At 39.6% G+C, this 250,849-nt stretch overlaps 4 protein-coding genes across 12 annotated transcripts in view; 3 read left to right on the top strand and 1 right to left on the bottom strand.

The window, feature by feature from the left end:
• The first annotated feature begins 25,081 nt into the window (after window positions 1-25,081).
• On the top strand, window positions 25,082-44,532 carry ING3 (inhibitor of growth family member 3). Of its 3 annotated transcripts, none has more exons than XM_042816163.1 (12): window positions 25,082-25,210; window positions 25,370-25,441; window positions 29,437-29,537; window positions 30,927-30,992; window positions 34,166-34,262; window positions 37,484-37,555; window positions 37,823-37,942; window positions 39,161-39,219; window positions 39,553-39,743; window positions 40,848-41,040; window positions 42,160-42,198; window positions 43,641-44,532. In XM_042816163.1, the coding sequence occupies exons 1-12, from the start codon at window positions 25,183-25,185 to the stop codon at window positions 43,755-43,757; spliced, it is 1,155 nt and encodes a 384-aa protein (XP_042672097.1). In that variant the 5' UTR covers window positions 25,082-25,182; the 3' UTR covers window positions 43,758-44,532. The 3 variants fall into 3 exon arrangements, with proteins under 3 accessions (XP_042672097.1, XP_042672096.1, XP_042672098.1); XM_042816162.1 differs by having other exon boundaries at window positions 39,062-39,219; XM_042816164.1 differs by lacking the exons at window positions 25,082-25,210; window positions 25,370-25,441 and adding an exon at window positions 28,715-29,261 and having other exon boundaries at window positions 39,062-39,219.
• Window positions 44,533-61,764: 17,232 nt separating this feature from the next.
• Window positions 61,765-205,817, top strand: CPED1 (cadherin like and PC-esterase domain containing 1). Of its 5 annotated transcripts, none has more exons than XM_042815426.1 (24): window positions 61,766-61,927; window positions 62,396-62,862; window positions 74,844-75,030; window positions 92,701-92,807; window positions 94,602-94,677; window positions 106,096-106,252; window positions 107,526-107,694; window positions 119,583-119,725; window positions 121,957-122,029; window positions 124,083-124,250; window positions 124,353-124,457; window positions 125,387-125,556; window positions 127,650-127,709; window positions 131,612-131,679; window positions 131,994-132,038; window positions 133,875-134,061; window positions 135,599-135,767; window positions 179,110-179,227; window positions 185,300-185,436; window positions 193,694-193,914; window positions 194,175-194,276; window positions 194,486-194,573; window positions 196,325-196,471; window positions 201,909-205,817. In XM_042815426.1, the coding sequence occupies exons 2-24, from the start codon at window positions 62,611-62,613 to the stop codon at window positions 202,134-202,136; spliced, it is 3,177 nt and encodes a 1,058-aa protein (XP_042671360.1). In that variant the 5' UTR covers window positions 61,766-61,927; window positions 62,396-62,610; the 3' UTR covers window positions 202,137-205,817. The 5 variants fall into 5 exon arrangements, with proteins under 5 accessions (XP_042671364.1, XP_042671360.1, XP_042671362.1 ...); XM_042815428.1 differs by lacking the exon at window positions 61,766-61,927 and adding an exon at window positions 61,994-62,156; XM_042815427.1 differs by lacking the exon at window positions 61,766-61,927 and adding an exon at window positions 62,222-62,300.
• Window positions 205,818-221,260: 15,443 nt separating this feature from the next.
• WNT16 (Wnt family member 16) lies at window positions 221,261-233,432 on the top strand. Its single transcript, XM_042815853.1, has 4 exons — window positions 221,261-221,349; window positions 221,435-221,676; window positions 223,338-223,624; window positions 230,865-233,432. Exons 1-4 carry the CDS (start codon window positions 221,261-221,263, stop codon window positions 231,327-231,329), a joined length of 1,083 nt encoding a protein of 360 aa, XP_042671787.1. The 3' UTR covers window positions 231,330-233,432.
• A 4,851-nt stretch (window positions 233,433-238,283) lies between these two features.
• Window positions 238,284-250,849, bottom strand: part of FAM3C (FAM3 metabolism regulating signaling molecule C) — a 29,611-nt gene continuing 17,045 nt past the window's right edge. For 2 of the 3 annotated variants that reach the window (XM_042816098.1, XM_042816099.1), the window contains exons 4-10: window positions 250,282-250,311; window positions 249,982-250,105; window positions 244,873-244,931; window positions 243,490-243,540; window positions 243,010-243,094; window positions 241,103-241,229; window positions 238,284-240,106 (exon numbers count right to left, since the gene is read on the bottom strand). In XM_042816098.1, the coding sequence (XP_042672032.1) occupies window positions 240,017-240,106; window positions 241,103-241,229; window positions 243,010-243,094; window positions 243,490-243,540; window positions 244,873-244,931; window positions 249,982-250,105; window positions 250,282-250,311 (566 nt within the window). In that variant the 3' untranslated portion in view covers window positions 238,284-240,016. The remainder of the gene's footprint in view (window positions 240,107-241,102; window positions 241,230-243,009; window positions 243,095-243,489; window positions 243,541-244,872; window positions 244,932-249,981; window positions 250,106-250,281; window positions 250,312-250,849) is intronic. The other variant, XM_042816100.1, reaches the window with a different exon arrangement.

The raw sequence follows: 250,849 nt of genomic DNA, 5'->3' as shown, positions 1-250,849 counted from the left end.
ATTGACAACTTGGATTCTCCACTGTCTAATAAACTATAAATTCTAAAGCTTCTTCTGTGACAAAGCATTCTCAATAGCTTTCTAATATGAATTCTCTAGACTCAAATAAAGTATTCATGGTACAGTCTTTCACTGGTAGAGGAGGGGTATGGAAATGACAGTGAATCTAATAATCTCATCTTCCCATGCTTAACTACTGATTTTAATTTAACGTATGTAAATTTAGTATCGGTAAGCTAGCTCTTGTCTTCCTAATTCGAAATTGTTGAAATTTTCCAACAGGTTCAAAAGCTATTAAAAGAGTCACTGAGAGACAGATGTCTGCACAGATACTCCAGTATGATCTCATAAGCCCTTCTTCATCAGAAAAACAGACTGAAAGTGTAGATATTAAGACACCCATTCAGCACAAAGTTGCAAGTGTCTTCAATTTGAACTACACAAAAAGCCTGATCAAGTGGAATAGCATTGCGCATGCATGTAAATCTATAGGTGATAATTGCCTGGTACTAGATGGCAAGAAACTTTATCACTGAAAACTAAATGAGTTACAGTGATATCCTTTCATATGCTGCCATAATATTTAAAATTACTCAGACGAGTTCCAGAGTGAGGAACATAGGCGTACATGTACTTTGAACTGTGCAACTTAATTCTGTGCTGTATTTACTCATGTTATGCTACACAGATGGGAAAACTGCTCATGTACAGATTTATGTACAAGAAGTCTAAAATAGAATTGTCTTTGACAGCACCAGGGCAGTTTTTATTAATTAATTTTAATATATTTCTTCCAGCCACACTCTGACCCAAATAGTCTCTTGCACGGGGTCTTCCTCATTTTCTAGTTCAGCAACTTTCAATGGCTTCCTCAATTGAAATAGCACTTCAGCAGGTTGGTTCTGGGGGGAAAAAATCAGAGGCTTCACTGCAAATACGCTTTCCTCCCCTCAAGCTCCTCTCCCTGTTAGAGCTCAAGCTGAATAAATCACTGAGCCATTTGGTTGGACCTCCCAGCTAACACTGCTCAAAGAAGGTATGGACTAAAGAACTCCTGAGCTTCCTTCTAGCCTGTTTTATCATCTAGGCCTAGATTTCTACTTCTTTCCTCTCTGTCTCCTGTCCTGACCAACAGTGTCACTCTAGAAGCAAACCCTAAGCCACTCTTTGGCTGGGCAAGAACTTCCTCTTCCCTCCTTCCAGTGGCAACAGTGACAAGGCAAACAATCTTTCTCTTCACAACAGCAAAAATCTTCTTAATGAAACATGCAAGATAAAATTCATACACAGTACATTTTGAGAAGCAACTGAAGAGTTACAGCAACAATCACAATGTCTTTCAGGATCCATGAGCATGGATTCTGCAGAGACGGGTTACCTGGAACGAAAAAAAAAGAGCAGAAGGAAATAAGAACATTAAAAATATGAGAACCACATACCATACAGCAGCTGGAAAAATGAAAAATGAGGAGATTCAAAGTTGCTTTTAATACTATACAAGTGAAAAAAACCTCACATTTTTCAGTCCTTATTTACTTTATACATTTTATGAACAAGCATAAAAAATGCATAGAAATCTGCATGTCAGACAAATTACATGAGAACCAAATTCAGCTGGAAAAATATGTCCTTGATATCAAAAGTAACATGTTAGAAATAACAAAAATGACTAGTAACCAGAAACAGATGAATCTTGCTCTGTGATTTCAAGGTCAAGAATCCTGAGATGTGTTCCAAAAGCCAAAAGGCCAGAATCCTTGGAAGAGATGCTTATCAACTCATTAAGAGTTAACTCCCTATTAGGACAGTTTAAAAATCACACCCATTGAGAAAACACGCATAGCCAGTGAGAGATGGAAGGCTGTTACCAGAGCAAATCACTGTAAGTTTTTAAGAAAGCGTTAAAAATTATTAGATGCAAGCAAAAAAAATACCATATGGTCATTAAGCTAAGAGATTGGAAAGAAGAATATACATTTAAAAAAAAAAAAAAAAAGCAAAAAAAAAAGCACTTTAAAAGAACTCTCCAATAAAATACAGAGTTGGATTGTTTTATCTTTGGCACAGAAGGAATCCCATAGGTGGATCCCAAGAGTCCTCCCAGTGTCAGTTCTTCACTGTCTTACTCCTCTCTCTGCAGGGAGTGGATTTCTGTTTAACAGAAGGATCTTGCTTGCATTCCAAGACGTAGTTTGAAAACTATATCGCTTTCTAGTGGCTTTTCTTCAATATATGGTGTTTGGTGTTATAATGGGAGTCACAGAGCTTTCTGCTGAAGGGTTTTTCTGTTCTAGTTAAATTCCATGAGAAGTTCAACATCTGTGGCTTCTCCAGCAACAAGAAAAGGCACAGTGATCTTCACAGTCCTGTTCATCGTAGTCTATCGTTCCTCTTCAGGCACAGCATGATTTTACACTAGCAAAGAACACATTTTAATATCTGTGATATACCAGTAGCACGTTATGGTTATAAGCAATATAGTTATAGTTGCCAGTTATGGATGTCGTATGATATTTCTTATCAGAAAGTACTGTTGGGGAAGAGTAATATAAGGACGATGTCATCAAACTACAGGGAACTGCCCCTTGAAAATATGAAATGTTACCCATTGTAAGCTGCTTGCATCAGCAGAAAATCTCAGATACTGTTATTTTAGAGCCTGAGTTTCCCAGCTGGAGGGTGTGGATGATAGCATTTATTTCAGAGAAATGTGGATAGGATTGCTTGGGAAGCATACACGTGCTATGAAAGCCACAGAACAGGCCAGTAGGAAATTTATGGCTGTCCTCACAGCTGAGACTGAATACTAGAAAATTAATAGACCACATGCTGAGTGAAGTTGGATGAATAGCTAAACTGTTCATTTTTTGCACACAAAGAAGCAGAGGTCAAGGGGAAAAAAAAATGTATACGTTTGTGTAACTAAGAGAATGTACTAGAGCCAACAAAGTGAAATCTGGTGTTGCAAAGTAGAGGAATAGCACTTCAGTAATGAACAATTTCCTCATGGATTTATAGGGAAGGGAGAAGTCTGTCCCTTCTTCCTGTTTGTTTCACCTTCTTTGTTTTTCTTTTTTTTTCTTCTTTACTATAATGAAGTTTTTTCGTGTGTTAGAAGACAGGTTTTTATGACGAGTTTTTAATTCTGTCATGTTATAATTGGATCTGTATAGCCAATATACTTTTTTATCTAAATTGAAAAAAAATAGAAAAAGACATGCAACTCTTCATAGTGCCTTTCACAGTATCATTTATTTTACTGAATAAATGGGATCATTTGGTGGTAGGTTTAAATTGCTTACATTTTGCAAATGTGACCAATTCTCCACGTAAGGAAATGATTGTGAGAATCAGCATCTAACTAGCTTTCTTTAAAGGGTCAGAAATGATCTCTCATGAGAGAGAGGATGGTTATGATGTCCTGACAAATTTTTCTATTTTCTGTCTATTATCTGAAGTAGGTTGCTTGTGCCCTAAATAAGAACTGTCTCTGTGCTAACTGTTTGTAGGTAGTACTCAGCATGGGTTCTGATTTTTCCCTAGATTCTCTATATGCTTGCTTCAAGACAAGCCGCCATGCTATATAAATATGCAGCAGAATTGTTGCAGAGCTTCCTCAGAGCACAAAACAAGTATTTTCTTCAATTATTGAAACAAGTATTTCAAATTCTAAAAGTTGGAGGATGAGAATGTATGTCATTTATTTGTTAAAATTCCCCCATAAAGAGACTCTTCATAATAACTTTCATTAACATAGCCTGTTTTTCAAGTGGGTTAATTGGCTGCTCCTCATGTAAACAACGTGCTACTTGTATGTTAATGTATTACTCCCATGGACGAAACACAAAGGTGAGTGCAGGGTGTGCAGTCTAGACAGAAGAATGCAAAACTAGACTGCCACTCGCTGGTGTGGAGATTATCATTTGTTCTGCCATTACCACTGGCACTGACATGACAGGGCAATATTATCAGCCTGACAAGATAAAGTAACATGGGTCTAGAAATGCTATACAGCTTTAGTATAACATCCTTGGAATGCCAGAGTGATCATAAATAGATTCTGTAAGCAATTCTGAAAAGGACAATAGGAACTGAAATGCCACGAAGCTTAATTTTGTCAAACAGTAAAATACCATTATTAAAGAAAACTGTCAGCCTTGCTTTATCACATTAGTGATTTGAAGACTTGCCACCTATTATTCATCCATGATTTCCCATGAAATGTGTCAAAATGACATCACAGTCCTCGTGGATAGTTGTTCATCAAAGAACTTGTACTTCAGCACTACAGTACTGGGATGTTTTTTGATAACTATGGCATAATTTAGATTAAATAATCTTCCCTAGTTGCATCACACAAGTATGTGTAGATGATCAACTCTTCTTTTTTAGGACCCAAGGACATTTTACTGTACTTCAGGAACTCACTAAATCTGTGTTTGTAAATAAAGCAATTGTTCCAACAGTACCAGTTGTCCTTCAACCACTACAATGAACAGCTCTGCAGGTGATGTCCTAAATGTACTCAAGGCTCCACTGAATGACAGAAATGTGACTTGCCTGTTGTATAACCAAGATGTTATAATTTTGTATAACCAAGATGTTACAATCGCAATACAATCAATGAGAGTAAGGCAAAGCAGACAACGATCACAAAAGAGAATAAGTGGAAGAGCTTACCCTTGGGTTGAGCTCACCAGAAGATACCAAAAGAGGGGATCTCCAGAAGAGATCCTTCCTCTCTGGTAGCCAGCTCTTAAATAGGTCCAGGAGGGGTGGAGCCTGGCTCCACCCCTTCCGGCAGCACAGGTGAATTGCCTTCACCTGTGCTCCTCTGGCTGACTCAAGGCTCACCTCAGGTGATTAATCAGAGGTTCAGGCCGTGACTCAGCAGTTCCCATACACTCCACCCCTTCACGGCGTGAACCAATGATCAGGTTAACAAAGGGTAAGCTTTCCCTAATACAGAGATCCGGTATATCGCGACGCTTATACAATTTTATCGCGACGTATGTTGGTACAGTTCAAGACAAGTGATGATTAGTGGATGTCTATATTCTTCTATGGGCCAGTGCTCGATGATGTGACTGGAGGCATGAGGTCCTGAGGTGCAAGTCCATTCTATGTTCCATCAGTCCCATGCAGGCCATCACCGGGTGTTGTACGTGATCTGTCAGCAACACTGGAACGCTTGATGGCATTTTGTTCCTTCCGGTGGTCCTGAAGGCTCACAGACTCACGGGGAGTAATACAGATGTTTCAAAGGTACCAGGAGGGGAAGGTCTGCTCTCCAGGGCAAGATACAGGCCGTATTTCTGTCTTGGGTCAACACTTCCGCTTGTACTGGGGCACGTCCTGGCCGCCTGTACCACACTTTTTGGCCGGATATCTGCGGCTGCATAACGATATCAGGCACCAAAGGAGGTGTCCTGATCTGCCATAGGGACAGGATGGGGGTCCCTTTAGCAATAAAGATCGGAGTGTTGACCACAATATCAGTAGGCCATGTACCTATTACTGGAGGGACTACTGAGCCTCCCACCTCCAATAGTCTCCCCCAAGGTGCAAGTAGGCCACACCACTTGGGTCCTACCTGCACCTTCCAGGGCCATTTTATTTTATGGGTTCCTGGCTCTAAGTTTTCAGGGGCAGGGAGCAGAAGATTATTTTCATTACCAATCTGGGGTCTTACCTGATGATCAGTGCCCGTAATTTGGATCCTAAGTGGGGTGGCCCATGTCGTCTGCAACATTCTCAGGGCACTGGGTCTGCCATCTCGAGGTCTTTCATTCAGGTCCCGCAGGGTTTCATACAGTCTTTTTGTCCACCCCTGCAAGGACTGGGAGTCTGTCTTCAGGGCAGCCTTAAGAATACCATTATATCGTTCGATGAGGCCTGCCCCCGTTGGATTATATGGCAGGTGAAATCGCCATTCGATGTTATTTTCTTCTGCCCAGCGCTGTATCGTTGCACCAGTAAAATGAGTCCCTTGGTCGCTCTCGATGACTTGAGGTGTCCCGTAGGCAGACATCAGTTTAGTAAGTGCCTTGATGGTATATGCCTGGTTTGCTTTCGGTACTGGATAGGCCTGCAGTAGCCCACTTGCAGTGTCGACACAGGTCAGGGCATATCTTGCCCCTTCGGAACGAGGAAGGGGCCCGATGTAATCGACCTGCCATCGCTGGAGAGGATTGTGTCCCCTAGCAAGATGGGCTGTTGTTTCGGGCAACGATCTCGGTCTTATCTTGGAGCAAGCGTCGCAATCCTGGCATGCCTGGACAATATCAGATAGTTGTATGGGCAGTCCCCATGCTTTAGCAGCTGCCCACATTGTCTTTTGTCCAGCATGCCGTAGCTTCTGATGTAACCAGCGGGCGATGTTCTCAGATGGCGAATTCTCAATCCATCGAACTCGGGCCAGTGTGTCGGCTTCATCGTTTCCCGGTGACTGTAGGGGCTGATGACCAGAAACATGGTAGACACGTACAGTCCTGTGTTTGACCATATTCCATATATCTAACCACATGTCTTTGCCCCAGATCGGTCGGGCGTGGATAGTCCATTCCTGGGTGGCCCACTGTGCAATCCAAAGAGTGAGCCCCCGGTACACAGCCCAACTATCTGTGCAGATGTTCAGGATACCATCACCGGGTTCCTTGGTTATAACCATCCACACGGCTCGCAGTTCTGCCCATTGGCTGCTCTGACCATCCCCCTCATCAAACCAGATTGTCTCGGTGGAAGGATGGTATGCTATTGCTCTCCACTTGCTCGGGTTGCCCTTGCTGGACCCATCTGTGTACCAGGCATCTTCAGGGATAGGATATTTTCCCTCCTGAACGGGACTCTTCTCTGGTGGAGCGACCAGTATTTCTTTTGGTGCATCACTGTGATACGTAACTGGGCCTAGGATCTTCTGAAGTTCTTCTTTCAAGGGGGATGAAGACAGACTGCTCCTTTGGCTGAGATAGGCGACCCATCGTGCCACTGTTTGTGCTTGGGCCACCCCTGTCTTAGGAAGGTGGGTCAGATCTTTCACCCACCCCTGAATTGGCAGAGTCGTCTTGACTATAACTGCAGCTGTTTGAGTTATTGGCTCTACCGCCTGTAATGCCGAATAGGCAGCCAATAACTGTTTTTCAATCATGCTGTATCTTTCTTCTGCTCCGTGCCAAACCTGAGACCAGAAACCAATGGGGGTCCGAACAGAACTCTGGCGTTGCCACAGGCCCCAACCGAAGCCGTCTTGAGTAACATGAACGTCCAACTCGGCTGGGAGGGTAGGATCGAATATACCCAATGCCTGAGCTTGTTTAACTGCCAGTTTTGCTTGTTGGAAAGCATCCTGTTCGGTTTTCCCCCAGTCCCATAGCTGCCCCTTTTTTGTGAGTCTGTATAGTGGCCTTAGCAGCTGCGCTAGGTGAGGTATAAAGGAACGCCAATAACCCAATATACCTAGAAACTCTTGCAGCTGCTTTGATGTTGTAGGGACTGGGAACGCCTGAACCTTATCTATAACAGCACTGGGTAGCACTTTGGTCTTTCCTGACCAAACCACCCCCAGGAATTTTACGGACAGACCTGGACCTTGCACCTTTTGGGGATTTATAGCCCATCCCCTTTGTTGTAAATAGGCAGTTAATGAATCTGCTGCCTGTCCTACTGCCTCCAGTGAGTCGGATGTCAACAGGAGATCATCAATATAATGATATAGGTTAACATCATCAGGTTTTCTCCAGTCAGCCAGGTCACGCGCCACTAGATTGTGACAATACGTTGGTGAATGCACGTACCCCTGTGGCAGGACCTGAAAGGTCCACTGCCTGCCTCCCCACGTAAACGCAAACTGATCTTGCGATTCCTCAGCAATTGGGATACTGAAGAATGCATTTGCTAGATCTAGGACACAATGATAGGTTTTTATCTCCCTACTCAATGTGTCCATTAGGGAGGCAATATTGGGTACGGCCGCATGAATAGGTGGCGTGACCTTATTTAATTCTCTGTAATCTACTGTCATCCTCCATGTGCCATCCGACTTTCGCACTGGCCATATGGGGGAGTTATATGGGCTGTGTGCAGGTCTTATAATGCCCACTTTTTCTAATTCCTGCACCGTTCTCGATATTTCATCTTGCCCACCCGGGAGTCTATACTGTCTTACATTAGTAATCCGGCGCGGTTTCGGCAGGCAAACAGGCTCATGTTTCGCATGGCCTCTTAATATTGCCTGCACCGCCCGGATACTGATACATCTTTGTCGAAGTCTGAACTCTCCCACAGTTGTTTGGAGAGCCAGACCCCATAGAATGTCTATGCCCAGGATGTATTCTTGGACTGGGGCAATAGACACCTTGTACTCCCGGGGTGGGAGACGCCCAACCCCCAATTTTAACCATGTTTGGGTGACAGGAATAGTCTGTCCCCCAAAACCACCAATCATCACTCTGTCGCCATCAAATTTTCCCGGATCTCCATAGATAATTGATGTTTCTGCTCCTGTGTCTACTAGTGCCATAACTCTCTGAATATTTTTTCGGGACCAATAAATCGTTAATTCTACATAGGGCCTCCGGTCCCGTCTGGAGGCCCTACGGGGACTAACATCCCTTGTCACTGCATGAATTGTGCTAGGGCCAGTTCTTTTGCTTCTGACGGCTCAGGCATTGTGGCCCGAGATACCTGAGGTGGCTTCTTTTTCCTGTTTGGAATAATAAAATCTTCTAGGTTCCATGTTGTTGTCGGAACCCTCTCTATAGCTCGTACCCTTGATTTCTTAGGGTAGCTCTGGAATTTTTGATTGTCCTTTAGTTGTCTCCAGAGCTGGAGAAGGACATGGTTGGGCTGGCAGTCGATCTTAGCAAATTGGACCCCAGCCCGAATTAAATCATTAAACATTTGTTTTCGGGATACCCTTATGGGTCCCGATGGAGGAGCTCGAGTAGCCAGCATTTTGGTTTTATTTACCGGCAGGACCTCTGCTTCCTCCAAAAACCGAATATTGCGCCTAGTCCGCAGGCGTTCTGTTTCTCCCAGGTCGGCAACTAACTGGGCAGCCTGCTGGACTACGGCTTCTGATGCTACAAGGGGATTTAATATGGAAACTAGGGTGCCGTACAGATGGGAGGGAGCTTGCTGTAGAATTAAATCTCTCATCCCTGCTGAAAATTTAACCATATCAGGGCCATCAAATGTATCTTCATAGATGGCCTCTCTTACACCCAGTTCACGGATATAGTTTTGAAGGTCTTCCATGGAGGACCACATACCTGTATGTAACGGTATGTCTGATTTATTCGGCCATACCATACGGCAGGCCGCCATTAACCATTCTAGTATGGAATGGTTTTCATCACGATATTGATTGCCTACGTATAACCTCTGTCTGAGAGCAGGGTGGACGGTCATGGTGGCCAACTTAGCTATTTCTGGGCCATTCACCAAGACACTTTCTGCCCCAGAATCCCACAGTCTCAATAACCAAGCCGGCACACTTTCTCTAGGCTTCTGCCGAAATCGTTGTACTAAGTCCATTAATTCTGTTGCTGTGTATGGCCGAGCTGTAACATGTAGATGAGTCTGGGCAGGGGGCCATTGATCAGGCGGCACCCCTGCCGGTCTGTCCTGTACTTTTTTTGTTTTTTGGGTTACAACAGGACGGACTTCCAGTGGATCAGTTAGAATTGGACATTCAAGATCTGATTTGGATTTCTTGTTCTCCTGATCAACGAAGTCTGTTGATTCAGGAGTCTGGTCATCATTTATTGAAATGTTACGAATTTGGCCTATGGGAAGATGTAGAATTGGCTTCTTCCCTGTTAAAACGCCAAGTTCGTGCTCCAGCTTTTCAATGCGGTCTTTCAAAAGCTGATTTTCAGTTTCTAAAGTATTATTTCTTAAGTCCGCATGATTTAAAGCGGTTAATAATGGCCATGCCACCATGGAGGCAGCCAGTTGTCTTTCTTTGGTAGTGAAGACATCCTTGCCAAGTCCTTGAAAATAGTCCGCCATGCGATATGGGGAGAGATTGCCCATAACGCGTAAGGGACCCCATTTTTCAATGATGGCAGCTAACTCATAATAGGGTGATCCCTCAAATCCTGGGATCTGCCCTGGAATCATTTTCTCTAGAGGAGTATTGTTCTCCCCCTTGACCCATTTATAGAAATTCCACAGAAAAGACATGATGTTAATTTCAGTATATTCAGCCTGCCTGGCTCGCCAAGTGTATAACCAAGATGTTATAATTTTGTATAACCAAGATGTTACAATCGCAATACAATCAATGAGAGTAAGGCAAAGCAGACAACGATCACAAAAGAGAATAAGTGGAAGAGCTTACCCTTGGGTTGAGCTCACCAGAAGATACCAAAAGAGGGGATCTCCAGAAGAGATCCTTCCTCTCTGGTAGCCAGCTCTTAAATAGGTCCAGGAGGGGTGGAGCCTGGCTCCACCCCTTCCGGCAGCACAGGTGAATTGCCTTCACCTGTGCTCCTCTGGCTGACTCAAGGCTCACCTCAGGTGATTAATCAGAGGTTCAGGCCGTGACTCAGCAGTTCCCATACACCTGTTAAATGTCCTGGGAACAACTTGTTATGGCCTATAAAGCAGTAGAAAAAGTGCACACAGTGGTATTTTCAAAGGTGAAACACAAATCTAATTATGCTCCCATCAGATGGCTTATCTGAATCCCGAAAGATTGCTTGACTGACTGCAAAGTTTGTTTTGTAGATTAATTGACTAGCTTAATATTCATAGTCCTAACTGTGTACGAACTACTGCTTTATGCACTTTGCTGTACAAATACTAATTGGCTTTTATATTATATATGTGTATATTGCTGCTACTTTTGCAAATGAGACCTGTCTTGGGTGATCTTACTAGCCTGTGATTGCCATTGTTTTGTTTTCTTTGCTTTTACTACAAATGAAAAATAAATCAATTTGTTTTCCAAGTGGGAATTCTTTTTCAGGTTTATCAGCAGCTGAAACCTAATCTGGCTTTCATGCTTCACAACTATTGAAAAAATATTTAATCCAGTCCAGTAGTAGTTTAAAAACAGAAGCAGAACAAATTATACACAGTGCCATTTTATTCACAAAACCAATTAAACTGCAACAGTAATAAGCCTTCCAGGAGGTAACTTGCATTTATGAAGAGCTACTGGATTAGGAGATGAGCAAAAAAGGTATTCTGTCAATGTCACATCGTGACAACAACTTCTTGGTATTGATGCTAAATTTATTAGCGTCACCGTCAGTATCACACTGCTCACAGCTACCAAGCAGCAAGGCCATGCTTTCATCCAATACCAGCTCCTTGTACTTGAGATGGCAATTTTCACAGCAGTGGATTCTACTGTGCTTTCACAAAAAAATATTTATAGCCTATAAAATCCCTACGTTAATTAGTAACTAATTTTACCACGAGGATTACATTTTCTTGTATTTCCATCTTTTTATTTATACAGCCGTACCAACTAACAAGTCAAAAAGTAATGCCAGATATTACTTTTACTTTTAAAGAAATTAAGCCAAATGAAGGACAGAACATTTTTTGAGGGAGAAATCAGCTCTGATAGCTTATTTTGAGAAGACTAGAGATAAAGAGTAGTGATTGGGTGGAAGTACCATTTCAAGACTGGAACAAGATGTACAAGGAACTAAGAGATATCTCTAGATCAGTTTGCCCTTATGGGTGACTTCAAATTGCCACATGTTAACTGTGTTCAGTTCTAGGCTCCTCAGTTCAAGAAAGACAGGGAACTTCTAGAGAGTCCAGCGGAGTGATACAAAGATGATGGGGGGCCTGAAGCATCTCCATTATGAGGAAAGGCTGAGAAACCTGGAGCTGTTCAGCCCGGAAAAGAGAAGACTGAGAGATCTTGTAAATGCTTATAAATATCTAAAGAGTGGAAGTCAAGTGGATGGGGACAGGCTCTTTTCAGTAGTGCCCAGTGACAGAACAACTGCAACACAGAAAGTTCCACACAAACAGAAACAAAAACCCCTTTACTTTGAGGATGACACAGCACTGGAACAGGCTGCACAGAGAGGTTGTGGAATCTCCTTCTCTTGAGATCTTCAAAGTCCACCTGTATGATCCCTATATGCAGGGAACCTCTTAGGTGAGTTGTACTAAATGATCTCCACAGGGCCATTCAAGCCCCTATGATTCTGCAATTTCTGTGAATACTACACAGCTGACACTGGTGGAGAGCAGCCCCATGAAAAGGGATCTGGAGGCTCTGGTGGATGACAAGTTGAACACAATTAAGCAGTGTGCCCTGGCAGCCAAAAGGGCCAAACATACGCTGGTATGCAACCAGGCCCAGCACTGCCGCTGGGAAGAGGGAAGGAGTTGTCCCTTCTGCTCTGCGCTGTGCAACCTCACCTCCTGCCCTGGGTGCTGTTTGGGGCACCACAAAATGAGAAGGATTTGAAACTATTAGAGTGTCCATTAGCAGGGTTATGAAGATGGCAAAACGTTTAGGAGGAAAGCGTTTAGGAGCAGCTGAGGACTCTGTGTGTGCTCAGCCCAGAGCAGAGGAGCTGAGGGGAGGCCTCATGGCAGCTCCAGCTCCTCACAGGGAGAGCTGAGCTCTGCTCTGTGTGACAGCAACAGGGCCCGAGGGTCAGGAGAGGTCAGGGTGGGAATTAAGGAAAAGGTTTTTCTCCACAGGGTGGTCAGGCACTGGAACAGGCTCCCTGAGGCAGTGGTAATGGCACTGAGCCTTCTGGAGAAGCATTTGGACTACTCTGTCAGACATATGGTTTGAATTTTGGATGATCTTTTGTGGAGCCAGGATTTGGACTTGATGACCCTTGTGGGTCCCTTCCAACTTGAGATACTCCATGATACTATGACTATATGATTCTCATTTCTTAGGTATGAAGGAAACTGTATTTTAGAGTTTGGGCACTGATTTGACCTCTTCTCTCCTAGTTCTGACCATATCTTTCTGATTTTCTCTTCCTGAGTGATTATTCTTCTTACCAAAGTGTCCGTTCAGCTGAGCTTTCTCTTCATTAAATACTGATCCATCTAGGAGATTGCCTTCTACACTATTTTTGTCCATCCACTGTTGTTTTTTACCTGCTTACACTGGCTATTTGTTGGTCTTCCATGCATGATGGTGACTTTGCAGTCTCTCAGCTTCTGCTTGTGTTACGTATCTGCCTTGCTCCATCTTCTCTTTTTCCTACCTTTAAATCTTTCTCTTTCATATTGTGCAGGCTGTATTGTGCTGTACAAATCTTATGACTACTTGGAGGTCTTCACTGGAAGGTTTTTCATTCTTCCTTTGTTTCTCATATTAGCACTTTTCATGCGCTCTCACTACTTCAGCAGATTGTTTAGTCCCTTCACTTGTCTTATTTCTCAGTAAAAATTTGCTTCTACAAGCTGATACAAATTTAATCTATCTCTTGAAAAAAGTCCTCCCTTTCGGTATCTTAGTCTCTTTCCAGACTACACTGACTTCTTCCTCCTCTGAAGTCAGAAGATGATGCATGTGCAGTTCTGCCCAAGTGGGATTCCTCATGTCATCATAGTTATTGTGTTAAGAACTTACTTCACTTAGCTGTACAGGAAAAGAAAAATAATTCTCCATCCATCCAAATAAGGAAACAAAACTTTAGGTAGCTGAATGGTAATGATGGAGTTATATGTGATAATCATCCTTAAATATGTGTCTTTATACTTAAAGTTGTGCTGATGATTTTTCATGCAACTGTTGGTTTTAAATGTAATGTTTATATTTAACAAATATCATCTGTATTCTTAAACCTTGACATACATTTCACCATTGTTATTCTTTCCTAAATCTGAGAATATAAAGCTTGAAAAGTGTTTTGTTAATACTGTTAGACTGTCAATAAACATATGACAAAAAGAATCACTGACCTGATGTTTTCCATATGTGTACATTTGATACATTTGCCTGAGGTTCAGTATTATCAAAGAAGAGTTCTTATTCTTGTACATATTATGTCATGTATACTTTTTGTTCCCTTATAATATAATACAAAGAATCAAATAAAAGCTCTTTGTATGTGATGAAACATATATTCAAAGGAGGAAGCGTTGTTTGATAGCAGTCTTCAACTAAGCAATGGCACAGGTTGCCCACAGAGGCTGTGGAGTCTCCCTCCTTGGAGATCTTCAAAAGCTGTCCAGAAATGGTCCTGCTTTCCCTGCTCTGGGTGTCCCTATTTGATCTGGGGGTAGGACAAGATGCCTCCAGGAAGTTCCTTCAACCTCAACAATTCAGTGATTCTGTGATGTTAAAGTGATAGAGGCTATGCTCAATTGGCAAATATCCACCAGGTACAGGATTTGTATCTCAGTTCCTTCTCAAATCAACCATGTTACTTTACTTGGAAAATACAGTGCAGCACCAACAGCAGACTTTTTATGGGATCCCTATTTCTTAAGGAGTGCTTAAAGCATGGAAGTCTCAGTTGGAGATGCCTGCCATACAATACCTTCTACAGGCATGCACACAAAGTACACTCATGGTTTGTCTATTGTTTGTTTGCCTTAAGCACATATTAGTAGGAACAAAAGTAATAAAAAAAGTCACTAAAATCAAACAGTAATCCCTGAAAACTTGTGAAAGTAGAACATATCATGCTTCAGTCTACAAATCTGTTATGTTCCATGTTCATGTTCCATGTTCACTCCATATTGGACAGAGAAAAATACTTGTAATGTGGAAAAAAATAAGGTAATTAAGATAAAGCCTGATGCCTAATTTTGCTATTCAGTAGTGTTGTTTCCATGGTAACTCCTCTATCACACAGCACCTGTGTTACATGATGCAAAGACATCTCTTAAATTACACAAATACTAACAGGAAGGGCAAACTTCTGGGTTTTTTTAGTCTGAAGTATTTTGTTTTCATGATAAATTTTCCAACATTCAGTGGGAATTGTGATTGTGAATTTGTAAACAAACTGTAATTCATAAGTGAAAAACAGATAGCATCTAAAGTGAAAATATGAAAGTTATATCAGGAAAATATGAAAATTATATCAGGAAGGAGGAGACTAGTGGGTTAAAGGGACAGCTGGTGCATGTGTGTTATCCAGTATGGACTTCTGCTCCCTGTTACTATTTTGTTAGTACTGTGGCAAGACAGCAAATGATAGCAACCAATAACTCACTGAATGAGGCACGTGTGTACTCCAGCTGTACCCATGCCTTCATTCTATCTGTGAACAGTCTGAAGAATAGAGTCTCTATGTAATTTTTTTTTAGAACTTAACAGAGATAAGACTGGTAGGATCTTATGCAAATTACTTTAAAACTTAGAGATTTCATCTGAGCAGGTATTCTTTTAATATTTGAAATCATCTTACAAGATTCTATAATGAGATGATTACTTCCTAATGAAATTTGTAGGGTAATAAAAATGTAGCAAAGTCGCACCACTCCATTACAGGCTTACTTTCATTATTTTCTCTTTGTCCATTTTCACTTCAATCTTTCTTATCAAAATCTTACATAAAACCATGCACATGCCTTCACTGAAAATATGAATTCTTTACATATCTCCTCAAATTCTGAATCTTTAAGTGTAGATTGCACCAAGTGAAATGAGATATGCAAAGAAAGAGCATGGAAAATAGGATTATTAACAAGACCCGAATACCATTGCTGAAATAACACATGTATGTATACACATGCATTCTCAGACATTCACTTGTACATACGTGGAAGGGATATATGTTTGGAAGGAAGTGATTTAAGTTGAAATCTCCATTAGATGACAACATTACAACATTTCTATTTGATTCAAATATACCAGTTCAGAATTAACATTCTCTATAATGAACAAATGTCTAAGTCTGAAAGAGACAGCAGACACAGAGCACCTTCATAGTATTCCTTGATCATTTGAGATGCTAGATGTAAACACATTTAGCTCTAGCTACTACTAATTTCACAGATCCTGCAAAGTTTCACCCCGAATACTTGCCTGACCTATATGTGTTGTCTTTTTAACAGTTGGATGTGATCACATCAACTGCTGCCTATGTTATGCAAAAAGTGCCTGTGTTTTTGAAAGCAAGAACCAAAGCATTACTACACATTTTTCTTTATGCAGTTAAAACTGGTTGAAAACAGAAAAGGAAGAACATACACAGTAGATAAATGCACACATAGGTGTATTTTGTTTTTACGTAGCAGGTTTCAGTCTTAGTGTGACAATTTAACCTTCTCTCCATTCTGTTCTAGTTGTTTTCAAACATTGTCCTATTTGGCACAGAAAACTCCACTTCTCAGTTGGAAACCAAATATTTTTCTTTCCAGGGCAGACATTCTTCAGTCAAGTTCAACACAGGGGAGCTGTCTTTGTTGTCCAAGCTGTTAAGATACATTTATGAGCCTGCATCAGTAAATAAAGCAAGCAAGCTGCATCTGTCCCCCAGCACTTGAGGTCACCGAGCAATTCCAGAACCGTAAGTTACCAATTTAGTGGAAATTCCCATTCAAATGATTACGGCACGTTAGAGCACATCTCATGCCAAATTGTTGGATTCCCAGAAAAAAAAAAAACAAACATGAATCAGGTTTCTCTGTCTGACATCTCTAGTGTAAATTTACTGTAATTCCGTGAAAATATATAGAAATGTTAAGACAAATTCCCTGAATATGAAACATTGTGTACCTTTTAATGAACTGCAGTTTCCAGTGAGCCACTTACATGGTATGAGGCTAAAAAGATCCAAGGCTAGATAGAGAATTCATTCATTGTTTAAAGTAGTGAAATATAGCAGGGGAGCAGGGGCAAGAAATACCGGGTGGGAGCCATGAGAAGGCATGTAAGTAGAAAATCAATGCATGCTCATGACTAAGCAGCTGGAATGGTCCCTGACAATTGAGACCAACTGGCTATGAAATGAACAAGAACTTCAGGTCACCTGACACATCTGGGACTATTTGTGTCCGACTTCCTCAACTCCCAAAAATTAAAGCAGTCCTGTCCAGATTCTTGGGAATGGGTCCTGCCAGGCTGTAAGTCCTAGGTTATGAAGGGCAGATGCTAGCTGAGATAGGCCAAAACTGTGTTAAGTACTATGATAATAATTAAATGGCATGTGATTTTGTTGTTACAGTCCTGGCATCGTTTTTCACTGACACTGACTTACCACTGCCTGAAAATGCTGGATACTGTCTCAGAACCCCACTTGGACAACCAGTAGGAAAACATCCTTAGGGAAAAAATGCTGCCTTGGATGAAAGCACAGCCCATTGATGGCTCTGGTAACCAGTCCATAACATCACCTCTTCAAAAATCTCCTGTACAGGGAGAAAGAAGGAACTCCATGGAGAATTCCCTCAGTCATGAGGAGGACAGTAGGAAAACACAGTTAGGGAGATACTGGTTACTCTTGAATTGCTGCTCTAGTTCTATTGTCACTGAAAAAGTTAACACAGCTCCCTCCTTTTTAGCTTGATAACGATGAAATGGTTTGCATATTTGATCTTTCTACTTCTTACAGTTTCAACCCTATTTTCTGAAGCTTAGGTTGACTTTCCGAAGTGAAGGCTGACATAAGATCCAATGGGGAACTGGTGAACTCTTTTACCCCAAAGTGGAGCAGACATGGATGGAAATCTCCTCACATAAGTCTCTTTAAAGAATCCCATGATCCTACTACTACATCATGTGTTAACTCATTGCACTCTGCAATGCTATTTGCATGGCACCACACTGTGTAAGAAATATGATAGTAGTCATTTTAGCTAAACAATTGTATAATTGATTATCTGGCCATTGCATGTCACCACACAGAAAATAAATGCAGTGCTCTGAGAGCTAACATTTATACAAGCGTAAGACCACATGATTTAAAAAAAAAAAAAAAAAAAAAAAAAAAAGCAATTATCAAATGCCATAATCTATTCTTGTAAATTACCTGTGTTAATTTTAGCTCTAGACAACAATGACAAATTACAGTCCTAATTTCATGGATATGAGATGCATTACATAATGCAAATCTGTAGTGTACAGAATCATTAATCATCATCTTCTGGCAGAACTTTCTGTGTTAACTGGGTTTACAAAAGAAGAGACTTACAAAGACACACTATTTCAGGCTTTCCTTCTCCGTAAATATTCTTTAGCACAAATATTTTTAATCTGCATTTATCTATTCTCTCAAAATGGAAAAATAGGCCAGATATAATTCCAATAACAAAACGCTGACATCCATGATAAAAACGAATTATGACTGTTTCTATTTTTTCCATGTACTTATCTGTTGCTATGTTAATTATCAGATAAATACTATTATAAAACTACAACACTATGTTATCTGCTTTAAGATTATACCTTACATAGACAATTTAGTGGCCACTGTTTTTTTTTTCTCAACAACAGCTCTCTTGGAAGCTATGTGAAGTTCCTCAAGCTTTCTGTCAAATGAAAGTCTCCCATTCTATATACAATTCAATGTCAATCACAGAGTACCAGATTTCACTGCTAGCAAAAGTCAACATTAATGGCATCAGAATATAAATACAGCTGTATTTGAACTGGAACATAACCAGGCTTGTGTATACATAAATAATTTTGATTAAATCTGTCCCACATTGATGAAAGATGCTCAGCATCACGAGACCATGAAACGGTTTTCTGATCCTGTAAAATTTTTAGGGTTTCTTAATTAGACTTCTTCATTAAATGGCAAAAAACCTTTCAATTTTATAGATGCACAGATAACAGTCTGACAGTGGATACAGAAGATTCAGGTTCAGTCCCCAAGTCTACCATTCCTTCCTGTCCCAGACCTAGAGATCAATTAGGATGTTTTGTATTTGTATATTTTGAATAATTTCTCACCAACAGAGTCGTGAGGCTGAGTACCTGGTATCTCAGATACAGTAATCACTGGACTGTCACCACTGTGACACACACCTAGCTATCTGTGAACTATGTTAAAATCAAGAAGAGGAAAGCTCAAGCCCAACACCTAAGTAAGAGAAGAATCCCAAGCTTCCTTTGCATCTCAAAGGAAAGTTTCATTACCATTGGGCTAATTTATTATCCTGTCTATCCTTCTTGTTGTCTTTAGTTTTAGTTTTCTGTAAAAGCTATGTTGAAGCATCAGTGTACTCGCAAATGCCTTAATATATAGTGAATGAATATTTTCCAAATACAGGAAAAAAAATTAAAAAAAAAAAAAAGTTGCTTTGAAGAATTCCCAGTTAGCTGCATTCCCAAGTGTTCTGCATTAATGTTTAAGAGCAGAGACACATCAGGAGATTTGAGATTATAACTGAGTGGAATGCAGGATTTCTAGTTAATGGGGAGAAATATTTTATTTTAAAATTGGGATTTAAAGTGTAGTAATTTCATTACTTTTTTATAAACAATTGACAACAGCAAGGACCTTTTGCTTAATAAAGAGGGGTCCTCCTGCCTCATTAGCTTAGAGTTGGTGATACATCATACATTCTTACTGCACCCTCACATGAAATAGCTCAATTTTTATGTTGAAATCCTTAATTTTTATAACTTTTCTGTGATATCAACAAATTTAATGGGCAAAATTCATGGTCACCACACATGGGACTATGAATTTGCATTTCTGAACAAAAATGATAATAATATCCTTAAAGGTAGCTGATGCTAGTCACTATAGTATAACAAATTCAGTTGTAAGTTAAGCAAATATATTTTTTATTATGTTGCAGATTTGACCAAGGATATATAAAACAGGAATGTTCAGGTGAAGTGAAATACTGGTACACTGTGCATGAAAAATGTAAATAGAGCAGCTGAAGAAGAGCTTATGAGCTCCCCAAACTGGCTGTGTTTTCATCCATTTTATACATCTCTGCTAACAATATTACCCTGTACATTAGCTTTCCCAGAAATATCACTTCATTTTATCTTAGAGCAATGCAGCTACAATACTACTACCATCTTGAACACATCTAGCAGTAATATTTTCCTTTTTCTCTTTCTCCAAATTTTGTCTAACATAAGCACAGGGTGGTTTTGGAAAAGGGGCAGGTTTGCACTTTGTGCTCAATTGCAGTAGGTCATCTCCCTTGGTAGGAAGTTACACTGTTTGCAGTCTGTCACAAAGATGTGTCCTCTCTTACAGCTCATCTGAATCTAAACTCCAGATTCTTGGATGTCCTAATTTCTGCACAGCTCCTGTTTAATGATCATGAAGGAGGTGATTTCTGTGTTGTCCTCACAGATCTGATGATATATGCCCAGGAGCAGTGAAGATTCACGCCTGCCCTCAAAGTCTGTGTCCTTTCCTGCAGCAGCTGTACTCCTTCAGTCAATCACAATGTCACTTTCTTGGCAAGTTTCTCAGAGTATTTCCTTCCCCTTCTGCTACTTTTACCTTCTTTGAATTTGCTCCAGGGACAAAGAAGGCCACAAGTACATGAATTTGGGAAGAAGGCAATAACTGCACTGTCTCCACCTAATTTTCATCTCTTTTCTTTTTATTTTAACCTGCTCTGTCTGCAGGGCCCAAATCTCAGAGGACGTGTCTTTTGAGCAGTATGGGAGGTAGATCGTGTCAGCCCATGCTCTCTATGCTTTTAATGTAATAGCAGCCACTTATATCATTTCTTGGTGAAAAAGTTACCAGCTATGGACCTCTTCCAGCCACAAGAATTTGCTGATCTCAGGGGAAAAGGTATGGCTGTAAATCTGATAGGCATAAAACGGTAGGATAAATCCTTCATTATAGATAATCAGTTACAGGCATTTCAAAATTAAACTTTTATTAGAAGTGTTTAAATATTCAATAAAATGTAATTTTTAAACTTTATTCACATGTACACCATGTAATCCAGCATTAAGGATTTTAATAAACAAAAATCAAGCAAATAAAACCAGATATTCTTTGAACAGCAGAGTCACTTAAATTGGTGCCTTGTGCATTTGTGGCTCATAACAGTGCCTCACAAGTCACATTCAATGACTGAAGTTTTTTCAGCGTTTGGGTCACTCTCATGACATTGCTCTCCTGTAGATTTTCTAGAGCCTAATAGGGTAGCAGGTCCACACTGCAACATTTTCCTCAATGAAAGGAAGAAAAAGAAAATATACTGGGGACAACACAGCATTTAAGGCATATACAATCTCTTAGAAGGACTGTTTTTCTTTCAGATTGGTTGATTAGTCAATTAATTCCAAAGAGACCAGGCAGAGAGAAAGGACAAAGTGTGCACACAGACATGCAGAATGCCTGTGTAAGCTTTATTTCCTAAGGAAGTCAGGATAAAAACATCTCAGTGATTAATACACAAACAGCAATCGCTCATATCCTGCAGACTTTCAGGAAATAACAGAAATCTGCAAGTAAATTTAACTGAGTCTGTAGCAGACAAAATTAACTAAAAGATGGAGATGTAATTGCCTGAGTCTGTATACAAAGTCAAGCTGAAAGATAAATGGCAGATCCATTTTCCTGTTGACTGTTGAAGTAAATTAATTATCTGAGGTCATGGATTTGTTTCCAGAAATAAGAATGTGAATCTGAAGAATTTGAAAGAGTTTGTAACAAGTAGAAAATCAGTGTGATTTCTCAGTCAGATAACCATGCAGCCACAATACTGCCGGGCCAAATTTGCCCTTTTGAGGATCATTTCACAGAAGTGTGAAGTTTCTGCATAGTGCTGTCCTAGACAAGGGTAACATTATTTATCTGATAGCCTCATCCTGCTTTTTCCTAGGATCTGGCTTCGAACGAAGTTTCCCATTACATGAAGTTGATTGTCCAGAACAAATACGATCATGCTGTAACTCTTACATGGCACTCAGTCTCAAGACAGTTTAGTTATTTAACAAATGTCCTCCAACAGCCATGGTGTGCAGTACAACAGGAATGACAGTTATTTCCTGCAGTGAGTATGCGGCTGTGGGTGATGCCCCTGTATCTGTAGCAGTGGAATATGGGCAATGATGGGCTCAGCAGCAGCTGGGAGGGACAGCTGGACTGTGAGACAGAGAGAACTGAAGAGAATGGAAAAACAACAGCAGCAGAAGAAAAATAGCATGTAATAAACAGGAAAAGGGAGAATGATAATAAAATAAGTGAGGAGACCAACCAGCCTGATACTGGTTTCGGCAGACAAAACAGCTATGAATGCTGCCACAACGTATCCTTGCAGAAGTGCACTGCGGTGAACGGATTCTGGCCCACCAGCCAGGACTTCTGCAGCACAGCACTGGCAGTTGCCAAGGAAAAGCAAACACACTGCCCAGGCTGGTAGCTGTATGTTGGCACTGCTGCACCCTTGTCTGGTGCTGCTCAGTTGTCACTGTATCCTAAAGTTCTGTGCAAACAGGCAAGTTGTCAGCAACAAATGGGTTTGGCTTTCTACGCTCCATGTCAGCAATCCCTGTACGGCTGAGAGGCTTTCTTGTGAGAACACAGGAACCTAGCAGCAGGAGCTGAGACCTGGAGTGTCAGCCAGGGCTGGGCTGGCTAGCTCTTTGCCAATTCCTTCAAATCAAGCCACCAGCAATCAGATCTTGAAAACAAAGGAAAGAAACAAACCACAGGGATTACAAGATTGAAAACACTGGATTAGACAACAGTTACAAAGTATTGAAGAAACTACGCAGTGAGACCCTAGAAGGATACAAAAAAGCCCTTGAAAACATCTACAGGATAGGATGGATCTGGAAGAAACACGGAAAGGGAAAGACCAGCTCTTTGACAGCAGACGGAATATGAAGGTGGAAAAGATGGAGTTCAGAGATGTGGAAGACAAATCACAAAGTAAGTGGGTAGAGGAGAAATTGTAATACCAGAAAAAGGATATTAGAGAGACTTGGAGAGAACAGAAGAGTGGGAGAAGATTTAACACTGCCTGAGATGTACATCAGAACATACAACCATGTTATTAATCAGTTTTTTCCCTGACAGTTGAAAAGTAATGAAGCCTATGCAAGCAATTAGCTTTAGGTAGATCACAGGACAACTGTAAAGTTCCTTTATACAATCACTCTGTCACAGGTGATTATATGTTATTTATGTGAAACATTTATGGGAGATACACCATCAACATAATCATGTTATATCAGCAGTAAAAGAAAAAGCAACTCCTGTGGCCTCCCTTCCCTTCTCTGTGCTAAGCAGTTCTGTTGCTGTCAGGAAGTTTTCTAAGCGATGTCCATTGCAATTTAAAAATTGAATTTATTTTTATCTCGAGTTTACAGTTGGTATTTAGTTCTTTTTAAACTGTATTTGCACCCCCCAAAATACTGTCATTTATCCATGTTTCTTTGTCAGGAGCTGTTCTAATTACGCTGCTCTAAAAGTCAGATTAATCAATAGAGAGAGTTAATTCTTTTCATCTACTCTCAACATGAAGCTTTCAACTCTAAGAACAGCCCCTTTTGTATGGCTGGAGTGGCTGATCACTGCTAAAAAAGCCCAGTTTAAGCTGAGTTACATCATTCTGTTGATGAGCAGCACTCATACACACTACCCTACTGAATTTAGCGTGGTTACTCATTTAACTATGCAATATGAGTTAACATTGGAAGAAATGGAAAATGTTACATTTTTCTACTTGTTAAAAAAATAAATAATTACCAATGAAGACTACAGGAGACTACAGAGAGATAAATTAAGTACCTGTTTGACTCAGATACTGGGCAAAGTTAAATAGTATTTTCACTTGCATTCAACTGCATAATTCCCCTCTGATCCCTTGTTTTAAAACACTACAGTGAAGAGTTAACAAACAAGCTTTCAATTTTTTAAAGGTCTCTCACATGTAACAGTGAACTACGAACCATAAACAGGCACAGTCAGGTGCCAGCCCCATTGGAATTTTGTCAGCCATTCTGTTGGCAAGCCTAAGTCTCATTTTCCCCTTCCATTACTGTTATCTGGGCACACACTGCTACTAAGGGGAATGACTGAGACACAGCCACAAGAGTGGAGGTTCTTAGACACGGGCAGCACAACTCACAGGAGCTTGATGAAAATATCCCTGCACGATAGCCCCCAGGGATGATTTTACTGGTTATTCCCAAAGCTTGCCAAGATGAGCATGTGGCAAAGCCAGGCATGAGAACTGGGGCATACAAGCAATCACAAGGGTGAGTCTAGTATTAACTGCGCAGGTTGGTGGCCCTGCCTGTGGTGGAAAGTTGGAGCTTCATGATCCTTGAGGTCCCTTCCAACCTGGGCCATTCTGTGATTCTCTGACAAGGTCCCAACTCCCTGGTTGTCCTAAAGTCTTCTGTCACAAACCAAATGCAGGTTTTTACCTGGACATGGTTTAAGCACACACGTCCTTCTCTTGCTCATAAGCATGCGACAGATGACAACTCGTAAACAAGAACGTACGGAAATCTTCTCTGTTCTGCTACAGCAGCTCCTGCACTCCCCCTGCCCACACCTGACATGGTGTGGCCCACAGAGATTCCCCCTCCCAGCGGAAAATCTGCTGAAAATCGAGTCGTATTGTAAGCAGGTCCGGATAAAAGCAATCATTGTCTTCTTCTATGTGCTTATCCATAACTAAACCATAAATAAACAATGCTAAAGCAGTAATGAAGTACTTCAGGAATTCAAAGCGCATGAAAACCTTCAGCCCTCAACATTTTAAAACCAACTACAGCACGCACTGTAACCGGACTGCAGTCAGTGCCACGTGCCTGCAATGCATTCTCTTAGCAATAGTTCCGAGCCCAAACCGAAGTCGGACTGTCGCCTGGTGCCTGCGTCGCTGCGCGCTACAGCGGCTCTCCTCACAGCGCCTCACACACCACAAGGCATTACAGCTACACATTAACTCCTTTCATGGCGTTTCTTTTCCGTTTCACTTTTCCCACGCAACTCTCCCCACCTCACACCCCTCACAACGCCACAGCAGCGCTGAGACGTGACGCACTGCCCTCCCGCTCCCGCCCCCGCCGCAGGAGGCGCACGGTGGCACGCGCAGCTCCCCGGCCGGCCCCAGCGGAACTCCATTTCCCGTCATGCCGTGAGAGCAGTGCGAGCCGCGGGCGCGTCACGGGCGCGAGCAGCCAATCGCGGCGCGGCCGAGGCGGGCGCCGTCAGCCGCCAATGTTGTTTTCGCTGAGTCGAGCCGCCGGTGTTGTTGGCGGCGGCGCCATATTGGAAGGGACGAGCCCGCGTTAGCGAGAAGCCCCTTGGCGCTGGCCCGGCCGCCGCCATGCTGTATCTGGAGGACTATCTGGAGAGTGAGTGTGTGCGGGACGGGGACGCCGGGCGGCCGGGCACGGCCGGCGGAGGGGAGCCGGGGAGAGGGCGCGGCGACGTGGCGGCGCCCCCTCCCCCACGGCGGTGAGCGACTGACACCCCCCCCTCTCTCCCCCGCCCCTCCCTCCGTGTGCCCGCAGTGATCGAGCAGCTTCCCATGGATCTGCGCGACAGGTTCACCGAGATGCGCGAGATGGACCTGCAGGTGCAGAGTACGTGAGTCCCGCCCCCTCCTCTGCCCGCCCCCTCCCCTCCGCCTCCCGCCGCTGCCCTCCGCCTCCCGTTCCTCGCCCGCCCCGCCAGCAGGGGGCGCTCGCTCCCCGCCTCTCCCGGCGCCCCGCCGCGGGGCAGGAAGTCGGCCGACAGTCGGCGGTGCGGGGAATGGGGAGCGAAGCGCCACCGCTGAAGGCGCTCCGATTTCTGCGGGTCCCTCCGCTCCCCGCGGCTCTCCGTCGCCCGACCCGGGCCGCTCGCACCCCGCCGCCACCCCGCGCTCCGGCAGCTCCGCTCCGCTCCACCGCGGGGAACGGCGTCCCGTCGCCCCGTCCCGGCCGCCGGCCTCCCGGCGCCTTCTCCGGCTTGGCGGCGGCGGGAGGCGGCGCTGCGGAGGCCCGGCCCGCGGCGGGGAGCTGCCGGCACGCAGCAAGGGGCGGGGCGCGCTCGCCCCGTGTGCTGACAGTGAGCGGCGCCCCGGCCCCCATCCGCGCGGCGCTGGTGGGCTGCTGCGCTTGTGCTGCTCCCTGGGTCTTACCGGTGGCACGTCCCAAACTCTCCAGGTTTTTGGTCCCTAAGAGCAGTGATGGTGGTTTGGATCAGGAGCTGCACCCCACTCTTTCATCAGGTCGTACTGGTTCTGAGACCTTCCAGCCAGCTCCGCTCACCACAGTGTACAAGAATGAGATTTTTGCCTGTGCTTTTATGCTTTAGCTGACACTTAACCACATACACGTTTCCTTCATTTTGTATGAGCTTAGCACCTGCAGCTGTTTCCAGGATGCGTTCCCCTTTGATCCTCTCCAGCAATCCCCTCTGGGACTCATGTTCCATAGCACCCAGTGAGGTATTGCTGTGTTAACACGAATGTGTTCGTCTGCAACTGAGAGGCAAAGGTCTTTGTTAATGTAACTTAGACAAGAGATGAGAGGATTCCTCAGTGCCAGAGGAGTTAGAGTATCTCAAAGAAAGATGAGAGAAAGAGCAAATGTTGAAATAACAGCTGAGTGTTATACAGTAATATAAAAGTCTAAACCATGCTTTTAGTATCTTACAGTGTAGGAGCACAGCTCTGGGACGTGTCAGCCTGGAGAAGAGAAGACAGGAAGAGGATGGCATCACTGTTGATAAATATCTGAAATGCAGGAGTCAGATGGATGGGGTGGGCTCTTTTCAGTGGTGCCCAGCAACAGGACAAGGGGCAACAGGTGCAGACAGGAACACAGGAAGTTCCATACAAACATGAGGAAGACTTCCTTGCTGTGAGGGTGACAGCATTGGAACAGGCTGTCCAGAGGTTGTGTTGTCTCCTCTGAAGATACTCAAGACTCACCAAGATGCTTTCCTTTGTAACCTATACTATAGGACCTGCTTTAGCAAGGGATTGGACTGGATAATCCTCAGGGCTTCCTTCCAAGCCCTGTGATTTTGTGATTCTTTATACCTGCACTAGTTTGAAGTGAGACCTCAGGCTTTCTCTTAGATATTTATTAGTGCCAGCCAGTGCTGCCAAGGTTGCAGTGGTGTCATTTCCCTTGATTTAACTGGAAGTTGTGAAAAACACTGAATATTTGTATGCAAACACCAACCTTATGGCCAGAGTAAGATTTTTGGTTCTTTGAGGATTCTTCCAATGAGTGACAAGGCATCTTAATGCATTATGAAACTTCTGGACTCACATCTCTTCAGCTCACAGTTTGATAGCTCATGCTGAATACTTCACGTGAACCCATGGACTGTTGTGATGCTGTGACCCAGGAGTTGATGTGAGGGATCAGTGTCTCTGACCTGTATCAGAAGAGTGTTTTGGCAGGTGCTAGCTGGCCCAGAAACCTGTACAGGACTTCATTTAGATTTAACACAGCTGTTGTGTTTGAGAGTTAATGATGTTTGGATGATTCAGACTTTGAATGGGGCAGGTTTCATCATCATCATCTTCATCATCAGAAGATAAATAAATCAGCAGACAGGTGTATGCTGTGTGCCTTGGTAAGGCTTCTGCGGGAAAAGTGAGGAACATCAGAGTTGAAAGTCACTCATGAGCTCTGAGATGTTTGCATGTGGAGTACGGAATGTTTTCCCTCTACATAGGTTCAAATCATGGATTACCAGCCACGCTCTAGAAAAAAAGCCTGTCTTCTAATAGAATTTCTGTCAGTTCTCTTTGAGAATCTGTTCTAGGAAATTAGCATGTCTGAATGAAGTAGCACAGATGGAAGAGAGGGGAGAGAAGCTGAAGAAACTGGAGTATATTATGGAGGACCTTCCGTGTGATGTAGTAGAGCTGTCCTGCATTCCTGTTTGCCAGTTCTTCTCTTTCAGGAGAGACCAAGTTTCTGTGGAAGTTTTCACTTAAGCAGTTTCACACAGACTGATACCTGTTCTCAATTAAAAAAAAAAGACTTTTATAATTATTTTTATTCCTCAGTTTATGGAGCTGTATAATAATAATAATCTCTCAGTTGTTTTCAGGCTGGGAATAGGAGGTAGAACCTTTTGTCCTTTAGCTTTATAGACCAAATTATAGTCATTTGATAGAAGAACAAACCTTTTGGAAGCCTCACTTGTTGCTCAGTCATTATTCTCCCAAAGCATAACACAGTGCAAATGGAAAATGTTCATTTGACTGCTTTGTCTGTCTGGATCTGAGTCATTTTGAGCCTTGGCAACGACTATTTTGGTTTGGGATAAATTCTTATCATTCCTGTCTAAAGTTGTTAGTTTCCTGTTGGTTTTGATTCTGGAGATTACCTGCATAGGTAGCATCGAAAATTCTTTGCTCACTTACTATGCTTGATTTCTCGTCATTCGTTCACACAACTAGTTCTGATTGTTCTTGCGGGTTTGCAAAATGAAAAGACTTCAGGCTCTGTTGGATTTAAGGACTTAACTATACTTGCAGGTTCACTGGTTTCTTTACCTCACCCCCACCCCCACCCAATCATACGGCACAGTTTCAGTGCTGGCTTCTGAAAAGTGTCTTTACTGTTTTACACTGAGAGCCCAAAGTCTGTAGGTAGGTGCTGCATTGTCATGTTTAACTCGAAACTTGTCTGGGTTGCATTGCTGAAAGTTCTGTTTAAAACATAATATTAAATGCAGTACTGTCTCTTATCTTGAGACTAGCCAAGCTGTCAGGGTTAGTTTGACTGAAGCAGCTGTTTGGTTTGGATGTATGCAAGTTGTTGCATGCACGAATGTCCAGCTGTTGAAATATTAAACTTGATGCTTTTTATAAAGGATGGTGGAAGGGAAGGAAAGTAAATCCGCCTTCCTGCTTCAATAAATAACCAGACAAGTAACGTTTGGTTGACATTTTCCTTTCTTATAACATGTTGAGTAATTGTTTTACTTTTTCCCCTTGAGATATTTCTCAGCTGCATGTAAGAAAGAATCCTGTCTGTGGTTTCCCATCAGTGCATTTACCTCTTTGTTCTACAACGTGGGAGTTAGGGGGTGGTAATAAACTTGTGAGTGTTTTCAATTGCTCTTGTTCTTCCTAGCATACTGCGGAAGGGCCTTGAGTTAAGAGTTGACTCTTCTTTTGAGGTACTAATTTTTCCAATTATTTGGTTTTGTGTTTGACTGTTTCTCTTAGAGAACATTTTGTTACCTGCTCAGTTTGTAACTGGCTAGAATGTTCCAAAGTAAGCGGTCTAGAACCCTGGGTGAGGAGTTTGGGTCATGCTTTAAGTCACCACCACTGCTCTTAGGGGCAAAAAATCTTTAGAACTTGGAGTGCTGCCTTTCCCATGTGGAGAGCACAAGAACCTTGATGAGAATCCTACCAGAATGCAATTCTGCTTCTTGGAAATAAAGGTAAGTATTTCCCTCTGCTGTCACTTGTTTCATTCTTTTTATTTACTTATTTGTTTTTGCTATAATAATTTACACTTCAGTCCTGTCAACTTCGTTTCAAGAAAAAATTCCACCTTGTTTTGTAATGTTTACATATGTGAGAAGGTAATATTTATCTTAATATTTCCCCATGCAGATGCAATGGATCAGCTGGAGCAGAGGGTCAATGAATTTTTTATGAACGCAAAGAAAAACAAACCTGAATGGAGAGAAGAACAGATGACATCAATCAAAAAAGTAAGGATATCACAGGAGTGGGCTGCATTTGTTCTTTTAAAAGAAGATAACTGTAGGGAAAAAATAGTTTATAATTGAGTGAAGTCTTAAGTGTTCAGAACTGTGACTTCCTCTGGGCTTTCACAGAGATGCATAGAACTACCTTAGAGGAGAAAAATGACTGGAAAGTTTCTTTGATAAAGCATTTCTTTTAAGTTTTGCCGAGTATTTGCTGCTATTATTACATTTTTTAAAAAGAGAATGTTGGAGTGATGAAACCAGGTACTAGCATTTCAGCTTGGATATTTTCTTCTTGCTTATATGACTTGAAGCTTTGTAAGTTAATTCTTTTAAAGGATATTTTTCCAGCTTAACTTCAGCATCCCCTCTGATTCTGTGCCTGTCTTCGTATATAGTATGTATATGGTGCATGTACCATTAGAGAGAGAAGACTAAGAAGACAGCTGTGTTTTCTGTTTTGTTTTATCATTTGACACTTGGTGTTGTTGGTATTGTTAGCAGGGTAGTCCATCATTTTGTCAGGACAAAAATCCTTTCTAGTCCTCATACACTTGTAACTTCAGCCCCTTAGGCAACCAAGGTTTATTCTTTCCTTAATTAAAACAAATAAATTATCTTAAAAAAAAAAAACAACACCAAAATCAACAAAACACAATGAAAGTCAAAACTCTGACTTCACTGGAGTAAATTAAAAAAAAAAGACTTTAATGGAATTAAGATCTGAGTTTTTACCTGAGCTAGGTATTCTTCAGTGGAAATTGAAATAAAAAGGCACTTAAACCTGTTTGAACCTAGAGATAAATATGCCTACACTAACTTTAAAAGGGGACTTATTTATGGTTTTTCATTATTTAGAGCAGATTTTAAAATTGCAGCTTGTGTAAATTCATTTTATAATAGTGTATTTAAAAAATACTTTAATAAATTAATTTAAATTATATACTTCTTTTTCTATATGTTTAACTACAGTGCTGAAAAGACCTCCAGTCACAGTAGCATCATTTGAAGAACAGTAGTTTCTTCAGTGATCTTAAAGATCCACATCAAGTAAAAGACATCATTTCATGTTGAGTCTATAATGCTGCATAGTATAAAACACATAGAAGGGCATTTCTTTTCTTGCAGTGAACCACGCTGTGACATGTAAGTGTCACTATAAGAGGCAGTGTCCATGTCTTGTAGTTCTGCTTTTTCTAAGCAATAAATAGCTGGTACAGCTCTCGTCTAACATTTAGCTTACTGCTGTTTACAACAGTTTCACAGTCTTTCTGAAAACTGATTTCAGTTTCTACTATTAATGTACACAATGTGCTAGGTTAAAATAGCTTAAAACAGCTGAAATTAATTCAGTTACATTTGTGACTTAAAAGCTTATTCTTTTTATACCAGGATTATTACAAGGCTTTGGAAGATGCAGATGAGAAAGTACAACTGGCTAATCAAATATATGATTTGGTAAGTAGACAAAAGGCTTGTTGTGCATTATCTGAGTTTATGTCTTCAGGAGTTCAGAACATTTTGATAAGTGCTATAGTTCTGTTAATTGTACTCTTACATCAGCTTCAAACAGATATATTTTTTTTTTTTTTTAGAAAGACACTTAATGTTTTACTGACTCCTAGGAATTTGGTTGCTTGTACACTGTTGTAAAATATCAAGAAATAATTTGAGAAATTGTAAGCTTTTAATGTATTCTCTTTCTGGTTGCATTTGGTTTTGAAAAGGGACCACAGGCAAGCTATTCCACCTTGTAACGTATGCGTTTTGGGTTTTAAGTATATTTCCTTTACACTTTCTCAGAGAATGAAAGTTGCAACTTATTGCTCTGAAATACAGTAGACATAAAACAAATATTTCTTGTTTGGTTGATTCTCCTTCCATCTACTAGTGAATGTTGGAACATTCCCTCTCTCAGTTGTTCGTTTTGCAGTAAAGATAAGTACATGATTTTACTGCATGACTGCAGATGAAGAAAGCATTTTGAACATGGTGGTTCTTTGTTTAGTTTTTTTTTTTTTCTTTTGTGAGTTTTTTGGCACACTAGAGTATGTCATACTTTACTCAAAAGCACGTCAGTCTTTACATGTTCAGTACAAACACCATTCTTTCTGTGCACGTTGGCAGATGTACAAGTATTGAACAAGAAACCTGTAATTTCTTCTTACAGCATAACCACTTTTTTTAAAGGCCATTTCATGTACTGTTCTTTGTCTTCTAGTTTCTATACCCATACTCACAACAACCCTAAATGCTGTTAGCCCCTTTTCTCATAGAAAACACGTAACATTTTGTTTTGGAACACCACCTGTAATGAGAGGAAGGCTTCTAGCTGCTGAGCCAACATGCAGCTTTGGTGAATCCTGTGATTCACTGGGCAGCTGAGGAGCAGCAGCCCATTTTAGTGCTAGTTCTAGTATTTCTGCTGAGTGGGAAGTGTAGGAGGCCAAGAAGTTAGGACTCTTTGTGTTCTTATACATGCTTAGTACTGAAAACTCCTGGAAGAGCAATTCTTGGCAGACCAGATAAAAAGGTGTAGCTCGTGGTTGTGCAACTGTTTGGCTTGTCTGGGCTGCATTCAGCAAACAGGAATTGCCACGGGCCACATATAAAATACATAATAAATGTAATGCTTATAAGTAACAGAACTTTTTTTAACATGTTTTTATTAAAACCTAAAAAACATGGAGCAACAAAAACATAAAACTGATGTGATGTTTGACCTCGTTTTTGTGAAACTTATGCTTCATGCTGGTTCTATGGCAGTGGTTGCCACTCCTCGTGAGTTCTCAGGGTATTCATCTGAGATTTTTGATGAAATATTTCTTTTCCTGTGCTTCATCCTTGACAATAATTGTTCACAAACGTATATATTGTCAAAAACTGATGACATGAATAAATGTGACCGTGAAGGGAAGAGTATTTTCCTCTGGAAAGAGGGCTTATGAAAGTCTGGCAAAGAGACATGACAGAATTTTTCTTTGAGTTGAATCCTGGTTGCAACTCTATACATTCTGTATGAAGTTTGCAAATAATGGATTTCTGTTGACGGAAAATGGAGTTGCAAATATATAAAAAAAGATCTTTTTTCTTTTTTTTTTTTTTTAAATATTGAAACCTATTCTCAAATTTCTTTATCAAAATGAAAAGCACAGCTGCATATTTTTCACTCTTTATGATACTGTGTTTAGTCAATGTATCAGAATGCATACAACTATTTTCCATTACTTCAGCTTGCCATAATTTAACTTTCATTTCAAATGCTGTTAATGTCTGAAGCACAGAAAAGTGATTTTTCACTTTGAAGAAGCGTGTTTAACTCTTTAAGTGAACAATCAAATCCTCCAAAAATACTCAGTCTGTGAGCCGTCTTTAATCTTCATGTTCTGGCACCAGTTTTCCTTTTGATTCTGTAAAGAACTGGATTTCACTTTGCAGAGTGTTTTTAGTATTTTGCCTTGACTTAGCCATCAGGAAGATAAATGATGACCCCATAAATGCATCCATACATTTAATGAACTTGTGGAATTGGCGACGTTTCGGTCCTTTGGAATTGTTGAAATTCACAGCTTTGATGATTTGCATGACATCATCCAATTTTGAAGCTTTTACACGTATATTTTCTTGATGTCTGATGCAGTGAGATACAGATGGTAACTGAATCATCTTCTATTAGTTTTATAAGTCCATCTTTTTTTACCAGCCATCACTGGGTCATCCTCAGTAGCTATATTAGATATGTTGACAAAAGTTAAAAAAGATTGCTTTCACGTATTCTTTTACTGATTCAAATAAGTTAGGAGGTTTAGCTGTGTCTTTCAGGGATGCCAAAGAAGCTATTTCTTCAGTGACATATTTGTTATCAATACTCTAGTGAAAATGGCAAGTAGAGCTGTATCTGTAGTATTAATATTTTCATCACCAAAACATAAAATTTGAGATCAACAACTTTACTTTCCAGACTTCTCTTCGTATACTTTCTTATTTTTTTTCAATTCACCTAACTGCAGTCTGGTGAGACAAATTGGAGAGGTATAAAAAAAAAAAAAAAAAAAAAAGCTTTTTTTTCTTTTTTAATTAATCAGGACATGCAGTATCTGTTGTGCTTTTCATATATTGCTTAACAAACTCGCTATCAGGAAGTGGTTTTGATTTTTTTTGCAGTAAGATGTGCTATCATGTAAGTAGCTTTTATAAAGGAGTCATAGAATTGTGAAGGTTGGAAAAGACTCTAAGATCATCTAATGCAGCAGCCCACCTACCATTAATATTGCCCACTTAACCAGATTCTTCATTGAGTTTTTGAGTTTTTACCATTTGAATTTTAACTTTTTTTTAAGTATTTTGTTGAGGTGACAGACTTTTTTAGTTCTGCTGTTTTGTCTTTGCAAAGCGTTCCTTGATATGCATCAAATTTGGCAGCATGTTTCTGCACAGAATGTCTCCTCAAATTGTAGTCTTTGAAAAGTGACGTGGTTTGTTTGCAAATTAAGCACAGTGCCGTGTCATCTATCAGCACTGCACTGTGAGCTGAGTTGGGTCACGTGCATCCTGTGGGTTGGACGTGCCTGGTGTAGTCATTCATGTTCCAGAATTGGACATTTTTTACTGTTGCATTGTCTCCCAAACAGGTAGATCGTCACTTGAGAAAACTGGATCAGGAACTTGCGAAATTTAAAATGGAACTTGAAGCAGACAATGCTGGAATCACAGAAATATTAGAGAGACGTAAGTATGCGTGCTTTTCTTAAAATGCTTGACAGATTTTCTGTCACTTCACAAAAGTAAGACACGATAAAGTTGTTGGGCTACTGTGTTTCCACTCATTTTGCAATTCTGCTTCAATCTACATGCCTTTTATCAGTCAGTGATTCTTAAATTTTAGTTCAAACTTGATTTTTACCAGTGGAATCAAAAGGCACCTGAGAAGTTAGAATAATTTCTCTTTTTAATAGGGCTGTTGTACGTATGAATAGTTAAACTAATGTACAGAATTCTTCAAAACTGTTACTAATACTGTGGGCATTCAGAAAAGTGTTGTAATCTATGCTTAACCTACTAGACCAGTTGACTGCTATCAAATAGAGGAGAGTGGATATTCCAATAACAGGCATGGAATGTCAAATAAAGACACCTACTTTGTAGATCTCTTTTTAAAGAGAAGAGAATGGATGATTTTATCAAAAGGTGGTGAGAGAGGAGCATTTCAAGGAAGAAACCTGCAAGCTTAACAAATACTGCAGCACTGCACAGCTAGTATTCAGAATGTAAATGGGATGTAATGTGATGGTTTTAAAGCAAACTTAATGTGGAAAAAATCCAGCCCTCTATACCTGTTAGTATTTAGGTGTCAAGTTCAAATGTGATTGTGATGAATTTCAAAATTGCTACGGCATGTGTTATTATGAAGCTAATGGTCAGTGACTGTTCTTCATGACCAAGGCTAGTGAAAAGTAACCCAAGTCACCTGAAGAAATAAGGGGTAAATAGTTTTTCTTTGAACTTTGTCATAAAAGCTAATTTTCCTCAAAGTTTTGTTTCTAATTGCTTGTTTGATTGTTTGTTTTTAAATAAGAGGCAAAAAAGAAAACTGCTGAGTAGGTGTTATTAATGAACTACTGCAAAAGAGGGCAACTAGTTTATTTTTGAGTCCAGCCTGCAGTTTTAAGATCTGATGCTAACTTTATTTGGGCCATTTGTTTGGCAAGGTAGGTGGAATTTTGAAAACTGAAAACACAAATGAACCAGGCTGTGTTTAAGATATTTATTACTTAATAACATGTAAGGTAGAATGAAAAGCTTCTTAACATTTTTAGCTATCGGAGTAAAAACATGTTTTTGTGGTTCCTCCAGAGGGCAGCCTTTGGACTAAATCACAGCATGATTAAAGTTAGTTCAGCCTTTCCTTTCCTCCCTCCTTTTTGCATTTCCACTCTGGGTATTTTCAACCTCTGTGATTTTGAATACAGATGTATGACAGAATGTTGGGTCAACTTGAAACATATTTCTGGTCTTGGTATGTTTTGAGTCAGTATGGTGAGATGGGAGATGGCATCATTAGTATAGTTTACCTTTTAACTGCATTTTAAGATTTATGTTCATAAATGCATCTACAGTCTTCAGTTCAAATAAGCACATATTGTCAGTACTTCTAGTGCAGCTTTACTGGCCTGCATGCAACTTATTGGAAGTGGCATATTGCAAGTAGTGTTGTTTTTGGTTCTCAATATTTACCTTGATTTTAACTTTTCTTTGAAAGTTGCATAGCAGTAGTCAGCGATTTCTATTTTAAAACTTTCCTGTTAAAAGTGTTAACAAGACTAAAGTCCTGTTTGACCTTGTGTGACAAGGCTGGGGTGCAGCAGGCACTGCCAGCTGGGCAGGGGAAGAGATTGTCCCCCTTACTCAGCACTGTGTGGCCTCAGAAAATCACAGAATGGCCTGGGTTGGAAGGGACCTCAAGGATCATGAAGCTCCAAGCCCCCCGCCACAGGCAGGGCCACCAACCTCCCCATTTAATACTAGACCAGGCTGCCCAGGGCCCCATCCAACCTGGCCTTGAACACCTCCAGGGACAGGGCATCCACAACCTCTCTGGGCAGCCTGTTCCAGCACCTCACCACTCTCTCTGTAAAGAATTTCCCCCTGACATCCAACCTAAATCTTCCCTCCCTCAACTTAAAACCATTTCCCTTTGTCCTGCAGTTATCTACCCTTTCAAAGAGTTGATTCCCCTGCTGTTTGTAGGCTCCCTTTAGCTATTGAAAGGCTGCAATGAGGTCACCCCACAGCCTTCTTTTCTCCAGGCTGAACAAGCCCAGCTCCCTCAGCCTGTCCTCATAGGGGAGGTGCTTCAGTCCCCTGATCATCCTAGTGGATCTCATCAGGACCCTCTCCAACAGCTCCCTTTCTTTCTTGTACTGGGAGCTCCAGACCAGGACACAGTACTCCAGATGGGGCCTCACAAGAGCAGAGTAGAGGGGGACAATCACCTCCCTGTCGCTGCTGGCCACTCCTCTTCTGATGGAGCCCAGGATACCATTTGCTTTCCGAGCTGCAAGAGCACACTGCTGGCTCATGTCAAGCTTTTCATCTATCAGGACCCCCAGGTCCTTCTCTGCAGGGCTGCTCTCAAGCACCGCTCCTTCCAGTCTGTATGGATGCCTGGGATTCCCCCGGCCCAAGTGCAGAACTCTGCACTTTGCTTGTTGAACCTCATCAGTTTCACCTGGGGCCAACTTTCAAGCCTGTTGAGGTCCCTCTGAATGGCATCCCTTCCTTCCACCATGTTAACTGCACCACTCAGCTTGGTGTCACCTCACCTCAAGCACTGTGTGTACTTTTGGTAACATGGTATAAGAAGAACATACAGCTGTTAGCATCCAGGAGTGGGCTATGAAGATGGGAAAGGCATCTGAGGAGCAGCAGAGATTGCTTGGTTTGTTCAGCCCAGCAAACAGAAGGCTGAGAGGAGGCCTCCTGGTGGCCTCCCTCTCTCGTGACAGTGACAGGACTGGAGGGAACAGCATGGAGCTGTGTTAAGGAAGGGTCGGATGGGTGTTAGGCAAAGGTTTTTCACCAGAGGGTGGTCGTGCACTGGAACAGGCTGCCCAGGGCAGTGGTCTTGGCTACAGGCTGCTGGAATTCAAGAAACATTTGGACAATATTTTCAGATATATGGTCTGAATTTTGTGCGGTCTTGAGAGAAGAAAGGGATTCAATTCAGTAAACCTTGTAGTTCCCTTCCAACATGGGATAGACAGTGATTCAACTTAGTTGTTCCTGGGAACTTATTTTGGGAAAGATTCTAACTCTAAAATCCTTCCAATTAATATAAGTGTAATTGCATAGTGTTTTGGCTAATATTTTAACAAGTTCGTGTCAGAAAAATTAAAGGCGTTACATTGTCAACTTTAAAATTTACTGGTCTTTTTATCTCCCATTTTTAGGATCCCTGGAGCTGGATACACCATCTCAGCCTGTGAATAACCATCACGCCCATTCACACACTCCAGTAGAGAGTGAGTATTTGATGGATAAAAGCATATTCACTTTTAAGATATATTTGTCATAACGTACATTTATTATATTTTCTTCCAAATGCTGGAAAAATTGGGGTAATTAAATGGTGATCATGCCTATTCGGAAAAACTGCAAGTGTGAAATAAAAAGGTTTTGCTGGTGGCAGTTAGTTGCAAGTGCTATTTTAGTATCTGTAGTTGTTAACAGTTTTACTTTTAAAGTGAAAAGGCTTTTCCATTTAAGTTCACTTCATTTGTTTTTCTCAGAAAGGAAACACAATCCATCGTCTCACCATGGTGCAACAGATCATGTTCCCGAGAAGAAGTTTAAATCTGAAGCTCTTCTATCTACCCTTACTTCAGATGCCTCTAAAGAAAATACACCAGGTAGTCTTAATTGTTTTACATTTTATTACTTTTAATAGAGGGAAGAAAAATCCAATTGTATGTGTGGATTTTTTTTACTTTTTTTTTTTTTTTTTTAATATGTATCAGAGACCCATACACTTTGCTCTGGGATTTTCAGTCATTTTAAAAATGCGAAATTGCAGACATTGTTACTCACCTGTGTTGTGCATGAAGCTCATTGGCTTTGTTGTCATTTGACAGCTGTGTGTTGGCTGTTTCTTTTTATTTTCACGGTTCGGAAGAGAGTAGGAGTATGGTTTTCATTCATCCAGTGGTAGAAATACAAGAGATCCATGCATTATTCTGAGGAAAAGAAGCTCATGCAGTAATTTCCAAAGTAGGAAAAGAATATTCATTCATCTTATAAGGGTTGCTCTGACCTAGCATTCAGCTATGATCAAATTCTTCTGAGTCTTGTGTGAAATGAGGCCAGATAAGATGGCCCTTTGATTAGTGAATAAAAACACAGCACAGTTTCCTGTCAGTTTTCAAAATAAGGATATTTTGTAGATTCTGCTCAGAAAATGAAAGATTATGAGAAGGTATTAGTAAGTAAAGTACATTGGCAATTTAATGCTGTTCACTAATTTTAAGTAGGTTTTTTCATAGTCATTTATCTATAAGGAACTTCGCATGAGTTGGCAAATTAAACAGAACTACTTTTGAACAGCTGTCAGGAAATCTGGTGCATTCAAATTGTGATTTTTAGCTTTTAGTGTAAGACTGTTTTAAATATTATCTTAGGGAAAATTTAGTTGTACAGTCAAATTCTTAATTTCTTCTCAATTGTCACGGAGTCAATATAATTTCAACTGAGGTTGGGCTTATATAGACATAACAGCTGTGTTATGTCTATATATAGCTGAGTGTGATAGTGAGGACTGCCTTTCTGAAAGGATTCCTTACACGTGAGGGTAGATGCTTAAGTAGAAAACTAGCAGTGTCAAAAAATTTTTTTAGAACTTTTTTCCAAATGATCAGACTACTCTGCATAAATGGAGTTCCTAGTCTTTCACTGGTTGTCATATATAACTCTTCTTAAAATGCAAAGGAATTTAGTTTCATTTTGAATTTCATGAATGTGTTCTGTTCATCAAGGGTGTCGAAACAATAATTCATCATCCTCTTCAAACAATGCATACAATACAAACTCTTCTCAACCATTGGCATCATATAACCTCGGCTCATTATCTTCAGGATCTGGGGCCGGTGCTATTACCATGGCAGCAGCTCAAGCAGTGCAAGCCACAGCACAGGTAACGTCAAAACATTCTCACATTCTCGTCAGCCTGCCACCAGCTGTTGATTAAGAAGGAATACTAGTAGTTTTTTTGATCACTTTCAGCTGGTGTGGTGTTGTTCTCATCATTATTGTGTACATGCTACAGTTTCATCCTTTGAAACTTCCATAAAAGGACAACTCATTTTGTACCTTTTCTTGTGGGATATTCTTACTCATTCTTATCACTTACTATGCATCACTTTATTAAAAGAATAACTGATGAATCCGTGGCAATAATAGCAGCCCAGTACGTCTTAAGTAAGAACTCTGCTGTATAATCTGATACAATATCAGTATTCTTTTTTAGATGAAGGAAGGAAGAAGAACATCCAGTTTAAAAGCCAGCTACGAAGCATTTAAGAACAATGATTTTCAACTTGGAAGAGAGTTTTCATTATCTAGAGATTCAACTGGGTATTCATCATCAGCTCTGGCATCTACATTAACACAAACATTAAGTTCGTCAAGCACAGATTCACGAAGTGGCAGAAAAAGCAAGTAGGTTTTTTTTGTTGACTGCAGCTGACAGCTAAACTTTCACTTAAAGGTCATAGGCCATATTAGAAATACTTTGCATTTAATATGTTGGGAATATAAAACATGAGTGGAAAGTTATTATTCCATACTGGCATTTTTTGTACAGGACTTTCTTCTTTTCTCCACTGCTTTCTTTTTCCTCACACAAATTCAATCCAAGGTTTTAAAGAAATACTTGGATTAATTTTTTTGTTTGTTATATTGTCTAGATTCTTTCCTTATTTTTTCTCTCTACAGGAGAGAAGACTTGGCCTAAATGTAAATGTTGGAAATCCTGTGCAGTGCTTTGTAGATGGTTTTGAAGTAGATCTGGAGATTTGCTTCATGCCACTTTATAAATAAGCAGAACATATTGTGATGTCTGACCACCTAGGACAGGAAGCAGAATGAAATTTACTTCTGATAAAAAGTGATTTTCATCAGAAGTAAATTTGAGGACTCAAAAGTTTTGTTTGAAGGATCTTGTCCCAGATTGCTTGTATTTTAAACTGACTTGCTCTTTTTTCTTTCTTCATACATATTTGTTTTCATTCACAGCTCACTTAAAAAGTCTGTTTTAGAATCATTTCTCATCTACATGTGTCTCGGGTGTCAGATCTGACCTATAAGCAAAAATATAGAATTTGCATATTGACATTGTTCCAGGGCAGTGATAGCTGATGCTTCAGTGGAGATTAGCATAGAATCAGTCATCTTAACAGTAATCTACTGTACGTGACAACGTAACATAATTACATGCAAATGCCTGTTATACCATTTACATATTCTTAATGGAGGCTTGACACTAAGGGAAAAAAAAAAAACATGATGTAAAACATTCAGTAAAGCCATTTGGCAATTTAGAGTTGTTCAATTCCATAGATTAGAATAGCCTGACTATAAACTGTTCAGACTGATTTCCAGAGAGTTTTGCTATCAGAGTTCTTGAATTAAATGTGTTATGGAATACACATTTCAGGATTTACATACTGTAGTATTTCAGTCAACAATGAAGTGCTTCTACTTGCCAGTAAATGAACTTAAATTATGATATGTTTTTTTTTTTTCTTTCTTTCTTTCTTTCAGAAACAACAACAAATCCTCAAGTCAGCAGTCGTCATCGTCTTCCTCTTCATCCTCTCTGTCGTCATGTTCTTCCTCATCTGCACTGGCACAAGAATTGTCCCAGCAAACAGCAGTAATACCAGAGTCTGATTCCAATAGCCAGGTTGACTGGACCTATGATCCAAATGAGCCACGTTACTGCATCTGTAATCAGGTAAAAACATTGTTCAACCTGAAATACAACCAGATACGCTGTTTCACTGCAGGTGACCTTCTTGCTCTGATTGCTCATTTAAAAACAGATCAGAATTTCAACACTGCAAATAGGATGTTTTTATTTCTTTAGTGGTAACATGACAGGACTCTGGAAAATGGTTTTAAATTGAAGGAGGGAAGATTTAGGTTGGATGTCGGGGGAATTTATTTACAGAGAGAGTGGTGAGGTGCTGGAACAGGCTGCCCAGAGAGGTTGTGGATGCCCCGTCCCTGGAGGTGTCCAAGGGCAGATTGGATGGGGCCCTGGGCAGGCTGGTCTAGTGTTAAATGGGGAGGTTGGTGGCCCTGCCTGTGGCAGGGGGTTGGAGCTTCATGATCCTTGAGGTCCCTTCCAACCCAGGCCGTTCTGTGATTTTATGAATAACAAAGTCAAAGGCCCAAGCAACAAACAAACCAATTTTCCTGCGATGTGCCACATCTGGAGAGTTCTAAGTCTCTTACTGAAGAATTTAGGAATAATTAAATTCAGAGTTGAATACGATCACCGTGAATTTTCTTAGAATTTCAAGCTAGAGTAATACTTTTTCTCTCATACTTTCCTCCTTTTGCAAAATAAATTAATAATGAAGAAGATACTATTTTTGTAAAAGCCACTCAGAAAATTGAAAGACTGAATGAGAGCATGAGTTTTTAAAAATGCCTGCTCTGATTTTATAGTTTTAAGTGCTAAATTTATTTTTTTTTTTAGAGTTTACAGAATCCTTTGGTTCTTTTGAAAGTATGAGATTGTTTCTTTGGAATAGTTCTTGAAGTTGTCATGTGTGCGAGGGAAATGCTAGACATAAATACATTTGAAAAGTGGGCTGATGGTGTCCAAACCTCAGTGCTGAGGACCAAAATGTACTTAGTTTAAGTTTTGAATGCTGGATTTTTTTATCCAACCTGGAACATACATGTGAACACAATTATGGAACAACAAAAATATGTATTGTTGCCAGTGCTGAAGGAAGAACTTCTTTAATATAAAAGAAAAAAGAAACAAAAACCTTGAATTCCACCCCTCTGAAAATTTTGTTATTATTAATAAACTTGGCTTTTTTTCCTTCTTTTTCAATAGGTGTCCTATGGTGAGATGGTTGGCTGTGATAACCAAGATGTAAGTAATAAAGTTCAGAATGCTCATAAGAGAAGCCTCGTGCATGTAACTATTGCTTACAGGAGTTACTTTTCTGTAGTGCTTGTTACATTTTCAGTTTTAGTGAAAATAGGGACAAGTGCAGCTCTTTGTTGTTTACATATACACAGCAAAAAAAAGTGATCATTTTTCCTTTTTCTATTCAAATCCCCTACCTCACTTCAGACTTAAACATATAGGATGCATGGGAACAAACAGAGATAAAAGAAAATGTTTTTAATATTAATCTTTCCAATCACATAGGAGTTCCATGTATTTCTCCTTGCTTAATCACAATAAGGTTACACAACACTGTGTGTAAGAAGAGTATTCAGAAACTGCAAACCTTGCTGTTAAGAACTTTTAGGTGTGTGTAGGGCTTGCATTCTAAACAGAACTGCCCCTTGCTAACTTGTTTGTGCTTGAAAGGCTTTTTTTTTTTTGCTTAGGTAGAAATCCTAGACAAAAATTGAAATTGCATTAAACAAACTTGTATATTTCATCCCTGATCACTGTCTTAAACATCATAAATACATACTTACAATTTTCTTTTTCTCTATGAGTAGCTGCAAATTTAAAAAGATACGTTCTGACCTGGAAAATTTAAGTATTGGAAATGTACCATTATTCTGAGATTCACAGATTTCACTGCTACTGCCTTGAATTTTTTGTTCTTATTTCATCTTTCGTGACTTGTGATGAGACTGAAGGAATCATGCACAAAATCAATCAAAGAGTAAAAAAGAGAAAGCAAGAAGTTAGCAGTTGAGGTTAGAAATAGTAGCAGTGCCAGGATCATAGAAGATTTCATGGAAAACTTCAAACAGAAGTAGAACTAAAATATTTGTGTGAGAAGTACGATGGGAATTAATGTGCACATGAGTTGAAGTGTTCTTCCAGAAACTTCTCCTCATCTGCCCCACAGTTCAGGTTCTTTCAGAAGTCGTCTCTTTCCTGAGGAAGTTTGACATATTTGAAATACCCTTTATTTCTGGGAACGTTTAGCTATGTCAGTATTAATCCCAATTGTCTGATTCAAATGCTGCAAGTTTTAAAAGAGCAAGTGAATGTAATTATGTACTTCCTGAGATTATCCTGCATTCAGCCCGAAGTGAGTGATGAAGATTACTGTTGTGTCACTTAAAATGTTGTCAAGCTAGATTTATCATTAGCACAGTATACTTATTTTGTTTTCTATATAAATGAGTCAGCCTATGACTCGTAGAATTTTTGTTGCTTTCCTTATTCTGTTGGGTGTATGGGGTATGGATTTCTCCTCTTTTTTCATTTTATCCCATTATTTGCTTGGTATGAAAGGCAGAACCTACACTTTCTACTTGCACTTCTTTTCATAGAATTGTATGTAGTCACAATTCAAGAAGAAAAGAAAAATCCCAAACCCTCTCTAAACTCTGTTTTTATAGTGTCCCATTGAATGGTTCCATTATGGATGTGTTGGACTGACAGAAGCACCAAAAGGGAAATGGTACTGTCCACAGTGTACAGCTGCAATGAAGAGGAGAGGCAGCAGACATAAATAAATATCTTCATCTGGAAAACAAATTGCTTACTAAAGGTTTTATGGGGGACTTACGTGGGGGGAGAAACCCCCACCACACTTCCTCGCAACCACTTAAAGAAGGGTTAACATAGCAGTCATAAGATCTTGAGCTATTGGTTGGTTTTGCTGGTTGTGTTTTAATATTGTATGTAAGCTGTGTATGCACATCGATGTGCTGCAGATACTATTCCAGCAAGCCTTGGATTGTTCCAGTGGCCAACATATGCAGATATTTGTACTATCAAACCATTTTCTCTAAGCAGTGGGCATTCTACAATTATTCAGTCTTCAGAAAATTCTGATAAGTCAAGATTTTAAATGTATGTTTTATATTCAACAGATATATTCTGCTGCATGTACTGTATTCAAGAGCTGTTATGTAACACTATGTATATAAATGGTGCAAAAAGTCAGTGCTTCTTAAAAAAAAAAAAATGATTTTTAAAATGCCTTTATAGCTTTGGTTCTTTATGAAAATTAATTCAGCAGGCTGAAGAAAATGGTTCTTGTATACAGCGGGCTGTTGTCCTCTAGGGTACTTGAGTATGTAAAAACAAAAAAAAAAGCTGTAGAATAAAACAAACTTGTGCCATTAGTCTATGTTTCTGCTCCAGACAAGGTGCAGACCATAAGAAAGAAAAAGGTGTTAAAGTGATGATAAATTTTTATACCAAATGTGTTTATTTTTTTGTGCAAGTAATCCTTTAAATTTGAATTGTATTAGGTGTTAAAATAAAACAACCTCAACTCCTTGATTTGATGTTTTCTGCACATCTGTCAAAAACAAGAGGTTTGTTCCTCTCATAGTTTCTGAAGAACATAGCTGAGTTTCCATGAGAAATTCCTGCCATATTCCTTCTTGAACAGTAGCTTTCATGTAGAAGTTAACACATGGATCAGAAAAGATGTAAAAGGATAAATAGTTCATCCAGCTGTGGAGGCCCTGGAGGTACCTAACAGGGACAGTCATGTTATGGAGCTTAAAAGGAAGCCACTACATGTGCAGATCCTTTAAGACCTGCTAAGTCAGAGCTGCATTGCTGTAGCACAGGATCAGGAATCTTGATTTTTAGATGACAGCCCCTTAAAAGGTACTTCTTTGGGCCATGAATATAATGGAAAACTTTTCTTTTTTTTTCCTCCAGCTTGTTTATTTTGGATGTAGTTTGTAGATTTCCTTTCACAGAAAGTTTTCTTGTGTTGTTTTCATATGGCTTTTTGGTTTGGCAGCAGCACTGAACAGAAACAAGAGCATTACTCCTTTTTTTCCTCCTCCTTTCTACCACTAAGAAAAAAAAAAAAAAAAAAAAATACACTTTCCATTTGGAGTAAAGATTTTATTGTAGCATTGGAATTCTCTTTGGGCTATGTGCTTTCCATGGACCTTCATAGTAGCTTTCCTTGAAACGTTGCCAAACGCCATCTTGCACCAAAACACTCCAATGTCAAGGAAATAAAGAGTTAGACTTACTCATATTAGGAGTATGTGCAGAAAGTGCAGGCTTAAACTAAAGTGAAACCAGACTTCTATCACAACATTTATGGATGCCCCATCCCAGAGGCATTCAAGACCGGGCTGGATGTGGCTCTGGGCAGCCTGGTCTGGTGGATGGTGACCCTGCACATAGCAGGGGGTTGAAATTCAATGATCATTGTGGTCCTTTTCAACCCAGGCCGTTCTATGATTTATTCTAAAAAGAAGAAATTGGTTATTTTAAGTCCTTATACTGAGAAAAAATAGATGAAAAGAACACATGACTGTAGTAAAAGAATAGGATATGAGTTGATTTAAAAAAAAAAAAAAAAAAAAAAAAAAAGCAAAGGGCAGTGTAATTAAGATTCCATTAAAAGTGGGGAATTAGCCCACTGTATGTGTGCTTCTGTAGACATCTCAGCTTGAAAAAAAAAAAAAAAAAAAAGGACTTGTATATCTGGTTTTGAGGGAGGCTATTGAGACCACAGAGATAAGAGAAACTATTTGTTCTGTTAGAAACTGGTGCTAATCTGTGAATGGAAGTTAAAGAGGCAGTAGGTAATCTGGACTCCCCTTGGACTGAAGGGCTCAGTCTCTTGAGCTAAGGACTAAATGTAATAAGAACTTGAGTATTCTATAACAAATTCCTTCACTGGTGGTGACAATACTTAAGATGGTGCAGAGACTGCAAATCCAAATAAATGAGTCAGTTTTTAGTAAAACAGTTTACTGAAAAAAACCTTCATCCTCATTAGTATCTAAGAAAATAGGGAAGGACAAAAGTGGAAAACAATGCAATGTGCGAGGTAAACATGCAGAACAGTCAAAATTGTTGTAGCATTTGGACATCTCAATAGAAAAATGCATGACCACAAAGGTGTGATGATGGAAGGACTAGCACAACACAGAGGCGCAATACAGGAAGGGGGTTGCTCACCCGTGTATGAAGATTCCAAAGGAAAACAGAATTTGCAGAGGAAAGGTCTACCAAGGAGGGATCTCCAAGTAGAAATCCTCCCCTGCTACCAGTCAGGTCTAGGAGAAGTGCAGCCAGGCTCCACCCCTTCTGCTCTCACAGGTGAACTGCCTTCACCTGCGCCCCCAGGGCTGACCCAGTCCCTTCCCCAGGTGCTCAATCAGTCGTTCAGGCTGTGACTGGACAGTTCCCATGTACATATGTATGCTTTATGTTTTCTTCTATGTGGGAAGCCTGTCAGAAGCTAATGGGTCAGTGGGTTGTTAAAGTGCAAAAAGAACTGAATTTTTACACGATTGCGATAGGCAAGCTAAGTTATTTCTTCACCGTGTGAGAGGTTAGGCAGATTTGAATACTGGGGTCTTTGCTGCAGGATACTCGAAGGTTGCTCTAAAAATAAGGTACCTGTAGAAGTGAGTCTGCAACATACTGCAAACATTCATGGGAGTCCCAGAAAGACTCATGTAGGGAGTATCTGAGCAGCTGTTACTGCATTTGACAAATACCAAAAGGGCTGACAAGTGATAAATATTAAGCTTCAGGTTGGATTTACAAACCTAGTTCTCAGTTCCTTGTGTGTTGGTAGAGATTAGAATTAGTGCATGAGTGAGTAAATACATACTGGGAGAGTCGTTGCCTCATGTTCATTAGAGCTGTGGGAAAGCTTCTCTTAGTAGAAGTCGGCCAGCTTAATGCAGTTTCCATTAAGGCAGTTAGACAGGGTGTTTCATTAATGCAGTAAGTGAGGAGAGGAGGCCTCTTCACATTACGAAATGTGCAAAATAGAATAAAGAGTAAAGAAGTTACCAATATTGCCAGTAAGGGGAGGCTGCTAAGGGAGTCCTGTGGGTCTCTACTACTCACTGGTTATGTAAAAGATAGTTAAACAATGGTCAATAGTGACAAAATGTTTGCACTTGTGTTGAGTTCTTAAAGCAATGAAAATGAAGTGTTGAAGTTGCAAAATAATCTCATGAGACTGTATCTCATCAAACAGGAGATGCAATTTAATGTTTGTTAATTTAATGTGAAATAAGATTAAAATAACAATTCTCTGTTTACCTACATCTACATCCTCTGAATTAGCTACTGCCGAGTAGGGAAATAAATGATTTTGGAATTACCTATTGAATTCTGTGGGAACATTGTTTCTCTGCTCAGCAGCAGGTCAGACAGGTGCTAAGGATGACTTAGTAGGAAATAAAGAATGAAACAGAGGAGAGTTCTACGCTGTGTAAATTGATGGCACCGTTAGGTTTTACCGTAGCTTAAAATTCTGATCCACCCTTCCAGAAAAATGTAGTAAAATGGGGAAAGTCTCACATGGGAGGATGAAAGTACATTTGAGAAACAGCTGAGTTAGTTGGGGCTTCTGTCTGGAAAAGAGGCAGCTTAGTAAAGATAAAACGTGTCTGTAAGTTCATGAGTTCTGTGGAAAAGGCTTGTCTTTTGATAGGAGTAACAAGCAGGTAGTCCAGGATGAAGAAAAAGAGCAGCTTTTTTGCATCTACTGTGTGCTTACATTGCAACACTTGCCATATAGCTTACATGAATGTAAAATGTGACTTAAAAACAAACTGGAGCGAGATCAGCAAGGGCATAAAATGCAGAAGTTATACATCTGGAACAAAAACTAAAGACTGATCGCTAGAAATTACATATAGCAAGGGGAATTGTTCCTGTATGGCTGTGATAGTCCTACTGGCCGGAAGAGACAGGTCAAAGCGAGTGTACCTCCTTTGGTAAATGTAAAAGGAGAACTCGCTTCAGCAGATGAAGAGAAGGCTGAGGTACTGAATGAGTTCTTTGCCTCGGTCTTCACTGGTAGCCAGGATTCCAGTACTTCTCACGTCCCTGAGCCCTGAAGCCCTAAACTTCTAGAAGGGGAACAGAGTGGTAAATCCCCCCCTCACCTTCCCCCCCCATAAGGGCAGAGCAGGTCCAAGACCACCTCACGAGACTGAATGTGTACAAGTCTATGGTGCCGGATGGCGTGCATCCCAGGGTCCTGAAGGAGCTGGCTGAGGTGGTTGCCGAGTCGCTCTCCATCATATTTGAGAAGTCGTGGCTGTCAGGTGAGGTCCAGGATGACTGGAGGAAGGGTCATGTCACTCCCATTTACAAGAAAGGGAGCAAGGAGGACCCCGGGAACTACAGGCCAGTGAGTCTCACCTCCGTGCCTGGGAAGATCATGGAACAGATCGCCCCCACCACATCCTTATCTCCATATTGGAAGATTGTGGATTTGATCGGTGGACCACACAATGGATAAGAAATTGGTTGAAATGGCACAGACAGAGGGTGGTCATCAATGGCTCTATGTCCAGGTGGAGGCCGGTAATGAGTGGCGTCCCCCAGGGGTCTGTCTTGGGACCAGTGCTCTTTAACATCTTTATCAAGTGCACCCTCAACAAGTTTGCTGATGACACCAAGCTGAGTGGTGCAGTTAACACAGTGGAAGGAAGGGATGCCATTCAGAGGGACCTCAACAGGCTTGAAAGGTGGGTCCGGGGGAACCTGATGAGGTACAGCACAGCAAAGTGCAGAGTTTTGAACTTGGGAAAAGTAATCCCAGGCATCCATACAGACTGGAAAGAGCAATCCTTGAGAGCAGCCCTGCAGAGAAGGACCTGGGGGTCCTGATAGATGAAAAGCTTGACATGAGCCAGCAGTGTGCTCTTGCAGCTCGGAAAGCAAATGGTATCCTGGGCTCCATCAGAAGAGGGGTGGCCAGCAGCGACAGGGAGGTGATTGTCCCCCTCTACTCTGCTCTTGTGAGGCCCCATCTGGAGTACTGTGTCCTGGTCTGGAGCTTCCAGTACAAGAAAGAAAGGGAGCTGTTGGAGAGGGTCCTGATGAGAGCCACTAGGATGATCAGGGGACTGAAGCACCTCCCCTATGAGGACAGGCTGAGGGAGCTGGGCTTGTTCAGCCTGGAGAAAAGAAGGTTGTGTGGTGACCTCATTGCAGCCTTTCAATAGCTAAAGGGAGCCTACAAACGGGAGGGGAATCAACTCTTTGAAAGGGTAGATAACTGCAGGACAAGGGGAAATGGTTTTAAGTTGAGGGAGGGAAGATTTAGGTTGGATGCCTGGGGGAAGTTCTTTACAGAGAGAGTGGTGAGGTGCTGGAACAGGCTGCTCAGGGAGGTTGTGGATGCCTCATCTCTGGAGGTGTTCAAGGCCAGGTTGGATGGGGCCCTGGGCAGCCTGGTGTAGTATTAAATGGGGAGGTTGGTGGCCCTGCCTGTGGCAGGGGGCTTGGAGCTTCATGATCCTTGAGGTCCCTTCCAACCCAGGCCATTCTGTGATTCTGATTCTGTGATACTGTCTTTTGGCATCCAAAGTGGGGCATAAGGGTTCAAGATGAGAGATTTGTTTGGAATGTGGGGTATATTAGACCAAATTCATAGATGTTATAGCTGTTTAGCTGCTACTTGACAGATTCCTGTGCTTGTGCCGACGCTTGCTTCCCTTACCGTACTTTAGACTTTTAACCACAGTGCTTGTTAGTGGCTGCTTTTGCTTGTGCTGTTTGCTCCATTCCTTATCATCTTGTTTTGCTGTGCTTGGAAACATTTTGATAATAGCTATGGCTGTAAGCCTGGGCTGGCAGATGGCCAGGGCATTGCTGCTGTCCCTGTGCTGCTTACCAGACTGGCTGGAACTCAGACTGAACTCAAGCCAGAGGAAATGTGACCTGTGGATGAGTCCATATGAGAGCACGTACACTCCAAAATGTTTGTGGCCACAGAGTTCACCCCAGAGTAGCTACACCTCAAAGTACCTATGGCCATGGAGAAGTGCATGCTGCAGGAAGTAACCTTGCAACATCCATGTATGTGGATAAAGGCATGCCTGAGTACTGTGTCTGTGGGTGTGGATAAGACCATGACACAGCAAGTATCTGAGGAGACCTCTGAAGGGTCTGTGGCAAAAGGAACAGGCCATGCCACAGCAGGTACACCTCAATGTGATTGTGGCCGTGGCCATTAGTAAATGCACATCAGAACAAGTAGACCTCATAGCATCTACAGCTGGTGACACAGTAGGTACAACTCTGAAGGGACTGTGGCTCATGGATAAGGCCATGCTGAAGGAGGGGCTGTGGAACTGTGGCCAATGGATGTGCAGCGATGACCTGACCCAAGCTGTCTCTGGCATTCAGTAACTCCACAGAACACACTGCCTCCCCTGTCCCAAGCCACTACTAAGTCATAGGTTGAAAGAACTCGGTGGACATTCTGTGGGCATTTCATGGATGCTGTCAATTGAGTAAGGGAATGTGTATTAATCAAAGGGTGGTGATTAATGAGTATGTCTCAGATAGTGTGTGACCTGAGCACAACATATGCAGTATGATGTAAAGGATGGATATTATTGTGGTTTTAGCCGGGATGAAATTTTCTTCATAGAGGCTTGTATGATGCTATGTTTTGGATTTTTAATGAAAAGATTGCTGGTAACACAGATGTTCAGTTATTGCAGGGCAGTGCTTACACAAAGCCAAGGGCATTTCTTATGCTGCCCTGCCAGTGAGGAGCTGGGAAGGAACATAACCAGGACAACTGACCCAAATTGGCCAAAGGGACATCCCATACCATATGTTGCAAGGCACAGCAATGAAAGCTGGGGTAGAGAAGGAAGAGGCAGGGAACGCTGAGAGTGATGGCATTTGTCTTCCCAAGAAACCATTACCATGAGGAGAGCTGCTTTCCTGGAAATGGATGAACATCTGCCTGCTGATGGAAGTAACAAATGAATTCCTTGTTTGCTTTGTTTGTGCCTGCAGCTTTTGCTCTACTAGTAATCTGTCTTTACTTCAACCTGTAAGTTCTCACACTTTCACCTTTACAATTCTGTCCTCCATTCTACCTGGGGAGAGTGAGTGAAAACGAGTTTGATGCCAAGCTTGGTTAAACCACTACCATCAGTGAGAGCTCTTGGGTACAATCACGATGTTAGGTAAGCCTTTGGTATCAGGCAGTGCAGCTGTTTTCAGTTTCATCTCAGTGCTCAGGCCTTTGTGTGAATTTTCAGGATTAGGAGGTATTTGTAGTATCACAAACTGGGAACCAGTGTGCTGAGCACTGGAATAGAACAAAAAAGTGATCTGTGCTTTCTAGATGGTATTTGTATTTTTAAGAAGCTGTTAAGTAACAGCACTTTTACCTCAGCTCTCAGTTTAATTTATTCTAAGACTGAAGTGATACAGAGAAAATATATTTATGCTTCCTGGTCTGAAAATGCTGCTCAGTTATCTTTCTGAATAGAACAAAATAATTTGCATTCTTTTTGTCTTTACTGAGCTTTCAAAATGTTGTTCAACTGCACACAATAAAGATGAGAAATTCTGGGGTTTGTTTTCCCTCTTCTGTTCCTTCTCACGAGAGAGGTATTTTCAATGTGATCTGGCTTTACTTAGCTAAGTTTTTCGTCTCCCACCTCACTCTGCTGGAATGTCTGGACCACACACTGTTCTGTACAACAGAAGTGACAAGGGACAGAAGTAGGACCCTGTTGGTATTAGCATTGGCAGCAGAGGGTTCTGTTTTGCATATTCATTAACAGTCTCTGAGGTGGAGAACTGCAAAAGGGATCCAGGTGTGACTTTATGAATAACTGAATTTAGGCCACTCTGAATGAACAGCGCCTCTGCCCTTTGGTTACTCTTTCTAGAATTGCCTAAAATTCTTTGATTGAAACAGGAAAAAAAAATGCCACACTCCAGTTTCTCCTTGCTGATTTACAGTAACATCCTTCATGCACTTTCAAATGCATCTCTTGTGTTTGTAATCATTTGATGTTCTATAAAGACATGCAGCAGCTCTTTCCACAAGATCTATCTCATGTCAGGAGCTGCTAAACATGTTAACATTGCTAACAAGTTGTGTGATTAGAGAATCGTGGAATCACAGAATGGCCTGGGTTGGAACAGACCTCAAGGAATCTCCAACCCCCTGCCACAGGCAGGACTGCCAACCTCCATATCTAATACTAGACCAGGCTGCCCAGGGCCCCATCCAACCTGGCCTCGAAAACCTCCAGGGACAGGACATCCACAACCTCTCTGGGCAGCCTGTTCCAGCACCTCACCATTCTCTCTGTAAAGAATTGGTAAAGACTTGTGCTTGCATATATCACATCTTATATTTCAGTATAAGCAATACTCTCCGATCTTATATCACGTTATAAATAAATTATTTATTAGGAACATGACATTAACTATTTGCTAACTAACTGTACCTGTGAAGGTACTGGAAAAAAAAGTGAGAAAGACTTGCCCCATGTTTGGGCAAGAAATCTACCAAATGCATTAGAAAATAAAGAGCAATGCTAGGATACACAGCAGTTTTAACATCGTTAAAGCCCCTATCACTTATCTGCACTTTGTACTGTATTATCAGACTTTCTATGCTTTGTGACTGCTCTGAGCCTTCCTGAAAGTTATTCCGTGATATCATATACATTAAATAGAACAAGTATGTCCACATTGATGAAAAGGGCTACTTCCTGTCAAGAAAAGTTTTGCTGAAGTTTAAGGGTACAATGATGGGATTCTTAACATCAAGGAGACTCAGTTGTTCAGCTACAATTATATCTGCTGCTCCTAAAAATAAAAAGAATTGGGAGAATTCTAAGTATATTTTGTTGCTGAACACAAACTTATTTCTGTTAATTTCATTTTCCTAATTAAGATTACACTAAGCCTTTCTTTACAGCGGAATAAATAATGGTTGTATGGTATTTTTACACACAGCAGTGAGTGAAACAGAAATAGGGTGGCAAAACGAATATAATTTAATATTGTTTCCACCTGCAAAATTGTGGCCTTCAAAGCAAGTTTTACTGTGTCTTTTTAGAAAAATACACGTGGGACAGATGGTTGGAAAAAGTTTGCAAACCCGAGTGCTGGAAGGGCCCAGTCAGGGAAGTGCTACAGAATCAGGGAATCTTTTCTTCTCAGAAGCACAGGGATATTTTTTCCTGTCATGGTGACATTTTTAAATCCAGTGTATAAATTTTCTTAGGCACTGACCAAGAGCATATTTTGCCCGAGGAGGTGCTGGTTTCAGAAGTAATAATTACCTCATAGAGAGTCACTTACACCAGAACGGTTTTGAACAGTTTTGCCATTCTTCTCTAACACTGTTGGTTTTTCTTGTAATACAATGTAAAATATGCACTGGGAAAACATCTCAGTTAAGTTTTAGCCCAGAACAGGAAAACTAAAGATGATTCTCATTAAAAAAAAAAAAAAAAAAGAGAGAAAAAAAACAATCTGAAGGTGTTTTGACTAGTAGCTACATTAACGTTCAAGATTTGCCAACTCGAAAGTGCTTTTCATCTTGAAATTGCTTTCCAAACACTCAGGTACTGCTATTTACTTAAAGACTTCTGTTAAGAGGAGGGAGGGAAAGAATGTATTGGGAATTCCTCTTTATGAAGGCTCACGAGCATGTTAATGGCAAAGATTGTAAAGTTTCTTTTTAACTATTGTTTAAATCTTAAGTACCAGTATCTACATTAATGAAGGAAGGAATCGTGTAAACACTTGCATATTCTTCATAATCACAGGAACACATTATAAAGCCATGACTTGATTTCATATTTAGCTGATTACGGTATGATTTTAAATCAACTCTATAATCATCTTTCTAAAGTTTGTTAGCTATCCGCTTTGTATTTATTTTATACCTCATACTTTTCTGTTTTGGCAAACAGTCCCTTTGATATGCTTTAGTTCCAAACTGAAACACAGCTGTATGGAAATGGTGACTGATACAAACACCGTGCTTACTCAACGTCTTTGTACTGGGATTCTGATTTGGTTACACTTTTGGGCCCCTCACTTCAAAAAAGACATTGAGGCCCTGGAGCGTGTCCAGAGAAGGGCAACGAAACTGGTGAGGGGTCTGGAGCACAAGTCTTATGAGGAGCAGCTGAGGGAGCTGGGAATGTTCAGTCTGGAGAAGAGGAGGCTCAGGGGAGACCTCACTGCATTCTACAACTTCCTGAAGGGAGGTTGTGGTGAGGAGGAGTTTGGCCTCTTCTCCCAGGCAACGAGCAGGACCCAGGGAAATGACCGCAAGTTGTACCAGAGGAGGTTTAGGTTAGACATAATGAAGAACTTCTTCTCTCAGAGAGTGGTCAGACACTGGAATGGCTGCCCAGGGAGGTGGTGGAGTCGCCGTCCCTGCCAGTGTTCAAGAGGTGTCTGGATGACGTGCTGCGTGATATGGTTTAGTGCTTGTGGTAGTAATGATAATGGGAGGATGGTTGGACTAGATGATCTTGCAGGTCGTTTCCAACCTTGAGATTCTATGATTCTATGATTCTATGATTTGATTGTTTTGTAATTTTTGCAAAATCAAAAGCTAAGAGCAATGGCTTTAGTGTAGAAGAATTTATTCAATAAATTGCTTGGTCTATTTATGGCATCCAGTGGTTCCTCTGTAATTAAAAAGAACAAAACAGCCCACAAAAGAGACAACCACCACCAACTCATTAACCAGAAAATGAACAAAAATACTTTCTATTTACTTTTCAGCCCCTCTGCACTATTCAAATTATGTACAAAGTCTTAAAAAAAAAAAAGGCAACAAAACTATTGATATCTATCAGACCTGAGAAATGTCTTGTTTTTTTCAACTGACTCTTTTTGGAATGCTAACTTTACACATGACCCATTCAATCAAAAATGGTTCAGATCACGCACATCGGCAGTAAGGTGTTCAGCTTCCTCCTAGCCTTATTACAGCAATGCAGCATGATGTCACTCTCTCCCTCAGTTTCACCTTTCAAGCCACTTTCTCCCAGCCCACAGAACAGAACTATCAGGTGTGTTCTGAGCAAGCTGTGTAGGGCTGAGGGGCAGAGTTGTGACTCTATATGGGGCAGGACACAAAGGACTCACCCATCTTTGTACCAGCTGCAATGGAGACATTCCGTGTGGCCTTCTTCACTGTATCTATTCTGCCCACTTTGATTTAATTAACTGTAAAAGTGGTTAAACTTAATTTTCAGCTTTGTTTTTTGAAATATGAAAAGTCAGTGCTTAAAAGTTGTTTTGCACTTAAGGGTAGTTCCTTTCCAACATAACTTCTGTGCCACATTGGTAGCTATTCTCTTGTTCTGCTGTAATCATGATACTGTCACCAGACTCATGAAATAATATGAACTGTTGGATCAGTAAGTTCAGAAGAAGTACACTTTATTTCTTTTCTAGCATTGGCTGCCCAGAGAAGCTGCGGATGCCCCATCCCTGGAGGTGCTCAAGGTCAGGCTGGGTGCGGCCCTGGGTGAAGCCGAGTGGGGATGGGGTGGCAGCCCTGCCTATGGCAGGGATGGGTGGAACTAGATGGTCTTTGATGTCCCTTCCAACCCAAGACAATGTATGATTCTTTGCTGGTTACTCAAGGAGGCTTGAAATACCAAAAAGTTATTACAGTAAGTCTGGAAACATCTTCCCCACGGGAGAAGAAAGGGGAAGGTGTCATTCTTTATTTTCTCCAGCACTTGGCCCTTGGAAGAGAATAGGGAAACAGTGTGATTGTGAACTGTCTCCAAGACAAGCAATGCAGGGCCTCAGTAATAGATTAGGCTCAGGGCTAGTGCTTTTACCATAATTCTCCATGGCACAATGTAAGAACAAAGTGCTACACAGCACTGCAAACTGCAAAAGCCAAAACCAGCCTTTAACAAGGTCTCATACTCGATGTACAGCAAAAAAGGAGCATGGCATGAATCAGAAACAACACTAAGAACAAATAAGTCAGTATCACAACCAGCAGCAGTTTAATAGATATAAAAATTCGAAGTTTCCTCTAACATGTTCTGGTCAAATCTCTTGCTAACTCAAAACCTTTTACTGCCTCACATTGGGCACTAGAAAGAACTGTTGTGTGTTAACCCTCATAGGCTGCTAAAAACTACATAGCTGCTTGCTTACTTCTTAATTGTCCCCTGGAGAGAATCAGAAAGGTATAAGTTAGAAAACTCATGTGTTTACATAAAGACAGTTTAATATGTAAGAAAGAAAGAAAGGAATAAGGGAAAGGAAGAAGGAAGAAATGAAAGAAAGAAGGGAGGAAGAGAGAGTGAGAGAAAGAGAAATAGAAAGAGAGAAAGAGAAAAAAGAGAAAAAGAGAGGAAGACAGAGAGAAAGTAAAAAAGAAACCAGTTAAAAACAAATGATGCAAAAATTTCTCACCACCAGCTAACTGATGTCCAGCCAGACCCCAAGCAATGGCAGCCCTAGCAAGCTTCCTCCCCAGCAATTTTTATTGCTGACCATACTGTCATGGTGTGTGGGACATCCCTTCGGTCAGTTTGGATCAGCTGTCAGGTTCTGTCCCCTCCCAGCTCCTTATGCACCCCCACTCTACTTGCTGAGATGATCAGATTGAGAAATGGAAAATATTTTGACTCTGAAAGCATTGCTCAGTCACAGCTACAACACTGGTGTGTTACCAACACTTTTTGTTACAAATCCAAAACATGCTATGATACCAGATACTATGAAGAAAATTATCTTAGCCAAAACCAGTACAAGCTGAGGTTTCAAGACAAGGGGTATCAGCAGGACAATAGAAAAATGTCTACCATCACAGAATCATGTGAACAAAATCACAGAACCACAACAAAATAAATTATACCAAAATAGAAAATAACACAAACGTCTTCAGAATCTACGAGTACTTCACTTTGTTTCTGTTCTTCAAACCCAGAGATAAAGTTCGTGTTCTTACAGCCTATTTGAACATTCTTTTGATTATCACTGATCATTGTGCTGCTCTCAGCAGTAGCCAGTGAGTCTGAGCAATCAAACTGGCTATAAAATCCATAGATCTATGTGTAACCAGAATAACTGCTTCAAGAGGTGTGTGTGTAGACAGTCAGTAACAATGAGAAGGAAGAAGCAAGGAATTAGCTGATCTATTTCTTCCCTGACATGTTAATTTTTTTATTCTTCAAAAGACTTTGGCCTTTGGCTGCTTCTCACTGCCCACACCTCAAGCAGCCTTCTGTGCTATTAAAAGAAAGAAAGAAAGAAAGAAACAGAACCACGTGTTTCAGTGTCCAAATTGCACCAAAAGACAGTAGTAAAGAACATGGCTGAGATACAAAGAAAAATCTCTGGGCTAATAACTAAGTAGACCCAGATCCTACCTAAATCTTAAGGTTAACTGGGATGAAGACAGTGGTCTGATGAGCTGCCTGTTCCCCTCCTCTGCTGACATCTCCCCTCATTTGCCCTCTCCTGCTGGTTGCCTTGTACCAGCACCAGGGACCATAGGACCTCTCCAAGGGTTGATTCAACACTCTTTTTTGGAAAACCAACCACGCTGCACACTTATTTTTCTCACGTAAGGATCAAAGGACTTAATGAGCACCACCACAAGGCAGGAAGAGCTGGAACAGATGCTAAAGTCAGGAGAAAGGGCAACAAATAAGGTCCCCTTTCCATGGCAGGGAATTCCTGGACTGGGTAATCTGTCCGTGGAACTGGAGATCCAACAGCATCTTGCTTGAGGTTCAATATTCAGCTACGACAGCTTTTTACACAATTAAAGAAAAGGAACAACAAACCATCAGACTAAAGAGCTAAAATGGACTATACATAGAATGTACACATAAAGGAGCTGCAAACCATCTGGCCAGAGAAGCATACACTGCTTGTGTAATCCAGTTCATTTGCTTCCTTTTACATAAAAACAAAAGATTAAATCAATGGAGCAATAATGAAAAGCAAAGCCAAATGGGGAGTCTCCCCTAATACTCATGTCCTGTTAACATCAGCTTTTTTGCCTTCCAAGAATTTGCAGAATCTTCTCTACTGGGCTCTTTTCTGTGAGCCAGGATCAGAGCGCTGGGCCAAAGCAGGAAGAAGACGTGAAAACTTGTCTCTGGAGTGTTCTGTGGAACAAAATTACAACATCATTGAGGCCTGCAGTGGACTATGAATGGAAAAAGGGGAAAGAGCCTATTTTTTTTTTTTCCATGCTGGAATTAATTTAAACTTCGATTCTTGTATCACATCTTCCAACTTGCAAAGCAGTAATGAAATATATTTTCTTGACTCTATTCCACTGTGCCAGTATTCCTCATTCACTGTTCATAATGGGACCACACACAGGACTGAAGACACATGCAAATCCAATTGCAATCTGGATTGAATTCGGGGTGAAGTCAAGAACCCTGAAGGGCTGCAGCTCATTGCTCTCTCTCCAATACGGTTTACTTGATTTACTTATTCAGAGTGCTATTAATCCAGCATTTGAAGTTAGTGTGAATCTGTCGCCTTTGGTGTAGTTTTTATCATGGAAATTGGGATTTTTATCATGGAAGATGACCATAAACAACAAAAATTACATATAGGTCTGCACTGTGAAAATGACAAATGCAATTTCAAGGACTTGATGATCAGCCCAGTTAGAAATGATCTCTTTGAGCTCATTCATCATTAAAACGGTTTCTAGGATGTTATGCTTTGAACTCTGTATCTTGCTTTAAAAAACAGCAATAGTTTTTAAACATATCTTCTCCTTGGAAAACTCTATATGGTGAAATTGTTGACGCAAAATGGTTTTTATTACATCAAGTTCTGATCTTACAATCACATTTATCTAGACTTAATTTTACTTAGAGTTGTAGGACGAGTCACATTAGATCTCTGATTAAAGTCAAGCATGCATAAAAAGGATATATTCAACTGGCCTTAAATTCCTTCTATCTTTCCGCACCTCATATTTCCTCCTTGCTTAGCTCTTGGCAGTTTTGTGTCCAGGTCACTACCAAGACCACTGAAATCATTCTTCATTGGTCACTAGCTTTCATCACTGCACAAACAGAGATTAATGTCAAATGAAAGCTGCAAGAATAGGAGCTGGATTGCTTAAAACCACAGCAAGATGATGAATGGTGCCTGTGTGGTATATTGGCTAAACCCTTTCAAATCCTAGTCTCTTGCAATTTTTATCAAGTCTTATTTTCCTCTTGTCTTTTCTGTGCCAGTGTTTCATTCAACACCGCCTGTTCCAGGTGATGGGGATGAGCTGGGATTCTGGCTGCAAGCATGGGAGATCACTTGTGATACTCATGTCTGGTTGGTTTTTACAGAAATGATCCCTACAGGACTTTGCCTCATGCAGAGCTGGACTGCAGCTGACTTCTTTCTGCAGGGAGCATCCATGTGTGCAGTCTAGTGTGAGCGGAAGGAGCAGGGAGAGGTGAGCCAGACAGGTCCAGCAATACTGAATAGCAAATCAATCCCTAAATTGTTTGGGATGCCAGAAAAAGATCTGTGGCTTTCTGTGAAGTCTGAAATATATACATATATCTGTGGGTACAAAGAATTATATATTTCTGATCCTACAGATAATTGTGTTCTGTGGCTGTTTGAACGCTATGCACTGAAGGCCTAGTTCTTTATTAGTCAATGCTAGTCCCTGTCAGCCTCCATTTTCAAAAGTCCTAGCTTAATTCTCAGTGTTGAAATGTGGCCGAATAAGTCAGTAGACATGGGCTGAGAGATGTGATGAAATCCTAATTAGAAGACAACAAATCATGTTCACTGCACGCTAGCTGTGAATGAAGGAAGTATTTACAGCTCAGGAAAATTGCATTGCATGTTCTTGTGATGAAAAGAAACCACAAAACATAGGGAAAAAGCCAGCTCCCTCCTTGGAACATCTGGGAAAATCAGAGGAACAGAATGCAGATCCCGAGGAGTACACAAAGAGATCTGCTTGCCCTCTGCTGACCTCCCATCCTCTATGTGTTTGCAGTATCAGCCTTGGTGCAATAAATGAGAAAAATCTGCCAGCTTGCCCTGAAAACCTGGAGCCTTTCAGTAATCTAGGAGTTGCAGGATGGATGAAGTGCCTCTGAGATGCTGGGGAAAACGTGGGCTTAAAGCCTCCAGTTATTAACTGAACAGGGGGAAATTAGGTCAGGCTGGAGGGAGCACACAGTTATCTGCCAGGCTGCTGAGGGAGCAGAGGGAGTAGAGACAATTACTTTGTTCTCATGCAGGACTGCTGCAAGGGACTGTGGGGTCCATGCCATTAAGCAGCCTTTAATCTTTATCAAGCTATTTTTGTCAAGTCTTCTAGCAATAGCATAGAAAACTCTGACAAATCCCCTCAGTAGAAAGCTGGGAGAAGCTCACAGTTGTGCAAATGCCACCTACACAGCTGAGGGTTCTAGTCCCAGAAAGCAGAGCGTGCCACAGGGCAAACTCTTACAAGAGTAAAGCAACAGTAAAGCAACTCTGCTGTGCTTCTCCTCCACAAATGGGGTCCTGTGATTCCTGCAGTGTCTCTGCAGAGCTCCTCTGAGTGCACCAGCTCCCCGGGTGCCTCTCCACTGTATGGCATGGATGCAGCCATTGGCCCAGTTTGCTGGCTCATCATAGGCTCTGCAGCACAGGCTGGCAGCAGCAGGGCCAGAGGGTGGGAGCTGGTGTGCTGGGAGAGGAAGCACAAGCAGGGGATTCCTACAGAGCTGAAATGGCATCTTCTGGGTGGATGGAAAGCATCTATCACTGGCGGGTACCAGCAGGTTTTGTACCCCTTTCCTGCCCAGGATAACTTAAAAACCTTGTGATTTATACAAGACAGCCCCAGACAGAATGCTAAAATGCAATGCCTGTGCCAGCTGAGGTTCTGCGTGAGGTACTGAATCACTTCTGTGGCACTTTTATATATGCAAATTGACAGTTTTAGCTTGCAAGAAGAGAAGATACGAAAGATGAATAAATAGCAGCACTTCAAACAAATCCATGCTCTGCTCTCATTGCTGTATGTAGACCTCTGACTTGCTAATGCTGCTGCTCTTACTTTGTGTAGATTGGCCCAGGGATATCGCAATTTAGCATCTGCCATTTCTTATACATGAGGCAGTGTAGGAAGAACTCTTCAAAAATAACTAAGGATGGAGGATAACAGAGATGACGTGCACACAGATATTTTTAGCTAAAGGAACTCGATTGTTTGAGAAGTTTAGGTCTGTAAAGATAACAGAGTTCTTCAACTGTTCCCATCTGTCTCGTCCCTGTCCCACGTCAGCAGGGGGAAGTAGTAACTAAGACCTTCTGCAGCTGATATACAAAGTGCTCTCATTGGATTATTTTTGCCTGCCTTCCTTTCTTTCTCTCCTTAACATTAGTAAGAAGTTTTATTTATACTCTGCTACGAGCTAGCGTATCTACTATGGAAAAGTACTGACAACTTCTTCGCCAGTGACACATCCAAGCAAACCTGCTTCCTTTTGCAACATTTTGGTTAATTTGGAGTAAAATACTGCAGGTGCTGCTCAGATTTCTTCTGCCTTGGAGATATTTTTCTGGTTTCAATTAGCCCGACTGCTGTACCAGCAGTTTTCTAAAAATTGCAGTGCCGGTATTTTGGAGGCACACAGCAAGCAGGACACCTCTGGTTCCCCACCCGCTGCAGGGCTGCGTCTCCAGCCCCGAGCCTGCCCCGAGCTGAGCTCCCTTAGCCCCACCCTCCAAGCAGTCCAGCCTTTATTTATATGAAGTCTGTGGTCCAACTGGCTTCAGATGGTGTGTGTATGTGCGTGTGCCTGCCTCGGAGTGTGTGAGACGAGCTGGGATCATGAGCCAGGCTCCAACCAAGTGGTTTTAATCAGCAGCCCATTAGAGGGGAATGGAAAACTTCTAACGGGATAAGAGCTGAGTAAGTAAGCGTAACTCGTAACTTTGAACTCACAATCTGGATGAAACAAAATGCAAGGGAAAATCTTTGTAGTCTGTCAGTTTTTAGATAACTGATCGCTTTTAGAGTGAGGTCTGTGCGTACTGACAGGAAAGAGGCAATTTAAAGGGACCGGACCGAAAGGAACTATAAAAACAAAGTGGGAATTGAGAATGCGAGAGAGAAAAAACAGCAAACGATTGTTCAAGAGGTTGGTACACTCTCTTACTCTTTTTGGCTGTGGACAGAGCATGTTAAGCTTTAACCTCTTGCATTCTTAGATGCTATCTGGCTGAGCAGTTCCTGCCGCGAGGCTGGAGCTGCAGATCCCCTCTGCCCACCTGCCTGCCACCAGGTCTGTCCTCCTGGTGCATGGAGGTCGGCACAGCTCCAAGCAGAGCACCCCATGAGCCATGGCGTGCTTCTTCTCACTTTTGTTCTTTCCCACAGGTTGTTCCCACAGCCCCATGGGAGGGCAGTTCACAGGACCCTGTTCTTCTGGACGCGGTGACTTCTTGCCAGGCACCAGGAAAGCTCTCAGCAGCGGGAATGGGGAAAGCGCTCCGTAGCTGTGGATAAAGCCCGCTTTGGCATTTTTACCTGTCAGGACATGGCTACTGCATCTGCAATGTGGCCAAGGGTGGAGTGAGGACAGCACACTGGCCATGGTTTGTGGGCACGGCCCCAGGTGCCGCAGGCTCTGTCGCCCTCGCCCCTTCCTCCTGGCCCTGGTGGTGGCCGTCTGCCTGTTCTGCCAGACCCTGACTCCCCTCATGACCAACAGCTTCCTTTCAGCAGTTGTTAATGGGATCTCCCCGAACAAACAGAGTAAAACACAGCAAGGAAGATACAAGGAGGTTGCAGCCAGCGACACACGCTGCTTCTTCCCCATCAGTGATTCACACACATTGAAAAAGGTAAGTCAGCTGGCAGAGAGTGCTGAGCAATAATTAACACAGTGAGGGATGAGGGGTCTGATAGGATCATCCGAGTCCAGCTAAAATTAACCTGAGCTTGGAAGTATGAGCTCTGTGTACAAACAAATGTGTGATATGACAGCGACATATGTGCAAGCATGTCTCCATTACCAGCTCCTCGGTGTGGTGTTGCAATCATGAATCCTGAGTCTTTGACTGAAGCACGGCGTTACTCTGTGGCTCCAGGGAGATTCCAGTTTGCTGCACAGGCCATACTTTATTTTGGCTTTAGGAATCGGGTCAGAGGCTTTCTAGCATGCGCACATAAATCACAAGCCAGTGGGATTTCATGAAGGGGTCTGCGGCTACTAGCTGCAAAGCAGTAGTTGCCTCATGTTAAAGTTATCTGCCAGTCAGTTTTGAACTTGACTGAAATTATGCTGGAAAGCTACTTTTAACTGATTTTTTTTTTTTTTTTTTTAAGCGCTTGCCACATTTTCAAATCACGCAATTTACTTTGGAATCATCCCACAAATTCTCCTCTGTCCTTAGGTTGCCTGGCCTCCTGTTTAACTTACACAGAGTTCCTAGGATGGGTATTAAGCCTAACAAATTCAGATGCGGTTATTTTAGTTGGAAAATGTGGTTTGTTAAATGTTCCAGACCAAGGCAGTTATTTTTACTCTGGAATCTGTGATCAGCATTAGCACAAATGTTTCAGGTTTTCTTCAGTCCTACAGAGTGTTGCTAATCGTGCAGCAGAGACCTCCCTGTAACATCATCATTGACGCTGGCATTTTATGTACAACTGTATCAGGACTATAAACATAAATCTGTGACATCCCAGATTATAGACAGTTTCCATATAAAGAAGTTAAAGTTTCTAAGAATACAGGCAGATTGAGAAGGCTGATAGGGTTCAAGGTCAGTAATATTCATTTTAGGAGAGCATCTTCTGCAACAGTGAAAAGCAGATCTACAAAATAACTTTGGCATGTACTCTTTAACCTTAAGTCTTAAAAAATGGATTTTTTTCATGTAAAGGTCAAAGAGATTTTTCTTTTGAGTAGCAGAAATCTACTCTCTATTGCATCTGTCATAATTTCATGCTAATGACCCTTTAGTACTCCAGGTCAAGACACGTATTTATTCAGTGTGACAAGAAGTACAAAAACGTAGAGGGAAGTAAGCATACATGACAGCATGAGTTTCATCATAATGTCACTTTTGACACAGTCCATTCCTCTTCACTTGTGTCACGGCAAAGAGAATTTCTAGACTCTGTAAGAACTGGTGGATAAATGACAAAACTTTGCTTGTATGTTTTTTTAGCTGAAACTATCTGTAACGCCTATTTTCCAATTGGTCTGAAGGGAAATGCAGATTGACTCGAACTAGGTTTGCTGGCTGTTTGAAGTGAGAAGAAAGCTTATGTTCATGCAGCGCGCTGTGCTTACTGCCCTCCAGCATGCCTGGTTGGATGTCACTCACACACATGTTGAACCTGGAGCACAGATTTAAACGCGTATGTTAGCCCTTGTAGGTATGTTTTCCAAGCCTGTGCTACACTGAAACATTCCTCTTCACATTCCAAAGACCACCCATAGCTGGCTCTCTGTTTGTCTTGAAAGTTTCCTCTAGAGCATTATGAACAAAATGCTTTGCACATGTTGGGATGTTACTCTGAGTTGCTCTCTGTTTTCAGAGAATACTCCATTGGTTGTGTGGGCTGAATAATCATCTCAGGGAACAGAAAAGACAAACATCTCCCAAAATCTCTTCCACTTTGTTTTGACACTGTGTCCTTGAACTGTGTATTTTCACCAACTGCTTATTCAAACAGCCAAAATGTTATCTTGCTTGATTTTACTGGATACCCAGCCCACATTTAGGACAGATGTAATGGTTGAAGCTTCTCAGTGTTTTATTTTACAGTCATGTGGCTACCCGCAGTAGCTAGCTGGAAACAAGTTTTCATTGCAGCCCTGGTTTAAATCTTCATCTTTGAATCAGGAGAAATACTCTAAAATATAGTCTAAAAATTATTCACATTTTTAGTTAACGAGTCACATTTGTGTTGTTGTTCAGTGACTAGCCCAAAGTTACTCACTGAAAATTATCTTTTGTACATTTATACAGTAACTTAAAGGAAATACTGAAACATGTTTTATGAAATAAATTTTCATTAATAAGAAGTTCTAAGGAATAGAAGACCCTACTGAAGATAATATTGCTTAGATAATATGCAGTGCTTCTGGATTTTGCGCCATAGCATCTTATGACTGAATCTCCTCTGACTGGGGAAGAGCAGGTTTAATTCCTGCTTCCTTCAGAGAAGCAGTCAGTATTGTATGGAGGCTGATGTGAGAATTTGGTGATGATTGTTACTGCCTGTGCAAAATCCCTTCCAAAATCTGATAATATCTCCCTTTAGGGTACGCACTGCACAACTGTTTCAAAAAGGGAAAAGAAAAAGCTGGCACCTTTTATGAGCCACTGCAGGAAGATGAAGAAAACTGCAGCTTTGCAGATTTTCAACTGAAAATTGCCAATTTGGTCTGTAAATATGTTTTTAACTACGTGCGAGATACCCTGGGATGGAGCCATTACCGTTAGGTACATATTGCAAACCTTTATTAAACTGCAAAAATGTAGATTTCATTTATGGTCTGGAAAGCCTGAATGAGCTGATGGTATTTCTCTGTTAAGTATCACACATTACAGGATTTTAAAAAGCTGCTAGAGAGCTCATTTCACAGCCTTGTTTTCTCATGAACAAAGATCAACATCTACTAGTACAAAATTAAATGCTAATATGTGTAGCATGAGGAACAGAATTATCGTGGTGACCCTTGAGCAGTAAAGGTGTGACAGGAAGCCAGCACATCCAGCTTCAAGCCGTCCTTAGGTTCAGCCAGTGACTCTTACCTCTTACATCACAACATATTTACCAGCAATGAGGAGAAATGATGCTGGAGTGTCTAAACTGCTATCAGCAAAAAAACCAAACAAACAAACAAGAAAAGCCTAGAGTATGGGTTTGTGTGATGCAGTACCATATCAGAAATACCTCTGGTAGCAAACAGATGTAAAATTCATTACAGTGTTCTAGCTCTGCTTCTCAGCTACTTCTCACTTCTAATTAACTGGTCACAGCTGCGTTTCCACTCTCTGAATTAAATCAGCCTAGGCCAACTTAGGTGTCTCTGTGCAGCAGTATGTTTTGCCTAGTTAGACATAGTACCTCTGCTATTACAAGGAGGCAGTGAAACAGCATTGCTTATGTCCTAGGCACATTTTCAGCACACTAGTTCTCTAAACACACCAGCATATAAAAGAGAGTTAAGATTTTAAGATGGGTCTTGGAGATTATTTCATGGATACTCACATCATTGCATCACATTTCCTGTCTGTTTAGGACCACCTAAGGAATAAAAGTAAACAAATGAGAAGCAGCTGATTAAATGAGAATTTAATGAGTGGATAAGGCTGGCTTCTCAACCAATGAAAGATAAGAAGCAGATTGAAAAAAAGTTGTCTCTACATTTCTGTTAGGGTATAATTTGCTGTGAGTGAGTGTTATGAAAGCTAATGTGACTGTATCTCTGAGGTACTTTGTTGGGGGGTGAGGAATACAAATGGTGAGATCTATAGGAGGATTCTGTTGAGCATCTTACACAGGTTATCAGGCTAGGATCTAAAAGGTACAGTCAGGAGTGAGGAACAGATAAATTGTTACCATAACTTTGGACATCTAGAGTGGAATATTCTTCTTTCCTTGAGTGGTACTCTTCCTAGTCAGAGTCAGGAGTCCCAGCTTTCTAGTTAATGTAAATAAACGTATAATTCCATGGTCCTTAATGCAAGCATTTGAAAGCAAATCTGATGAATTTCATTCCCTAAAGGCATTAGAGTCTCTTTTTCTATTGTTATTCTGCATGGAATATACTTCAGTCAGTGTGATTAGTAAGAAAGGGGACAGGGGAGTGATGTTGTGGAACAAAGCACAGGGAAAGAAGGCATTGGTTGGGGCAAGTGAGGGAAGTGGAGTGAAGAACTGTAGCTGTGAATTACAAGCATCCTTGGAGGGCAGGTTGTGCATGGAAGAAACTTGCATTGGGGAGGAGAAAGGGAAGGAGGTACAGAAGTGGTGAGAAAAGAAGACAAAGCTGGTAGGAACTTTTGAAATGTAAATGTGAAGAAGAAGTTAAGCTAGGTAATAAAATGAATAGGGGTGATTTCTGTTGTTACGCAGAAGTCGAGTGTCTTGAGAGCTCTGAACAGAAAATATTACGTTATACATAATAAGGTTTTACATATTTTAGAAATAAATTTCATCTTTAAAAGGACATCCATTTTTTAGAAAGCAGTAAGTGAAAAATAATCCTTCCAAGAAAAACTTTCAAAAAGAGAAAATGAAGTGGAAAACTTTGCTAGTATGAACCTCAGTTAGCAGAAAGCAATTGACAGATGGTACTGTATCAGCAAGTGGTTTCCTTGGAGTGATACCACATTGCACACTAAGAAAGCAGAACATTTTTCCCTCCCTTTTCAGTGTAAAATTGCAAGAGGCACTGAGGAAATGGCTATTTTTTTACTGTGCAAATAGCTAGAGATATTTTGGTGATAAAGGGCAAATCTATTGTGGTAGCAGTCAGGAAGGAGGGCAGGGTGGAGACTTTACAGGAAGAAAACTTTGAGAAAGATGCATCAGCAGCAACTGGAGGGAGGAAATGGAGGGAATCTCGTTCATGTGCTTCATTGGACTCCTGTCCTTAAAATCATCTGTTTTGCTGTGTTGGTAGGATTTGGCTCATCATTTGTTCCCAGCACAAAGTAGTTGGTGCCAGTCTACATGCAATCATAAGCAAAGGCATTCTGAAAACTGAGTTCTGTACTTCTAGCCCAGAGTGCTGTGATGACTGTACAAATTACTCTAGTTTTTCTCCTAGATTTCTGAAGTCATCAGACACCAGCTGTCATAGTGCCAATGATTTAGTTGCTTGTTCTGTATTTTCTCAGCAAACAATTGGAAGGAGAATAACATTCCAACCATTTTATTCTACAACCCAGTCCTTTCTTATTAGGAAATCTAACAGAATAATAAAGGCAACACATATAAGTGTCCTCCAGGCAGGAAATTAACTTCTTTGGGAATTCCTGATAAAGGGGCTATATGCACTCCAAATACAACAGTAGTATGAACGAGCTTACTATTTCTGTAAGCTTTCATGCAAACATGAAAAAGAATTTAAAAGTCACATTTGGAATTAATAAAGGTCTGCACAGTTTTGTAAATGAACCACTTAGGGCATTAGAACCACATGCTAAGTTACTATCATTCTTATTAATGTTAGCTAATATTAGCATGATTGTGCCTCTGGAGTACTACTCATGGAAATTTATGGAAATGTAGTTGTGCCTGGCAGTATTTAGCAATGAAGGTGCCTTTGCTGGCTAAGTAGAAATTTGAGCTCTACCTGTAAATATATACTAATAATGCTGGTGTTTCTTATGGAAGACTGGTTCTCTTTCGTAGTATTTCTTCTGTACTCGCTTTTCTTGTTAAGGGCCTTCATTCTGCATAGTTGGTCGTGTATATTTTTGGAGAATCACAGAATCAAAGAGTGGTTTGGGTTGGAAGGGATCTTTAAGATCATCTAGTTCCAGCACCCCTGCTGTAGGGTAGGGACACCTCCCACTGGACAGGGTTGTTCAAAGCCCCACATCCAGCCTGGCCTTGAATGCTTCCAGGGAGGGGGCAGTGCCTGTAGAAAGCAGTAGGGTAAAAGTAAATTGAAGTCAAAATGTTCAAAGCTGTTGGACAAAGCCATCACAGCAGTGGCAAGCTTGTTGTAAGAAAGGCTGCCTGTCACTGACACAGGGGCTAACCCCATCAGAACTGGGTAGTAGTCACAGTTTTTAAGGCGAACATGAGATGAACCCTTATTTTAGGAACAAGAATTTTGTTTCTGCAGTTGAAGCGATGGTCAATTAAATTATATGGCAAGATTTCAGACTGTATATTTGCTTCCTTGCCAGGCAGAGAAAATGCATCAATATTTATGGAATTATGCAACCTTTTTGGAATCTGAAAAAAAAAAACGCCAAGAAACTGCTTTTCTCCCCTCAATCTGAAATATCTTTGCTATTTTCTTCTTGGCCAAAACAACAGTAATTACATGATGTAGGACTCAATTACTGACCAAATTCTGGATTTTTAGAGCAAACCAGATTCTGTAAAATACAGGAATGATTCAAAGACTAATAAAACTTATTCTGTCTTTTTACATTTGTAACCTAGAAGTGGATAAACTTGTTTAAAGGAACATGTCAAAACATTTTCTCTTCAACAGAGAACGTCATAGTGATGTGAAACTTGCAGGTAGACAAAACTAGGAAGTACAGCTCAGGTAGTAGATGTCTTTTTTCAGTACAAGAAGAATAGTCAAGTAACTCTTGAACATTTTCATTATGTAAATTTAGCAATTTGGCTGCTGATCTAGTTTGTTAAGACCTCAGAGGAATCTGCATTTATATAGATAGGTTTTTGTAAAAAAAGTTTTGTTTTTTTTTTTTAAGTTATTCTGTAAACTGAAAACAAAATTAAAACATTCATTTTCATGCATTTTTATATGCTCCAGAGAGTCCATCATGTTTCCTTAGACGAGTTGCTAAGGCTGTAGGTCATCTGTGTAACAGCCAATTGCACTAAAATGAGGTCAGCCACTTAGCTAAGAACAATGGTTTGCAAGCTGTTGTAACAGCAGGTATATCATGTCAAAGCGGACGAACATCTTATCCTGTATCATATGGCAAATCTCATCTTTGCTGTAAAGCGTCATTAATTTCAGTGAAGACAGCCACATTTTTCTCTTGGTAAGGTGAAGAGCATAGGAATTCATCACCAATCCCTTCCACATAGGTGTACTGACTGTTGTAAACTGAAATGATAACAAATAGTTTGAAATTTCAAACTGAAGAAGAGGAAACAAAATGGTTTGAGTATTAAAGCATTTTCTATTTAACACCTAAATATTTAAAATGTTATCAAACATTTTTTTTTTCTAAGCCTGATGCACATTAAAGTTATATGAATTAAAAAAAAAAAAAAATAATAATCAGGACCATAAAATGTGAAAATATGGGAATAACTTATTTTCCTCTTTTGTACTCTGCCTCTGTTACACAAACCCTCTGCCCAGACTGCATTTTTATGACTGAGAAACATCTTATAAAAACCAGCAGACTCCTTAAGTGCAGAAGCATGACTGCTGTTGCTTTAGTATTGGAAATGTAACTAGATCAGCATGGCTAGCGGTGTAATACAATTCATGTACAGCTTTGGAAAAAAAATACGGAATCATCTGCTACAAGCGTGAAGTTGGCCAAAATGTTTTAAATTCTATCTATCTCTCTGATGAGGAGCTGAAAAACAACAAAAATCTTCCCTACATTGCACTGTCTTGGGAAGAAAATAGAACGCAGTGAATCTTTTAACCTGGACTGCAAATAGCTCTGAAAGGAAAGGAGAGGGCAGAGGAAATAAATTTGGCAACGCTACGCGTGGATCTCAAGCAAGCACCGTAAAAGGCAGTGAGCTACTTCATACTGTTTAGCAGTGGTAGGTTAGACAGCAGGTGACGATTTTAACTTGAGGGCTCCAAGTTGTCTCAGCGTCCCAAAGATCCCATCATGTCTTTTGGAGAGTCAGCAGCTAGAAGTGGTGAATCTCTTGGCCAATGTCTGAGGCATAGGAAGGTCTGTCCCCAGCTAGGCCTTCCCCCTCCTCTCAGGCCTGCGTCAGGCAGATTCAGACACCCACGGCCTGAGGCTCTGACTGGCCTATGCCCTCCCGTGGGACAAGTGAGAGCGACACAACGAGGCTTCCGTGGGCTCACAGGGCCTCCATGCATCATTTGTCCTCCCCCAGCCTCATGGTTGGGAAAGCGGAGAGGGGGACATCAGTGCTGGAAAGCAAAGGAACACTAAAGAAGGATTTGCAGCTGCTAAACGAGAGAAAAGAACACATTTCAGTGGGAAGGGGAGGAGCTGCTCACACAGCATCACATGGCACCGAGGCCTGGCACCACAGGTGTGGTCTGCGAGGCAGCAGCCATGCTGGCACAGAGCCTGAGGAATGTTGCTTGCAGGGGAGAATAAAATTGTCATGGGGTACTCACAATAAAAGCTATTACCATTTGTTTTAAGCAGATATATTTTCATAGCAGCTTTTATTAGCTGAATGAAAAAAAAAAAAAAAAAAAAAAGTGCTAAGGGAGAGTGAAGGGAGATGCACATAGAGTACAATAAAGCCTGAGGTGGGACTTATTCCAGAAAGCAGACAGTCTCAGCTGCATGGGGAGGGGTGTCGGTGGGACAAGCTGCAAACGCATGCCAGAAACCAGACACAAATGTGTCTTGGGTTGCATCTCCTTAGTGCTCCTCATGTGTCCTTGGTTCACCCTGCAGTGCTGGCCACTGCAGCATGCGTGGGATGGAAAAGTGAATTTGTTTGCAAAATAAAGCTGAAGGTGGCTCTCTTCATTGATTTTCTTCCATGTTGCAAGTGAAATGGAAAGTGGGAAACATCTGGTCACGCAGCATGTGATGTTATGCAGCAGTAATGCTGTGGAGAAGGCAACAGGGGAGTGGTGTGGGGGGGGGCAGGGACAAGGGCTGGGTTTAGGAACAGGGGGGGAGAGAGGAGGAAGTGGAGGGGAACCTCTGCCAGCAGCTTCTGGAGTTACCCGAGGGACAGAAAGGAGAGAAAAGGAGAGGAATAATAGGTGAAGGAGTGCATGAGAAAGAAGTGGAGCATGTCAAGGTAGGGAAACTGCAGTGTGTTAACTGCAGGACTGACGCATTTTAAAAATACTGCAAGGACAGGAGAGGACAGTTGACAGGGTTACGTAACATAATTCCTGTGACTTCAGCATGTGCTATTTGTGCTTCCTCTGACTAGCATGTGATCATCATTTATTTATCTCAGTGACTGAGTAGTTTGGGGTTGCACATTTAGCAATTATTATGTACAAGACTTAGATAGCATTGTACCTAGTTGTATTTCAGGATCCTCTAATCAATTACATCAGTCTTTTCCACAGCAGATGTCGGCTCTGGAAAACGCAAACAGATTAGAGGCATTAAGGCTCAGCACTCTAAAATAGTTTGTAGCTCTCTCTGCCATAGAGGAGCTTTAACTGAAGCAAGGCAAAACTTAAAACTGCATCCTGTAACTCATGGGTGTCCAACCTTTTGGCTTGCCTGGGCTACACCGAGTGAAGAGGAATTGTCTTGGGCTGCATGTACAAAGATTGCTCCAAAATAATGCCTCCTAATTGTTTCAATGAAAACTCTAATTGATACAGAGAACATAATGACAATATTTAATAGAGCAAATGCTCAAACACTTTTTCAACTCTGTCACAACCATTTGTTATGCATTTTCACCAGCAATGAACAAGAGGCTTCATGCTGTACTCATAAAAATCACCAGCGGAGAGGACCCGCTTTTGTCATTGCTGAAATGCACCACACACCCCTCACTGTGTGTACATCCACTGTTTGGTCTCCATTAAAGTTCAGCAAGCATTGATGAATGTCAGTGGGTACCATTTTTTCCACATGGAAGAATTCAGTGACAAACTTTTGCTTCATATGCTCTTCTATGTCAGGCACCATTTTGTCCACCATTTTGTCAGATTGCCCCTGTGCTGCCATCTGTCACATGGCAACAACATGTAATAGTGGGAAGGTTCATCCTCTGTGCCATACCACCAACATCCATCTCTGATGTTGTGAGCCAACACTGTAAAACAGGTGCATTACTTTTCGAGGAGCCCTCATAAAATATACTACGTAGTTAATGTATATAAGTAACAACACATATTTCAGTTTTTAATGTTTTTATTAAAATATATAAAAGAGAGAGCAACAAAACTCTAAAGCTAGTGGAAGCTATGTGACCCTGTTTTTGTGGAAGTACTGCATGAGGATGGTTCTGTGGCAGTAGTTGCAGCTTTTAGTGAACTCTTAAGGTGTTCATTAGAGATTTCTGATAAAATTTTACTCTTCATAGAATCATAGAATGGTTTGGGTTGGAAGGGATCTCAAGGATCTTTAAGTTCCAACCCTCCTGCCACGGGAATACTCAAGTACTCGATTGCCCACGGTCCCATCCAACCTGGCCTTAAACAACTCCAGAGATGGAACATCCACAGCGTCTCCAGGCAACCTGTCCCTGCATCTTACCACTATCTCAGTAAAAAACTTCCTTCTGAAATCAAATCTAAATCTCCCCTCCTGTAATTTTAAACCCTTCCCCCTTGTCCTATCTACCCTTTTAAAAAAAGTTGATTTCCCTCACGATTAAAAGCTCCCTTTAAATATTCAGACATCCCAATGCGGTCTCCCTGCAGTGTCATCTTTTCCAGGACGAACAAGCCCAGTTCCTTTTGCCTAATTTCATAGAAGAGGTGCTCCAACTCTTTAACACAGCCTTCCTCTGCACCCTTTTCTAAAGCGTCACATCTTTACTGTGTTGGGAGCCCCAGACTTGGACTCAGCACTCCAGCTGCAGCCTCACAAGGGCAGAGTAGAGGGGAACAGTCATGTCCCTTGCCCTGCTGGCCACCCCTCTTCTGATGGAACCCAGGATGTCATTAGCCTTCTGGGCTGCAAGCCTACAGTGCTGGCTCATGTTAAGTTTTTCATAAACCAGGCCCCCTAAGTCCTTCTCAGCAGGGCTACTCTCAGGGACTTCTTCTCTCAGTTTGTATACATGTTTGGGATTACCTCGACCCAAGTGCAAAACCTTCCTGTACTGCTTCCTTGAAAATAATTGTTCACAAATGTATGTACTGCCAAAAAGCACTAACATGAGTAAAGAGTGTGTGAAATTTCTCCCTGGTAAGAGAAGTCTTATGAAACTTTGGTAAAGAGATATGATCAATTTTTTAATTGCAACTCTGTACATTCAATTTGAATATTCATGAATAATTATGTTCAATGAAAATGGATTTGCAAATAAATAAAAGACTGATGATTTTTTTTATGAATCTCGAAAACTGTCTTCAAATTCTTTTATCAAAATGGAAAGCACAGCTGCATATTTTTCGCTGTTCAGAGGACCGTGCTTAGCTGATGTATCAAATCCATAAACTTATTTGCCATCATTTGAGTTAGTGCTGCACTGCGTGCTAACTGGTTTCCTGCTGAGGTGGGGTTAAGCAGCACACTGATGTTCAGTTGGTGCTGAGTGACAGCTGTATTCCTGGCCTGAGGGGCAGAGGTGCTGCTATGATGGCATGGAGCACGAGGCAGCTGCAGTGTGAGCTGGGCCGGGCTGCATGCAGCCTGTGGGCTGCCAGTTAGACGTGCCTGCTAGCTGCTGAACATACTGCTGAGTGACTTGAACACTACATCTCAGGCACATAAACAACTGGACACATCTTGAACGCTTTGTTTATATTAAAACATCTGTCTCTTTTTTTCAGTGTGGTCTTCTGTGCAAAAATGGTGGTGCCTTGTTTGTGTAACATTTCCTGTGTCCAGAGATAAGCTTACTAAAATTAGAATTCATGGAATAACTTCGTTTTTGGAGGAGATACTTTTGACTACTTTTTGGTTAAAATTCACAAACTTGCCAAGAACTAACAATGTCCTGAATTAAATCTCTTAAATGTTGGTATGTTTCAATCCCAAAGACAAATACTTTTCACAAAAGAAAATCTCATCCATTAATGGTGCTTTTACTGCAGAAGAGTAACTAGACTATTACGTATGTTAGTGACCTGTTTCCCACAGGGAGCATCCTGTTTTTATGCCTTATGTAAGGCAGAAGTTCTTTATTACACCAAAAATACTTCCCAGATTGTCACTGTAATTTGCTACTGTATTTTTGCGAAAAACAACAGCTATGTATTATGCTCCTGAAAGATGCTGTCTTAGAACCACTATCTTTGCATTGTTTGCTGTAGATCGAAGACACTGTTCTCCAGTACTTTGGAAGCCGTATGAGAAGAGCAGTTCTGTATGCACCTCCTGCCCACAGCAAAACTGAGCATCAGCTCTGTCAGCGCATCCTGGCAAAGCATGGATATTCAGTCACAGTCCTTGAAAACAGGAGATTGGTGGAAGACCTGAGACATGGGGCCCCTTATCACAGTAAGAATAAACTTGACATAGTTAATGAGTTCATTGCTAAATGTTAGCTATTGTTCCAACGTTTTTACACAGAGGTAAAGCTTATATGCTATTGGTGTGATTAAGGCCAAGTTCTAACCCTTTACAGCTATGCAGATAATTTTTCACAATTTGATGATTCTTCCATTAGAAACTTCTTCTATAAAAAAGCAACAGTGATTCATCACAGTCTTGGGAACCAGGTTAGGTCATTTCAGTTCCTGATGAGTTCTCATATTGACTCCACCAATAACTGTGCTTCACTAGAGGATTTTATTATATGTAACAAATATCTGCAACACTGTAAAACTGTAAAACTCTTTCTCATTTTCTCTCTTAAAGGAAAGTTGCATGCATGAAGGTATGATTTTTTCTGAGGAAATATTTTGATAGTTTTGTAATGTATGCAGTAAGCTTGTTAAAGAACATGATGCACGAGTTCATTTTGAACTTGTACCAGAAGCTGAAGGAAATTGCTGTTAGTTATTTCTTAGTTCCTGTAGAAGTTTGATCTGTTGTTAAAAGGCTAGTGAAGAAACTTCATGTCTTGCACAAAGAACTATAACTTGGTGATGTGGAGTTATATTGTGCCTGATAGAAGAGCTTTGGTCACAAGTTATGTATGCTGACTGTGGTTAAGTGATCTTGGACACTTTAGAGATATGAAGTCAAACTGCGATCTTAATTTGGTATTCTGGAAGTCAGCTTTGGAATGGGAAGGCTTTGAAAAACACACACAGGCTGCTATTCTGTTAGTAGTAAAATAGAATCATAGAATAATCCAAGTTGGAAGGGACCCATAAGGATCATGGAGTCCAACCTCTCAAATAATGCAGTTGGTTGTTTCTCATGCTAAAGGGAGTGGCATTTGTATCATTCAGATCTGAATAAATTCCTGGGGCTACCAGAGAGCTCAGTTTTGCTTTGTGCTTTAGTGATCTAAATAGTTTAATAGATGAAAAACATAATTATTCAGCATGTTTGAGGCTGCTCAAGATTCCACCATAAATTTCAACTGTCTCCAAGAAACTTTCTTGAAAATGAGATACATATACTTATCTTGGCAGGCTGCATTGGGTACTAATAAATTATCTGTGCCTTGCTCTCTTTTACTGTAATCACTTTTCACAGTCACCTTTCATCTACTCCTTGCCTTGTGTACTTTCCATCTTAGAGTGACAAGACACAGTGTGCTTACAGTCTTTTCTAGTGTCAGGCTGCAAAGACAAGGCAGCATCTCTGGGGACCATTTGTATTTCACCATCTGTGTGAAATACTTTGGTTTCAAATGGCTGAAGAACTGGGCATGCCAAGTTCAGTTAGGCCTTGGAAAAAAATCACTGTACTAGATTTTGCTACAGTGATCAAATCAGATTCAGGTTCATCAGTACAGGTTTTTACCCTGTAAACACCACCTCTGCAGAAATGAACTTGATTGTGGACATTCATGTTTTACTGTCTGTCTAGTACCGATAGTTACAGCAGTGTTTTTCCAGTAATCAAAAAACAGACTAACACAATTTTAATTATTTTCCAAAAAAACACTTTGCAGCTTCCAGAATTTAGATGCATTGAAAAAAAGTAATTTTTTTTTGATTAAGGTAAAGAGTAAGATGTCACTAATTCCATTTCATGACAACAGAAGCATGCCGTTAAGTTTTCCATTGGTTATGTAAGTGCCTAGCTTTAAAGTCACATTTTAAAAGCAAAAGTAAAAGAACATGTCTGCATACCAAAACAATGATCTTTATTTAGAATGAAACAAGTTCAGCTTGAAGTTATTTTTCTTTGCCAGCAAATGATGGGTTTTACTGTTCTGGATGGGAGAGTGCTTTACAGACCACGTTTTGGAGAAGGATATTTTGAGCTATGTTTTGTCATAACATTTTTCAAATAGGAGCACTATAATTGATTTAAAGTATATTCCTTGGAGCCTCTAATAAAAAGATAAAGGTAATGATCTGAGAATCAAGGATCACGAATGCTGTGAAAAAAATCTGTTGAATGTCATTCCTTTTTACTTGATATTATGTAGCTTCTCTTGTCTGGTGCCTTTATTTTTGTGCACTTTCAGTGCGGTCTGTCTTACCCATCTATCTCTGAATGTTCAGTTTAATTTCAAAAGGAATTTTTGTTTAGAATGGCAGTGAGCCAAGAGTCTAGCAGAAGTCATATATGGAAAAAAAATTCACCACAAAACATTCCTAACTATTTTGCACTGGCCCATTATGAGTTTTGGGACCAGTTCGGCTCTTGTTTTGAAACCCAGTGTGACAGCTCTGCACACTGATCTGCCATAGAGATGCCACACACCTGGGCTGCAATGTTGTTTTGAATTCCTTACTGCCGGGGAGAAATGCTATGAGAATGTTTTTCTTCCTCTACCCCATGACCTGGAAGTCTTGGATGGGGAGCAGAATAAATTCCCCATTATTAAAATGGAAACGGTTAGACACTACTACTCCATGTGGGCTGCCACAAGTCCATGGGGCTGGACGGGATCCACCTAAGGGTGCTGAGGAAGCTGGCAGAGGTGATAGCCAAGCCACTTTCCATCATCTATCAGTGTTCCTGGTCAACCAGAGAGGTACCATAAGATTGGAGGCTTGTCAGTGTGACTCTCATCTACAAGAATGGTTGCAGAGAGGATCCAGGGAACAGATCATCTTGAGGGAGATCACATGGCATGTGCAAGACAACCAGGGGATCAAGCCACCTATGATTGAGTGATCTTCCAGGTGGATGAGGGGAAGGCTGTTGATGTGGTCTACCTGGATTTCAGCAAAGCCTTTGGCACTGTCTCCTGCAGTATTCTGGAGAAGCTGGCAGCCCATGGCTTGGACAGGTGCACTCTTTGCTTAAAGAACTGCCCCGATGGCTGGGCCCAGAGAGTGGTGGTGAATGGAGTCAAATCCAGTTGGTGATCGGTCACGAATGGTGTTCCCCAGGGGACGGAATTGGGGCCTGTCTTGTTCAGTATCTTTATTGATGACCTGGATGAGGGCACTGAGTGCACCCTCAGTAAGTTTGCAGATGATGCCAACTTGGCAGGAAGTGTCAATCTGCCTGGGGGTAGGAAAGCCCTACAAGGGGTCTGGACAGCCTGGATCACTGGGCCAAAGCCAAGGGATGGAGACAAGACCAGGTGACAAGTCGTGCATTTTGGCCACAACAATTCCAGGAAACACTACAGGCTAGGACAGAGTGACTGGAAGACTATGCAGAGGATCCAGACATGGGGGTATTGGTCAGTGCTTGGGTGAATATGAACCATCAGTGTGCCCGGGTGGCCTAAGAAGGCCAATGGCATCCTGGCTGGTATCAGAAATAGTGTTGCCAGCCAGAGCAGGGGAGTGATCACCTCTCTGTACACAGCTCTGGTGAGTCTTCTCCAACCTTGATCACTCCATCTGCAGCACCTGTAATAACTCCTTAACAATACAGACAGTTCAAATGAGATTGGATAACCACTGATCATAAAGATACCAGGTTGTCTAGGCCATCTATAAATGACACAGCTGCGTGGTTTTTTTGCCACTTAGGCAGAAGAAGGCATGCTTAGTGTCTTGCTTCTTCTTGAAATGTGACAATACAGGCATAGACTCTGGGATAGGTTCTGTCTTTAACATAGCCTCGGGGGGGAGGGGGGGGTTTGAAACTGGTGTCACACAGCCTCACAGAATTTAAGATCAAAAGAAGGATTAAGAAAGTCCCACATATCTGGGCTTTCTCCTGAGCGTTATTTCCTCAACCCAGAACAGAGTTGTTTTGCTTTGTCAGAGGTGAGTGGGATGAACTGTTTTGCTTCAGACACTCTTCAGATATTCTTAGGTCCTCCCTAAGAAAGAAAGGCAAATGCTAGAGAACCTTCAAAATATCTTCCAGAGTCTTCTGCCTTCTCCCTTGTCCTTTCAGCCTAAGAAACTCTCATCTCCGGGGCCACAGCAGACTGAGAGGGTTCGTGAGTCCCGATGACTCTGTGATGGCCTGCTAATATATCCATAGTGTTTTTCCCTAAGAAAAGTTAATTTCAGAATGAAACCACAGGCACCAAAACGCATTTCTGCCTTCCAAAAATAATGTTCTGTAATTGCTGTCTGCTTTCTAAGTTTTCCTTGAATTCCTTACTTTTCTCACATTACATCGAAGAAATACACTGGAAGAAAGAATTAAATGAACTACTTATATCTTTCTTTTTGAAACTGTCAGCATTTCTGCACTTTGCTCCATATGCCTGATTCATTTGGCAATGGTGACTCTCCCTTAATAGTCGTATGCTTCTTTTCTCAGATCTTCACCTTTACTAATAATTACGCAAAGCCCAGAAAGTTGAAGGCTCTAAAAAACATGCGCAGTTGTACACTACAAATCTGACCAGACAGTTTGAAATTCATTCTGCAGTTACATGGAAATTTCTGTTACAGCTAGCCTTTGGAGCTGGAAAGTTTCTACACAGCCTTAATGATAGTTGGTTAGTTTGGCCATAGAAAAAAGCAACTGTGCAGCAGGCAAACTGAATGCACTGTAATGTCATATGCTCCCTGCTATCTCTGAATGGTAATTCTAATACTTTGGTGGAAGTTTGTGCATCAGCAGTGTATGACTTCAAAAAAGAATCATAAACCATTTCCATTCTATTGATTTTACATTGTTTCCTATTTTTAGAATACTGTGATGAATGATTTAAACTTCACTCTGACTTCTAGAAAGACTGTTAGAGTACATATATTGATTTGGTTTTGAAGTTTTTTGTTGCTGTTTTTTTGTTTGATTTATTTTTATTTTTTTATTTATTTGTGATGTATTGTTCCACAAAACAACCCATTTTAGCTTTGGTCAATACTTGTCTCCTGGCTTAATAAATCTTGATTTTTTTTTTCAACTGAAACCAATACCGTGATATTTCATGTCTGTCGTATTCATTTGCCTGAAATTGTTCAGTGGAAATCATACACTGTAAGTATCTTTAAATTTAAATATATTGCAAAGAATATTAGATCTGAAGTTATTTCCCCTTTCTTAACTTTATCAGTATGATTGCATTGAATTCTCTTTTGTTTTCTGCCATTTTAACAGCACGCTGTAATTCATACAGCTTGGCTGTGTAGAGTAGTCCTAAGTTCCAGTAATTGACTTTGAGATTATCTGAATTTTTGCAGCTGTGGGAGCAGTGCTTGGGTGGAGCTGCTCAGGAAGGGATGAGTGAGGCAACAGATCAGAGTGAGCAAATCCAAGGGAATCTCGGCTCTTCTCTCCATGCACTAGGCTCTGAAGATCTGTGTGGCGTTTAAGGTGGCATCCCATACCATTACTTAGATATTTCAGCAAGGAGAGTATAATCCCTCATTGCTAAAGCATCCTGAATACATTCAAATATGACATATTCAGCTGTAAAATGCTGATATAAAGACTGACGAACAGACATTGTTTATGCTTCCATTCTCAGCTCTACGTGGAGTATCTGCTGCTTCCCTGCACTCAGTGGCTGCTGCCTGAGAAGCTGCTGTTAGGGGAATATCAGGAGGCACAAGCCTCCAGGAGCAAGCACAGGTGCTCAGCAGATGGAGAATGATGATAGCTGCAGGTTTCTGGCCCTCTCTGGGTGCTGTTTGACAGTAGAAGCAATCGGGGACAGAGGAAAGAAAATTCTGCCTCTATGATAAAGCATCCTTCCAAATCACACTTTGTCATTTCTTTTTTCTTCTGATTTGTTGGGTGGCTTTTGGAAAAAACTGCTGTTTAAAGAAAATCTCTGCAGGAAGTTAATGTCTATGTCTGCCCACTTCTATTTATGTCAGGCCTCAGAAGTGGAGAAACGTGACCACATGGATCTTAGAGATGAAGAAACAAGGATAAAAACCATCTAAGTCACTGTCAAAAACAGGATGAAAATACACGGCTCTTGCTTCATATATTTATGTTATTCCCTTAATGTATTGTATCATCTCTAGTTCTCACTTTTGAACAGAGGCTTAATTGCTGACATCTGGCCAGCAGCAAGGTGGGAACTTACAGAAGTGCTACTTCATAAGTGCACCCAGTAATATTGTCATTAGTGCTGCTAATTAGTCTAGAGAATTAAGTACAGCCATAAGTTTTAGAGGCCCCTAAGGCCATGTCTGGTGACTGTCAGACATTCAGTTCTTATTTTTCAGGACATTCTATATCAGCAAAAGTAGTGAGAATTAGAGGACAGACTGGAGACAGGAGGAAAGAGCAAAAGTGCTCTTTCTTAAATAAATGTGAGGAGTGAGATGACTTGAGGAATGTATTTGTTAACATAAAACATAGAAAATGGTTACCGCCAGGGAAAGAAGAGTAGTCTGTACTTTGTGTCCTAGTAAATAGGTCTTGATGCAAAAAATAGTTTCAATATTAAGAGATGCTGAGGTGTAAAACTAGTAAAGTAATCATATGAGTTACCTGGATTTGTGGGGCATCCCTTGTAAGAGGCCATTAGAAAAAAAAAACACAAAAACAACCAAGAACATTTTATTGGCTCTACTGTATTCCACTGTGGGGGAATGAGGTGGACTCACAGATCTCCTGAAATTTATTGGCTAGTCAGAAGGAAATGAGGCAAGTAAGGAACTGAACAGGGAAACACAGCTATTTCTAAAGCAGATGGAGAGACTCCATGTACAAATCACCTGTAGGTCTGGGCTTTAACTGAGGCCCCAGCAGTACGCAGTTTGCAATATCTTGTGCATCTTCTTAAAATACAAAACCTCAAAAAGAAAAAAAAGAAAAAAAAAACTATGAAGAAGAATGTTCGTGACAGGAGTAGGGAAAGGGGAAGGACCACAAAATCAGAGATACATTGAGTATAGACAGCTGAAGTTGAAGAAGGTAGAAAGTAAATTATATGATCTGAAATTAAATGATTTTTATGAACCGGTATGAATTCCTATGAGAGCTAAATTTATTCCTTAAGTAAGAGGTTATGTATGGAGTTTGGGATGTATTGACAGGAATATGTAGCATTATTTCTAACTTCTCTTTAGCTTTTTATTTTTAATTATTTGGAGGATAGTCAGGAAGAGATCGGTTTTGCTCTCTGCTACAGCCTCAGACAAGTTTCCATGAAATCCAACTAACTTCAGCAAACAATTATAAAGAGCAAAGGCCTCAAGGAAAATTGCTGGTGTGTTCTGTAAACATCTGGTTGCCATTTTCAATTACAAAGACCAACCCACTGAAGGAAGCAGTTTAGTTTTTTTGGAACAGAAATGAGACACTGGGGTTTTTGTTCTTTTTCATAGTGGAGAGTAAAGGAAATGTCAGGAATAGAGAGGTCACTAGATGCTCAGCTTTTATAAATACAAAAGTCTCTGAGAAAATTAAAGTAAATTGAAATCAGGTTCTGCAAGTGTAAACAACCCTGTGGAGTTGGGGTTAAGTAAGCAGGGCTGGAGATCTGAGTATGCCAGCAAAAGCACAAGATCATTCTATCTCAAATAAGTAATTTGAAATGTTGTGTAAAATAATAATGCTGAGGCGAGACGCAGAATTATATTGTGGGTTACAACACAAATGCACACATATGTATAAGAGTAGCAGATATAACTTTTTTACCAAAAATCATTTTGGTTAACTGTCGATAAAAAGTATATTGCTGACAGAATGCAAAGCTGGTCTGTTTCTTAATGCAAAATATATGTTATGTGAGTCACATGAAAGGTTTTGGCAAGTAATACATAAATTTCAGAAGCATTCTTTTTGTATGTTGTTAAGCAAGGAATTTCTTAAACAAGCTAAATTCTTAGGAATGTGGTGATCCTCAGAGCATGCTCTATTACAAGCATATTTAATGCTTGTTAAATTTCTTCTGCTTTCGTCAAATGTTAGTTCATATAGGTTCAGGGAAAAAATGTATACCAGAACCATACTCTGTTGTGGTCACATTTTAACTTTGCATTTTTCAATTATGCCTGGCTATTTGCCAAGGGGTTGAAAGCGGATGCCACAGGCATCCTTGATTGCAATACAAAACAGATCAGTTTCTGGCATACCCAAGTAAATGCCTCTCTATAATGTGATGCTGTGGTTTCTTGTTAGACAATGTAAGTGCACTGTATATTTTTGTGAACAATGTGTATCCTCCTTCTTAATTACTAGCAGAACATATCTGTGTTTTCTAGCAGAAGAGCAAACAGTTTCTTTGCGCCACTAAAATAAACCCGCTGCAGATTTGTACCAAAAACCCCATTTCAAATGCCCTCTTTTCCTTGAGGAAGACAAATTCTTTATTTGTCCATAACAAAAGTGTAAGGACATTGAACTTTGTAAAGTTATAAACAAAAGATGGTATTTAGTCATAAAGTAACTAAACATGCCTTTCTTTGAATGTTTTTTTTAGTCATGTAAACAGAACATACAGTCCAATACAGAGTGGTATTCATTAGGCTGACTTAGAATTTACAATAATTAAAATATTGCACGGTGATTACACAGTGAGCTAAAATTAAAACTTTCCTGGAATAAATTATGTCATGTTAATAGAATCTGAAAAACACCAGTGTCTGAGCAGATAAACACGTTGGCCAAGGGAAAGCAGCAATGTGCAGGTCCACTGAAATAAAAGAAACATAAGAGATTGAGGTGAAGGTACACAAGACTTATAATATGTGAGTAATATGCAAATCCTTTTAGACAGTTCCAGGCAGTGTTTCTTAAATGTAGTCTACAGGAGAAGAAGGTAACAACAGATAATTGTTTATTCAAGTATTTTTAAAATGTTTCCCTCATTCAAATTATGGAATGAACCCTGGCTCTGATGGGGTTCAAGCAGAGACTAGTTTATAAATATGTGTATCTATTCTCAACTGTCATATGATTGTCCACTAAAGTAGAGCCGGGACGATGACAGTCAGTCCTGCCAGAAGCCTGTCCCCAGAGCAGTCTGTCCAAGGGACTGTTGCATTAGTGTTGCCCAGCATTCTGGCTGCTGGAAGCTGTGCACCCTTTCTGAGACATTTGCTGGCTCTGAGCCCTGGTCAGCTGTGAGAAGTATGGTGTCTGCCACCACTGTGCTCCCATTTTAGGTAGAGGCACTCATATACTTCTGAAATAAAACAAATATTTTTTTTAATTTTTATTTTTTATATTATTTTCCATGATGTTGGTTCAGATAGCAAAGAGCTTTTACACTGTGTGGGCCTTCATTGTAATTTGCCACCAACCTACTACATTCCTACATACAGATTCCAACCTTCTTCAGCTGCATCCAATTTCAGTTGACAGTTCTTTTGACTGCTGCATCTCCCAAATGCTCCAGACATTACAAGTGCTACCCACAGGTTGGGTTACCTTTCTGAAAGGGTAACATACCGTATTGTTGATGCAGCTTATTTTCAGTAAAATTGGAACCTTCCCTTCATGAAGGAAATGATAAATTCTACCATTTTGATGTTCACTGTACTCTGTCAAAGCTGATTCTCATTCGGATATTGAATACTCCTTTACTCAGCCCCTGAGGCTGTCTGTTTGGATGCAGTCCTGCTTTGCACAGATGTTGCAGTGGAAGGAAGCTTCTCTGACCTATTCAGAAACCAAAACTACCCACCGACACCTCCTCTTTGATTAGAAAGGAACTAATTATCACTATTTTATATCATTTGTGGCGGACCTGTTTCCTTATAACATGATGCCCATTTTTGACAGTGGAGGGAAAAAATATGGAGGGGACTTGGATTAAAGAGAAGCAAAGGAATAGAGTTTGAAATAAGGATGAGCAACCTTAACTGGCAGGAAGATTAAAAAATGGGTGTTTCCTCAATGGTGCTTCACTAAGCAAAATATATTCAGAATTTGACAGAGGGAAGGATGGAAGAGCTCACTGCTATGCATTTTGGAAAGTGACTCAAGGCAGAAAGTGTTTCTGTAACAAGCTCATTGTTGTAATGACTTTGTTTCTGACTTTTGCGGTAATGCTATCCAAAATAAATATTCAGCTATAAGAAGGAGTTCCAGTTTTAACTAACAGCAACTACTAAAATGTATTTGAACATCAAATACACCAGGCTTTCTCATGCACTGTGTAAGTGCAAGATAAATCTGGCATTACCACAGTTATTTTACATCTGACAGTAGGGCTACAGACTTATTAAATATTTCTTTTTTTTAAGACTTTTCATATAAAATGATAAAATAAGTCTAAACCATTTTTTAAATTTGGAATAAAACCACTGCTGCAAGTGTTTTTGTTTTTATTTTTTAAGAGGAGAGAAAATAGAAAACCTATTGACATACCTTAGTATTTTGTTGAACAGGTAAACAAAAAAATAAGAACAAGATCTAGCTATTATCTACCTGAATGGAGCTTAGGCATTTAAAACTATATTCTCCACCTGGCTTCAGCATCTCTCCCACTCTTTCTCACTCCCTCTCTCTCTCTCTCTCAAAATAAAAAACAGTAAATAAAAATCTTCAGTTTACAAAACTTTAGTGACACCATTTTACACTGGCAGCTTTTTCTTTCTTTTTTTTAAGTCAGTCTTAAACAAAAAGTAATGGAGGTAATGTTTTCAAAGAGTGAGCTGAAGACAAGGACTTTCAATATTCAGAATCCAGCACGCTAAGCCCATTTTCACTTGGAATGAAGTGTTGCAGCCTTAGAAAAAGTTTAGAAAACCTTTGGAGAAAGCACTAGAAATAGAAAGAAAAAAGTACTCCAGAATGCACTAGTATAGAATGTAACTGTAGGTCAATTTGTGACGGGATGATGTGTGAAATAGGAGAAAGCAGTTTTCCTTCTCTACCAGTATCCATGGCATGTCTCATGTCCCATATGTTACAGTACACTTTTTCTGCCAATCTGACTATGGAAGGGTTCCTGTTGACCTTCGAAAGTGAGAGGTCTGATGCTACCTTTCTTTAAAATGTCTGGAGAGAAAGTTTTAACCTCTGTTTTAGAATTAATGTTCCATGGATGCCTGGCAAGGTAGTTCTGATGATGTGTATCATCTACTTTCACTACCACATGGCATGCAAGGTGAGTGGAATTGGCAGCAGCATGGGGTGCTGCAGAGAAAAAGTATCTTTGTTGGAAGCCACCCTTATATTAGCCATAGCTTAATTATCCTATCACTGTTTTTTCTCTGGTTTTATTTAACTCATAAATAAAATGGGTCAGTTCCCTAGTCCTCAGGGCAAGTGATGCAATATGGCTCATGTCCATGTCTCTAAACTCTTTGTTCTCTAACTGAGGGTGGTCTGATCTCTGGGTTTCAGGAAATGTCCCTGACTTGTGCTGTCTCCTAAACTACGCCTGGGGCTCTGCATGGCCACCAAGCAAGAAGAAAACAAACACAGCAGATGACTGTGGGACAGTGGTTGAGACTGCAGCCTATTACTGCTTAGTTTAGCCATTCTCTATTCCCTTGTTTCTCTTTCATGGCTGTTTCCTGCCTCTTGAGTATTAAGGAATATGACTCATTAATGAATATTGTTCTGGGATACCCAAGTGGTGTAAATGCAGTCATCAAGGACTGCCATTCAGACTTTAAATGTGTCTTTGTTTCTTGAAGAGGTGATCAAACACCACCGTGCTCAGTGCTCACACACACAGGCAGAGCTCATACACTCAGTCACACAGCTGCAATCACTCAGATGCTGCCACCACAGACATGGGGCTCTGGTACCCCTGCAGCTGCTGTACGCAGCGTCCCAAGCACTCGTGATACATCCTTCCACTTCATGACTGCGTGCTGCTTTTTCATATGACTTCGCTTCAGGGTGTGCAGAACAGCGATACCAAGCTCTTTCCTGGATGTAGTCCCAATAATTGTTTGTTAAAGTAGCTTGGATCAAGTAGGAGTGAATGTTTTCCAAAGGGAATTGTGTCAGACAGCTTTTTTTCCTTGGCACAGAGCAGAACGGAGTTCTTTTCTGTCCTCTAAGTCTTGAAGAGCAAACCTCCACGCAAGCAGCGTGGTTTCCTCCCTTTTCTGCGTAGCATTGAATTCTCTCCCTCAAGGCATGCATCTTTCCCTCCATCCAACCTTCCTTCCCTTGCAGCTCCAAGCAGCACGGATCTCAGCTTTCCTCCTGAAGTGGAACAGAGCCTGACTTTCCCACCAGCATAGAGCAGAGCAGCTTTCCATTGGTGCCTTTTATCAGTTAGTTTTCAGTCCCACTTCTTGTGTGAGTGAGATACATATTTAGCAGCTTTAGTAACATATCTGATCTGTTAAAATACATAAAAAGTAAGAATACCAGTATTTGGGAGCACTGGGACTGTAATGTTATCTTTCATACATAGAGAGCATATTGTACTGGCTAACTAAATGCCCTTGTTTTCACCGAGGCTCTGCAAAAAAGTACCCATGTTTGGAGGCTGTGCGAGAGTCATCTGAATATTCATCCAAAGCACAATGTGTAGGCACAGAAGTGGAATAACAGGCTTGAGTATTTGAAGGACCTCGGTGTGTTTGCCAGTGGGCCAGACTTACACATATCCCTTCTGTTTGCTATTGAACTTTACTGTAGCTCATAAAGTATTTTGATAGCATATTTTCACAGCCTGAGTTCAGATTATGCCATGATAAAAAATATTGGTCGTAAGAGTTACAATCTGGAACAGAGCTCAGCAGAGAATTACTCTTAGCCTGACAGTGCTACTCCCAATAAACTAAGAATTGTCTAATGCATCTAGTGCGCTACAATATTTCTCATCCCAACTCAGACTAGTACAACTATTGAATGTACTTTAGTTGCTTTTATTTCCAGTGTTCCTTTCATTGTCTGGTTGCATATAAAAAAAAAAAAGTAAAAGTGAATATAGCTTAATAATGCTGCAACTTTTTTGTGCACTGCGTTCTGATGTCTTGCAGACAAACAATTATCTATAGATTGCAAAACACAGCTTTAAGAAGTCTGAAAATACCTTCATGGTTGTCACTTGTGGCTGTGGCAACTACTTACAGTAGTTATAATGACCCAGAGTGTTGATTGAAGAGATAACTGTAAATCTATTACTTGAATGAAAGTGAAATTAATGGAGAAAGGATTGTCCCATCTCTACTCTGTTCTTTTGTTTATGTCTGCAACTGAAATCTTTGCTTCTTCTAAAGACAATCCTCTGCCTTGTACTAGCAGTATCGCAGTGAGGTAACTAATTACCTCATAACTCCAGAAGGTAAATGGTTAAGTTTGTGAGTAAACCCAGAGCAGTCTTAGAGTTTTGTTCCAGGTAGAAAAAGGAAGATATCTGCCTCAATTAGAGAAGAGTTATTCTGGAAGAAACTTGTAACTTTTGGATTGTCGCACTCATTTATTTTTGTACTTTTATAATTTCTGCTACAGATTGACAGGAAGAGTAGGTTTTCTGCCTAGACGTTGCTGATGAAAGAAACAGTAAAAAAATAACATTTTAATTTTTTAGGTGAGAATGGAAGCTCCAGGTCTCCTGATTTGAACTTAAATCTGTCATCTCTCTGCCAGTATTTGCAGAGGAAACACAGAACAGTCAAGCATTACCCTCTGCTCATGGATGATGCCACTTGTTAGGACTTCAGATGGACTTCACTCCCTAAATGTTGATCTCATTTGTGACTTTACATTAATTAATTTCATGGGGCAGTATTTCTTACTAAACACTTAAGAGACAGATGAGCTGTCCTGAGAATTCAACTGATTCCACTTGCTTCTTGCCAGTCTCTCCTCCACAAAGAATTCTTCCTTTGATATTTTAGGTTATTTTAGCTGTGGGGTCACTAAGCCAAGGTAAAACCCTAATGTTCTCCAGAGAGTGAATAGCAGCTGTCCCCTGGAATCCTCCAGGCTCTACCTGGCATCCATACAGCACCAATACAGAATATTTTGTGGATGAATTGGCTGTGTCCAACAATCTCAGCCTCATGCATAGAGTGTTGTTAGGTTTGGGTTTTTTTCCCACACTTCTAATACTTCACTGTCATTAATATTCCACAGAATCACAGAATCACAGAATCACAGAATCACAGAATGGCCAGGGTTGGAAGGGACCTCAAAGATCATGAATCTCCAACCCCCCCTGCCACATGCAGGGCCACTTCCCCATTTAATAATAGACTGGGCTAGTATTCCAATATAAGAAGTTAAACAGGTGGTTGCTGGACTGGACTGTAGAAGAGTACAGTCAATCTCAGCAAGAGCATGAAGCATACAGTATGAAACAGTGAGAGGTTTACACATGGACAGATAAACAGCTGAACAACTCAGGAAACAACAGAAACTTCACCATCTTTCATTTATCAGAGTGACTGTTCTTCACTGTGGTAGTGAGTTCAAATTACCTCATGACTATCAAGAGAAGCATTAAAAGAGAAATGTAAATAACTCAGAGTGTGAATAATGATAGGACAAGGGGAATGGTTTTAAACTAAGACAAGGGAGGTTTAGGTTGGATATTAGGAGGAAGTTTGGCACTCATAGAGTGGTGATGCACTGGAACAGGTTGCCCGAGGAGGCTGTGGATGCCCCATCCCTGGAGGCATTCAAGGCCAGGCTGGATGTGGCTCTGGGCAGCCTGGTTGAGTGGTTGGCGACCCTGCACACAGCAGGGGGGTTGAAACTGGATGATCATTGTGGTTCTTTTCAACCCAGGCCATTCTATGATTCTATGTTTTTTGGGGAAGGATAAGACATTCCTTTAGGGAAAGTCCTGTACATAGAATAGTGATACTGAAAACTTTCAAAAGGCCAGATTAATAAAGAGGAAGCATTCAGTCCCACAAGTGGCATCCTAATCTTTACACAAGTGAGACAGTTGAACTGTTGTATCCAGAAATAGGCTTCAAAGGATGTTTTCCTCTGGAGAGTTCTCAGTGAAGCTCAGATCATCAGAAATGTGGAATTCCCACCTCCCTCAGACCTCCCCACAACTTGCCCTGTGAGGTGCTGGGATGCATAAAGTCAAGTCCGGTGCCCAGAACACAGCAGGTAGGCTATCATTCTGTCTTCACACTTCTGCTAGCTTGTTCCTGGCAGTGTTCAAGGCCAGGTTGGATGGGGCCCTGGACAGCCTGGCGTAGCACTAGATAAGGAAGCTGGTGGCCCTGTCTGTGGTAGGGGGGTTGGAGCTTAATGATCCTTGAGGTCCCTTCCAACCTAAACCATTCTGTGATTCTATGATTCCGCTCTACACTCTTTACTAGCAAACTTTTGGCCCCCTGTAAACTGATTATATTGCAGGGCTGAAGCCTGCTTTGTAAGACAATTTGCTCTGTCATGTTTTAAGCCAGATATATACACAAGCAGCTACTTCCATAAGTGAATGCTTTCTCACCAAACTCAGTTCAGTCTGTGCTCCCTGACCCTGCAATAGTATTATATATATTATATATATTAACATATATTAAAATATATTAATAATTTATATATATATAATTATATATATATAATATTTATTAATATATATTTATAGTTGAATCATATGCAGTTTATGGTTCTGGCTCTTATCTGCGGTAGGGCCCTCTTACCATTTGTATCTGTCCATCTGATTTCTCATTTGAAATTATGGCACTTTGTTTTGAATTTCCTCTGGTTCAATCAGACCATTTATCAACATCATTTTGAATTCTGATCATGTCCTCCGAAGTGCTTATTCTTCCTCTAAACCTGGTGCCAGTTGCTGTTTTGTAAATACATTTGCAGTTCCATCATTCAGTTTGTTAATGAAAAAATTTGAACAGAATTGAGTATACAGTGGCGTATTTTTGAGGTTCTGAGGAAAAAAAAAATCCACTGTGACAATGTAGAGTTCATTTTTTCAAGCAGTTATGCAGTTATGGTTATGTATAGTATGTATAGTTCTTATGTAGAAATAGTGCCAAAAGACTTAATGAAGTAATTGTTTCATTGCTTTTCCTCTTTGTTCTCTACATCAGTTACTCTGTCAGAAGAAATTAAAGTAGTGATACATGATGAATTCTTGACAAACAAATGTTGGCTGCTTCTTGTTGGCACACTGGGATCTTTTGCCTAAGCCATTAGGTGTTACTGCAGTATTAATAATGCTAGCACTTTTTTCTTTAGAATAGTTTGATAACTGTCAAATTTATAGAAGAGATGATAATTTTCTAGTAAAAATTAGACCTTGTGAGGCAATTTCTAAGTTCTTTTCATGAAGATCCTGTTTCAGAAATAGCTGTTGTGACCAACTTCCTTCTCATTTTTGTTTTCCAAGAACATATTTTATTTCAGGCGCAAATCACTAGAAATGTAGTGATACATTTAAATAGAAGTCCAAGTGCTCTGTCAGCCTGAATTTGGGAGACAGCACAAGGTGTACACTGTTTTTCTAATAGGAAATCTCCTGCCTTCTAAAAATAGGCATGTTTTAGTTCTGATTGTTCTGTACTGAAGCAACTGGCTAGATGTCTAATTATTCTAAATATAAAACACAAATAGTGGCAGGCATTCAACCTGTCCTGAAAAATCGTTCCTAGCAGCTATGTGTTCCACGTCTTGGGCACTAGTTCAGAAGTAAGCTGGGTCAGAGGGCCTTTTTCCTTCTGGTTTCTTTGGTGCATTTATATCGATCACTCTGCTGTGTCCTAAAGGGCAAATGATACACAGTGCAGCGTATCCTTTGGAGTCAGGGATCAAATTCATCCCTGGCCAGGATGTGCAACAATAAACGCAGGAAGGAAATGAACTACTTCTGAGAAATGAAGTTGCCTCCAGCACCCTTTCAATTCACACACAGTTAGACGTTGTATTTGTGTATAATTATAATGATTTATTCAAAGATGTTTATTAGTCAAAGGCACAATGTCTAGCTTATCTGATAATTACACAACTGATTAAGTCCATCAATTAGGTTGTTAACGTTGTCAATCTTTTGCATTGAAGTATTAACTTGTGTGGCTTTTCAATGTTTTATTTGTGATCTATGCCATTTTTTGTCAAACTTCAGTTTTTTGAATGTTTCTTTCATGAAAGAGCACGTAGTGATTCTGCTGTGCCTGAATTTCCTTACATGCCTTAATAATTTTTATACTATAGCACTGGCTCTTGTAAAGTGAATTTGAAGAAAAAAGGCTACACCAGCTTTTCTGCACAGCACCATACACTGATGTATGGGCAGGCTCCAAGACCTATTTATTTCTAATCTATAATTTCTATAATTTTCCTCATGTGCACCAGATTCTTAACAATCTGTTATCTCATATTTAGGAAGCTGCCACACCAAAATTCTGAGTGGGAATTACTGCAATTTACAATAGCACGACCAGTAAAATTTACTGTAAAATTTTTCTCCCAGTAGTGAAAGACCACAGAAGGTCATAACACACATTATGTGTTATAGATGTGCATACTGAGAAGTTCAGAAAAGAGATCAAAGCAACACCAAGTTATTGAACTTCTTAATTTCTGAATGCTAAACAGATGATTTATGTCAGCTCAGGTCAAACACCAGGGGACTGGACATCAGTAGGCATCATGAACTGTCTCAGATGTAACTGGAGGTGCCAGCTGTGAAATACCTAAATATAGATCCAAAGCTTGGTAGTTAAATGTCATTTTCCCCTCTGCCACATGTAGCTGTTCATGTACTCAGCACTCCAACCATTTGCTCTTCCTCAGGATTCTGCTCAAAGTACTTTAGTTCTAATAGGAGTTGCATGATGTTTTCTTTCTCAGTATGGTTCTTTTCATTCCCAATAGGTAGCATAAGCCCTTGGGATCTTCTGGTCTGCTTATCTTCCACAAAAGGTGATGATACTAGCTGCATTCAGAGAGATGACTTGAATCAACTGGAGTTATTCCAGAAGGTATGAGATTATGGTATTCTTTGTGGGAGTGAGGGCACATGGGTAGCCCAGTTTTTCAGCACCCACTCACGAAAAGAAATGTATCTGATTCCCCTTTTACACTGCAGCAGAATGATTAAACTGATATAAAACAATTTTTTCAAGTTTCCTCTCTATTGAAAAATACTTTTCACATATCAGCATTTCATTTTATATGATGCCCAGAGATCAAAAGCGATTTTCCATTTATACATAATGTGATATTTTGGATGTAGGGATTTCAATATAAATGGAATTAAAGCTGTTTAGTGCCAAGTTTTGCTCTTCTCTTCTTTATTTTGAACTTCTGCATTTTTGGCCACCTCAGTGTGAGGGTCTGGCAGCAAAAGCATCTACAGAAGTTAGAGGAAATTTAAACAAGCACTCCATTAGAAAAATAAAATTTAGGAATGAGGAGAAACATCTAGCAAATGTAGGCAATATTTTAGAATAATAAAACAAGCAGGAGATAAAGCTGGACTAGTTTAGGCTTCACTGTTTGTGTCACTCCTGAGTTTTATCTAATGCAATTACTGCTTGTAAACACAATTCAGGCACCTCTCCAAACTGTGACTGTACCTACAATGTGTGAGCTGAACCAATGTCACCCTCCAAAGCCTTCGTGGGAGTTCTTTGCTCTGACACAGCAGTCTGCTTACTCATAGTGCAAAGCAGCAGTGATGATAAGATTAATTTATTTGCTTGTTTGTCTGCTTGCTTGTTTGTTTTTTTTTTTTTAATTTGATCATTTTGTGGGTACAATTTAGATTGATTAGATAGGTAAATGCCTGGCCTGTTGGTGAAATATATAAGTGACAAGCTGAGGATATTGTTTGAAAAATGGTGACCAAGTTGTGGACACATTTTGTCTTATGATTCAAGTGAAATAGCACAGATAGTGGTGAGACTCTGATCTGAGAGACTGGGAGAAAAAGAGCTACTTTTGGAAAGCATTTATTTTGGGTATTAAGTACGTGCTGGGAACACTTCTGTGTGTTTGCTGAAGACAGGATGCCTTATCTCACTGTATCCAAAATGTAATTTTTATAGCAGTTCCAGTTTGCTAGAAATACAGATGCTATGATTTCAGATCTCAGATCATAAAACCTCTTGGGCTTCTCCAAAGTGCTTTTTACTCATTCAATGCAATACTACCGTATCTGATCCTTATATAACAATCCTTGCAACACTCTGCCTGTCCAGAAGTTTTGCACATGGATAACTGAGGTATAAGGTGATCAAAGGCATTGTCTAAGTTCCATAAGGAAGACTGCAGCACAGCAGGGACTTAAACCAGATGGCCTGTGTTTCTGGATAACATTAGATTTTGGACTAACACTGCTCACTGCTGACATGTCCATATGACAGCCCAACACAGTTTCTTGTTGCAGAGACTGGATGTGCTTTTGTTATGTTAGCTTACCACAGTGCCCAAACACAGAAATTCTAGAGGCGTAAAAGGTTTCTGTGCACTGAAAAAGCAGGCAAGGAAGGGGTGACAGCTCAGCAACCAGACATAAGAATCATAACTCTGAAATGTTATCGTTTTATGGCCGTGGAGTAAAAGCCCATGTTTGAAATTTGTTATTCCATGTTGCAGAGATGGCAAAATTGTAACACTAACGGGAGTTTTGTGCATGAAGCATTCCTGATAAAATAAGCAGAAAGCCATTGAGGGATCGAGCAAAAAGAAAAAAAAAAAAAAAGAAAAAAAAAAAAAAAACTGTTTAGCTGTTTTCTGAATGAAATAATTAAAGCTTCTCCTTTCATGTACAGGTAAACCTACTTCCAGAAATTCAGTATTTCCTTTGCAGTAAAGAAGGATTGTGCCAGATAACAAAAGCCTTTTCAGGTAACTTAATTTCCTCTAATATATGCATATGGTGAAGATCAATTACTAGTCATCATAGGAAGTCTCTGAAATGAGACCATTATACTTATAATTCCTTTGTATTTTTAGTCAGTAATGCATAGAAGAAGAAAAAATAAAAAGAATAAAATCAATGAAAATGTTACAAGAATGGTAATCAGTTTCTGACAGCACTTAAATACAGACTGTAGTTGAGCAGTATCTTTTCAGTTAAAAACATTGCACTGTTTGACCACTGCATACTACAGGAATAATTTGGCTATAAGTAACTTATTTTTGGACTATTCTATGTTAATATGGTGTATTGGTGTATTGGTGTTTAGACTTCAAAGCTCTGGGTTCAATATGGTATGTTTCTTCAGCTTTATAAAAATGTTGTGGCATGGAGAAAGAGTAGGAGTTGGAGTTTGGTTGCAGTCCAGACATAGTTTACTGATAAAAAGCCTTTGTATATTAAGAGCATCGACCAGAAATGTGTGGAGATCATGGGACAGTTGCCAGAGAATTCTAATTTACTATGGGTGAAATTCAGTTCCAAATAGAAACTGACAAAACTGTTGTGCACCATATTAAGCCTATTTAAATTTTGGAGGGGCACATTCTGTTCTCAGTTAGATCACTAAATATCTAAATATCATCAATGCTATTTTGGATTTTATGATCTATCTTCACTATATAAACTTTACTTGAAAGATTTTTTTTATTTATTTGTTTGTGTTTTGTTTTTTTTTTTTTAATCTAGCAACAACCAACACCACATTTATCCCATTGGTATTTATCTTTGTTTGTCAGAGACATACATTAGATTTGTAGGTCTAATTCCCTTGCCTTGCCTTGCCTTGCATTTTTGTCCTTTTATATATGTCCTAGACTTACTGCAAAGATACACCACACGTCACTGAACCATTTAGAAATTAGGTGTCTTCTGCTCCATTATTCTAGTTTTCCCCTTAAGCCAGTGGAGAGAAAGGGGCACCTTCAAAGACTTCTCCATTTTATCTTAAACTCCATCCTTGAAGTAGGTTGGTTAAATTACACCCTGGAGGCACGTATCACCAATTACCTCTCACAACTCACTGTAAATGGAGCCTAGACAAGCAGCCTAGATTAAATGCCTGACTTTTGGATGCCTGACTAAACTTAGGGTAGATAGTTCCTAATCTAACAACATGTATTTCCCTTTTAATTTTTACTGTTTCATTTAAAGATTGATGAATATTTAAAACCTGTGTGACGAGTTCTCCTTAAAAAACTGTACACAAAATATCCCTTTAAGTCAGACATTTGCTAACTTTCTGATGTGGTAAATTGTCAAAACTGATCATAAGGAACATGCAGTATAATGAATATCTGTCCAGGTCCCACCAGAATTCTTTATAGTGAAATTCTATTACACCGAGTGAGTTTTAAAAATGTCTTCAGTGATGTATATTGCCTTGGGACTCTTGCACTGGAATGCGAATGAGAATGTATATATAAAAAAACAACTGATAAAGTGCTGGTTTTAGACAAACCTGAGAAGATTTCTAAAAATTTGAAAGGAGATAATTACTTGTATAGTAACAGACTGCTTTTAAAAAACACTGGTTACTATCTGGGGAAATGTCACTTGCAGAAGTTTTGTTATTTTAATGCCACAAAACCACAAACAGAAGAGGCACTCACCACACAGAGCTTTCCCTTTAAAATATGCATATTTTCACTGCTGTCCATAAACTGTGGCACAAGCCACTGTGTGTCAGTGGTATGTTAGACTGTTTGGTGTTCTCTCCTCTTTAGGGAAGGGCAATTTGTAAGCATTCAATTCCATATGTGTGCTGCTAGTTCTTTCCTGGCAGAGAAATCTAACCAATGCTGAAGTGCCTTTGAAACGAAGGTAGGTTTGTGAGTTCAGCAGCAGCTTTTCTTCCAGTCCTTCTCAGTCAGTAATAGAGCCTTCTTCTGGCCATCTGCTGAAGTACTGTCAGACTGAAGAAGGCTTGCTACTCATCTCTTAGTTATAATTTTTAAATGACAGCTAAACTAAAATTAATTGCAGTGTTTTAAAGTAGAAAGAAAGTCATCTCTTGATAGAAATCTAGATATCTCCACATCAGCATGTGGCTTAGGGGCTAAGGTAATTTTTCACTGCAAGTATCATGCCACCTGAGAACCAGGGGGAGGGGATCCAGGACACCCAGTAGAGGTGGACAGAGAAACCTTGTCTTTCTGGACCAGCAGCTGGAGGCTCAGGTGGGTATCCTATGAATCCTAGATGGCAATGGCTATCTGTGTTTGGAGAACTAAATCTAGCACTTGGTATCTGAGCTCCCCAAATTGACAGAAGTAAAGTTTAGAGTCAGCACTTTACAAGAGAATATTTAGTTCCAGCATAATTTAGGATTAGCTGAATAGCTTTGCACTGACTGTATAGTCTGCACTGATATCCATGGATGGAAATAGGAATATGGACTCTGGCAGAGAGAGATTCATCTTTGAATAGAACAGACCTCAAGGTGTAAGTGTCTTAATTCAGAGACAAATCCTGTTTGGTATAAATGTAGGTGTGATATCTAACGTACTGTATCTAACTTACCTACAGACGGTGAAATTAGAACTGAATCATTTGATTTCAGTGTAGCAGTTAAGGGTACAAAAAGGCAAAAATTTAAGTAAATATCTATGTAGAACCAGATACTACCAATTTCCTTCTGTTTGTGTGCTATTCTTTTTTTTTTTTTTGACATCCTCTGCAACACTTTTCTTCCCAACAACAGCAAATCTGCCAGTTAATAAGATTTGTTTAATCCTCAATTCTGAAATTATTTGGGGAAAGAACAGTTTTTGTCAATATTTCCTCCAAGTAAGGGTTTGTTTCCTTTCAAATCAGTCACTTATTTTCATCCTTTGAGTCAACAGGACTTCTCTGCAATTCCTGTTGAAAAGGATCATTGGTTTGTTATCACTGTGTGCCCTTTGGTCATCTCCCCAAGGAGTCAACCAATTTCCTATAAAAGTGAAAATACAAAGTTGCTGTAAGAATTAAGTGATCTTATTAAGGACGCAGTAAATCATAGAAAAGAATAGGGGACAGCAAGGAAGAGAGATTGGATGGGGCCCTGGGAAGCCTGGTCTAGCATTAAATAGGGAGGTTGGTGGCCCTGCATGTGGCAGGGGGATTGGAGATTCATGATCCTTGAGATCCCTTCCAACCCTGGCCATTCTGTGATTCTGATTCTGTGAATGTACTGTGACTATGACACCACTGACACTGATAAGCAGTGGGCACTAGAATAAAGGTTATTGTTCTAAGTATGTTATTCTATCTGATTATATTCCTAGACTATTTATTTTAATTTATTGTGTAACTCATTCTGCTAAGCTTTGTGTTTAAGAGAGTATGAACCTCCCCATATTTCCCTATATCAGCTTGGCTGCTGTAAAGGAAAAGAATTACAGAAAATATCAGGTCAGTACTTTTTCTTTCCTTCTTCTCTTTAATGGAAAATCTTTTCATCAGTCTGAAAATTCAAATTTGTTCTAAGCATCTGAGAAAAAAAATTATGGACGCAGGGAAGTCAGATCGAAGGAAGATTAGTTTAGAGGAGAAACTGGGATGTTTATGGTTAAATAGGATTGAAAAAGAGAAGAAGATGAAAGCAGTTGCTGAATGATGGACACATGGCAGTGATTTTTTGATGTGGTATAAGAGTGGTAATGGATCCTAAAATTCAGCACAGAAGGGACTAATAAAGGCTTGCTGCTCAGACTGAGAAGATTGGTTTCATTATTGCTTATACGGTGCATTTGGTTCAGTTTTTAGTCACATGACTGATGTCTGTTTATGAGGAAGTTCTGGCATGGCTACTGAATGACCAAGGAAGTTCTCCTGGCATTTATTTCTTAGGTCAGAAAAAGATGCATCTGTTTCAGAGATCCATGAGTAAAGTTTTCCTGCAAAAAAAAACCTATGAGATTTGAGGCTATTGAGGGATTTCACTTTTTCAGACTCCATGCTTCACCTCACATGGGGGTGGAACTGGGATTGGGCGCCTCCTGGAATTACTGAGAGATGGGAGATCCACAATGTGAACAGAAACCCAATGGCCCACCCTCAGTTTAGGGTACAGCTAAGACATCTTGATGTAAGCACAACAAATACTGTCTTTGACAGGTTTTGCCTACAAAGCAGTGGGAATGTTTTCCTGTTTCTGTAGTGAGCCAGACTAGTCTGTCTTTCCACATAAGCACATCTTGCTTCACCTCATCCAGGGCCCCGCCTGTGCCATGCATAACTCTTTTCTCTACCCATCCAGACCACTGATTCTTTTTGAAGCAATACTTTTTCTGCATGTCTCCCTTCTGGGTTTCTTTTTATTAGTGTCACTAGTGCAGAGATTTTATGAGTGCCTGTGAGCCTTGCATGCTCCCTTGATCACCTTCAGGGCTGGCCAACATTTTTAATCACATAGAAGGTTTGTGGATAGACATGACCCTAATGAAATTGGGTGGGAGGAGAGCCAAGACAGTCCAGCTGTGTGACTGTGCTTTCACTATGTGACATGTTTACTGCCTGGTGCTCACTGAGGAGCACCTCAGCTTCCCTCCCCCCTGCCTGGCCAATCAGCCCTGCTTGTACCTGGTGTCCCTGAGTGACTCTGGCTATGAAGATAAGATGAGTGGAGAAAGCAACAGGAGAGGAAAGCCTTAAAACCCATCACAGTCCTTTATTGCCATCCCCATCATTAGCCAACATCTAGAAACACTCATTGGCAGGGCTGTTTACTTGCTTTTATTTTCTACACTTTGCCTTGGATGGTGTTGCCATCTGATATAATTAATGAGACAGAAAGCAATAGCACCTTTCCCCTTCCTCTGCCACTGTCCTGGGGCCCTCGGAAGCTGATAAAAAATGCTGTCCAGCTGCAGTGAGGCTTTGGTGCTCTGCTTGCAGCTGCTGCAGTTGGCTGTCACCCCTTTGGGTGCTTGCCTTTGGGTCCAGAAAGCCCCACTTAGCCTTCAATCATATATCTTCTACTGTGTTATCAGAATCACAGCCCTAATCACATACCAATCAGCCAGCACATTCACTGAGATACTTTTTACGGTTTTACAACTTATCCATAAACTTATGTTCTGGTATGAAGGCTGCACATAGGAGAAACACTTTCGGAAAATATTGGAAAATCCTTATCTTTTAACTGTGAGGATGTGAGGATGCGTTAGAAATGAAGAAGCAAATGTATTTTATGTGTACTCTGCCAAAATAGAGAAGCAATGAACATAATAAATGATTAATCTGAACTGAAGCTGTGTTTGCTGATGTTTTTAGAGGCAAAAATAAACAAGTATTTTGAAATGCTGTGTTATCATTTGGTTTTCTTTTTAACTCTGAAACTTCACAGGTGCTTTTAGCACAGATTTCAGTGCATTTCAACCCACAGCGTAGATTTCCTTTACATCAAGACCTGCTTTCTTATACTGTTTGTTTCCTACTGTAAGTGCATTTTAGATAGCCATTGCTTAAATTTCCAGAAATTACTAATAATTTGAAGTTTCAAGGCCAGTAGGATAAATAGACGATAGAGAGTGAGATACTGAACCTACAGAAATGTGTCCACCTCAAATGAAGCTTGTAACACATCAAAGTCATCACAAGGGTGTTAAGTATCAAGCAAGAAATCACATTTCTGTGAAAACAATAAAGATTTTGCCAGCACTTCACTGGGGCCAGGACTACTCCTAGCTTCCTTCAAGTGTTCAGTGCCTGCTTTGAGGCACTCCTTTCAAAGTGCACCAGTTGTAAATCCCTAAGTGTTAAAGGCTCACTTTCTTTGACAACCTCAAGGCATAATGTGTGAGCCCTAGGAAAGTACTAATCTTTGTTTCAGAGTCTTTTCATCAGATAGGTCAAATGGATAACAGAAGGCAATTAAATGGAATGGATCTGCTTTCTGTGACAAGCCTGCAATGACCTCAAGTCATGTAAAAGCAGTAGTTCTTCTAAAATCGTCAATTCTCTGAAATCAGCACTGAAAAAAAAAAAAAAAATGCACTTCTAATGGTCATTGCTTTCATGGTTACACAGATTAGAGCAGGTTACTACACATGGCTTAGCAAAAAGAGTATACAGTGGGCTTTGATTAAAATGCCCTACCTGTGCATGTGCTCAGGAGTCTGCCTAAGACTGAATGCTTTTTAAGCATCTCCTGATGCAAAGTCTTTGCAGCTGTTTAACACACCTTAGCAACCTATAAAGCTTGGAAAAGAGCCTAGCTTTAAATATCAGAAGAGGAACAGTTTGTAGCAATGCCGTTTGCCCACTCTTTGATCTCCAGCAGCCCACACCAGTCAGACAGATGGATGATTGCAGCACAAAAAGCAATATGAAGTCATTCTTACCCACTGAGAAGTCATGTCAGAGAGCAAAGCTGAGAGGCAAGCAGAAATGACCTGTATTCGATCCTTTCTGAATATTGTGCTGTATCAAAAAAAAAAAAAAAAAGCTGAAAATAACAGGGGTGACTATTATTACTTCTTTTCCTGTGTCAGAAAATTCAAGATCCTGTTAGAAACAGATTGCCATTATGAAAACTGAGGAATGTGTTCAGAAGATTTCAGATGGAAAGTCTCCCATATGCATCCAGGAGCAGTGTCCTTTTGTGTTCTAAAGTTGTGATGTTTTTCTTGCTTAAAAGGAATTTGGATGAAAAATTGGATGAAAATTGGATGAAGACTGCAAATATTAATGTGCAGAGCTTACAATGTCCTTTATGAAATAAATTAATGATTTGATGATGTTCTCAGAACAAAGCACAGCACTTTCTACGTGCTTCATCCCATCTATAGCCATGTGCTTCATTACACGACCATGGACTTTCAAGGTCACTCAACTGATCTTGAAATGTTTCTAAAAGATCTGACAGTTGATGGGCACTTTAGAAACAAAATGACCTTTTTTTTTTCCCACAGAGACAATGATTTTTGCTGTTTTTTTTTTTCTTCTTCTTCTTTTTTTTTTTCCTGAGTGTATAAAATATAGCCTCTTTGATCTTGAGCAAACTAAAAAATTTAACAAAGAAAACCATATCATAACCCTTCTCGTAACATCAAAGAATTATATAAAGAAAGGATAAAGAGCAGGGCACATTCTTGTTCATCCCACTTTCTTTTTCTTTCAGTTGAGGGATGGTCACTAAATTCAACCAGAGAACTTGTAGTTCAGCCACTGGGATCTTCTGCTGTTGAATCCATTACATTTGCAGATCACCACACGTCCAGACTGACCTATGCATTTCATCTGCCATCTCTGTGCATGGCCATTTACCAGGTCAGGTAAACAATGACCTGGTTGGGTGCCAGGAGGTCTTGATTTGTCCAAAAGTACTTTTAGCTTTTGGTAAACCTTTTGCTCATCCACATGCTGTAACTCTTAAATCAGCTATTCTTTATTGCACATGGGTTGAATCTCATGTTACACTCCAGAAATCTGAGCCAAAGACAAGTGAATAATTTGGGAGCCGGAAATGGGGGAGAGGGAGCAAGAAATCATAGCTGTGTAAACTGTTTGAAAGGCCTCATTAGATACAAACGTAGTTGCTGTCACTGTCATCTGATCTGCTTTTTCTGGTACTTTGAGAGATTGCGGGTGACAGAACAAAATCCACCACCAGTTCATCTAACAAAAGGGCACTTAATTTTTTTGATCTAGAGGTGTTGACTTGCTTTGGTGGTTCTTATACCTCTTGTTCACATATGCTGCCCAGATGTTTTCCAACTCAGATCTATGTTTTACCCATTGCTGTGGTTAGAGGGCTAATGTGTGAATTCAGCTAAGAATTTGTAGTGGCTTCTTTACCCATTGAAATGGACAGAGAACACTCTGGGTAGACCGAGAAGAGACTTCTAAGGTTAAGATTTGTTAAATGGTACTGTTTGGCAATATCTTCAGTGGAACTATTTCAGAGATATCAGGATAAAAGCCTTCTTCAAGCCAGAATTCCAATGATTTATATATTTTTTTTCAAAGTGAAAGTGGGTGTCTGATTTTAAGTCCTTTGCCTTATATTAGATCATCAGAAATGGCAGCAGCAAAATGTACTTTTGGCACTTGAGTTTTCTTCTTCTTTTGATCTTAAAAGCCTGTGCTTTTAGGAAAGGAAAGTAATCTGGACAGGAGACTACAATGCTGGGACTCAAGTAATTTCTAACTTGGTTTCCCAAGCTGGCTGTCACAAATGCTGAGCTTCTCTCATTTCTACTATAAAATGTTGTTGTTAAAAATGTTGGTTATTTACAATCCTTGAAAGGACTGGTTAATTAACAACAGCTTGTTGAGTGATTTCAAGATGGAAAAATATGTCAATTACCACAAATAGTAAAGGCATTGCAGGCTAATTTTCATTGATGATAATGTTGATTAACAAATTCACAACTCCAACAAACACTGTTACTGCTTCTTAGCAGTAGCAAGAGTAATAAGAGTTGCCATGAGAACTGATGCATCTGAGTGTTCACTGCTACTGATGACTTTTTATTATTAGGATAATGATATTCATTGGTTTCTAGAAGATATACCAAATTAAGGAGCTGTCACTCCCTCATTATCTCTGCCTGGTGGTATACTATCATCTATCTCAAGGAGCAAGTGCCTCATGAGATTCTCACTTCCCTTTCTTCTTCTTCCAGCCCCTTTGTAATGAGCTTCCTCCCAGGTGGGTGCTAACAGAAACCCAATAGGCATGCTTAAGGCACCATACAAACAGGATGGTCTGCAGAATGCTGAATAATGTAGGAGCATTGTCCCATTTTTAGATCTCAATAATAACCTACGCTCTGAAGTTCCTTAACCTTCTCTTTTTTGAGAAATGGCAGGATTCCACTTTTTGTCTTATGTCAAGGCATTTTACAGTGATTTATGGCAAACCTAAGGAGCTTCTCCCCGGTGGTTATGATAATTCTAGGACACTTGTTTCATCCGTCTTTATCCATTTTTATTATGAACTGCTACAGTAAAAGCTTCACTGGGTAGTAAAAAATAAATTAATGTCAAAATAATTTGCCAATTTCCGTTAACAGCTAAAATTCTGATTTTAAAGGGGTAAATTTAAACCGGGTAAAGTGAAAGCCTCATCTCATTATTTTTGAACTCTGCTTTGTGAGTTAATACTTGTTACTTGTTTCCTTAGCAACACAATTAAAACAATAATTTAAAAAGGAAAATATCTTCTTTCTTTTCTCTTGAGCAACTGAACAAGGAACAAGCTGAACAGCCCTTCTCTGCTGCCCTGTTCTTATTTTCAGTGAAATATTGGCTTTCTTTTAAAAAAGAAAACTGCATTTCAAAAATCATGCTCTCTCAACATCACTGTCATCGTAACTAAAAAAAAATGCTGAAAAATGTACATCTTTGGCAAAATTTGGTTTCCAGATAATTTGGTGAGAGATTGTTCTTTCTATGGTTCTGTTAATTTTGTTACACAGCTCTGGCTTAATCTGAGTCTGCTATAGGCAGCTTGGTCTCATACACGGTTCTGCCTCCTTTCAGCTGCAGGCTGTAGCTGTCTCAGTAGAACAATATGTCTCTCTCTTTTCTGCAGTATTGATAAGGAATATTTGGATGGCTCTGACAGACTTGACTGGATTTTGTGTTCCTTTGTTACTGTTGCGGTCAATAGACCCCTGTTGCTGATCGGAGGCACGTGAGATTTGCATTCTGGAGTCTATTCTGGATTGTTTCTGATGGATGTACTGCAGGACCATGACATAGGGGATCAGGGCATGGCTCCTAGAGGAGATGTGTCTCCTTTGCCAATGTGAGAAAACATCAGAAAAGGATCTTTGAAGCCAGCCATGCATTGTGGAAGACGTGTACTTGTTTTTATAGTTCTAGTTTTGGCTGAACAGCAAAACTGTATGATGAAAATGTGGGAGTTATTTGCCCTTGCAAATAAATAACTGAAAATTACTGTGGTGGAACATCATAGTCTCTTTACAGGGTAGAAATTGCCATAGTGAAATGCTGTTATTTCTGCACAGAATGGGTATGGAAAGCAAAAGCACTTGGTTAGCTGATTTCTTTCCCTGTGCATGTTTTGAAGCAAGTCTGCTAAATAAATCACTTAATGGGAATTTGCTGGCTCATTCCTCACAGGCAAGTAGGCAGACAGTAGCCTGTTTTATCTATGCACCATCAGCAGACAGGTAGGCACTTACAAAGTCCAGATCAGTTATAATGCATAGTGCAACACAAAGATGTTGATGAGAATATAATCTGAACATGAGGTGCTATATTAATAAGTGCCTGTTTTTTATTAGCGAAGCCTTTACCCCTGCTAAATGGTGCATGTAAGGCAAAGGACAAGATTAATTTTAGATCCACTTGAGGTTGGAAGGCTGAATGGAGCTGATCTGATGAACAGCTGATGAACATAAACAATCAATATGTCATTTTAACAGGAACTGCATGAAAAAAAAAAATAATAATCCTTTTCCTTGAATGGCTGCTCACAGCTCATCATCAGGAATACAAGTTCATTTTTTCTTTCCATTTCATATGCACTGGAGAGTGTGCACATTAAGAGAGAAGCCATACCAATATCTTCACAGCATTAGCACAATACTGTGTGTCATTAAAAAGATAAATGATGAGGTTTGGGAATAATGTGTATAGCTTGACTTTTTCCTGAATATTACTTAAGAGTATGAAATATCTAAAAGTGATGTGAGTTAGTGGTAATGGAAACTACCCAGCATGAAATTACGACATAAAAGCCCTGTGCCTTTTTATAAGCACATCCACTGACATCACATCACAATATTTTGATTACTATTAATATTCACATGTCTCTGTAATCTTGAGGGCTCCAGTATGTCAGTCCTGCTCCATTGCATTCAGCTGGAGAACAAAGCCTGCCATAGATCTCAGGAACCACAAAAGGTAGCCCTGGCTGTCAGCATGGAAACAAAGGTACATTGTTGTCTCCTGAGCTGCTTGATCATTGGGGCAAAGTCTCTTGGTTCTCAAACAAATATATTTCTCATTCAAATTAGTTGTAGTTGTGGGGAGTAGACAGTAGTCTGTGGGAGAAACGCAGGTTTTGGTCTTCTATATTTAGAAATAAAGACTGTGTATTTAGAAGGAAAAGGAAGGGTATGGGTTGTTTTTGTATGCAGCACTCATGCACTCATATAAGAGGACAGCAGCAGCTAAGCTAAGCTAATGAGCTTGCCCCTGGAAGGAGGTGCTTTGTGGATGCAAAGCTCTCTGCTAGAAGTTCCAAAAAGGACATGGTCTAAGCATTTGCTATTGTGTATTTTCTACCTGTTGTTTGTTACACACTTTTTTCCCTAACAGCAGGAGATGACCAGCATTTTCAGTGGCCTGCTGCCTTTCCTTCTCATTCCCTTTGTACTTTTCAGACATGCAGCTCTCAATTGCCACCCCAGAGTGTTCCGGTTGGCACGGGCAGTCAGGGGACAACACTGCAAGCAATATCACCCACGGCGACAAAAACAATGTCAAGAAACACATTGCCCATCTGCAGTACTTATGGAGCCAAACCAATGGAGCACAGCTGTAAGCTAATGATACCTTACCCCCAGAAATAATATGTGTTTCATAATGCATTTTGCTGGGAGTCAGGGACACAGAATGGAGAGAGAATGGAGACCACAGCAGATGGAGCACTTAGATGTGTTCTATTTTTTATACTTGCATGCTTGTTTCTGCATTAGCCAGTCTTATACGTGCTTTGTGTATGAACAACTAAGCCTTTATATTGGTAGCCCTTAGACTCCTAGATAAATAAATATAGATCCAGAGTCACCTCTGAATATTTAGGTCTCATGGTGGCAGAACTGTTTCCTGTTCCATCCCTTTCTGATCCCTATTTCAGGCACACACAGACAGTCTTTTGCACAGAGGCTTTCCATTAAATGAAGAACTGAAACATATTTTAGAACTGGCTTTCCAAATGTAATTTCCTGTATTCCAGGACCACACAGATTTTGTGGTCAGTGGTTCCACTGTTTTGTGGGGGGGGAAGAAAAATGCCTGTTTAACATAGATATTATTAGAATATCTTCGATAAGTGGAAAATCTAAGGCCTGAAGAAGCTGATTTTTTTTAAAATTTTTTTTATTTTATTTTGTGTGTGTGTGTGTGTGTGTGTGTGTGTGCAGACTATGGGAGTCACAGGCTGGTAGAACTACATCACTTCCTAGACAAAGATATCTTGCATAAATATTTTATGAGTAGCTGCTTAATTATGGGTTGTTATTGTCTCCCATAATATTTGGAATCATAATTCATGTATTTGCTTAGTACAAGCATGCAGTACCACATGTTTGTGGCCTTATATTATACTGAGGAATGTGCTTATGGTAGTATAGTCTTTCCATTCTTTTTGTTTTTCTGAATTCACTACTAATCAGTGTTAAATTTGGTACCCTGATTGTGTGCTTCTGTAATTTAAACTGCTTACATTTCTTCAATGTTTTTACCTTCACTCCGAATCTCCTGGCTTAGTAACATCTTCTTTTCCAATACTCACAACATGCCCACTATGCATTTACCAATAAGTTCTCTCAACCATAACTCTCTTCTACCATAGTTACCTTCTGTGTTTGCAAATTATGATTACAAATACTGAAGGCAACAAAAAAGACTTGACAAAAGTTTGGTTCCAGCCTTGTTTTCATCTACTGTGTTATCTACCTTGGGGAAAAAAAAGAAAAAAAACAACCATAAATTATTGTCTCCATTACTTTCACTATTCAAATGCTCATTTTCCTGCTAAATGAAATGCAGATGTGCTTTATTAATTCTGAATATTCTTACTGCTTCCCAGGAGTCAAGTCTCAGCTTCATCAGACCACAAGGATATCCTTAAAGCTCAAGACCTTTCTGTCATCATAAAAGCATACGTGCTAGTTACATCCTTAACACCTTTGAGGGCTTTTCTTCATTCAGCTGCTACTGTCTGGCATCCACCCAAGAAGAAGCACTTTTCTGTAAAGGTAAAATGTTTTGTTTCCTAGTTTTTGGTTTTTTACAGACAAAGTAGAGACAGAAAACCAGGTAATGTTTATTTTCTCTTTTCCCTCTTTTTTACTTGCAATCATGAGCTGACAGTGATGGTTCTTATCAAGTACTGCTTTCATATCTCAGAAAAAGTGGGGCTTCATTCATGAAGGAGAGAAAATCTGGCCTGTGCAATGGGGGCTATGAAGGGCCCTGGGATTTGCTTGTTACAAAGCCAGTTTTTGCTGGTGAAACTTCACAGCAGTTGCACAGTCGGAGTTTTCTCTAAAGCTCAGCTTCAGAACGCCCTGATGCAGTAACATCTTTTGCCTGGACACTGACAGTGTTGTAAAAAAACAAAAGTAAATATTTAAATTATTTGTTTAGATTTCTTTTTTAGGTGCAGTAAAACAGAATGGATGAGTGTCAGGGCACATCCAAATAAGGAGAAGGAAGTATTCTGTGGAGAAAGTGGCTTCTCGTGGTCTGTAGGTCTTATGGAGAAGGATGTATCCTACGTGCTTTAACTCTGGCCATCCCCAAGTGCCTGGAGAGACCCCTCTCTCTTCATGTCTAGTTTCCTCAGCAGTTGTATGGATACCGAATGTATCTTTCCATTCCTTTGTTCTTTCAGCAAGGAACTGTCCTTCCACACACAGCACTTTTTGAAGGAACTATAGGTTTGCAGCTGCTCCTTTTTGAAGGAAAAAGATCACAAAGTAGCAGTGATTTCTAGAGGTGACATAACTCCTTCAGCAGCCCTCTGAGGATGGGTGTACTTTGCTCATATAACACACTCAGGACAGGAGCAGGTCTTGTCTTTGAATCAGCGTGAACATTGTGGCATCACTGCCAGGACTCTCGATGATGCTAATAATTTGGTATGCTCTATAATTTTAGCTCTGTGAAAGTTAAATGCCTACTCTAAGCTCATGATCTAATTCTAGTTATTGAAGAAGCAGACAACTCTAGGGTACAGAACATCTCAGTTTAGACACTACTTTTGGAATGAGGTAGGTTTCCTTCTAGAAATATCTGTTGCTTTCCACAGGCTACGACTATCATAGGGAACAAGGCAAATTCTAGATGGCAAAAATTAGATGAGACAAACCTACTTACCTCTCTTTCCCTCTTCAGAACCCCACTGAAATATATTATTTTACATTTCCTTTATGTACATTTAAAAAGACTAGTGGACACCCACTTTCAACCCCCGGAAGTTTGGTTTTGTGTACTAAAATACCAAAGTGTTCAGTATCTGAAGTAGACAGTACTTTGAAGGTTATTAGTCATTAATGGCTCTGATATGGCTCTGTAAAATAATTCCAACTGAGGGAAGTCTGCTGAAAGGGGTGCCAGTCATCATTTACAGAATACTTTGCAGCTGAAGAAGCAATAAAAAAGACAGATAGAAGCAGCAGCACGTCTGCAGTATTCCTGTCTGGTTACTACTTCTGTGGTGTTACATCTTCCACAGCTTTAGGCAGACTTGTCAAAATGGCATGAAATACACAAAAATAGGCACCACAGAAAGCACATTTGTAGTGATGAAGAATTTCAAATACAAATCAACAAAACAATGGAACGTATGTCTATAAGACTGCCTTTCCAATAAGCAGTGCACACTGTATAGCCTGGGAGGAGCCAGGGAGATTCACTCAGCAGCCAGAAGCTCCACTGGGAAATCAGAGAGGCTACTGTGCTTGGTGAACAGGCATCAGGCAGGAGTCATTAGAAAGGCTGGCATCAGTCAGGAAAGAGACTTTTGGAAAATTCTCTTTCAATTAATTCAGTCGTAGATCAACTTTGAGATGAGATTACATCAAGTTTCTAGGAAACTCTGTGGAGTCATCACTTGTTGCCAGAGAGATATACAGTGCCAGCATCACGATTTCCTCTTCCAGACTTTACAGTGGAGCTATGTGTGTTTGTACAACTAATCTGGTTCAGCATGCTTCTATAAGCATTACGTTTTTGCCAGCTCTAGTGTGTAGGAGAGGAAGTTGTTACATTGTGAAGATCTAGCATGTCAGTAGTTGATAAAAACAGAAATGATGTCTAAGATCTGTTCTTCCACTGATGGACAGAATACCCATTGATGTCACTGGGAACTGATTGTGCCTATAGAGGAGACTTGGGTCTGGAATAAAATTGTTACTGTGTGATGTTTTCTTTTCTCAAGAGTAGCTGATTGAACTCATCTTTTAAAATGAATAGTTTTAATCTGCTGTATTGTATCATAGATGTATTGCTTTCAGTAATGTTGCACAATAATTTGGAGATTTGCATAGTGTATATAAGCATCTGTTTAGCAAATTTTCTTGCGCCAGTGTAATTAAACCATTATTGATAAAAAATGGATTCACAACTTTGGCTGAATTCCAACTTTACCACCACAAACTAACACGAGGGTGCATCTTTAGTACTACAGACTCAGTATCTTGAGTTTAAAATTTGATCTTCTGTGCAAAACAACCCTTTATGGTTGCAAAAAATAACCAGAATGTGGTATGTGTGAAAGAGATATTTTTCAAGTCTGGAGATGAGGTACCAAATGACAACAAATGGTTTACAAAAACTGCGTAAAGACGAAAAATAAGTTTAAATTAGTTAAATAACACTCCACTCTCCACTGTTAGTAGACTGTTGTAAATAATTTTTATGACTCAGATTTGCTTATCCTAATCAGAGTGATAAGTCTTTATAATGACTCCTAGAATAAGCATTGGCCAAATGGCAGTTCAGGAAGAGTTCAAGTTCATTTTACTCACCAGCTGCCGGGGCTTTTTTGTGATTATGCAGATTTTAGAATCTCAGTTCAGAAAGGAAAAAAGTTAAAACTTGAATTGGCATGAAGATTTTGTGTGTGCTCAAGGGGTGGCGAAAGTACAACTCTAGATCTGGGTCCTGGTTGGGAAGATGCAGGAAATGCAGTGAAGAGAATGGCTTTCTGCCACACAAATGTTATGAGGCTCACATAATAGCCTTATTTCCATGAGGAAATTTGGAAACTCTTTATTTAGACCATCTGTGCTTTGAAAAAATAATAATAAAATGGAAGTTTTCTACTTTGCATATGGTACCAATTAAGGGAGGGATCTCTATGTGCAATAATTGCCTTCATATTAATCAAATACGCATGTGTATTAAACAAAAAGCTGACCTACGAATAATTTTCTGTTTTATAGAAGCTAGTGTGTAAGACATTCATTTATGATTAATTATCCCAAGGTTTAACACACGATATAAAGTACTTCCTTTGCTCAGCCATTAGTTTTTCCCAATCTGGTTCCAGTTCATAACGAAGGATGCAGTTTTGCAGAATTCAGTAGTGCCACACTGTGCGTCAGCTGGGAAGATTCTTCTGTGTTGTAGGCTGCCTTGAACGGCTCCCTTTCTGTCTCATTGTCCATTTGCTCATCAAAAACATGTGTCAGGTTCCTCTCGGACTTGAATTTGTTGACCGTTTTATGAGCGTAGCCCTAGATGACCTTAGCTGAGCCTATGCTTATCACTTAAAAAGTGATTTTCAAGTTGCACAGCGAAGTAAACATACTAAACTGAAGCTGTTTCACAGAATCATAGAATCACAGAATGGGTTGGGTTGGAAGTGACCCCCCTGCCATGGGCATGTTTACCAACCAGATCTTACTGTGGTATGACACTATAACCAAAATTCTGTTTCTTGTATATTAGGTATTTGAAAAATTGAGTAAAGAAAAATAATTATCATACTTAACATACATGCAACTAAAACTGGACCCTCAACTGTCCAAGAAATATGTCTTTAAATAGGACATGGAAATCTGGTTTAGAGCAGAACGCGGAAAATTAGGTTACAGTACTGCCCTCAAGTGGCCAATTTTGATACTACTTCACATATTTTATATGAAATAAAATGCAAGTGTTCATGCAGATAAAAATCAAAATGGTTAGAGACAGCAGAAACTTTCAGGACTTTTTTCCTTTGTTTTAATTTGGGATTACCCATTCTTGCCCTGTTACTTAGCAAGAGTAAATGCAGCAGAAAATTACCGTCAACTATTAATTAAATTGCAGGCTTATTTGGGAATAAAATTAAATTTGTGCATTAGGTGTTGTTAGAACTTACCACATGTATTTCACTGTTCTTTCAAAAGGCCTAAGCAGAGAATCTTCCTGAGATACTGAGCATAGCATAGTGGCTCTGATTTCTCTACTCAAATCATTTAGAACCCATTTAGTCTGTTTGGACTGGGGAAGATTAAAGGTTTGCTTAGACTGACATTCCCTTTCTGGCATAAAAGGTACTTGTATCTAGGCAGATTCTACCCATTTCTGATAAACTGCAAGTTAAGACACACTGAACTGAAAGTGGAATACGTCTGTGTTTAATAAACTCCAGTGGACTTATGTGTTATGCAGTTCTCTACCCTCTTCTTTTTCTGCATCAGGCATTTCAGTCTGTAAGGCATTGTAGAAATACAGTCAAAATTCTTCCTGGAGTTCTTTCCTGCTTTTTTTGACATGAACATCACAGTTTCTCTACTAAGAGCTCTAGACTGATAGTTCTTTATAACAAGTAGATATGTCATAAATAAGTCTTGACACTTTTATCCATGCCTTAGCTCTCTGCTTTTCTTCTACACCACAGACCTTCTGGCTCTTCGTCCAAGCAACGATATAAACATGCCTCTGTGTTTTTCCCAGAACTGTCTCTTTTATTCTGCTTCCTTTCTTCACTTGCCTTTCAGCATCTCTTAATTATCTCAGTTGCTTCTCACAACAAACTGGGAAATGTCATTAGTAAATCATCTTTACTCTTTCCCTAAAAAATTGATTGGACTGTGTTGGAAAACCATTCTAGTCCAGTCCCATTCAAAGGACCTAATTTAGTTGCTGTGGAAGCTAGTGAACAGCTTTTCACCGACACTAGTTATCTTTGGACTTAATCTTAAGAGCAAGGATCTTTAAGGTTTTCTCAGGTGATCTTTTCTCTGTTTTTCTTTCCACCGGCGAAGATTCAAAATAAGTCATACTGGAGCAAATACTGAAATTAATGGTGACTGTCCACTGAAACTTGATAAACAGAGAGATAAGGGTTATTTTGTTCAGAGCTATTACATGACCTTTCTTGACAGTAACATATGTAAAGAACAGAAAATATTCATAAATATATATATATTTACTCATAAAACAGCTGAATAACATCCTGACTTCCCCCCTCACCAAGTGCCATGTAAGATGTGCAGAGAATGGCGTAACATAGCAATAAATCAGGAGTGAAATAAACAGAAATATCAACGCTAACATTATCAGTGATAAATGTGATAAATGACTGCACTGTTTTCTCTGCAAAGTATTCTAGAACTACTGCTTTTGATTATAGGTACATTTTTCTCCCATTACCCGTATTGCAATTTTTTTAATATATTGCAGTCAATGGTGAAGTTTGCCTTTGCTAGCAGGCAATACAGAAAATAGTTTCACTGCAAAATATTGCTTCTGTGTGGAATCAGTATATGAGTATATGAGCATATTCCACTTTAGATATCTAGATACATCCACACATACAGTCAAAGGGAATATTGTTTGTGTCTAAAAAAGTATTTCTGTATCTGTGATCAATTACTCATACCCCAGAGTATTTGGATTTGGTGAAGGAATATCACTAAATATGGATCCATCAAGAATAATGAATACAGAAAGTGAACTGAAAGTACACTACTTATACTGAAGAAGTTAGAAGAGATTGATTGAATTAACTCAAGTGAAAGCATCCTTGGTTATTTTCAAAGAGAGGTAAATGTATTAAGTCTTTTGAGAACCTGCAAATCTAACTGATCAGGAAGGCTGCAACAGCTCTGATGCTGTAGAGAAATTTGGAAAGAACACTGTTTGATATTTCAAAAACACATGTCTTTTTGGAAACCAAAGGTCATGTTTTACTTCCCCAGAAGTAAACCTTACTTTCAACTATGATACCGATAACTTTACCTTTCATCTCGTTTTGAAGACTGCAAATAAGGACCATCAAGGTCACTTTAAAATGTATTCATGCAAATCCTATAGAATATGGTGCCTCAGATCTCAAAGTCCAAACCTCAGAATTGCTTTGAACTACTCAGTAGCTTCAGTGGCCTTTCATCTTCTATCTGCCTGCCTCCTATGCATGTTCAGAGCTCAGTTACAGCTCCAAAGGTGGGATATTGTTTCAGGAAAAACTGATGAGCTCTCATCGTTCTAACAAAATCAGGATAGAAGTGGTTAATTGATTATATGTAATTAACTGGCAGTTGGTATTATTAGCATACTCAATATCACTAATAGACCAGATAAACCATGATACTAGTCACTTCAATAATGTTCATAATGTTAATAATGTTCTAAATATCCTCTTATAAATATCCCTCTGAAGTTCTAATCCCACTCACCCAACTGCTCACCCACTCTATGCGCTCCTGTCTCACAGGCAGCAGGGTTACAAACAGAGCCCCACTCTCCTTGGGGACAGTTCTCTGCTTGCACACAGCTCTAACTGGAGAAGTGGAAGCTCCAGATCTGTGTACACCCACATAGGACCCATGCCAAGGCTGACAGCCCACTAAGCCCTGAACAGCCCAGGAAAAGCTATGCTGCTGGTGGGCTGAATTATGGTTGTGCCTGACCAGTTTTGCCTGCTGCTGTTTCTGCTCCAAATCCTCTTTCCCCCAGCCCACCCCACTGCAAATTTTCATGCTTTTTTTAATGTTATTTTTCAAGCTGGCTCCTTCCTCGTCATTTCCTCATTGCTATTTAATCTTGCTGTTGGTTTATCATCATCATTTTAGGGCAAAAACCCTCCCAGTCCATTTTGTATATTCCAGTCACGCAGCTTTTGTTATCCGTGAGATTTTTGTCAAGGGTAGACTGCATAAGCTCTCCCAGGATTTATCTCCTTCCTGCCTTCAGTGTCTCGTTTAGATTCTTCACTAGAGGAACAGAGCAGTTTCAGATTGCAATTAATGTCACCATTTTGAAATGTCTACCCCAGGATGACATAAATCATGTTCTTGAAGTGTCTGTATTGTGCAATGAAGTAAAAAAAGAACCTAAACATAAACCACCCAATCTTGTAGGGTGTCATTCCTTTGCATACTGTGACACCTAAGTGATTGTGTGTGAGCTGTGTCTCTGAACTCCTACTGAAATTAACATAAAGCTAAGTCAGTGAAGGTAGATGTTATAAGTTTGCATGTATTGCCATTCCTAAGGTTAGTTAAGGAAAATCTTCCTTTTTTGACTTGTCATGTGGCAAAGCTGTGCTGAGATGGAGCTAGCAGGCAATCCCAGAAGAATTGCTACAGTTTATTTTCATTACAGTAAAACTCCTTTACATCTTCTGTGGAGTGTTGGAGTCTGACACCCACTGCACACAGTGTACGTGCCATGTCTGCTCCTCAGCATGCTCTGGATAGGTCTCTTAAAACAAAGGAGTGGAGGTGGGAGAAACTGGGACATAGCTGTCTGATTTAATTTATACCTTTCTGAAGCAAATCCTCAGCTAACTATTCAGCTGGCTGCCCCAGGCTGCCCTAGAACCCATCCTAAGAAATGCATTTGCAGAGAACATGCCAGAGGAAAATCTTCTGAAGGGAATTAGTATGCTACCATAGCATGCAGCCCTATGAACTCCTCTGCTCTCCTTTAGTGTCCATGAGTCTGTTCATGGAGCTTGTCAATTACACTGCATTTTTATTCAGTCTTTTAGACCATTCACTGGTGATTCCATGTATTTTTTGAGGTCCAAAGGAATCCATTGCAGTGAAATCATAAGGCTTATTTTAATGGCTTCAGATTTAAAAAAAATAAAATTCAAAGTGGGTAGAGAAAAAGCATTTTAAATTTAATACTGTTACCTATTTTTTTTTTCTCCAGTGGCTTATCCTAAAGCAAAAACAGTTATCAGTGAGGTAAAGATCAATGAGTTAAAACTCATCTTAATTACATTCCTAGTTCAGACTGCCTTTGGAGAAAATATGTTTTGATCCCTGTGCTTTAACTAGATTTGCACATTCTCTGAAAGGCATTACGTAAATATGTGGAATATACCCCTGACTATAAGCATCCAGCACATGGATGAACATTTCCAAGCTCCTGAGAACTCTTGCAGTTCTGCACACAATGGTGTCATTGTACAATTGTATGTCCATGTGTACATTAGGTTTTACAGCCTACTAAAAATTTAATCTCTGTTCCTCTGCTCAAAAATCTGCCAGCAATAGGTCAGCTTTCTCACAGACTAAATTCCTGTGATTGTCACTAGTTTTTTTCCATTCTGTCCCCTTTTGCTATTCTGTGCTGCTTTTAATCAACCTCAGTCAATAACGAGGTTGAACCCTGCTGGGCAGGTGGTCTGTTTCCTCAGAGGTGGTAGAATGTGCCTCAGTAGTCATCATGTGTAGTAATCTTCAGCTTAGTGACTTCAGCGTTCTGCAGTTGAACAGAACTAAGTGTTGGAAACACTCAGAAAAACTCAAAGTTGCTGTAGGTATTCATATTTCTTATCCCCTGTCTATATATTCTACATTTTCCCTATTAGGTGCTGAGAACTCTGTAGAATCCATGAGTCAAATGTAACCTGAACTGGTTTGAACAGGACTTTTTTCATGAACTGGAATTGAACCTGAAGCATTTTTCTAGTGTCTTTGTTGGTCCTGAACCAAGCTGTCTAAATATTTATTTTCAGTCATTGGCTTAGAATAAACGTTGTCCTAAAACCTGATATCCTATAATGAAGACCCGTTGAGCACAGTTGTTTTTTTTCTAATCTGCCCAAGGAGGACTGTAACTAAAATGCAGTTCCTTGGAGAAGCCAGTTTTATTTCAGGTCTGTTGTGTTGGAAGCAGTTTGCTGCTTTAGCTGTGAGTGCAAACTGTGCAAATCAGCCTGCCTTTCAGGAGTTCTGGCTCGAAATACATGCGTTTCCTATCCTTTGTGTTGCAGTATTTAGGAACCAATTGGTGGAGATGAGCAAATGGCCTAATGGACTTTTTCTGTCCCTCTTGCTGTTCTTTCTAGTAATTGCTCTCTCTCTCTCTCCTTATAAAATTATGTAGCTCCTTATGTCCCCTGTGTAGCAAAGCAAGACAGCTTCTCACTTAGCCCCTCGAAACCCACTGCAGACATAGGAAACTAGAGAAGAGGTAAAAGCTAATCTAGCAGCAATGTGAATGAGACGTTGGAGATAGATGTCAAAGTAAGCTGATGAACCACCTTGTTTTCTCATCCTGCTGAGGTGAATCTTCATTCTTAGTTCCTTATTTCATATGAACTGATTAATAAATTGCTGTTGGGCTTCACCAAAACTGGGGCAATTTCAATCAGAGATGAATCTGAATCAGAACTGATGTGAAAACTATTCAGCTTCATGTTCTGAATCTTTCTGTCATTCTATAGGAGAAACAAAGATGAGTGATCTTGGACTTTGAGAAGCAAGTACTCCTGCTTGCCTTGAAATGTAGCACAATCTGAAGACTTGTATAATCTCTATCTGCATGGCAGTTCTGGGGCTCTTTTGCCCTAGAGATTCATGGAACTGCAGTACACCTGGAAACACCATGACATAAAAACATGGTGTAATGTAATTCAAGATTGCAACAGGATGCAAATATCCAAACGGCAGAGCTGAGGTTATATGTACAACTATAAATTCATGGCAGTAAGAAGTTTAATTTTGAAATTTTAGTAATATATTGTTGATATTCATTTTGTACTGGCATTTCAAATAACTTTCTCAGAAGCAGAATGGAGAGTTCCAAGGACTGCAAAACCTTCCACCCAGATCACGGAGCAAATTTCTTTGATTTGGCAATACCTGCAAGCTTGTTAGAATAAAACCAGATGTGATAAGAACAGGTAGGCAGCCAAACCAACTTCCTACCTTCTATTTATTTACCAACAGGATTGAGCTACTGGCTCTGAAGAGAACAAAGTGCAAAGTAGGGTCAGTATTAGCTCCATACTTGAGTGTTTTTCATACCTGGCTGCAGGCACACACAGTGCTTTTTAAAAAGGAAAGTGGAAAATACTTATTACATTTAATTGCAATATGCTGCCTGAAGAAACTGTAAGTTAATCATTCATGCCAACACAACCGAGCGTGCTTGGCAGTATTTCTGCTCACATGGGGAGGCTATAACACTGTCTAGAAAATTCTGTGGACAAGAGTGCATAGAATTATGTTGTAAAGAGATCTGGTGTTAGCACAGTGAATTCATCATAATGCATCACCAGTAATTAGTGGTGTATCCAGGGGACAGTGCTAGGTCGTCTGTTCCACATCTTTGTTAATACTCTGGATGATGGGGTAGAGTGCACTCTCAACATGTTTGCAGGTGATACAAAAGTGGGAGGAATGGCTTGTTTGCCAGAGGTCCATGGTGCCATCCAGAGGGATCTTGACAGTCTGAAGAAATGGGCTAACAGGAATCTCATGCAGTTCAACAAAGAAAAATGCAGAGTCTTGAACCTGAGGATGAACAATCCCAAGCACCAGTATGGGTTGGGGTTCCCCCAGCTGGAAAGCAGCTTGGCAGAAAAAAACCTGGGGGTTCAAAACCTGCATGCCAAGATGATAAGTCTGCAAGCTAAAAAAAAGAGCCTAGGACAGAGATTGTGGAATTCCCTTCACAGAGATTTTCAAAAACCATCTGGATGTGGTCCTGGGCACCTGCTTGAGAAGAGGTTGAACCAGATGGTGTCTTCTAACCTTGGTGATCCTGTAGTTCTCTGATTCTGTGCTCATGCTGTAGATCCAAAATATCACCTTAAACCTTGTTACAGACATCTAATAAAGGCCATCTTTGTAAATCTATCTGCAGGACATGCCAGCCAGGTGAGTCTCCAGTGGGGCTACCTACAGAAGCCACTGGGACATGTATGAGTAGGTGATAGTAGAAAACACATCATGGCATTTCTAAGTCAATTTAGTAGACAAATTCCTGGAAACATTCAGAAATTTGTACTTTCTGAGTATTTGTAGAAAACATGTTCCATGTGTACTCTATCTGAAAACAGTACTTTTATACAATATAAATATATCTGTTTTATACTAATTACTACTAAATTATCTGACAGTTTGACATAGTTAAACATTTTTTTGAATTAATTGAATAATTGAAAACATGATTCAAAGGCAGATCCTTTCTTAGCACCAAGATCCCTGATTCAACAAAACCTGCCTGTGTCCCATTCTTCACTGGTATACCATGTTGCTCTAGTTTTCTCTTTCCCTAGATTTCTACCTGAAGTGATCAGGAGGGTGAATTTTCATGAGTGATTAAAGCAGTTGAGATAACGTTGTTATGTGGGACAGTGAATGTATCCCTGTGAGGATTCACTTGGCTAAAATCCTCAGTATCTGCAAGAATCCAGCCAAAATATAGTTTGTGATGGCTGCAATGGTTGTGATGACTGGTTCTGTTTAGAATTTGTTAACCTGGAGTAAAAATTAATAGTCAAGGTCAAGTGGGATAGCCCTTGGCATAGTACGTTAACAATAGAAAAGGTTTTTTCTGTGGCTGTGCTACTGCTTACTGCTGAAGCATTAAGTGTTAGATTTCTTTTGCCTGAAACAAATTGATAGAAAAGGGTTTTCTCAAAATAAGCTTATACTGTGAGCGATAATTTTTAAATGCATTGCTTTAGAGTCTGTTTCTAATATTTGTAAACTATTTCTTTGCTTCTTTGCTAGTGTGCTATGTGGTGTTTTTCATGCCATTCTTTACTGTGCAAATGAATAACAACTGAAATTGACATTGTAATGCAATTTTGGCTTCTACCAGCCTTAAAATTTATGACCCTAAGCACTGGTTTAGTTAAGTACTGGTAAATGTCTGCAAATACATGTAATCTTTTTCACAGCTGCAAAGGTTTTTTGAGATGTTCTTCAAAGGCAGTTATCCCCAGCAAGCCTTTAATAACGTGAAAGAAGCTATAAGCAAACTTCTACTCATAACTGAGGTCCTCAGTGAATCATCTGCCTCAGGACCAGGCTCTTTCAACCAGTAAGTAACTTGCAGTGTTCATTGCTATGTTGTTAAAATAGCTTCTTAGAACAGAATAAAAAGTGTAGAGGACACATGACTCCTGAAATAACAAAATCCCTTATATTTCTTAATTCTTGATAGAATAAAGTGAAGATACGTTGTACCTAGGGAAGAAAATCTTTCTACATCCACAGTGTTTCTGGTTTGTAGAGAGGTTCTGGTAAATACCAAGGACAAGATGTTGTGCCCTGATGAAGTTTTTCATGCAGCACAAATGAGCAGAGGTTGCTCACAATTGGGCTAGTCATCATTTGTATAATGCCATATTTCCTGTAAGTGAGAACTCTGACATGATTCAAATGTTTGAAGTTAGAGTAGCACTGGCTGTTCTGAATTGGCCAAGGCAGAGAACATGAACAACAAACACAGCAGAATACTTGTTATGAAATGTACCCAGACAGCAACATTCATTTTTATGTGAGTGCTAAGTCATTGCAATCACTTCCACTAGATAGTTACAGTTTTTATGCATATATCAGCATTTCTTACTTAATAAGTTCAGTAATTAATATTTGTTCTCCATATGTTGTGTAACATCTGTAAGTTTTTTTGTGGTATATAGTAAATAAGTTACTATTTATTATGTTTGTATGCTTTAAAAATACTTACGTTGGTCCAAAAGTAATGCCTCCTATTTATTTCTATTGAAACTACAACCAAAAGCACAATAACAATATTTAACATAACACATTATCAGCTACAGAACACTATTTTCCAGCACAGTCACCTCAGTAGCTGTGCATTTTCACCAGCAACGAAAAAGGGCTTGAAAAAATCTGCACCAGCAGAATCGTCCCACTGCCTCAGTCATCACTGCTGAAACACACCACCCACTGCCTCACTCTGCTGGTTTCTACAAACATTCAACATGAATCAATAAATGGGTGCAATTTTTCCTGCATAGAGGAATTCAATGACACACCTTTGCTTCATCTGCACTTCCATGTCAGACACCATTTGTCAGGCTGCCCCTCTTCTGCCATCTGTCAAATGGCAGCAAAACATAATAGAATATTGGTGGGAAGGTTCAGCCTCTGCTGCCATAGCACCAAACTCCTCTGATGTCACAGTACAACAAAATGAAATGGGAGACATTGCTTTCAGAGGAGTCCTCATATATTTGAGAACCTTGGTGTTTCATTAACAGTAATATGAAGCTCATTATTTTTCAGGAATAACCCATTGTGAGGGAAGTGGAAAGAGAGAAGGGAACGAATATAAAATGAATAAAGCTATTTTAATAATGATCCAAACTGAATATTTGTTTACCCATGGGATAGATATCCTTTATGAGGATAAAATTTTCTTCAGATTCTTGGCCCATGCCTTAAAACATCCCCCCAGGTGCAGCTAGGTTCAGTGAGCCTGGAGAGTTCCACCTGATAGACATCTCTTAAACTCCATATGTTTCCAAAGCTTTTGTGGGAGCTCATTCTCATCAAAAAGCATTTTCACAGAATCACAGAATCACAGAACTGTAGGGGTTGGAAGGGACCTCCAGAGATCATCGAGTCCAACCCCCCTGCCAAAGCAGGTTCCCTACAGCAGGTCGCACAGGTAGGCATCCAGGCAGGTCTTGAACATCTCCAGAGAAGGAGGCTCCACCACCTCCCTGGGCAGCCTGTTCCAGTGCTCCGTCACCTCACTGTAAAGAAGTTCTTGCGCACATTTGTGCAGAACTTCCTATGCTGCAGTTTCCGGCCATTTCCCCTTGTCCTGTCTCCACTCACCATCGAAAAGAGTCCGTCCTCGCCATTCTGCCCCCCACACCTTAGATACTTATAGACCTGGATCAGGTCTCCTCTCAGCCTTCTTTTCTCAAGGCTAAACAGACCCAGTTCACTCAGCCTTTCCTCATAGGAGAGATGCTCCAGGCCCTTCACCATCTTTGTGGCCCTCTGCTGGACTCTTTGCAAGAGATCCCTGTACTTTTTGTACTGATTTTGTTCTTCAGTGTAGTTCCCTTCCCACACTAGTTTAAAAGTCAGCCATACAGACATCCTTTAGTATATCACTCTTTTCTTCAGAACATGACTCTATCTTTGGTTAGGGTTGTGGACTCTTCTTAGAAATTTTTAGTCTGTATCATATGCTTTGCTTGGACAAATATATTTATGTTCTGTCATTGTAGTGTGTATTTTATAGTATCTGTCCTCACTGAATCTGATTTCTGTTGTATTCCATTTCAGATGCAGCCAATGTTTTCAAATGCTAACCTTTGACATTGGGTTCAGCACCTCCATACACCCCATAGTTCTTCAGGTGAGCAAACAACACTGAATGTTTCTTTTGTTGTTGTCATTGTTTTATGGGCTGGTTCAGCCCAGTTCCATGACTAGCGGGGCAGAGGGATCCACACATCCATACCTCCAGAAAAGGGAAACAGGGGACCCCAATTAATTAAAAACAGTGGCAACGATCTGAGGAGAAATAAACTAATTAACTAAATATGGTATAGAAATGCAAGATAACACACTATAATACAATGTAATTAGAATTAAAGACAATATTCAAATATAATGAGAGAAAGAGCATCCAAAAACTGAAAGGCCTTACACTAATGCTGAGGTGATGCATGCGGTCAGGACGAGCAGCAGGGAGGAGAGCTGAAAAAGGGAAAAGAGCAGATCAGGTGACCTACCAAGGCCTTGTATCTGTTCACCCTGAGCAGAAATGATAACAGAACAGCAAACAGTCTTCTGGGGAATGTAGTCCTTCTCTTCCAATACAGGTATCCGGATCTGGAGCATTAACTCTTTAACCCCAGTGCACTATATGATGTTATGATGTGGAATACCAATAACCAAAAATCGTAAAGCCATGACATTATGTTTTTTCCCTCCTGGAGTGCCCTGGAATTTGCAAGCTTGTTGAAGAAAAGAAGAAGGGCTTTACTGACCCCAGAAAATTACAACAAACAGAACACAGCAAAAAAACCTCAGTGATGGTTGCTCTCAAATCCCCAAGAAATGTCCAAATGCTTTAATAATATTTTTGCCTAGAAGTAGCTATGGGAGGAAGCAATTGGTGAGGGACAGATTTCTTGTGATGAAGTTCATCACACCATTTAAAGTTATAAAGTTTTTAGTGTTACAGCAATATCATCACAAATGAATATCAGCTAAACAAAATGCATAGTAAGCACTGCATTAAGTGAAGTTAGGTATTAACTGCACCAGAAAGAAAAACACTAAGGGAGAAAGTTAGAAGCCATTAATAGCTTTTAATACAGATTAACATTCTCCATGAGCTGTACCATAATTGTTCAGTTCATTTCTGCTTTCACCTTCACCGTGCTGCCTTCTTCCACTGCACTGCCCTCTTCCTGGGTAGTCCTCAAGGCCCTCAAAACCTGAAAAAAGATGACTGTTAGCATAAACTCCTTCTTACAATTTTGTACCATTCCTGTCTAATAACAGCTCGGCCAGAACAAAAAATTTACTGTTTCACAGTTTTTTTTCAACTACATTTATACATACATGCAATTATGTATATAACTGGACATATACAATCTTTCTCCGTATGTATGATATACAAACAGCAAAGCAAATATATCCTGTGAAATTAAAGGAGACGATTTTCTAAATTCATCTCCTGTTAAAATCTCTGCAGTTTTCTAATAACAATAATGCAAAGATCCTATAAACCTGTAAATAAATTCTACCTGGAGTGCTTAAAATCATAAACATAAGGTGTAATGTTTACCAGCTTTTATAGTAGCCTTAACCATCAGTCCATAATCCAAAAAAGCAGTAAATCAGAACTGTTAATAGTTTCCAGTGAGATAATGCAGTTACTCTACTAATTAAAAGTTGATACTTTCTTAGCATCGATTGAAATTTTATTTTGAATTGTATCCCCTAGAAACTGAAGTATGCACATACCCCATTCCGCTTGGTTATATTTGTGTTTGTACTAAACAATAATTTATTCATATTTTTATGACTGTATGGGTTGTGTTTGTATACTATAAGGATTATATCATCGATATCAACTCAAATACCTGAGTCTTTTAAGAGTTGTGTAAACGTATCAGCTGACATTTTTTAAAATCAAATTTCAAACGAGGTGGAAAACAGTGGTTTCACACTAGCATGAGATATTATACTCTTCCCACTAGAGGTCAGCAAACATTGTGGCGTGTGGTTTTTACAGAAAATGTGGTACAACATTTTTTATATTATAATCCTGTCTGTTTTCTTAGTGCTCTTATAGCTTTTCTTTTTTAATAAAGAATTTCAGCTTAGTAATGTGTGGTAATGGGAAGACAGGCCTTGATGTACACAATGTAAATTCTTGCATTGTTTTCTAACAGGTGCATAAAAATTTTGACTTTCAAGATGAGGAGAAATCAAATCTTCAGGACCAAATTTTCAAAGAAGCTATTTTTGAAGACACTTTTAGGCTTCTATTGTCTAATAAGTCCTCAAGTTCCAGTTTCATAAAAGCTTTACAAAACATATATGGATCAACTGTGAACAAGGTAGCTCATTGCCTCTTTGCTGGGGAAAAAGGATTGGGGTCTAATGAAAGCACATTGCTTTCCATGTAATTTCACCAGAATGTGTTGCCCTTTTCTCCATAGGATGGAATCTTCATCAAAGAAGATGGACAATGTTTGTCTTTAGAGGAGATAAATTCAATGATGACATTTGTTAAAGAGGTGAAGAATCTTGGACAATTTGAGCTGGTAAAATAAACTATTCTGTTCTACTGGGTTTGTATTTTCTGTGAACCTGCTAGTATTACTCCTGGATTACCATTCTCTGCTGTCACTGCATGTGTCTGACTGAATGGATAGGGAAACAGAGGTAGAGGTTATAATGATTTTATTCTGGATTTTTGGAATTTATAGTAAAAGAGAAAATGACATGAAACACAGACTTGAGCTAAGGAAAGAAAAAGAAGAAAAATGAACCAGAAAGTAGAAAAACAGGAAAAGGGAAAAAAATACGTAAAAGTCGTCTACAGTGGTAAGAAAATAGAATGAAAGTGAAGCAAAGGGTGTGTGAATGGAAAAACTGGAGGCTGTTCAATACGAAGATCATTACCAAAGAAAAGACAGATACGAAAAAGTGGATAAAAAACACAGGTGGAATATGTGATATCTCTTCTTCAAAATTATAGTGAGTTGTTTTTAGGAGAGTAATAGAGATAGAGGAATGGCAGCCAGTGTCCATGAGTAGGCATGATAGTTAATGAGAGAAAATGCCTGGTATTGAGGTGGAGGACTGGGGAAATGAATCACCAGAACCTGAATGTATTGTTCAGAGAATGTTCATGGCATCAGGATTTCCAGGATTTCTTCTAGGCTTCCTGATTAAGTATTAGGGCTGGAGACTGATGAGACTTTTAAAAAGGGAATTAGTTATTAATTATCTAGATGTGGAAGCCATGTTAGAGGCTCCGAGTGGAAAGGGAATTAGACTTCCACGTCAGTACAACAAGCAGGACTGATTTGCAGGGATGGGCAAGACAGTCATTTTCTATAGTTGTGTGAAAGAGAATTTACATTAATATATGTGTATGCTATATACACTGTCTCCTGATATTTTCTCAGTTCTGTGCAATTTACGAATATTATAACATGCAGTCCCTAATCATCGTATCTCTTCTCAGCTTTACCCTTCTGCTGCACCCAAGATCCAAACCTTCCTGCGTGACCTTTATCACATGGTAGACCCAATGAGACAACTTGGTTCAGTCCTGACGGTACATTGGTTGCTTACCAGCTTGCTTGAACAATTCCAGTTCATGACCAAAAAGACACTTACAGATCTTTCAGAATGGTAAGATAGCTATTATACCATATACCAAAAACAGTTTCTGTAACTATGTAATTTGGAATAACAGCAGTGAATACCATGAAACATAATTCCTCGATAGGTGTAGGTGAATTTACATCACTTGACAGTAAGGTCCATCATCCGTCCATGAAGCACTGTCTGACATTCTGCCATTAAAGCTGCAGCTAGATCTCAACATATGACAGTTTTTCCCTTCTACTTCTACCACAGAGATCCATGAGTTAAAAAAATAATTGGAGGTAATTCTTTTTTCTAAGAAATGTAAAATGAATTAGGTAAGTTGTTCCTGAAAAATGGTGAATTCAAAACTAAGTGTTTACCACTCTAATTTAATTTGTTCAATTATGAACAAAACCGTAAAGAAAATATAAAATTTTAGGTGAAGGTTTATCCAAAAGGGATTAATGAATTTTTGTGGCTCTAAATTTCCCATATTTTACGAGAAACAGGTCAAAGAGTAGGATGCACCAAGATCCTGATTTAACTCTATTTGAAAAGCTGGGAGAATACTGTCATAACAAGATGAAATCAATTGAGCTTTTGGTGAGAGATTATAAACTTGAATAAGGAGGGAGACAGAGAGGAAAGAAGGAAGATATGAAATAAAAAAGAGAGTAAGGAATGAAGAGAAAGAGAGTTAAAAGATGTAGTATAAAATGTATTGATTTTAAAAATTGGGGAAAAAAAATTTATTTTGTGCTCTTTATCTCCCAACTAGAGACATTTTGTATACACATATGCCATAATTCTTTACTGAATAGAGGCATATGTACTGCTTATGCAAACAGAGGCATGTGATGTGTTCCATTTCACTGAGTCCCAAGACAGGCAGCAACATTATTGAGTACACTTTGCTTGGAGAATGCTAAATTCACTATATAAGGCATCTCTTAGACTTCCTGAGTTTTAATTTTGTTTCTCAGTGAATTGTGTGTAACTTTAAGGAGTTATCTATATCTTTGTTTGCTTATCTGCAAAGCGAAAATTATACTTCACCACTGTGTTAGGTAACTGTTTATTAGTATTTTGAAAATACACAGTTCCATGATTGTGTTAAACATTATTGTTGTTACTACTGGCCACTCCATGATAAGTAACTCAAAGATGCAGCTGTTTGCATTCATGTATAAGCCCTTGCCCTTTTGCCAAAATACTTTGGTTTGCATATCAAAGCATACCAACCCTTAGCAGCTTTCTGTTCTAATCTAAGCTGTGCCACTCACTTACTTTGAGCAACTCCCTGGCCTCTTTTTTCTTCGCACTGAACATTTACTATATGTATATAAATACTTAGTAGTACCATGACCTTTCTCCAGGACAATAGACAATTTCCTTCTTTGCACTGTATTTTTCTGCAATGATTAAGTTAATAATACCATTCTTCACATTCCCTTCATTAAAAAAAAAAAAAAGCATGTTTTGCCATTGCTAAATCATAATTTCCCACTCCTATAGTCACATGCAAGTGAAGGTGATATATGTGTCAGATATGCATGTAATTATTCATAATTGCAAGGAAGAAAGAGGTGAGTAAAGCATACGCCCCAAATAACTCATTCTCTTTGAACGTTGATTAATCTTTGAGATTCCCACTTTTGATGAGCTTGTAGATCACAAAATCACAGAATTGTAGGGCTTGGAAGGGACCTCAAGAGAGCATTGATTCTAATCCCCCTGCCTAATCAGGTACCCTACAATAGGTTGCACAGGTAAGCATCCCTATGGATCTTGAATATCTCCTTAAAAGGAGATCATCAGAACACTTTTTTATGAATGTCTTCAGTTAAAGACAGGTTGGCTGGTTTAACTGTTAACATTTAACTGTTCTTATTTCTCCAACTATACAAACTTGGTATTTATAAAATCCAGTGATTTGCATATCTGACTATCCACCCAGACAGTGTGGATGCTTATGGGAAAAATAGTGACTTTTGACTTAGGTCTTGTGCAGTTATGCAATTCACTGATAATGATTACATAGAATTGAGCTATTATTTTAAGAGGTTTTATGGCCTGATTTTGTCTACATTGAAAACTTTGGTGACATTAGAGAACTGTCTGTATTTGTTCCGCAGGAGAAGGAAGAAGAGCTCGATAAACTCATCTCCAACTGCAATGAAATGGTTACAGCCCAGGTGAGAATGACAATCTCAGAGGTGTTGGTATAAAATAAGACGAAATTCCTTGAAAGTGATGGAGGGATGCTACCTACATTTACGTTAAAAGTACATTTAAACTGATTTTTTGCTGTTCGTGCATGATTTTTTGATTCTGTGCAGCTTCAGTTTGTGATATGACTGAGACATACATGATTGTCTTCTAGAACATGGGCTATGAGGTACTGTGGTAAGTATGCCTGTCTGTGTCAAACAGCACAATAGCATACAAGAATCAGATTTATGAGAAAAAATAACCTTTCTCTTTTGTATGAGAGCCTAAATAGGTCAATAAAGCTGCAAATGCTTTTACAAAATCAACTTATATATTTGGAAAAGTACTACTAGCTTCTTTTACATAAGCCCATTATTAAGTCATGAACAGCAGCCCTCAAACTCAATTTAGGCTGAAAATAATTTCTTGGTGTTTAATGTTGTTATGCTCATTGCCTGGACAGTTTGGGAAACAAACGTAGTTCCAACTATGAGGCAAAAGAAGAGGGCAAGGAAATCAGGGATAAGATCTGCTGTAGGAGGAGTGCAAGAGAGGGAAGGAAGGAGGGAGAGAGAATTGGAATTAACTGCCTGGAAAAAAATCCCACACTTTAGTGTGCAGTTCTGTATTCCTCTTCAGGAAACCAGTACAGAGTACCTCATTCTGTGAAGCAAATGCCCCCATGGAAACTCTTTGGCAGAAGCCAAAGAAGTGGTCTACAGCACATTTAAATAGAAAATCTGCTAGTGGTCATCTGTTACAAAACAATCTCTGGTGGCTCCTCATTTTCCAGAGACCTACAAAACATAATCTAAAGAGGAAAAAAACTCATAACTCAACTGAATACTGAGAACATAGTCTCAATATAGATTTTGTGATCCATTGAAAACTGCACAGCTCACAACTAACACATATGTCAGAGCTCCAGAAGTGCCCAGGCTTTTCCCTTTTTCAGTTTTCACAGAATCACAGAATCACCAAAGTTGGAAAAGAACTCCAAGATCATCCAGTCCAACCATCCACCTATCACCAATAGCTCTCACTAAACCATATCCCTCAACACAACATCCAAACGTTCCATGAACACCTCGAGTGTCGGTGACTTCACCACTTGCCTGGGCAGCCCTACTCTTTCAGAAAAGTAGTATTTCCTAAAGCCCAGCCTAAATCTCCCCTGGCACAGCTTGAAGCCATTCCCTCTAGTCCTATCACACTTACACAAGAGAAGAGGCCGACCCCCAGCTCACTACAACCTCCCTTCAGGTAGTTGCAGAGAGCAATGAGGTCTCCCCTGAGCCTCCTCTTCTCCAGGCTGAACATTCCCAGCTCCTTCAGCTACTCCTCATAAGCCCTGTGCTCCAGACCCCTCACCAGCTTTGTTGCCCTTCTTTGAATCCGCTCCAGGGCCTCAGTGTCTTTCTTGCAGTGAGGGGCCCAAAACTGGACACAGTACTCGAGGTGTGGCCTCACCAGTGCTGAATATAGGGGGACAATCACTGCCCTGTTCCTGCTTGCAACACTGTTTCTGATTTAAGCCAGGATGCTATTGGCCACCTTCTTGGCCACCTGGGCACACTGTTGGCTCATGTTCAGCCGAGCATCAATCAATACCCCCAGGTCCATTTCCTCTACGCAGTCCTCCAGCCACACCGCCCCAAGCCTGTAGCGTCGCCTGGGGTTGTTGTGGCTGAAGTGCAGGACCCAGCATTTGGCCTTGTTGAACCTCATCCCATTGGCTTCAGCCCAGCTCTCCAGCCTGTCCAGATCCCTCTGTAGGGCCTCGCTAACCCCAGGCAGATCCACACTTCCAGACAACTTGGAGTCATCTGCAAACTTAGTGAGGGTGCACTCAGTGCCCTCATCCAGGTCATCAATAAAGATACTGAAGAGGACAGGCCCCAGCACCGACCCCTGGGGAACACTACTCGTGACCAGTCACCAGCTATTCAGCTGATTTATCTCCATTCACCACCACTCTCTGGGCCCGGCCTTCCAGCTAGTTCCTTATCCAGCCAAGAGTGCACCTGTCCAAGCCAAGCACTGCCAGCTTCTGCAGAATACTGTGGGAGACAGTGTCAAAGGCTTTGCTGAAGTCTAGGTAGACCAGATCAACAGCCTTTCCCTAGTCTACCGGACGGGTCACTAGATTTTAATCTTATGGTGAAATGTAACTATCTCTATATATCCCTTATTGCTAAGCTATATTACTACAACTGCTGTCAATCATTTAGATTTCTCTTTTGTTGAATCACAGTGAGTCCCAGAGGACATATTTACTGTAAACATTTTGTGAGGTACACAGAGGAGATCTCCCAAAAGGTATGCTCACAAATATACATATACCAAGGGTACATGATGTACAGACATCTACAATTACACCTAATAGTAAAGTACAGAGGCAGTGTGCTCATCTGTGCTTGATAGCTCATTCAAGACAGTGAGTAAAACAAACGGGGCAGCTCTTACAAGTGAACGTCCTTTCTTGCACAACAGTGTGTGGAGGAAAGGATTATGCTGCATCCAGGACCTCTGCCACTCTCTGACTGAGGGAAAGCTTCGTAACTTCACCATTCCTCAGTCCTGCTGATGGAAGGAGCTTGGAGAAAGGAAAATGTGATGATGCTGATGACTGAAAAGCTAAGTCTTCAGCAGTGATGAGTACAGTAACCTATCTTTCTATAATACTACTTCTAAATATTAAATTTTGATACCTTTCTGTAATTAAGTGAGCTATTATATGAGTCTTAATGTTTGATGATAAACATAGTCCTCTTACAGAATTGATGCACAGAGGTCATGAAGTTCTTTAGTAAGCTGGGCCCTTGCAGTGGTGATGGCAGCCACATTCATTTGGTGCTCTCTGGCTAAATGAAACTCTAACATTTTCTAGAGTTAAGACACCTTGTTTTGACCTTACAATTGCTTTGGGGAGATTGCAATACAAAAAGGAACAGTGGCGAGAGAAAAAAATGTATTTGACAGGTGTTAGCCATTACCTCCTTGGCAAGAAGAAAGCAGAGTATTAAGTGACTTATAATGTGGAAAACAAGCTCTCTATTAGTTTGTTGTCTCCTTTGAAAGAGGTCATGAATGTGCATGAAATAAGGGCGGTGTCTAGACAGTGCAAGATGTCAAAACTACATGTTCATGCACATACAAAGACACACAGATCTGCCAAGAGACAGCTGTTTTTTACCCCTTATCTCACTGAGATAATGCAGGAATCTGTTTCAGTATTTGACAGTTTGCCTTTTACTATGATGGACATTAGTATTGTTTTCAGTAGTTCCTGGTGAAACATCAGAGTTGGCTGTTTGCACGGAACCTCCCCTGCCTATCACAGAGAATGACCTTGAGTCTTTCAGAATTCAAAGTGAGCGGGCAGTATTTGGGAATAAGCTTCCTTATGAGGGCTTCTACAGGAAACACTGGGTGGGAGAAAAACATCTGAAACTGGATCCTAAAGCACCCTCTTAAAGGGTCATATCAGCCAGAGTTCAGTTCATGAACTAAGTTCAAGTCTAACTTCAATCTCAAGCATATACAAAAAGGCAGTATAAAACTGTTAAGAGATATGGCATGGGTTGTTTTATTCTCAGCTGTATCTACTCTGCCTTTTCCCAGCAATTCAAGTATTTTTTAGAAATTTATTTTTTATTTTCTTTCTCTTCATGGTGTATAAAATTATTTATTACAAAGTAAGTTTTTTCTATCACATTCATTCAGGTAGCATTACTAATTTTGGGAACAGGCATCCAGAAACTACAACTTTCCACAGAGGATATCAAATTATCATCTGCCATGCAATGCCACATATAATTTTTTGAAAAATGTTCCATGAATTCTGTTTCTTCCACTAATGTAGAAATGTATCTGCTATTGACAGGAATTCTTCTCAAGAAAATGTGATTCCAAAGCAGAACTTTCATTTTCGCTTGTGGAAGAATCATGAAGGTATGGGAGAAGAGTAAAACATTTCATATGGAATATGTCTTTGCTATTTTTAGTACTTCTGACAATATATATGATTTAGATTACACAATTTTGCATTCCAGCTGGAAGATCTTGACTTACTGCATATAAAAAAGCAATTTCTTCCTTATCTGCATAAGTGTTCTGCTGAGTTGATGAGCAGTGTTCTTGAGCCTAAAGCTAAATCTGACACTGCAAAGATTTTTTTTTATGTAATTACCAAAATGAGGGCTCCTTTTGCCGTAGGATTGTGAATCAGGATTAGAAAATAAAATTTATGTTTCTGTTTCTTTCAGCATTGCATTATGCCAGTAAGACTAAAGAAATTCAGTGCAGTTATGGTAAGTCGAGGGTTTTCTAAATCACTAGGAGGGAAGACAAGATATTACCTGAACAAATTTCTTGCCTTTTTTTCTACATAACCCTTAAATGAATTGAGTGCCTGTAAGCTGTTACATAACAAGGGAATTTTAAGTAGAAATAATGTTTGTGAATTGCTCAATAATTAGGCTGTTATGTTAAATAAGCCTCAAGTACAAAATTAATGTTTCTATATATGAGTACAGTGCATATTCCAACACTCATTGATTCCCTGCTGTACTTCAGTAGACTTTGCTCCTCATTTACAAGAATTTTAGCATACACCTGTTTTTGTGGACTAGCTTTTAAGCTTGCATGGAGTTGAATCAGCCTTATATCAGGCCAGCTCTCATCTCGGTGATTTTAAATAACTGCTTTAGAGTAGAAGAGTTTTCTGAAGTGTTCTGCTTGTAGTGCTGCTGTCTGTACTAGCAACAGTGCTTTCTTCTGCCTTCCCTACTGATGTATTATCTGAGGAATAATTTGCTTTTCAATGTGAAATAATTGCTTTGCAGAGGAGAGGCTTTTCTACTCATTCAGCTACTTTTCCTCTCTGTTAGTGATTGTAACATGCTTCCAGGAGTGCCTGTGTCAGTCAGAGGCCAGGAATAGTTCGTGGTTGGCTGTCATCACCATATGATTGGTTGCCATTTAATTTTGAAATTATCTCAATTCATTTTATTTTGAAAATTTCTCCTCTGGTTTTAGCAATTAGTGACATAATCCCTCTAGGTAATGTGTAGAGTATCTGGGGAACAGTTTATGGTGCCATAAAGTCAGTATTTCTGTCAATTTATGAGTCTTTATTACCCTGCAAATCTAGCCCTGCCCTTTCTCTGGAACATCTCTCTTTACTTGCAAGATTACTGCAAGATTACTGAAATTGCAAGATTACTGAAATTGCCCTGTTTTGTCTCTGCAAGATTAATGAAATTGCCCTGTTTGGTTTCTTTAGTCTGCAACTGAGGCAGGAAAGACACAGAAATGCATGCATCCTTCTGAACCTTAAAAAAAAAACAGTTTAAGCCACAAGATTAGTTCATATATTACCGAGAATTTTTCTGGCTGAAGTATTTTCTCAAGTACCCAGTTTTAAACACATACTAGATAATATATGTGGAAAGAAAATTTTCAATACGTAATTGTTCTGTAAATCTGATTTCAATAGGTTGGATTAAAATATTTGTCACAGATGAGTTGCCAGCAAATGATTATTCTCAGGAGTCATTTGGCAAACACTACAAAATAAAAGATACATTTGAGCAAATAGGATCTGATTGTGGAGATTTTATAAACAAGAAAGTATCTGGAATTTTTTTATTTAGGAATTTTAATAAATCATGCTTCAAGCTGTACTACAAATGACCCCACGAGTCTAGATATCTCCATGTGACTTGTTCTTAGGTCTAACATACTTTGATTTTTATTGGCAATAACACATGTACATAAACCCTGTACACAGGCTGGTACCTAAGAAGGTTATGAATTTTGGCCTAACTTTTTTTCAAGGTCCATTTAAACAACTAGAGGCAGGATCTCGCAGAGCTAATCCTCGCATTTTCAGATGCTTATCGAGACTTAGAAGTTTATGCCTCTGACTAGAGTCATTGGGCACTGAGTGACTAAAATCCCTCTAGGGCTTGAAAATGGCTCTCAAGTGCCAGCCAGCAGGACTTTGCATCAGGATTATCAGTCTCACAGTGAGCAGGCAGTTAAAATCTTCCTACTGTGCATGTTATCAATCTGCCAGAAGTTGCATGTTACTTATAAATGTTCATACATTTCACTGTTTTTCCTTTGATGCCTTCTTGGAACAGATAAAGATACCCTATCTCATATCAGGCAGATCTTCACCAGTCCACAGCTGGACTTGAATCCTCAGTTTAACCCAAAAATCAAGGAGTACTATGCAGAAGTCCCATTTGACGTGGTAACAGTGAAGATTGGAGCAGAGCCTTCTAACTGTCAGTGCCAAGTCCACCTTGATGAGATGAAAGGACCAAGGTATTAGCAACAAAATAAATGTTTAAAAGCTAAAAGCGTTGTAAACTTCAGAAATATATCAGGGCAGCAGTGAAAATGAGCTTTCATAACCAGGTCTTGATTTTGCACCACAGCCTGCTCGACTTTCTCCCTCTGCCAGCAGTTTGCTTAGGTAAGGTGAGAAAATAAGTTCAGGTGTATACATTCAGAATGATCAATTTTTATCATATATTATATATATAATATAATATAATAATATAATATAATAATATAATATTATATCATATTTTTATCATACCAATCCCTACATTGTAAGGAACTGACATCAGGAAGAGTACCAGGTTGTCCAATCTTATTGAGTGATATAATGCTGGAGGACATGTGAGAGAGCAAAGTCATCAATAAATACCAGATTTGAGCACTCACCCACAATCATGTATGCTGTTTAATCATTTCTGTAGTCCTTCCTACAGTTTTGGGTTTCTCAGCCAGATTTATCACAAACAGCAGAACGTGTATCCAGTAGACATTTTGGGCCAGACCACCCTGCTTTTGGATATCAAGAGGGTCAATAAGTGCGTGTTTATCTGCACCAGGTGCTTTAGAACCTGAGGGCTGGCCTACATGCTCAGTAGCCATTAGTAAAAGATTTCCTTGCTTAGCACTGAAGATTTAAAAGGGAAAGGAAGGAACAGTGATTCACTAAACTGGTTTTTCTTTATGGCACAAAGTATTTATACAACACACTGCCTTTCAACTGACTGCAAAGCGGATACTTCAATTTAGAATGCTTGATAATATGCTTGATAATATATAAAATGTCAATCAGTGCTGGTCTGTACAGTTGTTGTTGGCCTTATATCCAGTGTATTTCCTGTAATTTCAGTAAGAAATCAATCTTTGTTTATGATTGAAATGAAAGCTCCTGTAAAATTCTGTCATCCATCTTTGCAGTGTGTTAATGTTAATAGTTACAACATATACAGGCACTGCGAGGTAATGAAGGTCTGCAAAAAGGAGAGCTATTCCTTGTAAAAGGCAAACAGAATAGCCGTATGCCCTTTGCACTGAAAAGTAAAAGCTCTGGATGAGCAGGCTTGGTCTTCTAGCATTCTCATTTCACTGCAATCAGAAGAGCACAGTTGAGCTTTGTTTTTGTGTCAGACTGAGTCTGGGATTCCATCATGTTTGGCTAGTAACAATTTCCTCAGATAGGTGACACTTTTTGTCTTGATTTGTCTTCCTTTGGACTTCACTCTGGACTTGGACCTGCCAGGAATTATTGTCCCTAGTGCCTTCATTCACAGATTTCCCATCAAAATTATCACTGCCACTGAAGTTGTTCTTGCAAAGTTTCATTATTTTGTCTTCTTGAAGGAATTTTAAACTTTTTAGAGAACAGTGTGTGCTGTTTCTATGTAAAAGCAAAAGTATTACATAATAAACTTTTAGAAATTGAAGTCTCAAGGAGCAAGTTTAGCTGCCATAGAAAATGCAGTGAAAATCTTTGTTTCTTCAGTGTTAATTCCACTTTCTTTCTTTTTTTCCCCCTTTTCAGCATTGCTAACTACCCACTTGGCCTTGGATTGAACAAAATTGTTGTTCTTGTAACAGATGATTCGCAGCCCAGTCCTCAGGTTGTGAGCAGCTATAAAATCAAAATTTATCGAGAGGACCGCCCTAGTCTGCCTTTGTTTGATGACTATATGATTTGTGGTTTTGTGCAGGTATTGTTTCTCTTTTCTTTTATTACACAAAATAATAGTGGATTTTTCTGGTTTCTCTGTATAGTGTCGGATTTGGTGAGATTAGAATCTGGGCTCTAATTGCTATAATTGTATGAAATACAACATTTACACAAGTTTTTCAGTATAAAATTGACCTGTTACAGTCAGCATGCATTTGAGAACTCTAGGTTAATTAATCCTTTCTTCGGTCAGCCAAAGATTACCCATCAGAGAACTTGCAGGAAAACCATCTCAGTACTATGTGATGGGGCAGACTGGACTTTCTGTACCTGTCTATCTGTGGCACTGGAGCTGTGGAAATTCTTTTACCACAAAATGTTAGATGTTGGCACATTTAACACTGTTCAGGACAAATGATGCTAGAAAATTTATGATTTAAAAGTGGTTATTCTAAAAGCCTAAAAGACACAATGGAAAATAAACATGCAGAAGCACAAAACACTTGCTCAAAGGAAGAGACAATTTCTGCTTAAATCCCATTTATCCAAACGTAAGTTTGGGTATACAAATAAATTACTCCTAGCAAATGACAATCTTTAGGAAACAGTGGGTCTGTTGAGTAAAAACAAAGTGTGAGAGTCTGTCCCATAGGTCTTAGGAAGGGACTGTGGGAAGCTGAGATAGATAGACACAAAATTGGAATTAAAAAATGAAAGAAAGGAACAGTGAAGCTTCCAGTTACTTTCACTATGGTGATAACAAAATTCTTCGGGAAAAAAAGAAAACCTGGAGCATAGCTCTATTTTCCTTTTCCAGTTTCTTTCTGTATACTACAGAAGTTATTTTTGGTGGGCAAAGTCTGAGCATTTTAAGCGACGGATCAGATTAATAAGTTCAGGGGTTTTTTTAATTGTGAAGAAACAAGCAGTGGAATTTACAACAAGACCCAGTGATATTATAAATGTTGATGGACAATAATTATCTCAATCTGTAAATCAGAACTGTCAGATAAGATATATGTAGCAGTCATAGCCTACTGACTGCTGATCTGCCTACCTGATTGTGATGAGTCTAATACCACACTACCCATTTATTGACTCTTCTTCTCAAAATTAACTTACAAACTTAAAAGGTCAAGGACCACCTTTTTGTTCTTTGTACTGGCTCAGTACTAGATCTAGTAGTTGCTACAGTAAAACAAGCAAAAATTAAAGCATGTAATGCCTATGATTTCTGTTCACATGTACAGCAACTAGCCAGATATCTTGAGTGTGTGTTACTAGGAGCAGAACTCAGCATCTAACCTTATTGAATTTCATGACACTGATGATTGCCAATGCTTCAATGTATCCAGGACCCTCTGAAAGGCTTCTGTCCCTTGAGAGAGCCAGCAGCACCTCCCAGTTTGCCATCATCATTGAACAAACTGAGAATGCATTCTACTCCTGCATCCAGGTCACCAATAAAAATGTTGAACACAACCAGCCCTAGAATTAAGCAGTAGTGACAGGCCACCAATCAGATGTGAGGTCCGCTGTTAAGCCACTTCATCAAGCAGCATGTAGCTGTTCATGTCACAGTTGGACAACCTGTCCAGAAGGGTGCTGTGAGGGACAGCATCAAAGACCTTACTAGAATCCAGGACAATTATATCCAGCACCTTCGCTTCATGCACTGAGTGACCTTATCATAGGAGGAGATCAAATTACTTAGTCGGGACTTTCTCTTTGTGAACCCATTTAGATATCACCTGGTAAAAGCTTTGTTCTTCAAATGCCTTCAGCAGCATCGAGGATAATTTTGTCCATAATTTTTCCAGGGGCTGAGGTCAGGCTAACAGATCTGTAGTTTCCTGGGTCTTCTCTCATGCCTTTTGTAGATGGATAAAATGCTGGCTAGCTTCCAGGAGAGTATCACTAAACTGAGCACTAATAGAAAAACACCCTGTCTGAGATGATGTGAGGAAAGCCCCTCTTGTCACCCAATTTAGAATGGCATATCTAGATGTAGAAAAAGGAATTCAACATCTTGCACATCCTCCCACACTAGAATTTACACTGTTGTTAAGGTTTTATGATAGCATTTATGGGACTGAAAATGAATCTTTGAAGCACTGTCAAGGTAAAGAGATCTAGAATGATAAAAATGAAACATTTTAGAAGTTACTTTTGATTGAGCTTAGTTTACTGCTCATCTTGAATAACTGCTCTCTAATTAAACATAATTGTTCAGAGCTAGGGAGGACTCAAGGAGTTTAGAGTAAAAATGAGATGAAAAGCATTCTTGCGGTATCTAATGAAAGCTCTGAAGATACAGTATGAGATTCTAAATTAACGTTTTTTTAGATATGTTAAAGGTAAACTTATCAGAGAGCACATTTCAAAAACAAAGGCTGGAGCTGGTGATAGACATGACATTCTGAAACACTCAAAAGCATTGTCCTTTTCCATATTTACTACATCAGTTTCCTGCCTTTTACTTAGAGTGACAGTTTCTATCAGTTGAACGCTCACTTCTTAAATAGCATAATTACACTCTGCATTTCATACCAGTGAACATCACGGGCTCTTACAAGGGGGGTTAATGCAGCCTGATCAATGGCATGAGTGCTTGTTCTCTTAGTAACAAGACACCTGTTTTAGGAGCAAAAGGATAAATACAGCGTGAACTGATGGAGTCTCCATTGGACACTTGACTAGGCACAACTGGGATCACACATCGGGAGAAAAAGGACACTAACAGTGGTGTGGTCTTTCTCACAGAAGGCTTCAGTTAAAATTCTAATCCATAGTCTTTTTGCCTGACTTTCTTTTATGTTTAATCCCATTAGGATATTCAGGTTTCACTGCAAGCTGATACTATAAGGAAAGTTACCATAAAAAGACAGAGTGTGGGATGTTGTTTCCAGTCTTCTAACAATTCCCATGCAGTTGAATAATCCTGGATTAATATCAAGGCTATTGAATTAAGAAGTGTGTGGTTCCAAGCCTTGCAGCCTCTAAAAGGAAAAAAAAGTATTGTCCTGTCTCCTTTTTGATAGTAGCTGTAATGTCCTTGTTAAAACCAGATTAGTTGGGGACAAATCATGGCATCACCATAGCACCTTCAGTGACTTTCATTACCTTTCATTATGTATTCTGTGTTCTGACAGTATTGCTGGGGCTGCATGTGGAAAGGTGGTTGTTGGTTGGTGCTTTAACTTAATTTTACAGAACTGTTGACAGTGTTCAAAATAAGTGTTCTTGAAAGAGGAGGTGCCATTTAATTATCCTCTATGAAGCTGCAATACCAAGACAGATGTAAGAAAGCAGAAAAAAGCAGGATATCAGCATTACACTCAAGTGAAAGATTCCAGAGCTACTTACACACACTATCAGAAAGAACAGACTATTTTATTCATTCTTGCAGGGCCCACTGTCTTTAAAACACAAGATTTCAATATACCTCATTTGAAAGGTATGAATATTATGTCTTTCATTGCTACTCTATGTAGCTTGGGTCATTGATAGTAACTCATGATGTGTTTGGGGAACCTTGTTTGGCACCGTGAACATTTGTAGCTGTCATATCTCGCTATCACATGTTATTTATGTGTATATTTTAGTAATACAGTTAATAATTTTGTTTTGCATTCATTATGAGAGATCGGTAGAATTATATTTCTAGCCACAGTGTGTATCATCTGCTTTGTACGTTTGCATAAAACTTGCAAAAGCACCTTCTAGAATCAGTCCAGTGCAGTGTGTGTTTTAAGGATGTTCAGCCTCTTCTACAGATTTCTCATGTCTGAGAGAAAGAAAATACGATAGAATAGCTTTAAATCTTGTCCTCTTCAGGACAGGTTTGAATCACATTTGTCTCTTCTGCAATTCCTGTCTGTTGCATTAGATTCTGTGTAACCTCCATGATGAACCATACATCTCTTCTGTTCTTAGTGCACTGTGGATGCTTTGTGCAGACTTTTATTTTTTTGCAGTACTCACTGTGGTAGCAGTCAACCTTCTTGGCAGTGCTGCATTCATGTCACTATAAGACATGCAGAAGGTGCTTCTCTTGAACTGAATATACAGCCTAATCGTATCAGCAAGTAGATTTTATCTTACTTGCAAAGTCAGCTAATTTCCCCTTCAGAGAATAAAAGAAAATAAAAGAAAATCCATTATATGTGCAGTCACACATTGCATTCCTTAGTCTTCTCAGATCTAGAGCTAGTCAGGTTTTTTTCCAATATTCTTAATATTTTCAGAAAACAACAAGAAAAATACCCTAAACTTTAAAGAAATTACTTTGAGCTCTCTCTTTTTCTTTTGCTGCTCCTTTTTAAAAAGCATTGTTATTACAGCATATATTTTCTTCAAAAGAATATCCTTCAATTAAAAGGAAATTTCTTACTCAAAATCTGTGATGTCAGTGTAACTGTTAGTCTAGAGATCTTAGCTATCGTTGGATTCCAAAAGTAGAACCCTGTTTTCATAGAAAGAGAGGCTGGGCAAGAAAAAGTCACTCATTCATAGAACTGAAATACTCAAGCCACATTTAAATTTTCTTCAGAAACAGTGGTGAGAGAATAGTATGGCAGTCATCTCTCTAGGAGTAATGCCAACTTCAGCATTCCTTCCTTGCCTGCAGCTATGCATGAACCAGATGGAAGACCTTTCTTAAAAATTATTTTTAATGGACTAGTTTCTAGGATAAGATTCCCAGTCTTACCATGTTAGCATAATGAAGGGATAGGAGCAACTGGATCCAGAAGAGTGGCAGTGGCTGTGTTAAGTCAGTGTTTGCTTTGTCGAGGAAAGAAATTCACATCCATATGGGGTTTAAAGCTTTTATGAATGAAAAGTTACAGCTGTATGGAGAAAACCAGAGATCTGACTTTAAATAAACAGGAGCTTCATATCCAGAAACTGTAGATGTGATTTGCTGTGTGGAAACACACAAAACACTAGAACTACATTTGTGTTGCTATTAATCTATTGAATAAAGCATAAATGAGTTTGTTTTCCTTTGTTATTTTGGTTTTTTATTTTTTGTATGCCTGTAACTGTTCACTAGGAAATACAGAGTAGTTCTCATATAAACTTGAGGAGCAAATACATAGCAAACAATGCATTGTTAAATTGCAGGTATTTCAGATGGAAGCCCCACAGTATTTAGAGAATTGATACACAGAGACTGACATAAATTATATCTTCATTTTCATCTTCATCTCCTATATATCAACATGGCTAAATTAATTTAAAGGGAGAAATTCCAAATTACACTAATGGAGAACATATCTTGAGAGAAATTAGGTATTATAAGCAATGTATGAGTGATTTCACTTGCAGAAAAGCTGCTGAAATTGTTAGTAATTTTCCTAAATCCACGATCAGACAACAGCTCACAAAAACATAAAAAGCAGTGGAAAATTTTAAAACATGCAAAGATAAGAGATGTATAATAATTTACAAGCAGAATATTTACAAGCAGCTAACGTAATAACTCAACTTGCTGCACCAATGCATTACATGATGTTATGGTGTGGAATACTTTTAACCAAAAATTATAAAACCATGACAACCTAAAAAGTGTATTTTAAAAGATATAAAAGGTGGAGGTTTAAATACTAAATACGGCAAGCTAGTTTCCAAGTAGAGTTAATTTCTGTGTACATCAGAACAAAACGTTTTGTAAAGTCAGCATTTTCTGATTGTCAACATCTATGCCATTGGGGAAAGAAGGCTTGCCACATTTTCTTAATTATAAGAAAGACTTTTGTGTTGATTTAAAGTATTGCCTTGTGGATGACCCAGAGGAACAATTAACCATGATGGATCTTCTCTGCATTTCTGCTATTCTGTGCTGAACTCCTTTTGGATCTCAGAACCAGAGATGTGGCTGTTAGGCTGGTATGTTGGTCAGCAGCCAGTATCTGCTGCTTTAAAGGGAGGTCTGGAAAGCTCAACTGAGCAGAGATCTGTCTCCTTCGGGGAATTAATGTAATACTTTTAGATTTTCTTTTAATAAATCAAGCTCACTTCCTTCACCGACATAGTTGACTTCTATATAATCTGCACCATCATCTGTTAATCATTGGTTCTTGCAGTTTCTGTTCCCTGTCAGACAACTGCTGTGCTCTGAACAAATTGGAATAAGGTGGGAAGAGCCAGAAAAAGGATCAGTATGGCTGTGCTTCAATGTAAGTGTCTCTTTCTCTAGACACGAAATGAAATTTTGCTTCAGAGCTTCATCCAGTACCTCCAATACCAGCTGTGCCCAGCTAGGACTATCATCACAGCCTCCAGCATTTTAGGGATGCCACATTGCAGAGCCCAAATTTGTAGGCTTAAGTCCATCATGGCTCTGGCTGCCTGGAGAAAAGCATATAGTCTTGCTTTTTAATGCATTTTGCCTGTTTTCTCAATTTGATATTAGCTGTGCTTATTTTTCTTTCTGTAAATAGGTCCTGCTTAACATATGGCACCAGATTAATGCCAGATGCCTTCCAGGAAGCTTCTCCAGAAGTATCAGGCAGAGAGCAAAGAGGGTGTCTGTTTCCATGCAGCAGCTACATTTGTCATTGTTATGATGGTTTGTACATGGGAAATGGTGTGTTACACAGATCGCTAGTGGACAACTTGCCAGCAGGGCTTTTAGGCAAGACACGTGAGTGCTGGTTTAGTGATTCAGAAGTTTTGAGCTGATTATGATTGAGATCATAGAATCATAGAATGACTTGGACTGGAAGGGGCCTCAAAGATCACCAAGTTCCAACCCTCTGCCTGTGGCAGAGCCACCAACTTCCCAATCTGGTACAAGACTAGGCTGCCCAGGGCGGCATCCATCCTTATCTTGAACACCTCCAGAGGCAGAGCATGATATTAACAAACTCATTGCATTTATGATCCTTTCCAGAGGAAGTACAAGCTTGCTACAGTAATTCACCCCTTAAGAGATACTATTTTTGGCAGCTTTCAGCCTTCTTTTTTTCTCTGTTTCCTTTTGTTGGGCAACAGTCTTGTAGTTAGAAGCTTCTTAAATGAGAAGTGATCTCACTCTTAATTACCACTCAGTTTACTGACACCAACCTCTGCAACAGATTTAATAATTCCTTTTTCTGCATGTTTGCAGCTTAGCGCAGCCTTCCTAAAAACATCCTGCCATCGTAGGAACTCATTTAGGTGAATCCTGATTTGAAGGGTTATTTTGCTATTATATTGCCATAGAAGAATGCTAGTGTATAATTATGGGAGGAACAAAATTGTAAAAGATAAACTTCAAAGACCTTAAAGAACAATTCTATTCTCACGTGTTCAGACTGTTCTCTCCCTTTATACAATTATTTATGTCATCTCATGGGCATGCATAATACTCTAAAGATACAGAAGATGAAGATCTTCCCAGGAGCCCGCTGAATAGATATTCATAATTGCATGACTACAAATGGTAGGTGTATAACCAAGATGTTATAATTTTGTATAACCAAGATGTTACAATCGCAATACAATCAATGAGAGTAAGGCAAAGCAGACAACGATCACAAAAGAGAATAAGTGGAAGAGCTTACCCTTGGGTTGAGCTCACCAGAAGATACCAAAGAGGGGATCTCCAGAAGAGACCCTTCCCCTCTGGTAGCCAGCTCTTAAATAGGTCCAGGAGGGGTGGAGCCAGGCTCCACCCCTTCCGGCAGCACAGGTGAATTGCCTTCACCTGTGCTCCTCTGGCTGACTCAAGGCTCACCTCAGGTGATTAATCAGAGGTTCAGGCCGTGACTCAGCAGTTCCCATACAGTAGGGAGCCAAATTATGACCAGTATAATTGCAAATGCTGAGCAAGATCCCACTGGTGCTGGTGGGGTGTGTGATTGGACATTGTAGCCTGACAGATGTCTTGCAATGCCTGCTCTCAAGGGTGCTGCAGGAAGGGAGATGCAGAGGCAGACACAGTGCTGTGGAGGCAAATGCTGCAGATACAGTGCATTCTCCAAACCAATCAAAGACTGCTAGGACAGATTGGACTTGACCAAGGGTATTTTGATTCCATGCCTTTAACCACAGGATTGAAATGTCTTTTTAAATAATAGCAGCGAGCCATTGTGGGTGAATGTGAAAAGAGACAGACAGCAATAAATGCTGGGTAGGCAATTCAGCTCCTGGGAGACTACAGTTCTCTGGAAAAGCTGATCAAAAAGTTGGTTTTGTATAACTCTTCTTAGTTATAGGGTTTTTGTTTATTTTAAGCTATCAGCCAATCATCCCCCATATTTGCAGTAGATTTTTGCTTACAGTCCTTTTTTTGCTGTTAATTCAGATGATTTTGTTGTGACATAGGCCCAGTAACCAATTCCATTCTGCTGGATAACTGGTCGCAGCAATTTTCACAGAAGGCTTTGTGCAATACAGACTTGTATTGTCTGTAATGTACATGTATTACATGTACATCACATGTAATAATGTGCTTATTTCTTTTTTCTCTTCCTGCTCTCCACAGGGATTCTTCCCTGCATTTCTGTGTTGTGGCCCAGCAAGTGCAGGAGAGCTATGTTTGAGTCACTCCAGCCTGAGGCCATCCTGATGGCTGAGTTCCTGGGGGGATCCTAGCCCAACCTGACCACCTACAGAAAGGTCACTCCTATCTAACTGCCTCTTGCTTGCAATAATGTACTGTTGGGGTCAGACCCTGAGCAGACAGAGGCATACAGCCCTGAAACCTTCACGTAGGGTGCTAGAGATTAGCAGCTGGCTCTGGGCATTCTCCTCAACATCTGGATCTCCAAGTCACCTAATGAAATCTCTTGAGGTCTCTGGAGAGAAGCCAGCAATTCCCCTGCAGATACTTAGGGACTGTTTAGAAGCCATTGTTTGCCCTTGGTTGCACTGGAAACATAGCAAATTCAGAATCTAGGCCATATTTTTTCTGTGCTTCCATTTCTATACAGGATATTCTGACAAAGACTAAAGTCTTTTTATGAGCTGTATGCATATGAGAGCCACAAGTATGAGTTAAGCATTTCTTCTTTCCTAGCTCCAGAAAGTGCAATGCTATGTTTAAAAGTACAGTAATAGAAGGAACTGGGAAGAAAGGAAAGGTCATCCAAGGTTTTGAAAACATTGCTGAGGTATGTAGCTTATATTTGGGGTAAATGGCCACGTTGGTGTTAGTATTCTGTCAGTGTACCTGATTCACAGAGAGAAAGTTCATGAATGACTAACGCTGTACACAGAGTTTTACAGCTGTGATCAGAATGCCAGTTTGTTAGCTGCAGACAAATCACTATATGCACATGGGCAAAGTTTTTAGAAGGTAATCACAGTAACATTATTGTGTGTTGCATGTATGACTGATTACTTTTTAATATATAAATGGTCATTGCAGTTTGTACTGGAGCAAAAGCCATTTTTACAATATGCATAATAGTAAAGGAAAAGAAAAATACCCTTAATCCTAGTTCTTTGAACACTGAAAAAAAGACTGCCATTGACTTTAATGTTCTTTGGATCTGGCCTTACTAGTCTTATTTCACTAGTGTTAATTAATACGATCTGGGCTCAAAAATCAGTCTGCAGAGAAAGTAGTATGCCTGCGTATGCATCTCCAGAAAAAATAGCTGTGCTGCAGGCAAGGCATGGCAAAGCAAAGGGAGGTGCACAAATCAGCTGTACAGTACAGTGGAACAAAGGAGACTGAAGTGATTTATTGCTGGGCTGTGTAAAGGCTATAAGCTCTTCAGGCTGTTTACTCCCAAAGATTTGAAATTCAAATCTTATTTCCTTGTATTATGTTGTAAAGAGGATGTGACACGACTGAAATGCTGTCATACGTTTCATGGTCCAACGTAATGGTTTGAACTGTTCTGACCAGCTCTCACTGAAAGAGCAAAGATGCTGTGGCACCACAAGTGGATATCTTCCTCTGTCTGCCAGACGAATGCGGGCAAACAGGATAATACCTTGTCTCTGTTAGCACTTGAAACAAAATTGACAAAGTGTATAAGTGTATGAGTTAATCTTTGAGATCTGGGACTGTCCCAAACAAAATAGGAAATTTGGTCAGCCTTGTTTAGAGGTTTGAGAGATGGTAAGCTTTGTGGACTGGAAAATCAAAGAAGCATTTAGCCTAATGCATGTCTCTCTAAAATCAGTCTGAAGCAGTAGTACCTACTTCACAGGAGCCATGATTATACTCAACGGTCCTTGGGGTCCCTTCCAACCCAAGCCATTCTATGATTCTGTGATTCAATTGAAAACTTGTGGAAAGTCAAAATCCAACTTCCTTTCTAAGAGCTGAAGAGGTAAACAAGGCGATCAGTGTTCGTGACTTTACTTTGTTCCTAGGTAGTTTCTTGTTGTAGAATGTTCTCAACTGAGATCCAAAATGCAGTTTTGTGCTCCTCATCTGGCTAATTCAGATTCTTTTCTATTTAGAGTTATAAATGTATAAAACAGTCTAGCTTGTTTAGACAGGGTGCTGGTATTGGTCTATGCTATGCACACATAAGACAGTGAAAGCTTATTGTGTTTAATTGGTCTGGCTTTATGCTTATTTGACATCTTGTTAAAAAGCAGTAAAATAAATCACTGAGAAACATTTACTTTGAAAGACAAGCCTAAAACCAGAAGGAGACACTTCTGCCAGTCAGGAAACCAATCCTCACTGCTCTTGTTCCTTTCAGGATCAAGGTAGATAGAAAACACAACTCCCAGTATAAGACAAACAAGAGACTCACTTTCCTTTGGGAGTATCTTCACTGAGAAAGTCAGCTTTACAGTATATATTTATTGTTATTTCTGAGGCCGTAAGATTGTCTGCATCCTACAGAGAACTGTTATCCTCTTCTCCCATCCTTCTACAGTTTGTGTTTCAAAGCTGAATTCCAGGGCATTCACTACTGACAGTTCAATTACTCTATTATTATCACTTTGCTTCAAACGCTGCTGTGAGATTCATCAGAAAATGTGAAATAGCCCGTTGAATTTTCCCCTTGATGATGCCACAATAGATGTGAAAGAAGAGCCTTCAGAGTGAGGCTTCCTAAGTGTTAACAGATCATAAAAATTGGCACCAACTGTTGTGCCGAGTATCATAATCTGCAAGAGGAGGGCCAGCAATTCCACAGCGATGAGAAGAGAGCGCTTGGTGTTTGAGCTGTGGTCACATTTGCCTTTCAATTCATTTCTGCCCCCATAACACACTTTGTGGGAGAAGAAAGCTAATGCAGCTGCCTTTGCTAATCAGTCAGTAGGACCCAGCCCCTCTGGGAGGCAGGCAAAGGCAGATACCTACTGAGACACACAATCCTTGCTGATTAACAGTGAAAGCTGGTAAAGTTACTCTCTAAGACTGTCTGGCCCATCAGCTACAGAAATGTAATTTAGATGATTATCTACATGCCCATTAAACCCTGTGACCCATTGCTAGTCTGTTTGAAGTTTGCCTGCTTAAACTTGCTAATAGGAAGAATAGAAGGATTAACTCAGAGGTCATGAAATAAGAGAGCAGTAAAGATGACAAAAAAGGCAGAGGAAAACTTCCTACTGTGTGTATTTAGTAAAGAAAAGGATCCACATCACCACAGCAGTCTCAGCAGATACTGTTACTTTACTAAGGAAGCAAACCATCTGGAACTCAGGCCATTTAATAGTTTTTTAATGTTTCCCACCTATTTTGTTTAGCTGTACAAAACAAGCATGCTACCTGCATGATAAAGGTTATCAAGTTAGGTGTTTCCAGAACAGAATGCAAATGTTGTAAAAGAGCATAGAACAACTGATATGTGATAAGTGTTTCAAATTTTGCTCAGGGTTACAGTGCACAGATATAAATCAGGAAGCACTTAAGTTAAATCAGTCACCATAGAGTAATTGGAGTCAAATCAGCATTGAGGCCAGCCTTGTTCCATGTTGGGTAGAGACCTCTATCTATTACAATTGCTTGTGAACTTAAAGATGACTGATGGAAAGTTGATCCGGTTAATCTGTTTTTTGAATTAGTCAAATTGAAATACATAGAAAAACTCATAATGATTCTGATAAATGAGTCACAAGATGCTGCAAAAATTTGGTGACCAACTAAAACTAAGTTTATAATGAAAAGGTGGGATTTATTTCAGGCAGCAGAATGCGAAGTGCCAGTACCTCTGTAAGGGCGTGGGGAAGGGCTCAGACTGATACTGAGAGAAAATGAGCATGACCTGTACAAAATTCTGAAGTTCACATACTACTTCTGCATATACTGTTCCCCTTGCAGTGAATCCTTGTCCTTTAGCTGAAGGAAAAGTCAACATACTTGCAGAAAAATAGTGGCAGGGGGCATGTTTCACTTTATTTCAAAGAGGACAAAACTATTTCACTGATGTCGAGTTCTTTAGGTCTTGTGGCGTGAAATCTTTGTATTAAGAATTATTGCAATAATTTTTGCAGATTTATTTTATTTTTAAATGTGATTTTTGATGATACAATTAAATATAGTTTTGCTTATCATTTCATTTTATTTTGTTGAATTAAGCACATTTACCGGTTGGAATCTCGGTACATCCCAAGCTCCTTTCACTCACACATATAACTATATAAAAGGGAAAGAAATATACTATTGGGGAAAAAATGAAGCAGTACCTAGCACAGCAGCAATTACTTTTAGAACTCAGGAGTCTGATTTTCTGAATTTTCATAGTCAGTATCTTTGGCAGGTACTGGAATCTTGGACACACTGATCTGATGCCCGTGCTTTGAAATGAAATGCATCAATGTTAAATTTCCACCCTAAGCATCACATTAAAGCTGCCTTGCATCTTAATCTGGCTAAAAGTGACAAGCCTTAGTGTTGATCATAATTGCTGTATTCAGTCAGGAACAGTCTGCAATCATGTGTTGACCACACTGGCAGTGGTCCTGACCTTGAAAAATACATTTTTGCAAAAGGTTTAGGAAAGCAAACGTCTATTCCTTAGTCTTCCATTGAGTGGCATGTGCTCAGCTGCTTACTACCAGACTGCTTTGGAGTCCAGAAGTTATTCATAAATCTCTTTCCACCCATGTTGTCTGAAAAATAAAGTAGATGCCAATATCTTCTGGGAAGCCTTGTAGAAAACAGATCAAAGGCTTCTGGAGTTTATTTAAGAAAGGCCAGTTGTGAGTGGCTTAGTGTCTGAGCTTGGCATGAAAAGTGAAACAGCCATGACAATGAAGCACCAGAAGTCCTCTGGGGTTCAGTGAAGAATTTGAGTAGTATGTGGTGCAGGTGGGCCAATGTCTCATACTGTCATTTTGTTGCTCCTTTAATTGCAAACTGAATGTTGTGCCCTATGTCTAACCCTTAGAAAGAAAAACAAAATTTCTCAAGCCAATAGGATATAGAGTTTTTCATTCAAATAGTGGTTAAATACTGAATTTCATCTTTTCTAGGTCATTTTGTGTAAAGGATCTATGAATCTGTGTAATTTACTTGACTTGTAGTCAGTGTTATAGCTGACCTTTTAAAGTAAATTTACTTTAGTAAATCAGACCCTTCAATGTATCCCTGGTTATTCCAGGGTTATTTCTTGTTAGAATTATCTTTTTTGTTTATGCCTACAATTCCTTTGTACTGCAGAATGTCCTAATTTGTACTATACATGGAGATAGCTGCAACATCCCCCCAGTCTTACGTGTGACAGGTTGGAATTCAAGTAGAACATGGGATTAAGACTGCTCCCAGTCAGACCTCCTAACCTAATTCCTTGTGGGAAACAAAGTGCTTCAGCAGGGAAGTTCAGTCTTTGTCAAACTAAGCACACCCCGTCCCTCAAGAAATGGATATTTTTAAACTCCTGACAAAACAATGAATACCATTCTCTTGTGTTTCAAGATAAGACTAAGATCGCACATGGAGATACATGGTATCTGATTGTAAAAGCAAAATAGGTTTCATAATGCTTCACTGGAGAAACACGCAAAGTAGTTGAAAATTTCTGTCTATTGATCTGAGTGCCCACTTTGCCGCTTATTTTTAGGAATAGGGGGGATAGAAAATGACAGGTAGCAGGAGTGGTAAAGATCAAACCATGGTTTTTTTTAGCAATGAAGTCATTCTAGAAGAGCTGAAGGAACTTTCTAGAAATTTCCAAGTGGAAAGGATCCAGAGAGAAAGGGAGCAGAACTCAACAGATATCTCACGTCTGTCTGTATCACATCTCACTCCAAACTGCTGATCCCAAAGAGAATGGGACTGTGACTACTGACTGTTTCCATTGTGCTATTCCTTTTCTAGTCCAACAGCCCAGTGTTTTTCACAGTTCCACATTTCCACAGTTCCAGATTAAAAATTAAAGAAGAGGTTGGAGAAAAAAAAAAATGTTCTAGGTATAATTTGCTTTTAATTAAAAACATTCGTAAGTAAAATAACCATTTGCTGCAATAGCATTGTCAAAAGCTTGATAGAAAGGTTAGAGGATTTTCATTTAGTGTTCACTGCTGCTTTATTTTTGAGACAAACCTTTAACACTTCAGAATTCTGTTGTGAAAGAGGGTGGATTGATAAAAAATGGTTTCTGATGTTACCAAAGATCTCTGAGAGCTGCCAAGTAAATTCTAGGCAAAATGGAATGCTGACAGAATGCAGGAGCTGAGCAACAATATGGTGACAACAAAAAGACCCAGAAAATACTTGGGGAGTATGACTTGATGAGGTTTCAGATGGAAAACATGAAGATTTAGTGTGTTTTTCTTCAAGGAGGTATGCATGCTTAACTTCACGTACTGTGGACATTTCCAGTGAAGTCAGTGGGACAACTTGTTCTGAATAATACCATATGTCTTCATCTTTGCAGGCTCAAAGTAGCATTTGTTAAGTCTGGGAAGTGTATAATTGCATCCATGCTCACATTGTCCAGCACTACAATAGGACAATCAGTACTTATTTCTTCCTAAAACAGCAACATATTTGCAGTGATTATCAGTGGCATTGGCTTTTGCCTTCTAATTCTTTTGTTCTAGTTCATGCTGATATGCTTTGATATTTATGGAAAATTAGCTTATTCTTTAGTTCAGAAAAATACACATGTCAATTTAGTGTGAATTATTACATTAGTAATTCAGCAAGGCATGTTTATTGATGACACAGAAACATCAATAAATGTCAGTGAGTTGCTTACACATCTTTGGGGCTTTAATCATCTCTTCCGAACTAGTTTTAAACAGGCATTTCCCAAAGTCTTTATAAGTTTCTGGACACAATAGTCTACTAGGATGATCAAAACTAACAGGGAAAATAACAGGGAAAATATCCTCTTTTTTTTCTTTTCTTTTTTTTCCTGTCTTTCTTTCTTTTTGTCTGTGCACTGAGATTATTTATTGCCTTTTTGGAGCAAATATTTCTGGAAAATGTCTATTAGGTCCGCCATCGATGCCCCTTTCATAACAAAAAAGCCAATAGTCTGTCCTGGTGTACAGTAGATTGACAATGAGCCAGCAATGTGCCCTCATGGCCTGGCCATGGCCATTAATACGAGCGTGGCCAGCAGGTCAAAGGAGGTGATCCTTCTTCTTTTTTCCGCCCTGGTGAGACCACATCTGGAGTGCTGTGTGCAGCTCTGGGCTTCCCAGTTCAAGAAAGACAGGGAACTTCTAGGGAGAGTCCAGCGGAGTGACACAAAGATGGCGAGGGGCCTGGAGCATTTCCTATATGAGGAAAGGCTGAGAGACCTGGGGCAGTTCAACCTGGAGAAGAGAAGACTGAGAGGGATTCTATTGATGCTTATAAATATCTAAGGGGTGGGAGTCAAGTGGATGGGGCTGGCTCTGTTCAGTGGTGCCCAGCAACAGGGCAAGGGAAAATGGGACAAACCAGAACACAGGAAGTTCCATACATGAGGAGAAAGTTTTTCACTGTGAGGGTTACAGAGGACTCAAACAGTCTGCACAGAGATTCTCCCCTGGAGATATTAAAAACCCACCTGGACACTTTCTCCTGTAAGCTACTGTAGGGAACCTGCTTTAGCAGGAGGTTGGACTCCAGAAGTCCCTTCCAACCCTTGTGACTCTGTGTTTCTGTAACAGAGGAAGAATTGACTTTGTATGTGTTTATTTTTTTGCTGGAGTGACTGAGCTTTTGCATTAGAACCATCATATTTAGGTAATTACTCAGAGCTCAGGTTGTGAACATCTTCTCTTATTTTTATTAGAAAAATAAGAAAATGCTCAACTAACTATAGTTATCTTGCCTGTATGCTTAAAAATTCTCCCTAAATGCTTTTTATCAGCAGTATTAAATGAAGTGCTCTCAAATATTCTGTATCTGTTTTACTCAAGACAAAAAAAAGTATATTCAGTAAAAAATTTGATTGGTTGATAATTTAAGTGTTCTTTTTTCTTATAATTGCAAAATGCTTTTAAGTATTGCACAACGCACCTGGCAAATATGATTTTACATTCATCCTTTCCTAAGTTCAGTGGTCAACATGATGCTTTCAGTTGTGAGCACAGCGCTGCAAAATTGCCCTTTTCACTATCAAATTGACCACTCTGGTTACTGTTCTTTTTTTTTGCAGTCAAAGATGTGAGTTTTCTCCTCTGTCAAACCTTTCCATTCTTTGTACTGTGTAAGTTAACAGGTCTAACCTAGGAGTAAACACAGCCTATGGATTCCTCTAACTGATAGCTGGCTGAGAGCAGAGAGAAAACTGAGGTTCTTAATGAGGATCTGGAAATCCCACAATAGGATTTAAAAAAAAAAAAATTAAACTGCAGCAATTCATGGCTAATATTAGGAAACCATCCATAAAAAGCAGACATGTAGTGCAGAACCAGCCTCTTAATCATCACAGTAAAATCTCAGGAAATTGCTCTTGAATTCTCTAGAGGATGTGGAAGGGTTTAGAGGTTTGCTGTTTTTGTTTATTTATTTATTATTTATTTATTCATTTGCTTTATTTATATTATTTAATTATTTGTTTTGGTTTTTTATTTATGTGATTCTGTGATTCTGTGATTTTTAATTCAAAATTCAAACGCTATGGCTGGAAACTCTCATAGTTGGCTCTGTACATAATGCCTCTTATTTACTTCTATGGAAACTACAACAGACACAAATAGCACAATAACACTATTTGATAGAAAAAATTCTCAGCTACAAAACAATCTTTTTTGACATGGTCACCACTGTTAGCTGTGCATTTTCACCAGCAATGAACAAGAGCTTGAATGCTGCACTTATAAAAATCTGCATCAGTGGAGGTGACCCACTGCCACTGTCACCACTGCTGGAACACACTGCCCACCACCTCACTGTGCTCACAGCTTGGTCTCCATAAATGTTCTGCAAGTGTCAATGAATGTCAATGAATGCAGTTTTTTTCTGCATGGAGGAATTCAGTGACACACCTTTGCTTCACGTGCGCTTTCACGTCGGGTGCCGTTGGTATCAGAGTGCCCCTCTGCTGCCATCTATCACACAGCAACAGCATGTAACGGGGTATTGGTGGGAAGGTTCTGCCTCTACTGCCGTACCACCAACATCCACCTCAGATCCTGTGGGCCAACATAATAACATAGGAGGCATTTCTATCAGAGCAGCCCTTCACGAATACTATTGGCAGAGCCAGTCCTGAGTACTGGATGCTGATTTTGATTTGAAATCTGAATTCTCATGCTCCAAAGCTTTCAGGGTGTCTTGGGCAGGAACATTTTTGGCCTGGCACTTCCTACTCTAAGCACAAAGGGATCTTATTACAATCCAGCTTTTACGTAAGAACTTGTAAATGCGTTTATTTTTTACATTCATCCTGAGTAGAAACATAGAAAATACTCTCCAAATGGTTGAATGGATCAGTCTGTTGAATGTTAATACTCTGTCTTGTGGTGCTAGTGACATTATCACATCACTCCTTGCAATCCATCGCCAGAAATACAGTTTTCCTTGATCTCCAATTATCCTATTTTGCTAAACAATTAAATTAAATTTGGATAATCTCTCCTACTGTGCTAAAATGTGTACATATGTGAACCCTGACCATGGATGTATAACATAAGTTTCTGCAGTATGCATACTGTATGCCACCAAATAAATGGCAGGAACATGTGACTGAAGAATTTATCTGTGTTTCAGTAACCTTGAGATCAAAACACTCCTATGGGGGCTGTAAGGCCAAGGGAAAGTACTACAGTTGTCTCTACAAACAGAAAATTCACTGAACAGAACAGCCATGTGAGGAAGACCATCTACAGCAGTAGATCTCAGCCCCTGGCAGGTGCCGTTTGCAGTGGTATTTCAGCATTTTATTTCTGGTATTTAAAGCTGTTTCAACAATGAGAACCTCTGCCATTGCTGCTCCCTATTCATTTGTTCATTCCCTGTTCCACTCTAACATGTTGACTGTGAGAGAAACTGAAACTTGTGTTTAGAGCAAAACCAATTAAATGAAATTAATGACAGTGCTAAATTATGGTACTTTTGCTTCTCCTGCCTCAAGGTTTTTTAGGATTAAATTTTTTCTCTTTCTTCTTCCTTTTTCCTTTATCTTTCTGACTTCTTTGCATTACCTTTGAGAATTCTATATGTTGCTCTGATGTAGATTGGTTGAGGGAATTAGATTGGTTAAGACTGCAGTTTGCTCTGAATGAGCTGATGCTTACATCCTTCTCTCCTTAGGGAACAAGTGCAACATTCAGTTGCTGAGAAAGTTCACACATAGATTTCACTCTCACAAGCCTCCCATATCCCCAGTTGTAAGAGGAAAGTAGGTGTCAGGAAAACTTTCAGTCTTGCAAATAAATTGGCTATGCCCCAAGCAGAACTGGAAAAAGAGTACCAAAGATCATAAAGTCATATAGGAGAAGTAACAAAACACAAAATGGATTGAAAATCTGTGCTAATATCCCTTTTTTTCCAGTTGCAGGTAAGGTTACTGACCTCTTAACTATTGCTTCAAATCACAGAGCACTTTAAGGGCTTTTAGTGAACTGTGTACCAGGGACTTGGAGAGCTGGCATCTGAGGATGTGGTCTGTCAAATTTTGGCTGGGAAGATACACTAATTGTCCAGTTCACTGCACAGTGCAGAATGAATTTGGATGGAGGGAGCTGTTCTGCTTCCTTGAAACTGAGACTTGAGAGAGCTTTTCCATGACAGGATGCGAGGAGGAGGCATTTAGTCCCAGGCCTCCTCCCTCCTGATGATGGTAGATAGAATGCACTGTAAACTTTCGGACACAAAGAATTCAGATTTTGCTCACTCTCATAGAGTACAAATAGACCATTGGTGTAATAATCCAATGCTACCTCCCAAAAATACTGTCAGAGCAAAATGTGCAATACACTGTGATTGAACACTATTAAAGCCCGCAGTTAAAGAGCAAATAAACGTTGTAGATCACAGAGGGGAAATTTGCATTATTTGTCACTAGTAGCAGTTCTTAATTTTTAGTAGACAGGGCATAATGCTCTGAGGTTTTTGGGTTGGAATGAGTTGAAAAGTTTGTTCTGAGGGAAGGAGGATCCCAAATCTCTTCAGTTCACGTGAAAAATATACTTTTGTGTGTACTGATTTCAATTTGGCCCTCAGCTTTGACCACATATTTCAAGGAAAAATTGGGCATGTTACTAGGATACATTTTCAAAAGCAGAAATAAACGTACAGGAATCTTTTGGAAATAAGTGTGATAACTAGCACGTATTTCAGGTGCTACAAAATCAAACTGGGACTGTGGAACGTGAGGTCTTGAGACTTCTAGCAGAGATGTTGACACTAGACTACATAAAATATTTGCATATCAGAGAAAGGCAAGTGTCAGGAGAATGGCAACAGAGGAGGAGCACAAACGGCAACAGAGGAGGAACACAATTTATTGTCTTTATTAAGCATACTTACAGTCATATGTTTTCTTTTGGATAGTCTCTGTGCTTTTTGTTGATATTATAAAGCAGTTTATTTCAATTAGTCATTAAATTGCAGCTCTTTTCTTAATCTGTTTAAAGTTTTTTATATTTTATTATTACAAATGAAGGCTAATGTTACTTTCAGCTGTTGCTGTGCCCGTCTGGAGAGCCCCATTGAAGTAACAGAAGCTATTGTAACTGAATACAGACTGTAGGCTTGTGCATTTTGCAAAGCATCTGGAAATTCTGGTGGACTGAAGCCAAAACCATAACTCATTGTTACTGCTGTGATTATGTGATGATTTTACAACACAGAATATCCCATTTTCTTAACAGCAGTCTTTTAAATGCAAACCTCTGGGAACAAATGGAGTTCTGTCTCTAACATTTGTTTCTTGCTTAGTTGAGTAAGGGTGATATATTTAAGACCAGATAAAATGTATATGTTAGACTTGAGTGTGACATACTCATTACATAAGGTTATTACGTAAGCAGCTCAGTCATTCACACTACTTTTCAAAACAAGACTAAGGGCATCTTAACACACCTGACCTTAAATCAGAAAACATGATAAAGGACAAAACCATTCAATGTCTGAAAGATTGAGATACTTAGTGCAATTTGCCTGGGAAACTCAGAACATCCATTTCAAACTAACACAGCAGCAAAATGGAACAAAGTAAGTTGAATAACTTTTTTTTATACCTCTGTCTAATTTGAGGAGGACAAATTGCAGATAATTCCTGCTTTGAATGTTTCTTCTGAGTTAAGATCATTTATTTCTATTCGATAAGTATCTTTAGTCCTTGGGTTTTGAGAAATTTTTACCACATTTGTCACTTGAATTATTATAGATAAATAAGTAATCTATTAAAACAAATATAGACTAAAGCAAAATATGAGTTTGATGGGAGACATAAAGAGGTTTCATTATCGCTTTGGTAAGTTCTACAATAAAAATGTAATAATTCCTGTGAAAAGTAGTTGATGAATGTGCTGATCAAGTTCAGAAATACTGATCATTGTTTACTCAGGCTTTCAGTTGTTCTACACCTACTTTGGCCATCAGATGTCCAAAGAGAATTTTTTTGAAACCTGATGCAGCACATTTGAAGTTGGTTGATGTTGCAGTTTATTTGCAGAAAAAAAGTCTTGAGCATGAAACTTTTTCTATTCTTACCCCAGCACAGAAGGAATAGCAGGTTTCACTTTTTTTTCTTTTGTATGAGCTTGTGGTTTCCAATCTTCATTATTCTAAATGACCTTCTCCAGCTGTTTCCCAATCTTTCTATTCCAGATTCTTCTCACTCTTTGTCAAAACAGACTATTTTCCTGTTAAAAGTGTTTTCTCTGATTAGAGAGAACTGTTTCCCTAGCCTATAGTTTACCTATTGCTTCACTGATGGCCTGAATGCAAATGGAGGTTCATCTGAGTCCTCATCACTGAGAAATGTGATATAACCTTAAATAATTATTGTAACTCCTGCTGATGGCCGAATTGTTCCATTGGAGTCATATTCTGGTCATCATCCTGGATCAAATATTTAAATGATTAGTAAGTTGTCAGAGAACGTCTCTGTTACTGATTTATAGCATTAAGTTCTCCACAGTTCCAAATTGGTATAGATAACCTAAAGCACCACTGCCTGTAATTTCATCTCTTTTATAGCTGGATGATGTGTTGAAATGCAATAAGACAATTCCTTATTGCCTTAAACAATCTAGCTTCTCCATCAAGAAAAGCTCTATTAGTTTGGCATTTGATCTAAGACAAAATATTCACAGCATCAAGCCAATGTTAAGGTTTCTAATGATTGTTTAGTCAGTCGGTCCAATCTATCAGTGAAGGGCATTGAATGCAGGTGGAGGCACCAGGACAGAACTTTAGACAGTACAGGTGAGAAGGTTTTGTAAGTTGCTCATTCCAGATGAGGCTCATAGCTCCACTGGGACACCTCTAACTAGTGGTGTGTTAATCAAATGTTAGGATGCGACGGCAATCTGTTACATGAGTTTCAGTGCCTGTCAGCTCTTGGGGGCCTCCTCAGCAGAGCTGCAGTCACTTCTTGTGTAAATTCTGTTCAGTTATTTCAAAATGGTTAACCAGGTTTGCTAGACTGCAATATCTGGAAATTGAATTACCTAGGAGTATGAGTGTGAGTTATGGTATTTCTGCCAGCTTTGTGCCTCCTGAAGTCTCCTCTAACCTAAGATGTTCTATGAATCTATGGGTCTAAAGCCCATAACAGTTAGCAGAGTGCAAAGGATGCTGACAATACCTCAGTCACATGGATTACTCCACAGTTCAGTAAAAGATGTTCAGCACCTTTCAAGCCAGAACCCACCTCTTAATACATTAGTTTTTCTGCTGTGTTTTTCTCCCTCAAAACTGAGTTCTTACAGATTGTGTGCTAAAGCTTAGCCTTTTTTTTTTTTTTCTTCTCACCATCAGTTTGCCAGGAGCAGGGGATGTTATCAGATACCGTGTTCTTCCTTCTATATATGTAACTTCTATGAATGCAACTTTTCCCATCCCCTCTGTGTGTGCGCCCCATGGCACAGAGCAGAGAATACTGATAACTTCCTCTACATCAAGCATAGTTTTACCTGCCTTCAAAGGCCTGAGCTGGCTGTAACACTTTTACTTTGCTAGATCTTACAAACGGTATTTTGTGCTTGCCAGCTAGGGATCATACTCATGAGTAGATATAACCAATTATAACAAATTGCTTTGTTAACCACTTATTTTCTGAGTATTTCCATCATATTCAAATTAAAGAGCTCATCATGTTAGTCCTCCATTACTCTGATATTTTGAAATTCATTCATGTCTAGAGGATACTATGCATTCCTTCATATCACATCTAATCAGAACTCCATTCACATGAATTTGGCTTTGAATCATACATGTGAAAATCACTGGGATTAATAATTAGTATCTTATTAGAACTCATACTTTTAACATATTTAATTAAAATGAGTTAGCCTCTAGGCAGTCTGGAGTTTTCTGTTATCAGGTGTTTTTGTTAAACATCCTTTCTAATTTAAATTCTGACTTCACTTTTACAAACCTCTCTTTAGCTTGAAATATCAGCTCCTCTTCCTTATTGCACTGTTTATAATTAACTTCATAGCGTTGTATCTATAGAGAATTGCTATTGCCCTATGAATTAATTCTTTTCTAATAAGGGTTAGTTCTATGTCCATCTATGAAATAAACAAAGGTACTGTCAAGAAGAAAGAAATGTTAAATGGAAAGCAGATATTTGGCAGGGAACATTATTTCTCATTCTCATTCCTTTCTACCACCACTGTTTCTTAAAATTTCATGAGTAATAGATTGTGTGGCTTTTTCCAGCCTTTATAGATACATTGTGGAATGCCCCTTATTGGAAGAATTTAAGTGTGATTAGTGAGACTGCTGGTAAACTTGATCTTGCCTTGGTCTGGGAGGATGAACTAGATGACCTCATGGGTTTCTTTGCTTGTGGGTTCCTTTCCTGCTTTCCATGTCTGTGGCTCTCATACCTTCCACTTTTTTTTTTTTTTTTTTTTTTTTTTAAATAAAAAGCTGTACCATGTTGCCTTTATTTTATTTCCTGTTTATTAACTGGAAGAAGAATTGAACTATTTTCAGCTGTTAACAGTCTTCTGTATCTATATTTCAAATTTCTAAGTTTAAGAACTTCTCTATCTATTCAGTTCTAAAACAGTGAAACAAGAGATATAATTTTGAAATATTTTATTGCTAGAAAGCTTGCTCACAAATGCTTTGTTTTTCTTTTTTGCCTGAAGATAATTGCCGTTTTCATGTATGAGAAGCTATATATTGTCACAAGAGGACGAGTTATAGTGTAACATTTTTTACAACATAGGAAGCTTTCAACACATTTTCCATACTTTGTATCAACTGTGCACAACAAAATAAATTTCAGATAAAATAATACCTGAGTGACATTTGTAGCATATCCAACTGAAAGGAAGATACATTTGCTGAGCAAAACATGTTTTAGCCAGACAGCTGCTATTGTATCTCAAAGGCCTAAGGAATGGCCAGTGTCCAAGGACACAAAAAGAGGTAAAACATCTGTTCTAAAATAAATATGGAAATGTACTTTAGGGGACATTTATGTCTATTAATATCAGCTGTGTCACATACGTTAACCTTATATTAAGCTCTAGTGTGCTGAACAAAGCCAGAAAATGTAAAAGCTCTTTTCTTCTGAAACAACAGAACAGATGTAGGACAAGCATGTAACAGTAAAAAAGCAGCTGCAAAAAGAGGAACCATGTCCACATGCAAGTATTACGATAATGGCTTTTTTCAACTTTATTAGTACGATATTCTAGGAAACCTGTAGTGCTAGAAGAACTTAACACATCTTGTCAAGGCGTTTGATCATTTATTAAAAGCAGAATCTATCTGGCTGTATCTAAAAATAAAATTTGGTTGCATGTATTCTTGTGCATAATTAAGTAACTATTTCAGGCTGCCTTTTTTCCTCTTGTACCACTGTCTGTGCTACCTTTTATATGCACACATTCTGCTCTGCAATAATGGTGCTTAAATCCATTGAAGGAAGATACAAGACCTCCTTACTTTTTAACACGTGAAAAATCAAATATTCTCAGTTATAAGTGTGTGTTCAGTCAGGCCATCAAAATTTTTAATTTTAATAATTAAAAATGATTACATTTTGTATTATAAGCTGCTTAACAAACTGAAATATTAGTTTGAATACCATTAGCATTCCTAAGAGCAAGAGCAGGGCATTTACTCATGTTCAACTGGTTGTCTACCAGGACCCCCAGGATTTGTTCAGTCATCTTATTAATATTTATGAGGCAAGCTCTTTTCAGCTTGGATAAGACTTAGCTGTAAAAAATCTAAAAGTGCCATCTCTGTTGTTCTGTGCAGGAAGATCTTTCTGGAGACCAAGATAGCAGCAGGTTTTATTACACAACTTTGGTGGTTGACCCTGAAAGGCAAAATTGCGATTGTCCAGATGACACTTCCAGTGATCTCTTCAAAGCATGAAACAAACAAACGAACAAAACACCAGAGCCTTTAGAGCACTCACACCTTCTTTAATAATTCTTTCCACTAGAGCTTAGTTTGAGAAAGAAATTCTTTATTTGCTGTTCTCTATATTTTACCAAGTTTGAGTGCCTGACAAGCACTTATAATGAGGCATTATAGACTGGGCTCTGTGTGCAAGGTTCATTAATGAAGACAGAGGTGTCTGCTCACAAGAGCAGAGCCCCCAGTACAAGAAAGACAGAGAGCTGTTGGAGAGGGTCCAGAGGAGGGCCACAAAAATGATCAGGGGACTGGAGCACCTCCCCTATGAGGACAGGCTGAGGGAGCTGGGCTTGTTCAGCCTGGAGAAAAGAAGGCTGTGGGGTGACCTCATTGCAGCCTTTCAGTACCTAAAGGGAGCCTACAAACAGGAGGGGAATCAACTCTTTGAAAGGGTTGATAACTGCAGGAGAAGGAGAAATGGTTTTAAGTTGAGGGAGGGAAGATTTAGGTTGGATGACAGGGGGAAGTTCTTTACAGAGAGAGTGGTGAGGTGCTGGAACAGGCTGCCCAGAGAGGTTGTGGATGCCTCATCCCTGGAGGTGTTCAAGGCCAGCATGGATGGGGTCCTGGGCAGCCTGGTCTAGTATTAAATGGGAGGTTGGTGGCCCTGCATGTGGTGGGGGCTTGGAGCTTCATGGTCCTTGAGGTCCCTTCCAACCCTGGCCATTCTGTGGTTCTGTGATTCTTTGACTGTTGCTGTTCTGTCCTACTACTCTTCTACAGTATTTTATGGCTGCTTTCAGCAGAGAGCAGTTTTGAAAACTGAATCATGGACTAAAGGTATACCACACTCAATAGGAATTTTTTTTTTTTACTGTTTTACAGTCAATTAAATGAGTAACTATCAGCTTTAGACAGGAGCCCAGAAAAGTGTATAAATCTACGAGAAAAGAGGTATGAGAGAGTATCATCTCACAAGAATGCATTTTGTTGTTCCATTTGAACTCAATGGTATAATTTCCAGCTTAGCCTTAAAGCTCTGATGATTGTGGCTTACTGCTTACCATTAACTGTTTCCAAAGCCCATTCAAAGTTCATGTGTTTGCAGATTTCTTCTGCTACAGATTGTAAAAGAAATTGCTGTGTATTGTTCCTTATTTTGTATTCTGTTTGCTGTAGAAAAGCATTAGCCATATCTTCTGCTGCCTGCCCTTTTGACTGTAGAAAAGATGAGGACAGCAGTGTGGATTCCATCTATGCTTCATAGGAAGATTAAAGAAATTTCTTTGGTAATAAACTAATATGGTATTCAAATAGCTACACAGTGCATTTCTAATGAGTGCTTTGGTAATTACTGCTTACGTTGGCCCTTTGTACCAAATATTTTGCTCAGTCCCCACTTTCTGCAAAAATGAAAATATGGTGATGGGATGGAAGGGAAAGCCTTATGTGGAACAAGTAGTCTCCTCAGTTTGAATATTGTCAGTGAGATCTATCTAATCTAACTTAGTTTTCAGTAATATAGAGCTCCACAGTTGAGCTTGTTCCCTTTGAAACCTTTGTAATTAATTGGGAAAAATCACAGTTGTCTGATCTGTTTTGTCTGAGTGGTACAGCTATAAAGATGTAGTGCTTATGCTTCATCTGTTAATATCTGATCAGATGAATGCTATCCTCTGTAATTTTCATCCTGAGCAATCCTGATAAAATCTGTGAGACAACTCATGTAAGCAAAATTACATGAGCTGCATGTTGACAGGTGATAGGGAATGGGATGCAGACTGTCAGCAGGATGTTGGTTGCATTTGCTAGAATATGAGTGCTGTAGTATGAGTACTTGTAGTTCATAGTATTCAGAACCACAGTGCCACTTTATGACTACTGAATTCCTAAAGATGGATATGATATTGAGAAGTTAAAGACCTGTAAGATACTGGATTTTCTGTACTCATACTCTTTGGCAAAAATAGAACATATGCTCTTAAATGATTTGACCAGTGTTGGATCCAACTCTTCACTCACTGAAAAATTCCTAAAAATATTAACAATACAGGGTCACAAAATAATGGAGGTAATGTGATTTGAAACCACTTCTCCCATTGTTGTTTTATCTGAAAGTATAAATTTGATTTTTTTAAACTTTTATTTACATGCCTTGAGGTTAAAAACCTTCATACAAGGTTGTATCATCTCTTTGGAATGCAATTTTTAATTTAAATAAACAATGTAGGAATAAACCCAGTCGTGATAAGATTGAAGACTTTTCCATAGCTTCTATAAAATAAAAATGCAGTGTTCACCCTTCACCTTATGAAGTTTTAAAGTTTCCCTTCAGTCACTTTTGCCACTGTTTCCAATTTTTAGTCGTGAAGCACGTTATAATTTGTTTGAAAATAGTTGAAATTTAAGAGCTGATCTGTAAGTGCTGTGATTGCTTTCATTATTTTCTTACAGAATTATATGAGCACCAAATTCTGCGATGTAGAATTTCAAAACCATGCTTTTTTCTTTTCAATATTCTGAGTTGTCAAGTCTCATGCTTTCAATCTGAGCTCTTACAAAAGTGTTCCTCAACCAATAAATACTGGGGGTAAAGGCCACCTAGAGAAGTCTTCTTCCTGGAAAGATCAAAATGGATGGTGTCTTTCTATCTAGGTCTTAGTTGCAGGCATGTTACAAGACTGGAAAGAGCACATTAAATATTTAATTTTACACGTGGTTCTGGCACTCCCACTTACTGAGCAAGTGCTGGATTTTAAGTCATTTGGAAACTCAATTTGTGGTGGTAGGAACCTGGATTTCTTCCATTCCTCTTGATAGGCACATTGAATTTTCACTAATTCTTCTAGGAACATCTGCGTTAGGGATATAGTTACTCTAAGTTCACTCTGTGGCAAATGGATGCTAGTCTGATTCTCCAGAAGGTATGATCCAAATCAACTTCAGGAGTTGTTACTCTCTGTCCTTTGACTAATTATGCCTTCATCTGCTTTCTAGTACCTTAGAGGACACCTTTAAACATGAATAATGGGAAAGGACGTACATGACAAAATGAACCAGCTTTTCTCAAGCAAAAAATTGAGAGGGATGAAGCAGTACTCTTGTGTCAATAGCTAGTCTGTGCCATAAAATTTTATAGTTAAGGAATTTAAGACCACTTTTGTCTTCCATAATCATGTCCATATAATATGTCCATACTAATCCCAGTTTCCCATGTCTGTAGTATACTTGGAGATTCCCTGAGTGAAATAAAAGTGTTTGTCCCTATCTAGTGCTGACCATCTCAGATGTCTAAGCACAAATGTGGAGTCTCCTGTAACATGAATGGAAAAAGCAATCCTTGAGGGAATAAGCTGGAAAACCTAACCCATGCCAGCCAGACAATACAGAGAAAAGCTCTCTTCTAACTCAATAGCAGTTTCTTCTTGCTATTTAGTTCCCTAGGATCTGGGATCATGGTTCCGTTTAAAAACAGAAGTAGAGTTTAGGTGGTGATGAGAAAAAAAGACATCAGCTGAGCTTACACACTGCCTTTCCATAATTTTTGCAAATTATCTTGAGGCTTCATAACACTGATGTTTTTCCTGGCTGTGAAAGTAGGCTCCTACATGACTGCAAGCTTCCTCTCTGCCTCTCATACCAGCAATTGCAGGAGTGAAAATGGTTGTCCCTGTGCATTTGTTCCCAACCTAGCAAAGTTCCAGTATGGGTGATCAGTCTTAAGTATGTGAATCTAAACCACGAAGATGTCAACAGGAATATTTTTGTTAGTCTTTAATAAATGGTATTTCATGTCATACCACACAAATCAGAAAATTTTATGGAGTATTTGTAAAGGTTGCTCTGCAAATGGGGTTACCACGTCCACTCCTCACATGAAGCAGACAGAAACTTGTATTAATGAATTTATATTTTGAGTTTTGTATTTCTAAAAATATCTTGTCTTTATATACCAGAGCTGTGACTAACGATCAGAAATAACTGTAAACTGAGTAGGTGCTGAGTTACATCTTCTTTTTTAGTTAAAGCTGCAAATGATCTGATAAGAGTTAAAAAACAAATAACAAATAGACAATTTGTCAAACTTTCAGTCTTTCAAATAAAACTTCTCTGCCACAAGTGTAGTGCAGATGGTTAAATCAGGAGTTCTGTTTACACCTTATAATGAAAATATTATTATTTTTTTAAATCCATGAAACGGTTGGCTAAACTAGAGCAAAATCCACATGCCAGATGAGCTCCTTACTCGAACTTAGTCCCTGTTTATCCCAATGGAGATTTTTACTAAGGTGACTAAACATAAAAATCTCTGGGGACACATTTGACCTGCAGCACTTACAGTATGAGGAGAGGCTGAAGGAACTGTTCTTAAAGCCTAGAGTACGGAAGGTTTCAGGCAGAGTTAATAGCAGCTCTCTGATATCTAAGAGGAGACTGCAAAGAAAAGAGAGGCAGGCTCCTCACGGAAGAGCTGCACAGCAAGAAAACAAAAGACAGTTGTAACTTCAAGCAGGGAATTCTCTGTCTGTTAATATGTAAGGGAACATTTCTCGCTGTAAGGACAGCCAAGCGGCAGAGTAGACTGCAGAGACTCCGTCCTTGTGTTTTTCAACACCAAATTAAACAAAGCAGCCTAAGCATTCTGGTCTGATCTAATAACTGAGCTGCATACAGTAAGAAGTTAGACTGGAGACCACTTGAGATCCTTTCCAACCTGAATGATTTCATGACTTTCTGAACTGTATTGAAGAAAATACATGTTTTAGAGAGGTATAAAACAAATCAGATGTGCTCTTTGACTGTGGAAAATCATTATGACGTGAAAGTTTCAAAGATGTATACATTAGTTTAATAATGATTGGAAGTTCCTTTTCATTTTGTAATTCTACCATTTGACATCTGAGGTAACTAATATAATCTACAAAATATGAATAGTCTTACAACTGTGGCATATAAAACAGATGAACATTCCACAGCCTCAAGGTAACCAGTTTCTTGCTTTGTAAGCCAGAAATTCTCGTGGGAGTACCACAATGTTCAGAGCACTACATCGTACAAATAGATCTCTGCTGTTAGTTTACACATATGGAGAAAGAACAACATGTGGTCAGACAGATTCTTTAAAAGCTACGCATATGGATGTTGAAGGCAGCAGGCTTTTCCAGGTAAAATCACTATGAAGCTATGATCAGTATGCTTTCTCTCAATTTGTCAGTTTTTCTGATAGTGAGCTACAATTTGGCAACATTTTTATTCCATTACTGACTTTCTGATGAAAACTTCAGATAAGGCACTTCAGAAAGAAAGGACAAGGAGATCAGAAGAGTTTCCTTGTTGAAACTTCTGTATGTGTGCTGTAGCAGGCAGGGTACAAAGTGATTGTTCGAGAAACCTGCACCGTGGATTGTGTTCCGAGTTTGAGGCATTTACTCTTAAGAATTGTGAAAATGTAGAGATTACTTTCAGAACTGTATATTTGCTCTGGAGAGGTACTCATTGGCTTTGTGCACTTTAACAGCAGCCACTGAGATTGGTCAGAAGTCATAAAAATAGCTTGGGAAATGTCTTGGTTCTTGTAAAATGTGGTTCTGAACCAGTGCACAACTGGTGGACCAGCAGCAGTTATAAATAATGACAGCTCTTCCACTTGTCTTTATCTCAGAGCTAGCTTCACAACTTCAGTCAGTTACTGGAGAAAGGCAGACGAGAACTGAGACAGCTTTTTTGGTTTACAGAAATGCCTTATATTAAATCCAAGTCTTACAGAAATGAAGCATTTCTTTGGCATTCTGATACAGGGAAGAGGTTTATACCTCTTGGTGTAAATGGAATTCACACCCGAAGCATTTACCCGGCAATGTGAGGGCCACTTGGAGCCTCTGTGTGTTGAGTTTTCATGGATGTATTGAGGTCTTTTTGATGGATCTACCTACTTTGCCTTTCCCCGGTACATTAGATGCTGAACTTTGAGCTTAAGATGAGATTATTTAATTACTGCAGGTGATTGAATGTGTGGTGGCCTATTAAGATCAGTCATTGCACAGACATTTTGCTTTGCAAAACTGCAAATTAGTTTTTATCTGCTACATATTTGTTGTTTATTTTTTTTCTTTTAGTAGACTCTATATGAAGGTAGTAATGCAGTACTCTAGAACAGCAGATGTTGTTTCCTCCTGTGTAATGTTTTCAAAACAATAGAGGGTAGGTTTAATATTCCAAAATAAAGGTATTTCAAAGTATTTCCAAATATTTCTAGCAACTGCAAACTATTTCGTATTTTTTATTCAATTGTCATAACATTATGGAACATCTAAAGAGCATAAGAAAATAATTTACCGTTCTTTTAAACCTTATCCTTCTCGATTCTCTTCCCCAATTCTGACCTTCCCTCAAGCTCATTTGTGTTAGTTGAATGAACAGAAAATAGCTGAAGCAAAGTAAAAAATTATCAAACTTGATTACTTTCCTAGAAGTATACTCCCCTGATTTAGTCATGCAGAACTGCTGTATTTATTAGGTGAAGGGTATTAGCAGCTGAAGGGTAAAGATCAGTATGGTAGAATTGGCACACCAAGGCTTCTGCATGTCTTTCCGTGCATTTCCATTAAAAAGACTGCAAAGTTTCTGTAATTTCTTACATACCTGTTCTCAAATGATAGAAAGGTTATGGAACAATAGAATTTGAGAAAAGTAAAAAGGCAGCATCCTTGCAGTAATAATTAATTTAACCTTAGTTAAATTATTTTAACATATTGAATATAGATTACAGTGTACTGCATGTTATGGTATATCATTTTGTCAGCAGTACATACTCCGAGTCTGATTTGAACTGGAAAAGTTATAGTTTTCTGCAACAGCCAAGGGTCGTGGTCTCCGCATCCACCATAATTTCTGGCATCCCTTTTGCATGTAAAAGAAAACTTGTTCTAGAGGAAACCTAAACTGTCTGTTTGGTTCAGAATTTGTTGGGGTTTTGCTGGATTATTACTGTGCAAACACTGTGCAAGATTCCTGTTTCAAGATGTCCACTATCTTACTGAGGAAGAATAAGAACACAAAAAATAGCTGTTATCAACTTGGAGTGTGGACAGATCAAGAGCTGCCTTGCTATGAACTGTGCATCTACCCAGGCAAAAATATTTAAACAATAAGGTAATATTCAACTCTTGGCTCCATAGCTGCTCAGGGGGAATTGTAATCAAATAATCCTACTAGTCAGAAAAACAGTCTATGTTATAGTGTGGGAGAGTTTACTGTTGGAAATGAAGGCATCCATGCCTGCTTTACTAAAGAAAAATTTGTCCTACATATTCAGAAACCTGAATTCACACCAATTTATTTTATAAGTGGATACAAGAAAGTTAAATACAATTCTTCTCATAGGCTGATTAAAAATTCATATGAAAGGTGTAGAAGTGCTTAGCTCTTTACAGAGGTATTTCTTTGAAGTGCTGAATCTTGGCTTTTGTAGATGTGGTCACAGCCTGGCAGCAGCTGGAACACTGCCTGAATGCAAGTGTAGCCTCTGTCTTTGCAAGAATAAAACAGTACATAACATGTTTCTGATATTTGGGGGTCAGCAGCCTGAGCCACTTTGATTCAGTGAGATTTGCAGTTCTGCTCTGGCTGCTTTATTGGCTTCATCTTTGCTCCTCAGTCCTGAACTGAATTGCTGCGATCTATGAGATATCTGTCTGCTGGGAAGAGTGAATTGCTACATGAACTGTTTGTGTACACCAGGGGAAATTAGGTGATTAACAAACTGCAATTAACTGCCTTAATATCATGTTGAGTGAGCCTTAAATTTTGACTGTTTTTTTTTTTTTTCTTTTCTATTTTTACCATGTTCTGTTACTGTGGTAATGTGATCTCCATACCCAGCAAAGCAAAGCTGCAGCTCAGCATCCCTCCCATGCCTTGTGCAGTAGAATAAACATTGGCACCAAGTACCTTTCAGTTTTCAGAAGTAATTAGTAGTTTTTTGTGAAGAAGGACCTTGTTCAACTACTGGCTGCTTGATTACTTTGAATGAAAAGGACATGCAGAAGTAAATTGCTGTGAGCAGGCTGCTGCAGGGCGCATTCTAACTTCAATCTGCTTGTTTGGCACTAACTGCATGCAATCTGTTTCTGTCCATGTGTGAAAGCTACCTGCATGCAGTCTGCTGCACAGTAAGCCAATCAGGCCTTAAGGAGGCTGCACTTTCAGTCTGCTGTGCACCAGAAGGCAAACCTTTAATCAGTATCTTTTGAAAAGATCACGATTAATAAAAATCCATGAAATTCACTTCTGTGATTATAGCAGCAAGTGCTCTGTGAATTAATTAGGGTCAATTTTGATCCCATTGTAGTTTAGAAAATAAATTACTACATGGCCAGATTTGTAGGTGTTCCAAGAAAACAGACTTGCCTGTCTTACTCCTGTCTCCCAGCTGTGCATGTTAAATGAGTATCTGGGGATATGTCAAATTTGGTGTAGGACATAGCTATTAGACAGCAACGAAAATATTCTAACTCAAAGGTTCTTTTCTATGAAACATGAATTGATTTTCAAAGGCAAATCAGTACTTCCCTACTTCATTCTTTTCTGACCAAGTGGAGTAAAAGGGAAGTAAAAATGATAACCAGATACTGCCTGTAAATACATTTACCTGTTCAGTTTTGATACAGACTTTACTGTGTGCATTGTCCAATAAATTTTAGTCTTGAATGAAGATGACTGTTAGATTTCCTTTATAATGTTGTATTTTTACAGAAGCTTTTAACCCTAGGAAAAAAAGCTTTTAACCCTAGGAAAAAAAGGGGGGACGACTTCTTAAATCTATACATTTTCTCATTCTTTCATATATTCAGAGTAAAAGTAACAGTTTTCCATTCTGAATTACTGTAGGCTTATAGAGCACTTTTTCAATATAAATAGTTTAATTTTGAGTTACATATAGTGTGGAATAGAGACCTGCCTAAGAACTGTTCATGCATCCTACATATTATACATATATACATATACACAGAGATTTCCTCTAGTGTCATTTACACAGTTTTAGCCTTCATCTTTCTTTCCTAATGCAACAAGGCTCTAAAGTCACATCAGTATTTTAATATATTTATTTGTCACAGAACGATTCACAAAAATGTTCCTTTGGAAAATGTACTCACTCAGGATCTTTGCACCTGTTGCTGGACTCACCTAAACAGTTTAATGCCTTAGTAAGAAAAGGATCTGATAGTTGGCCAGCTTTTTTAATATAGACTCTGTGAAAGGTGTGTGCTTTGTCAAATATTTTTTTAAAACCTGAGCCAAATACAGAACAGCCAAGCTGCTGTTTGCAGGGCTGCCAGCCACTACGACTTACCTCTGGCTGAGCTGCTAGGAAAGCATAAGGTGGTACGAATCACCCTGCCAGGAATAGGGGCATTACAATAAATGCACCTCAGCTTCACTTTCCCCTTTGTTCCTTGGCACCTTTCAAATGGATGCCACTAAGCTCACGTCTGGACCCATGGCACTCTTAGCTGTCTCTATACCTTGGTGGTATTTTTCAGCACAAAATGGATATTAAGCAGGTAAACCAACCAACTCCACACACATTAGTACCAGTTTCTGGAGAGCATCCACTGGTCCTTTCACTGTGGACACTGCTTTTTGAAGAGGAGGACATTCTGCTCTTGGGACTTCACTTGAATGGCTGCTGGGTCTCTGTGCTCTCTGTGTTACCAGAAAAGACAGCCAACATCAAAGCACATGGCTGCACTGAGCTGGCCATGTGCTTGGGCTGTTCAAACATGTGCAACAGCACAGGCTGTAAGCATGCAGGGGAAATACCTCCTGTTGCCTCCCAGATACAAGTGTGCTTCCCATTAGAGTGAAGCCTCCACACATATGCCGACTTTGTCTTTACATGAAAGGCAGGAACTCACAAGATTTTTGGCACTGTCTGGGAAAAGTTTCAGAAGTCTTTCCCTTGGTGTTTCTGAGCCTGTTAGTGGCTTCCTCCGTGTTCCCCAGACCATGCATGGTTCTGGTGTGTATTTCAAGGTACAGTAATCAGTTCTGCTGTTGCACTGGACATGCAGAAGTTTTGCATCCTGTTTGGTAGTCACCAGCTTTCTATTTGTAATGAATATATGGCTGAAACTATGACACACTTTTTTCATGTCCAGGGAATGTTCCAGGAGAACCAGGGGGAATCTGTTGGGATGAGAGAGATTTAAACATACTGAAGGCAAGTGAATCATAAGATGCCTTTGCGGTGTAGCTAGGTTCCTTAGTGTGTTGTATAGGGAGCATTAGTGAAGGAAAACTTGTAGAGAAATGCTTAATATTTTTTAGTAGAACAAATGATACAACTGAAGGGGAAAACAGCCACAACAATGAGTATCTCTGGATACAATCGTTTCTTAGTTTTGAAATAGAACACTTAGGCCTGCAAAAATAAGATCTACAAGAGAGAGCACAGTGGTTATGGATTCAGATGTACTGCCCAGCAGAAAATAATATGGAAAGGAATGTATCTTAAGTATGCCTTTCTCTGGAAGTTATACGTCCACTTTTGGACACAGGAGAGTCTTTCCTGCACTTCAAACTGCGCCGTGCTCTCTCAGGGATTTGAGTGCCCACTTCAGCTGGTCCTTTTTCAGCTAAAGATAACACAGGGCTTGGTTGCTCCTGCCATCCAGTTTCACCGTATTCTTTACACACATCTAGTCTGTGAGTGGATTTGTTTCAAGGCTCTTTATAATTCGGTATTTAATTATGTGTACAAAGCAAATGCAAACAGCTTCTTTGGGAGAGCCTGAGAGACTGCACTGCCCAGAGCAGCCTGCAGTCCACTGAGTGTAGGAAGGCACTGAGAGATGGAATGGAAATATCTCCAGCAAATCAGCTAAAAGAGGGACTCTACGCTTCCTATGTCACAGGGCACTGTTCTACCTGTAATATGAAAGGAAATTAATGCTTTGTGCAAGGCACAGTTCTGGTGACATGTCCTGAGAATACCTATCAGATAAGCACCATCAGCAAAGGGATTTTTTAACTCTGTTAAAGTTAAAGGAGTTGAGTAGCATAGCTCTGTAGAGCTATGGCTGATTTTGCCTATGGCCAGCTGAAGAAATGTATGCACTTTGGAGACTGGTGTCAGCTGAGCGAGGGTTTTGAGAAGATACGTTCCAGATGTGGGCACTGTTGGAGCTCCAAGTCACGTGCTCGAGCTGATACAGAAAATAAGAGGCAGAGTTATGACCCGGTCCCAGTTTCTGCTTCCAGGATGCCCCACAATATGCTCTAAACAAAGTCAATAGTCTTGCAAGATCTATGGGATTTTGTGCTAAAAGTGAAAAAGAAGTATTTTCAATATGCTATTTCCTGAAACAGTGAATTCAAATTTTTAACTCTTGCTTACTGTAAGAATGCACTTTAATAGTAGCTGTAGCAGACATAACTCACTAGACAGAATCCTTAGCTAACATGTATTGCTATTTCTGTCAGAGTAATTTGGTTTCAGAATTCAGCAATGAACAAAAGTGCTTTTTAACTTACATCTTGTCATAATTTATGAATGTAGTGATGACTGTTGAATCTGAGTTCTTGTGTTTGTCATGGCTATGATATAAAGGTTCTGCTCTAAAATCTATGAGATGGGACTGGAGACCAACAGCTTCTTGTACATAATATCTAAAAATTTCTTTACTATGTGAAATATGAATGCTGTACACCTTTAGCATGGAAAGGTATAGCAAAATTCTCCTTAAAAATAGGCACAGGACTGTGGGATTTTCCAGCTAACAATATAGCAGATTTTGTACCTAATTACCATAGAAAAGCATCAGGGGATCATTGGCATTTTATTGAGAGAAAACCATAAATACCTAGCAATTCCCTTGGTTATCACATAATATTTACTTCTCAAAGTGTCAAAGCACATGGTTTTCTCAAACTATTCTCCATGTGCAGATTTGGGACTTGGCAAAATTTGAATCAGTTCACATTCAGGGCTTACACTGGGAAAAGAGAGGGAAAAGAGGAAGACTAAATGGGAATCCAAAACTGACGCAGCTCCTGAAATGTTCAGATCGAAACCACTGTCTCACTCTTTAGAATAAAAATCCTGTAGAACCTAAAATAGCAAAATGCCTCTCTTTATCTGCTGTTCCTCTTTTATCTTCATTTTGAGGGAGGAAGGAGCACTACATTCTTTTCATTCCTTTTTTTTTTTTCTTGCTTTGTGTTTTTAGTTGATAAAGCATACAAGCTAGTGATCGTGACTGTTCTTGCTTAAGAAAAATATCATTTAGTTGCATTAGAAAAAAGCACACTTGCTAAGAAAGCGTAGCTGAAAAAAATTAACAGCAGTTGTTACCTTCAAATATTGGAGAAAAAAAAAGTAGTTGTCTTTTGGCACAGTTAAAAACATTTTCCAGAACTTATGCTTACAGTATTTTATTCTTAGGAAATTTGAATTTCACATTCACCTGTCTTACTTCAACAAATTCTGCTGCACCTCTGAACTGTTCAGAACCATAATTCATAAATGTGCTCGATTAAGAGAAATGCTTTGAAGACTTCGTGAATATTTTTTTCTAAGACCCGCAGATGCAGAACTTGGACTATTTTAAAGCAAGAGGGCAGATAACCTAACTGACATCACTGAAAAGATTCTTTTCTATTCTACGCACATGAAGGGATAATAAAACAGGGGTATGAAACTTACAATATTTTCTCTTAACTAAGTGTTCAGTTCTCAAAATTGTTTCTTAGCTTCCTCTGAGGTTAGCCTTCTGAGTGCAGAGGAAGCCACTTTGCATCTGCTCCAGTGTCACGATGACTTGTATTTGTCCATACAATCTTCATTTACTTTGAAGCAATTGTCTTTGTAGATGGGGACCTACTGGGGTTTTCAAAAGCTCTTTGGCAAATGTTAAAGATATTCTTCCATCACTGATTAAAGCATGTTATATTGTTTGCCCCGGGGGGCCCCCCCCCCCCCATAACTTCCTGAGCAAAAGTTTGTGATTAAGAGAAAAATCCTGTAATGTATGGTATACTTGTATTCTTCAGACAATGTAATAATAGCCACAATGTGAATAGCACTGGTAAGAACTTGAAAGCAATTTAGACTTATGGCTGTGCTTTGTCCGCTTTTCAAATTCTTCTCTGATGTCTCCAACATGCCTTGACAATATGGCAAGTTTCTCAGCTTTTTATATCATTCCCAGTCCCCTACTGATGTCTGTGCACTGCATGTTCCAACCCTGTGAGTGCCCAAACCTCTTATCTACAGTGACCTCTCCCAAGATCCCTGCAGAATTGAACACCTCATAGTCTTTTAATGTGTTTTTCATGACAGTGCCTCTGGGGCCAATGGGCAAATATTATGCCTTTTTTGCAGATGGAACACATTAGGTTCCTCAACAAACACAGTGGCAGCAATTTCTTTGCTTCAAAATATTGCTGCAGTACATGAATCTGCTGCCCCATGAGTTCATCCCATTAGCCCTCATCTCTCTGTTCCTTTTGATGTAGGCACTGTCTTCATATATGCATTAATGCTTGATGGAAAGTAACAGTCATTGTTTTCTAGCTGAAAGTGAACTAAAACTTCTCAGAAGATTGCTTCCCTCCATGCCAGTGTTCTAGACCTTTTTTTTTGTGCAAATAGGAGTTTCAGTTTAATGAAGTTAATATTGGGCGCTTATCTGAACCTGCCCAAATCTATGAATCTTTGGGGGTTCATTTATCACTGAATAATGCAGCCGGACAGAGGGAGACAGCTGAATAGAAGTCAACATGCCAACTGTTCCTTCATTTGTTACTGCCATATTAATAAAGTCGTTAGAGTGGAACTAATCCATCTGCTCACAATTTATTCCCTAGCAATAAGATACAATTTCACTGTTTCGTGAGCTCACCCTTTGACTAATTTTATTAGAATTCTTTCCATAGCATCATTTTTAATCACTTCTAGTTCTAGTTGTGTGTAAAGTTGTAGAAAAAGATGGACTGAGAGGAGAGATGAAAGTGTTCCATGAGGAACTGGATCAGTTTAAATAGAACCAGATCAAATAAAGTGAAGTCAGCAAGTCTACAAAGGCCAGCAGAAAATCACTTAAATTTATCTCTTTCACAGCAAGCTTTGTTCTGTCATGTCTCAAATGTAAACAGAGTCAAAAGCAATGAGGCAGCCCCAGCAGCACCATAGGCCAAGGCTGGGCTGCAGTGCTGATGGGCAGCGCTGACCAAAGGCTTCAGAGACAAAGCACGGTGACTGGAAAATCTCCCTTCTTTGCCAAAAACTAGTGAATGACATTTAGCTCATCCACTAGCTCCCAGACAAGAGGGCTTAGAGTACTAAAGGGACACAGGATTTTGGCTATGTGTTGTTTGTATGCAATGCTAAAACAAATTCCTATGAGCTTTATTATTATTATTATTTATTTATTTTATTTTTTTTTTACTTTAAAAAGATACTGATATGCTTACGTGGTCTTCACTGTGTTGGGTGGGTGCAATCTCAGACATGAGTTCCTAAGCAAAGCAAAGCTGACCAGTTTTTCAAAGTGCTGAGCCCACCGTTCCCATGGATTGCTAAGAGTTTTAACATAAATGCAGAAAGAATGCTGAAAAAGCTGGGAATGGAGCCTACACAGAGGTGAGGGTGAGGGTTTCCCCCCCCCGGGTGAGAGTTTCCAAAGCATTTAATTCATTAACATGTCTACTTTCAGAGAAAGTGATAGTTTTAGCAACAGCTTTGCATGGGTTATTCCAGAAAGGTTCTGAAAAATGTACCTTCCTCTTATAAAAGGCAGAACTGTCTTGTAATATCAGCTGAAAACATTAAAATATACTTCCTTTTCTTTATATGGTGCACTGCCACTCTGCTGGGGCACTGACAATTAAAAAGAACACAGAAGAATAATTTGTCTTGGAAAAGTTATGGGCTTCTTCTCTTCTTTCAAATCCTTCCAGTTAGGAGGAACTTAAGTGTTAATATGTAGGCAATTACAGTGATTGCAGAGAAATTATTCCTTCATTAGAAAGGAGGTGCTAAAAAGGCATAATAGCAAGTAAAAATCTATTAGTACTGAACATCAATATCTTAATCTAAAGCATAATTGCAGCTACTGCAGTATTTAAATAAGACATTCATTCCATGATATTAATTGCATGACTATGGATCATCTTTACAGTGCTATGGTTCTCTCTCTCACATATATGTGTATATAGATATATATTTCAATTATTGAATGCTGAGCTAAACAAAATTTTTGTAAAATCAGACTTTTTTGTTCAAGACTTATTAAATTATAAATAAATGAAATAACGTTCACTGACAGCTCCAATAAAATTATTTGAGAAAACTTTAGCGTACTAGGCTCAAAAATCTCTGTGATTTCTTTATAAAGACAAATACCCATTATGAAGAATCATTCATTATAGTGTGCTCTGGAGAGAAACAGTTCTCTTCACACAGCAGATGGACATCAGAAATGCTCCCTATGTATCAACTGATATTGACTGATAGGTTTCTAGATGTACATTAGAAGGTTTTATTCTTCTTTTATTTGTTAGTTTCTAGCAAATTTTCTGTAAAAATGGAAGTTTACTAGTAAAACACCAAAACAGTCCCATGAAGAATGAATTCTAGCTGAGGGGAAGTTTTCTTCTAGTCCAGACATTTCAGGACCTTTTTGGGAGAAGGGAGAACTGATATAGCAAGAACTATCATCTAAGTTTATGTGTCTGGCTCTCGTCTTTGCCCTGAGTGATTGTAAACATTAGATCACAAGATGTTTCATCTTTGGGCAAGGCAAGAAGGATGTCATGTCACCACAGCATCTCAAGGAAACTTTAAAAAATCTGAAAGCTGTCAGCAAAGCCTCTAATGCACTGTACAGTGGTGCATCTGCACTGGATCTGTGGCTGCCACAGATTAGTTTTGCCCATTAAATTTAGCATGTCAGTGATGATAAGGGATTGGTATCCTACAAAACTGAAGCTGAAACAAATAATGCTTTTTCAGGGGTTCACAGTCTCTCAATGATCCTAGAATTACATATTAAGCACAAGCACAGTGCTTTAGAACTCATGACTTGTGTGATTTGAAAACACACAAAGTCAACATAAATCAGTGACAAAATGTGGCTCGCAAATTAATTTTTACTATTTATTAATAAACAAGCCACATGAACCTTCTGTTAAAGATATCTCCCAAGGAATGCAACTAAAGTCAATTTTTGATTGCTTAAACACATACCCTTAGCAGAGGTATGAACAAGAAAATCCCTGTTAAATAATTTTATGACACTGCGTTGAGAGCAATAGCAGCTCATTCAGGAATTTGGAGCTTTCTTGTGAAGCGCTGTGCAAATTGTTTTACTGCAAAGCAGGAGCTTGCTTGTGTTAAGGTTAGTTAAAGCAATACTGTCAAATACCTGTCCAGGTTGTCCAGATCCAGAGGCTCCAAGACAAGCTCACAGTTTGAAACTAGAAGACACTGTGCCATTCATTTTGTCATAACAGCTTTCTTTAGTTATAGAGCATTATTACAGAGCATAAAACAAGGCAATTATATAATAGAACCCACAGATATTTTGCTGTTCTTCTGACATTTTATACATAGAGATGGCAGAAGCCCTTTAAAGTCAACAGGAGGATTTTTTTTTCACTTTTTTTTTTTTTTTTTCAACCAGGGAATCAAATGAATTCGTATTACATATGAGGCAACTATTTTGCTTACTTTTTAATTAAATAATTAATGCACACTTGTATTTACTAAAACCCACCATATATTCATATCTCCAACAATATAAGGGGCACTGATTATATCACAAAATTTCACCAATATTAGGACATAACTATTACTTACCCATTGGTCCAATTTAGAAACAGCATCCCAGATCTAGCATCTCTCAGAAACAGAGAATGATAGTATGTGGCAGGTGTCTAATTCATTTTAACATCAGTTTAGAAAAGAAAAATAGAAATCATCATATTTCAATGGAGAAAAAGAACAGTTAAATCAGTTTTTTTGTTTTGAAGAAATTGAATTTTATTCTTATTTTCAGTTTCAAGAATACTGTTTCTTGAAATGAATGTATGGTATGAATATATTCCACTGAAAGTGTTTTTCCATTTGTATAGTTTGTATGTTTTGTTAATAATTAGAAGTAATAAGCATATGAAATTCCTTTACAAAGCAAGTCTTGGAATATTGAATGTTAACATTATTAATATTCAGTCTCAGGCAGAAAGGGGCATGTCTTCATTGTTCATACAGTGTTTAAAAACTGGGCAAAGCAATATGGAGGAAGAGTATCTTTACAAAGTAATTTGAAGTGAGATTCATCTGAAATAACTAGATATATGCCTGTGGATTCTAAACTCTTTTTACAGTCAAGAGGGGAAGGCATTGTTAGGATGTGATTCATTTTGTCCTAAAGTAAACATCAAAAATATCAATGTTATTTCTCTTCAGAAACAATAAAGGACAGCTGCAATTGGCAATTTGTGCAACCATACATACTGTAGCTGTCTAAAGTTACTAGAAGAGCTGCCCAGTGTTACAAATGCTGTGATGTTATTTATATCATCCGTGAATGCTTGAAGGTTATTGCTTGTAAGGCACAACATTGATATAATATTTAAAATTTAAGAACTCACATATGCTAAAATTTTTGGTCAGAAATCACTATTCTCTTCAATATTTCCTTTGAAATTTTTGGGAGCTGCTGGCACCTTCAGTATGAATAGAACAGTTTCAGTTTGAATAGAATAGATTAGAATCATATTCCAGCTTTCTAAAAGCCAATAATAGATAAAATCTTTCTATGTTAATTCTGTGTCTTATTGAACTCCAGCTGGAACTGATATGGCTCAGTGTCCCAGTAGAGACTGCTGATGAATGGCATTCCTCAGGGATCGGTGCTGGGAATGGTGCTGTTTAACATCTTCATAGGTGACATGGATGGTAGGATTGAGTGCACCCTCAGCAAGTCTGCAGATGAAACCAAGCTGAGTGATGCAGTTGACACACTAGAAGGAAGGGATCCAGAGTGACCTGGACAGGCTTGAGAGGCGGGCCCATGCCGACCTCATGAAGTTCAGCAAGCCCACGTCTCTTTTTCTGAATTTTTCTTTCCTCTTGCACCTGTATCTCCTCAAATGACTTTGAGACATTTCAACAGAGAAATATGAGAAACATAACTGCAAATATGCATACAAAATCTCCATCAGCAAATAAGTAGGGATTGCTTGATAAATAGAAACAAAATGACATTAATTGAATGTACTTTTTCTTTGATCTTTAGCAAATGTAGTGTCTTGTACACTGTGGATTGAGATTATTACTAAACCATTGTTTGAATGCAAAAAGAATTTTAAATTTTGTGTTAAGAAATACCTTAGAGAGCTAAATGTGAAAGAACTGCAGCGCAAACCCCAAACACTGCTGTTCCTTACATGTCATTACAGAGGATTTCAAAGCCATGTGATTTGTTCCAGCGCTGTCATTTTCACTCTTTTCATTTTTATGCAGGACTGTGGCTCTCAAATTCACCCAGAGGAGTCCTGTGGCTTGCAGCCTCTGTCTCATGAGTACCTGTCTGCAATTTCACAGACTGCACTGAAGACCTGTGAAGCTGGAGATGCGAAAGGTTTGTGCTTAGTCTTCTCATCTCATGCTCTTCACCAAGACAGATGTAGAAAGAGATGTTTCTTACTCTCTTTGCACATGCACCAAACTACACACACAGTTATAACTAATCACTTGTAACTATTATGGATTTTTAGAATGAGATTAATTAGTTTGTGACAATTTTTATTTTGATGAATTTGTTATCAGCAATCGACCGCTGTTTGCGTTATTGTCAGGTAGCCTATGAAATGCACTGAACTATTTCCATCAGAATCAAGATAAATTAAACAGGGTTTTATTCTAAATGAAAGGAAATGCCTAATTAAAAAGAAGGAAAAAACCAACTTCTTGACAAAGAATACAACATTTGGATCCACTTTATATTTCTACTGAATGTCTACTGAAAACAAAAAAATAACAATTTTGAAGTGGGCTTTTACATGTATCAACACCTTAAACATCAAGATGGACAAATCACACAGCTGAAATGCCTTTTGTTAAAATAATAATTATTCAACAACCAATATAATTGAAGTATCCCTCTGGATTAGTGAGAACCCACATCAAAGCAGAATGGCAGACAGGTATTCATTGTTAGTTCACAGATGCATGAAGACTTATGCAAGTGTGCTTTAACAAATAAGAGAAATCCACAGGACTATTGGAGTATGCAGTTCTATGCCCACTTTGAGTTGCTTTTGTATTTGACAATTCTTTTGGATTAAACAAAGAATTTGCTCCATTCTTTATTAGATAAACAAAAAATAAACCCAAACTCCTGTATTTCTACCACACGAATGTATTTTTTTTCTTCTCATAGATAAGAGCATCTTCTCACAGCAGTGAACTTGCACGAACTCAATGAACACTCATTGCACAGTAACAGGAATGCATGAAGTGCCTGAATGCATCAGATTATATGAAAAAATAGGGAAATAAATTATTTTTTTCAATGTTAAATGAAGGGAAGACACGAAGGAGACATCACTGTACCTGGCAGCGTATTCTAATCACACAGCAAGTTATGAGTCATCAACACGGCACCGTCTATGTTAGGATGTAAAAATCCTGACTAGAAAGCCCAAATCAAATTGAAAGATGAGTCCTCTGGGGGCAGACAGCCTGTTTTTGTGATATATAATGTGCATCTTTTGAATACCTTGTCTAGCTAAATGGAGCTAAATATAAAATGTATTTAAAGACAGTGCTAATAGCATAACATTAAAAATGGAAATGACTTCAGGAAATGTAGTCTCAAAGGACAAGTCTTTATAAAAGAGAGGAATCATGTTGGCTTGTAAAATGAAAAATTGCCAGGAGATGTCTGATGAGCCTAGAACTGGGGATGGATAGTTTCCAGGAAGAAGTGACTGTATAGTTTTAATTCATTTCACAAATCCAAACTGGAACTGGAAAGTAGGGCTTTTTGTGCAAAACCACTCAATTTATAACTAAGCAATATCCCAGTCCTGACAGCAAACATTCTCGTAGAACACAGAATCATAGATTCGTAGAATCATAGAATTGTTTGAGTTGGAAAGGAGCCTTAAAGATATTTAGTGCAACTCCCCTGCAGCGAACAGGGACATCCACGGTTACATCAGAGTGCTCAGAGCCCCGTCCAGCCTGACCTTGAGTGTCTCCAGGGACTGGGTATCCACCGCCTCTCTGGGCAACTTGTTCCAGTGCTTCACCCTTGTTATTGTAAAAAACCTTTTTTTTCTTATATCCAACCTAAAATTTCCCTCTTTTAGTTTGAAATCATTTCCCTTTGTCCTATCACAACAGACTCTGCTAAAGAGTCTGTTGCCTTCTTTCTTACAGCCTCCATTTAGATATTGAAAGGCCACTCCCAGGTCTCCCTGGAGCCTTCTCTTCTCCAGGCTGAAAGCCCCAGCTCTCTCAGCCTGTCTTGGTAGGTGTTCCATCCACTGAGTCCTTTTTTTGTCCCTCCTCTGGACATGCTCCAACAGGTCTCTCCTGTACTCCACATCTCCGGTGAGGTCTCACTAGCCCGGAGTAGAGGGGCAGGATCACCTCCCTCACCCTGCTGCCCACACTTCTTTAGATGCAGTCCTGGATCCAGATGGCTTTCTGGGCTGTGAGGGCACATTGCTGGTTCGTGTTCAGCTTGCCATCCACCAGTACCCTCAGGTCCTTTTTGGCAGGGCTGTGCTCTATCCTTACATCATCCAGCTGGTGGGGATTGCCATGATACAACTGCGAGGCAAAAGAATGTTTCTATAACCTACTCCTAGAGAAAGCATCTTTAAAATGTCTTAGGATTTCAACTAGATCCCAAATGTAAAAGTGTACTAGTCATAAATCAACAAGCTATTTTTAGTTTCACTTTAGCTAAACCTTTAAATTTAAATTTGATTTTTCAGTTTGTTGTTGTTGTTTTTTCTATGGGTAATTATTTGGTTTTGATCTTGAAAGTAAAATCTGTGTATTTGTGGGGATGGCAGTGGGAAAGGATGAGTAAAAATAAAAGAGGCTGAAAGCCTTGTCCAGAAGGAAAAAAAACAAAGAAACAAACAGTAAAATTCAGCTTTTCTTAGTTAAAACTTCTTGACTTTAGGCTAGCATTTGCTGGCTTTTTAAATATGAGGTAAATAGTCCTGAATAATTTTTAAAAATCATATTTGTTTTCATACCAAGTTAGAAGAGCATCTAATGGGAGTACTAGCAATGTTTAATCTCATATCCTAAGCAAGAGGTTTACATATGCAATTGATAAGCCTTTTTAATGAGCCCAAAAGCAAGTTTACTTTCACTCTTTCTCTAGAAACCTATTACAGGCTTTCATAAAACTTTGTATTTGCCATACAATAAAGTTAACCTAACAGCAGCTTTCTCTTACTCTCCTTCAGTGAATTCTAGGTGAACTTGCTTTTGCCCAATAGAACCAGTGCTGACTCTTGGCTGAAGCAGCATAAATCAGAGTAATTGAAGTTATGCTGAAAGTTACCTTGTGTACTGCTACCTAACAGAAACAAACCACCTTAGAGTCTGAATAGAAAATCATCTTATCTTCCAAGCTAATATTGATTTGTTGCAATTTTTACTGTTACTTGTTTTCTATTTTTATGTATGAGATTTATTTTTTTATAAAATTTCATTTGTGAAGGTTAGGAATGCAGTAACTAGCTGTTGTGAAGTTGCAATAGGGAAAATTTTATTATAATTCGATTTAAAGTACATATATTTACATAATATTAAAAATCTATGTAAGTGTAGCAACTGCATATGCTAGCACAAAATGCCACTGCTTCCTATAAACATTTTGCCATCATATGCCATTGTTGTCTATTTTTTTGCCCCTTGTCTTCAGCATATACCAAAAATACCTCATTTTTTCTTACTATACTTAATTACTGAACATAAGATAAATAATCTTTTCAAAAGGTACATTATCACTTTCAGTTGCCAAAGCTTAAACTTTTATTATTCATATGTTTCAGTTCCTTAATATTCATTTTATATAGTTCTACTTTTCTAGTTTGTTACCTAAAACCAGATCAGCTCGTAAACGTATACAAAGTTAAGCAGAAAGTTCCATATAATGTGGGATCTCAGATGTAGCCATTGCCAGAACTTTTATGAAATTGGTTTAAAAGAAAAATTACATTAGGAAAAACTGCCAATTTTCATACATTTTTTTAAGTATAAACCACTGCCCAAAACCACTTTTAGGTCATTTTTGAAGAACTAGAAAGCAGTGGTAGTCTCTGATTCCAGACCTCAAACCAACCATTCATTCTGTCCCTAGTCTTTTACTCAGGAAGTATAAAGTGATAATAAAGTGATACAAGGAGTTTACATGGCACTTTCTACTGTGCTGAGATGTGGTGCTTCTCGTTCTGTTCGTATGAGTGCATGTGAAAATCATGCCTTGCTCTAGAACTTGGGTCATCACTTTGTAGCTTTGGGTAAAGATTCACTTCGAATCCCTAGACACAAACAGCATAAGATCTTGCCCAGGGACCAACTGTCAGGTCTTTCATCTCCCAAAAATGTTACCTGTTTGGAACTACACTACTTTTTTATCCTAATGAATGTTGAACTTTAAGCAGTCCTTGGTTGACAATTGTGGGGAATGTTGTCCTTATGGCCAACAGCTTAGTGATTAGGACAGAAGGAACACAAACTGAAAACTGCACTGTGTGAGGAGCTCTGAGCAGCTCTACCTCTGTGCTTTTGCACCATAGCCCAGAGCTGTCCCTCCTGCCTTTCTTCATACCATGCTGCCGTGGGCCACATGCCCATAGCTGCCTGCAGGAGCTCGGTTAGGTGTGCTGATGTGTGATAATGGCAGTGTTCAGGCTTTCATTTAGTTCCAGCCTGCCATCATGTGCACCGTGTCACCTGCAGGTACAGCTGGCTGTGGGTGTGTTCTGCACAGACAGAAGTGGCTGCAGGACAGGCTCAGCAGCAGCCAGAGCTGTGCAGCCATAGCACTCTGGGATACCTTCTGCCCTCAGAAGTGCAGGCTGCCCTGTGTCAGTGCAGGTTCCCATGCAAACAATTCTTGATAGTTTCATTTAAGAGGGCTCTTTTATCTGCTACTTACCAAAACATTTGCTTAGGACTTTCCAGCAGTTGGAGCATGGGGTGACTCATGGAGATGGCCTTGCTCCTGAGGTAGCAGCTGACAGCTCAGGGCCTCTGTTATTCTGCAGGCCTGGTTCTCTCAGCCTCCCGCTCTGTCCTGGCCTGATAAGTGCTGATAAACAGTGGCCTTGTGTTGCACTGAAGCTTCTTGTGTAGCAGCTGTATAACAAACACTGAGAAGCCCACCAGGATGGTGCTGCTGTCCAGTAGGAATGACTGCAGGCCTGCTTTGCAGGCGTTTGCTGCTGGAGACATTTGCTGGGCTGCAAGGAGAAACCAAAGCGTGCTAAGAAGGCTTGATAGCTTTGACAGAAGAATCTGGAGGCATGAGTTGTTTTTTTTCAATAAGGCAAAAGAGGGTTTTGCTGTCATAGCTACATGGACACTGAGAGCTTTTGTCAGGACATTACAATTGTATGGACTGGAAAAAGAAGTGGAAGTGAATATAAAGGCAACTCAAGTTTTCTATCTTCATTCAGAAGCTAAGTCCCTCTGACTTCCTGAAGGATTTTAGAATTAAACAGCTTTAGAGACCCAAACTAAGTAAATCATTCAGTCTTTCAAAACAGATGCTTGAAACTCACTGACTTGTGGCAATCCCACTATGCACTCCTTAACTGCAAAGTAATGTTTGAAAATGGAGGTCAGTCATGTAGATTACTCATCTAACTTCAACCATCTGAAATGCATGTGTATGGTTTTCTGAATTCTCAAAAAATAAAGAAATGAGTATTGATGAGGGAAAGCCATCCTCTCTCTTGCTTTACTTTCCTACCAGAGGGTTTGATCAATACTCAACTTTTCAGAAAAGAACTGTAGAATCATACAATTGAATCATAGAATCGTTCAGTTGGAAGGGATCCTTAAAGGTTCTCTAGTACAACTCCCCTGCAATGAACAGGGACATCCGCAGCTACATCTGCTTGCTTAGAGCATAGTCCAGCCTGGCTCTGTGTCCAAGGATGGGGCTTCCATTACCTGTCTGGGGAACCTGTTCAAATGTCTCACCACACTTATTGTAAAAAAACTTTTTTTATATCCAATCTAAATCTCCCTTATGGTTTGAAATCATTTCCTCTTGTCCTATCACAGACTCTGCTGAAGAGTCTGTCCTCTTTAGCAAGGTCTGATAAGTGAGAGTTAATCTTGATAGATAAGAACAAATCTTGCCTTTAGGTGTTTTAGAACTGTAAATATTTTCCTTTTCCCATTCTGCCTCTTTAACCCCTTCGACTTTATTTTATCCCTTCTGCTGGGAAAGGACAAACTGATGCAAGAAAAGCAATTTGAACTGAGAAATGAACCCACAAGCTACTGTCAAATTTGAGCATTCACAGTTCTTTCAGAGAGAGCAAAAGGAATGCAGAGAAGGAAAGAGTCTCTTTAATATATGGAAAACTGCTTGAGAATTTGCTCCACAGTAGCACTCCTCAAAAAAATACAGATGAGATGCTAATAAACCATTGCTGTTTTCCAGGGCAGTGGATTGTCCCTTGCCTCAGCTGCTCTGACAACAGAACCTGTGACTGGAGAGAAATAATGTGGCAGCCCCATGGCTGCCAATACTCTGTGCTTGATAAGCCCGAGCTCCAGCAGTGTGTGGAAGGCAGAAAGGTAAGTAACAGATTCTGCTCTTTAATTTCTTGTTATTTACTTGAATATTAAGTGTTCCAGAATCTTAAAAGAAATTGCATGAGTGATGTTTAAGAAAAATCCCTTTTTATTATAGTGGGGAAAAAGTTTTGGACAGAGAATCCACCATCAATAATTTAGCCTCCTATGCAGTCACAGTTGTACACTGCCATTTCACATAAAACTCAGGTCATACCAATGGAATTTCAAGATCTGCAATGTACATGGTTCTCAATGAGACCTGCAAAGGGTATCCAAGCATGGTAAACAGAGAAGGGATTTGCATTGTTACAGTTTGTCTCACACTTTACATGCAAGTTTAGTTTCTTCTGCTGCATACCTAATGCATGGCATTGCTTGTGCACACTAATCTTACCAAGTCTTCTTGCACATTCTTTTCTTATAGTGAAGCTTCTAAGGTGATTGCTTGGAAATACAAGGTCTCCTTAATAGGCATGCTATGACTATAAAACTGTTGAGAGAAAGCTCTGATCTGAGGCTCAGGTACATTACTGAGAATACAAGTATCCAGAAAGTAAGTAATTAATTGTTATAAAGATTTTTTAGAGTGCATTGTCTAGATAAGAAAATAGTAATTAACATTTTGAAAGAATCTGATACAAGTTCTGTATGGACAGATACAAAAATAATAGTTTTCAATTAACATTTTCTCCTTCATTTCTGATCATTTCTTGTTCTGCACAGAGTTCTTCACTGTTGCTTGGCTTGATTTCTGCCTGTGGGTTTCTCCAACCATACTTTTCTCAAAAACAAAACAAAACAAAACAAAACCAGTGGGTTTATATGACAGAGAAACTCAAATTGCTTATTAAATACAAAACAAGCACTTCTGGATTGACCACAACAAACAATGTAGAATGATTTGCTAGCTTTGGTCTTTAATTTCCATAGACATGGGGCTGTTTCAATGAGAAAACAGCCCTTGGTCAGACAGCTAAAGGATGACAGAACAGTATACCACAGTGGAAGTGAATTTCCAGGGCAGTGTGGGATTCACTTCCTGAATCTGAGTGCTTACATTCATCAGTGTGAAAACAAGGACAACCATTTTTAAATGTCCGCTACGGCCAATCTGAATTCAAATGTTATGACTTTCATCCATTCTAGTGTCAAACAAGAGGCAGAGCTAATGTGAGGTGCATTAACACAGCGTGAGAAAAATCTGTGTAAAACTAATTGCACGTTTCCTATTCTGCACCTTTTGCATCACTGTCTGATAACCATTACTGGGCTGTAGAAAGCTGCTGAATCACTCATGTTACCTTTTCACAGATGTCCATGTACCTGCTTTATTCTTTATAAGTCATCATCCTAATGCATGTTCCTATTTTGCTATATATCTATCGTCTCCTATGTCTTTCCTCAAATGTTATTGTTGTTGTTACACTGTGGTATTATTAATTTTGTGTAGCATTTTCAAATAATATTTGTGCTTCTTTCACCAAATAAATAATTGTAAGGCCTGGATCAAGTTCCTCGTGTTGTTGGAACTTAGGAAGTCAGAAAGTCTTTCTTTATACATAAATTGGATGAGTAGAAATGGTCCTCGGCTTAGGTGTTAAAGTCCTGATTATGTCTATGATTAAGGGAAACTTTATACACTCTGAGGATATGATAGAAAAAGTTTTGGTTTTTTTTTCCAGGCATTCACTGAAAGAGACTTTTGCTTATCAGTTTTGTAAGGGAGCCATTGAGTAGACAGGTATAATTCTTGAGAATAAACACATTTTTCTTATTCAAGATATTTTTATAACCATCCATCGGTATTTATTTTCCCTAACTTGTGATATTGTTTTCAAACCATTATATACCTCAGCTTTAAACGTTATAGAGATCACTGAATTAATATCAATTAATTACATCATAATTTCCTTAGTAAAATAAACAGAAGGGTTCAACACCGACACGCTGAGCAGACAACAAAAACATAATGAGGGCAAAATATAAGCCCAAAATCATCAGCCTAGATGAGGATACTGAGATGATTTAGAATGTTTTTTAATCCTGCTGAAGTTAGAGGACAACAGAAATCACTCGTGTTCACTTACCAAAATGCACTCAAATATGGTACACACTTCTGTATTCTGGGGATTGGTAGTATGCCATCGTATTTGAAATATTCATCTTGTGTAACGTTGTTCTCCACAAAATCTACATTTTGCAGCATCAGAAGTAAAATTGTTCCATCAGAGCTGGAAGTAACTGTGAGATCTCCCAACTCAGCCCTGTTTTCTTACCTGCAGACCACACAGTATCTGAATTCTTGCTCAAAATGTATTTCAAAATAAGGCAGTTAAACAGCCCACGTAATTACCAAGTCTTCCTTTGGAAAAGAGAGTGGCATATGTCAGTAGCATCAGTGGATCAAATGATGTCATGCCTTCCCTTGAGCCTCTGTGATTTTATGGATTTGACTCTAGAGTACCATTTGGAGAAAATTCAGACTCATGTAGGATTTGATCACGAACTGAAGGAAAAGGAATTAGTAATATTTCTGATACATTAGGCTGAAGCCTCTGATTTTTGTCTGTCAAAAAACATATAGTTCAGCTTCATGATTCTAATGTGCTGGTTTTTGCTTTGTATGATTAAAACTTCAAAATTAGACATGATAAAACAACATAAGTGCCTGTGATTATATGTTTTCTTTAAAAATGAGGTGTCAATCTCTCTGCCGTTGTCACATTCCAACTATGATAACTGCAGATTGTGTTCTTATGCACCTCTTTTAATGCAGTGCACACACACACAAGAAAAAAAAAAGGTCTGCGTATTGTTTTGCCTGTAGTAAAAGTGAAGGGAAGCATGCAGTGAGTTTATCATTACACATTACTGTGTAATGATATCTGGATGTGCATCAGCAACTAATGAAGCAAGATGGAAGGTGAATGCCAACAGTCTCTCTTTGGATGTAGCACATATAAGATCAACTGTAAGTTTAAGTGCAACTATACTTTTTTGTTATGTTTCATAGAACAGCAGTTAAATACAGTGCTCAGATATGTCTCTTGCTCTTTGATTTCTTTTATGTGTTTATCAGCATTTCTGAAAGATACGATCATTCAAATAGCACTTCTTTCCTTTATTCAACGTAAAAAAAGCCTACCAAAATATGCTTTTCAATTTTTTTTTCTAATTTCAAGCTGCTTTCATACATTTAATTAAAATGCATTTGTAATTCAAAGCTCATCTCTAAAATTATCAAGTCCTTTCTCTATAACAGTGATTCACTTATCCTGGCTGTGACTTCAAATTGGATTTAACTACTATTTTAGCTTGTGTGCATATAAAACTGTGTTTGAGCTAAGCTGTTTCTGTTTCATAAGAATCTAAGACCACCTGTAGTGAAACAGATTGGTGGAGACATGAGAAAGGATATGCATTCACAAAAACAGTTTATAAGAGGCCTCATTTTGCTTTATGATGTGTTAGCAAGACTAGTCAGTCATATGTTTGCATTTCAGACACTGTAAACAGGAAAATTCTGAAGTGTTGAGGTTCAGGTGGTTCTGGCATAGATTTTCCAGTTTGAGCATTTGTAATTGTTCTCCCTTCTAAACTCTTAGTATGGGTAATAAGATGCAGGTACATTGTTTTACAGAACTCCATGCGTGCCCTAATTGAAGGAAAGAAATAGACAATCTTAATAAAAAGAATGTATCTGTATGACATTGGCTAACAAGAATTTGCTGTAAGAATTATCCAATTCTATTAAGACACAGTGCTCAGAATTTTGTACAGTCACTTTTAAAATTAGGTATAGGAAAAGGAGTTCTAACAGGTAATTATTTATCCAATTAGCAGCACATAGAAATCTACCCTCAATAGCATGGGGAGATTTTGTTTATCATTGAGAAATATTTCTCAGAGTTTAGTCTTATAATAAAGTGCCATTGAATCATGTGTAATTAAGGACAGGAAATGTAAAAAGGCAATATTTGCTGAAGTACTTAAAATTCAGCTGTTAAAACAGGAATTTTAGCTTATAATTTCTTAATAATATTTTAGAGTTAAGTACTGTTTGGGATTTACAGGTGCTTAGGTTTCCTAAGCGTGGTTAATTTATAATGATAGGTCTGGTTAAGAAGTGAATTCCACTATGCTTACACAATCTCTTAAAGCCTGTAAGCTATGATGGACTTTTTTCTCACAAAACATTTGCAACAGAAGACGCTGAAAGCATCTGTCTGCATGACAGTGTTGTTCTCTGTCTGGTAAAATTATAGCCTTATGTATGCCTGATCCTTTAGTCATCCTGCAGACAAATCCCCCATTGACCTGAACAGCGCAGGACTAAGCCTTGTGCCAGACTGTGGAGAAAATAAGATACAGCATATTCTGCACACCTGAACTCTCATTTGGCTCATTATTGTCATAGAGCTAAACAGGAGCATCCACAGAGCCCCTGGTTCAAATAGTATGTGGCATGCACAGCTTTGGTAAGTTTTTGCAACTGTACAGAAACATATGTTGCCATAGCTACCACACATTCAATTGCATTTAATAATTAGTCTAATTCATCAAAGCTCTTGGATTATTTGGAGGACATAAGCAAGTTTTCTTCCTGGAGCTATGCACCACCTGCTTTAGCCTCTGGGTTGTCCAAACAAATGCTGATAATGAAGCTTGCAAAGGGTGGATGCTTTGAAAGATACTTTCTGATAGTCTGCATATCAATGCAATGCAATTCAGGGCAAGGGCATTTTGAAAAGATTTTTTGCAGGTAGGATTACACACAAATGCCCTGTTCATCCACCTGGGTGTTTTTTTTAAGCAGAAGAAAAAGAATTTGTCTGTTTCCTTCCAGGATTAACAGATGCCTCACAGTATGGTTGGAACAATAGTTAGAACCAGACTGTTGGATGCAGAGAAGGCCTTAATGAGTGGATGCTCTACGTGCAGATTTGGTGGTGATGTGCTGTGCATCCAGCAGCCTGGGATGCATTGGATTACAAAGAATCCACAGTTATCTTTCTGTCTGAGATCTCTGCTGCATTTATGGGATGCAGAGCATCCCGTTCAGAATGCGGCACGCGTTGTCTCCATATTGTGTCTGCTGACGCCTCCAGTGAAGATCACAGACATCAGCACTCATTTTAATGACATGTCTTTCAACAGTGCTGTGATTTCACTGTGAAGGAAGTAGCTGGAGTTAAACAGACTTGCGTGATTCCAGTGATACTGTCTTGGCATAGCTCATACCTGCTTGAAGTCGGAGATTTCTTGACTGAAAGCTAATATGATTGTTATAACTGACTGACATCTTTGAAGATAATCTACATTTTATATCTCTCTTTCTGTACAAACACAGGTCTGCTTTGGCTCATTTTCCTCTTCTCCTCTTACATCAAGTCTTAACTATTCTCTTAGCAGACCGGTTTCTGAGTATTTAGGTTAATTTTCCTGGTGCAACCTGTATTCATCCACCAATGTGATGTTGCTATCTGTCACATTCCTGACATCCTTTTCAGCCACACCTTCTCCTAGTTATAAATATACATTCCCACATGGACGCTCAGTCATTGATCTAATCCTTTTCCTGATCTGCTTTAATTCTTCACAACAAGCTCACTTAACAGTGAAAATTGAGATGTTTTGAGACTCAAAACTTACTTCTTCAGAGGTGAGGTGTGGACAGCCTTGTGAGTCTTTTGCTATTTGAAGAAGTACCTCTGGGCACTGACAAGTATCTGCTTCATCTAGTTATGCTGACTGCTCTACAAGAGTCTGCTCTGACTCCCAGCACCTCCTTCACATTCTCAGAATATCAGCACAACAATAATACTATTTTTGGTCCATCTTATATTTTTATATGATGCCTAGCATCTTGGCACTAAGGCATTTTTGTGTCTATATGTCATGTTTTGCATCTGTATGCCATGGCTCTTCGCTCATTTTTTTTTTCTTGTCTTTTTTGTTTGTTTTTGTGTTGTGTTGTTGTCTGCTGTTGGGATACAGCTAGATGAGATTAGACCTCATACAGCTAGAAAAGAAAGTATTTATCAGAATATAAGTCATTATATAACAAAGACTAAGGCAAAATTGCCACATTTTCCAAATCAGTGTAGCTTATAGCTGAATGTGCTCCTTTCAGTTGGAAATCCCCATCATAACTGATTCCAAAATGGTGTTATATGTTATAAGAAGAGAAATAGTCTAACATGATCTACTGTGTATGACCTAGTAGAGCCTGCTTGTTATTCTGCTCATGGTGTTCTGTACTTTTATAGAAATTTACTCACCCATACCGCAAGTTAATGATATCCTTGCCTACAAATATCTAAGAACTACTCTTTAAATAGATATCCATCTATATAACACAGTGATGGACTCATGAAGTGAAGATTAAAGAGATGTGGATATAGACAAACCAGAGAGATTAAGAGCTTTTGCAAGTTGAAGAATTCTTGTTTAAAACCTCAAGTTAGCCTACTTTAGAATTAGGTCAGATTGTAGTGTGGACTGTCTTCCAAACTGTAAATAATTGTGTGCATGTTTGTGCGTTAGAGAAGGAAAGAGGGGGAGAATCCAACAAATCCTTCCACTGCCAAAGATCCTTGACTTCTGAGTCATGTTGTGCTTGGCTTAAAAAGGTTTCTTGTGGCACAGTGTGAAAAGAGTTGGAAATCCCCTTGCATGTGAGAGAAGCTCTTGTGCAGTCCAAGCAGGAACAGCAACTGTTTACAAATTTAATCTGCAAAACAGCCTTGAGAGATCCAGAAAAGGACATAAAGCAGCTTCTATGTATGAATTTAAAACAGCTTCTGTGCCTACCAAATGATTCTCTGCAACCTGCAGACAGGGCATGGAATGTTCAAGTTACTGTTGTGTGCATTCTCGGCTCTGCCACCAGATCAGGTTGTGTTCATGTGAAACATGAAAGATTCTGTCCTGGGGGAGCTTTCCTTGGACACAGTTGTGGTTCATTTTTTCTCGCAGCAGTCTCATAGGGGGCACTGGATTCAGTCCCTAAAACTGTTCCTGAAGGGAACAGATAAATAGAAATCTATTAGATGAGAAAAGTCCATCATGTTTTCACCGCATAAAATCTCTAAGGCACGCTTTGGAAACATCTTCTTAAACATGTTATCTTGTGTTGTCTGAATTCTATTTGTCTAACCAACATTCAAGGTGGAAGTGTTAAAGCATGAAAAAAGAAACCAAATCGAAAACCAAATGTCAACCCCTACTTACAGGATGACAACTACCCCAAATGCCAGAGGAGGCAGGAAAAAGAGGCACACTGCAGTACAGAAAACAGGGTTGATATTGTGTTATGGCTCTGTGGGGTTTCTGACTCTCAGTTTTGTATTTTTGCCATTTCTGGTTGACTGTGATATTTACAGATCATAGGCAGTTTCACTGGCAAACCTCAGTGAACCTGTGATCTCTTCAGATTTGAACTTCTATCATTGCTTACACGTTTTCCTTAGCAGGAGGAAATGTTAGTTTTATCCACTAAAAATAGGGCAATAGTATTGAAAATATATACCTTCAGTTCTGTGGTCTCAACGTACAGAACCCTTGATTTGGCAAAGTCAACAGAACGGCTTGAAGTAACCCTACATTTAACTTCTTTATTCATTTGCAAGTTCAGAGACAGACTGCTGACATCTCTGTTATCCTTATGGCTCTTTCAGCTCCCTTTAGGATGCAGTGCTTCCTGTCACACACAGTCCAGGACTGTATTCAGATTCTTTGCCACCAAAATAGCTCTCTTTTTTAATTCTCTCTGAAGTGAAAGAAAGACCATCTCTTTACAAATAAGGCAGCAGTTGCACTCATTGATGTGTGTGTTCCTTTGGTGTAACTTCTAATTAATCACATTTATGGAAGACAGAAGTTAACCAAGACATGCTGTGTAGGAACAAACCACATGAAAAACTGAAGGAAGCAAAGCAGGAAACTGCAAGAAATCAGGAGAGAAACTATTAGCAATTTGAACTATAATGTTAAGGTAAAGAAAGCAAGGATAAAAAGTGTTATATTAACTGTGCAACTATAGACATTTATTTGTACTTTTTTTCATTGAATCGGATAATGTTTGCTAAGTCAGAATTTTAGTACTGAGCTGTCAGGCCTGCCCTCACTGGCAGCTCACAGAGAGTTTTCTTGCGTTTTGTGAAAAGGATCTAAAAGCCTCCAGCCTGGCTGTATTCTTTGCTTTTTGTTTTTGGTGTGTATAGCTTCTAAGTCACATCTTCTTTTCCATCCAAAGATTCTTTTTATAGGTGACTCAACCAACAGAGGGATGATGTACTATCTAATAGAAAGAGTGAATGAGACTCTTCAGGAATGGCAAAAGACTCATGATGTTAAATGTTATGATAATATCAATGAGGGAAAAACATTTATCAGTTACTCCTACTATCCCCAGTTTTGGATGTCTGCAAACCAGAGACCAACTTTTGAAAAAGCGCTAGAACAACTGCTGCAGAGGTACTGTATAAACTCCACTGCTGGTTTGTTTGTGTTTTATTCTATTCACAAATGTGTTTAACAGATTTTGGAAGTAAAGTAAGCAAACAATTAAACACAATGTGTTCAGGCCGTATTGTGTGGTTGAAAAGTAGTAGAAAATGACATCAGGCCTCTGATCAGGGTGCCAGATACAGTTCACTGAAATGCAATGCAGTGCCGTTAAAGTGTTTGCCATCTGTTTTAAGGCAACGTGTTGGTTTTTTCTTTCTGGGTTTCAGATCACGTCCGCTGGAGAACACAGACCAGACCGTACTAATTGTAGGTGGCGTTCAGTGGCTTAATTCCAATCACCTGCAAATTATCCAAAAGGTGTTGAACAGGTAATGTCATGCACTTAGTGTTATTCCATGTCAAGACTTGATATGATAAATTATGAGAAAACACCAGAAATTTTAAATGCAAACATTTCACTTGTTTTCTTATGGGTGTGGACTTAACTGACTTTGAAAGAAAAAAAACGTGGTGTCTTTCGATGTGCATGTTAAGTAAAACGTGTGTCCTGTTTTTATCTTTTTCACTTGCCAAACAGAGAAAATCTATCAAATATCCTGGTAATTATCAAATCCATAGGGATGGGCTTTCACCTCCCAGTGGATGGAATACATTCTTTATCACAGGTAAGTAACAGTATATTTAGAATGCATTTTCACAGAAGACTTGTTATTTCAGCAACCATTTCTTCTGTCTGGTCGACGTATGTTATCTCTCCTGCTGAGCAACTTCTATTTGGATCAAAGAAGGGTGTTTATATTTGTTAGTGTGGCTTACTGATGTGGATTCAAACCAATTAGCCTTATTTCATGAATTCCACTGCAATCAGAGTCATTTGAGGCACTGTGCTCAGTCAGCTGTGCCAAGAACTAGAGGAACGTCCAATATTAAGCCTTACGGCAGAGTTGAAGTTGAACTGGGGCTGGGCAGAGCACAGACCCTCCATAAGGTGATACAATCAGGCCAAGCGAGCAATACAGCAAGTTGAAATCATGCCCAAGACTTCTCAGAGTAACAGATGGGCTCATTTCAATGTACTGTAAAACTCATTCAGTTCAATATTTTTATTTACAATTTTGTTGGTGGGAGAGAGAACACGTGAAATACATGGATAAGACAAAGCTGGGAAGCACTGCAAGGTAGAACAAAGCAATTAATGCCTACCACCATTGTATGTAACACTAGGGAACAGCTTAGTCACACCTGTTGAATAGAGAAAACTCTTAGCTTTTCTAGATTATATAGAGCACTTCTATGACACTGAGATCTGCTGTTCACCTCTTCCAGCCATAATACATTACTTTGTTGGGCGTGTGATTTTTGCTATAGAGGCAAATTGTCAGATTTTGCCCAATTCTTTCTAGATTTACACTATCTGCCAGTAATCTTCACTGAATTTCTTCTTATGGATTCCAACCATTTTCTTTGTTTATAAAGATGACTAAATTATGGGACATTGGAAAAGTGGTTGGAATCCATGTGTACAAACATGGTCAAAGTAATTGCTATAGCATTCAGCAGAGTTCAGACTTAGAAGGAGAAAGAAGAACTTTGATCTTATGTAGGTGGGGCAAGGATAGAAAGACTATTAAAGGCTTCCAAAGGTTATTTTTATTCTTTTTCTCAAGCAAATTCAGGAAATTCAGAAAACTCCAGAAATCAACTTAAGTGTGCAATTCGCTATGTTTTCCTTTTCAGTATTTGAATCATATGTCAAATTTTGCATGTAGTTGGGTGCTATGGACTTCTGGATTACCCCAGCTACTCTCAAAGCCCTTCTACCTGCAATGTCAAAATGAGTTGCCTAGACAAATTTATTAGCTATAAATCTTTCTATTCTTGGTCATCCTGCAATATGTTGAGAACAAATATTCTGTTCTTTACTATGACTGTGTCTAAGATACCTATGCCATATATTCCTTTTTAAACAACAGTCTCAGTGTCTTTGATCTGAATCTGAATTTATACTTTACAAGAAAATTTGTTACATAGACAATTTCATAATAGGATTTTTTTCTGAAATATATTAACAAAATGTATATTAAAAAATTACTCAGTAATTATATTTTAAGCAGCATTGAAACATTGCCATGAAGGAAAGGAAGCTGGGCATCTACTGAAAAATAATTGCAGTTACTGCTAATTTCATTTCTAGTTTACATCTTCTCTAAATCAATCCAATTTGTTGTGCAATTGAAAGAAAATATTGTCAATTTTCTTATAACTATTTGTGTGCTGCATAACCTGTTCTAAGGAAATATATATAATGAAACTGTTTTGTCCAAAATGCAGTTTTACTATTCATTTCAATGGCAAAATAAAATAACCTGTAAAAAGTCCTTTTGAAAAACTTTGCAATATGTTATCTGGAATGCAGGCAGAAGTAAAAAACTTGTGGAATGAAAACTTGGTTATCTTGGAGACAGCAAAAACATATGGCTATGAAGTTGTTGACACGTTCATCATCACAATGGGACGATACAAAGAATTCCTGCGGGGGAAGTGCGGGTGTCATTTCCATGAGGTAGGGGTTTATGTATTTCTCAGGTATTTATGAGAGCTTTTAACTGCTTAGGAACTTAGAAACAAAAAGGTATGCAAAGAGAAGTTGCTGTTGTAACTGAAAGTTAGGCCTGAATAAAGGCTGTAGAGACAGCAGCACACATCTGGTGGCACTTGGCCACTGTGGACCAAATGGCATGGCTGCCCAACAACAGGCTGAGCTGGTGTGATGGTGGCTCTTTGAAAGAAAAACAAGCATGCTCTTCTAAAGAGGTAACTTTTGGAAAATAATACTTTATTCTTTCCAGGTTCTTACAGGATTTGCTATCCATTATGTATCTCTGCTATTTCTACATGTACTCTGTTTTTGTTTTCACAATAGTTCAGTCTCACATGTTTTGTCCTAAGCCTTCCTAACTGAGCTAGTTGGCAGACTCCCTTCAAACCATGATTTAAAATGAAAGGTTGTTCTTATTTCTGTATATATGTTTTCACATTTCTAAGAAAAAGTTATCTGGTATCGTTACAATGACAGGTTAAATTAACAGAAATGGTAAGTCATTTGTTCTCATTCTCACCCAAGTCTCTGATTTCTTTTTTTGTATGAGGTCTGTAGAGAGTGAGCACAACAGGGATGTGATAAAATATGTGAATAAGGCAATTGAGAATATATTCTTATTCTGTTTGTTCTCAGGCAGGGAGTCTTCACAGCATATTATAAGTGAGGGGATTCTGTGGATTAAATCAGAAACTAATTAGTAAACACATTATTATATTTAGACACAAAATGAGTGCCTAGGAGGCCAAACCAATGAGAGTTTGAAAAATAAGATATTTAAAGTTTTTCTGGTTTGTCAGAGATGTCCTTTGAGTATGTGGCTTGTGCTTTTGGTATAAAAGGCCACTTCCCAGGTTTTATTTGCATGATCAGTGTGTTGAAAATCTGAGCATTGCTTAAAAGAAGGCTCACAAATATTACATTACTCTCTTCAGAAACTAGGAAAATCTTTGAGGAATAAAGAGGACATATCTTTCCAGGTGCTAAAAACAAAAACAAAAACAAAACAAACAAACAAACAAAAAACCCAAAAACAAAAAAACCCAACAACTTACTTCTGATAAATAAGTATTTCTTCAGTGAAAACTGCAGTTGTGCACTCAGAAATCACCAGAAGCACCATGCCTCAGTTCAATGCTGGATCCAAGGACAGATAAACCTCCTGGATATGTATAGATAAAATCATGTGTAGCACAGTAAGAAATTGATTGTGATGCCACGAAGATCCTTATTCTTATGAACTGAACCCGAGTTGTCTCTTTATCAAAAAAACTAGGAAACGACCACAAATGTTTATATTAAAATCTGTTTAGGACCATGAAATTTGAACTGTCATGTTTTTCAAGAAGCTCACACTTCCCTTTGCATGACCATAAGACAAATGGCAAGTACACTTTGTTTCACAGCATAGAATGAAAATATGAAATGAAAAGAAATTGTTACTGAAAAGTTCAAACTGGAAGAAAAAGAAAAAGGATGCAATGAAGGATGTCTTCTTGAAATCAAGAGTTAATGATTTCATGGTATTTCACAATCAGCTGGAGGCTTTGTGTCAGTAAGAAATTTCTTAATAGAAATATCAGGAGTTTGATTTCTGACCAGAATAATGACACCAGCAATCTGAAGTATCATTTAAGAGACAGAACTCCATTATTTATTCCTTATGGAGACAATCCTAATTTTTTTAAAAAATAGAATTATCATAATAGATTTTTAAAAATTGTCAACAAAACCGATGAAATGTAAGTATCTTTCCAGCATGATTTTAGCAATTTGTTTTCTGTCAAAAGAAATGACTTAAAATAAGAATGACTGCCAAATGTTCTCTGAATCCCTCAAGAGAAGGACAAAACCTTTTGCTTACTTTGCCAAGTCATGCCTATTTTTCTGCAAGCCCTACCCTTGGCCAAGCCTGTCCCCAGGACACTGACCACGTACAGAAGCTTTGTAGCTTCACAGCTACAAAGGTGGGCTGTGACACTCAGAACAAGGTAGAAGCACTCATTCTTGCTGTACAGAAATGTCACAACAGCTGTGATGTATTTCCCTTAAAGTTCCAGAAGATGGAAATATCTAATAAAAAAGGTTTCCTTCTTTAGGCATGCACAATATGCACTGGAAAACAAGATATACTGTGGCTAATTAAACTTAGGAGTAGTTTAAACCAAGCAAACTGAAATTCAGTGCTGATGATACTAAAATTGAAGCAAAATTCTAGAGTATCCTTTTGGTGTCTGCCAGTTGGACCCTAGCATAGCAAGCCTGACCATTTTTTTGTAGCCTGTGGATTATAATTAATTCTCCCAGCCACAGCGCTCACATTAATAAATATAAGGCTTTGATTTTTCTATTTAGACATTCCACACAAAGATACAATGTCAGGGAAAAACAGTTTACCGGACAATAAATGTGTTCCCAAAAAAGAGAAACAATCAGCTGTGCCTAGCTGGACCCTGTTACAGTTTGTTGAGGCTGACTGGACTGGGAATATTATCAGACATTTTGGAGTGCGTGTGCTGAGGGCAAGCCTCACAGCTCGTTTCTACCTCAGGCTCCTCAGCACTCTCATGTTTTCAGTCCGTTGCTTTGGCCTCTGTCCTGTTTTGGGACCAAACACAGAGTACATGGTTAATTAGCTGATCCTTTAATCTGCTCTGCTTTATACATTAGGGAGGGATGAACACAGCTCAGCCCAAATGGAGCTGAGATGATGGGAATAAGTCACAGAGCAGATATTTATGCAATGAATAAATAGTTCCATGGAGTAAATGCCTCCCTCCTTTTCACCCAGACAGCTACATCGAGCCCCTTTTTGCCTACTGCCCAGATGTGGGTGTCTTCGTGGGTCATTGCTGATGCTTTCCATTTCCACCAAGCTTTTCAGTGAAATGGAGGACTTCAAAGTGAAATATTTCAGAAGCTTTGTAGGTGGAAAACAGCAGGGCATGATCAGCCATCAGCACTTCTCATGCACTTTTCCATCATTTTGCATGAGCTCATGTGCAGATTTGGCCTTGCTTAACTGCCCAAGGATCTAAACAGAGAGTGTGTGTTTCTGGGGAAGATCAGGGAAGAATTTGGCTTGTAGAGCTGTTATTAACGAGGCTTGAGAGGCCAGTGTGTTGAAAGAAACATAGATGTACCCAGGAGAATCCATCAGCCACCAAAAACCAGACTTGATCCTTGACGAAAGCAAAAAGAAAGTCCTTGAATGTTTTTGATACCTCGTTAGTTTTAACAGTTTTGTCATCAGTTTATTTCTACATCCTGGCAAATGAAGTTTCATCAGGTGCTGGAGCAGTTTCCACTAGGAAAATGGCATTTTGCCTCTGAGGTTGGAGCCAAGAACATTATGTAAAACTCCAGAACATTTCATGTTGTATGAAACCAGATGAGGTGATTAAATCTACTTTTTACTTTCACTTTCTTTCTCTTAAAAAAATGTCCTCCTAATCTCCCAGAAGACAGCACCCCTCTGCAAACTGAAGCAAGGCACAGCCATATGGGAATGGAGGGATATCTATTCTGTGCGATCAGAAAACAGGAACTGTAATGCATTTATTAGTTCTCATTTAGCTCTCACTAGCTGTTCAAATATATCCCCTGTTTGTCCTGATAAATTATTTGAGTTCCCACCAACACACTTCAGAGGGCCTTGGGTGATGCTGACAGCACAGAAATCTGCAGCAGATTGGCAAGGAGTCTAGACTCATGGGAAATTATATTGATCTGGGACAAAAAGTCTTGCATAACTCTGGATCTTTCTGCCCAAACGTATTTCTAGTTCTGTACACATATGCAAACATGATTTTGTAATTACCTCATGCATCAAAAATGCTTATGGAGAAGTAGATTTGCCAGCAGTCATAAAGATCTTATTGAAACCTATTTTTATTCAAATTTATTCCCAAATTTAATGGCAATGAAAGCATGGGCACAACAGAAGAGAAAGAAGCAATCTTGGTATTTTGATATATTAATAAGTGCTTGGCTTCTGAGTGAACATTAGATTGCATTCTTTGGAGATTATGCCTAACAGGAATGCAGTTTGGGTGATTGGTTCAAGGTGGCATCATTTTGGTTCTGTAAGACCTAAGGCCCTAACTTAGAAAAATGAACCCGTAGTAATTGCCTGGAAAAAAATAACAGCCCTTTGGCTTATCTGCATCAAATTGGTCTGAGGATATATTAATTTTCTACTTGGATAATTCCTGGTCTTTTGTTAGTTCAGCCGTTTCCATCATAGACTTTCTGCTCAGTCTTTCAAGCCTTTGAACATTTTTCCTTCATTCACATTTGCTTCTGTGTGAGTTATTCCAATCCATTTACTACGAGCCTCACTATGTATGAACTTTGTTTCTGTTTGTTCACTAACAGTAAATAGATGGGTTTTTGTTTGTTTGTTTCTTTGTTTGTTTGCTTTTCTCCTGTGCTATGGTTGATACCACAGCAAAATTGAAAGCCATCAGAGATATAAGAAATAAATTAACTGCCTGGCTCCTTTGTTACTGGCTGGGCTGGAGTTCTCTGTACTCCATCTTCCGTTGGTACAAAAATCTGTATTCTTTCTCATGAAGTTGATTCATTGTTTATCAGTGACTGTTTGTTGACAGAGCCCAGGCCTTCAGCATCATGAGACTTCTCCAGTTATGAAGCTCCTGAGAATGCTACCTCACTAGTTCTATAGATATTTGCTTATTCCATCCATACTGAACATGATAATTCCAGAGATTTATGCATACGTAGAAGCCCAAGGGGGACAGTTCTACTCCACTAAGTTACTGAACCACATCATGGTTTTGTTAGTGTGATGCCCTGAGCATCTAAGCAGAGAGAAGACTGTTAAAATGCAATTAAGTCTCTACCCTGAGAAACAAGGCACAGCCCAGTTCTCAGCCCAGCATGGAGCTGAGCCACTCTTTCATCAAGACCTGAGAGTGAGGGCATTCTAGCAAGGCCTGCAGCTTAGAAACAGCATAGGTTCCTCACTTACTGGAAACTGAGAACATCTGGACTTACACATTTCTGCAAGTCAGGGCTGTTCTGAGTTTGTATTTCACAAGGTATATGTGCAGGCAAGCTATGAAATATGAATTTGATCATTCAGATCAAATTATCCCTAATGAAGAGTGTCTAATATACTGAAGATATTACAAAGTAAACCAAGTGAGTGTGAAGGAGATACACATTTAATTTCAAAGCTTAATACGATCTTACACTTTAATTAGCATTTATTGCAACAAGTTGACCCACTAAAATAACATTTGTAAGCAACTTGCAACTCAAGGTAAGAGTATCAGAACTTGCTTTGTGGAGAACTGCCTCAACATTTGTGTAGACACAGCTGCGTATCCTTCTAGGTGCATGCAGAAAGCATTCACATATGTCACTTCTTTTGCAGGTGGTGAAATACAATCCTTCTGAAGAAAGTCCACACATAACAATGACGTTATCGAGGCACTATACACTGGGGAAATATTTCAGCAGTCAAAGCAAGCTATCACAACTGCAGGACTATGCATCAAATTCTCGGTCCCCATATCATGTCCAAGGTCCAATAAATCAAGTTTATTCTGAAATCCTTCTGAACAGGCTCTGTGCAAGTAAGAGGGGGCTTGTTAGCACGTAGCCTCCCCTGGATGTAGCACTGGGACTGGAGATATGCCACTACGTGAGTGACATAGAAGGACCACGCTGAGTTTATGACACGCTTCCTTGATTGCCTGCACATGTACCAACAGTTTGAAACATGGCATTTTTCCTAACGTGTTATGAAATCAAGATACAACTTTGGAGTTTTGTGGTTTCAAAATGGAAGGTGGAGGGATGCAAAGAGAGAGCAGAGGGGAAGTTACTTGAACTGTTGCCAAATGCTAGAACAGCTGTAGCTCAACCAACTGTTTATTAATGATAGTAAAGAGAGAGAAATATATACACTTGAACGATTTGGAAAGGACTGCTTTAGCTCTTCCGCACTATATAATTTTCTATTTATAGAGACACTGTAATATTTGATAGTATTTGGAGACTGGTTACATTCCATTTGAAAGAGTTTTATTTTATGTGGACGGGATCCCCTTCAGTATCAACCCTTTTCTATTTAGACGTTTGGTTTATAGAATTTGAAAGTGCCTTTTTGAACTTCAGTGTTTTTCCTGGAAACACTTCCCTTCTTTGTATGTTAAATGCAACAAATGTCTATTCTATTTTTTGCATTTTCTAAAGTTAATATAGAAATAGATTTCTTAGAATTGAGACTGATTGTAATTGTCTCAAGGTAACATGTAAATTCAGTGAATATGTTAACAGACTTATTTAAGGTCACAGTTTAGATGAATGGCCATGTGCAGGAAGGCTGTGCTTCATCACTTCCCATTGCAGAAGGCAGGCCACATCATAACGCAGAAAGGCTGCACCATCCTCATCAGCTCTGTGGCTGTAGTTAACTCTGACCAGATGAACATAACAGATATTTTTAAAAAACATCTGATAAATCCAGGACATGATATGTTTTGGCACAACAACAAATGTCTTAAGAGGAAGCAGTATTGTTTTCGTATGAATTAAAAGTGTGAAGATCACTTGAAAAGTAAAAAAAAAAAAAAAAAAATCAAGTACACACTAGAAATTTATATATAATTCTCCACTTGCTTCCACTCTCTTTGGAAGAGGAAGCTACAAGCAATGTCAGTGAAGATACAAATTATATCACAAAACTAATTGCTATCTTCCTGGCCTTTGTAGCAAAGAGGGGCTGCCATATGTAGAAATAAGACTAGAAATTAATGACACCACATTTAGAGTTCACCAACAAGATCCTTAAACACAGTCTGTATTCCTAGCTACAGTATTGTGAATTCTTACTCCTTCGGATATGTTAAGTCATGCAATGTGGAGTCCTGTTTTCTTAGGTAGTCAGAAGAGTCTCAGAAAGAGGATTTGGTACCCTCTAATCTAGAAGACCTCCTGCTACGTTAACAAAGCTTCTAGTTTAGGCAATGACATTATCATTAGTGAGACAGAGTGAATATATATATATATGTTTTTTTCTATAATATGCTGCTGCTATGCTTACAGTAAATGTCCCTGAATTTCTACGTAAGGCTTTTCATGAAATAGAGCGTTATAGGAAAGACAGGGTCAGGAGCTGTACATAAATACTGCAGATGTCAGTATTTGGTTTTGAGCAATGTGATTGTCTAAGGAATATAATTGTATGCAAATGCCATAAGATAGTAAACTTGGGTTTGGAACTCTGCACAAGCAAAAAAACTGCACAAGCTTTAAGTCAAGAGCTTTTATATTATGCCATTAGTATCAGTTGATGCAAAAGGCAGCCAGATATAATTGTCATTGAACTCATCAGTGACAGGAGTAGTACAATTCTGCTTCTGTTAAGATTTTCTTTGCTCATTCAAATCCACATGCTGTGGCTGCTATTGTTATGTACACAAATGTTTTTAAGGCATAACCTGTGTTTATGTGTTTGTGGTTTGTTTTTGATCAAAGACTATGGCTGAAGCATCAGCTTCAGTGAGAAAAAGAGCTGACTTTGTTATACTGTAGCTGATATTGGCAAATGTGCAATTCATCATTTCCAGTTTCACCACAAAATGGTTTACATGTGCTGTACACACAGATGTCTTAATGTCTTCCAAATCTTAATATTTTTCAAATGTAGCAAATTGGAATTCTTCTATATGTTTGCTGTTTTTTATCTATCTGTGTAGGTATTTACGTGTGTACAAATTTATTGTTACAATTTGCAAAAAATGTTTATTTAAACGAGTTGTTTGAATGTATTTTTTTATCACTGCATATGAGCCATGTAATGTTAGGAATAAACAAAGGGAACACAGGTGCCAAAGTAGATTTTTCACTATTTCACACAAAATATATATCTATTATCTAAAGGTACATGAAAGAAGAGATTTGAGATTGACATGGAGGCACTGCTTGTTCATACACATCAAAATGAAGACTAGGACAATAAAAGGATTACTCTGTCTGAATTCCAGGGAGAGCACATGTGCTGCTATTATTGTTTTGCTCTGGAATTATCTTGTCTGCTACGATATTTTGCCAGAATAAGCATTAGAATATTTCGACTGTACTCACTGGCTCATAATATAGTTCTTTCCCCCATATATTTGCCTTAGTCAAGTTATGCACCATTAAAATGGCAAAAAAAAAAAAAAAAAAATCATTTTAAGGTGAGTTCCTCTTAGTACAGACATGAATAGTCCTAAAACCGATGGAAAGATTGGCACAATTAACCTAATCAACCTGGGGAAAAAGTGCACTGAGAAGTGGTGTTTCCTGCTCAACTTCTGACCAGCAACATGTCGAGCTTAGAGTAGAATCAGGATATACTTTAAACTACAGGTGAGGGCACTAAAACTGTGCTGTAAAAAAAATAAATGCCCTGAAATACAATGCAATAATTTCAGTCATAATTGCATTCCTTTGAACTTAAGTTGAAAAATGATGTATCATCATTCAGAGAGTTACTCACTGTCTTTCACATAAGTACAAATTTTGCAGTTATTTGAGTTTTAGCCTTCTAGGGTAGAGAGCCACCAAAACCAAGTTCATCTAAATGAGTATCTTTGGAATAGCTGTCTGTAATAAAAAAAGATTTCCCTATTTGTAGGGAAATGCCTTGGCAAGTCAGCTCTGCCATTGAAATGTTGTATTTCAACTAGCTTTATTTGACAAGGAGTTGAAAGAATGATCTACAAATAGTGTTTTTACACTTAATATTCATTTGACAATGTTATTCTTTAGAATAATCTTTTTCACAACATTAAATGTAGGCCTTCTACTTTACTTTTCTGTGACATATTAAAGGCACATCAAAGACAATTTATTTGCTTAGCGGGTGGAGTCGTGGGGCATCCAATTACCTCAAGGTTGAAATAACCACTAATAGTTATGCTTCTGTTGCTATGCTGAGCCAAAGAGAATGCTTTGAAGAAGCAGATATGTATGATATTAAGTTGACTGCAGTCCAGGGATCTTTCAGATTACTTTTTTTGGAATAAAGCAATTTTTTAGAGGTGCAGTGAGCTATTTGGCATAGAATCAAGCTCCTAAACAAGCCCCTGTAGTCTCAGATGAAAAATATAGTTTGCCTGTTAGCTCTGCATCTGGCTTGTCTTACCTCATTGTTTTGACTGTATGTACCTGCTGTATTCCACTTCATCCTTTCTTTCTGATGACACGAGAAGTTCCTCTTTCACCTTAGAGAGCTCAGCTTTTGGAAACCTGAGAGAAGATTGTTGCAAATACAGGGCGATTCTTCAAAATATCAATTGTTATTGTCTTAATGTTTTTGTCATTTCCAGCAGCAAAAAATCTACTGGGTGCAGCAGAGATGGGCACACCTCTTCTGGAAGGCAGTCATTTTCTCTGAGGAATTTAAAACAGCTGTGCTGAGTACTTAAGGTCCAAGCCCTGAGCTCTTCACAGAACTTGCCTTTCTCAAGCCATATTCCACTGCTATCTTAATTTGTGGAAGGACAGATCTTAAGAACAGTCAGTGTAAAGTGCAGGCACGTTTATGTATCAGTGCAGGTACAGATCCTGCAGTATCCACTGGTTCGTCACACTATCCATTGAGCTGAAAAGCTCTGACTGCATACTGGAAAGAGGCTCTGCATTTTACCCTTACTAGTGATAGTAAAGACGGTGTCATGTGCCTAGAGAACTGTGCCTTAAAAAATACTCGAGTTATCAAGTTGAAAGGGCAGGATGAGCCCATAGGGCCACAACAGGGGCTCGTGCAGCACCATTTTGTGCTACAGTGGACCTTTCCCTTTTCTAGGTTAACTCACCTGGCAGCTTGGCTGGTTCAGGCAGCTGCAGGCAGCCCTACCTGCAATCCCTCAACCATTTCAACAGCTTTGGCAAAGTATATCATGTTAAATAGCCTGGGTCTGAAGTTAAAGTGTATGTTTAAATGAAATCTGAACTGAGGTCTTTGTGAAACACAGCACCTGCTCAGCTTCTTGATTTCCTCTAAAGCCAAACTGCTTTTAAAGGAGGTAGAATTCAGTTCCCTTCACCTGAATCTCAGATATCTTTTTGCATCTTTCGACAGCCATTTTTCCCCAGGCTCTCTGGGGACAAAATCCCCATAGCAGACGGTGTATTCAATAGTGTGATTTTTAGTTCTTCAAGAAAGATGAGGAGAGACTCTTTATCAGGATACGTAGTGATAGGACAAGGCATAACGCTTTAAACTAAAAGGGATTACATGTCAGGAAGAAATTCTTTACTCAGAATGGTGAGTCACTGGCACAGGCTGCCCAGAGAAGCTGTGGATGCCCTATCCCTGGAGGTGCTCAAGTTCATTTGGATGGGGTTCTGGGCAGCCTAAGGTAGGGGTTGGCAGCCCTGCCCATGGCTAGGTATTGAAACTGAGTTGTCTTCAAGGTGTTTTCCAACCCAAGCCACTCTACGATTCTAAGCTACATGAAGATGACACTGCAGAACTAAAAACCTTGAATGAGGAATCAAAATGCCTCAGATGCCTTTTGGCAAAGCCAGGGCAGTTACAAAGAGCTTGCTGCAGAGAAAGTGGGTGAAATGAAAGTTATCAAGAGCCCCTTAAGGTCAGTAAATTCTGAGGGATATTGTCAGAATTTGAAGACCAGATCTGTATTTGGCAGAGTTTATCACATGCAACATTCTGAAAACGTCTTTTAACTTTTCTTTTGTACTTATTATGATCAACTTCCATATTTCCTTTATGATTCACTAGGATTTAGGAGCTTAAAGTAATAATTCTGCTTTACCTGATAATGACTGTACAGACTCCCCAGATAATAAAATTGTCTTGTATTCTCTAGATCAGACAAGTTTTACTATTTCTGTGGGGTTTATTTCCTTTACTTTCACATGCCAGATCCAAAGATTGTATGTATTTACAGTTAATCCTCTGTGGCTTTAGATAAAAAGTTTTTAGTGTCTCAGATATATTTGAAGAAACCTACATGGCCCTTATTTATCCTAATAGGATGGAAAACACTTTAAACCCCGAAAGCTTGACCTTGCAAGTCATTCGGCAATGCACCACCCAGCACAATATAGCCCACAACTGGTTTCCTTCAAAAATAAACAATCACTCACATCTTTATAACTAATATTACAATGCTGTCTCCTACTGAGGTTTTTACTGGAGTGATTACAATTTGAACATGATTTGTATGGACTGATTTTTTTTTCATCTCAAGGCCTTTGTTGAGCTCTCCTTACAGCAGTGGTATCTATTGGCTACTGTAAAATCCTATTTCAATATCCTTTGTGCACTGTCTTGCCCAGTTATTATAAAATAAAGACAGAAAAGTAGATTTACTGCTGAAGTTAAAAGGTTAAATCATAACAGGTCTTACTGCTTGACCCATTATCTGTCCCAGTATACCACACTGCATCATTTCCCTGCAGTAACAAGGAGGCAGGGTCTGGTAACCTCATAATGCTGCCTGTCTGTGTGGCTCCTGAGTCTATAGAACAGTTCAGCACTGAAGTCCTGGTGGAGCTATTAAAATAGCATACCTTCAGCTACGAAAGCAGAGCCCAAACATATATTCAAAACATGTTCAGCCTCAAAGCAGGTTCAGCTTGGAAGTCAAGGATGACAAATTCTAGAGACCATCCATCTGTTTTCAGGCATCAGAGCCTGTATTTCTCCTACTTGGCTCCAGATGTTTAACTGAGGCATTTTAATTGTAAGTGTGGTCGCAATTTGTACTTATCACAGAAAGACCAATACTTGAATTGTTCTCTAAAGATATTTATACCATAATATTGCTTACTGTACAGAAAGCTTAGAGCAAGATTTAGAAGCCTTCAATAGATACCGAAGTTTTGAGAGATGAACGTCAGCTCGACAGAGGAGCAGCTGTGGGATTCATGGAGATGGAACACAAGTCCAACAACGGTTGGACTGGATGATCTTTTAGGTCTTTTCCAACCTTGGTGATTCTATGATTCTATGATTATAACATAGATGATATTTTCACATCCCCATTCTGCTCATTTAGACCCAGTGCTTGATCATGTGCCCAACACTACCACCACTAGCAAGACATGCTTTCCAGAACGGCCCAGATTTGTGCATTCTCTGCGTCTGCTCGTTGGGCTGCTCAGTCATTTGTCTATGCACTGGATCTGGAGGAAACCAGCCCTGCACGTAACCTGGAGAGTAGAACATTAAATGGTAAGTTGGGTTATGCAGGATAAAGACCCTTTATTTGCAAAAATGAAGAACAGATCTCTTTTACAGCTTTACCAGATTGCAGGATGGATGGTTCTCCCTTCACAGGGTCAAGTTAAGGTGGCAGGAATTCAATTCCAGAAAAGAAAAGAGGTTTGGTTTTTTTTTTGTTTTTGTTTTTTTTTGTTTTTGTTTTTGTTTTTTTGTTTGTTTGTTTTGTTTTGTTTTTGTTTTTGCTTTTTTGCTTTAGACACCAGATTAGATAAAAGTACCTGGTCTGCATCCAAGAGCTCCAGATACCAGCACTGATTCCTGTCATGGACGCGTATGTAGACGCTAAAGAAATTTAGGAACTGCTGGCTTTACTATGCAGTAAAAGCATCTAATAAGTATTAAAAGCCTGAACCAAACACCTTGGTCGCATATATCCTCTTTTGTCTCTGTGAAGAGCTTACTTTTCTGAGCATTTCTCCACACCTTACACACAAAAACACACTCCAGACATTGCTGCCCCATTGCTTTGTGGCTATAGCTATTCATGTAATTGCTCTCTAACCCAGCCATTCAAAACAATATAAGCCAGGATATAGCTCTACAGATTTAAGTGTGTAAACTAACCTGAGCAATTTCAGATCATTTGGTCTGGACAGCTATTAGATACCAGCTATGCCAGTAGGTGAATGGTAGTATCTCTGAAGGCACAAAGGGAAAGTGATGAGCTGGAGGCAGGACAGAGCTGACAGTCTCTCAAGTTAGCTGCAGACAGAAACAGCATCTTCCTCCACTGAAGTCATGTTGGTGGCCTTATCCTGCAGCTCCGGGGGTTACAGTGCCTGGCTTCAAACTATTACCTTTAAATGAACATGAATAAATACTTGCTAGAAATAGAAGACTAAATGAGACAAAAAGTGTCAAAATCAGGAACTTCTGAATGTTCTGTTACTGTATCTCGCTGTGCCTAGGGAGTCCCTAGGGACCATAATTAGTCTATAAAACAAGTTAACACCTGCTCCTCACACTTTTTTTTAATTAAGATTCAGGAGAGATGCGAGTCATTTTAACGAGTGATCTGTGGCTCCACAGGAGCCAGTCTGGAGCAGAGGCTGTCTCAAACAACACAGCACAGCTTGTGCAAGGCAATTATTGTACTTCCTATAGGGTATGTCATCTTTGATTCTGCTCCGGCTTGGGCAATTGAGCTTTTACCTGGGGCTTTTCTGAGGGGCGGAGTATCAACTGTTTTGTTTTTATTTGTCCCCCAGGTTCACAGCTGTTTCTAGTTTAAACTAATGTCCTCTGGAAAAAAAATTGCATTTTGACAGAGCAATGGTCACTTCAGCAATGCTAGGGCTTGCCTATGCCTTGCTCACTATCATGGCTGGGACAAAGGCAGGGACATGGGCATGTAAATCTTCATCCCTGATGGAAAACCAGTCCCCATTCCCCTGAGTACACACTGACTCAGGTGCCTTCTTGTTCTACTCAAGTGCACTGACCTGTTTAGAAGGTACCAGAACTCCTATACCTGCTGGGAGACAGTCAGTAATGTAGCAGATCCCAATGTTCCGGAAGCAAGTTCTCAGCAAGACTGAGAACCGTAAGCCAGCCCAGATGGTACCTACACATCCAACAAGAAATATTTGTGTCCTGAAGAGGTGCAAGTTTGATGTGATTTCTTCCACTTTGAAGTGGAAAACCTAACCTTGGTCTCTCCCACCATCTCCCCCACACCAGGTCTCTGCCACTTTCTGGGGTCTGGGGAAGCTACAATGATCCTGCCCCTTTCCTGGCCACACATTTTCTGGGATGTGTGTAAATGAAAACACCTTACTAAGTATTTGTTGTTTCGTTCTAGGAAACCAAAATAGTGCTGCTGGCTGTATTGGACAAGGGCTTTCTGGACAGAGTACAGAAGATTTGGGTAAAGAAAATGGGGAGAAAAATCTTCCGGCACATTTAAGTCTGTGACATTAATTCAGCCTCAAACAAGTCACTGAAGTGAAAACCATGGCTTATGTCCAAGAGGCAGTTCACTTCCATATAAACTGTAGGAAAAATCAAAGCTTGATTTACAAAGGCTATGGTACAAATACAATGACAAAACACTGGTAGATTTTTCCCTTTCTGTGCTACAAATCCTTTCACAAAATAGCATAGATGGACCAAGCCTCATTTTATTTCCATTTCAGACTCTGGAATATTGGCAGGTTTTTGCTCACTGCAGAACAACATTAATGATAGTGCAAGCTATTCTGAATAGCTAGAAATCTGATGATCTCCCTTGTTCATGTGTAATATTTTATTACTTCTGAAGGAAATGAAGACACTGAGCACAAGTGCTGGGTACCTTTCGGGATTATTTTGATATCGTACACTACCACTACAGAGGCACATAAGCAAGTATCCATCATGGTCACACGTTCAACTTCTGTTAATGAGCCTATTTCCTGGATCCACAAACTTTTATGGCTGTCTATTCCATCTATTCCAGAGTGCAGATAGTGCTGTCTGATGTGCACATCTTAGCTGGTAATTTGGTCATCTCCATCAGCTCTGAAGGACATGGTTGAGTGGCAATGGTGGTGATGGGTTGGTGGTTGGACTAGATGACGTTAATGGTCTTTTTCAATCTTAGAGATTCTATAATTCTATAAAGGAAAAGCTGTGAGAAGGTGAACATTAAAGAGAGGTGGGAATGCATTTCAGCTTTCCATGCCCTTTTACGAAAACCATTTCTTCTCTAGCTTCCCTTCTTTTGTTCATCAGTGCACGAATTCCCTCAAATCTCTCTTGGGTGCACCCTTTTTCATTGCAGAATGGCCAGTTGGTATCAAAAACCAAAGACTGGCGAAACTAAAAAAGCTAAAATGTGTCCCACCTACCTTTTTAATATTCCTTGTGCCTATAGAGGGAAAAATACATAAAGCATTTACATAGTCATATCCTTCTCTTTAGTTGGTCCTAATAAAGTGAGTATGTACTTAAACGAGGGGAAATTTCGTGTTGGTGAAGTGGAGACCTCAGTTTTAAATAGGCAGAGTTGTATTCCTGCAACACAGATTTCAGGATTCTGGTGCACAAATTGCACCAACTCTCACACTCACACATGCCTAAGTGGTCTCAGGAGTGTTACAGTAAAGCAGTCTCCCTTGTAACACATCACCTCAGCATACAGCTTAAAGTCTCTTAAAGCTTACTTCTATAAAAAAAAGTCATTTCCACAGCTCCTGGCCACTTTCTGAAACTCGCAGATTCTGTAGCTAGGGAGTAGTATTACATCTGATCCTTTTTTTGAAACCAGTTTGCTTATTTTTGTAAGGCAGGTAAATTTAAAGTTAATATACAGTCCCTCTATAGCCAGAAATGATACAATGAAACTTTGTCCTCCAAAATTGCTGCAGGGGTCTGACCCAGTAGGCACCTACTTCTCTGTTACGTTTATATGAAGTATATATAGTCTGATATAGTTTGATTCAGCAGACACTTATTTTTCTGCTTTATTTGTCCTACACATTCAGTGCCGTTTAGTTCCTTGAAAGTAGTCACAGATATCAAATAGAGACTTTAAGAAATATTTGCAAGCTCTGCATTTTATAACCAGACATGCAAATATGTTCCTCATAACTCTGAATATATTTGATTAAATTAACCCTTCATATTTAGATATCCCAACTGAGCTAGATTTCAGTATTGCCAGTTTCTGTAATTTTGCAGGTCATTTTTTATGGTAAAAACATCTGAAAAATATTTTCTTTTTGTCCTTTAAATTCAGTTTATGTTTTTATTTTAGGGTTTGGTTTTTTTTCAGTATATTTTTTCCCTCTCAGTTTCTACATTTGCCAGGAAAAAATTAATAAAGACATTACTGTCACTGCCAATGACAGCATTTTCAATCTCAAATATGAAAATAAAAATAATGCTTCTGTACTCCAAAACCAAATAATGGCATAATGGTTTTGACAGCTACAATAAAACAAAACATAAAGTTCTCTTTCATATACATTTGCACCTGAATCACACACTCAAGCTTCCTATACATAAATGAAAGCTTTGAATTACACATTCATTTATTTGTACTTCAAAACACAAACTGAGTCACTCTGCATTTTTGCTACAGAATTAGCTATATTTTTGGCTGGCATGTGATGATGGGCAGCCTGATGTTAGATATAGAAGTGCATATATCTTTGCTCTTTACACCAGTGTAAGTCAAAAATGTGTAAAAAGCACTGGAAAACTCAAGATGATGTAAAGACTTTGAGGACACCTTCTAGAGCTCATTATTTTCCTCCTTTTTTTGCTAGCCGGACCATGTCATCTTTATATTTGTCTATGAACAAATGGACCCTCTTGCTACCCTTGCAGATGAAACTGTGCAGACTGCATCAGCTGAAGAAGGTCTATGCTCTATTGAACCATGGATAACAGGAAATCCGACATTAGGGAGAAATTCTCAGTGATTATACATAGCTTACCTTCAAACTTCATCATTCAAAAATAGTTCCAGTTTGCTTCTGTAGATGCAACCATAGATATAAAAAGAATATAACGACTGTGCTCTCAAGCACCAAAGTAAAAGCACAGCTGGGGAAGGTTGATGAGGGACTAAATTCTACTGCGACTGCTATGGATAAAGTAGATTAATATTTACACAAAGTGTAAGTTAAAGGGCTTGATGGTCTTGCCTATTGTCTTTCACTAGCTAAAAAGAAGGCAGTTCTGAACCATGAGATAACTGATTTTTTTTAGCATTAGTAAGAGTTGAAAGCATTTGCTGTGAGCATATTGAAACTATAAAAATATGTCTAATTTCTAGACAGAAGTCATTAACTTGCTGCTGAAGTTGTAAATAAATTGTACATTTAAGAGGGAAACTCAATACTGTGTGCAGTATTAAAAACAGATCTTTATGACACCGCAGCACTTCATCTTACAGCTGTGTTTGTGAGTTCCTTTATGCTTCATCTGGGGAATCTTTTCTATACCACAGCAACTGCAGGGGATGAGAGTTCCCAGCCCTCTGGCTGAAGCCCAGTCTCTGCAGATGGGAGAGCGAGGGCAGAGGTTGCCAGGGGCCAGAACTGACCCACACAGGGCTAGAGCTGAGGCTCCTCTGTCAGGTCTTTTGGTGTTTGTGGGTCCTGGGATCACCTGCACCCTACAGGGCAACATGGGGACACCTTCCTGGCATTTGCCTCTGCTGGGGAGGACATTCCCCAAAGTCCTGAATGGGGCTGGGTGGCAAGAACCTTACTCTGCTGTTCGAGATGACTCCCAAGGCATGTTGCAGCTCTTCAACCATTCAGTGTCTCAAAAGGTGAGATTTAAAGTTTTCAAATAATTATTAACACAATCAGGAAGTACCAGAGGAAAAGGGGTAAAGGCACAAAACATCCCCAAAGAACCCAACCTATTCCCTTTTATCCCCGCCAGCCATTTTGAAGGTCTATGTCTGTGCTATTACAAGGTTGCTGAGATGTCAGACCTCAACTCTTTGATAACTTGCCAGTTCAGGAAAGTTCAATAAGCCGAGGGCAGCCTAAACCCTGTAGACTTGGGCATTCTGCCTGTGGCTACACACAGCTTAAACCACAACTGCCGTGCCCTATGCAACAGTGTACAAACACCACATCAGCGGTGATAGAATAGGCATGAGGTTTCCAAAGCTGAAAGATGCTCTGTGACAATGGTGCTAAAGGTTTAAGGGGGTTCAAATATTTCTGTGCACTTTCTGGAAACAAAACAAAACAAAAAAAAGTGAGACAGAGTGGATTGCTGACAAGATGAAGTAAAAAGGTGGCTCGGGAAACAGTTAACATGACACGTTTTGGAGGAGGACACAGAATGCACAGAGATGTTATATTACCATGATACAATACCTCAGGATGCTCTGCTCACGTTTCATAAAACAGTTGTGTGTCTGAAGAGCACGTGCCATGTGATGTCTGGAAAAAGATGTGATGAACATAAAGAAGAATGGATGAAAAAAAGGATTGCACAGCCCAGGGTCTGACACGAGGGTTCCCAGAAATGTCCACAGGAAGAGAAAATGTAACTGGGAAGTGGCACAGTAGAAATGCTCAAGATCCCGAATGTCATGGGTATGTGCGTATGTTTCAGGGTGAGAATGATGAAATAGAAAGTTCAAAACTCAGAAAATTGTGTCTCTTGGGCATACACACAAAACAAGTTTTGTTTTGTTTTGTTTTGTTTTCACAAGTTAGATTTTCCAAGGTATCATTGAAGCTAGAGATTTAGTAAAGTTTGGAGGAAGAGCTTGTGTTTCTACAGACAGTGAAAACATTCAGACTTTCCATAGCTAAATCAAGGAAAAAAATAGGAAGTGACTTAAAACCTGCTTTTTTGAGGTGACCTGTAACTATCCAGTAATAAAATGAACCTTTATGAAGGGATAGATTACCTTCTTACTGAGAAGCTTCTGGCACATTCGTTTTTAACAACTGCTATGTTCACCCTTGGTGAGAGAGACATTTTTATTTGGGCCTTGGGTTACATAGACCACAGCTGTATGATTTTTTTTTTTTAATCCATCAAAAAGTGGTAAGTGGCAACAAGCCCAGGATTATTGATGGACTACAGGAGAAGTGCTGAGGCAGACAAGATTAAATTAATCACAGAATCACAGAATCACCAGGGTTGGAAAAGAGCTACAAGATCATCCAGTCCAACCACCCATGTATCCCCAACAGTTCTCACTGAACCATGTCCCTCAACACAACGTCTAAATGTTTCTTGAACACCTCCAGGGTCAGTGACTCCACAACCTCCCTGAGCAGCACATTCCAGTGCCTGATCACTCCTTTGGAGAAGAAATATTTCCTAATGTCCTGCTTGAGTCTCCCCCAGTGCAACTTGAGGGCATTCCTTCCAGTCCATTGTCTAGTTACATGCAGTGAAACAGGCAAGATCACTGAAACTGGGACAAAGGGTGGGTAGCAAATTATTTGAATCCCATGCTTGGGATGTTTTAACTGTTTTCATGTAACTTGGAAAACTGTGAACTGGAAATGTGATGTCGTTTGTTCTTTCCTTCTTACCACCACCACACTGCAGCTAGCAAGTGATGACAAGCATTCTGTGGTTGTCAGCACAACGCTGTTCCCTTCTGCTTCTTCTTAAGTTTCCTCTTTCTGAAACTGGCCTCATAGGTAAATTCACACCCAGAGTGCAAGGAGGCTGATTACTCTACCCAATGCTTTTGATTTAGGTGCACATCATTACCTAGATGAATGAGGATATAATAGATTGAGCGTCTGCTTTACACTGTAAGAGCTACAAAGTGGATAATTCCAATTCAATCATTATATTCTCTCAAAGGATAAGTGACTCATTAGACACAGAACTAGCAATGAAGAGCTGAGGTCCCAACTGTGGTTTTGATGATGATGTACAGTTTGACACCTACAAGTTGAATATCTCTCTGAATCTCAGTTCTTTCATTGCAGAATGGCAATAGTTCTGTGTATGCCACTCATGTGGCAAAAAACTAACACTATGAAAGTGTTTTGTGGAAAGTGTTAATGCAGAATAGCAGCTGGGGTAGGAATACAAATGGACAGCATAGCTTCTAAGGAGCAGTACCTTTACCTGCTCTGTACCTAACATACAGTATCACTCACACAAGCGTGCACAAATACAGGACATCTTATCTGTTCACTCAGAAACCCACAGCAGACTTTCACATCCAGTAACAGAGTAGCTGTGCTACACCCTAGGAAGAGTCTGACACTGATTTAAAACTGCATAAGGACCACCTCTCCCTTCTAATATCACTCAGGTTCTTTCATAGAGTGGAGCTGTGTCCACCATAAACTCTGAGAGGTTCTGCAACACTAACCAGGAGCAATCCTCCAATCTCACACACTTCATGTTAAAAATAATAATAATAATAATGAAGTATCATGAAAAACTAGAGGCAAATTTTCTCAATTCTCACACCTCCCAGAGTATTTCCCATTCTCTAGACAAGATAAACTGATAAGTGGAATAAAGGTGCACTGCTATTAACTATGATGTTATGACTAATTTTGGTTTTCAGTAGTAAGTGGGATGTGGGTGGAGTCAGAATTAAAACCTGTGGTCGTTTTCTTTTTTTTTTTTTTTGCATCTTTCACACCCCTCTTAGTAATGCTTTGAAGCTTTATCAGCATTCCCTTGACACGTTTTGCTTGATACAGGCATGCCAAAAAATATCTCTGTGGAGTAACTCTAGACACTGCCAACATTTAGACTGCCTATGTCAGAGAACAGAATTTGCCAGCAGCACTTCAGGCTAGACCAGGCTCTGAGCGCCCTGATCAAGCTGTAGGTGTCCCTGTTCATTGCAGAGACATTGGACTAGATGACCCTTAAGGGTCCCTTCCAACTCAAAGGATTCTATAAGAATATGGATCTGCTCCCAGAATGCAAGCAGATCTCAACTTCTCACGTGCATGCTGGAAAGAACCATCTGGACTCCAAAGCCAGCCTGAGCCTCCCCTGCCCCAGGCCCAGCCCTCTGACAGTGCATCACCAGCAGCAGCAGTAGATTGCCAGAAGAGCTGCTCTGCAACTGCTTCGGCAACGGGCATTGAAGTTATTGGCTCCAGCAGACTTCCTTGGAGATCTCGTGAACATTAGTATAGAATAGAAAGGATGTTGAGAGGTCTGCTTTGTCCTTGCCTTTCCAGTCCTGTTTTTCCCTTTTTTACAATGCACGTAGAAAATGTGAGTCTGTATATGGTGCTGTGCAGTGATTATAAAGACAATATTAAGGGATGGCTTTGAAATCTTTACATATATTTGTGAGGTCTCTGTCTGCCACCATGAACCAGAGGCACTTCAATTGCTGTTTCAGGCACCTGCAAGCTCAGTGTGTCGGATCTACAGTAGCCACAGATGCAAATACTTTCATGCTACATATGCTAAAAAAGAAAGAAAGAAAGAGTGAAAGTGAGAATAATTTTAAACCTCTGGACAGAGAAGATCTTGGGGGGCTCTGAATGGGAGAAGGATATCTCTCTCTGCCCTTCTGCTGCCAGTCTGGCATTACTGAAGGCCTAAAACTTGTTTGCTGAGACATCACCTCACAGATATTGCACTGGGGGTGTTGGGAGCCCTGTCCTGAGGTGTCAGGTCTCCCCGCACACCTCTGCTTCCTCCTACAGCCAAGGAGGAAGAGGATGGAGGCAGGGACAAGGGCAAGGGGAGGCTGGGATGGGCCAGGCCTATCAGGTTTTACAGGTGCCCAGTGTGCATATCTGTGTGTTGGGATCTGAGCACACTGTGCCATCAGGGTACAGTCCTGCAATGAATGATTCACTGGCAGGTGAGTTCACAGCTATTTAAAACCACCAGCTCAACAGTCCTTTTGGTCCCTTCCAACTGAGGGTGATCAAAGCTGAGCAGTTCACCCTGGTTCTACCGGTACACCATACTTGGAAACAGTCTGAGAGTTTTCCTCAGATGAGCCTGTTGCTGCCAACAGACTTGGACTCTGAGAATAACACCTCGTGCTGGAATGGTTCCAGCTCCTTCAGTGCCTGATCTCAGCACCTTCCAGGCTCCTGGCGCTGGCAGATGCCATCATGGTGGACTAGAGGTGGACTGAAAGCACACTTGATGAGTTAGAAGACTGCAATTTGTACCACCACACACAATTAATTTCATACCCGAAGGAATGACCTAATCTAGAGAATGTGGGAGATACTCCTGTTTGGAAGGTGGGATTTGTGCTCAGTTCATAAAGATAAGGGGATGCTGTCTCCACTGGGCAGTAGGGCCATGTGTGTGGGAAGGATAGTGCAGAATGCCAAGTGGTGCTGATATTCAGGTGCCTCTGCTTGGGCATCACAAGTGCCGGAATAAGGAGAATTACTTGAACTAAATAATTTCCAAACAACTTCCAGAAGTGGTGACTTGTACAGGGAAACTTGAGAGTGTTTAACTTTAGAGGTTCTTGTGCCTAGTGAATGGGACAGCAGGCCTTGGTTGTATTGACAACAGTATCCATTAACTGCATTAAGAGATATTTAGTCCATCTTCCAGGTATATTATCTACTGAGTGATCCACTTATGTATACAGATTCCATACAGTGGAGTACTTTTCTTTAACTAATGAAGAATAAAATGAAATAAAAAATAATGACATATCTGCAACCAACTCTGTCGAGATGATATTAATCATAATTAAATAGCACATTTATAAATGCCAAGTCAGGAAACACCACTCCACTGGGACACTTTTCCTTCTTTTTTCTTCTTGATTTTTCTTGAACAACAGTTTATTGTCTTCTTTTTAAAATAGAAAACTGTGGGCATTTTAGTATGAATAGGCAAAGAAAGCCCCACCTTGGACAATGAATTTTAAATAAGCAATCAACCAGATTTATCTTCCTTCACTGATATCAGTTTTTGATGACTCATGCTCAGAACCTGACCTCTCTGTCAGACCCCTGTCCATAGTCTCTCTACATTCTCGTCACTGTCTGTGATGGAGGGAATGCTCTTCCTGCACAAGGTGCTCTGGAGCACCAGCCACTCCTGGCTGTGCTGTTTATGCCCAGGGAACGAAGCAGAGAGATGATGTAAATGGCAGAAAGGAAAGTGAGGAAAGGAGCAGGGAAGAGGACGGGGTTCTGGTGGGTGACCAGAAAGGAGGTAGCCAGAAAGGAGGTGCAGGGCTGTAGGCAGAGGGGCAGAGGTTGGAAACAGGAAGAGAGGCAGATGGAGGGCTGGGACAAACAAGCACAGCAATCCAAACTTCTTAAAATCAAATGTTCATGGAAAAACTTGTCCTGCTTCCAATCCTACACAGAATGAACTAAAAGATATCCAGAGGTCCCTCACAATATGCACTCTTTAGCATCAGCCCTTCAAATTGCAGTTTCACTCTACACCAGTGTATATGACCAAAACATTTTCTTAACTATGTAATGGCTCCAATAGCATAGAATGTAGGCAAAATCAGATCCCAGCTCAGGGGATCCCAGAAGAGAATTTTTGTTATCCTGGATAAGGTCTTACAAATAGGTTTGGAATTTTTCAAATCAATGCTTTTTTAATTAAAATTTTATGTAAATTGTTACTAGAACATGAGATTCTGCAGCTTCTAGACAAAATCTCAAACATAGGAATTTAAAATCAAAGGCTCCAGACTAATTAAAGAGAGAGAGAGAGAATGCAAGAGAAGAACCCAGTTAAAACAACAGGCAGGAAAAAAGTAGACAGAATAGCTGATTAATGCAACAAGTAGATTAAGAAGGGAATGAGAAACACAGCATTGCCAGGTCAGGGCTTTGAATTACTTCAATAGGTGGAGCCAGGAAGCAGCAGTGAGGGTAACAGTAGTTCCCTGACACAGCCCATGCAGTTTGGCTGGCTCTGGCCTTTCCCTGTGTCCCAGCGTGGTCCTCTGTCCCTTCTCTCACTCTGAACAAAGTTCCTCTGCAACCGCAAGCAGATGTTCACCAGGCTGGAATTCAGAGCAGAGAAATGAGCTGCAATGGAAGCTTTGAATGACTTGTTGGGTCATGTGGAATCTGCCCAGCACCGGTGGTGCCATGGAGACCCTTTAAGAGTAGGCAAATGAAGTAGGAAGGAGACAGTTTTATGGCTCTGATTGTACCCTAGCCAATGCTCTTGAAATATCTCAGTATATCCACTGGTAAACAGGCAGGGTGAACACCACATTCGTGCAATTATTTCTCTACATGCTGTGCTCTTAAAAACTATCTGTCGAGATGATTTATTTTGCTCTTTGTTTAGCGCTATTGGCAGTCAGCAGGAGCTATGTCACTTTTACAGCTGTGTCATACCAGAGCCTGCCCGGAGCTGCCCTGTTACCTGGGCTGTGTGCAGTGTGCATACACTGGAGTAAATCAGACCTGGAAGCCCCGGGTGCTGGTGATGCTCTGCATCATGCATTGGGCTGCCAGCATGGGCTGAGGGTGCCTTTCTGTCCAAGACTTTGCACAAGTGATTAACAAATACTAAATTAATAGTTGATAAGGCTTAGAATGAAGTTAACAGGACTGGGCAAACGAGCAGTGATGCTGGCTCCACGGCCAGTTATCTAGCACTACGAAAGCACAGGGAAATTTAAATAAAACGTGTGGGAAAAATTCTCATTTCCGACCAGCCCTCCTTACGCCTCTTTTCTGTGCACGAAGTCGCTGCGGCCCAATGCCTGCAGCACACCCCGCGGCGCCTGCACTTCCCCAGCATCCCCCCAGGAGCTTCAGTCCCGGAGGAAGAGAAGGACAGCGCCGAGGGGCGGGCGGCGGTGCGGAGCGGTGCGGTGCGGATCGGGGCGCAGTTCCCCGCTCCCCGCCCCGGCCCGCCCCGCTCCCCGGGCGGCCAATGCGCGGCCGGGGGAGGCAGAGCCGGGAGCGGCCCGGGGGAAAGCATCAAGCCCAACTTTCTCACCTTGAAGGGAATAAAGCTCTCCCGATGCTTCCCCGCCCGCCGCCCTCCTCGCCGGCCCGGGCTGTTCCCGCGGAGGACGGAGCCGAGTAGGGGCTCGATGCGCGGCCATGGGGCGCGGGGCCGCCCTCGGTCGGAGCCTCCTGTGGGCGGCGATGCTGCTCGCCCTCTGCCCCGGCGCCGCGGGCGGCACATGGATGTGAGTAGCCGGGCGAGGGGATGCGGGGACTGGGGCAGCGCGGCGCGGGTCCGCCGGTCCCGGCGCTAACGGGGCTGTTCCGCAGGTGGCTGGGCATCGCGGCCGCCGGCGGGCCGGAGAAGCCGGGCTGCGCCAGCCCTCCGCTGAGCCCCGGGCAGCAGGAGCTGTGCAGGCAGAAGCCGGAGCTGGTGCCCGCCATCCGAGAGGGAGCGCGTCTCGGCCTCCAGGAGTGCCGCAGCCAGTTCCGACACGAGCGCTGGGACTGCCGCCCGCCGCCCGCCGCCCCGCGCCGCCCGCCCGCCGCCTTCGGGCAGCAGCTGAACAGCGGTGAGTGTCGCCCCGGGAGCTGCCCGCGTTGTCTGGCCGAGCTGCTGCTGCTGCTACCTGTTGTCATCCTCTGCTTCACGCTCCCGGGGATGACGGCACCTTGAAGTAGATCTAAACTGTGTTGAAATGTTATTCTTAGGCTGAGGTTGCTGTGCCCTTACTTGTGTCGCGATTGCTAAATGGGTGACACACGGTTTCAAAAAGGTGCTTGCTTGCAGGTAGAAATCTGCTCACACCCCAAACTGAAAAGGAATCACTTTAAAATGTAGCACATGCACTCGGTCAGAGGTAGCGCTCAGCACAACCAGAGCAGCGCTGTTCCCACCGCATGAACTGATGATGGAACTGCTGAGATTAGTACACAAACAGGGAGTTTGCATTTGTATGGAATGGCAGTCCAAGGGCTTTACTCCTACAGGTTCCCTTTGAGGCCTGCTTGCTGATTTCACACAGCCACCTACGTGTGAGCTCCATTAAGTATTGCAGCACTTTGTCCCAGTTTTGTGCAATCGTCACTTTATACTACAGGAGTGGGGGAAAAAGAATCACAAAATAAGCAATAAAAAGAAATGCATGTCCCAAAATTGTGAGGGGAGCAAGATTTTCACTCTTCTCTATGCAGCCTGGTTGCACTCCTTGTTTGTCCTTCTGGCCAATGGGAAGAACTGTCACTAAAGCCCCATAGCTGTGTGACTCTGCTGAGCCACTGCTGTGTTCCAGGGAAAGGTTTTGTGATGGAACTGGCACCAGAGACTGACATGGAAAGGAAAAAGGAGCAAAAACATTCCAGTTGATGAGCAGGAGTACTGGGAGTGGGAATAGCAGGGTGTTTTTACAAGTGGAAATTAGCACAAGGAAATGTTACCTGCAGTTAGATGCTGGGGATTGACTTTAGGTTTGCTTAGAGAGTGTGTGGTGCTGTGTGCCACATTGTGCCAGGATCACTGGAGAGGCCCAAGCAAGTGCGTCCATGATTCTTTGGGTACAGCAGATATAGCAGGAGCAGATAAGGGCTTTGTGAGCTGCTGTCCTTGCCATGGCCAGGTTACCCTTGGAGGAGCACTTGGCCAACATATTCTTGTGCTATCCCAACTACTGCCTGGTTTAAGAATCAGGGGGCCATATGTTTTGTGTGTTATGGCAACCTCAGTGTTTGCTCATTTGAAAATGAAGTACATTTCGGCTTCGTACCAAATTACCCCAGGATCTTGACATCTTGAAGTTCATCCTCCAAGATCTGAACTGACTTCTTCATCCAATTGATACAAACAGTGAAAATCAGAGTGGGCGAAGAGTCAGGGTGGTTAAGCTGGGTGAGGATTTTTTGTTGTGCTTTATTTCGATTAAAGCTTAATTGGCTCAAAAGTTTCATTGACCAATAAAGTTCCCAACCAGATTTAGAAAGCAGTTACCAAGAATCCAGCAGCCAGAAACAGCAGAATTAATAGCATAGCCACATGAATAGGCACTGAAGTCTTTTTCTGGATGTGAATATTGACGGCTTTTTTAAACAAGTTAACTCTGGAGACCAAGGTGTGACAACTTTAACTTCAGAACTGTTCCCTTTTAATAATGCTCTGGCTTGTAAAATCGGTTCCCTCAGCTCCGCCAGCATGCAGAGCTAGGGAGCCGTGAGCTAACAGCCCTGCGTTGCCTTGCAGGCACGAAGGAGTCCGCGTTTGTGTATGCAGTGACGGCAGCAGGGCTGGTGCATGCCGTGACCCGCTCCTGCAGCGCAGGAAACGTGACTGAGTGCTCCTGTGACACCAAGCTGCAGGGCGGGGGCTCGGCCAGCGAGGGCTGGCACTGGGGCGGCTGCTCCGACGACATCCACTATGGAATGTCCTTCAGCAGGAGCTTCCTGGATGCGCCCATCAGGAATGCGTCAGGAAAAAGTGGCAACGGGCTGCTGGCGATGAACCTGCACAACAACGAGGCTGGGAGGCAGGTACGTGTTGCTGCTGAGCAGGGAAGCCATGGTTAGCTTCGTTCTGTTCGCAAATGGCATCAGTCAAGTGAGGCTGGTCCTTGACTGCAGGTACAAGTGGCAAGAACTGGGCTGACACCTCCAAAGTCAACACTTACAAACCCAGAATCAAGTTATTCTTAACTAAGCAAATGTCATGGGTTCAAATAAAATTCACAAAATACACGTTGATTCTGGAGTGCTGATCAGAGCTCACTAATAGGTAATTGATACTCTATTGCATAGCAAGGTTTAACTAGTCTCATAATCAGAATACTGCTTGAAGATTTTTTTCCCTTATTTTCTGTAATATTCTGTTACTGCTTGGGTTTTTAATTCTTTCTAATGATGAATGAACAGACTCACTGGAGACCATCACTCATTTGGGATCCACAGTCTGGCGTCCTTATCTGTGGGCAATAATCTAGGATCAATGAGGAAAAGGAGATTTAACCTTTTCTTTTGAAAGATGGGTTGGAAATGACAGTCCTACTGTAAAGCAGCCCACTGGCTAGGGCACTAACCAAAGCAAAGAGAGAAGGTTGGCTTCAAATAGATCTTCTCCCAAGAGAATTCAAAGCCCTGGTAACAAAGTGTTCCTGCCCTCATACAGTGTACGAGTGTGGAACACTGGTTCCTCTGTGCTGGTCTGCAGAGAACCCCAATAAATGAGGCAGAAATAGCCAGTACAGGTGATGTGAGTCCAAAATCAGGTGGCTGAGGTTTACATCTGCAATGACAGAGCATTCTGGTTCTCGCTCTAAAATTAGTTTCCCTGCTTTACATGGGAGTTGTTGACTTCATAAGCGTTTGATGGCTCTCTCTGGCCCCATAATTCTTTAAATCTATTCTGCTCAGTGGCACTGCTGTAACTGAAGAAAAGGAATGGTAACTCTCTGGTTTTGGACAACATATTGTTCACACTTGCTGGCCAACATTGTAACTCTGAAATTTCAGAAAAAGCATGGCTGGGTTTAATAGAAAATAACTTTCCTATCAGATATGGTTTGGGAATAGCCACAGTAAGCCAACATCTCAAAAAAGAACCACGGTGGTACCACTGCGAGCTGTTTTAAAGTAAACTTACTTTTATATGTTATGAGGTAATATATTTTATTTAATTAAATTATATTGTAGGAAAAATAGCAAATCTTTGAGAGACATACACCCTTTTTAGGTCTGAAGACCTCCTATCAAAACAGACTAAGAGATTTGGAGTTGTTCAGCATGGAAAAGAGAAGGCTTTGGAGAGACCTTGTAGCAGCTTTCCAGCACCTGAAGGATGCCTACAGGAAAGATGGGGAGATACTCAATATCAAGGAGTGTAGTGATGGGAGAAAGGGGAATGGCTTTAAAGTAAAGGAGAGGCAATTTAGATTACATGTTAGGAGGAAATTCTTTACTCAGAGGGTGGTGAGGCCCTGGCACAGTCTGCCCAGAGAAGCTGTGGATGCCCCATCCCTGGAGGCACTGAAGGCCAGGTTGAATGAGATCCTGGGCAGCCTGAGCTGGTGGGTGGCAGCCCTGCCTGTGGCACGTGGTTGGACTGGGTGGGCTTTAAGGCCCTTCCAACTCAAACCATTCTCCAATTCTATGAAATAAACTTGAAAACGAAGAAGATGCTGAGAACAGTTACTTTAAGTTCAATTAGATGCCGGGCAGCTAAATCATCTCCAAGGAATGGTGGTTGGTGTTGTGTAGTGGGGTATATTAACAAAAGGGGAGGAGATTAAGTGGTTATTCATTAGAGAAAGAGCAAAAAGTTATTAGTCACATTTGTAGAGAGAAATAATTAAGAGAGGAGGCAATAATCCCCAGAAAATAATCTCTCTTTAAATCTCTTTATCTCTCACATTATTTAGCATGTAATACAGATATAGATTTTTATTTTAATGGTCATATTTGTCATTAGAAAGAGAACAAAAATCCACAGTGACATTTTGGTCCACTCCTGCCAACCTGCATTTCACTGAGACTTCTGTTGTGTCTCCCATTGCAGAGAATTAGGAAAAGAACTGAATTCATGGAAATCAGTGAAACAAGACTGTGAAAGAGTGGCATTTTCTTAGATCAGTGTGACAGTGGAGATGTTGGAAACAAAGTGCAAGACACTTGATGAACTCTGGAAGAAAAGAGATGTTATTTCTGAGTTTAGGTGGCAGTGACACAGACTGTTTCTTTGAAGCCCTGTTCTCTCTTCTATTCTTACTTAGCTCAGCAGCAGCAGCGATTTGCTGTCCTCTTGCCTTCAGTGACAGCATCTATTCTTCCTGCACCACCCTTATACTCAGAGCTCACTCATGCCCACACTGGGTTACAGCTGCTTACTGCAGGTGGGCCAGCCCTGCTGTCTGGGGTCATGTTAGCTTTAAAGGGAGAACGCTGCCATCTCCCTAAACTAGAAAAGAAGCTTCTCTTTTGAAGCTAATGTCTTTTAAGTTGGATCAGCTCATCTACAGTGACCCATCAGTGTCCATCAGGTCCTGAGGACATAGTAGGGTTTCAGACTTCTCGTAAAATGTGGTGCATATGATGCATGTGATCATTTTTTTCAAGCTAACTTCACTTAAAAGAAAAACCCATCATCCACTGCAAGCCTGAAGATCCTTAGCTTTGATGGTTTTCTAGCAATGGTCCATTTACTGTTCGTTATCTTGGATGAAAATATGCAGAGTATTCAGTTAGCTTCCGTGCATAAATATTTTGTAACTTAATAGCAAGCTGTAGGCTGAAATAAATATTTTGACCATCGTCCAGGATGAAAGAGAATATTTATTGTTAGTCCTTGGGATTTTTAATGGTGATATTAACTGAAGTGAAGTTTAGCAGAACTCTTCATTTTTCTAATTTCAAAATCCTTGACTAGATGTTGGAAAACGTTGACCTTCATGTTTCGGGGCTTACAGGAAGGATGTTTTGCAATACATTTTGGTACCTTATGACCTTTTGTAATAAATACTATCATGTTCCTGGTTGTGTGTCTTGCAAGAGCAGTCTTCCAGGGACAATACTGTTTGTTTGGAGTAACTCATGGAAATGGTATGCTGGGAATTCTCTTGTTCCTTTCCCATTCCCATTTTATATCTCCACATTTCATAGTTAAGTCCAAGGTATATAAATTCTGAAAGAATAATGATAATTTGACCGAGTTGTGCTTTGTTTATAGTACTAACCTGAACCTCAAAAAGTCCATATTTCATTCCTTATTCTGCTATAAGATAATTATTCTTCATCTTTTGGCATTGTAATGTTCAGTATACTTAGATATGCATATGTGAGCTGCCTTATAAAAATAATAGGTACTACTGTAGTAATATTTTTCCACTGATGGAAGAATTCCTGTTCAATTACACACCAGTGAAGTGTGTTGACCTGGAGGACTCATCTTCTCACATGCAAGTAGATTAGCTCCTCAGAGGGTTAATTTTTATTGGTACTTGAGGATTGATAGCAATCTGCAACTGCTCTTGAGTGTTGTACCTCCGTTAGAATACGTGCTCATATTCATGAGTACTCCTCATCTGTTTGTGCCTTAAATTAAGATATTTGATTGCAGTTGCTGGTTTTCACCACAGAGCAGGTGGTCACAGTCCCAGCCTCACAGCTGAGAACAGGGACTGCAAACAGAGGGCTTGACCTGGAGTCATTCAGCAGTGATTGGCAGTAAGGGGTACACAGACTACGTACAATTCCACTGACACTCAGCTGCAGCCAAATCTCTGCTTTCTGCCCATCTGCCTGTTACAGCCACACTTTCCTTCCCCATATCACTCTCTCTCTTAATTACATCAGATCAGTGAAAGGAAGTCACCTAAAAATAGCCTTCTTTCAGGTTATTTTTTAACACAGATCAGTGTTGATCACTGTGTCCAGTTTAACACTTCTGCCAGCACCAACACAACTTAGGGTCAGCAAAAGGCTAGCGTGTGGGCTTGTGGTTGAATATGACTGTCATAGACCTCTCTTGGTTCAACGCTGGTCATTTCTCACAAGCAAACAGCCTTCTTGGTTTCGTGACCAACCTAAGGAAACCAAAAAACTGTCCCAGCCTGTACTGGTGGACACGTGTCCACTGTGTTTGTGTGATCAGCAGTGTGCATCCTAACATCTGTATGAAGTTTTGCTATTTAGGGAGACTTCTGTCCCAGTATTTCATGAGTAACTGAAAATATTCCCCATGTGAACCTAGAGATGGGACACTAAGCACCGACTGGGGAGTGAAGCTGGAAATTATGCTTCTTTGGGCACTACACTGTGTTGTAGCCACGTCCCCACAGAAAGCTGTGTCAGCTCTGTAGGCACTGGATTAGATTTGTTTCCAAGAAAAAAAGCAAAAGAAGATTCCCAGTCTCTAAATTTTGCCAGATGTTCAACTTTTGGAGTTTGTTAATGGAGTTCACATGACAGCCTGAGGTCCAGGCTTGTGTTTTGTAATCAGACAAAGCAAGATGTCAGCTCCCAGTGCTGTCAGCAGAGTTGGCCCAAAATGTGTTGGCGTCCAACCAGAAAACCTGCCCATTCTAGCAGCTGGGAATCAGTAACCTGGGGTCAAGCACAACTGTGATGACACCATAGATCATTTGAAAGCAGATTGCATCAGAACTTTATGGAAGAAGCCAAAGCTGAACAAGAACACAAATGTTTGTGATTGCAGTGTATATTCTCAATGACTCCACACAGATGTATATTGGTAGCATTCACATTGATCTGATGTTTCATATACAGCTAATGTATGCTGTTTTTTCATACTTTGACATTAATCTGAGACTCCAGTATTATTTTCCACTCCTGTTTAGAATCATTTTCCACTCCTGTTTTCATTAATTTATCCTCAGAGAAAGATTCTTGAGAGTCACTGCTGGGCTAGCTGCCCACATGGAACTCACTCTCCATTAACACCCAGCAGACATGTTCAGGTCTTCCCCAGGCAACATCTGAATCATTCTCCCTCATCCAGGTTTTACTGTGTCTTGTCATAGAAGACTTGGAAGTATATTTTTTTTCTTCAAACCAAACCCTGTGTTTTCCTTCCGTTGTTTCTTCCCTAGTTAGCACCTTGTCATGCTGCAGTGAAGACTAACATTGCATCCGTAACTACAAGGCTTACAGCACACTGTGGTTTCAAACTACTTCAGCACTTCAGTTACTTACTGTGGTGCAAATAAATGATCATTTGAAATTGGAAAATACTGTTAAATCCCTTCTGTTTGTAAATTGCCTGTAATATTTGCAGTAATGTAATATCTGCAGCATAGGAAGTTCCTCATGAATGTGCGCAAGAACTTCTTTACAGTGAGGTGACGGAGCACTGGAACAGGCTGCCCAGGGAGGTGGTGGAGTCTCCTTCTCTGGAGATGTTCAAGACCTGCTTTGATGCCTACCTGTGCGACCTGCTGTAGGGAACCTGCTTTGGCAGGGGGGTTGCACTCGATGATCTCTGGAGGTCCCTTCCAACCCCTACAATTCTGTGATTCTGTAATATTTATGTATCAGTATCAAGGCTCCCAGCCTTTGCTCTCACCACGGGATCTGGACTTGAGAACAGGCACAAATTAAGCTTATTTCCCCTAGGAAAACTAAGGGTGTTAGATGGGTTTGTTTTCTCTTTTTTCTTTCTAAGATATTTTGAGGAAAACATAGATTGTCAGTGGTTTCTATCTATGGGTGCTGTGAAGGAGCTGAAGATTTCAGGTGAGCTTTAATAAACAGCATGAAGATATATATTTTTTTATCTTTCCTCCTTTTTAATGTTTCCTCCATAGAAAAATATTTTGAATCTGTATTGGCTTTGCTGTATGAGAAGTTTTAAGAAAAACTAAAATTCTCTCTTTCCATTACGTTTTCTAACTACCTTTATTCTGGAAAAGAATTGTGAGACAGAAGGTCAATAAAAAGGAATAGTGTAGCATGGCTTTACATGCTATTAACCACCAGCCCATGTGAGCCCACAGATGGCTACAAGGAATACAAAAAAATGAAAAGGTAAAATGAAGCACAAATTATAATACCTTATCCTTCTGTTATATCTTGTATGTGATTATTTTTTTCCTTATTTTTATCCTAACTGTAATGTGTCACAAGACTAACTGTATAATTTTATACCATGACTATTAGCTGTTCTAGAAGGAAGAGCTATGCTGGTTGTCTGCTAATTGTTGTCTGCTGGTTGTCTGAATTACAGTCCCAGATAAAGGAAGTTATTGGTTGTTTACAGTTTCAAGTTCTTGGAGTCTTGCTTCCATATAAAATGTGCCAAAATTCTTGCATATTGCAAAAGCTAAACACAGGCTGCAGATTTCCACTGTTGGTTGGATAGCTGTTGTGCAGCCCACTGCTTGCATCCATCTGAGCATAGATGTGTGCATATTTAAGGGCACTGGAAACAGTGGAAATCCACTGTAGTATGTGTATGCCTACATTTCAAGATCAGGGTTTATCACTGTAAGAAACACCTCAGATTTACTACAGAAGATTGAGCTGAAGGTCTCTCTGCAGAGCCCCGGTGTCTCTTTCCATGGCCTTTCCCTGCAACTCAGGGATATGAGTACCCACTTACTGTGCTCCAGGGCACTCCAGCAATCTGTGGGTTCAGCTGCTGGGCCACACTGGTCACACAGACCCTCATAAAGCACCTCAAGCCATTCCCGTCACTGGTCACAGGCTGCGTTGTGACTGGTGATCTGGATGGTCACCAGCCTCAAGGCATCCTTAGAAGATGTCACAGATGCTAATTCTTTTTCATCTCAGGAATGGTGCTGGTAGCTGTTCTTTTGCTGCTTCCCCTCCTGCTGTTCCCCACAAGGACCATTTGCTCTTCAGAAAGAAAAGCTGCTGAGAAATACAAAGTTCTAATATTGGCATTTTGATACTACTTAGTTATTGCCATTGCAAGGTTCATATATAGGCCATTTCTGGAGATCTTTTGAGCACCAGCATGGGCTGCCCAGAGGCTGTGCAGTTTCCTCTTCACAGATCTTCAATGGCCACTTGGATGTGGACCTGGGCACGCTGCTCTGGGCATCCCTGCTGGAGCAGAGGTTGTGCCAGGTCTCCCTGCCAACCTCAATCATTCTGCCACTGGGTTGCCGGAAGTCTGGAGGTAGAAACATGGTTCATAAAATGCACCTTCCTGTGGTCTGGCTGGCGGTAGCAGTATTAAATACTTAGAGAATTCCCAATGAATGAAAGACTACATCCAAATGTCTTCTCCCTTTGCTTTCAGGCTGTAGCAAAGCTGATGTCAGTGGACTGCCGTTGTCACGGTGTTTCTGGGTCATGCGCTGTGAAAACTTGCTGGAAAACCATGTCCTCCTTTGAAAAGATTGGCCGGTTTTTAAAGGATAAGTATGAAAACAGCATACAGATATCAGACAAGCTGAAAAGAAAGTTACGCAGGAAAGAGAAGAGCCAGAGAAAAATACCAATCCAGAAAGAAGACCTGCTGTACGTGAACAAATCGCCCAATTACTGCGTCGAAGATCAGAAACTGGGCATCCCTGGGACTCAGGGCAGGGAATGCAATCGCACGTCGGATGGACCCGATGGCTGCAACCTGCTGTGCTGCGGGCGCGGGTACAACACACACGTGGTCAGGCACGTGGAGAGGTGTGAGTGCAAGTTTATCTGGTGCTGCTACGTGCGCTGCCGGCGGTGCGAGACCATGACTGACGTACACACCTGCAAGTAGGGCTCAGCACAGAAACAGCCAAATCGCCCCACAGCGGGCTGTGCGCCATGCAGACAGCAGTTACTGGAACAGGGACTATGGGGGATTCACCTCCAGGGCATCGCCAAACAGGGCATACTCCAAACAGTTGGTGTTTGAAAGTCACGAGTGGAGAGCAGCCTGCACACAGGGACAGCCACAGCAACAGACTCCCAGTGGCACATTTGAGCCATCTCCATTTTAGAGTTAAAATCTCTTTGGCACTTGAATAGCCACAACATCTTGAAGATAAATGTGATCAGTGGGTACAGTGCAGAGAACCCAAGATCTTATCAGCCAGAGGGTGAAGGGCTAAGAGGCTTGTAAGTCACATCAGATGGATCTGCTGTATGATTCATTTCTACCAGTCTTACAAAAAAAAAAAAAAATACAGGAGTGCTGTATATTCTGCTCATCCTGAAGCGTTTCCTTTGAGACCTTTTGAAAAGCTCTCTGTGTGATGTGCAGAAGAGCTCCTGGTACCCAGACACGTGTGTGCCTATGGAGAGGTGGGATAGGAGAGGACGGCCCATTGGCCTGGAGCAAACTGTGCCCACAGCTGGGGTGGGTTGGAGCACAGTTCAGTGAATGTGGTGAGCATGGCGTGCCAAACAGCAATCTCAGGGTCTTGTACAAGTTGTCTTTCAAATGCACAAAGGCCAGGTCTGAGGAGAGACAGAAATACAGCTTGGTATTTGAGGGAAGTGCAGTCCCTCACTGGTATCTCCTCAGCACCCAAGAGCACAATTTGCAATCAACCCAGCATCGCCCCAGTGTTGGACTGTGTGTCAACCTGCCGTCTTCAGCCATCCTGCTGGGGCTCACCAGCATTTTCACAGCCATGTGAGACTCAGCCCAAATAAATCTGTCATAAAATGAGAGAATTTTAATACTTCAATCACATTCTCTTACAGGAGCTACAAATAGAACTTTTCATTAGTATCCCAAGTCAGTTCAGTGCACAATATCACTGAAGGATTGGCTCACACCACTAAAATATTTCAACTGTTATCAATAATGTTTTCTCCCCTCCACGTGTTAGTTTAATTCTATTTTACATCTGAAAATGGTTGTTTATTTTTATGCAGTGGTACAATTCCTGGTTTAAAAAAGCATCACGGGAAAGGATTTCTGTTGTTTAAATGTACAAAGACCTATTTTTGATAAGATGAGAAAGTTTATATTTTGTAAATATTTAAATTATGCAAGTTATGTAAGAGGTTTCCAAAACGAATGTGCTAAGATTGCAGCCTTTGGCATTTGCTGATGTTTGTTACTATTGCAGCAGCCTGTAACTGATTTTTATTTGCATGTGCAGGGGAAACTTATTCAGAGGATTACTGAGATGTTGTTTTTTTTTACAATCAGGTCAGTTATAACTGACCTGACACAGTGGTGACACTGGTGACACAGAGACGAGAAGCACTTATTTGGCTGTTCTAAACGACCATTAATTACTATCCTGTAGAGTTTTTCTGTTCTTTTCAACCCATTTTGCATACAGTGAAATTGGGCTCCAGTGATAAGTGGCGGGACTCCCACCGACAACAGGAGGACTGCTGAGGGGCTGCAGTCCCTTAACTCATTCCACAAGGGCAGGCAGTTGTTAGAAATATATCTGCTGAGACACTTTGGTTGAGGCTTTCAAAGCTGTCATTTATTTTCTCGTGAAAGATAGTGATCAGGTTCCCCATCACTGTCTATTGGATGTGTAGGTCAGGAGGAAGGAAACAAAACCTGTGTTGTGTTACGTTGTTGCCTTGTGTAGAGTAACAGGAAGAGAAGTCCTTTATGTACTGGTTCTTCCGGGACTGACCTCCACTTTCGGCCAATCTCACTGCATTGACCTAGTTAGATAATGAGGAGGAAATAGTGCAGGGCTCCTGGACACAAGGTCAGCTTCAGGGATTTGCCAAGGAGAAAAGATCTCAAAGGGCTGGTTCTGTGGATTGGAGCAGGAGGGGCATGCACATCAGCATCTCGCTGAGGAGTGGGGCAGTTGTGAGAGGGCCAACACATTCAGGATGTCAGTGCCTGCTTGGGTAGCTCCTAATCGAGGCTGCAGAGCAGTCACCTAGATCTAAAAGGCAAAATAAAAATGTTTTTTTGTTGATAAATGTTATTAATAAAAGATTTTTTTTCTGGCTGAAAGGGGAGTTTATTTTTTTCAAAGCATGACAAAAGACAACAAAGAGATGTAGGGACATGGTTTACAAAACAACAACATGGTTTGTGAAAGCCGGGATGGCTGAACAAATGTCATATGAGAGAGCTGAAGCTTTGCTACAACCCATCCTTTCTCTTTTAGTCACTGGGTGCGTTTGCCCATCTGAGCAAGAGGATTTGAGTGGGAGAAAGGCCTTATCTCCGAGCCCCTTGTGCAATGAGCAGCAGTTTGTGAAAAGTAGCAAACCTGTGAAAAATGCCAGAGGTTTACTTTTTGAAGAGTCCTCTTTGTGAAATGAAAAACTAAGAGCTGCTGTGAGAATAGAAATGCCCGTGGACTGGCTGTGTTCTCAGAGCAGAGTTGTAGTGCTGGCTGAAGCACGGGGCACGCGCTGGAGGCTGAGGAACACCACCTTTTCCTACCACTGAAGCAGACCATGCCAAAGGAGGCACTCTGTCTCAGCCTGTAACATACTGTAGACATCACCTGTCTGCCTACCCAAGAAGTCTTGGCTTTCCAGTCGGGTCTATGCAAAACCACTGGGCAGGTGCTGCTGAGTGCAGTGCTCAAGGACAGGCAAAGCCCACAGCAGTCAATAGCATGAAGTTACTTTCCCTAAACTGCTCCTGCAGTTTGCATGTCAGGAAATCAAATATGCTTTTTTCCCCTTCACAAATGACAGATGTGAACTCCACATTAAATAAATGCTAGAGCTAACTAATGCAAAAGCACTGATGGATACAAAGTATTAATGCTGAAATACACTACCTTAAGAAATTAACACTGTGCCAGGGTCTGCTGTCATACTGAATTGACAGCTGTGTAATTCCACGGATGGTCCTGTAAAGTAATGAATGACTTTCACAGCAGAGAATGAAATGCTGTCTGGTCACTGTGTCAGCACTGGGGCTGGAGGTGCACTGCAGGCAGGAGCACGAGGCTGCAGTTCATTTTGAGCCGCTGGAGCACAGCAACTGGTGATGTCCAGCACAGGCAAGAAGTGAAGTCCATGGCTGGGTGCAGAGCAGGTGTATGGCACCTCACTTGGGCAGCAAAGAGGTGCAACAAAATCAGGACTGCTAAGGCTGTCATGCATATGGAGTTTAGATTAATTCAACGGAGGAAAGAACCAAATTTTCTTTAACAAAAAGGGCCAAAGGCCTTCTGAAATGCTCTGCTGTTGGTGAGCTTGCAAATGAGCTGAAACATCACAGCCTTGCTCAAGGTTTGGCCATGGCATTTTCCCATCAGTCCTGCTATTTTTATGACTATTCAGTGTAGTTTTAAATGAACTCCATGCTTTCCTTGTTAATTCTTCAAGAATCATCAAATTCTCATTTCTTATTCTGATATTTTTAAATATCAAGCTCTACACATATCAGGTTGCCCCAGTTAAAACACTGAAAATTCTGACTGGTAAGATTTCTATAGGTATTATCCACAAAAACCTAAAAGCGTGCATTTGAATGTGGAAAAGAATGAGACACACTTCACGAGCATTTCTTTCTAGAGCAAAAGCCTGCCAACACACTAGAGGTTAAAAAGAGAACTCACTATTATTTACATAGATGATCATTTATTGTCTGTGCTGAAAGGAGCACTGTGCCTCGTGTCAGCAGCAGAAAACCAGCTGACAGCTAAGTCAGCATCCCAGTCTTTTACAGTCTAATGTGCTCCATAATCTAAGAAATTAAATCAATGTTACCATATCTCAACACGTCCAAAACAGTATTCTGATGTTAAATGCACAGTTTCTATAGGATGTATATATCATCTGGGATAACACCAACAATTTTATCTCAGCTGGCTCTGGAGCATCAGGCTGGGGTTACATGGCATGGTCCGCACTGCTAGCCCTGCCCTGACCCCTGGGTCAGTTCAGTTCAGTGATATGGGTCACAGAAACACCACAAACAAGAGCTCTGGCTGCATTTGTAGCCTCAAACCGAGCAGTAACACACTGGTTAGGGCTTAGGGAGGTGACCAGGAGTGGTAACTCCTTGAGCTGACTTTGCTGCCAATTTCCATAATCACAACACTAAGGATCTGATCCAAGCATCTTGCTTTGTAGCGTTAGAGGAACAGAGCTAACTAGCTGCTTCGGGCTATCCCTAGGGATCAGAAATTTAATGAAGAGGATGCAGTGATTTGTGTGCATTATTACACAATAGGGCTGGACTAGTACTCTCTACTAATACCTACTCCTCTGCATATATATGCAAGTCAGCTCTGAAATAAAGTTTTATTTTCTACACACCTCAAAGAACAATAAACAGACTATTTCATTTACTAACATACCACGAAAATTAGCACAGTGTTTAGTTTTCTGCATTGTGTCACATGTATATTAAGTGCTTTCAATAAAATTTGAGAGTGCATACATCAAAGCCATAAAAGACACTATCCACCCAGTTTTCCAGTTGGAAAGGATGAGTCAGGATACTTGGGAAAATGAAGCGGTGCTGATAAAGACAATGGTAAGATACTCAAGGCCAAGTAAGATAATTAGCCAGAAGTGATCACTGAAGCATCATAGAAATAGTCAGGCTGTATTCCATGGAAAACAGTACTCCCTTCCACCACTATCCAAGCTCAAAGAAGAGACCTCGCCTCAGTTGGGAGTGCTTCTCACACAACAACAGGGCTCATCCAACACCCTACAAAAGGAACAAACTGTTCTGTGGGAACAGGCTATTGCAATGGTGATTTTAAAAGGATAAACACATTTCCTAGTGAGGAAATGACAGGGTCAGGAAGTAAGTAAAAATACAACTAAGTACCTCTGAGGCCAGTGATCAATTTTTAATTGAAGTAAAAAATAATCATTAATTTTCAGCAAAGATTTGAATTGTACATTATCACACTTATCCTAGATTGATACTTAAGGATTGGAAGGGATGCCTGAGGAACACAGGCCTATGAAGGACACATCAGATCTTGGCTGAAAGGATAAAAGAGGATAAAAGGAGCAGAGATAAGAAACTACAGTTGGTTTTAAGCCAACCTGAGGCTGCCTTATCTCTGAGGCCACAGATAGGACAATCAGAAATGTAATGAAATATCTCAAGTGAAGCACATTCCTTCTTTCTCTGCTCCATCATTTATTTATGTTTTTATTTTTGCCCATGCAGACAAGAAACTCTTCTTTCACAGAGGCTGCTGCAGGAAATGGCTAAACCCAGGTGCTGGATCTTTTTGGTATACGGCCCTGGAGGCAAGAAGCAGCATCCCTCACATGCCCAGTACAGCATCAGAAACAAGGTATCAGGACCAGGACACAACCACCTGTATTGACCTGAAAGCTGAAAAAGCTTCCCAGCAGCTTCTAGCCTGTGCTCCACTCCAACCAGTTTATGGAGGGGTATGGCCCTTCCATCTGTGCACAGAAAACCCTGTCAATATATCCAGCACTAACACTTCATTTCTCCTCATGATTTACCACTTGGCTTCTAAACTGCAGATAATCCAAACAGTTTAGGAACTATTATGAACACAAGTGTTTTCTAGTCTCATCAACATCTGAGGGAACTAAAAGCCACATTAATGACTATAAAACAAAACATGCCAAGCAACAGAAAGCTTTTTCTGAACCAGCACTTGAGCAAGTAAGGCTGTCAAAGCCTCTCCTCTTTCAAGAAGAAAAATATGTTCGATGCTAGGAGAGATGCAGACGGCATTCCAAGGCAGACATCTTCAGCTTCTTTAAGACTCATACACGTAAAGAGGACTAGCACAGCAGTTGAGAGCTGTGGCTGACAATGAAGCAGTTTCCAGGTGGCTCAGATCTCAGCTGAGTGCTCCTTGGTGAGAACAGCCACAACCTTCTTGTGTCCTGCCCCTTTACTCACACATACATTTGTTGAGGCAGACACTCTCCCCATCTTCACCTTTCCTTCCTTCGCTCCCCTGTCCTCAAGGCGCTGCAGACATTCTCATCCTTTCATGTAGGAAGAGAAGTATCCTGGAGCTTTCTCATACAGGTACTTTTGCATGAAGCTCCTTGAACAAAATAGCAAGTTCATACCACAAGATGTAGGAGAAACCACACAAAGTTTTTCTTCATCACTTACTTGAAACATGCATTATTACCAAAGTCTTGTTTACTGAAAGCATCAGAAAGCTTACTGCTACAGAAGGAAATGGTGCAACTAGCCCACTCAAGGTAGAGAATGAGATGGCATGACTGTATCTTGTGGCAAGTCAAAAAAAGACCACGGGATCCTTGCTGTTTTTTCTCATTTTTCATGGCCAAAATGAGCTCATTTGTATAACTGAAATATTAAAGGATGCGGCCACAAGGATGAGATAGAGAACGAAGGAAAAGGAGGCAGATTTCACAAGAACTAAATGATTTAAGAACAATTATTAAACCATTTATTGCTTTAAAAGCAGTAGTTAAATATTTTGTGGTAGACCCAGCTTTAACAGGTTAAATATTCATAATATGCATGCTTGCTTCTGATGGCCAGGAAAAAAGAAGGCACAAACCTAAAGACAAAAGCTAGAACTAAAGCCAGGCTTCTTTTGTGACCTCCGTTACATTTTGTAGAAGACAATAGTGCAAGGAAACAATAAAGGCTTCCTAGATGCACCCCCCCCACCCAGCCTTCACCAAACCCACTTCCACCTTCAAGCCTCTACTAAGTATCTTCAAATTCTTCTGTTATTACTTTGGATAGCAGCATAACCAATACCAGCTTACTTACAAATAAAAATTTATTCATGTGAAAATTCCAGGACTTTGCAATTAGTTTTCCACAGTAACCTGATGTTATTAAATAAAATTTATTTATTTTAATGGGTAGAAATCAGGTGTTTTATTTCATTCGATGTAAAAGATACATATGATTTTGACACATCCTCCTAAACAAGAGAATCTGAAAGATTTAACAATAAACAATTTCACCACATAAGGTGCTTTTATTGCTGCTCTACACTAAACTTGAGGGAAAGCCACATTATTTAACAAGCTACTTAAATGTACAGAACAGCTCAGAGTCCAGTCTTACTCTGACATCACAGGTTATTTGACTTGCAAAGCAACGCCCAATATCGCTTGACTTTTTTTTTAGTGCACACTATTGAGTTCATCTCAGAAGACATACCAACAATAGGAACGTTTGAGTGCTACTTACACTGTGGGTCCCTGAAAAATCCTTTGTTGCTTTATTCCCACGGTACTAGATGGAAGTTTCTGAAGATTAAACCAGAACTCATGATGTAAAACTCCAAGAGATTACAATCAATTCCGTAACATCCCCCATTTTTTGTATACCAACAATTCAATTTATAACAGACTTAGTTGCAGTGAAAGTTCAAGCTGGCCCTACCTACAAATGAAGCTATGTTTTCTGATAGCTCTGGCATGAGCTGAAGAATAAGGCCACTTCAACTTGGTCATTTTTTTTTTTGCATGGAAAAAAAAATGAAGATGCATCGTCACTGAAGTTTGAATATCATAGATTGCATAACCAAAGATGCAACGCTTTCTCTAACATCTCTGTAAGCACAAGTGACCCCACATTAGATGTAACACAAGCACTAAAGATACATAACACTGTAGCCTGGACAACTCTCACTAGAAGGGAGATTGCCTTCTGCTGGCTTCTTTGCGATGGAAAATTTATTTCTAGGGTTACAGCTACAGCAGGAAGGAATCCCATTACACAGATTTACTATGTGACTAGCTAGCAGGGCTGAACAGGTAGACTCAGTGGTTAAGCAGCAGTACAAAAATTGTTACAAAAATAATGAACAAGTCACTTGAACAAGTACTGTTTTTTAACGTGCCAAGTCTCTTCTACATAGAAAGTATTATTTTCAAACTGATCAACAATCCTTCCAAACTGCTTTTAAGTACCACATATGCTACTTATGCACTTACCCTTGCTCTTCTCTAGTAAAAATAACTTAGTTGTGCTTTTCATGGTATATCTGTATTTCTCTACCATGTTTTCTTCCTTTGCAGATTATTCAGTTTTGGTGGGAGACTACAAAATTTTTTTTTTTTTTTAGCACTTGGTATTAGAATAACCAATTACCTTCAATAAAAAGTGATGCTGCCATTAAAAAGGCAGAGGATAAAAAAAATTAAAGCTCTTTATTAACTTATCTCTAAAATCTATATTTTCCACAAAGGTTACATTCTCACAGCAATGTTAGAAGACAGTACAACATTTGTCTGGATCTGTTTATTATTGGCATATGCAATTTATTAGCCAGTTGGTCTACAAGATACTCACCATAGGCAAACTAAATACTGTGCTTTTAAGAAATCTGTTTAGAAATTATTTGATGTTCCTTTTACTTTGAACATATTTACAAAAAGGATTTTATGTGTGTTAGCAATAAATAATCCCAATATTCAAGATGTCAGTGCTCATGCACACACCGACAGGATGGCTGCATGCTTTAAAAATATTATTTACAACACAGTCTCCTTCATAGCCCTCTCCCTAATAACAGCAGAAAGTGCATTTTCTTCCTTTCCTTTTCTGTAGGTTTAGTCTTGCTTCTGAGGGATACAACCTTCCATCTCAACAACTTCTGGCCAGCCTTCATATTTGTTTGTGTCCTTGTTGTTCTTTATATGCTGCAAATAGAAAATATTGACTGTTAATATGAAGTCTTCTACCATGTTGCTTTAAGTCACAGCTTGCAAAGGCACTTCTTGTAAAGACAAGACAACATCAGTAGTAGCCTCTTGTGCTTTTCTAATTATCATCAAATGTAACAAACCCTCAGTACAGCAAATTGTTCAGGTAAATGTATGCTAAAAGCAAGTGAGCCATAATATAGAAAACATTTTTAAAGTTTACTTAAGAAGCAAAACAAGTAAGGAGAAGACCAACTACATGAAAACAGAAGCCATTAGGAAATATTAAAGAAGGATACTACGCTTACAAGACACTGAAAATAAAGTCAGATTTTAAGAAAATTATTTAGTGTTGAATGCCCAGCTTATTTTTTTTTTTTTCTTTAAACTTATTCATCCCCCCACAAATCAATAATCTGCTGTCAGATAAGACATTACTAACTGAAGAGTCTGCCACTGCTGCTGCACTAGTCTGCACACTTGCACTCACCAAGTGTAAAGCTACCTTTACCAGTCATTAAAGGAAACAATGACACATGTTAAATTGTAGTTATTTAAATCTGGGAATGTACTTAATTTCATAAGTTCTTCAATGGCAGCAATAATTTCTGAAAGAAGAACAAAGTGAACAGCTTAACCAATACCTTAATAATCTATTTGTCAGAGGTTAGTGGGCCTAAAATATGACTCTTAGGCATTAAAGAAACTGGGTTTTGAATACCCAGTTTCACTGAATTCACTTAAGATAAAACTCATCTAGTTACTGGGATACTAAGACCTACCCAGGTAAGATTTATCACCACAGTCTGTTTGCACACATAAAAGAAAGCAAACAGACAAGAAGTAAGTTTGAAAATAACACTGTGTGCCACTATTGCAGTAGATACCCATCTTGAGTAAACTCATGGTATAAAACAGGCCATGTCTCTATTAATGTAAGCTGCTGAAGTTACAGAACATAGCATAAGTTACAGAACGTAAGAAGTCACAGACCTGCTCAAAAGGACTTTTAGTTTTAATTCCTTTTCCACCACAGAAGACCCAATTGTCTCTAAAGCCAAGGTTAGCGATAGATGTGCTTCCCAGTTCAGCAATCAGTTTCCGTGCTTCCTCATTAAGCCTTGGGAAAAAAAAAAATAAAAATACACATTCTCAGAGTTTTCATTGTTCAATGCACCACTTGGATTCAACCCGATTAAATATAATTTAAGTCAGTCAATATTGGGAAAGATCTGTCTTTCAAAATCACATAAGGCCAGTTCTGTAATCAGCTGATCTAATAAGCTCTGCTCTTTGATATTATATCAGGCAAATAATATAAAACCACTAACAAAAGCAAAGAATCCTATCCTGTGAGAATTTATATACACAATTAAAACAATTTTAGCAATTCCCCAAGCAAGTAAGAAAAGTTCATCTTTAACATAACCATTATTTACACACTGAAGTTGAAGCCTAAATAGTTCTTCTAGGTTAAAAGAATGACCTAAATACACAGAAGTTCTTGTCTGTTCAGTTAATTCAGAAGTGAGAATTGCTGTCACCACAGCATGGTTCAGTGCCCCTAGGTCCATACAGGATAATTTTAAATACAGAAATGAAAAAGATTCTGTAAGAGATAGGATCTCAGTACAACAGCTCATTATTTCTACTTAATGAGATATGGCTGTATGACTCACCTTAACCAAAATGAAAAAAATGATTAAATAATTTACTTTGGAGGCTATCTGCACCACCCACACTCCAAGCTTCCAAAGCATGAAGACAGCTTACACTAAAAGCAAGAAAAAAAAAAACCAAACCCACCACCAAAACACTCACAGTAAGATTTTTATCTTTTAAACATGATGGTTCTTCACTTTTTAAGTTGCTTTCTAGCAGTTTGGTGTTTTTGGTTACTCTAAAGTCACAACCACAAGTTTCTGGTTAATTTTGCAATACCACTAATGAGTAGTTCTTGGCTGTCAGCACAAATGTGCCAAACTCACCTTTCTGTTTAGTTTTAGAAAACACCAGCAGAGACATGATTAAAAAAAACCTAACTACTTATCTAAATGCTGAAGCACAACAGTTAGGAGATCTAGCCTTCTGATAAGGAAACATTAGATTGCTTTCATCTCCCTAAGGCAGGCAAAGTTACTTTCAACCAGTTATTGAAAATACTGCATGTTGTGTAGTCAGGACTTTGTCATAGCAAAGCTATTTCTACATCAAAATACAGACAGGTCATGGACAACAAACTGTACCAGAAGAGAGGAAAAAAAAGTACATAATATAAGTGTAAGTAATGTTAAAATAATGGAGGAAAATAAAAAAAGTTATCTATTAAAAAAATTCCTTCTGAGAATATGACTTAAGTAAATAATGACAATACAATTTTCTACAGTGATTTCAGTATCTATTAAAGATGATCGAAGTTGAGAAGGTTGGAAAGTACTGCACAAAGAATATTAAAATAATATTAAAATTAGATTAAGCTATATTTATACTGATAGGCTGAGCAGCTCACAGTGGAACACTTCAAAAAAGTTTAAGGCTCACACTAATAAAAACTCTCAGAACTTAGAAAAGAAGGGGTACATGTAAGACCTATAAGAAACGATCTCTGCACAATTTAACTACCAAACTACATCTTCGGGTTGTCCTGAGGAAAGCGTGGGATGGAACAGATCAATTTCAGTCAGAGGGTATCTTCTCACAACCATATGACCTAAATTCAACAGTATAAGACAGATTTGATCCTCATTATCTCCAAATAATATTAGCATTATTAAATCGATCAACTGAAAGCATAGTTTCTAATGCCTTGTCGTGGAAAGACAAAACTTTATCAGAAATGACTGCAATTAAAAGCAACATTTAAAATTTTAGTCAACATTGACTAAAAAAAACCAACATACTTTGTTGCACCATCATCGTACGTCCCCATTAGCACGATGGTTCCATCCTGTATGGATTTGAGAAATTCAATAAATGGTGCCACATCTGAAAAGAAAGAAAACAAAACCTTTGTAATAAGCAATTAATCATATTTAAACACCTGTGACGTTAGACTTCTTTTAATCCTTATAAATATACTCAAATTTATGCACAGATCTTCAGTAAGAGGCAAATAGAACGCATAAGAATGAACTCTCATTTTATAGAAAGGCTTTCGTCTATATAAAGCTGACTGCCAGTTGGTACATGCTTATTCTCCTGAGCAGTTCCCTTCTCCTCTCCCACACCAACTAGGTTTGTTTACCTAAAGTTGTATCCTCCTCACAATTACAAAGGCAGAGGTAAGGCTTAAAATACCACAGCAAACATAATTTAAGAGAACAAACACGTTAACACAGAAATGGTTTGTTTCTTTAACCAGCTAGATTAACTGCACCTACCTCCTCCCCACATGTCAAAGAATTTAGTGTCTACTGGTTCTCCTGTTTTACCTGAAGAAAAAGAAATGTTTGGTGTCAGGAAAAAGCCAAAAGTTACTCCAGAGACAACATCCCCACTTCCTTTCAATTACTGTCAGAGAAAGTGCTGCAGAAGACACCATATAAATCATCAAGTTTTATTTTTTTATGAAGACCACTCCTTAACCACAACAGTTTGTGAAAAGGTGCCGGAAAAAGAGGGGAAAAAAATGATAAAAGATGCAAATTTCTGATTTAGATTCAAGTAGAACACCCTCAAAAAACAGTAATAAAGAAAATGCACTTCAGAAATTCATGGGGAATTTACTTTTTTTAGGTGCTTTTTCTAGCATAAAAAGAGAAAGCACAGTTATAGATTGCTTTCAGTACTGCAGAGGAAGCAGGAAAAATCAAAACTACTCAGCAAGTTTTGCTACAAATTAGAGATTCCTAGTTGATTTAAACTTCTGGAACGAATAGAGAAGAAAGCGATTGGTATACATACATTAGTATTCTCCCTGTCTACAAAGTCAGTATTTGATGGAAGGTAGAATTTCATTTTTAATAGATACATTCATATACAATTCAGAAGACAAGAAAGTCTGAAAATTACATGACAGAACAAGGTGGTTTGGTTTTTGACTAAGACAACAGAGGAAGGCAAAACAGAATTAGGTATTGTTCAAGTCATGCATTAGATTACACAAACCTGAACGCAACCCAAAAATAACATTAATTTATATTGCAGCAAAATAACAAAGTGCTGTCTCAGCACTACAAAGAATTGCTTCTTACATATTAAGGAGAAATGCCAGTACTGATGTTCAGTCTTGAAGCTGACACACAGGTAAATCTGTTTATTTTTAATGAAATTAATATTCCTGAATACATATTACATGGATGTATTCATGGACAAGATTAACAAACGCAGACTAATACAATCTAGTGATTTCAAACTGGTGAATAATGAACAGTTCCTTTCATGTAGTAATAAAACTGCTAAATGGATTTCTCTGAGAACAGAAGAATTGGTGTACAGTGGCAATACACAAAATCAAGAGAGCAATTTTATCATCCCATGTGTATCAGGAAGTTACTTGATGTATGAATAGATAACCATCATGGAAATCCACATTTGTAGGAAGAAAAAAAAAAAGCATCAAGTTTTTCTGCTTTCAAACAGCATACAACTGAATACAACAGTATTCAACTAAAACACAGAAATGGCAAAATCTGACATTATCTCAGTACGAATACATTGAGTACTCCTCTTCTCCTCTTGTTTACTTTTCACCACCTTAGCAGACCTTAAACTTCATGAAGAATTGGAAAATGAAGACACTGCTCACTTAGGAAGTCACTCACCATTGACCAAGGCCACATTTATTCCTCTGCCGACATTATTTTTAACTCCACTCATTAATCTGAAACAAAATAAACAATTTAATTTGTAACAGAACTATTTTCTGATGCAAAATATTTCATTTTAAATTATTTTTTAAAATAAAATCATGTTGTAAAAGACCACCACATTTCCATGAATATTTAAAGCAAAAGGTGTCCTTATGGCACAACTGATTTGGGAACAATAGCTCTAATGTCCCTAACTGTATCCATTTTCTATGGAAAGAAGATGATTAAATGCTCAAATTATGCGTATATTAAAAATGCCACCAAAAATAAAGCACTATTAATGTAGTTGAGAAAATCCCTTGCAGTTAAGATGCATTGAACAAAGAACTATTTGAAGGGCTTAGTACAGCCACATAGCCAACATTTTAAGCTTTTCTGTAAGCAAAAATGTGTTAATGAGTTTAAAGCCTAACTGAATCAAAGTATTTAAAATGGATGTTGCAATATTGCGGACCATGGTACTAAACTAGAAAGTCAAGGCAAATTAGTTTGGTGAATCACAGAATGGCCAGGGTTGGAAGGGACCTCAAGGATCATGAACCTCCAAGCAGCAGAAAAGTAAACCAGAAACAGTAAATATAATGACAAGACTTCAAATGAAAATTGAATGCAACTTTGAAGCAGAATTGAACATCCCAACAAAATCACCACAATCTATGACAGCAACTAATTGGCCAAACTCAAAGCAGCAAAGGAGCTTGGAAAGAGCTGATACCCTGTGAAATGTAAGCTGTTCAGAGCTGTAAAGTAGAGCTAAGGGGAATGTCAAGCTACAGTGCTGTGCTGCCCTGGCCATGATAGGTACATCCCTCCAATGTGAAGAAGCTTACAAAACCAGCTCATTCCTTTTCACTGGCACCATACAGTGAGCTCTGTTCTACCCACAGGCCCTGCATTTCCCAGCACTACTATTTCAAAGCTGAGAGTCAAAGTATTAGACAAACAAGGAGAAACAGGAAGGTCTGAAGTTGTATGAAGACAATGAAGAAGTTTTCAGCTCAGCTTTAAGAAAAAGCAGAGATGCACATCTCATCATTTCTAAGCATACTTTAGCAGATGCTTTAATTCCACTACAACCAAGGTCAATTTAAACTTCCCTAGCTTACTCTAAGGGGCTGCAACCCTCTACAAGTCTGTTATCTACAGAACTTTTTCAGGTAACTTCTTTTGTCCTAAGCAACGTTTCAGAAGGAAATGTCCTTGCACAGAGAACTGCAACAGCTCTCCAATAATAGTCATGGGCTAGAAACAAGAATTGCTTTACCAGAAAAATGACAGCCTTCCTCTTAGATACCATCTTTGGCACTTCAATGAAAGACTACAAGTTAACAGCAACTCACAGCATAGTGACCTGGATTTTAAAGAAGTAATAATCAGAAGTGTTCCATATTTTTACGTTAACCCTCTAATATCATCTACCAAAAAAAAGACTTACTTGATTAAAAATGAAACTAATTCAATAACTTTGAAGACAGACAACTTGCAATTTTCTGCTAAAATACAGAATTCAGTTCTGTTTAATAGGGAATTCCCAACTGGGCTTCTGGAATTCTTTCTAAATCCATTCAGCACTTGGGGGAACATTACTTCTCCGACCACATCATTTACAGGCCATGGCTGGGCATCAACTCTAAGCAATAGAATCATATGACAAATAAAGATTGAAAAAAAATGAAAAACAATTATGTTCTGAATGGTCATGTGAGATTTAGTGTACCTGAATTCAGCAAAAAGAATAAAAATTTCCTTTCACTTTGACTACTAAATTCTCTATAAATAAATGCAGTAAAAAAACAAAAATCCAATACCAGGGTGATTAGATGCCAAAATATCACACACATATAAACAAAGTTATAACTGACTTTGGGTAAGAAAATATCCCGTGAGTACAAATGGCACAAGTAACTGTTATTATAGCAGTGCAGAATGCCATTCTGCTCTAAGGTTACTGCAGCACAAATATGGAACTGGCTTCTTAACAGAAGAAAAACTGCATGGAGAAGTGCTGGTAAAGAAGTATAACTCTACTGCTTCTAAGCTTCTCAAGCAGCAACCACAGTAGTTCATATTTAGAAAATACTACAGTTACTGTCAAATCTGGACTGCGTACTGTAACCAAACTTCCATAAAGCAGAATTTCCATTTTAGTACTCTCATAAATCAAACAACAACCTCGTTTAACATAGAGGAAAAACCTACATTGTAAATATTACTGACAATTTATGAAGCCATCTTCCTGTTTCCATGTCTTGGAAATACAAAGAAGAATTTTACATAAAACTCAGCTATTGCAAATTAACTAGAAAAGCACATCTTGTATAGGAGAGGCAAAAGAAACATTGTTATAAAAAGATCTATCAAGCAGGAAATAGATTTCTTTACAGTTCTGAGATACTACTCTGCACACCTGAGATAGCTTGTGTGTTGCCACAAATACTACTGGGTGTAATGTGAATGTTTTATCACAGGAGGGCAGTAGTTCATCAGTTTTAGAATTCCACCAAAAAAACCCAATCAAGAGATGATGTGAGCTTTCAAATGAGAAATCAAATATAGTATGAACAAAGCAGAAGATCGTATAAAATTGAAAATAATCAAATTTTCTGATGTACACTTTAATAGACATTAAAATCTTATTCCCCAGAAATAATTAGAAAGGATTTTTTCCAACTGAGACAGAACTTTGGACTCCAATAGTCACGCACTAAGCTGTGCAATAATATTAACAGAACAGAGAATTTCTTGACAGCTACTGCTTTCCTTTCATTTCTTAAAGCAAAATATCCATCAGTTTGCAGTTATTGGGGTTTTTGTTTGCTTTTTTTTTGGACATGAACCACAACCTCCCTTTAGTAAGCAAGGCATTTAAAAAGCCTACCATCCTGAAGTTAAAAATATTACTTGCACTCAGAACTTTTCATCAGTGAATCACCCCAAGTGTTTTTAGATACGAAGCTTCCTAGCAACCAGGCTGAGATGCTGACAAGCTCTGTAACACGAACAAAAATCTCTCTGCAGAGATATTGGGTAAGACTGTCCAAGATCATAAAGGGAATCAATGCTAAGAGAAGCAGAACCTAGCAGCTTTTAGTTAGTATGCACTAAGCATGAACTCATGCTCATTTTGCACGTGTACTGAGCAGTAATGCACCACTGGAAATGGAGTTCTACACAAACAGAAAAGCTTCGTTTAAGTCAGCTTTGCTTAAAATCACCTTGACATCTGAATAGTACTCAAGTTTTAACCTGCAATGCAAAGTGAAGATGCTGCATGGGTTTCATCATAAGAAAAAAGGTTCCCATTTCAACTTTACTACAGCTTAATCGCTAGAGGCAATGCTAGCAGTCATCCTGTTTTAGCTCATGTGCAACTAATCTTACTTTAATTAGAGAAAAAGTAACAAAGAATATAAAACAATACTTAAAGGTCTTATAATACATAGGATTAGTATTTAGATCTATATTGCATGGGATTACACTGCTCACAGAAAAGTTATTATTTGCTCTAGAATTTGCACTGACTGCTGTAGGTAAGTGCAAATGACCTCGGCCACATCACCTACAGAGCAGGGGCTCAGAAACTGGAATAGTTTAAATGCAAACGGACAGCAATGGGTAATTAGTGTAACTGACAGTAAAACAGTAGAAGCCTATTACTATTGACCATGTTTACAGCATGTCTGTTCTGCCATGGACATGCAAGGTTAAGCATATAGATTGTACTATAGAATGCAGTAGGAGACAACAAACAGTAGCAACCTAAGAACAAAGAAAGTCTCAAAATAAACATTAATATTGACGTTATGGAGATTAGTGACAGATATTCAGCTAAATACTCTAGACATGCTGTGTTAAGAGAACCGTCATCAGAAATAAAAGACTCGAATCATTTTTCAAAGCTCTTTTCTTCAAGAAGGCTCAGTGCCAGGTCCCACGCTTGGGTCATGACAATCCCATGCAGCAGTACAAAGGCTTGGAAAAGAGTGACTGGAAAGCTGCCTGGCAGAAAAGGACCTGGCGCTGCCAGTCAGCAGTTGGTTGAATGTGAGCCAGCAGCATGCCTAGGTGGCCAAGAAGGCCAATGGCACATGGGTCTGAATCAGAAAGAGCACAGCCAGCAGGACTAGAGGAGTGATTGTCCCCTTGTATGTGGCACTGCTGAGACCATATCTCAAGTACTGTGTTCAGGTTCTGGCCCCTCACTACAAGAAGCATGGATTTGAGCCTTTGCAGAGGAGAGCAACAAAGCTGATGAAAGAACTAGAAAACAAAAGTTTTGAGGAACAGTTGAGGGAACTGATGTTCTTTAATCCAAAGATGAGGAGGGGAGATTTCAGCGCTGTGAAAGCAGGTTGCAGTGAGGAGTGGATTAGTTTCTTTGTTCAGAAGACGCAAGAAAACAGTCAAGTTGCACCAGGAGAGGCTAAGATGGGTCATTAGGAAGAGTGGTTTTGTAATGGGACTGGAAGCTGGAGAAGACCTTGAAGATCTTAAGTGATTTTATAGTTAAATTCAAATTGTCTTGATTTAATTATGCCAATAGGAACTACTGATCATTAAAATATTTTTCCTTCTGAAGTCATCTATTAAAGAAAAGTGGAAAATATGTTCTGTATGAAAATATGAACTGTAGAAACAGATAGTTTAAAAGATGACTTACAAAAGAAAATTCCATGAAAGTTTTAACTAATGACATTCAATTAAGAGTATCAAGAGCAAGTACTTAAAATACACTTGTTCAATGAATTACAATTAGAGACACGAGTACCTTAGTGGTAAAACTGAATCCAGCTTCACAAAGTCTGACTATTTCATAAGTAACTAAAACTTGTAACTGTGTAAGTTACCTTATGCATATTAAAATAGCCTAGATTTCAACATTTACTGCAGAGTACTACTTGTTTCATTGGTGATTAAGTTATAGTGCAGTATAATTTTTTCATGTGTCACACTGTAGGCAAACGAAAACTTACAGAATCATTCAGGTTTCTGATTTAGCGTGCAAAGGAATTCAAGACAACAGCTGAAAAATGTACTTTGACAACAGGTAAAAATACTTACACATTATCTTCTACGCAAATTTTAGGTCCAACTACATTTGCTGCTCCACTTGCCATTTTGAATGCAAAGTGCTTTTCAGGACAAGCTTTAGAGATCCCACATTTGTATCTCGGAGGTTTCGTAGCTTTCAAAAGGAAATAAAACTGGATTTTAGAGCTAAGGAAAATCAGGGAAAGGGGAAAACTAGCTTGACTGCACTTACAGTGTGATTAAGACTTTCTTAATTATGAAAAATCCAAAATTCTTTATGCTATTAGTCAAAGCAAGCGACAGCAGTAACACATGCATATGAATACTCACAGCGTGCAGCTGCATCCAATGCTGATCTAGCTAAAATGCAAAAAAAAGATTTTACAAGACATTACTATTGAAATGTCATCTGCAATAAAATACCCTACAAATTTAAAAACTTTCTGTATCTCTATAATTTTTTTTTTTTTTTTTTTAAATGAGTATCAAATACACATGAGCACAATGTTCCACTGTAAAACCTTCATGCGGTAGAAAAATGAAAGCTGTATCATCAGGGACCACATTTAAAAGTACTACTCTAATTCATGAGTCACTGATTAAAATAAAGTACCACAGAGATTCAGACTCAAAACAGCCAGGAGTCCGTGGAGGTTGGGCACTGAAGTGAAATCAGCTCCTTTCTTTCAAATCAATTTTATCCAGCCAGAAGTAATTACTACAAATCAGAACCTTTACCAGGATGCAATTCCTTACACCTAACACCAGAATTCTGCAATTTGGGTGTATCTGTAGCCAATCATGCATTATTCCCTTTCATGGAATGAGGAAAGCATTATGATACTTAACATCAACCATGTTTTCTTCAATAATTATCTGTGATGCCCCTGGTGACTGT

The sequence above is a fragment of the Centrocercus urophasianus genome, unplaced genomic scaffold, assembly GCF_019232065.1.
Source record: "Centrocercus urophasianus isolate 14NV4802_14NV808 unplaced genomic scaffold, USGS_Curo_1.0 seq_15, whole genome shotgun sequence".
Lineage (NCBI taxonomy): Eukaryota > Metazoa > Chordata > Aves > Galliformes > Phasianidae > Centrocercus > Centrocercus urophasianus.
Note: the sequence above shows the minus strand (reverse complement) of the source record. Positions and strands in the feature narration are given on the sequence as shown.

What these genes read in the sequence shown, in the direction of transcription:
- WNT16 (XM_042815853.1), top strand. Translation starts at nt 221,261, where the DNA reads ATGGGGCGCGGGGCCGCCCTCGGTCGGAGCCTCCTGTGGGCGGCGATG. An exon ending in GCCGCGGGCGGCACATGGAT is followed by an intron (nt 221,350 to 221,434) that starts GTGAGTAGCCGG and finishes GCTGTTCCGCAG; the next exon opens with GTGGCTGGGCATCGCGGCCG. An exon ending in ACAACGAGGCTGGGAGGCAG is followed by an intron (nt 223,625 to 230,864) that starts GTACGTGTTGCT and finishes CTTTGCTTTCAG; the next exon opens with GCTGTAGCAAAGCTGATGTC.
- CPED1 (XM_042815426.1), top strand. Translation starts at nt 62,611, where the DNA reads ATGGTTTGTGGGCACGGCCCCAGGTGCCGCAGGCTCTGTCGCCCTCGC. An exon ending in GGACCAGGCTCTTTCAACCA is followed by an intron (nt 119,726 to 121,956) that starts GTAAGTAACTTG and finishes ATTCCATTTCAG; the next exon opens with ATGCAGCCAATGTTTTCAAA. An exon ending in GCGGGTGTCATTTCCATGAG is followed by an intron (nt 196,472 to 201,908) that starts GTAGGGGTTTAT and finishes CTTCTTTTGCAG; the next exon opens with GTGGTGAAATACAATCCTTC.
- ING3 (XM_042816162.1), top strand. Translation starts at nt 25,183, where the DNA reads ATGCTGTATCTGGAGGACTATCTGGAGA. An exon ending in CTAATCAAATATATGATTTG is followed by an intron (nt 30,993 to 34,165) that starts GTAAGTAGACAA and finishes TCTCCCAAACAG; the next exon opens with GTAGATCGTCACTTGAGAAA. An exon ending in TTGGCTGTGATAACCAAGAT is followed by an intron (nt 42,199 to 43,640) that starts GTAAGTAATAAA and finishes CTGTTTTTATAG; the next exon opens with TGTCCCATTGAATGGTTCCA.